Source organism: Columba livia, chromosome 2, assembly GCF_036013475.1.
Source record: "Columba livia isolate bColLiv1 breed racing homer chromosome 2, bColLiv1.pat.W.v2, whole genome shotgun sequence".
NCBI classification, from domain to species: Eukaryota; Metazoa; Chordata; class Aves; order Columbiformes; family Columbidae; genus Columba; species Columba livia.
Window position 1 is genome coordinate 75,195,418 of NC_088603.1, and position 234,483 is coordinate 75,429,900.

General features: G+C 42.4%; 5 protein-coding genes and 2 long non-coding RNA genes across 8 annotated transcripts; 3 read left to right on the forward strand and 4 right to left on the reverse strand.

Moving 5' to 3' along the window:
- Positions 1-2,464: 2,464 nt before the first annotated feature.
- On the reverse strand, positions 2,465-15,409 carry LOC102093404 (serpin B12). Of its 2 annotated transcripts, XM_005509736.4 has the most exons (8): positions 15,279-15,409; positions 10,039-10,223; positions 8,299-8,412; positions 7,816-7,947; positions 6,827-6,944; positions 5,452-5,594; positions 3,693-3,863; positions 2,465-3,571 (listed from the first exon to the last, which is right to left on the reverse strand). In XM_005509736.4, the coding sequence occupies exons 2-8, from the start codon at positions 10,207-10,209 to the stop codon at positions 3,167-3,169; spliced, it is 1,254 nt and encodes a 417-aa protein (XP_005509793.3). In that variant the 5' UTR covers positions 10,210-10,223; positions 15,279-15,409; the 3' UTR covers positions 2,465-3,166. The 2 variants fall into 2 exon arrangements, with proteins under 2 accessions (XP_005509793.3, XP_064908629.1); XM_065052557.1 differs by lacking the exon at positions 7,816-7,947.
- A 4,532-nt stretch (positions 15,410-19,941) lies between these two features.
- On the reverse strand, positions 19,942-35,775 carry SERPINB5 (serpin family B member 5). The gene is made up of 7 exons (XM_005509735.4): positions 35,618-35,775; positions 29,797-29,971; positions 27,086-27,223; positions 25,927-26,044; positions 24,426-24,568; positions 22,784-22,951; positions 19,942-21,459 (listed from the first exon to the last, which is right to left on the reverse strand). Exons 2-7 carry the CDS (start codon positions 29,968-29,970, stop codon positions 21,067-21,069), a joined length of 1,134 nt encoding a protein of 377 aa, XP_005509792.1. The 5' UTR covers position 29,971; positions 35,618-35,775; the 3' UTR covers positions 19,942-21,066.
- An 18,307-nt stretch (positions 35,776-54,082) lies between these two features.
- On the forward strand, positions 54,083-73,497 carry VPS4B (vacuolar protein sorting 4 homolog B). The gene is made up of 11 exons (XM_065052558.1): positions 54,083-54,335; positions 57,076-57,187; positions 58,473-58,623; positions 59,899-59,966; positions 62,883-63,002; positions 63,244-63,400; positions 64,596-64,744; positions 64,915-64,996; positions 67,020-67,239; positions 69,938-70,075; positions 71,785-73,497. Exons 1-11 carry the CDS (start codon positions 54,309-54,311, stop codon positions 71,884-71,886), a joined length of 1,326 nt encoding a protein of 441 aa, XP_064908630.1. The 5' UTR covers positions 54,083-54,308; the 3' UTR covers positions 71,887-73,497.
- A 7,525-nt stretch (positions 73,498-81,022) lies between these two features.
- Positions 81,023-82,946, reverse strand: LOC110364147 (uncharacterized). The gene is made up of 2 exons (XR_002422718.2): positions 82,765-82,946; positions 81,023-81,312 (listed from the first exon to the last, which is right to left on the reverse strand). It is a non-coding gene; the product is annotated as an uncharacterized LOC110364147 (long non-coding RNA).
- Positions 82,947-84,671: 1,725 nt separating this feature from the next.
- On the forward strand, positions 84,672-109,916 carry KDSR (3-ketodihydrosphingosine reductase). Its single transcript, XM_005509734.3, has 10 exons — positions 84,672-84,984; positions 92,451-92,540; positions 93,631-93,687; positions 97,506-97,571; positions 97,727-97,822; positions 98,888-99,079; positions 100,845-100,928; positions 104,382-104,465; positions 106,124-106,225; positions 106,561-109,916. The coding sequence occupies exons 1-10, from the start codon at positions 84,877-84,879 to the stop codon at positions 106,678-106,680; spliced, it is 999 nt and encodes a 332-aa protein (XP_005509791.1). The 5' UTR covers positions 84,672-84,876; the 3' UTR covers positions 106,681-109,916.
- Positions 109,917-118,930: 9,014 nt separating this feature from the next.
- On the forward strand, positions 118,931-213,024 carry BCL2 (BCL2 apoptosis regulator). Its single transcript, XM_005509733.4, has 2 exons — positions 118,931-119,960; positions 210,096-213,024. The coding sequence occupies exons 1-2, from the start codon at positions 119,388-119,390 to the stop codon at positions 210,228-210,230; spliced, it is 708 nt and encodes a 235-aa protein (XP_005509790.2). The 5' UTR covers positions 118,931-119,387; the 3' UTR covers positions 210,231-213,024.
- Positions 185,760-194,077, reverse strand: LOC110364145 (uncharacterized). Its single transcript, XR_010470318.1, has 3 exons — positions 194,000-194,077; positions 189,619-189,714; positions 185,760-187,071 (listed from the first exon to the last, which is right to left on the reverse strand). It is a non-coding gene; the product is annotated as an uncharacterized LOC110364145 (long non-coding RNA).
- Positions 213,025-234,483: the final 21,459 nt, after the last annotated feature.

The window sequence follows — 234,483 nt, forward strand, 5'->3', positions numbered from 1 at the left end:
CAGGCCATGAGCACTGAAAAGAAGTATTTCTTCATCTTGTAGTTTACAAGCTATGTATTTGGCCAGTAACTATTGTTCTATTCACAGCTGAGTTCTTCCTGCTTCCAGTTCCAGACAGGAGTTGGAAAACACAGCAAATCCTACACATTTTGGTTAGTATAACATGGGATATTAAAGTAAGCAGAATTTGAGATTTTAAAATGTACATGTATGTCTTAGCTCTAAGACACAATACCTGATAACTCTTCTGTTTTTTACCAAATCAGATATTTTGTGATACAATGAGTTTATTATAAACTAGTTCGACCAGCTGTAAATCAGTTACCCACCAAAGGTGAGTGGGATTAGCTAAATTCAGCTAACCAGTGTGCAAGACACAGAACCACAGAACGGGATTTGTGTTGAGGGGGACCTTTGAAGATCTCCAACTCCAGGGGCTCAGGGCAGAGCAGCAAACGTATCTGAACCTTGCCATTTGCAAAGGGGGTGGCTGCTCCCCTGGCAAGCTGTGGGGAGGGAAGAGGCTTTGGACCTTGTTTGCACACATGGGGATTAGTGCAGGAAGGCACTCCCTTCAGTACAGTTTGCACTGCAGGGAAAAAAAAATGTAAAAAAGAAATATGTTGCATAGACATTTGGGTTTTTCCTTCATAACATTACCCGAAATGTACCAGAAATAACCCAGCAGCATCTCTTCACCCCACAGGGCTCACCACACATCGTCACGGTTCATACACTCTGGCAGCACAGGAACGGCCCTGTTTAGCTGGTGCTAAACAGAGGGTTTTACTGCAAACCTCCTCCTCTGTTTCTTTCACTTTCAGGAATAAACTCCTGCATTCTTTACTGGTAGCAAACGCAGATCCATCCCCATGCTAACCCACAGTGCCATCGGAAACTGCTGCTATAACTCAAGAGTATCATAAAAGGATATGCTGGGGGTTGAGGACTGTGTCCGCATTTCTGAGAAATGATGGAAATAAAGGGAAGTGTTGTGTTGTTTTGTTTTGTTTTTTTCCCTGTGGCATTCACCACTTCATCACAAGAATCCCTGTCCCCACATTTTCAGAAACATTGTTGATTTTTGAGGTTGCATTTCTCAGAACTTCCCCAGGAAATGTGAACACTGTACAATGACAGCTTTAGATAACAGAAACATTTTCTAGCAGGCAAACTGGGCTGCCAGCTTCCAGAAGGGAACCACAGACACAGCCTGGAGAACTGCTGCTGCAGCTGTACTGCACCTTCGGATTAGACAGTCAAGAGTAGTTTGCCAGTTTGACTCTTTTATTGTGCTGCTCCTGTCTGTTCTTGCTCAGTTATCATTCACTCTTATTTCCTAGACTTTCTTGTCCAAAGCGCCCCAGGAAACTTATGGTGTGTAAGCTATGGTAATCATGAATGCACAACATGAAGGTGCTTTGCATCCAGTTATATGGCAAGTGGCTAATGTATGTTTTCCTTTTCATGGGTCATAAAGCACGTTGCAAATGTTAATTTGTTAAACCTCATGCAGAATCCCTCTGAGGAAGATGTTGCTTATGTTAAACCAGCAAACTAGTAGTAATGTCTCCCTATCAGTCAGTGGCAAGTTTTATTTTTCTCCCACAGACTAAAACCTTTCCCAGGTTATGTTTAACTGTGATTTCCCTGATTTAAACCACCCTTTACGAAACATTCTTCATTTCTCAGAGCATGGAGAGAGCCCTGTCTTTCAGATCTGTGTCTCAGATCATCAAAACACGAGGAAGAAAACACATTTCTTGGAAGTTCATGGCTACAGTTTTCCATGTCAGTAACTTCAATGAGATGCTTTAGACCATTTTCCTCCTGTTCTTTGAGACTGAAATAATTTGCTTTATCCCTACATAAAAGGCACCCTTCTTTACTACATAAATAATGAAGCCTCTTTAGAAATGTGTGGTTTTGTATCCTGTTCCTGCAGACACCGTATACAAAATTTTCTTTGGAGTAATTTGAGAATTTAGCGGGGCTTAGGAGAGGTCATCCAGAGAGGTGGTGGAGTCTCCGTCCTTGGAGACATCCAAAAGCTGTCTGGATATGATCCTGAGCAACCAGCTGTAGGTGGCCCTGTTTGAGCAAGGGAGGTGGAGCAGATGACCCCCAGAGGTCCCTTCTGACCTCAATCATTCTGTGAGCTTTTATTTCAAGAATGAATGCAGAAAAAGACCACTAAAGAGGGCCCAAATCCTTCCCTCCTGTGTGCATAATTAGTTGTAATCAGCTCCCTTTCTAGAGGTGTCCATGAGGGCAGGATCCTGCCCTTTTCCCTGACTGAATATTCCTGCTGTTATTATCATTAAAACCAATGGTACTAATAAAAACTCTGACAAAATCCTCCAGGGCTCATGGAGGGAGTACATGTCACATTATTCTTAAAACTGGTAAGGCATCACTTTAGATATAGGCGTATATCTAAATAAATAAATGAAGCCAAAGCTGCTTCTAGTATAAGCTTTTTATATAATGCAGAGTAGCATAAAGGCAGAACCATTACACATCACTGGGGAGAAAGTGATACAATAATCAGAAAACAGGTCTATTTACTGTAAACAAGTATTAACTGCTTGGCAGTTGCTACAGGAAAGGGAATTAGCATGGCCAGGTCTCCACCATGCAAAGGATTTGCCACAGCTACAGAATGCAGAGGAAGAAAAAGTATCCCTACATCACCTCTCTGCTGACCAGGGTCCAGCTGACCAGAAATCAAAAAACACAGAACAAGGGCTACTCTTTTTTTACTGGCAGTTACTGAAAATTGCTGCAGACAATTTTCCTCAGACAGTAGCATACCAATTCCACCTTTGCAAGCCCTATACTACATGGCTGGGTACTATACTACATGGTTGGGCTGGCGAACTGTAAGGAATGCAGAGGCATACATGGGCATTAAGGAAACAAAGTGTTATTCACATCCACTAAAGTTAAGGCAAAATTTACTCCTGTTCTGGATTCAGATCAGTATTTGCAATTCAGTAATCCTAGTGGCAGAGCATCCAATTGATTGGTTCTGAGCTAAACTGCTTGCAGTGGTTACTTTGAAAATAAACTAGCTGTCAAAGGGTTAAGAATGCATTGAGAAAAAAACATTCATTTCTGATTTTTATCCGTGTTTTTCTCACAATGTTAAAAAATGGCCCTGATTTTAAGGTGAGCAGAATTTGCCAAAGAAAAGAATAGTATTGGTAGGATTGTATCTAATAAAATACAAGAAAGGGTGGTCAGCCATAAAGACCTCTGTGAGAGGAAGAGACCTTGCCACAGCGACAGCTCCTGTAGCAGCTGATGCTACGGTGCCTTCCTCATTGACTTCCACATATGTCTTATGGACAACATTTGACAGCACCAGAGTATTGGTAAACGACATTGCAGAAAGATCAGCTTTTGATTCAGTGAAGATGTCAGTCATCCCCATCTCTTTTAATAACTCATTGAGGCTAAAGGTGCCTTCAAGCTTGAATCTGGGGAGGTACACCTCTACTCTTGTCTCAAACATGTGCTCTGAAGAGGTCCACAGCACTAAATTTTCACAGGTCATTGTGCTTTCAATCTAGAAGATGGAGGGGAAAAAAAGAGCTTAAAATACGTGCACAGCTTTGAAAGGTTTAGATCTTTATCCAACCTCTATTCAACCAACTTTCAGCAATAGTCCATGATGCATACTGCCTTACCTGCTCCAGCCCACTGGTAGATCCATCAGCCATGTCACCTGGCAGCAGGATGATCATGCTCAGTGTCTTCTGAGCATAAGGGAGTTCAAGGACCTGAGCACCCATCTCCTCAATGAAGCCCAATTTAAACATGCCTTTCTGATACATCATCGGTACAGGTTTTTTCTCATTCTGTGTAAAAGAAAATTATACAGTAGTCACTTAAGCAATACAGCTCTTAACATTTAAACTTATTATAGGTGCAATATCAGTAATCCGGGTTTCAGCAGTAGTTGTTGTTAGACTAAACATTTTTCTTTATTTTGTTGCATATACAGTAACACACAAGACATCAACTTTGGCATGCGTAAATAAAGGCGGTAATTCTCTGGAAAAAGAAGAAACAGCACTGCAAGAATCAGGCTGTCATTTATCAGACTGATTGTTTAAACAGGAAGCAATAAATAGGTCAAGAGCAAAATCATAGCCTTTCTCGGACACGGTCTTCTAGATCTTGTTATCTCACCTTTTTTGCAATGAGGTTGTTTGAAAGCTGTGTATAGACTCAAAGTTTCCTTTTACAGTTAGCGAACTTCTAAAGCAGTGAAAGAACAACTTGGGTAGATGTCATATTTTCAGAAAAATAACCCTGCTAATATGGATTAGCATACAAAGAAAAATCTATGCAGCTTCTCCCTGCCTCATAGTTTCTCCTACTGCAGCAGTGCACCAAATGTTCTCAGCTATGGATCATTGTCTATATCCGTATTCAAATATAGATTTAAAGTCACACATATAAGCACTCAGTATGACAGTTTCTTACCGGTGTCATAACAACGGAATGCAACATGATAACTAGAAATACATGGTTTTCTGACTTTTTCCTTGGATCTATGAGTAACACTCAAAAGACACTTTTTCCCATACAAAACTCTGCAAGTTAAGATAAGACCTAAATCTGTTGGGTTTTTTAAATGTTGTTATAGGTGAGAACTAAGAGAATATTTGCACAAAATATGGAAAGAAGACAAAACTGAACTAAATCTGAGTCATTTCTGATAAGATCTGTCAGGCTTAAATGCCACAGACAGCACTTGGAGAAACATGCTTGTTAAAGAACTAACTTTGCAACCATATTGTGAATAACTTAGTTAAAACAATGAAGGCTTTAAAGATATCCCTAAGGTATGAAAAGAAGGCTAAAATTAAAATACATCTAATATCAACCTTCAAATGTTGCAGATACTACAAATAAGCCAAAATACCCTGTAATATTTTTTTCCTTTTTCAAATTGTAACTGTGTATTTGCAGTTTGTTACTACAAACTAGTAATAGTTTGTAGTAGTCTAGTTTGTTTGGTCTGTTTCTTTAGTCTCTCAAGTGCATAGCTAATGTTGAAAGACATTGAACATATAAACGCCAGGATGACCCCTGGTGGCTGTCTGAAATGGGATGCTCAGATTTGCTTCCATCCATGACAGCTACCTGTAATGAGTACTATGTTCAAACGTGCTAATCAAGGCTAACACTTGAGTTTTTTTCAGTCACTAAAGAAAACTCGGAGCTGTTGCAACTTCTGAGTCTTGCACATTTTTTCAGTAAAGATTATGCTTTTCTGTCAAAAACCCTCCTGCTACCTCTTCCCAACAGGAGAAGTAGGTTAAGTTCCCAGCACATCCACACTGTGTTCACAGGGCAGCTGAGCCCTGGACATTGTGCTTCTGTGTTATGCTTGCTTCATTGCTCACAATATCTAGGGTAAATAATGTTAAGATGTACCTGATTCAGTTTAAAATCTTTCTGTACTGTTTTTTGTTCCTCAAACTTGTATTCCCAGGATGCTTTGAAGTAGATGACATTCACCAGAACCAGCACTGCACGTCTGTCGATCACACCAGGAGCAAAGAGTTCCTTGATTTTACCTAAGGAAATTTTGGAATAAACAAGTATTTTCTAGCTGTCATTATGGCTCTGGACTCTATTATTTGTCTGTGAATTTAGTTTTGAAGAAACTTAGAAATCCAGTTCTTGGTTTATCCAAATGACAGAGACAATATAGACAAAAAAATGGTAGATTCCTTTGCGCTGTTACCAGCCAGGGAGGGCAGGAGGGACTGGGGTCACCGAATTAGCCAATTGTCAGTGCCAGAGACCACACATATGTGCCAGGTGACATAAACCATGGGGAGGGAGGCAGCATCATTAATCATATATTTCAGTTTATATGAGGGCATCTTTCGCTTTGCACCAAGAGCAGCAGTTAGGCAGCTGTGGAGCCTTTGACTTCCTACACAGAGGCTGAAGTAGGAGTTAGCAAGTCCACAGGCTTCATGTGAGCACCCAGAGCAACAATGGCTCCTAACACTGTGCAAAGTGGCTCTTGACCCTTCAGCCTTCTTACTGGGAGCCAACTGGGGTTAACAGCTCTTTCCCACATCAGTCACAGATCAGTCTGCCAGAAAAAGGGCAGGTTTGGTCAGGAGATGGGCAACCGAGAAATTACAGAAGCCTTGAAATTTATTTGCCTGTCCCACAGTAAGTTCTGGTTTATGTTCAGCCAGAAGATTTAAAAAGTTACCATCCCACTGCTACATCAGCCCTGGCAAAACTAAAGGAAACCATGTTTAGTCTAATCGGCAGGAGCCAATGGCCCCTGCTAGCCTGTTAAAGGCAAGAGCTGGTCTATTGTCACTTGTGATAGTGAGTCTTGCTGGTGGTCACATCTGTCATCTTTGTGGGTCTCACTCTACATATAACCAGGTCCTTGGTTGTCCTCCATCCTCCCCCAGGTTGTTCTCAGTCTCACCATGAAGCTCACAATATCCATCCCTTGCTGTCCTGTATCTGCATTTGTGACTTTTTGTGAAAGCAATTTGTCTGGTCAAGCTTCATAGGTATTGTTGCAATTATCATGCGGGGCATAAGGGTGGGAATGCAACAGTATTTTACCACAAACATACCTTTAATTCAGAAATAATTTAGCTGATAATTTAATATTTCAACAGTAGATAGGAAGACCAACCATCTCTAAACAGCATCAGACTGAACACCGAGAAATGTGAACAAGTCTTTGCTTTTCATACCCTAGAATTTCTTTTGTTGAAGCAGTGGAAGAAGGCAGTGATAGTATGGCTATGATTTTGCTTTGGTTTACCTTGTGTCTCACTTTCAACCCAACTGTTGATTTTTATTCTGGCAACTTCAACAGCACTGTGAAAGTCCACTGTTTGCAGCATTGCTGCATACAGTTCCTTAGCGCACGTTAGAAATTGCTGCAAAGCAAAATAAAGATTATGAATTGGTCAAATCTGTTAAGTACTTATTCCCTTTCAAAAGAAATCAACAGTTCAAAACTGTTGTAGAAATTGTGAGGGACCTGTTGACTCCATAAGGCAAAATTTATTTTGGAAACATCAAATGTCTGAAGTTTATTCAGAGAATCTTTGAAGAAGAGACAATTATTCTATTGCATAGGCAAAAAAAGTAAATAAGTAAAAAGAAATCTACATGAAAGAGTCTTCCCATGAAAAAATGCATACCTGAGGTCCAGACAAAAATAAAAAATTAGAGAAGATGCAAGATGTATTGTTTAATACTTAGGTATCCAAATCATTCAACAGGAGTAATTGACAGCAAAGTAAAGATGTGACTAACAAGGCACCCATACTAAGTAATCTAGGGACCAGTCTGTCAGTAAGAAAAGAGTAAGAAGTTTAGAACAGCAGCTGTATGCATTAAACTATATAACTTCTCAGGTAACAAGCCCTCTCCAATCTTGCTGCTGCTCCAGTAATGCCAATTGCAAACCCAGATGTAAGTACCTTACAGACAGATTGAACAGGCCATTTTTGGCTGTAGTCACACCTCTGGCTGAGTGTAAACATATGCCAAAAGCAAACAGAGTCCTCTTTTTTTTTTTTTTTTGCTCTATAGCCATTGATAGCCATAGGGTAGGGGGGAGGTTTAAACAAAATAATTGAAAGCTGACAATCTTTTCTCTTTCCCACCAGTCCCAGGAGATACGGCTCCAAGGAGCACATCAAGTGCTCCAAAATATACACAAGTGGGGGCAACAGGGATGCTCGCAGTTACAGGGAAGCTTGAGGTCAGGGCCACAGCAGTCAGCAGGCACAGGTAACTCACCTGCCGGAGTTCAAATCCTTGTTGTATAAAGAGATTGTTGGCCAGGGATAAAACATAGCCTTCACCAAGGTTTTGCAATTGTAGAAGCAGTGCCTGAAACACTTGATGGTTAAGGTTCCCATCCTTGTTACACTAGGAATATTACAAACACAACAGTCATAACCATTCCTCTACATAGCTTTCGTTGTTAATTAGATTACACTATAGGGCTAATTCCTGTTGTACCTATTTTTAAATCTAGCTAGTTCAAGCTTTGTAGCCTGATCCTCCTTCAGATAAGATCACTGAAGGCTTTGGCATCAGCTTCATGAAAAACTTGGCCCTTAATAAGGCAACAGCTATTATCAGGCATTTCGTAGTGCGTTAGGTAGACTTTGTTCGTGTGATCTTGACTCCCTCCAGTGGCAGACTCTCATGCTTCACAACTAGTAACCCACCGTGCGGCGAAGAGAAGGCTCCTGTGCTCCCCACGCAAGGATGTACCTGTGAGAGGGATGACTGTCTCTCCTGGCTTCGTTCTGGCTCCATTTCTAGGGCTGCACTCTCAAGATCAGATCCAAAGCTCATTCTTCCCGCATCTTTCCTGATGTGGAGCACCTGCAGTTGAAGATGCCAAATTATGGCAACTGTAACTGCGATAAAAGCATTTTCCGTGTTTAAAAGGTTTGCTATGCTGTCCTGCAAAAATGCTGTAGATTTATGAAAGATATTTTCTCAGCTTCAGTCAGGCTGAAATGGCAGACTTGGCATTCTTCATATATTCATGTTCAAATTCACTTTTCTATACAAGCAAACCAAGAAGAGCTTGCACTTAATCCCTCAAAATGTTACTCTCCACTAACTCAAAATGTTTACACTTGATTTGTATTTTTATTGCTACAGTTACCTTATATTTCAAAACAAAATGTTGCTTCGGGCAAAGAGACAAAAATAGTTTTATATTAAAATACCGAAACTGGCTTTTTGTAGCCATTCTTAATCTTTGCGTCAGCTTAGGAAATACATCAAAACCACAGTGCTCTTAATGGAAAACAGTCTTTGTTTCTAATGTACAAATATCTTTCTGCAAATTTTCCAGAAGTTTCTCCATTATAATAATATTGCATTATACATAGACTTATTATTTTTTATTGAGGATACTGGATCTTCATTGCTTTCCTAAAATAAGAAAAAGTCCCTGTGTATTGGATTTATGTGGCAAGGTTATGGTAGCCAGAGGGCTGCAGTGATGGCCTCTGTGCAAGGAGATTGTAGGATGCCCTCATGTCAAACAGAGCTGGTTCCAGACTGCCCCAAAATGACTTATGTATGTTTTGCTGTGACAGTAATTGGTGAGTGATGACTCTGTCCTTATCTCCACTCACAAGATTTTTCATCTAACTTTCTCTCCCTGTCCTTGTTGAAAAGGGGGAGTGAAAGAGTGGCTGGGTGGGCAGCTGGCAGCCACCAGCCAAGGTGAAGCCATCACACCCTGAGAACCTTCTGAAGAGGGCATGTCTGCCTCGGCTGTGGGTGACCCAGCAGTCAGACTGTGCAGGTGGCAGTGTTAGGATATGATAGATGAAGATCTGCCAGTACAGAGCCAGCTATTGACAAGAACCTCTGCCTTAGGATTATTGGTCTTCTACTGCTCATGGGCACAAACAAGAAAAGAAAGATTGTAGATAGCAGAACTTGCACTGTGGGAAGCAAAGCTTCAGCAATCGAAGGGGTGGCCTTCTTCACCCCCTCCCTGCACACCTGGGTCCCCATGAGCTCTGCAGGTGAGACAATTTGACTCTTGAATATCATAAGTGATAAGTGAGCTAATGTTTCCAGCCACCCAGGTGAAATTACTTCAGGTTTCTGCAACTACCCACACAGACTCACACTTTCAGGATTCTTATAGCAACCATGAGAGGAAGTGTCTGTTCGTAATTCTGAACCACATTCTGGCAGCAGGTATGGGGAAAGCCAGAGTGCCACACTGTGGTGTATCACCTTCTTTCATTCAGCTGTTGCTCCGTGCTCCGGAGTCTGCATGGGAGCATGATGTGACTCACACAAGCAGATGCCAAGGATCACAGCACACAAAGCACAGCTGGGAAGGCAGCAGCTGTGCTTGAACTCTTGCTTGTTTTCTATGAGACCCTCACACATATGTCATGCTAGGATGCCCGACATTTCCATTAAGGGAACAGCAAGCAATATGGAAGCATCTCAGCATGTTTCATTAATACTTACTTTCTCTATCTGAGCAGCAGTGTTGTTTCTTGCACCTAGATGGACCAGGCCCAGGGCAACAGAGATGCTCATTGGAGAGAAGGCAATGTTTGTGTCCTTTGCATTTCTGTTGAGCTTATTGTAGAGATCAAGGCAAAACTCAGTAATTGATCTAGAAATGGGGTCCATCATGAAGCAGCTGCTGACTGGAGCACAAAAGAAAGAAGAAATTTAATGCAGCTTGTTGCCTAGCTAGATCACACTGTGAAGCATCTGTCTGCTCTGAGACTGTCCCATAACTCCTTGCTAAATAACAGAAGTTTGCCAAACTCTGAGAGTTTGAAACAGCCAACCTTGCACACATCTGTCAGTCCATGCTCCACAGCAAGGACACAGCAGGTCTGGAAAACAGACCCACTCTCGCAACATATGTGAATTCCTCAGAAAGGACCATTTTTCTATCTTATCCTATGGAGTTTCTTATTTCAGATCATGGCATTGAAATCAGTGACCTGTGGATTAACATTTTCCTTCTCCAAACTGGTTTGAGGTATACAGTTATATCAGCTCTTTTATCTTGTAACAATATTCAATTAGTGACAGAAAAGTAGTGACAGAAGCTATGCCTGCATATAACCATGTCTGGTAACCAGAGCTGTGGTATGAAGGTTTCAAACAACAGGTTTATAAAAATAAAATCACTATTTATTAATGTTTTCATATATGAAAAGGGGTCATTAACAGCCATGGAGACTGAACTACATATGGAAATGAACAGTTTGAAATACTTTTTCCCTTCTCATGAGTTTTCCAGGAGCCACAGATTCAAGTATGATTAACAACTAAAATTTCCAAACAAACCAATAGCTCAACTGCCATGAAAAGAAGTCTGTAATTTCCTGCTCAATGATATGACAAGATCTGTGTCACTCTTTTCTTTTGCACTAGAAATATAACAGTCTGATATCTTTCCTGTGGGGCATTTACATTAAATCTGCTCTGCGAAGAAGCTGGGAACAAGTTCAAGCTTGGTCCTTACAAGCAGGAGGCCATCTGGAAAAGAAGGGGGTTAGAAACTCCTTTTCTGTCCTTTTGGAGGAGAGCTGTAAAGCTGTTGTGTGAATGCCAGTGGGATCACATGAGCTTTTCTAGAATCATTATGTCCAAAAATCCTCACATCACTTGGAGTGTTAAACAAATGATATTTTGGACAGCACACCAGAAAAACTTGTGAAAAGCAAAGCTTTTGCCTGCTTGCAAACATAGAGATGAGTAGCTGTGGCCTGTGTTCCAGAAAGGTACTTTATTTAGGGGAAAATACAGAGCCACAGTATGGAGAGAAGGCCCTCATGTCTCCCACGGTACAGATCTGGATGGCTCTAGCTTTCAGCCTGCAACAGGACAAGCATGGGTTGGGTCCATAGCAAGCTGCCAGAGCTTCTCTCCACTGAGAAGATGGGTGAGTGCACAGCCAGTTGGTTATATCCACTGTCTACAGAAAGCCATGGCACAGCAGGTGCTTCTTCTCAGCCCTGTGCCCCCCATCTGCTGCAAACCACAAGCCCAAGTTATGTGAGGAACTCCAGCCTGCATCACCAGAAGGCTAAGGGTGACAAAAGGCTGGTGCAAAGCTGAGCTTCAGGACTTTTCATCAGCAGAGCTCTTGTGCAGCCTGTCCTGGGCTGTTGATGTCCAGCAGCCACTTTGAGAGGGGTTTAGAGCCTTCTTGGGAAGGGGCTGCCTGGTGTTGGGGACCCCCATCCCCTTCCAGCCAATGATCCCCTGCCACTCCTTTCATCCACGGAGGCCCCAGCTCCTCTACCACACACACAGAGCCTGCCCTGCGCAGAGCTCTCTTTACTCCACAAACTACTCAAAATTTCTTGCATTGTCCTCAATGGTGAAGAGGGCATGCTACCTCTTGCTCGGCCATGAGCCGGACACAAACTTTGCATGAGAAGCTGGGGCTTGGGTAACAGAAGTTACCAGGACTTAGAGAGCTGATGTGGATCAGCTGAGATGCAGCATTTGTCTGTGCAAACCACCTTAGCACACAGCAAGTGCCAGACAATGGGTATGAACTCAGCCCACACAAAAAACACACTTAGCTTAAGACAGATTGCTGCAGTGGCTTGGAAAAGCTGAAAAGTCAAGTTGCTTAATATATTAAGGTGCCATGTGTGGCAAATACAGTTGTTTCTTGCCTTTTGACTAGCTTGAAGAACACAGCAATTATCAATGCTTCATCAAGGTTCTGACTCACGCTCTGTGGATAGAACTTGCAATGCTGAAAGAAGTTCATATCTGTTTTATACTGAGATGTTTGTTTTACCCCGAAGTCCAGAAGTACTTCACACAAAGACCTAATACCAGTGGGAAAAATGGAGGTGAAACACTCCAAAGGTTCTCTGAACAAACAAATTAAAGATGAGTTATATCTCATTAATTCTGAAAACAGCTGTTCTAGCTTTGCTGTTTGTGACTCTGTGTGTCTGTGTCTTTCATTTTCCTTTTAATAACACAGTCATCTTTCCACAAGAGAAGTAATTATTTAGTGCAATGTCTTTTTCTTCTACCTTCATTACCTACTATCTGGAACATTCTAAAACAAGACAGTGCTCTTTTAGTGCTGAAATTTGTATTGCTCCACTTTCACACCTCTTGAAAGATCTGAAATGGAGATGTGAAATGGTTCATGGTGAATGTAGGTCGTGAGGCATATTGTAGGTGTGCCCAAGCCTCAGAATGAGTCAAGGAGAAAAATAGAGTTAATAAACATTCTCAGAAGGAAAGAGGCACCTCCACCCCACCCTGCAGGGACAGGACTGACTGCCAAGCATGGAGGGAGAACCCTAGAAATAGGAACAGGTTTTAAAAGCAAGTGTCTGTCCTATCAAGGTGGCTACTCCTTTAGAAAAAGCAGCAAGCTGTCCTCATGGTGTTGTCCAGGTGCAAACACTGTGGCACCTCCATGGTTTTGTGAGTGGGAACTACTTAGAGAGATGCCCTGGAAACCCAAAGCAAAAGAGGGGAGATGTGAGCTGGTGGAAGAACTTTTGTACTGCTGAATGAAAGGATTTAGCGAACTTCCTTAATCTAAATTGGGGTAGACACAAGCGTATGAATGATTCTACACCATAAAGCCATGTGTAAAGTCTGTGAAATCAGTGAAGTTTTGGATTTACTGAGAGACAGTGGAGTTTGAAGAACACCTACATGGTGGACAAGAAATGGTAACGTTATTTTTAAAAGAGTTTGCAGTGGTAAGGAGAGAAGATATAAGACGGAAAGAAGTGCAGAAGATCAGGAGGATCATAGCTGCTCTTCTGCTCTAACAAAAGCGCCTGCACTGAACACTAGCAATAGTGCAGATACAGCAAGAAGGGTTGGGGCTTTACAGCTGATGAAGGGAGGTGTTTTGCATGATGGTTCAGTAGCTTTCAACACAGTCCAGCAGATGGAAATCACTGGCACTCTTCTATGTGAGCAAGAAGCTACCCAGGAAAAGAGCTTCCTTCAGAGAAAACCACTGTGTACCAAAGAGGCTGAGAAGATAACAATCTCCTTCCATGCCTGTGTGAAAGGAAGAACACTCCTATTCTATAACCATTCATGATCTGTTCTCTCTTCACAGTTTGTTTTTGGCTAAGTGTAGATAAAATCAAGATAAAAACTCCCAAATAATAAAAAGCTGTGCTCAAAGCTATCCTAATTAGTAGGTGTATTAGATTATATTATGCAGTCAACAGGAGGCAGCAGTAAATGAAGTGGGGAGGCTAAGAGAGCTACAGCCTTGTTTTTAAGGTAACTCTATATTTACTACAAGGTAAAGCAAGAAGGAACCTGTTTTCCCTGACACCACATGATAATTCTCATTGCATGTTTTACTTATTCAATCTGCCTCCCATCAAGGTGCTTCAATGCACATTCCTTTCTCATATATGAAGGAGACAATTGGCAGAAAAGACATATGGCTATCCTAAAAAGGAGCACATGCCAGATAATACTGTCTCCTCACATGAAAAATCTGATTGGTAGAAGTGACTTTCTTGTTTTTTGTGACCATTCATGTGAAAAGAGGTTTCCGAGGGTTTCTGTGCTGATTTGGAGTGAAAGAGACAAACAGCACATAAGAAAAATGAAATTTCGTACAACAAAATTCTAATCATCCCTATAAGACACAAAATATTTCCAAAGTAAGATGCTTTAAATTAAAAACCCATACATTTCAGTACAAAATAACTTTTCAAGGGAAATGTTACCAAGTTCATTTTCTAAAAAATTCTTCCTCTCAGGCCAGAAATGGCTTTTTCTGACTGCTTTTATTATTTTGCATCCGTACCTTCAGGATGTGTCTTTTCTACCTCTTTCTAGGCCAATTACTCCTGCCTAAATTGACATGAATGTACATTCACCTCTTATAGGCTCTATAGTGGCAAGTTATTTGCTATGCCTGTGTAGGCTTCTCAGCAAACTATTAAACATCATTGCCAAACCCAAGAGGTAATATCTCAATGATGAAGACTAGCACCTCCACTAAGAAAACTAAAACTGATTGCCACTCCACCCTTGCTATTTTGTATAGTCATTGTTTAAGAATATAAACAAACCCCTAGAAGCAGGGATCAGGGTACAGGGGAAAATCCTAAGGACCCAGTCAGACAACGGCATGCCCTCTCTCTTGTCTAGTCAACATTTCAAGGCTTTTTCCTGTGCCATGGAAAACTGAGTAAAGAAGGGAAATTAACCCGTATCTCCCACTTTGTGGGTGAGTTTGCTCAGGTCATCAGCACCGTCGCTCCATGTGAATCCCATTTCTATCAGAGTGGGTAGAGGCTCTCTGAAAGAGACTGCCCTTCAACCCTCACAGAGACATAGACAAAAAAGCATCTGCTTTCTGGTATAAGCTACTGAGCTGATCAGTCCTGTGGCAATTAGAGTTTTCTGGATTTCTGAGAGGTCCTGGGGAAATTCCATATTCAGAAGTCTGTGAAATTTAGGCAAGAATCTTTAGATTCATAGCTTTGGACATGTGTTCCTGAATTCCCCATCTACTTCACACTGAAGACCAACTCCTTTTGTGTGAGTTCTTGAGCTACCTGAATTTTAGCAATTTTGCTGCCTGTAGCTTGTAAAGATATCTCCCCCTTTTGTCCCATTTGTAACATGATATTTACTTTAACAACCTGTAGACTACTTTAGATCTTCCAAAAAAAACCCACAAGTTATTCTGGGGAAGAAAAAAAATAATAATTATTTACCTTCTTGCCTGAAGAGGTTAAATGAAAAGTACAACAGCTGAGCTCTGGAGCATGTTCTTGTGAATACTGTATTACAAAAGCCTTCCACTCTCTTGTGGGAAAGTTCAGCCTCTGACCAATTGCTGATGATAGCAACATGTTGCAATTGAATGCAAATGCCATCAACATGAAATTTCCTGCAGAAGACTGGGAAACTTATATCTAGCTGTATGCTAATAGCTTTTCTCTCAAAGCTGCCCAACAAGTTAGGTAGGCAATATCTGCTGGCGACATCTGATTGAAATGACAAGTCACCCTCAGCTGGAAAACTAGGCATTAACCCTGGAGATCCATGGCTGTACTTCTGTGCACTGTCCCATTCAAATTTGGTGGGGCTGGGCTGGACACAGGGGTGTGCAGGGTTCATGCCAGGTTTCAGAGAAGCCTTGTTTGAAGCTGAACTTGCTTGCAGAGATAGAGCAAATGAATGGGAAATGCATGAGCTTTATGTTGCCTACAGCCATCTCCATCAGGTAAGAAGTCAGCTTTATGTGTATGGAAGGAGCTTAATTAGAGAGAGGAAGAAGTATTTCCTTGAACTTAACAGGAATCCCCAGCCAGGGGGTATTCTTTTAAATCATTGGACTTAAGAATAAAAGGCCAGGAGTGGCTGTTCACGTAGGTTACATCTCCAGAATAAAGTGAGATGGAAAAGATGAGAAGCGCAGAGCTGCACTAACCCAATGTTTGATAACCCCTAATCATCACCACTGAGCTCAGGTGCAACATTGGGCTATGGCAGCTGGACTCAGGGGTCAAAATTTAGTCCCTTAGGGTTGCAAGTGGCTTTGCAACTGTAATGGATTCGCACAGCAAGGTTTTGGTAGTGGGGGTGTCTCCTGTGGGAAGCTGCTAGAAGCGTTCCCCATGTCTGATAGAGTCAATGCCAACCAGCTCCAAGACGGGCCTGCTGCTGGCCCAGGCCAAGTAAAGCAGCAATGGCGGTAGTGCCTCCATGATAACATATTTTAAAAGGGGGGAAAAGTTGCTATGCAGCAGCAGCTGCAGGCAGACACAGAATATGTGAGAGAAACAATTCTACAGACACCAAGGTGAGTGAAGAAGGAGGGGCAGGAGGTGCTCCAGGGGCCAGAGCAGTCTGTTCCTGAAGGACTGCACCCTGTGGAAGGAACCCACACTGCAGCGGTTCATAAGAACTGCAGCCTGTGGGAAGGACTCACATAGGAGAAGTTCATGGAGGACTGTATCCTGTGGGAGGGACCCCAGGCTGGAGCAGGGGAAGAGTGTGAGGAGTCTTTCCCCTGAGGAGGAAGGAGCAGCAGAGACAACGTGTGATGAACAGACCACAACTTCCATTCCTCATCCCCCTGTGCCAGTCCCGGCATGGGGAGGAAGGAGGTAGAGAAAATCAGGAGTGAAGTTCAGCCTGGGAAGAAGGGAGGAGCAGAGGGAAGGTGTTTTGAGATTTAGTTTTTATTTCTTATTACCTGACTCTGATTTAATTGGTAATAAATTAAACTAATTTCCCCAAGTCAAGTCTGTTTTGCACATGATGGTAACTGGTGAGTGATCTCACTGCCCTTATCTTGACCCATGAGCCTTTTGTATCTATCAAGGCCAGGCTGGACAACCTGAGCAACCTCATCTTGTTGATGATGTCCATGCTTATCGCAGGGGGCTTGGACTAGATGGCCTTTAAGGTCCCTCACAGGTTTCTATATTTCCTCTCCCTTGTCCAGCCTCAGAAGGGAAGTGAGAGAGCAGCCTTGATGGGCACCTTGTGTACAGCCAGGGTCAGTCCACCACAACAACCGTGAAAATTTTCTGTCTTCCCTTTCTCACCTCTTCTTTCTTCCTACAAAGCATAAAACTGCCTTTGGATTCATAGGATATTTGAGAGGTGAGGGGAGAAAGAAGGAAAGAGGAAGAAGGTCTCTCAGCACTATCTTGCCCTTCACACACTTCCCTTCTAGTGCTGAAGATGGGCCACCCTCATCCTCAGGTGCAGTCCCACCAGCTTTGCTGTTCCTTGCTCCTCTGCCAAGGTTTCAGCCCAGCTGCCCAGGCTCCAGTGCTCCAGTGCCCACCCAAAAAGAGGGACTGGTAAACAATACAAGATACAATGATAAAACTAGTGTTCTTCTTACACCTATTTTTTTTCCTCACCTTTTTGTTTCCATTTGTCACTCATTTCTGTTTCTCTTTTGCCTTCCTGTACGTTTCTGTAGTGTTCCTTAGTCTTCTTCCTCAGTCCTTTTTGTATATTTGTGTTTGGGCTTTTTGGTTTTCAGTTTTTTTACTTCTTCACACTGCCTTACCATATACATTTTCTTCTTCTGCCTTTATGAGTCCTAGCCTCTTTTCCGTGACAGTCTAAGTATTTTTGAGCATCTTTCAAGACTTTCTCTGTGCTTTCTGCCTCCCTTCCTCCTATATTAACATTCCTTCTCCACTGATTTACTTCACTTGCTGTGCACATATGTTCCCTCAGAACTCCTTTGACATCAGTTTGATTTCTTTGCCTCAGGAAATGTCAATGTATGTGCAAATGTTGTCTTTTCTAGTCCCTTAGGATAGTACACTTGGGGTTCAAAACTGTACTGCTTTTCCTGTGGGGCCAATTGGCTCTACACAGCACTGTTCAAGCTTCAAAACCAAACTGCTCTTCCCCACAAACAACTTTTGTCACCACAAGACATTAAGATGTATCCCTTCTCTTCTACAAAATGCTGGGAGCGGGAAGTGGGCAATGACTGTGCAGGTAAGCAAGTGACAAGATGACTAGGCACATAATACTGCAGTTTGCAACTGCCTGCAAAAGCCAGTCATGGCTTGTTTTTTTTCCATCGGGGCCACCACCCATCACTGGATGGTAATGCTCTGTTGAAAGGTGAGGTGGAGCACCTTGACAATCTGAGCATGTCCTCAGGTATGTTCACTTTCTCCATCGTAACCAACACCTTTCAGCACATAAGCGTTTCTATACACAAGCTCCCACACATGTTTTCCCATGTCCTCCCATGCAATTCCTTGCCCCGGACCCAAAGGCCAGCATGGGTGGAACCGAACAACAGACCATAAAAGCATTTCTCACACCAGCAGGAGCCCTGCTGATACTTCTCCCTCACATGCTGCAAGATGGACATGTTTCATACTGGGACTGGTAGAGAAAAGTGGCAGAAGTGAAAAATAAACAAGAGCTTTTTGTGGGCAAGCTACCCCATTTATAAATGACCAATAAATGGGGTTGCCTTCTGTAGATTCAGACATCTTTGTATCTCTAACATCTGCTTACCTTGCATAGGCTGGGATACCTTGGCATTAGTCAGAACGTGGAGAAAGATGGGTCCCACCCTCAGGCAGTGTGTCTCTCTGCTTTCATGGGATAACCCTTCCTGTTAGCACAAGGAACTTTCTGAGAACATGTTCTTGTGTAAATTTGTGTGGATGTGCAGAGTATGAGTTGCATTGAATGAAGACTGGCTCTGGGACTGGAATGTTTTCCGAACATGAAAAAGCTGAGAAAATGATGCCTGAGTTTTTCTCCTTCAGGAAGTCTCATCTAGTAAGAAAAAAAGAAAATGAGGCAATCTGCCAGAGGTTTTAATCAGTCTAGCAGACCAGGACAGATGTAGCAAAAAGTGTGATATGGCCTGCTGGACACCTGGAACTACCTGACCAAGAATCAGTGCCCAAACACAAACCGTACAGACTATCAGCAACTAGTCCATCTTGCGTATGTACAGACTGCCTGTGCAGCTGTTTAGTCAGTCATCAACCCCATGTGCAATGCTCTGGCCCACCTCCTACAGGAGAACCACAGGGACGACAGCTCTCGATAACTGATCCCAGTCTCCAAAGCAGATCAGACAATGACAGGGTGTATAAAATTACCTCCCAGCCATTCAGCTACCACTGAAGTTATTGAGCTGGTAAGTATCCTCAGAGGCAGCACTTTCTCAGATAGGGTAGGCTGCAAAGTAATTGTTATATTTTGTTTTATTCTTCTGACTTCTATTCATGTAACAGAACATTCAATGCATATCAGCAAAGACCCCCAGAGGTCCGCAAGGACACACCTCCTATTGTTCTTGGTGGAAGTTAGTCACCTCACCAACTTCAAAGATATGGGTCAATGACTCCTGTTAATCCTCTAACATTAAAATGTGTTAGAGCCCATTAAAGGTCCAGAGAAGGAAGAAAACTGGTAAAACCACTGAACCACTGAGACTAAAGGCTTTTGATGGGTTGCAAAGGACAAGGATCAGAACTCCTCTCTCCAAATTCACAATAACCATCATTCTGTTCTGTAGTGTTAGAAGTATGCAGATTAGGGGTTTTATGTTCCTATTTAGAAATCTCTCTCCTGTTTCTTTCAGACCTGAAGCACCAAAATGAATTCTCAAATAAAATGCTCCCATTGTTTGAGGATACATAATTGAATTCTCTGTAAGTTGTGACCAGGTAGTAACATAGTCTTTACTGGGACCTATCATCATGTGGTTCAGAAAAGCAACCCAGACATTGATCTAGTTTTTTGTTCTGACTTTGTGGCTTAAGTGAATCTGTTCATTTCCATTCCTATCATTTATTGGAGGGTAAGAGTGAACGCTGACACTGTCAGTGAACACACAAGAGTGAACATACACACTGACACTGGAAGTATTGCAGAGATGTGACACGGGTTTTATAGTGCTTTATTCTGAACAGTAATTAGGTAAACCAGTACTGAACATATGCAGCAGGCAGTCTTCAAATAGAAATGAAATCTGATTACCATTATTTCATATGGGATGTGGAGACTGGTAATTACAATGTTAATCTCACTCAAGTAGAAGTCCTTATTTCTTTCTCATGCCTCAGACATTAAGTGATTGTACGGAGTATCCTCAATGCTGAATCCAGAACTAGAAATGGCAGATAATCTGTGTGTGTAAACAGTGGCACTTCCCGTATTAATCAAATTCTTTTCTGTCCTAGAATTGCATAATGTTATTTTTCTCAGGATATATACAATGGGGCTCCTCGTAGCTTCAGTGAACTGGTCTCTTCTACCATGTCTGAAGGGAAATGAGTCAAAAAATCCCACACAGCAGAGTCCAGCTTCCCCAGTCTACAAACTGATGTAGCTCACGCTGAAGAGTCTCCTGGGTATACATTTTGTCACTGTGATATTGCCTCTTGTGTCCATAGGTCTCAGTGTTGTAGCTGCTGTTTCCCAGATGCAAACTCTGATGCCAGCCTGAATTGTCTCACTATGCTGCAGAACTCAAGTGCTGTTTCACCAGGCATCGGCAGGGTCTGATAGGGCACCAGAGAGTAGCCAGGTACAAGGGCTGTCACACCACATATCCACATTTTCCCCTTCTAGGCAGTAGGAATCCACAGAGCATGGGTCATGAGGGTGAGTGGTTTGGCTAGGGAGCAGGAAAGTAGCTCTTCCTCCCAGAGCCCTTTCCAGCTCCTGGTATTTTTACAACAGGCTCTCAGTTCACTTCGTTTTGGGAAAAAAGATGTCACAGAGGAACAAAGTATACTTGTTGCTGAGGCTGGGATACTTCTCAGTAAAATATGATGTGTTCTGCACAGTGGGAATCCTTCAGCTTAAGGGGATGAAACATAAGGGGATAAACTAGTTCTGCTGCATATGTGGAGTACATTGTATTACCCAGCTGATGAATGAACCTCTTACATTTCCTTTCAAAGGTGATAGTCAGGATGACAAGCTTTACAGGGCCACATACCACCATAAATGTAACTGTGCTTTTTCATAATGAATATGCCCTGCTTAAGGGGAACAGAATCGGCCTGAAAGAATCACATTGCGAGTTTTGTTGTGTCTAAATAAAAAGATAAATGGATGGTCAGCTTTAAATTCATCTTTATGTTGCAGAATCCTATATCCTGGTACTTCTCGGGACTCGCCACCTTGCTCATTTACTTCCAAAGAGACTTTATGGATGATCTTTGACAAAACCACACCTTTTGTCTCACACATCTCAGAGAAATCTGACGCACTCTCATTGAAGACATTTGTCATTCCCAGGCTTTCCAGAAGTGGCTTCAGGTCATAATCACCTTCCACGCTAAACTTTGGAAGAGATACATTCACTTTTGTGTTGGCCATCATGCTGGGATTGGTCCACTGTAATAATGTCTCAGGGGTAAGTGCCTTTTCCAGCTGAAGACATAAAGGAACAAAGGAAATTAATGAGCAGTCCAAGGAAAGAGAGAAATAAAAAGCAAACAAAAAAAATGACCAAACTTCCCACTCCTACCAAGCCCCAAAAAATGAAGTCCAAAAGGCAACCTTTGCATTTGAATTCACAGCTGTAGCATTCATGGTTAACAGATCAACATACTTTCAGTTATATTGATGCGAGTATGATTCAATCCATAGGACAGGCCTCTGGAGCAACTCCACTGCATGTGCATGTTCTATTTGCCCCTTACAAGCTTTCGACAGGCAATCACCTCAACAGCCATATGAAAGAACCTGAGAAAGGCAGTCCCTACACAGGTTACACTTTGCCAAATGGCAGATCCGAAAGTCTTGGCTCCTGACCCTACAGAGTAATGAAATTGCTGGTATTTGGGACAGAAAAAGACCTCAAATCCAGAGCCTGATCTCAATAAAACATGCAGCTGCTTGAGCAGTTTTTTAAAAAGTGGGAAGTGAGGATGCAGAATTTGGGGCCATAACAAACTGGTGTCAGGAAAGGTCTCACTTGCATTTAAAGATTTGTGTGTTCTGTAATTTACTCCTACATATAAAAGCACCTTACAGCTGCAAAGGCAGGTTCCTCCTGCCTTTAAAATTTGCAGGCAGTTGCAGCAAATTACAAAGGTGACTTGGATAATCTCTCTTAATCCTTAAACTTTGAAGATGTGAAAATATGTTCTAAAATTTTCATAGATATATGACATAACAAATAGTTGTTCTTTAGGAAATGCTCTATTTGTTTTCAAATTTATGTACAATTGTAATAAAAAAATGGCTCATTTTCAGGCACCTCTGTTCAAAATCAAAACTTAGAGAACTTTAAGATCTTATTAAAATAAATCACAGATACATGTCAACTGAAAAAAATGAGGACACCAAAGTAAATTATGTTGGCACTACTGAGTACCCAGTAAGTATGACTTCAAGCACTTTATTATAGCAAGAACAAAAATCTTAAGATGCAAATCCAGATTTTCAAATTGTTGCAGATTCCTAAAGTGTGTCACAAGCACCTCCTGCTCTTTACACTGTCTTCTGTGCACGCTCTATGTGAAACAAAGTCTTGTTCACAACCTCATACTTGGCCATAGTGGAAATAATAATGTGACAAATATGAGATCAGGAATAGAGAAGCAGAGTGAGAAGGTAAATTTACAGGAAACTTCCTTCTTATTTCCTTCTCCATAGCATCTAAATAACAAAAACCTTCCATAGGCATATGGTATGATAAGCGGGCTGTTTCCAAGGGAAGAATCATACCAGTTCTATTTTTTTCTCTCACCTTCTCCAAGCCGGTGGTCTCATCTTCAATCTCTTTGGGCAGCAGAATGAGCATGCTTATATGTTTGTTAAGGCATGGAAGCTCAAGGATGGCAACATTTAATTCTTTCACATAGCCCAGGCAAAAAGTAGCTTCCAGATTCATCATTTGCACTGGTTTAGTTTCAGTCTGCAAAACACAGAGGAAACAATCTGGCATTCCTTTTAATTCACAGACAAGATGGCAAGAGAGGAAAGTTTGTAAGCTTGCATGGAAGCGATACATTGAGTTACCATCAGACAGTTTGTTGGCTCTACAGTGGGCAGCTTTCCAGAGAAAAGTGGAACAGAACTCTACTTAACATAATAGCAATATATTGGGGATGTGCCTTAAAAGATAAATTTACCTAATATCGGTGGCCCTTAGTGCCTGTTTCACTGAAGGCTACAAACTATGCTGTCTACAAGGCATTGTAATGCCAGTAAGTGTCAAGCACTAAGCACATCTCAACAGTGAAGGTCAAGGTGTTCATATGAATAATTGATATTTTGGTTCAGGAGCTGAAAAATAATATGAAGAAATTTCAGGCTTACCTGAAACCCTATGTCTTTGCTTTTCATGAATAAGGGAAAACAAAACAAAACCAAACCGAAAAACCACAAACAAACAAAAAACCACACCACCAAACAAAACAAACAAGAAAAACCCACAAAACAAAACATGACTATTTATTTCACAGGGAAGATTTACAAACTGTTCTGCTCACCTGGAAACTCATTTAAAATTCAAATTCAGTAAAAAAATGTTACTTTAGTGGAAAAAAAAAATAACTTGAGGTGTTTCACTTAAAAATTTTAATGTTAATTGTGAAACTGTTAAAACTTTTTTAGCTGAAACTGTTGGCTGATGTGGTAATTTATGAGACTTTTCATTGAACCTGAAACTCCAACTTTTCTCATGCACATAGATGTTTACATATATTGGAAGTATAATCTAACTCACAAATGTTGCCCAGCTTTATATCTTGGTTTAAAGCTGGCTGTCTGATCACTATATTCATCACTACTCACAGACTCCTGAAGGCAACAGCTACGAGTGCTGTACCCACTTGGACTTCACAGCTAAGCAAGGCTGATGTGCAGAGGGCTGCAGTCCTGAGCCTGACTGCAAAGAGGGAGGTCGATGCGTGCCATCCCTGAAGAGGAATGCAAAGGGCTCAAAGAGACTCCATGGGTGTAGATGTTTCACTAGCTCTGTGACCACACGAAATACAATGTTCTCTGCTTCACCCTGCTGGTTTTGGGATGTAGCCTCTGGTACAGGTTGCGATCTCTTGCAAGAAGCTACCAATGAGGATGTGCATGTCCTTGTAGGCAATGGCTGCTTTTGATCACTTGTGCTCGGCTCCTGCTGTCTAAATATACCAGCAGGACAGTCTGTTTTCACACCGGGCCTTTGAATGTGAAAGCACCAGCACTGTTTTAAAACAACACAACAACCAAACTAGTTTACGGACCCTTGCAAGAACGTATAGGTTTAGATGGAGTCTAAGAATGCCATGGTAATAATAAACATTTCTCATTTTTTCTGGTTGGAATTTCCTTAGCTCAATGTTTGCCTTTTCTTGAGAGGAAACAGTGCTCTCTTTTTTTTCAGAACATACCTTGTTGACTTTAAAAGGACATTCTTTGATCTCTGCCTCTGGGAACTTCTTCATCCAGTTTGTGACAAAATAAGCTGCATTAACTAGGAGGATCTGAGTCTGGTCACTTACACTATCCTCGTTCACAATATTCTCCATTTTGCCTGTGAACAGGTTTAAGATGGTTGTTAATACAACAATGCATTATCAGTATATCAATTGCACCAACTGAATATGGAAACATTCCAATGAATTAAAAAGCTTGCATCCTGCACCTCACAGGTAAAAGATTTTAATTCTAATGGAAAATTCCAAAAAGAAGCACTTACTTAAAATTTCAGCTTAATGTTCAAAATGGTATTTGGGATCAAGACAGATCTTCTGTTTTCTTGGCTTATATATAGCATGAAATCAAAAATATGTCTACTGCTTTTGTTCAGTACTTTAAAGAAGGTAATACATTTTCAGTGAAAGTTAACAGGTGTAAGTAAAAAAACATTTGTCATTTGGAGAGACAGTCTTAAAGGGAAGTTTGAGATTAGCAACTAATTTCTCGAGTGATACATGAGAATAAAATAACCAGAATAACAGAAGTGCAGCTCTGATGACAATTCATAACCAAACACTGCTGCAGACTTCAAAAAGAGTATGAAAATGTTGTGTGTTCCCCTTGCTATGTTTCAGATCCGTTCAAGCACTGCTGTAAAGAGACTGAATCCACTGGGGAGGCGGGTCCTGCCTTCATGCATGAATTGCATGGGTAGGGCAAGGTGCTTCCGCCTCTGCCAGCCTGGGAAGGCCCAGACATGACTCATGCAGCTATGTTGTCATATTTGTGCCACACAAGGCAGCAGCTGCCTGTGCACAGGCTGCAAACGGGCTCTGTTATGGGTGCTGGGTGCTCGCACAGGCCAGAGCCAGACCTCTGCCCCCCAAGGACCGTCACGGTCACTGATGGGCAGCTCCTGTGATATGGCCAAGCAGCTGATGGCTCAGCGGTACCACGGGGAAGGTGTCTGCAGGCCCATGTCTGCAGGAAGGCACCTCCAAATGAGAGACATGCTTTCAATTGTGCCACCTTTGCTGGCTACAGCAGCAAAGCCACAGAGCTGAGCTGAGCTACTAATTAAGCCTGAAATTCAGAGGCCAGCAAATACTCCCATTACAAGGAAACTTATAAAAGAAACTGGGGCCTGGGTTTGATGTATTGGTGTCAGATGTTTGTGAAGCTCCATAGCCAAGAGCTGTTGTTCTCCCAAACTGTCCAGTTGCAGTGAAATGTCAGCAGCTTTCCCCAAGGCTAATGCAAGGTCAGTCTCACACTTCCACCTTCAGAAATGCTGCAGTAGTGATTTCAAAACAGGCTGATGTTGCTAATCCTCATGAATCCAAATAATAGGTCTAGTTCCAGTGCTTTCACTACCTATTTATTTCTAAAAGCATTAGTAAAGAGGTGTCACAAGATCAATGATCTTTTTCCTCAAAGGGGTAAACAGCATCCCCAAGGTTAAGCTGGACTCACCATCAGTTAGCTCTGAAAGAGATTTGTTGATCTTCTGTCGGGTTTCCTCAGTTTTTTCTTTGAAGTCCACTAATTCCAGTTCAGATGGAAAAGGCCTCTTTGTGGAGTTGACAAAGTCCTGAAAGACAACAGGTACCAAAGTCATCCTTGGTTAAATGCCGTCCACTCAATGGCACTTTACACAGCCTGCAATACTGGCATCCCTAGCTTCACCACGGGGTAGCTGGGGAGCTTATGATGATGGATAGCTATTAAATAACAGGGGGTGACAATCAGGATACAGAGCTGCTTTCAGCACAGCGCTCCCAAGAGTGTCTGCAGTCTGGTGGCGTTACTTCAGCAGCTAAAGTAACTTTGGTACTGCAGGAGTGAGAATGTTGCCAGAGTCCGAAAGGATAAAACAACCCTCAGTCCAGACCTGGGTAAGAGGAAGAACTGAGATAAAGGCCGTGGGCTGCTCACATCATGTCTGTACTCGCCAAGTGAGATGTCGGTTGCTGTGGATAGGTATTGGGCTTTGCTGTAGCAGAGGCTGAGCAGCAGGCAATCTGGTTATAGCATCATTTAGGAAGCATGAGCTTTCTGAAACATCACTTTTAGGAAGATGCTGCCCTTGTTTGGGGCTCTATTCAAAGGCAACTTTTGAGAAAAAAAAAAAATCAGTTATTTGAAGGTCTATAAGGCCAAAGAACACCTTCCTCACTTGTGTTGTTTCAGTAGCCAGGCTTCTGCCTCCTCAGATAGATTAAGAAAACTACAGGTTATGCAGTAATTACTTGGGTGTGTGAACTGGACACATACTTGCGCCATCAACTTGTTTTAAAACTCCTTTTTGCTCATACTTACAATGCAAAGACCTTGATGTGGCATACAAGCTATATTGCATTCAAAACTTACTGAGCCTACTGACCTAAAGCATATTAATGAGAGAATTACAAATGTTGTAATAGTTGCATAGCTTGGGGTCAAACAGCAGATTCATCCTCCCACAAACTTTTACGGCAGCAAAGCATATTATGTCATTCATTATCTGAATCTAGACCAGTAACAGCCAAAAGTAAGATAATTTATTTTTAAATAACATTGAAGTCTGACACCATAACCAGTCAACATGCTGGCCAAGCAATTCATAGGACCAGTGCTTTTCTGAAGTACTTACTGTGGTAGGATTAAGAGACTTGTCTACGAAGAGCCGTTTGACCATTTTCAGTGCAAAGAAAGAGCTGAGTTTGGAAACATCTGAAGTTACTGTTTGAAATCCGAAAGAAACGTCTTTGACATCTTGTAAATGGAGTACCTGTTAAATGAACATAATAAAATAAATAATAAATAAAATATTCTTAGTATTATCTAAACATTCCTAACAGTTTAGCAGAAAATAATGCTAGTTTGTGACTAGAGCTGTGGCTTTATGTGTTTAAGCTAACAACACAGCCTCTTGCTGTTGTAACTCAAAAATCATTTATGTATTTGACATCCTCACGTAAATCTAAAACCCTGATTCTCCCAGAACTTTAACCAAATGTGTTTCTTTCCAGTGAGCAGTCCAAAGAAATCAATAAACCTGTTCGTGCAGTGATGTTACTTAGTTGATTAAAACTCTGCGGTATGGTATCACAATGTTTTCACCAAATTTGCATTCCTGCCCAAAAAAATGGAGATTTGAAGCCAGGCAAGTGAGGGTCCCAGCTAATCTCCTTTCTAGAAGTGGGCTGTACCTTTAAAAATGCTTAACAGATCATCAGGTTTTCCGATTGCTGTGACTAGTGCATGACATCACATGATATTTCAGCAAGAAAAGAGATCAGATAACTGTGTCTGGTTTGGTAGACAAAGTATGAGCTGGAGGTAGGGCTGCTGACCCACACATGGCCACCTTCCAGCTCTTGGGAATGGCAAGTCCAGCTCTAAAAAGTTCTGGGGTGACCTAAAACTCACCGCTTTTAGGCACCAGAGTTGAGAGGTTCCTGCTGGTTTTGTTTGAAAATGATCTTGTAAACACAGATTGAACTCCTGTGCCTGCTTATTACAGGGTCTTTGATGGTGGTGGTTTCATTACAGGCAGCCTGCCCAACCCTCCTCACCTGTCTCAAATTCCTGCCTGAGGCACAGCAGGCGTAAGGAACCTTCCTTTCCCTTTGTCTCTCACTTCTGCTCTTCTTTCCCTGAACACATCGTATCTTCACAGACATGACAAAGTGCTGCTCTGCCTCAGCCACCCCTCCACATCCTTTGTTCTCTTTGCTCAGCAGGAGCAGAAGGAAACAAGCACCCAAGGACACGGCACCAGCATGTCCCTCATAGACAAACTCCACGGTCATTCCCTCAGACACAACTTTCTCGACTTACTTCCTCTTCCTCCAACACTTCTATTTCTTAGTATGTTAACTGCAGAAGACACTTTTGTGCCTGGAAACTATTTTTGAGGAGAAAGTTACACTACTGCAACTTCTCTACCTGGGAGAGCTTTTGGCATGAGTTTGTTAACTGATACTCCAGGGCAAGACTACCAGTCTGGCTGGTAAAACCCAAGCATGAACTCGGCAGGCAGAAGCTAGAACAGACACAGAAAATAGGGGATATTACATTTAGAAACAAAGCAAGTTCTCCTTAGTATCTGTAGTCAGCACATTTTATATACCACTTGAGAAATATGAAACATAAACATGTTTATGTAACAGAACTGCATTTGTGGATGTGTACACTAATTTATTATGGGATGGTTCAAAGCAAATTGCAGACACGAGTGAAAACGAAATTAAGCACAGGTTACTATTTTGAACTCTCCCAGTAGAGAGACGGCACCTGAATTATGAAACGCTGAGCAAGCTGCAGGACGTCATTTAAATTAAAAAAAAATAATAAAAAAATCTAGAGTTAATTTGTATTTTTTTTTAATCCTGTTTGGAAAAATCTGGAATGCCTAGTAGATTTTCATGGATATATTGCTGTGCAGCTCTGCAAATAGCACAAGACTCATAATCTGTGACCTGAGTAGGGGCACAGGAGGCTGCACTCAGGGGTACCTTCAGTGAATGAGGAATTACAGGAGGAATTCCCAGTGGAGGGAAAATGTATTCAAATATATAGAATGTTCCTCAGAGCAAGGTGATAATCTGCATATCAATACATACTAAATTTGCTTCTCGTCCACCTCTAGGTAACTGCAGAAACCCTGGGCACTCTCACTGGGATACAAAGGAACGATGCAAATCTCTGCTCACACGAGGGCAGCAGGAGAGGCTGCAAGGTGCCTCCCTGCACCACAGACTGAGCTTGATAGACTGATTGCATCATGACAGCCATGCTGCATCATGGTGTTGGAAACCCCTTGAACACCGTGAGCTGCTTGTAATGAGAAACATTCACGTTGTGCCCTCTTCTACTGCATTAGCCTCCTCTCATCTATATTGCAGGAGAAAGGAGAAATGTCAGTGACAGAGCTGCTAAGCATACTTGCTGCTGACAAATAACGGCAAATTTATTTCCAGTTCTATAAAGATTAGGCATTCTTGAATAATGAGGAAAAAAAAAATATCCAGCAAATGCAGTGATCTTGGCTATGACTTGCAGCCACAATCAACACTACACTAAAAGGAGACAAGGCTTTAGTGCAACTGTTGAGGACTCTGTCTCTGTCATGTCCCCTTCCACTATGTAAACATTTGAGAAAGCATTTTCTTTATGTCAGATTTTCAATCTTTTTTGCTGTGTGCAGCCATGGATTGTGGAACCATTTAGAAATTTCAGATGGATGGTTTGCAGCCTGGGTTACCAGGGAATATCCAGTAGAATATTAACAAGGATAAAAAAAGCTACCTCTAGCAGCCATATAATTTTGCAGCCAAAACCAGGATGTTGATAGCTTACCTGTTTCATCTGGTCTGCAGTGTCACCTTTCGTAGCTTTATATGCCAGAGCCAGAGACGTTGAGGTACACAGCGGCGCAAAAATAATATTGGCTGTTTTGTCATTCTCACACAGTTTTTTGAACATATCAACTGCAAAGGCAGTGTTTGCTAGTTGCAGAGCATCCATTGTCATCCTGAAACAGAAAAGGGAAAAGAGAGATAACTCAGAGTGTAATTCTAGCTCCTGCTGTGATGGGGCTGGGTCAGAGCACCGAGGGAGTCTAGATACCAGTATGGGGACTGAGTACCTTGAATGAGGAGAGGAAGAGGAGAGGCCAGGTGACCCCACTCAGCTTCAGAGCACACCAGCAGCTCCAGAGGAGCCAGAAAGGTCTCATCCATATCCAAACAAGGAAATGTGAGTGGTTCAGCAAAAGCCATTATCTTCAAGTGACAGCTGGCAATGCTATGTGTGATGTAGAACCAGCACTAGCAGAAGTACTTGGGTAAATCTGGGTAGGTCAGGGTAACCCATGCATATTGAGTCAAATGGGATCACATGTGACTTTAATCTGTTTTTAATTGATACTCTTAAAATGTGCCAGCTTATAAGGTACTCTGCCTATGCCCTGGGCTCTCCTGGCTCTCAGACAGCCCTTTAATAGTCTCACAATCTTTCCTGTTTCTTGCTTCATGGCTAATTGTTCATTAATGCTTTCTCTTTGGTATATATCCTTCCTCTAAGAGATGATTCCCCATTCTCCCTAGCCTTGCTAGATGTCTCCAGAAAGCTGTCTGGTCCTGTAGGCTGAGATTGTCCTAGAAACTTAGAGGAGGCTTCCTAAATAAATACTGCCGTGTGCCCATTCATCACTCACACTGTTTTAACTGCAAATAATTTCCTCGCTGTTCTTAATAACTGCAGTTGCCACGGAGCTGTTAGATGATCTGTGCAGTCAGGAATGGGATGGGTGGTGCTCACAGGACAATTGCTGTAGTCCATGCTCTGGGAAAGCCAGGGAGTATTCCCATCTTCCAGACCATTTTCACACACCTGAAGTTGCACTTTGGTGTAAGCACGTTTGTGTAGATTTAAGCTAACAAGGGTGAACCTCAGAATTTCAGTCAATAGCACAAGTCTGGCTTTAGACCAGCAAGTACACAGAAGACAACCCTTTTGGCATAGCAAATTTGAGACTACTCTGCCCTCGGTGTCCGTGTATCCCTAAAAATAACAGTAATCTGTTAAAATTGGTGTTATACAGCTCCATCAAAGCTATTGACGGAGACAGAAAGGAAACTGAAAATATGAATATTGGGAGAGAATTCAAAAGGCATAAGATTTCACATAGAACCTGAAAGGTGTCTCCAGCACTTGCTCTCTCCAGGAAAAATGGCAAAATAGTGGAATAAATATGGCGTGGAGGGCTGATTTTAAAAGGTGTGTTCTTATCCAGACACATACCTATCTGCATTTGCATTTCAAGCTCTGACACTGAAGATCTAGGGGTCCTATTTTATCATATTGTGAAAAGGAAAGTCAGTTATTTCTTACGTTGGTAAGAGGTTTACTAATCTTTTGACGAACATCTTAAAGACAGAGATTTCTCTCCAATAACTGACTACTTAATGCTGCAGTCTCAAACTTTTCCTTGCCTAGTTCAAATTATTTGCATTCTAGTGGGGAAAGATCTCAATGGGTGAGAGCTGCAAGATATGAGAAGACAGAAAGGGGAAGCGGGAACATGTGGGCAGGGACCTGTCTCCAGCAAGGTGCCTTTCCTGACCGTTCACTCTCACCCCAGTTCAGAAAGGCACTTTGAATGACAGCAGTCTCTTATTTGAGCACGTGTCATACTGCCCAAACTTAGCTGAGCATCTGACACCATTGTACAGAGATGCTGTGGAGCAGCTGTGGTACTTGACAATAGTGAATGACTTCCAAATAACCTGTGGTATTTATATGTTTTTATGGGAGTAACAGAATGGGTGCATAATTTGCCTGCAACGTGGTAGAGAAAACACTTCGTTTTACTCATAAAGCCTGTTTGATTAGAGATGCCCTTTTACAAAATAAATGTCTTTTAAAAGATTTTAATCAACTGTTCATGGTTTTGGATCTATTTGGTAAGGTAAGTGCTTTATTTGACAACTGGTTTGTTTTGGGCTAAAAGATGATGTGTAAAGGGTTAATGAAATGCACTGCACAATCCAATTAAGATTTTTAAAAAAAAACAACCTGGCATAAAACCAAAGCCTTTTTAATCCATGTTTGAAAAGCACACCTAACCTTCACTGCACTCTTGCAAAATGTTCTGACTGTTGGTATTAGCAACAAACTGTTTGCTAACAAATCCCCTCCCACTGGGAAAAAAAAATAAAAAGGATTTGTCTTGAGGAGGGAAAACAATAAATACATATCACTGAAGGAAGTTATCCCCTCATAAATATATAGATGAATATTCTTTGCAACATCTAGAGGCTTTGCCAGGGCGCTGAATTAAGAATGAGTTCTGGCCGGACTTGTCCTTCTTCTAGCAGCTGGTAAAGAGCGATTATCCTTGTGAGATCCCATTTTACAGTGTCAGCAGGCGTCATGCTGATGTCAGAGTGAGGCTCAGGAAACATGTCTCAGGTATCTTGCGGGTGTAAAGGGAGAAACCATCGGTCTTGATTACATAGTCACAATTTCTCACAAATGAAAGCAACTAATTAGCAGAAAAGTCAAGCTTGCCAGAAACTATGGGCTCAGCACACACCTTAAAGGAGGACAACTTTGGGCAGAAGTGGCAAAAGACAGTTAAAACAAATTTGAAGGACTGAGACTGCTGCTGAGGGAGTCGCTTGGAACAACAGAAGCAAAGCAGCAAATGTAAAATCATCCTTCAAAATGCCTCTGCAGTTGCTCATCCCAGACATGCACCTTTGTGCCTGTGCATGTCTTAAACAGACTCCCTTGCACAGGCTACCTATCTTTCCCATTAACTCAACCATTCATACATGAACATACAATACATACGTATACTTTGTCTCCCTCTCTCCCTCTGTCCCTCTCCCAGCTAAAATTTGAAACTTTGGGGCAAGGGTCAACTTCCAAGGTATTTCTTACTGTGGAGCTGGTGAAAAGTTACCCAGAGACCAAGAACGTGTCATTTGACATCTACCACCCTGAAGAAAATAATACGGAAAAACTCACAATGCAGAATGAGGCATGTAATTTACCCCCAAAAAATCTAATTTGCTAGTAGGGTAGCATATCATTCTTTAGTGCTGGCTGGCCTGATATTATTCTACATCGGCCTCTGGATCTTCTTTACAGCCTAAAAATCAATATGCAATCGCAATCGCTTAAAAATATTGTTTATTGCAAATGCTGTGCTTTCATCCTAACATTAGTATTTTCTGTTACATTGGCAAACATAGGGTGATATTAAGATTTGTATGTGCTACCTGTGTTTCACTTCCTTGGGTTGCAAGACATGCAGAGTAAGCAAATCAAATAGGAAATTTTGCAAAATTAAATGAACCTCTTCTTCTTTATGCCAGTGAAAAGCTGTACCATGACTTAGAAACTCTTCTGTCCTTGTTGGTGGCTCTGACACTGTTCATGCTGAGTAATTTACTGTGAAGTTTCTATGTTCCTTTTCAATGAGGAAAATGGGACCTATTTTGTGATGAACCTTTTGTTTACCTTTTGTTAATCCAGTAACTGCTGATGCTCTCAAAGCTTCTTTTGTGCTGAGTGAAACTAGGTCTGGTAGTGGTAAAGCTCTCCATTCTTATAATTTCTTTCTCTTAGTGATACTATTGACATAATGCTCATTCAGGGCATTTTGTTGGAAAAAAAGAAAAAATTGTTTAACCCTTAACACTGAATGATGGGCTTGAAAGCCAAGAATAATCTCTATTCCGTCATCTTTTTCAACTGCACTTGGTCAGTCCGTTCTTCTATGCTGTATTTATTAATGTTGTTACGATATTGAGGAGCTCACGACATTCATATTATTGAAAGGAATTTGCTGTATTATATATCACAAAATCTCAAATCTCTTTAAAGCCTCGAGCATCCCAAGCCTCGTGAGTGAGTCTATGAAAGCCAGTTCCAGTCAAGTGAGAGGGGTTGAGGCTCACATTAAGAGGAAAGCCCATTAGTTGCCCATTAGCAGTCTTAGAAACCAGACACAGCTCCTGAGTCAGTAATAACAGGGAACCCTCAAACAGGGAGGAGTCAAAAAATTGGCAATGAAAATTTTAAAAGGCCTGCTGCATGGATTCTTGCTGAATCCCTCCTTTCCCGGGAAAGCGGGATGTCAGCATTTCCAGAGAGGCCCGGGGCACTGGAGCATCTTCTAAGCACAAGTAGCTTGTGATCCACCCAGCTTTGCTTAAAACTGTGACCCTGCCACAGTGTTAAGGAATGGTGTCAGATACAGAAGGGAGCTGAAAGGCTATAGAACCAGTTTAAAAAAGCCTGATGTAAACTTGTTTATTGGTATAAGACACCATTTTTTCTTAGTCAACAACAACAAAACAAGAACAAAACAAACAAACAAACAAAAAACACCACCAGAGAGGCTTTGTTTACGATCTGCTTACTAAGATAAAAGCTAAATATGGCTTATCTTTTAAAAATATAATCAGGAGAATAACAATGTCTGTGGGAAAATGTCTGACAAGTTGGGTTAGCTACAAGGTGGGGACTATCTGATAAAGCAGAACAAGTATTTATTCTTGTCTCAGTTAAGCCGTCCTTCCAGGAGAACACACCTGTGGCAGACAAAGCACGGACCGTGCTGTGGGGTGTACTGGGTTTACAGCTCAGGAGCTGTGAGTGCCAGCGTGGTAGTCTCTCCAGTTCAAACAAACTTCCATCGAGAGGATAAATTAAATTCAATGACCCCCATGCATGTTTCACAAGTGAGGCATTAATCTCTGGAACTATCTGGAGCCTTTAATATGAACCCACTTCAGCTCTTAATCCGCAAACACAAAATATGAAGTAAATACAAGACTCCTGTGAGCCTTTTCTTCTTACTTCTACACAAATGACAACTCTCCACCTGGCAGACTACCCGCCTACACAACAAGGACACAATTTCGTCTGAACAAATGTTTCTTTGAGCAATGCAAGATAAGAGACTGATGTGGGACCCGGGTGTCTCGTATGGTTGGGGAAAAAGCCCTGTCAGCAAAAGCAAAGTCACTCCAAGAAGGAAAGAGAGAAACGAGCCACCACAATATGCTTTGTTGTACCTCAATGGTCAGCGAATTCTTCAAACTAAATTGTCACATTGAAAATAAATGGGTAATTACTGAACCTAAGATCCTGCCCTTCACTTTAAACACGAGCAGATTAGTCACTTCATTTATAACTCAAAGCAAACAGAGCAGAGCGTACACACCTCTGTAGAAAATGAGAGGAATATTCCTCTGTAATCAAGACTTACAAAACAGTCTAAATCCTACTTTGACACATGGAGCATTTTCACAGCATCATACACAACCTGCTTTTTCTGATATGGGGAAAGACATTTGCAATAAACCACCACATTTTAATAATTCCTAACACGCTTGCTGTCTCACCTGCCAGATCCTACTCAACACTTCCAATTAATCTTTTCAGGGGTAAAGAATACACCATGGTAAATGCAGCAATTTTGGGATGAAACCAAAGCATTGTAGTAGGAGGGCTTTTTTGCTCCTTTATTTTGAGATTATATCTTTTTGTCCAAATTTCCTCATCCCGCTCCTTATATGCGATTATTTATCACAATGGAAATTTGTTAACTATTAGTTAGGCATTAACTAAAGTATCAGATAAAGAAAAAAGCTGTACTTACTTTGCAAGGCTATAATCCTGGTAAACGTATCAATGAAATGGGTACAGCACGAAGAACTAGCTACCCGTGGTGAAACCTTCCCGAGCAGAAGACTCTGTCAGCTTTGCCTGCTCATTGACACCCCTCCCACTTTCCCAACTTTAATTTGTGAGCACACACACTCCCTCTCACTCTCGCTTTTTTTTTTCCACCCCCTGCTTAATCATTCTTTACGGCAACTCCTACACTGGAGGAGCAAAATGATTCACACCAGAGTTGTCTTTGCCTGCCCGGCTGCCGGAGACAACAACAAGCTGTAGCAGGAAAGAGCAGCCTTTGTGCGTTGCCTTCAGCAAGCGCAGTACAAAAGGCACCAGACAAGAATGAACAAACACTCCCAAGGAGAGAATACAGGAGTGGATGAGCAATTGAAAGAACCTTCTGAGAAAAACCAATACTCCAGGTTATATCAGAATTGCTGCTGTTTGCAGAAAAATATTGTAATTGTGAAAAAGATAGCCAGGAAGACAACCCAAACATGTAGGAGTGTGTGGCTGGGCACTTTGCATCTGTGTATATATTAAGATAGTGCCTGAACTTTGTAAGGGGCGTATGCATGCATTTGGTTGCCTTAAAAGCCCAAGGCCAGACGGGAGTTAACGCCCAAGGGAAAATATCTGCTTTTCTTGTCGCTGTAAAGCAAGAGGTTCCTCCCTCCTCAGGTCCTCTGCAGGGGAGCAGCCTTCCTCCTGCCAGCTGTCTCATCCCTTCATCTTCAGGATGGGGACTGCTGGGTTCATGTCATACAGTCCACGTTACTACTGGTAAACATGATGAGGATGAGAGAAGAAAGTGAGGGGGACAGGTGATGGTGCAGCCCACCAAGTCTGGTTTTGACTGACTCGCTAAGACACACAGGTCTTAGCGAGGAAGAGGTGGCCTACCCCTGTTCCACACCATTCCCCAGTCAGGCAGTCAAGCCGCCTGCAGCGGGGACACCAGCAAGTGTTCCTGGGAGGCCATGGCTCCACTTCCTTCCCTAGAAGGGAATGGTGTGCCACACCACAGGCACAGCTCAGGTTCACACCTCAACAACCTCTGATGGCCCTGCATACTTTCTAGGCTACAAAAGGTAAATGCAAGTTAATTGAGTTTGCTTTCAGGTTTGTGGTGCTGGCATGCCCGGCTGCCCAAATGAAAGGACTAGGAAACCAAAGAATGTGTTTTCACTGATATGCTGCTTCCTTGGTGACAGTGGGAATTGGGGAGCTGTTATCTCCTTCTGGAACAACACGTTCCTGTGTTGCTTTGAGCATAAATTCCTCCATGCTGTGGCAACCTGATCAGATCCTACCCATGTTTCATTCCAAAAGGTTCCTGAGATCTTATTACCAAAAGGAAATTGTATTTTTACTCTCAGCTGTGGTGCAGATGGGGTTCACATTCCATCATTACCAGACAGCAAATTTAAAATTCATATGTTTTGCCATAAGTGAATTCATAACAAAGACAAGGTGTGGATTTGTTTAGGCAATTAAAAGAAGATACAAGCCAGCTGTATAAACTGTGTCATCTGGGCCATCATTGTTATGTATCTAATTATGCCTTTTGTAAGAGAAATTTTTATAAAAATCCACAATAATGTTGGCTGCCAGATTCTTCTCAGATGTCTGCAGGTAATCTAAAGCCAAACATTGCCGTCTTTGCAGGACCAAACTTTCCTTCAGATCTAGGTCTACCAAGTACGGCCACTGTGAATTGACTTGGGAGCTTCTGAATAAGCTGCAAAGAGGGGAAGAACAGCCAGACTGCCTTGCCTGAGACAGCACAACTCTCCAGATCCATCACACTGCTAGTGATAGGTGGGAAATAAGTAGATGCATCAGTTTCTTTTAAAGGCTGGGCAGTGCAAAAGGCAAAGGACTCTATATTGCCAAGCTGGAGGTGTGTAAAGATCACTCATCCTCCACTGGATAACTACTCTTTGATCAGCTGAGGTCTGGCACTATGTAGCTGTACAGAATCTTTCAGCCTGACCTAGTTACTGGTGATAAATTAATTATCTCTGGCTATGGTGCCACAAAACTAACAAACACTATGGGAATTTTGGTGCTTCAGATGAAGGAGTTCACACTGGCCCTGGTAACTGAGCAGCTCAGAGGGTAGTCCTGACTCCCCTGAGAAGGGATATTTTGCGTTAATTTGCTGTTGGAGGTAACTTTAAACTAAACGTGACTTCTTGGTACCTTCTTATTCATATTCATGGGAATTCCCGACATATGACTGAACCTTACTTATAGCCCAACCTGGAAGATGTACAGAAGCAGAAGATTCTTAACCTCAGGTAGCTGAGCTTTGCAAGGGACAAGAAGTGGAGCAGTTCTGCCCCAGTCCAGGAGCACTCTTTCTCAGTCTGACAGAATGACAACTAGTTGCATCAGCTTCCCCACATCCTGCATTTACCTTTCACTCAATTAGTCCTGTTCAGTTTAACCTCAAAGTATTTTCAACACACACCTGTTATGACCTGTATTTCTGTCACCAAGTTAAAAAAATAAAATAAAATAGAGCAAAAAACAGAATTTTCCTTACCAAAAAAATCAAAACTATTTTTAAGGCCTCTGTGTGGTGGACACTTTCTACTGTGATACTATCTCTGAAAATAAGCTAAATAAATAAGGTGGAAACAATGGGGTTGTGACGTGGAACACTTTACTTAAATCTGAATACTTGTAACTTGGACAAGTTACAGCCTCCTGACAAAGCAATAACTGGGCTTTTGTCCTCACTATTTCAGGTCTTCAGTAGCTCAAGGAACAACACAAACTAAGGCCTTGCTGGACACTAGGATGCAGCAGTTACATATGTGTGTCTTCACCTACAAACCAGCAAGCTGGACACGCTTTGTTGCAGAAGGGATGCAACCAAGCAGGTGACTCTCCTGTTAATCAGCTTGCTTTCCGTCCTCATTCCCCGGGTCTCCTCACCACTCCCTCTGAATCTCCCCTAGGAACCCTGTTCCTTCACGCTGCTGGAAAGGAAAACAGCCTCCTTCTCCCTGCTCTTTGAACAAACTCATTCGGGGGAGGGAATACACCTGCTGCAAAACACAGCATGGAGAACTATTCCAACTATTTCAGAGACTCAAAGCATCTTCTGTAGTCTCTTTTTTCCCCTCCTCCCGCAAACTCACTGATACTTAGTGCATGTCTGTTTGCAATTAATGCTCTCATGCTTTGGAGACCACAGGGGGAAACATCTACAAGTGGGACTGACTAATGAATAGAACAAACTGGTGCATTCTTTCTAGGCTACCAGTCATGAAAGATCTTCTAATGAAGTTACAGCTCACCACAGTAAGCTTTGGGTCTTGCAAGGAAGCCAATGATAGGAGGTCATTTGTACATTTTCATTTTGATTCAGTGACCTACAATTTTAGCACAGCTAGAAAAATTCAAATGGTAAGACTGCATTGTCTGTAAACAGGTATACACAGCAGAACTGTTCAAACTCCTCACATAACATGGACCTAGATTACTATTTAGCAACAGTAATTAGCTATGGACAAAATATTTTTTCATTTTCATAAGAAATGCTATCAAAGATCAGATCATCAGTTATAAACCACAAGTTAAACTGAAATTAAAATAACACTTAAAATAATAAAGTGTTATTCTGTGATTCCATTGAGACAAACACAACTGAACAGTAACAAGGCATCTTCTTCTCAAGGTGTCTGCACTGATATGCATAAAGGATGGTGTCACATAGCAACACACTGATTCAACATGTGTGGTAGCAATACAGCTTTCTTTAGACATGTCTGCTGACGTAGAAATATTACTTACCGGTGATTATTTCTAATAACAGACAGAAAATTAATTTCTCATACTTATATGTGCTCACTTCTGTTTGGTTTGGTTTGGTTTTAGTGAGGCTGTTCTGCACTGAGGTGTGTGTTTCATTGGGAAAAAAATGAAATAATAGGCTACCAAACAGCTGACAGCTTTCAGTGAGAACAAAGCCTTTAATCTGGCAAATGGGAAACTAATAATCCCATGTGCTGGAATCAGGTTGTTGAGGATCTGACTATTTTCCCTAAGCACCCAGCATAATGCATGGTGTAATACAAATAAATCAGCTTAATGAAAGGATAGATTTGACAGACTCCTTGGAAAAGCCTGTGAAAATAGCCCCACAATACAACTAGAACATCAAAATATAGGGAGAAATCCATATACGTAAAAGAGACAAAAAAACCTCACACATTATTCTGAAACTATCTTTTCCCACTGTACAAAGACTAAGATAAACTTCTGTGAAATGAAAGCAGAGAGACAATACATTGGATTAATTGCTTCTCACTAAAGCACCTGTGATCCACTCCTTCCAGGAGAAAAAAGATTTGAACCCGTCCCTGTGTGCACTGCTGGTTCAGGGTGCCAGCTCACAGGGACACAGATAATATCTTTTATTCCTTTGTCATTGCTGCCCACAGTTACTACACCAGCATCCTTTGCTGGGCTGGAACTATGACTCAAAATCACCGGCCTTACGTTTGTCTCAGAAGAAATGCAAACACATTTGTCATGTATCATCAGTCATTTTTTTCCATTTAGTGATATCTTCAAATCTTTGAAGTGCCACTCCCTAGTATTGTTTAGGTGAATGGATCCACCTCATTAAAACCACCTTACCATAGGAGTACTGTCGCTGCGGATGTTTTCTCTACATATCCACAATTTCTTGTGCTTGACTATAGACCTGTGGAGGACCTCAACTAGTGAATTATTTGCAACATAATAATCCATCAGTAAATTCCTAAGTATAGGAGCAATTTGAGAATTATCCTCTTTTACCTAGCAAAATAAAATCTGTATGCGGATAGGATTGCTCCTGTGACTAAATCAATGTGGAAACTCCAAAGAGAGCGGATATCACATTGACATAAGGTAAATTAGCAGAAGTACTTTTCCTAAAAGGAGTAAAAGGACCAAGTAGCCCTCTCCCTCAGACACCAAAGTGGTTTTAACTCAGAGCTTCAGCAGTTTCTGGAAGGGATTACATGACCTTTGTTGCCTACCATAGCAGACCTGGGCTCTGCTACATAGCTTCCCTTCCAGCTCTGTGTTTGTATTACTCCCCTACATGTCTCTTTATAATGTACAGAGAAAGGGAATGTTTTTCCTCTCCTAACCATTGTCATCAGTAGATGAGTCATCTTCTGTAATCCAAGTAGTTATGTGGTAATTAATGTGGGTGAAGGCACACACTTTCCTAGAGCTGCTTAGTGCAGTTTCACAGCCTGAATATATGTATATTAGAGGAAAATGAAAGCTTAGAATCAATATTTGCTGAAGATTTCACTGGGAATGGGTGTGCCTTCACAGGCTGAATTTTCTCCTGTTGTGTGCTTTCAATGGGGTATGGAATGAAGGCCTTTGTTTATCTCTGAATGCAGCTAAAATGAGGTGTGAACATGTTAATTCTTGCTTCTCCAGTTGCTGTTTGGCAGACCTGCTAAAGGCAACAAAAACACAGTGTGCATCCTTATGCACTACTTGAAGGAACACACCCTGCACACTGTCTGTATGATCAGCAAATTATAGAAATTATACCTCCAAACCTATCTTGACTTCCAGATGTAAAATTTACAAATAATGGTCCAAAACCCCAGCCAGTGTAAGCCAATTAGTGCCCACGAAAGCAAAGGAGCTATTCCCATACTCAGCAGTTGATTCAGCACATACCACCACTAACCCAGGACTGCTAGACTTGCATCACAAAACACATAGAAAAGAATATTATATTAGGCCATAATAGGAAAAGTATAAAAAAGTCGTAAATTGTGAAAAATGCTTGTATATTTTACAAAAGACAGTGTTAGGACTTGATAATAGAACGCTTACTTTTTACTTTCCCATTTTCATTTATCCAGGTGATAGATAGCCTACCGAGAAGTAGCTTTCTTCAGTCCTTCTGAGACCTAATGGTCCCATTAAGCTCTATGGGGAAACTTCAGAGGACACTGCATGCATGCAGGCATATTCCAGTAGGCTAATACACTTATTAGCACAATAACAGCATTTATATAACAGGAGTAGGAGACAAAGACATAACTAGGTCTACAGGAACTTCTGGTAATGGAAATACCTATCCATTTGTCTACCTCAGGTCAAGATTCAAGGTCAAGCCATCACTGCAAATGTAGCTACTGACTTCAGTGGATTTGGGGCAAAATAGGGCAACAGACAGCTTAGTTATAGTTGTATTGAAAGTTGTGGAGAAAGTGTTGTACATGTGGAAGGATTATAGACAGCTTAGAGTAGAATAATGTTCTGGTTCCCAGAGCTTCCTGCTGAAAATTATTCTGCTAAGAGTGGCTTAGATGAAGACAAAGCTAAATGACTTCTCTATCTAGCTTCTGCTCCTTTCCACACAAAATCTGATTAAAAGGCTTAGGGATTAATGAAGAGGGATCTAGGAGGGAAATTCTAGCCCAGAAATCTCGTGCGGACTAGATTGCGGTAGCTGCACAGCCTGCTACTCCCAGTACAGCTACTGGCCTTTGGTGGTTGTGAAACTTCCCTGAGCCTGCCTAAGTGAGAGGTGCAACAGCAAGGGTGTCACCACTGCAGTGCTCATCCCCCAGTACATCACCATTGCATCTTGCAGACTGTGGGAAGAGGGAACACAGTGGTTGGAAGACACCTTGGATGGTCTTATTTCTTCCTACCCTCCCATGAAATAAAGAACTGTGAGAGTTCTGTATTTAAAGTCCTCTGCAGTTCTGAAGCAATGGGCATGTTTAGACCCTTACTTCTTGAAATACCACTTTGAAGAAAATGACAAGACAAAACAGCATTCAGAAGACAAATTATTTGAAGAAACTGCATTATGGTCTATTCTCAGATCAGTTCTCTTCCACTTTACCTCCTTAATCATGCAGACTGCAAGTCATTCAGTAATGTTGTAAACACTGCACTCTACAGTCACACAGGCAAAACACACTTCGAATTTAGCATGAGAATAAAGTCTGCTGGAAGCATCAGAGGTAGCACATCAGTTTTAACACTTACTCATGCAGTGGGACTCCGTTTTGCAAGAGCTAAATTCAGTTATTCTGCTGTATATTAGAATGGCAAATGTTATTCCCCTGTCATCTGTGTAGAGTAGTCTGGTAATACTTTCAAAAGTACCTACTGGAGCAGAACTGCTCTTCTGCTTCTCATTTCCTAACACAGTAAAGATTTCTGGTCCTCTGGCAACAGTAAACACTGCAGGCTTTCTATTGCACAGGAGAGCAGATTCCCAGGAAGAAAATCTGGGTCAACTCTACAGATTTGTGTCTTTTTGAGACAGTGAGACACAATCTGTGACAACCAGTTGGCTTGAACTCTTGCATAACATAGGTCATAGAACCAGATCTACCCATTTTATAAGACACATGATTTCTCTTTGGATTACAGCACACATTTTTGAAAAATCTGGCAGTATTCAAAAAAGGCCCCAGGTGATGAGGGCATCTACAATATCCTTAGGAGTTGTTCCAAAGACTCTACAGGTCATCAAAACCTTAAATGAAGGCAACATGAAGCAATCCAAAGTGCGCAGCCCAAACTTTAAGCTTTCTAATCTTAAAGAAACATTGGCTGGGGAACTTTATTTTTTCTTAACAATAAAATCTCTGACGGGAGTGAGGCAGTAAGCCTGTTAAATGCTGTGACTGTGAGGACATTTCAAAGGCTAATGCTGCTACACCAAACTCAACAATGCATAGCACAAAACCCCTCCCTGAACTCATATATGGGTAGAAGACTTGGCAGGGGATGTTTGAAATGAACATAAGTCAACCAATACAGCCCTGAAGCCACATCTGCTCCATCACACATGAAGGCATCATTGAAGGGATTTTATTTCATTCAATCTCATTGAGTTAGCAAGACCTAACATATTAAATGCTATGCAGAGAAGACTCAGGTGAAATGTTTGTCTTTGGCCTGTATACAGAATGCCAAATGATTGTCCCTTCTGCTGAGTTCATGAGGAGGAAAGCCTCAGAAAGCCCCAGACTTATGTTGTATATGGCAAATATTACCCTTGAAGACAACACAGGCAAAGCTAAGAAAAATACTGTTTCAGATTTCACTTCTGTTCCTGAAAATTTCTGCTGGTACTCATGCAACTGTACAAAAATGTTCTGAAATTCAATAAGCTAAACGTTGCTCAAAAAACACAGAAGAAGTGGACTGTATATTTCACCATTTAAGAAAATAAGCTACCTTTTCATTTCTGTGCTTTGTCAAAAGATCAAGTCAACGGTTTCAAAATGTGCCCTCATTTATATATGCAATCATTTTCTCAGGCTATTTTCTGATGTGCTGGATTAACCTGACTATGAAGTACGTGCATATACATGTGGAGTCATTACATTGCCTAAAATAAAGTAACTTAGTCCAGAAGATAACACATTTTATCCACACACACACCTGAATCAAAATCATAGTGCATCTTCAAGCATTTTGAATTTCCAAGTTTAAAACTAAACCAGAAGTTGGGTGAAAATTAGCAGAACTAAGAAATATTAAGAGTTTAGCTCAAAAGGTACAAATTTATATTTTATTTATCAGGGAGGCACAACCAGACCCACTACTGTACTATGCTAGAAAATATACTGCCACCAATCACCACAGACTTTGAATGTTTTCCCAGTGAAATGGATGAGCACAACCCACAACCAAGGTCTGCCAGCAGGCTTCATGTTCTCTCAAGCCAGACTGTAAAAGTAGGAGATGGAAGAGGAAATGTTAGTTTTTGAATACTAGTTTTGCAGAAGTAGATGATTCATCCTCCAAACTTGGTTTAACAAACCAACAAATCTGCTTCATGATGGTGTGAAGGAACAGGAGGAAGCAAGGCTCTCATTCAAATAATTGGTCAAAAAGGAGGACCCGGGTAACCATACACCAGTCAGCCTCACCTCCATCCCTGGAAAGGTGATGGAACAACTTATCCTTGGCATCCTCTGAAGGCATCTCAAGAATAAGAATGTCATTAGGGGCAGTCAACATGGCTTCACCAAGGGGAAGTCATGATTAACCAAACTCATAGCCTTTTATGAGGACATAATCAGGTGGATAGAGGATGACAAAGCAGTGGATGTGGCCTACCTTGATTTCAGTAAAGCATTTGACACAGTCTCCCACAGCAACCTTGCTGCTAAACTGAGGAAGTATGGGCTGGACGACTGGGTAGTGAGGTGGATGGGGAACTGGCTGAAGGAAAGAAGCCAGAGAGTCATGGTCAATGCGGAAGAGTATAGCTGGAGCCCTGTAGCTAGTGGAGTGCCTCAGGGGTCAGTACTGGGACCTGTATTATTCAATATATTCATCAATGGCTTGAATGAGGGAATAGAGTGCACTGTCAGCAACTTTGCGGATAATACCAAACTGGGAGGAGTGGCTGACACGCCAGAAGGCTGTGCTGCCATCCAGCGAGACCTGGACAGGCTGGAGAGTTGTGCAGGAAAAATTTAATGAAATATAACAAGAGCAAATGTAGCCTCTTGCATCTGGGCAAGGACAACCCCAGGTTCCAGTGTAAGTTGGGGAACGACCTGTTAGAGAGCAGTGTAGGGGAAAAGGACCTGGGGGTCCTGGTGGACAGCAGGATGACCATGAGCCAGCACTGTGCCCTTGTGGCCAGGAAGGCCAATGGTTCCTGGGGTGTATTAGAACGGGGGTGCCCTGGTGAGACCACATCTGGAATATTGTGTCCAGTTCTGGGCCCCTCAGTTCCAGAAGGACAGGGAACTGCTGGAGAGAGTCCAGCGTAGGGCAACAAAGATGAGTAAGGGAGTGGAGCATCTCCATTATGAGGAAAGGCTGAGGGAGCTGGGTCTCTTTAGCTTGGAGGAGACTGAGGGGTGACCTCATTAATGTTTATAAATATGTAAAGAGTGAGTGTCACAAGGATGAAGCCAGGCTCTTCTCAGTGACAACCAATGATAGGACAAGGGGCAATGGGTACAAACTGGAGCACAGAAGGTTCCACTTAGATATGAGAAGAAACATCTTCACAGTGAGGGTGACAGAACACTGGAACAGGCTGCCCAGGGAGGTTGTGGAGTCTCCTCCTGAGACATTCAAAACCCGCCTGGACACATTCCTGTGTAACCTCATCTAGGTGTTCCTGCTCCGGCAGGGGAATTGGACTAGATGATCTTTCGAGGTCCCTTCCAATCCCTAACATTCTGTGATTCTGTGATTCTATGAAAACCTTCTGGAAAATTCTGTAAGTTAGAGGTGTGATCTTCACTCTCCCACCTCTTTTCCTCAGGGGCCAATATCTCTACAGCCCGGCTGGATGTCCCCAGCTCCAGACCAGTGGTGACATCACAGCACAGGTGACATCACCCAGGCTCCCAAGGCCTCCATGGTGTTACTGTGTACTGCCATGATGACCCCACACTGTCCCCAAGGCCGTCTGGCTGCTGACAGCCCACATGCCTGGCCAGATTTCCCAGCGCTCGCCAGTCTCTGTCACTGCGAGAAACAGCAGACGAAGCTAACCTCACCAAACCTTATCCTCATCACTCCTCATTCTCACCCATCATCCTCCTTGTCTGTCCTTATCATTCCTCATCCTCGTCATTCCTCATCCTCATCCATCCTTGTTCACCCTCATCCTCATCCACCCTCATCCTCCTCCCGTTTCACCACCGCAGCTGAGACAGGTAATGGACCAGGACCTGAAACGTGGGGGAGGTTTCAGAGCTTCCATGCCAAATTTTAGCACCAATGATGGGCTCCATTGGCTGTGATGGGAGATTCATCACCAGGCTGGAAGTACTTTGGACACAAGGAGAAATTCTGTCAGGGTGCTGTTTATGAGAAGCAAGAACTTCACACTTAGGATGGGAAATGGTGAGGACAGGAGAATGACAGGATGGGAAACTCTCGTGGGGATGAGAAATCATTACTGGGAAACCATCATCAGGATGGGAAACCTACATTTAGGGCAGGCCAGGCCAGGCCAGGCCAGGCAATCAGCAGTATGGGAGATCACTGAGATGGGAAGCTGTGGTGTGAAAACTCAACCCCTCACCCCTCTGTGCTTCCCCCAACAGAGAGGATGCCTCTCCAGTTCCTGATGGCATAGCAGGGACAGACCATGAGCTTCACCATCCCGGCCATGGCACCACCGGTCCCTGCCCATGTACTGCCCTCTGTCCCAAGGCTGCTGGTGTCCTCCCAGCCTGCCCAGGGTCACCCTGTGACCCACCAGCTGGCACACGGCAGTGTCTGGCAGAGGGTGCCAGGGGCCCTGGGGCAGATGGTGCAGCTCCCGCATGGGATGCAGCTGTCCCAAGGGGTGCAGCCAGCCCACCTCCCAGAAGGGGTGCAGCTGCTGCACAGGCTCCAGCTCCCCCAAGTTGTGCAACCGGTTGAGCTCCCCCAAGGGTTGCAGTTCCAACACGGGGTGCAGCTTTTTCATGAGGTGCAGCCAGTCCAGCTCCCCCAAGGGGTGCAGCTGGTGCAGGTCTCCCAAGGGGTCCAGCTGCCCCCTGTCCCTGCTGATTTTGTCCCATCCTACCACTGGGGACAACAGGTTGTGATGAGGATGCTGATGCCACAGCAGCCCATGGGGCTGGGGCCATGGGCCATAGTCCAGGGGCAGCCCCTATACTCCACGGGCTCCTGCCACCTGCATGTCCCTGCCCGCCCCAGGCCCCCACCACCCTGTGGCCCTGCAGGTCAGCAGATGCAGGGCCCCCCCTGTGCTCCACACCCTGCCCAGCAGTGTCCAGGAGCCAGTGGAGGCCTCCAGCAAGGATGGGGTGGCCATGGAGCTTGGTGTCCCTGCTGCCAGCCCCCACCAGCCCTCCCTGGCTGCCCCCACTGGCACAACCACCATGAAGCCCACAGGTGAGTGCTGGGGGTGGCAGAGCCTGTGGGTGTGTGGCCAGGCTGAGGACAGCTGGCATCGCCCACCTCGGGGTGGCTTTATTTGCTTTGTCAGCAGCAGTGACCACTCAGGCAGCTCTGGGGAGCCGGGAGATCTGCCCCAGCAGGGACCAGTCACCTGTGCCAAGGCCGTTTCTGAGCCAGCCCAGGACACTGCAGCCAATGATGTGTCGTCCACCTAGCTCAATGCCACGGATTGCAGGGACGCTGTCACCAATGTCCCCGACAGCACCAGCCTGGCTGCCTTCTTCAGTGAGCTCCCTGACCTCTCTGAGTACATGGCAAAAGGCAGCTGCCCAAAGCAATGAGTGGTGGCACTGGGGATGGGGGACAGCAAAGACACCAGGCCCCATGTCCCTGACACCCCAAACCCACCACCTGCCTCAACAAGCTCCCCGATCTCTCCGAGCACAGGGCAGAGGACACCAGGCCCAGAGAGCGAGTGGCAGTGGCAGGGCTGGAGGACAGCAAGGTCACCAGCCATGTCCCCAGCTCTCCCATCTTCTTTAGTGAGCTGCCTGACCTCTCTGAGTACATGGCGGAGGGTGGCTGCCCCAAGGACTGAGTGGTGGCTGTGGGGTTCGGGGACAGCAAGGACACCATCCCTGATGGCCTTCATTTCCCCAACAGCCTCAGGGAGCTTGAGGGTTTCTGGGAGTACATGGCAGAGAGCACCCACCCCCAGGACCAAGTGGTGCTGGCACCACTTGGGGACAGCAAGGACACAAGCTTTACCACCAACGGCCTCAGCATGACCACTGAGGTCCTCAATGAGCTCCCCGACCTCCCCAAGTACATGGCAGAGGGCAGCTGTCCCAAGGAGCAGGGGGGGGGACGACACTGAGGGATGGTGAGGACACCAGCCCTGATGTCCCTGAGGTTCCCTACTTGACCACCTCCCTCAACAAGCTCCCCCACTTCTTGGAACGCAGGGCAGAGGGTGGCTGCAAGGAGGAGCCAGTGGCAGCAGAGATACTCTGAATGGGGACACCACCCTCCCCAATGGCCCCGACAACCCAGCCAGCAGCACCCCCTGCATTGAAGACTCCTGGGAGTATGGGGTGGAGCGTGACTGCCCCAAGGACCGCCTGGCAGCAGCCATGATGAGGGACACTGACCAGCCTGGCAGTAGCCATGATGAGGGACACTGACCACTTCTAGGGGGTGGCGGCCTCCCCCTCACCAGCTCCTCAAGGGCACTGGGGCGACAGACCTGCCCCGCTAGCTGCAGATAAGTCCCCTGGAGATCCCTGACCAGAGCTCTCCAAAGAGTTCTGAGGAACCTTCAGAGGATAGTCCCCTGGCCAGTCCATGCAGGGACCCCCTGAAGGACCCTCTGGAAAGGCCTCTGCTCAGCCCCCTGCGGGTCCCACTGCTGAGTCCCCTGGCCAGCACCCCGCCTGCCTGCCAGCCTCATCCACCCTCCATGGCCCAACTGATGGAGGAGCTGCAGCGCAGGCAGCCCCAGGTGCTGCTCACTTTCTTGCCCCTGCCACCAGGCACCGTCTCCTGCCGGGTGCTGCCAGGACTGGGAGCCACAGAGGCCACCAACACCAAGCGCCCCACACCAGCCAGAGCCCCCAAGGGGCAAGAGACCTCTCTGCTTTACACTATCCCACCAAAGCGGAGAAGAAGATGATGGGGTGCCAGTGGCCCAGCCAACATGGGAGCCCACTCTGCCCACCACGACAGCGCTGGCCTCGGGCTTGCTGAGCGCCAATTCTGCCACTTTCACCTGGCAACCCTGCCGGCCCAACCCCGGAGAAGAGGCTATGGCCCTGCCTGGCACCTTGCTGTTACCCAGAATCCCCCAGCCTGGTACCAACAGCCCTGGAACCACCATCTCTACCCCATCCTGCTGCTGACAGCCCCACCACTGGCAGCCCCACCACCCACTGGAACCAGCATCCCCAGGAGCAGCATTCCCACCCGGGGCTGAGGATGCACCCACCAGGGGACACACTTAATGAGCACCGGGGAATCCAAACCCCAGCAGCCGAGATGACTGCGCCTGTGCCCACAGGGCCAAACCCTCCACAGGGGCTGTGGCAGCAGCTGCCCAGGCTTTGTCAGGCTGCCGGGCTGCCGCGTCTCCCGCCAACTCCCCGCCATCCCTCGGGTCCAGGGGCCTCATGGCTGTGCCCACTGTGCTGAGCAGGACTTGGTGCCCATCACATCCCAGCAGCGGCCACAGCGGCAGTACCTGAAGAAGTTGGCCCAGGAGGACTGGGACGGGTGGCCCTGTAGATGTCACTGGGCAGCTGCAGGTTTTTGTGCAGAGGGAGGTGGACATGGAAATTGCGACCTGTACGGTCACCCATAACCCACCTCTCCAGCATTGTCCCCATGGCACCCACACCCAGAGGAGATGCAGAGGCCTGTACCCACCCACCCTCTCCAGCCCCAGCCCCTCCCAGATCCCGCTTTCTTGCTTCATTCATTAAACCAGTTGGATGTTGGCTTTGCAGCGCCTCTGCCTGCAGTCATTTGTGCGGTGGGAGGGGGTGAACACAGACCCTGCCCATCCCAAGGGTGGCTGAGCTGGCCTGGGAATGGACACAGAGAGAGGCTGGGGACAGAGGGCATCGCTCCAGGGGATGGTTGCCCAGGGGAGAAACCACAGTGATGGCATCGGCACCGGGATAATGGAGGTGTCCATCACTGCCCGAGCTCCAGCGTCACAAGCTGCGAGATGTTGTCATGGAACATTCACACCCATCCCATGCCAACTGAGGAAAGAGGACAGAGCACAAAGTAGAGAACTGCAAGGGCAAACACTTTTCCACGTACAAGCTGTGCCCCAGCCCAGCTGACACATCCCAAATAGGGCTCTCCAGGGGGTACTGATGCCCTTCAGTCCTTCAGGTACAAGATGACTTCACTAATCACCAACACCCACACCACCCATCACTGAGCACCGTCCAACGTTGCAAAGCAACTCTAGTTTTGCAGCATTCGTTATTAAGGCTTTTGGCTACAGCAACAGCCAATAAAATGTAAAGTTAAAACTGCATTCCCTCCTTGATTGGCACCTCTTTCTCCATCAGTGTTTTGCATTTCTTTAGTTCCTCATTCAAAGAGAGGAGAGAGCGCAACCACAAGCCTGCAGAAAACCTGCCATTCACATGCACAATGCCCACACAGGAACAGCCTCAAGGCCCTGCAGACACACAAAAGTTTGAATTAAGGAACCATTTTCCTAAACAGGGAGAAATTACAGATCAACTGAATACAACCACCACTTGTCATTACTGTTGGTGGCTAGGAAGTGTAAAGAATGAAGAATTAATTCTGTCCCATCAGGGACATGGGACCATGATGGGACCATGAGGAAGCTGGTATGACTTCCCACAAGTCCGTGAGAAGCTGTGGGACAAGACACCAAGGTTAGAGGGGTGAGGTGCCAGTGAGGACCCTCAGCCGGTGGCCCGGGGTCATGTTGGCCTCACTGGAGCACTTCTGGAGACTAACGGGGCTGAGCCAGAGGCTCCTGAGGTACCAGAGGCCAGAAGGGAAACACCAGTGAAATACTGCAAAGGAATTAAGGGATTGCCCATGGCTCGTTTGTCCAGTCGTTGAAGGTCCAGTCTCGGGTGTATGAGCTCACTGTGTGTTGTGAATGCATACACAGGCACATCGCAAGAAGAGCCAGAGGCCACGAATGCATTGCAAAGAGCAAGTCTTATATTAGTTACCTCTCTACTGGGGGATCTCCAAAGCCACACCTGAGCTCCCAGGTGGAGGTGACACCAGCGGGGACACAGGCACTGGTCAGTTCAGCCCTGCTGGAAGATCGCTGGGCCTGCTGAGCTCACCTGTATTTCAAGGCTTCAGGCAGGCACAGCCTCCTGCTCTTTCTCACAACAAAGCAGGAATCTCAGACATAGTGATACGGTGCCTAGAGATTCTCACATGCCTATGTTATCTAACACAGAGGTTCTACTCATCAAGCACACAAGGTCAGTAAAACAATTAATGTGATGTATGTGCGTTTTCTACAGACAGCTGCAAGTCACTTGAGTGTATTTACATTTAACCAACCTCCTCGCCAATCTTCCGGTATATTCCCATACAGTGTATACCAAACTGGATCAATGCAACGCAATGGGATTTGGACAACCTGAATTTTACTTGCTAGTTTTGTTACTGACGGCCTTTGTTATCTAGGTCAGACTGATCTTTCTGCATGATTTCATCAGGTAGAAAAATATAGAAAAATGTAAGTTATCTTTCCCTACCTTTCTTCTCTGCCTTGTCTATCTGCACTGTGATCACTCTGATACTAACATTAATGTCTAGATACCTCTCAGATGCCACGGTGGAGGAAAATCACAGATATGAGTCACAGCTGTGCTGTAGACATGAATTGTTTTATTGGTGTGCCCATTTGTTCTCGGCCCAAGGTATTCACACAGCATGCAGTGTGGACGCGTTCCTTCCATGTCAAGGCAGTACCAGGAAGCATTCTCCACAACAGCTTGCTCAGCCTTAAGGAACACTGGAGATCATATGTGCCTATGCCACCTAAGTCGTAGCGATGTGAGTAACAACGCCCCAGGCAACTAGGAGATGGGCTTATCTGAGGCCAATAGGTACCTATAATAATATCTTTATTATGTTTTATTTTCACTACACTTAGTTGTACACAATCATTGTGGTGTGGATTCCTGGAATATGGTTACACAGGAACTTGAGCACTGGGAAGCATTAGATAATGTGATTGTACTTGTCCATCAAATGGAAGTAATACCCTTGATGTGACTCTTCATTAGCTTCTCAGGAATTAATCTTCATGTCATTACTCACCATTCAGCCTGTTGTTCCTCAGGCAAAACTAGCTGCAAGGTCAAATTATAGTAGGAATCCTGTATGAGTAAGACTTAAGTAAGGAATGCAAGATTTAGCCTGTTATCTGTCAAGACATGGCTGCCTCTTCAGATTTTTTTTTTTCTAATCTCATTCATGTTTGAAGAAAACAGGGTTTTTTTTCAGGAGTTTCAGAAGCCAGTTCAGTGTGACTGGAGAGGCATTTACTACTTACACGCCTGTGACGTACTTGTTGTTTTAGACCTAGGTCTAAAAGCTAAATATAACCTTATAGATTTGAAAATCACAAGTGCAGGTGACACAGCCAGAAATATTAGTGACAGGAACTTACTCTGTGACACTTATCAGAATGAGAAGGTAAAGACAGAAGGGAAATTATATCCCAAACTAAGTAGTGTGTTTTAAATAAAATTGAGGTTAAAAGTAGGCCAAAGGCTCCATGACGGCATATCAATGGTGAAAGGGTAAAAAGGATGGTTTTGCCTCATGTGTTGAAGATGGAACAAGAAAGAAATGGATATGTGATTTAACACACAGAGTTTTCTTGAGCATTTTGCACCATCGATGCTATGTTTGAATCCTGATGACAACACAGCTATAAGGTTCCTTTAGAAATCATTAGCTTTCCCATCACTTCGCCAATTTCAGTTGTCTTTTGTGATAAACTCAACAAACTGCACTTTCTCCACCAACTCTCTTTACCACCTCATTTCCCAAAGCCTGATTACATGAGTTAATCTTTGGTACGTCGTGTCTTTTCATGTTTGCAGTTGATCCAAGGAGAACAGCTGTTACTGACCATCCCTAAAAATCAACCAAAGTGCCCTCCAGCATGTGGATATATGAGAACACTTAGGAAAACAAACTGCCAACTAGATGACTTGACTAAGAGATTACCACCACCTTCCCAGGTATAGGGGTGACTGTGGGCACACTTTTTACCCTCTGCCCAGAACAGGCAGAGGGTACTACTGATAACTACTGATAGCAAAACTACTGATAGTTTTGAAAAGGTTCATTGAACTATTACAAAATAAAAAGTGGCACTGAAATTAAGTCAATCTTGCACTGTGGTTACTTGGTGGTAGCTGGAAGGAGGTTTATGAATCTAGTGAAGCTTCCCACACATTCATTTTGGCCCTGAGGGAGTTACAGTAGCACAGGGAAGGATGTGGCACTAATTTAGCAGACGTTCATAAATCCACAGAGCAAGTTAACTTTACAAAACAGGTTTATAATTTGCTGTGTTCTGAGTCACTTCCTCCTTCACACGCATCACCCGTGTTGTATTACTAACCCGCAGGTGAGCAACGCTTGGCTGCTCATGACTGTGTCCCCACGTATTAAGAGCTGTTTCTGTGAATAAAACACAGTGCACGCGTGCCAGGTTATGCAAAGACGGCGCCCAGACAGCAACCAGACGCTGGGAAGCAGTCTAAGAAATGTAGGAAAACTTCCCGCACTAACCGTGACAGGGGAAAAAAATAATGTTACCCCAAACCCCAGCAGTGACCTTTGAACATTTCAGAGAACCAATGTAAAACCAGGCCAGCATTCTCCAGTTAGGGCCGGCCGTGAACACAGCGCGCATGCGCAAAGCTCCCTCCTGCGGCCGGGCGTGGTTCCCCGGCGGGGCGGGGCGAGGCGAGGCGCGTGGCGGGGCGAGGCGAGGCGAGGCGCGTGGCGTGACGTCAGGCGAGGCGCATGGCGTGACGTAAAGCGAGGCGCGCGGGGCGGTGCCCGGAAGCGGAAGCGAGTCGGTCGGCGTTTGGGCTGCGGAAGCGGCGGGCGGAGGCCGCGGTGTCGGTTCTGAGGGGGACGGCGAAGGGAAGGGAGCTGAGCGGAGCGGAGCGGAGCTCCACCGCCGGCAGCCGCGGGCCCACGCTCTCTCCTGCAATTTCCTCTCTCCCCGCTCCGCTATGGCGAGCATCTCCAACAACCTGCAGGTAGAGCGGCACCGGCCCTGCGCGGGGTGGGGCGGAGCCGGCGGGCGGCGGCCGTCGGGGGGGTGTCCTGGGCCGGGCCTGGGGGCGGAGAGGGGACTCGGCTTGGGACTCGGGAGGTGAATTCCCGCATCCGCACTGGGCTCTTCGGACGGAGGCCCTGATTCCCTGGGGAGGGGCGGGGAGGGGGAGCTGCCGGGCAAGCGGTCTCACCAGCCCCTCGGGACGCTGGAGCGGCGGGTCCCGGTGTCTGCCTGGACAGCACTGTTACCTCTTGTGGTCTGAACGCGTAGTTTGGCTTAGGTTTTTTCTAAGACTCCTCGCCTGTTCCGTTTTTCTATTTGCACTAACCCTCGGTTGGGGCAGTATAATCGGTTCTGTGGGCGGTTGGTGAAACAGGTTTGGAAACTACCGAAGTTAAAAATACACATTTTTCTCTGTGGTTGTTTTAAACTGTTATCATATTTGTAAACTTACTATGGCCATGTAATGCTTGTACTGACAACGTTGGGGGAGATATCACAGAGAATAAGAAGGAGAATTAAACCCGTTTAAGCTGATCATAGAATCATTTCGGTCAGAAGAGACCGTCAGGATCATGAAGTCCAACCATAAACTAACTCCAGCACTAAACCATGTCCCTAAGAACCTCGTCTAAATGCCTTTTAAACACCTCAAGGGGTGGTGACTCCACCACTTCCCTGGGCAGCCTGTTCCAGTGCCTGACAACCCCTTCCTTGAAGAATTTTTTCCTAGTATCCAATCTAAACCGCCCCTGGCGCAACTGTTCTTTCTGAGGGTGATGTTCATCAAACTATCAAGCCATAGCCTGATAAATACAACTTGTGCCTCATGGATAGTTAGAGCGGGTCATCTATGCCCTAGTTCATACAATTTTCTAAGAAATTATATCCTGTTTGATAGCAGTGCTCTTCATCACAATAACAGGCCAAGATGCTTGCTGATGTAATTAAGTGTTAGGGCTGAGAATCTAATACCCAAGTAATAGTCTTCTGGGTGTTTACAAAAATAGAATATACCAAAAGCAGTCAATACATGATCTAGACTTTTTTTCTATTTCAGAGGATCAGGGCCGCAACATGCTCTGTTTTCTCCAGTTCCATTTTAGCAGGTGGTCTTTGCTATTTATTCTTTGGATTTATTCTCACATGCATCGCTGTCTTTGTACTGGATCCTGGAATAATTTGACTGTTATATGGTAATTTAAGTTGCTAAAGGGACTTAAGAACTTTAAGAAGAAAGTAACTCCTTTTGGGGCTTAGTTTTTGCTCTTTTCCTGGATTCAAATGGTGCATAGAGAGGCCTAACAGAGCCAGCACAAGATGAAGATGAGCAGCAAGGAGGGGACTGCTCATTTGTATGTGGTAAACTGCTTATCAGCTCAAATCTTCTTCCAAAAAAGAAAGGCTAAGTTCTCTTTCAAAGAAACAGATACTTAAAGCATCCCAACACTTGCCACAACCAAGCTGTGGAGTCTGCTTTATTGGATCATTGTTTTTAAAGAAAGTACTCTTTGATTTCAGATGGATCCAGTGAGATGATATTTGCTTCCAAGACACCAACACAAAGCAGCAGATTTTGGTGTTTCTTCTCTCATGCCTGCGGTTTACTAGCTTTGGTTTGCCTGAAATACATCAGAGTATCCAGATAATGGCAAGAATATTTGTACTGGAATGTCTGATGAAAGCTCCTTGCTGCAGTTGAAGCTCTCCACCTTGCTCCCTGGCATTACCATAACGATCCTAAGCATACTAACAATGTTTAGGAAGAGAAATTGACATAAAGTGGAAAAGCAGGTGTGGGGCTATAGAAGATTTAGTTACTGTTGGTTAACTCTGGCTAATCAGTTGCCTTTTTTAAGCTTACATGAGCTAGTTGTTCAAACTGACACTTTTAATTGTCCTGAAATGGTATAGGCACTCGAAGGAGCAAAGTGTAGTAAAAAGTAATAAGCACTTAAGAGCAAAGGAGTAACAGTGATAGCAACAAATCCACAGGCCAATGTATGCAATATGATGGCTTAAATCACAGTCAGTTTTATTTGAAACTAGCTCAGCAAACAAATTAAAAATCCATCTATAACTTCTAGAACTTTTCTTGATGCTCATTGAGTTGGGTATGTTTTCTGTCTAGTGGGGTTTTTTCTCCCTTCCTACTGGAGTGGTAACTAGAATTTCTCACTTGAATATCAAGAACCTAAATCCTTCTAGAGAAGCCAAACAAACAGTCAGTCTTTGAAGATGTCTCCCAGCACAGGGTTGGACAAGAGATAGTAGTAGTTTCAGTGCATTGTAATCATGTACTTCCTGTATTGACTCTGCTGTTGACAGGGTTTTCTGGTGTTACAGCTCGGTTCAAAGTGTTTGTGTCTGCAATGAAAAAAACTTAAAATGGGTTTCCAACTCTTTCCATAATAAATGCAAGAGATTAGTAAGAAAAACTGCATAGACAAACCAGTAGTAGTTCTAACTTTGTACACAGAAACTTATTCTTCTCACTTAGACTTTTGTGTGTGCTAGTTTCATCAGTTTGTTAATCACTTTTCAAAAAAGGACAGAAATATTGTGTCATGCACCACCTAAGACTTACAATCAGTTGCCTTCAACTTTTTGGAGTAGATGTTGAAGAGCAGAAAAACTGGCCATCAAAAAACAGCTTAAAAAGTCTCTTTAATCGTGCAAAATGCTTTTGCGCAGCACGTAATTATTTGCTTGTGTTACAGAAAGCAATAGACCTCGCTAACAAGGCAGCACAAGAAGATACAGCAGGAAATTATGAGGAAGCCTTCCGCTTGTACCAACATGCTGTGCAGTATTTTCTCCATGTTGTTAAATGTAAGTCTAATGTATTGGATGATTAAGTAGAGTTTAGTGGTCAAATTACCCAGAGTAATCTCTTATGTTGACATCAGTATTTAAATTTTTACTTTCATCAGTTGATACTTGCTCATTGTAGTTTGATTGAGGTAATATATTTAAGACAGGGGTTTTCTATCTCTCATTTGAACTTTGTAGCAATGTTTCAGGCTGGCCACTGCGCATGAAGAAATGTGACAATAAGTACAGGGATCCCTATATTTCTGTTGTGCTGAAAACCACTTGTTACGCAATAAACTTTTGTATCTATGGAGTGGTTTTTATTTTCCTCCTCAACTCATGCTGCTTGCCTTTCTACAATGTCTCTGCTGGCATTTTTTGCTTAATCTCATAGTCTTGCTGTTCATCGTGGCCAAAAAAATGTATGAGATGGATTTGTATGTTGTAATTCTTCAGTTCCCATATTCTCATTATTATTATTTTATGCCTTTGTTTTCCCACTTCTGTGTACCTTTTGCATCACGTTCACTGTTTGTATGCAAGGAGTGGGCTTTCTTTATGTAGGTGCAGCCATAATCTAAGTGGACTTGCTTACCTGCCATAAGTGACTTGAAAAAAACGCAACTATTTTCTTTATAGATACTTAGGATGATTTGTGTTTATCACTTCCTATCCATTTATATCTTATAGACCTTAACAGATTATCACTTTCTATGCTTTTAGCAATATTGATGCACTTCTGGGAACTTAACACATAAACCTAACATGTTAAATTTTGATTGCTGATTTGAAATACTGTAATAGTGACTAAGAAAACAGTGAGGCTGTTGAACCACACCTAACTCTTTCAGATATTTTATATAATTTTTTTCTTTATCACGTGAACATCTTTTACAATTAGCAGGCTATGGAAAAATAAAGTATGTTTCTAAATAAACGTTCCCCAACACACAGAGCTTCTTGATGAGCTATTTTAGAAAAGGAGTTATTAAGACAATGTATAGCTGCTTGAAAGGCTGACAGAAAAGCTTCCAGTGCCATTGTCCGTAATCCTTTACGGTCAAATTTTAAGCCAAAGCAATGTTCAAGCATGTATTGGATTTCTGGTAGGTGATGGCATCCTTCCTGTCACTTTTTTACATGGTATAGTGGAAAATAAGTAATTGAGGTGTTTGCTTATGTGGTGAGCCCTGAGAGAGATATATTGATAAGTGATAAATGAGACAGAGATTTAGTCTTGTTTTCTGATTGATGTACATGTGTTTTGCTGTTAACAAATTATTGTTTCTCTTCAAACTCTTAGATGAAGCACAGGGTGATAAAGCAAAACAGAGCATTAGAGTGAAATGTGCAGAATACTTGGACAGAGCAGAAAAGCTGAAAGAATATCTGAAAAAGAAACAAAAAACTGCACCAAAGCCAGTTAAAGAGTCTGGTCCTACTGATGGAAAAGGGTATGTTTTTGGATAAGGTAAAGCAAAATACTTCCTGAACTAAGCTTATTCAAAAATTCAACTCTTCAAAGATCATTTTACCTAGTGTTTTTGAAATGCTTTACATGACTTACTAATCCTGAAATACAGTGGGCTAATAAAACAAATAAGCAAACAAACAAACATGAATTAGCATCATGGGCATTTGTGCTTATTTGCTAAAATGTGTGAACAGTTGCACAGGAAATTCACTGAAGAATTAAAGCTGCTTCAGACTAACACATACTTATTGGATTTAATGGAGATGAGCCCGAAGACCCTTAAAATTTTTCTACATGTGAACGCTTACTTACTAGAAAATAAATTCAGACTGATGATTACTGTGGCCCAAGTTTGATCTGTCTCGCACTTGGTGAGAGGTGCAAAGCTCTATGCAGGATGAAGTTCTGTAAGATGGACTGAATTGGTCTGATGCCTTGCTGCTGCCTAGTTTCTCCACTGCTTTCTTTTTATTAGATTTTTTTTTTTTCATTTTGCATTTTGGAGAGCTGAACAAGCAGTGCCTCTTTTGCATTTGCTACTACCTTTATTGAGATAGGAGAGAGGAAGGGTTCAGGGTGATACCTTCTGTTGGGATTGCTCTTTTTTAGCAGTCCTGAACAGCTAGAGTTGCTCAGTTGTCTCTTGAAACTTCACATGATTTTTTTGGTCTCCTTTGTTGTCTGCTCGTCTCATCAGTTTTATTTTTGGAGCTGTACTGTGTTCTGATTGTTTATAATAGAAGGAGTTGGTAATATCACAGAGGCAACCTGTATTTTCATGACCTCCACTCCAATTGTTCATTAACTCTTTTTTTTCCTTCTTTAACTTCCACTTCCCTGTGCTCTGACAAGAGGAGGGTGTAGAGTTTCACAGTAGTAAATGACATTGACCATGTCCTGTTGCAGCTCCAGATAGGGAATAAGTGCCAGTGTCTACAAATAAACTGTTTTAGTGCTTCCCTGTTGCTCAGTACAAGGGCTTTTGTTTCATACAGCTGGCTCAAAGCATGTACAAGTGTGTTAATAGAGCTCAGACCCATAAGAGGAAGTTGAGATGCTGAGGAGACTGAATTAGAAAGAATGTCACGTAGAAAAGCAGGAGTACAATGTTGTAAACTTGTAGAGATCTGAAAGCATCTCAAGGTTTCTTCCATTCCTCAGACTGGTGTTTTTTCTGCTTTTTGCTTTCTGATTTTTATTCTAAGACAGCGGTCTCTTTAATTGTATTCCAACATTTTTCTTGTTTCCAAATTAGGAATGACAGTGATGGTGAAGAAGAGTCAGAGGATCCTGAAAAAAAGAAGCTACAGAATCAACTTCAAGGTAATTTTGAAGCATCTTTTTATTTAAATAGGTGTGGCTTCAGTCAGGCAAATTCCTGTATTTTTGCAATTGAAAAGTTATGGATTCACTTACTGTCTATAAGTTACTCAACTACTAGTATGTACTCTTCACATACGCAAGCATGGTCTTTATGGAAGTATGGGTTTGTATGCCATGAAGTTATACAGTGACTATGTTGAAATTTATCTCGTGTACCCTATGCTTCATGTTAAAATTGTACCATTTATCAGGATAGCATTTTCCAAAGGTAGAAGTTGCAAGATCCCAGGTAGCTATTGGCTAGACTGAATCAGTATTTTTTTACTCTTAAGTGTATTAGATTGTTGCCTGAGGTACCAGACATCATACAAATGCTTAGTGTAAGCAGCATTATTTTCATCTAAAATTTTGTGATCAAGTGTAGGAATTGCGAATATGGATTCTTACTTGTTTATATAGTAATGGGCACCATTTTTTCATATGTGGTGATGATACTCTCCCAATTAAGATAATAGTTTGGGTTTTTGAACTCAAATGCTGAATATAGTCAGTGATGCTATGTATAGCAGCTACCAGTAAGTTTTGTGCCCAGTAAAACAAGACGGTTTGCTTGATATTTATTACCCTTTAATGGTGAAGAATTGTTAAGGTCTTCCCTGCCAGAAGGTGCTCATGTATCTGAAGGAACTTCATTGTTCTCCCCCTGTTTTTCAGCGTAACAAAGATTGAATGTATTTACCAGATTTCTGATTGTGTAATTTCAGGAGCTGTTGTACCATATTTGGAAACTGCGCCATCCTTTTTCTACTGCTCTACACATTTATTTAATCCTATGCACAGTTCTGTGGAACAATTTTCTGTGTTTTAAAATAACAGAAAAATTATGAGCATTGAACTCTTATCCTGTCTCTCCCTCTTCATTTCTTCCCACATGAATCTGAACTTCAGTTCTTAATTCAAGAAACCATTTCTTGCACGCACCACTTCTTTGATACTTTCTATAAAATCACAGCATTCTTGCTTATATATTTGATTGCTTGGAAGTCTGAGGTGAGAGATTCTTGGTACCTTTAAACTTAACACAGGAGTCTGTTATTCAGATAATACAAGCTCTGGGCAGTCTTCAAATTACTCATCTTCATTTTGCTTCACACAACAGCCACAGAAATCTTTCATGTTTGATTTTGCTGCCTTATTACTCTTAGATGACTTTGCCTTACAGAACTTTCCCAAATCTGTGGGTATTTATCAAGATTTTAATTAAAATGGCAACATGGCGTATTGTGGGAGAAGTGACTGGATAGTAGTTGTGAGTCTATTGCCATGTACTCTTGTTTAGAATTTTAAAGGCCTTTGGCACTTTATTGCTTAATCTTCCAGCTATTAACATACACCTACAAAATTAGGAACCTTGCAATTCCAGTTCTATTTGTCTCTGGGTACAGGTGATCTCTTACACTGCAGTAATTTCAGTTACCATGGTATGTCTGGTGCAGTTAACTCTGGTATTTCAACTTTGAAATAATCTCCTGTTCCTATGTGAACTGTTACCTGTTCTGCTGATTACTTGAGTGATGGAGCACATGGTTCTGTTTACTTTAAGAAAATCCGAGATGTAATCAACGTGCTGAAGGAATTAAATGCATTGGAAGTGGGTGGTTGAATAATTCCAGTATATAGATTGCAAGCTAAGAGAGTTGGCAATTAACCTCCTCTATAATATTTTAAACATTTTTAACAATATGATGTTGCTTTTGGACTCTGAATTCCAATTTTTTAACAATTGCAATTGTGAACAGAAATTGTTCATTTCAATCTGATGGAAAATGAATGCAGCAAAAGAAAAAATCTCAAAGGAAGTACTTAAAAAGGAAGCATTATTTGCTTTATTCGTTAGGCAGTGAGTAACAGTACATTTTCAATTCTGTAAAAGGAAAAAAGCCTTAAGTTATGTCAGAGCTCTGAAGGCATAAGGTGAAAGTGTCAAGAAAATAGCTGGTGAGAGCCAATTGTGAAATTATGGAAAACCCCTTGTAGCGAAATAGGGCAACTGAAACTTTCAGTGTGTTTGAGTATTTAGGTAAGCATTGGGTTGGCTGACATTTGTTCACCTGAGAAAATTTCTCTTACCCTTTGGATTTGCCTTGGCTAGGATTATGAGATCTAATATTCAGTCACTAGCTCAGATCCAGTTTGTTTCATTTAAAAGTAGTCAACAAATAATTTTTAGCATGACAGACTATGCAATCTGAAGTCTGAAGAGAAGGCTAAATTACAGCTTGATTGGCTAAAATCAAGCTGAACTTCTTGATTGAGCAAAACGAAACTTGGTGTGATAAACTTCGAGGGATCATGGCTTGGCTAAGAACATACTTCTGCAGCTAAGCAGGCTCCATATAATTTTTCTGATAGTTTCAGCCCTAGCTCTCAAAGCTCTTTGCCATTAGATGGTCTCATTGTTTACTGCATGTTTGGTGTTACCAAACAAATTACTTCATCTGCTGGTAAATCTTCTAAGTCCTGGGCTAGTGCAGCTACATTTGAATTCTTCAAGAAGTACAATGGTGGTTTAGTGAGGACATGGTGCCTGGGTACCTATTAGTGAAGGTACTCATCTGTGACTACTAAATGCACATTTGCTGGTCAGTTACGGACTAGCTTTGACGACTGCAGGAGTGTAACTGTTATCTGGTTATCTATGGTTTCTTGTGGTAAAACAATGTGACAGATTTCTGTAGCAATAACATCAATTTAACTAACAGTATTTGTTGTTTGTATCTACTTAGAAATGCCTTGGTTTTATTCAGTATGGACATGCACATAGTTCTCTTAACTATTTCTTTTTTTCCAAAATGGAATTTATTGAAGTTTTGAAAAGATATGTGCAACTCTAATTTATACCATCTTTTCTTAAAGGAGCAATTGTTATGGAGCGACCAAATGTCAAATGGAGTGATGTTGCTGGTCTCGAAGGTGCCAAAGAAGCACTTAAAGAAGCAGTCATCTTGCCTATTAAGTTTCCACACCTGTTTACAGGTCAGAATTACGGCATTTATTTGCTTTTGGCCAGTCAAGACCAGAGCTGGGATCGGAGGAAAGTGTTACGCCAGTGTGTCAGAGACTTAAGCTGAGCTCTTAACAAAAAGATTGCGATCCATCTGACAGAAGTTTCATGGGTAGATGTGGAAAACCTCTGAGTAAATTAGAGGGACTTCATCAGAAAAATAGGTTCAGTCTTTCTACAGTATTTTGAAGACTGCTGTTTTCTCTCTTGCAGGAAAGAGAACACCCTGGAGAGGGATTCTTCTGTTTGGACCACCAGGAACGGGAAAGTCTTATTTAGCAAAAGCTGTGGCAACAGAAGCAAACAACTCTACCTTCTTCTCAGTATCTTCCTCTGACCTTGTCTCAAAGTGGTTGGGTGAAAGTGAAAAGTAAGTTGGAGTTGTCAGAGGTCCAGGAAAACATTGGCAAGAAGAAATTAATATAGATAAGTTGTTGTAAAGAAAGTTAATTTTAGGGGAGGGTTGTGTCTTTTTAAAAACAACCTTCAGGTATTTCTATACTTCATGTTGCAGTGCCATGTGAAGATATCATTATGTACTGCCTTTTGTGCTGATGCAGATGGACCTCTCTCCGGTATTCAAGATAGTTAAAAAAAAATAGCTCAGAAAGGCTTTGGGAACACCACGGAGCTCATCCCCTTCTAAATTCAGCTGTGATTGCACACTGCATTGGTCTGAAGTGTTGGGTTACTTTGCCTCTTGGCATCTCCTCACTCATCTGTCCCAGCAGCTCTGCTGCTACCATGTGGCATTTCTTTATCCATACAGAGGTGTTTTTTCTTTATCCTGATTTGAAGTAAAATCTGGGATACACAAGAGACTTCCAGAAATAGGTTGAAGGAGAGAAAATTTTGTTGTTCCCCATGCTAACTCTTTGTTTGTTACTATGTGATATGTGTAGAAGACCAGGAAGCCTGAAGTGACATGTTGGCTGAAGTCTAGAAGTGCAGGCATCTGTCCATGTAGGCTTCCAATGAAGATTTTCTGAATTAAGAAAAACCTCTGGGTTGTTTGTACAGAAAGGACTTTGATGAGGATACTTGTCAAAACCATGCTTTAATAGTTTGAAGTGTGGGTCAACTGAGCAACACTATTTAAAGTTGATAGGATGAAAAAGAAAGGCCCTTAGAGAGTGTTTGAACTGGGACTTTTTTCCCAAAAGCTGGAAACCTTAAGCTGCTTTTCTTCTGTTGCGAAAGGAATAAAGAACTTGAGTCCAGCTTGGCTTTTTTTCTGTTTGACTTCATTTGAGACTGTTGCCTGAGATTTAGTGCTGATAATGTGAAGAAATTCCCAGCATGTTCCTGTTTATTTTCCTTTTTAGCTTAGTAAAATGTGTTAATAAGATACAGCTAAGTTTTGGGTTTGTTTTTTCAAATCAACTTTTCTTGTCATATAGAAAGTATTTAGTAAAGTTGTATAATGTAAATGTATGTGTTATTTCTTACAAAGTCTCTAGAGTTAATCTGATTAAGTTAAGAGGAAGTGGCTGTATCATAATCTTAAAGTATGCGTTTATATTTGTGTAATCATTAAGATAACTGAATCTGTTTCCTTTTTTAAGATTAGTGAAAAACTTGTTCCAGCTTGCCAGAGAAAACAAGCCTTCTATTATCTTCATTGATGAGATAGATTCCCTCTGTGGGTCGAGAAGTGAAAATGAAAGTGAGGCTGCTAGACGGATAAAAACAGAGTTTCTAGTCCAGATGCAAGGTAAGTTTATTTGGTTTTCAGAGTCAGTCAAAGGAATTAAGTATTTTAAGCATAGCTTGCATGAGAACACTAAAAAGATCTGCAGTTCCACTGTGTTAAATTTTGATGACATTTTAGAACACTGTCCTTTTTATCATCTAAACAATGAAATTATTTCTTCCCTGATATAGGGGTTGGTGTTGACAATGAAGGAATCTTGGTGTTAGGCGCGACAAACATACCCTGGGTTTTGGATTCAGCTATCAGGAGAAGGTATGATGGCATTTTTTTCATGGTATGAAATTCGCAACTGTTGTGAGGGTTTGGTCTGAGACTACCTGAGGCAGTAATCTAGCTCAAGTTTTCAGACATGGCTAATGTTCTACAACTCAGTTCCATGAGGTGGACTGAGCTAAACAAATGGCCTCTTGCCCCTTCAAAGAGGTAGGTTCTTCACTCTTATACTAGCCCTGTATTTTCTTTGATCTGTTGGTTAGCTGATTGTGCTTGAGCAAGCAGAAAACCATCCTGTTTCCTTGTTGGTTGGTTTTCTGGCGGTCTTGGGTGACAATTTACAAAATATGCACCTCAGAAGGGTAAGAGGGGGTAGAGCTTTCCTTTTCAGCTGTTATCAAACTGTTGAATACCTTGAGATATTTCAGGGATTAACCTTACGTTACAGAGAAACACTGTGTTTTTCTAATAGTCAGGCATAATTTGTCAACTTTTAGTGCATGTTTTCATGCTTTTTTGTAGATAAAAAGGCTTCAATACAGATATCTGATTAGCTGGATCATTCTTTGAGCTGCAGAGCAACAGAGGACAAATACAGCTGTGTGACATGTATAATTATGTTGTGATGAGGATGCAGCTTGCATAATGGCCATTTTTGTAGGCTGAAGAAACACCTCTTTTGTGTGACTGTCACTGGCTTTTATCTACTTAATTCAAGCTCGCCATACTTTGGGGGTTGGACCAGGTCATCTCCAGAGGCTGTTTCCAACCTGTATGACACTAGTTTTGTGTGAGACAGATTTAGAGGTGAACGTGTTGCTTAAAATTTGAAGTCATTCTTGAAATTCCAGTTCTGGGGTCCACAGTACAAGTCAGATATGAACCTGATAGAGTAGGTCCAGAAGGAGACCATGAAAATGGATCAGAGAGCCGGAACACCTCTCCTGTGAAGAAAGGCTGAGGAAGCTGGGGTTGTTCAGCCTGGAGAAGAGAAAGCTCCAGGGAGACTTTATTGCAGCCTGTCAATATATAAAGCAGGTTTATAAGAAAGATGGATAGATGTTTTTGTTTTGTTTGTTTTTTACCTTGGCCAGTAGTGACAGGACAAGAGGCAACAGTTTTAAACTGAAAGAGGGTAAGTTTAGGTTGGCCAAAAGGAGGAAATATTTTATGATGGAGGTGCTGAGACAGTGGAACAAGGTTACCCAGCAAAGCTGTGGATGTCCCATCATTGGGAGTGTTCAAGGCCAGGCTGGATGGGGCTTTGAGCATACTGATCTAGTTCAAGATGTCCCTGCACACAGCAGGGGGCTTGGACTAGGTGACTTTTGAAGGTCCCTTCCAACCCAAACTATTCTATGATTCTCTGCAGTGTGAAAAAGTAGTTCTTTAACTCTTGTCCATACGACATAAAGGAACTTGTACAACAATGCCAGTAATCAAATTAATTTTTCATGGGTTTGGCCCACTTTGTCATGTGTGCCAAGTTAATTGTGTTCTACAGAATTTGGACTTGCTCTTATTTTGTTGGTGGGAGGTAATCCCCACTGTGAGAACAGATGCTGCTCCAAAGGAAGAACTGTACTTAGCAACATTTTCTTCTGACAACTGTATTGGGAATGACTTCAAATTTGCTTCCAACTGTGAAGTTTAATTTAGTTGAAGACAGTAGAAGGCGGTTATGTTAGCTTGTAATCAGGCAGTTGAGTGTGCAAATTGTTCAGATACACTTTCAAGACTTTTTCCCATCATTTTTTTCTTTTAAACCACAAACTCTGCTGAAGAGAATCTGGAAGAACTCCAGTCTGAAGAGAAAATCTTTGTTATGAAAAGGAAGTAAATGTTATATTCTGGAGGTTAGCTTATGCTAGCTATGATATTATTTATGAGAATGGCTTGTTGAATATTTGCTTTAGATTTTTAAGGTTTATAATACTGAAACTGTTTCTTTCTAATATTGTTAGGAAAGAACTATATACTTATTTGCATAAGCTTCTTTCCACTGTGCACCTGCCCAAGCTAGCATCTGTGTAACGTTTTGCTTTCTCTTTTTTTAAACTAGGTTTGAGAAGCGTATTTATATTCCTTTACCTGAAGACCATGCCAGGGCTGCAATGTTCAAGCTTCACCTTGGTTCAACTCCAAATCTCCTAACAGAATCAGATTATCGGGAGCTTGGAAAGAGAACTGAGGGCTATTCCGGTGCAGATATAAGTATCATTGTACGTGATGCGCTGATGCAGCCTGTAAGAAAAGTGCAATCAGCTACTCACTTTAAAAAAGTAAGTAGAAATCAGAAATTTTTCAAGTTACTTCATCTCTGAGAACTATCTTTATTTGAAAATGCCTTGCAAGTAAACTGAATTTGGTTTTAGGCAATACTGCATGTTATGAATGTTCTTTTTATCTACTGAGGGACAACTTGGGAATTTCCCCCCCTTTTCTTTTCTTTCCTCCTTCTTTGTCCATCCCTCCCCAGTCCTGCTCTAAGTGTGGTGAGGCTTCTTTCTGGTTATCTATGCTGTGTAATCCAAGATTTAATGACTCTTCATGACTCTAGGTAGTATTAAAAGCATTCAGTTCGAAGTTTGACTTAAATAGGAATGTTACAGAGGTTCTTGTTTTCTGTATCAAGTTACTGGGTGTTTCATGTTTTTCTAGCATGTTTATATTTATTACTTATCCATATGGATTTTAATTAAGCACATTCTGCTTACTTGGCATATTTTTCAAACTGAAATATTAAGGTTCTTGTAAAGTTCTGGTAAAACATTGCATCAATGCTACTTGCAACAGTAGTAAAGAAGCAAGGCAACTGAGTTTTATTTTTTGGGCAGCATGCATCATCCTCTGAATTCTGCTGCAATGTGAATACTAGTTTACCATTACTTAAGTGCACTCTAAAGAGACTTTTGAAACTACACTGTTTGGCTTATCTTGCAGTTACCTCTACATACTATGTGCTGACTTAAACATTTATTTGGAGTGTTTGGATCTCAAAAACTTTATTTGACAAAGAACGAACTAGAGTCCTTTAGCACCAATCTATATCCATTAAATCTGGGAAGACTTGTTTTCCCCTGGAGAATTTGCACATATGAGTCATGTTCAGTCAAATTAATTGTTCTCTATAAACCCTTAAGCTCTGAAATTGAAAAAAAAGAAGTGTGATAATGTCATCAGTGATACAAACAGAGCTCCAAATACATACAATATGTATCAGTTAAATAAAACTATATTTTTTCCTGTGTAGTAGTTTGTTTTTTTTTTTTAGAGCAGACCCTAAAGGGCCCTAAACCAAACAGCTACAGTTATTTTGAATTGAAGATTGGTTTCTTTTCTCCATGTACTTTCTTCCAAGGAACATGTACAGTTTAAGATTCAAAGAGGAAGGACCACTTAAATCCATCATGGTCCAGAATGTGGGAGGATTATTTAACTTTCCTGATTCTGCATTAAGGAAACCTTTGCCAACTTTGTAGTTATTAAAACAGACCTGCGGCCTGTCTTTTGAGGGGGAAATCCACACTGCCACCATGATGGAAACAAACAGAAAAAAAAAAACAACAGCATTTTAAAGGGTTTTTGAGGAGCTTTTCACAGTTAAAAAACAAAATTAGTATTTTAAACACTTTAAGTTTCTTCTGAGGGCAACTCAGCAGTAACACTGTGATGTAAACTGTATTTGTTTAAAACTAAGCAGCTGTTTTGATATATCAAGGACTTTTGAGATGCTTGCTGCCCTTAAGCAGTGATTGCCTGAAGTATTTATCCACTGTTGACTTTAAATGACAGTGACATTTCTGGGTAAAGGCTGTTACCTTTTAGCCTTTTGTTCAAATTTGGAAGAATCTGAGGAATGTCTGACTGCTGTGGAGCAATGAAATAACCTCAGTTGTCACAGTTTGCAGAGCAACCCAGAAGCAATTCTTACCTCTTATCTCCTTTTGGGGGAAAAACCCACAACTACAGTACTTTGAGGGCTCTGACATAAGTCGATTCCACCTGTGTTTTTAGCACTTTCATTGGATGTGATTTCCTGTTTTCATAAGTAAAATCTTAGCTTTATGAATTATTTTAATCATAACAGACAACCTGCCCCAGCTAAATAGTGCTTTCCTCAGTTTATTATTAATTCATTGTAAACCATTCCTTGCTCTCTATCATAACGCAGGTTTGTCAGGGTGCATTTTGAACATTACAATGTGTGTTTTTCAGCATTGTGCTTGAAATGCAGTTTAGAATAGCAAATCCAGTTCTCTGCTGTTAAAAATAGCCAGTTACTGTGTTGTCTTTCAATCTTTGCATATGGTTTGAGTTTCCATGGATGTGTGATGCTTCAGGTAATGATGAAAGAAAATAAAAGTGTGGATCCCAGATAATGTGTTGCAGAAAGGGAAGAGGCACCTGGTGCAGCTTTTTTGGGTCTTCCCTTGTGTGTCTGGAAAAATAAAAAAGGGTGGTTTCTGTTCTCCCACCAGATGGCCCTGTTTTCTACTGAGTGCTGCTGTGGTGGCACCAGAAAAGGTGCTCAGAACTTTGTAGTGCAGCGTGTCAAAGACTGAAAATCCAACTCTGGCTTCCTGACTTGAGGGGCTAAAGGATAATTACTAAAAAGTGTTTAGGAGGCTGTTAACCACTGAAGAATGAACTCACAAATGTCCAGGGACTAGGAAGAGTGGTCTTCTCCAACTACGTTTCCTGGCTTGCTGTTTTTCCAGAGAAGTATTCAACTTAAGGAAGAAGTGGCTCCTGGGATTTGATCTCATGTGAATTTCAGTATCTGGCTACAGCTGTATGTTTTCAAAGTGAATGATGCCAGTGCTTTTATACCCTTTCTCTTCACAGGACATGTCTTTTCAGTGGGTGGGACATCTGCTGAAAATGAGGGAATGTTTTTGCTCTAAAGATGCTGTTCCGCTTCTGGTTTTTGTCCTTAAAATTACAACTCCTATAAACTGAGTATTTTCTTATTTTTAGGTAAAAGGACCATCACTGTCTAATCCAAATGTGATGGTAGATTTGTTCACGCCTTGCTCTCCAGGTGATCCTGAAGCCATAGAAATGACATGGATGGAGGTTCCAGGTGATAAATTACTGGAGCCTCAGGTTTCCATGGTAGGTGTGCTTTTGTAGCATTTCTTTCTTGCTTTGCAGAACTCTGAAGAGACTTACAGGTAAAGACTCTTTTGAATGGTAATGCAAGGCAATTGGATGAGTTGGTTGTTTTCAGAAATAATGGACATACCAGGTGACACTTGAATTCACAACATAAGTGCTACAGTACAGCATGCTTGTGAAAAAGCCACTGCTCTATCCCTGATAAGCATTTCTTTCTTATTGTTCTTGTCTCCTGGCATGCAGCTGCTGTCCTTCATCCATAGACAGCATCTGGCTCTTCCACTGTTCTTCCACTTGTCTTCTATTCTTTTCAAACCTTTGGAAACCTTGCCCCAAGGTATACTTCCCTCCCACCACTCTGTAGCATTAATATTGATACTGGGAAATGGAAAGTAATATTCAGTGTAAATTGGGAAGTGGTCTGCTGTAGGCAAATATTGTCCATGAAATCAATACAGGCATAAACAATAAAATGTAAAAAGATGGTGGATGTAACAGTAGTCTTGGTTAAATTTAATCACAGGTGATACAGCTCTTTATCTGTTTTCTTTGTCTGTGTTAAAATATTTGCTTTGGTCTAGAGAATAAAATACAGAATTTTAAGACTAATTAAAATTTTCATTTACTATTTAAAAAATGCTGTACACTCATTCTGTATTTTTCCCCAAGAGCAACAAAAGAAGATTCTGAATTTAAGTACAATGCTTGAGGGAAGGCTGTGCTGCTGTCACTTCTTATGTGTAAACAGTCCTGTAATGAATGCAAGATGTCAGTGTATTTCATGGGGCTCACAAACCTTTAAAACAGTAGGCAGTGCTTTGCAGATATAACTGTCACTATATTTTAGAAAATACTTTTCTGTGCATAATTACATACTGAGGAAGGACAAAAGGATGTATGCAGGTGTAAGCCTGCCCTAAAACTTCCACCGACATGGTCTGAGCAGATTCTTAATCCGTCTTTCCTGGAATAAAACATAACAATTCCTGTGTGCTAGTAATAGTACCTGGGCTCTGATGCAATGTAGTTGCATAGGCAGTTATTTCAGTGTCCAAAGTTAGTTCTTGTACTTAAAAAGAGCAAGTTTTAATTCTTTCTAAGCGGGGTATCTCTAGTCTGAGACAAATACCAAGTCTAGAAAATAATGATGTTAACATTTGGGTTTATCTGTAATTTTATAGTAATATGCGGTGTCAGGCATCTACTTGTTTCAGTTGCTTGTGGCTACAACTTGGTTTGTTTTCTTGCTCCTTTTTATTCATGGGGTGGTTTAACTGCTGCTTTCAACTCCACAGACCTGTGATTTTTCTGAACTCCATTTTCTGGTGTCCAAATATTTATCTAGGAAATTGACTGAATTGAAGAGACAGAAATTACCAGTCATGAATAGTAAAACTTTGCTAGAGATGAATCACAACCTATTGTTCTATATTGCTGGACTATGAAGAGTATGTGGGAACTTCTGATTATGTTCCACTTTAAGCTGCTGTAGTTAAAGATGGGATGGAAAATAGTAACTGACAAGAAAAAAAAAAGAGGAAGTTTAAGCTTAATTAAAGTTTTGTGTAAATAGGAGTTCCTATGGTCATGTTGTTTTAATAGGCTTTTTAATGCATATTTGTCTTGGCAACAAGATTGTTAGCAGTAGTATTATACTTGTTTCTGAAAACACTTGTTTTCTTCTTTTTTTCCTTTTTTCCCAACAGGCCGATATGCTACGGTCACTATCAAGTACAAAACCAACAGTTAATGAACAGGACCTGGAGAAGTTAAAGAAGTTTACAGAAGACTTTGGTCAGGAAGGCTAAACCAAAGATATATGTGGCGCATTAGAACTTTTCTTGCTTTCTTAAGTATTCTTGTCTCTTTATTGATGGCACTTCAAATAAATGCCAATAAAATCACTCCTTTCTTACTTTGCAGAAAGGAACAGAAGATACCTTTGCAAAGCCCCTTAAGCTTTTGTATTGTATTGTTTTCCTCAGATGTCTATTAAATGTCTTCTATTGAAAAAATAATAGGAAAATACAATTTTAGGGTGAGACACAAAGTGATGTGGTAACGTCTGTTAAATACTAGAAAACTTCAAATTATTAGTTCAGTTTTAGGTGTTCTATTAGAGCCGGGTACAAGTGAGTTTTAAACTCCCAGTAGCCTCAAAAAACACTTTTTTGAGGGGTGGAAGAGAGTATATTTGTCGGGTGTTTTTAGTGTCAGTCAGCCTCCATATTAATTGTTCTCATTTTATTCAGAAAAAATGCAACAAAATTTGCTGATCAGGCATACTGCAAGTGTGGGTTTGCTATTAAAGTAAGAAAGAAAACTCTGAGGATAAGCCTACATGGGCCAGTACTTTGTTTAAATACTGATGAAACTGGTATTTGGCTTTTTCTGCTATGCTGTGTTAAAATTTTGCCTTAAACAGCAAGCTTTTAACTCTTTACTAGCTGATGCACATGTGTCGCTATGCAATTGAGCAAAAGTTTGTTAAATACAAGTGTCTCTGAAGGTTTTTTGCTGGTTCTTGTTTTTTTTTTAAATTTGCATTTACTTTCTGCCAGAGTTTAACAAAATTTAGAAAAAAAAGTTAGTAATGTTCTGTTAGATTCCACATGTCAAGGCTGGCAAGGTAGTCTATGGAGAATGTATGGGAGGTGTTTTAAGAAATGAACTTTCACATGTGACAAGAGTATAACATGTTTTAGCCACAGACTTCCCTGTGATTAATGAACTCAGAACCCCACTGATAACAACTGCATATAGGTTACATCAGTTTAGTGCTTAAACTTGGGGAGAAGGCTGGCACTTTAGCACAGAAGTACCCTGTTTCCCCGAAAATAAGACAGGGTCTTAGATTAATTTTTGCTTCAAAAGATGCTTACTTTTTTACATGCGTAGCTGCCTGGACACTATTTAAATTGACTTTTTAATGAACTGTAACTAGGGCTTATTTTTGGAGTAGGGCTTATATTTCGAGCATCCTGAAAAATCATGCTAGGGCTTATTTTCAGGGTAGGTCTTATTTCTGGGGAAACAGGGTAGCACTTCCACTGATCTTCTTCTGAAGAACAAGAGATTGAGATGTGCCTGAATGTAACTTGCAACACTACAGTGTCAGCGTTGAGTTTGTGCCTTGTAAGTTTGCACTGGCTGTAGATAGAAAACATCATTAGGAAACCTAGAATACTTCATGTTCCATTATCGTTGTACAACTCTATCCTGCATATGCTTTGTTTAACTTGCATTAAAAGAAATTTGCACATTTTGTGTGTGTATGTTATATGTACATATGCACATATATAATCATCCTTTAATGGGGTTCAGTTTCCTTTATGTACATATTTCGTGTACTTTATAAATCATAGGATGGGTGAAATTTGCTGTACTTAAATGAAGTAAAATGTTATAGTACAACATCAGCTATGTTCTTTGAGTATTTCTTCAGTGTTATGTTCAAGAATTTACTGCTTGATTTTTTTTTTATTTTTTTTTTTCACTTTGGTTTCTAGTTGAACAGCAAAACAAAATATTTAGTTAGAGATTCTTTGATCTGCAAGGTGCTGAGCTTTTGTTTGCTGACATGAGGAAACATTCTTTCCAAAATCATTCGGTTACACACAGCTTTACCTTTGTCTTACGTTGGAATGTGTAAATGTGAATCAGTGGACTGCAACTATTTTGTGGACCTTTGTGGGGGCCAAGGGGGCATAGAAATTCCAGTTTAGGTGCAGGCAACTGTGGTTAGTAAATTTAATCCTCATTGCAGCAGGATTGCTTTTTCTTAGTTGTCTCTCGTTAACGCTTAGAAGTGAGCCACATAACTGGCAGGGCTTTCTTTCAGAGGTTCGAAGCTACTCTCTGAAATACTCGTCTCGTGACCTCTTTAGAATGAGAGTCCTTACTGCAATCTTAAAATTCTCAGGAACCTGTTTTTTTGTGGTATGGGTTTCCATAAGCTTAACTGTAATCCTTTAATGTAGAAGAAAAGTATACTGTATGTTTTAAATTTACATCTTCCTGCTTGTTCAGTTGTGGGATGACACCTGTAACAGAAGCATTAATGTTTGATGTTTAAAGTTGTTTTTAGAAATATATTCCAAATAAACATTGCTGCTTAAGAGTGCAGCTACAAGAGCAACTTTTTGGTTTGCTGTCTTTGTAAAATGGGAATCAATTAATATATATCACAGAGCTTCCTAGCTAAGTTATCCCAGAACAGATGATAGCCAAATGGGGGGTGAGAGAGCTGTGAAATCACTTCTAGTTTTCAGTGTTAATTGAGAATATTCCAAAATAAGGGTCATATTTGCTTTACATAATTGATAAACTTTGTAAATACCAGATAAATTAGTTATGCATTTTTCATAAGGTCTGGTGGATGACTCATCTTTGGCTAATTAGCTTACCATTTTTTTTGCTGACTTCTGGTGTTATTGCTTATACTCACTCTGACTGCAATATAAAAAAATGTCATTTTCTTTCCTTCCTGTGGGTAGTTTTTTCAATTAAATTAGTTGTATATATGCTTGTTATGTTTTTCACAGATGGTTTCTTCACACTGACATTAAACTTTGGATTTCCTGTCACTTGCGGTATAGTTCTCAATGCATATACCCACAGACCTAGAAAAGCTCAGTAAATTAACTTTTTCCCACATTGCCTGACTGACCTCAAATTCCAGAGTAGTTTTTTCCCGGATTTGTCTGTCAGCTTTGCGTTGCGATTCTCTAGCATAACAAAAACAGATTGTACAAACCTCCTTTGAGTTTTTTGTTTGATTTGGTTTGTTTTTCATTTTATCTGCTGGTCTTCGAACATGCTTTTGTTTTAATTGGTGGAGCAGGACACAGGTAGCTGAGGCAGATACTCCTGAATCAGCTTTTGTTCACACTCCTGTCAGAGGTGTCTGATCATAGTTTGTCCTTTTTGTCAACTGAAGCAAAAAAGCTGCTGAATGTTCTCGGGTCAGACATTATGATCTACTTTCTGTGTTTATTTAGTTGTCTTCCTAATAATATGGCCTGATATCTTTTCATGTTATTCCTGAGGATTATCTTGACAGGAAGCTTTTTAATAGCTCTGAATTTGTTGAAATATGCAGGAACATCTTCATTTTGCTGTTTACTCTTTTCTTCCTCCAGAATGACAAGCTTGTTTCGTGACTGGCTTCCATACATGTTTTTGGTCTTAACCAGCTTCATCCTAGTAATCATGGCTGATTTAAAGCATTCTCATAACTTACGTCAATTATTGCAAGAACTTGGTAAATTCTTTCTTGCTGTGCTGCTTTTCCAACAGATAGTTAATTCATAGCAAAACATTGTTCCTTTTATTATTGAGCAGGTGGGTTTTGTTGTAGCTCTTATGGCATAGCTCCAGTGCTTTCCCCTTTGATTTTTTTTCTTTAGCTTTTTATTACAAATACTTCAACCTAGTGATTTTTATTCCACAAATCCTCTGTCACCATAATAAGCTGTGTAAAATCCTTAATTGTTTGTTTATCCTCTGTACTGACAGCCCAGGTATTAGATAAGCTTGTCTTCTTCTTTTGGTGCCTGTGACCTAATTACAATTCTTCCTCCCCACCTCTGCATACACCCACATGCCCTTCTGATGGTACCTTTTTGTCTAGGTCACTGGTTTGTGCCATTTTCTGTTTACTCACCTTTGCACCCTTTATCCTGCCTAAGAGGCTCCAACTCGATGAATGAATGCTCAAGGATTCTTCTGCCCTTCGTCACATCAGCTCAGTGTTTGGGGACACCAGAGTCCACCTGTCCGTACCATCTGTGTGCAGTACGGGCTGTGTGTACAACCTGCTGGTCTTCTGCTGAAATACTTGACACTTTAGGGCTCATTTATTGAGACTTCTCAACCATTAGTCATGAAAACAAAATACAATGTTCTGTCTGCACCATAGCGGGAGCAAAGTTCTCTCCTAAACAGGCTTCGGTCATGTTTTAAGACATCTCCAGGAAATAAGTCACTGACACCTGAGCACGGGCCTGGCATTAATAATGGAGCCGGGGTTTTCGTTGCTGCTTGGTGACCTATTACCAGGCTCCGTGCCATGAATTGGCAAGACTTGCTTGCCCTCCCTCCTCTTCTGCTGCCTCAGCTAATTTAAATCTCAACTATTCAAGGCAGGGACTTTGCTTTCAAACATGCTCTGTGTCACATGTGTTCTGTAAACTATAAACAATAATTTCCTCTGACTCACTGTCAGCCAATGACCATCCACAGGTGATTTGTTACAAAAATCTCGTCTGGAGTAGTTGCATTCTGCTGCTGCTCTGTCAGTGTTTCAGCAGCAACGAATCAACTAGGTGAGGGACTGAGAAAGTTACTATAAATATCACCATCTGATAGAGGAAATATAGTGGCAAATGAAGACTGTTACTTATAGCTGTCACTTGGGCTCTGGAAGGGTCAAGTGAATTGTTTGCTCAATAGAAAGCTAGGGAAAAATGAAAATTCAAACTATATGAATTAAAATGATCATTTCTCCCACCTCCCTCCCTTGAAGGCTGGGAGATGTCAGGCTGGGAGGGTCAGAACTGTCAAGGCTTTTTTGCCTTTTTTTTGGGGGGGGGTGGGGGGAGGATTTTAGAAAATCTGTTTTCAAATATGCTATTTAAAATGCCAGTTGAAAAGCTCATGCTCTTGCCTGGCTAAGCCTGAGCTCACTCGGAGTTTTAACAATGTTTTAATTAATTAATCACAGCCATGATTTGCTCTCTACACAACTGAACAGCAAAGCAATTACTGGGTTTTTCTTAATCTTCACATCTGCTCTTATTTTGGTGTGGACTTGTGTGTTCACGTCCAGCCTTGCTCTGTCTATATAACTTAAAAATGTTCTTCTGGTTCGTTTTTACCCACCCAAAAATCTCATGCCCGTGATGCCTATGTCCACAGTGTGGAAACAAGCACATGGTTTGCCTGCCTGACAGCAAACCTTGTGTAGCTGCAGCACAGTAATAGTTTCCACCCAGCCTGCTAACAGATCCTAAAATCTCCTCTCTGCCCTCCATCTTCATTGTCCCTTCACCAGCTTCAGGACAGAGAAGACATGCCTGTATAAACAGAGAGTCATTGCCTATATGTACATGGAGGGCTGTGATGCACATGCATAGTCATATACGCAAACACTGCTAACAAAAAAAGGTGCGTGTACCTGTGTGACGACCCATCAAATGCACAACAGGTAGTTGGTTCATCCAGCACCTGTAGCACTGTGAGGTGCCTGCTCGCTCCGGGTTTAGATGGGCTTAGTCCAGACGGGAATTAACTTGTTGGAGCATTTGTGGCTGGTTTTGTTTTGGTTTCTGGGTGGGCGTAGGGGTGGTGTTCTTCCTGGGCAGTCTGAGGGTAAATGCCCAGGATAAATGCATCTACAGAGGCACACGCGGGGTGAGAGACACTGGTCTGTGCCTCCGATCTCCTCTCGCTGGCACAGGGTAGAAATCAACTGGTGAACAGGAGCAGTAATACCGATGTTCTGGGCTCCTATGGGGTTTTGTCCTAGCTGTCAGCTGTATAAAATGGTTTCCACAAGCTTTGCAGCCACCAGGCGTATTCTCTCAGGCCTTCTTTTGTGTAAAGCGTTCTTGCTTCACCATAGCAGATACCAGAAATGCTTCTTAGAAGAAGAAAAAGGTTTTGATCAGACTTTTCTTTTGATGTGGAATGTTAATTGGCAATCTATGCCTGTCTCTTTCCTGTTGCTTCTGAGTAGTGTTATCTTCTTTTTTTTTTCCTGTTCTCTCTAATTTCAGTTTCTTTCTTGTTTTGTCTGACTTACCCTCTGTCCTTCACACCATTTTTTTTTTTCTCAAGTGGAAGACAAGGCACGGATTCCTTTTAAAATCGTATTTCAAAGCTCTTTATGTTCCTATTTCTCCCATGTTTATACCAAAGCAAACTTATATGCAGCAAAGCAAGAGCTGACAGAGTCTCTCTGATTTCCCTTTTTCCTTTCAAAGCAACCGGGTGCACCTGGATGTGCTGTCCTTTCCCTGGCTGACAGCAGGATGGCAATGGGCTGCACTGTCAGAGGATGGAGACAAAGTCAGAAGAGTGCAAGCAACTCTGATTTATTTGATAGCGATGCAAGGGGGAGAAATGGCTGAAAGTGGAAGTTTTCTTGTTTTCAGCAAGCTATTTTGTGCTCATTTCTTGGGTTAGAGGAGAACTGAGCTACGTACAAGAGGTCTTCTAAATTTCCATTGTGTAACAGTAGCTTCTCTGCAATGCGTGCCAAAGGTAATTTATCTGGGGCTGATAAAGAAGGGCAGATGTTGAGTAATTGCATCCAAGAAATAAACACCAGCCTCTTGCTAGTGCTGTGTATATCCCATGTGTTACCTGGAACTGGAAACAGGCTTAATTTGTGTTAAAAGATTGAGCAAACTAAGTTCTCTGAATTGCTTTGAAAGAGAACCTGGCACGAACCTGGAAGAAGTAATTTCAGTTCTTTCAGTATTTTTAAAAGTGTGGCAACAAAGCAAAGAGCAATGGGAGAACACAAGGCTCTCCCATACAGCAACGTGGGGAAGAGCAAGCAGCTCCACAAGCATGAAACCTTGACAATGAGAGGCATGAAGATCTCGAGAGCAAAGCGGTAGCTTTGCAAGCACAGAAACTACCTAAGACGATCACCTACCAAAGGTAGGTTTGTAAGAAACCAGAGGCCTTCCAAGACTGCAAATCATTAACTCAACCTTTTCTAGTTAAGATTGAGTCAGATGAATGTGTGTGCATTACAGCCATGGCTCGAATGAATGACTGGGAGTGGTACAACTGGTAGCTTAATTCCAAAAGAGAGCAAACTCACCAAAGTTTAGGACCTGCCACGAGTACCTTGAGGTCTGTGTTTCTAAAGGCACGACATAACACACAAAATTATGTCTGTTTTGGGAAAACGATAGTGGCTTGGGTGGGAGCAACTTCACCGCCTAATTGCTGAGCAGAAATCAGGTAAAGTGAAAAAAAATAGGCCAGAAGTTACTGGAAGTGTAATTACAAAAATGTTCCCTATCTGGCTAAAAAGTGAAAGCATGCATGAAAATACATATCCAGGAAGGTAATAATGACAGTAATAGATGAAAGACTGCACCTGAGAGAAAGCAAAATGTGATACAAAGGCTGCTCAAGCAATGTGATAGCTTCAGTGGCAATTCCTAAATTACTTAACTGAAAAGAGCTGGGAAAGCTTCCTCCCTTGCTGATGACCTAGAATTACTATCTGAAAACCTAAAACACATAGTGACCAAGGAGGTAATTTCTCTACAGATTAAATTATGTATGAAAGCTCTTTGTTGCTGTATCAAACATCAGAGCTGGTAACTGCAAGCCACAGCAGCTGTGGATTTCCTAGATAGGTAGGGAGCAAGGGCAGGTGAAACCATGGCAGTCTTACCTTACTATTCTCAGGAAGAAAAAAAAAATAAAATTACAATACTCACATGCACTTCAGGTTTGTTAAACAAGGGGTTATTTGCATTTCTGCATCTGCAGGACTCTTCCCTTTCTCTCATTATCCAGTTTTAAAGCGGGAAGTAGGTGCCACCCCACAGTAAGCACAGCACTGCAGTCTCCTTGCATCCCCTGAAGCAGAGATCCTCTGTCAAAGCACAACTTCTTCCCTCCCTTCAGGCAGCAGATCCTTGCTTTATGCACTCAGGAGTTCAGCCCTTCCCTAGGACACTGGAGAAAGGAGTTATGTGATCCACATTCACTGGCAAAGGAGGAAAGGCTCTACCGCAGTGCTGAGAAGTGGAAGGTTGCAGAGGGAAGGCATGGAAAGCCTAAGCAACTCCAGAGAAGACTGACGTGTGTCACACCTTGAAATACTCTTATAGTAAGCAAGGCTCTACACACCAATTTTAGGATGAAGACCTGCAAAATGTAAGGACTAAACTTTCTCCAATAAAGACAAGGGCATCTCTGCTATTACACAAACAACCACTTTTTGTTATTAATCAAAACATCCTCTTACCTGGCATTCAAGGTAGAGTAAGTAGTGGAGAACACCATACTTCCCACACCTGAGAGGAATGATGTTTTGGTAGAACTGCATTTTCAACCTCACAAGTGCGTTGCTTCTACTTGTATAATGCATTTTCCTGTACATGTTCAATTATGGTGGCCTGGCAGTGGGTTCCCAGGGGCTGGGTATGGTTGGACAGGTGGCGAGGCAATGTGGGTGTTGTGCAGCCTGTCATGACTTCTGGGCCAGGCAAACACACACTTTGTGTCCCTATTGCTTCATCGGGTCAGACAACTGTCGTTATCGATAATGTCACATGTACTGACTTGTAACATGAGCTTCCATTGTAATCACCTGCTCAATTACAATTTTTGAGGCGATAAGAACAATTCAGAATGGGTGCTCTTATGTCAAGAGACAAAGCGGATGTCCCTGTCAGAAAGGCTTGCGTTCACTTCTTACAGACACTTTAAAAAGTTTTAGCACTGAGCCTTCCGATGCAAAAGATGTCCCCAGCCTGTTCCCCCCTGTGCCCATTCCTGCCTGCTGCTTCCAGCAGCCTTTTCCTCACTGTGATTTTGGTACAACCCCATGAGGGAAGCTGCTCAGCCTTCTCCTCCAGGTCACAGCAGCCCTAGGAATATTTAGCAAATTAAAGGAGTCCATTATGTTCAAGTGTGAACAGCAAATTGTTCCAGTGTGAAATGTGGTGTAAGTAGGTGTACCAAATGAAAAAAACAAAACAAACCCACAGATACTAAATGAAATTCAAGATCATCTTGGTCCCAAGTTTAATTTATGCCTTTTGAAATTAGACACCGGAGATTTCCTTTTAGAACTCGGTTGTCATTAATTTTATTACTTTTATTTCAACAGATCTATTGCTTAATATGCAAAATATCAGTAAAGTGATTTCCTCAGCATAAAATAAAAAAAAATAAAAAATGCACTCATTATTAACAGATAATGTTTCACAATTTATAAGACAACCGCCAGGGACAGATGGTATGTTAGATAGATCCTTTTCTGATCAAGTACAGCAGCTCTGATGTTCCCGTTAGCTATTCTTCCCCAAAAGATAAGAGATTAAGAAAGCTGGATGACAGGAACCATCCATCTAGGTTGCCGTTATTCTGAAACCTGGAGCTTCACAGAATCCCAGCATTACTAACATGGCTCTAACCTCTTGTAACCATTCATGCTCACTTCTTAAGAGGGCTGTTGGATGCCAGACCTATGCTTGCTAGAGAAAAAAAAAGGAGAAGGTTGGAAAAGAAAGCAAGTTAATTTGGAAGGACAGAAGGAAAAAGTTGGGGTTTATGGCCATGAAAGTTACACTTTCAATGCTTTTTATTTCTAAATGTGACAGGCTGGATGGAAATCACATCAAGAAGTGGCCAGCGTCATCAGAGTAGCCTATTGATCATGGCCTCCCGTCGTCCTTCCCAATATGCAGACAGCACAACCAGAATCCAGCAGGTCAACAGTCGGGCACAATACAAGTGACTCCAGAGGCTGGAGGCTGCAATCTTGCTACCTGCACTTATAAAACTTCATTCCTTTTCCTGAAGGCATTTAAAACCAAGATGTACTTCTTCTACATGTACCTAGTATGTTTGGAGAGCACTTATATTTTTAGAAGAAGATCAGAAGGACACTTGTAACATCAGCCATTTGTGCTGCAGTATTACCAATTCAAAAATTTGTTTCCTGCTTAAATGACTGTTGATTCTTTAGCTGCCACACTTTGGTTCATGCTGAATATTGCAACCCACAATATTGTTATTGCAAAAGTCTGTTAAAAGATTTAAATTAACAAAACTGAGGAAGCAGAAAACCACAGCCGCAACAGCTCTTGCAGCCTGGCTGCTTTCATCTACTTGTGTCATATTCCTTCTCCCTCTCTAAACACATCTCTGTTGTATTGAAGCTTCTTTGAAAGATTAATTAGCAAAGGACTGAGCGCGTTTTATCTATTCTTTTTCCCTCCTCATCCTCAGGGTATATAAAGACATTGGTTAACTTGCTCTTTAAAATTATACGTTTTGTGATGTTATTTTTGAAGGTCAGATTAAGTAAGTATTGCTTTGTGTATAAACAGCAGTTCGGACTGGAGAGCAATGATGTTTATGTTAGCATTCAATTTCCAGTTCCACAGTCATTGAGAAAACAGTTTTAGAGTAAACAATTCCCTTGTGCCAGGAATGCATTTCCTCCATGAATGAGGTCATATGAGATGAATACAAACCAGGTAACTCGGGGAGAGTAAACTTCAGTTTCCACTGGCATACTTTAAAAGAATCAAAAGAATCTTGCTTGGGAATTAATTGGTGAATTATACACTGTTCATAAGGTCTTCATCTTCTAATATATTTTTCACACAGAAATACATGGTATTTTACAATCCAGAGCACAAAACAAGAGCAGACATTATCCAACCTGCTTTGTCAACCCCAAGGTAGTATGGTGGTCTCTTAGCCAGAAAAAAAAAAGCAGTATGGATTTCTTGGTAAGATCTACTATAAGGGAACTCCATGTTAGTCTACAAGGGCCTTCAAAATGTGATCATAACTGTGACTGATCAGGAGCATATCATGCGTTCAAGGCTTTTAAAGGCCCCCTACCGACATGTTTAACCTTGATTTTACTAGGAATTTACTGCAGATGATTTCTTGCACCCATGCCCTCACCTCACCTTGATGTTGAGAAAAGATGTTGTGAAAGATGATTTATCTCCGCCTGCTTCCCTTTATCTCCATACTGCTGACATTTGAGCTTTGGAAGTCTCACAGTCTTCTGTGGTGGAAGTTATTATCTGATTAATCTCTTTTGTGTTCATTTAATAGTGTTGGAAAGATAACACATATAGACTGTCCTATATGTAAAAGAGGAAATGAACGTATTTGATTGCTGCTTTTTCTAGTCCACATCTTATTTTGACTTCTGCTAACGATATAACTAATATACTATTTTCTTGGATGGATCACTTATCAACTTCATTGTTGTCACTGCAGCAGCTCTTACTTTATTATGCACGATTTCTTCCTCTTACTTCCTCATACCTCTGCAGCACTGAACTCAAAATGTCACCAAAGACACATTCCAGGTAAATTCCATTTCAGGACTAATTCTTTGTTTCTCATCCTTTTACTGCATCAAATTCAGATTCTTTGTTCTCACCTTAAAAACTGCATAATCCCTGCCCACATCTCTGTTCCCATTCCCGCCTACTCACTACTTCTAATCTCCTCTCCAATATTATTTTCACACCCTCTTGCCTAAGGGCTTTTTGTTTGTGGTGGTTTTTGTTTTGTTTTGTTTTGGTTTTTTTTGTTCTTTTGTTTGTTTGGGTTTCCTTAACTATTTTGTACAAGACAACAACTGCATAATAACTAGTGAGAAAAAGTAATTTGAGAGTTTTTTTCAGTTACAAATAGTTAAATACCTTAATAGTTAAATACCTTAAATTAGAAAAATACCAAATGCAGACGTTTATGGTAAATAAATATCTAAATATCTAAGTCCAATGTATGGAATCACTTTATTTGGACTGCTCTGGAAGGGTTGTTTGTTTTAGTCTTTGTTCTACCACTATGCTTTGAAGCTGAAAGCACTCTTTTAACTTTTTTTTTCATACAAATAACACGAAAAACCTGTAGTTTCACCCAGCAGGGAACAGCATGCTGAAAAAAAAAAAAAAAAAGGATTTAGATTTTCAAACAAGGGAGCAGCATTAACTGCAGCCAGCAGAAAACAGTGGAGCTCCACAGCTTGGAAAACAAGAGTCTTGGCAGAATCCACATCTGTTCTTACTGGAGGCAATGGCCTAAAATAGGCTTTAAAGCCCGCCTGTGATAAAGTCAGTTATTATCTTTCATAAAACGTGTTTTCCACCTCACCAGCACCAGCTGTTTCCCATCCCCACCATTTTAATCGCGCCAATCGGTAACCTCGGGCAATGCATAAAAAGGTTTGTGTACAAACAGGTGCTTAATATTCCAGACATTTTTGGAAACACAGGAGGAAGCCACTATAAGTGCTTAAACAAGGTAGATTTTTGTTTTTTTTTTTTCTTCCACTCCAAAAACTGGCGTTTGTGGCCCCACGAAAGGCGCACTCAGGGCCAACACTGAGCAGCCAGGCCTCGCCCAGGGGGAGGGGACGCCCCCAAACAGGCCTCTCTCTACGAGCCGCTACCGTCCCGAGGGCTGAGCTCTTCTGACCAAAGCTTTTCAGTCAAGAAGCTGCTCCAGACCAGCTTTCCCTCCAAGCCCAGCACCGGCTGCCGCAGCGTTCCCGCCCCTGCTCCCCTCACCTCACGGAGCCGCAGGCCCGGCCCCGCCCTCTCCCTTTCGGCGGGAAGCGGCCGGCCGCCCCACGTGACGGCGCACAAGCCCCGCCCCCCGCGCAAAGACCCCTCCTCCAGAGCCGTTTTCTATTCCCCGCCCACCCTTCGCCTCCAACGACGACCCTGAAAACACCCTCAGGCTCCAATCTCCGAGCTCCGTCCCGCCCCTCCGCCAATCCGCGGGCACCCTCCCTCTCTCGCCGGCCAATCGGAACGCGCAGGCCCGAGCTCGCTTCTCCAGCCAATCAGATCGCGGAGCGGCGGCCGGACTCTCCTCGCTCGCCCCGTACCAGCGTCGTCCCTCGTTCCCTCCCTCCCGCCGGCTGGCGCGGCGCAGGCGGGCGGCTCCTCCACTGGGGCTGCGCTCGGCGTTCCCTCTCCCCGCAGCAGCTGCCGCCTGGCGGGCTACGCCCCGCGCCCCCTGCTCGCCGCTAGCCTTCCGCGAGCGCGGCCCGAGCCATGCTGCTCCTGGTGGTCGCCTTCATCGTGTTCTTCGTCCTCCTCCTCTACATGGTGTCACCGCTCATCAGCCCCAAGCCCCTCAAGTTGCCCGGCGCTCATGTCGTGGTGAGTGAGGTGCCCCGAGGAGGGGGGGGTTACACGCGGAGCGAGGAGGAGCGGCCTTCCCCGCGGGGGCGGCGGGGTCTTCCGCGCGGGCCGCCCTCGGCCGTTCTGTCCGTTGTGGGGCAGGGAGGCCGCTCCCGCCGCGGTGGGAGGGAGCGTCCTGTTGCCACCCGGGCTGCAGCCGGGGGTACGGCGGCCGTGGGGGCCCCCACGGGGAAGGCCCCGCTCTGGGGTGGGGTGGGGTGGGGGGGCGAGCGGAGGAAGCCTCTCGATGGCGGGAGCGGCGGGCTGGAAGCGGCGGGGCGGCTCTAGCAGTGGATCCCTCTGGGCTGGTGTTGAGCGGCACCCGGAGTGGAGCTGCTGGCAAAGGCCCGCGCTGGGGAAGCTCAGCGTCAGGGGTGCCCGCTGGTTTACAAGGAATGTTGGCAGCTGGCTGTGGCACCCCAAGCTACCAAAACAAGGGAGCCGCAAGTCCGAGCGATAAGGAAATGACCTGTGCTGATGACTCTGACAACGGCTCTCTATTTCGGTTGGCTTAAGGCGATCTTCTGAGTCACCAGAAACTCAAACCATCTTCGGTGTTCGTGTTGACTTTTTGAGACATTCCTTTTGTACTCTCGAAGTTACCGGTTGCCTTGAGTTTTGTTTTCTTTCAGCACCTCCCAAGGTATTTAACTGGTGTGTGTGCTCACACAAAAAAGGGCAAAATCTATGGTTTCCATGGTCTAAAAACCAAGAGGCAAGGAAATGGGCAGACTAATACAAAGGAAGTTGTCAAGTGATGCTCATGCACCTTCTAGTCTTAAGGTGCACAGATATCGATGTCCACAAGCAGTACTTTGTCCGTCTGTAGCTGAGATCGTAGAAGGAAGTCTTTAGAAGAAAATCTTAAGAAGAACATACAGTTGAAACGGTTCATGAATAGTACACCGCTAGAAGTTACATGGGTGTATGGCTTGTGAGGGGAAGGGAGACAATACCCAGGTGCTTTCAGGTGGATCACAAAGCCGTGAATTTAGATGCATGAGAGCAAATTAGTTAAGCAGTTGAAAGAATTGGGGTCCAATAATCAGCTCTCTTAACTTAGCTTTAAATCCCTAACCAGTGCTCTGTGTAGTGAAGCTGTAGTTTATTCTCTGGTTAAATTTGCTTTTAAGGAGTGAGTAGCACTTTCAGGTGCTTTTATTAGGGTGGGAATTAGGGGTAATCTAGAAGTTAGACCTTTTAGGTGCAAGTGAATTTACAGCTACTCTTACGTTTGTTTTTTTGTTATTTTGGTGTTTTTTGTTTTGTTTTTGTTGTTTTGTTGTGGTTTTTTGTTTGTTTTTGGGGGGTTTTTTTAGCTCTGTATTATGCCTTTTTTTGTTGTTTCTTGGGGGGGGCGTTAGTTTTTATTTTTGGAGGATGGAGCTGTCCCCAGAATAATTTAGACCTGTTCAAGTTGCAACAGTATTCCCAGGTCACTTTATGCAATAGGTGTTGCTTGGATGCTGTAACTGGCTTTACAGCATCATATACTGTGTTAGGTGTGTTCTAGCTTGCATTAAGGTTCTTGGTTGTGGCTCTACCCACAGAAGTAATGCTTGCTTTTACACAGTATCGAAGGCTTCTTCCATAACAAAGTTGAACCAGACTTTCCATAACTTTTGTGCAGAAATATAACAACAAACAATTAAAAGTTTAATGGATTTTATTCCAAAGTTTTGCTGTTTGTTTTTAATATATATGTTGATTATCCCAAGTTTTGTCTTTTTTCTTTCCCCTTCCCCATGATTAAACTCTAAAAGCTGCTGTGCTGGTTCTTCTAATCAAAATGGTTAATTTTTAAAAGTTTACATAGAAAGTTATGGGAGTATTCTTGTTAGTTAAACTTCCCTAAAACCAATGCAGCTGATTATATTAGCACTTTAAGCTCAATTTGATACAAGCGGAAGTCTCAAAAACCATATTCCTGCAAGTGTTCTAAAACTACAAGTCTAGCTACAGAAGTAACTATATAAATATATTGATGGAGGAAGATGATGTAGATATGTTTAACTTGATGATATAAATCAAAATATGCAGGTAAACAGTTTCATCGGTGTCACCACTGGCAGAACTATTTGTTTTATTTTGACTTTAGTTATGCTTTTAAAGTATTCATGCAAACTAATGAGAGACTGTTTCAGAGTTCACTAGCTCCTAGGTTTGTAGATGCTGTTAATAACTCTGGACAGGTGTACATTTGGATACCAGATTTTCAAATGTAGTGCATAAGGAAAAATGTTGGATGATGGTACTGTAAATAAAAAAATTTTGTTCAGGGAGGCTTTCCACATTGTGTGTGTGGAGTTAATTCCTACATCGTATACTGGGACTAAGTGTTATCTGCTACTGAAATGACCGAGACACTTCATGAAAATATTTAAGGACCATAACTTTATCTAAGGACTTCTTTGAAGTCTTCTCACTGAACAAAAATATTTAAAAAAACCCCATCAAAATCGTCATCAACATGTCATTTACATGTTTAAATTCTTTTTTAGGTTATGCTAATTCAGATAAGACTGTAGATTAACATTTGCTAATATTTGCCAGGCCTCAGTTAAACTCAATCTTGAAATGAAGAATAAAAGAATAAAGGAGTAAAGAACTGGGAATTTCATTTATAGCTGGTTAAGCCCTCTCAAGAGGGCAAGTGATTACCATTGCACTGTAAATATAATTATTCAAGATATACTTGAAGAAATTGTTTGTCTGAAGCAGAAGAAGTCAGTCTTATCCAGAAACACTTTATTTCTGAGGGCTTGTCGAAAGTATCGTGAAATACATATCTTATGTTTCTGAAGGCAGGCCATTGGCAACTTCTGATGCCAGTCACTGAATTTTCAACTTAAGCCAGTATTCTTTTCAGTCTTAATCCTTCATAAAAAGTATTTCTCTTCACTCTTAATGGTTATGGTTGATTGATGTTTGAGTTATGGCTGAGTAACTGACTCTGGCTGCCTTTTGGGATGGAAGTTTGAAGCAGAAAGTTTGTGGTGTGTTTTATTTTTTTTTTTTTTTTTTTCTTTCTGTCCTCTCCCAGAGTCATTTGTATGATGGAAGTGCTTGCTGTGTTTGGTGAGGCATGCTTTCTGGAGGAAACATGATCAGAGGAATCTATTAGGAAAGAATAGAACTGTTACTCAGAGTGAGAGTCTGCAGAACTCCAAATGACTAATGGTTTAAACTTGTGGGTTTTTTTCCCCCATTCTTATCTGCTGTGTATTTTGGTGACCCCAGTGAGCACCATTAAAAAAAATGACTTCTCTGCTATAAAATGGCTAAAGCATCAGGTTTAGCTTATTTAAAACAAAATGGTTTTAGGTGTTTAATACTACTTGCCTTGTTTCTAGCAAAACTAGGAAAGTGTTCTCAAATAAAGGGTGTAAAAGTTCTTTTTGTTCTGTAAAGCTGATACTTCTTGTGCTGAACTTCTCCATGTATTGCAATCTGGAAGACTATTTCGTGCATCTTTTATTTTCCATTGACTTTAACTTTCTCCTTGGGTCTCAAGCTATGTGCTAGCACACATCACCTATTCTGTGAGAATAAGCTACTATTTTGGTAGCTGACTGCAATGGTAGGCAGGAAAATATAATAGGATAAGGCAGTCCTTCATCACTGCTTCATGTGCATCATGCTCATTTGCATCCCTTTTTCAGGGATTTACACCTGCCCTACACACATCCTCTCTGCTCTTTCTTTCCATTGCTCTACAAAGGTGCTTTGCTTGATGGAACAGAATGCAACAAAAACTTGTTAGGGCAAAAAGCAGCCTTCTGTGTATTTAATGAGTGATGTTGCTGAAATGTCAATGCTAACCTTCCCCTCCTTGTTTCAGCCTTAACCTCTCTAGTACCAAGTTGAAATTTCTGAAAAAAAAACCCTGATATCTCAGTGATACAAATGCAGTTTGTGGACTAACAATGTCAGGAAATGTAAAGATGTTCCCTGCTTGGGACTGTCTCACGTTCAGATTGGAAAAAGGCCTTTTGCCCACATCCACATGGGTAAGGGTCATCTCTGGTCTAGAAGTAGTTCTACCACTTCTGTGCAGAGCTCAACTTGATAACTGCAGTCAACTTTAAGGACAGCCAATCTTTGTCTCAGCATTGTAGCTCTTATGTTGGGAGTGATACAATCTGTGGTTTGGATGCATTTGAGTGGTTCAGCAAGAGGTTGTTTTGAGTCTTGTGAGGCACGCTAACCACTTAAGAGTAGGTTACAGGGATGTTCTGTTTCACTGTAATGGAATACCTTCTGTCAGAGCATTGTCTAAAAGCATGAAGCCAGCTTGTATCCAGTGCTAAGTGAAAGTTAGTAAGCTCCAGACATACTGTATCAATCAAGTCTTGTTTTTCATCATTCCCTGGTGACAGTTCTGTTGATTTGGAGTTGGACTGTCTCATCAATTGAAGTGAATTTCCAGTATCTCAGTTTTGAAAGTGAAACACAGCAATTCTCTGTACCTTGCCCAAACATTTGCATTTATCAAGGGAGAAATAAACCCTATGATACATAGAAGCTGAACTCTGTTATCAAAGATCATAGCTTCAGAAGTTGGAGCCAGACCTTTTTTGGAATAGCTGGTTTGGTGCCTGTTCTTCTCAAACACAGAAACAGCTAAATAATACTCCTCAAGGGCTGCCAGTATTGCATTCTGAACATCTGCATTACTGCTAGGATTCAATTGTCCCTTTCTGTCAAGAAATTAGTCTGCTTTGAGTTGCTGTGACCAGACTTTAAGTTTTGCTACCCTGTCTGAGGCTGGGTTACAGTGACATTTAAAAATGGGATCAGTGGCAATTCAAATGTCTCAAACTAATGAAATGCAGTAGCGCTGTAAAACTATTGGTCACAAGGGTAAGTAACTGTAATAATGTCTTGTTTAGTGAAGTAGATGCATGCTCTGCCTTTAATTCTGACCATCAGTGTTAGTTACCTACCTAACTAACAGACTTCATGGGTTTTTAATGGTGTTAAGTTTGTGTTGTTGTTTTTTTTTTTTTTCTTGCTATGTTCTGGTTACATTCATGGTGAAGGTTCCCAAAATATGTGTGTATTAGTAACAATCTCCCACATTCCAGAAACAGCCTCCCACCTAAATGCTAAAGTTCCCAGCTAATTGATATTGCCTTTTGTCACTGATGTGACATGAGCCCTATACAGTGCTCTCAGGTGTGACTGTGAATAAATTTTTTACTTTTTCTGTTTCTTGCATGACTTCAGACCTTTTCTTTCTAAAAGTAATGTTAGTGTTGTCTGACAAGCCTGAGGCTTGGTCCCAGTACCTTCACCTTCAAAGAATTCCTCAAGCACTGGTGTATTTGGCCCATTCATGATACTCAGCAGTTTGTGCAAGTAATAAATGTCTGTCTCAGTGTTATGCCAAAAATTGGAATTGGAGCAGTCTTTTATGCACACCAATTAGTCCATGTGCTGGTGTACCTGCTGCTGTGGAACATCTGTAGAAGCAATGAGTGCTGTGGAGCTGAGATCTTCCTTAATGTATCAAACTGAATCCTTTTCAGACACGTGTTGAAATCTTGCAAGGTATTTTGGAAATACGCTAAAATTCTTAACTTCTTTCCACCATGAAGCACTAAATTAATTCTAGGGTTCTGTTGAAGTCCCAAATCATGAACTAACATTCATGCTCTCATGGCCTTCATTTACTTTGAAAACAGTCATCCTTGGTTCAGAACACTACAGACCACGTTTCACATTTCCAGAACAGGACATGCATCTTGGAGTTATCCTCAAAGGTTAGTGTAGTGTGAAGCCAGTCTTGCAGAGAGAGTCTGTTAGAAGGTAATCTGAAGCAGCTATCTCTAGTAATAGAGGAAGCCTAAAGAACTGAAGTTAGTCTTTGTGGATGTTATACCCATTCTTCACCCATTTGTGACTGCAGATGAACCAATTGGAAACCATGAACCATGTTGTAAAACTTCGTTTGCTGGGATTATTTGACTCACACTAAGCTATTTTTGAAAGGGGGTGATAAAATACTCATGAAATAAGAGTTTAGTGACTCATGATAATGTACTTATAACTCTTCTGACTTTAATGCCTTCAGGAGTGGAAAGAATTTTAAGGATAATGCATCTCTGCAAATGCAACTCTGAGGCATTGGCAGATGAGGAGGCAACACAAGGCTTTTGATAATGTGTGTAGTTAGATTGGGGATCTTTGATGTTCCACTAATTAGCTCAATGCCTCCATTTTCTCATAGTTAAAATGGAGGTAATTCTTTACTCTCTCTGCAGTCTTTTGAAAGGTTTTGATAAAGAACAAAAAATGTTGATTTGCAGAGGGATCTGAATCACATTTTCCAGTTATGATGAAATTTGTATTTCAGAACTGTTTTCATCAACAGATTATTTTTTTTTTATTATTTTTTTTTACAATAAATGCTTCTAGGCATTTTGTTCCTGTATTTTCTCAATTATAGCCCTTTAATATGCTGTTAAAAGAAAATTAATATAATTTGGGTATATAAGGAAGCTACTGGTGTTTAAGGACCAAAGCTCATGCAGGCTGAGACTTGGCTTAAGTGAACAAGTTGTCTAAAGACAGTGTCAGACAGGCAGACACTTTTATTTCAGTCAGAGATGTCAGAATTGCCATCCACATCTTGTTCAACATGGAGTTCGTAAGTAGGTTTATTGAGGGTAGTGAGAGAGGTGCTGAGGCAACTTTAACCTGCATGTCAGTATTATTTGGCAGTGTATGCCAACATATGATGCAGGGCTGTAGACACCACCCTGCATTTGTCTATAGACCAACTATTAATTTTCTGTTCGCCTATAAGACTATTCAGTGTTACAGTTTAGAGGAAGAATGGTAGTTCAGGTGCTGGCATCCCCACAAAACTGGACTTGCACAGACTGTTCAAGGTCCAGGCTGGGAGACTGAGAAATACTCTACAGTGGGCCAACTGTTGAATTATTTTTTTTTTTTTAATAATAATAATGTATTTTCCATTTATGTGATGATACCTTCAGCAGGCAATATACAGTTGTTAATTTTATGAATAATTTCTGCTGCAACTTGGTATGGAGAGGCAGTATGTAATTGTATTATTATGGCTGAGATTAATAGTGATTTCAAACTTTTAACTACTTCTGCTTTTAGAAATAACATACAGAACTTAATCAAAAGCATGTGAGAGCCTGTGTGGGAGTGGGTCTAAGTGTGCCTGATGTGAGAAATGAGGAAAAAAAATACAACTGACGTAGAAACAAATGCTCATCGATCTATTCAGATCTTATTTTTCATTAGTAATCAATAAGTAAACTATCTTTAGTTTATCTTCTGTATTCACACCTGATTGGGTGATATTTTAATCTTGGTATATTTTTAAATTTTTCATTTGATTTGTCTTATTGTATGGGAGAAGAGATGAAAATAGTGGACTTACTCTGCCATTTTCAAATAACTTTTAGGTAACTGGAGGCTCCAGTGGAATTGGAAAATGTATTGCTATTGAATGTTATAAGCAAGGTGCTTTTATAACACTGATTGCAAGGGATGAGGTAAGTGTACATGTATTTTTACTGGCTAAACTCAGTTCACAAAATCTGTATGGGTGGGGGCTAATTTTGAAATTGATAATTATTCATACTTTCTTCCATATATATTTTAAAAGGATCCTAAGCGTTTCAAATTACTCAAATTTGAATAGGAGAGGTGGCTGCCTTTTTAAGGAGTGTAGCCCAGCATGCAATTTGTGATTAGCTTGCCTTAAAACTCTGCCAGTGTTATCTCTTCTGTTAGTGGCATTCATTATTTCACTATCTAGATCTGTGCCAGAGAACAAAAGCAGGAAAAACCCTGTGTTTAAAACTGTGGTGGTTGTAGTCTTAACTACAGTAAGTGACAACTGGGGGATTAAAGAGAATTCTTAAAATTCACAGAATTATTTTGATGTATAATCAGCATTTTATCATGCTTTTACTAATGAAAACCTGTTCGAGACCCCTTCAGATGAAAAAGTGTAGTGTGTGTTTTTTTTTTTTTTTTTAACTAATCAAAATTTAGTTGAAAAGACTCTGTTTTCATAATGGCTTGTTATTGTTCAGGAAATAAAGGCACTTTTTTGGGGGGGGCCTCAGTCCCAGCTGTCTTTGATAATTTACTTACACTTGAGAACTTGTTTTGCATAACTTTGAATGCAGCCAGAATTAACACTTTTTTATTGAAAGGAATATGGCAATTTGAATTTAGCAAATTTTAGCTTCATTTTTATGATAATTCTGTGACACTGGTTGTTCTTCAGAATAGTGTAATGTTACAGAAATATAAAATAGAACCAAAATACATCAGAAAAATTAATACCTGCAGTCTTAGGTGCTCTGTGTAGTTGTATGAAAGAAAAGCCTTAGATCTATTCTAGAAGTTGTTACTGGCTTTAGAAAATGAAGTGAAAAACAGATAAGCAACTTCTGATAGCTTTATGGAGTTCATGTTTTCATCATATATTTTTAAGTCCTGTAAAGTGTTATAAGTAGCTGAGGATCTTTTTGGGGGGGCGTTTAGGTAATATATTTAAGCCTCATTGAAACACTGAAAACAAATATTGCTCTCAAAACTGCAATGTTTTAGCTGTTCTTGTATCCATTTCAGAACAAGCTTTTGCAGACAAAGAAGGAAATAGAAAAGTATTCTGTTAATGACAAGCAGGTAAGATCACTGCTCACAGTGTGGCTGTTGTATGTTTTGTTTAAGGTAGTCACTGCAACATAGTTCCTTAGCCCTGAATTTAAAACAAAGCTGTTTGACAAAAATGACTGAGGACTCAGAATTTCAGTTAGAATATACCAATCTGCTTACATCCTATGTTCTGAACTCTGCTACATTGGATGTTGCCCAGCTAGTGCATTAGCCTGCTTTTCTTAGAAAAAAAATTGATGTCTTCAGCTGTAGGTATAGTATGCTTTTTTGGATAGCTGCAATTTACTGTCACTCAATAAGCATTTGTATTCTTCAAGATCAAGTGGAAGAACATTTTTTTTTTCTAATTTTTTGCTTTTTGCAATTCATAAATACAGTCATTGCCTTGGAAATAGATTTAGATACTTGTTTCCAGGTTTCGTTCACTACATCTTACTTGTGTTCCTCTTCCTGGCAAGGTACTATAACATATACACAAGTCTGTGGAGTTCTGAGACTTCTAATCACTGAAGCTGCTTCGGTGAAGAGATAGTGCACTCACACATAAAGACACCGTTTTAAAACTTGCAGAGGTACTAACTTAAAATAGGTAAACTTGCCATGTTCAAAATATGCAGCTTCAAGATGAAATACTAAAATTTTTTCCAGTGCTAACAATCAAAGGAAGGGAAACAATATTGAGACTGTTAACATACTTGACTTCTCCTTTTTTGCGTACCAGAATTATTTTTGTTACTTCCTTAATTACAAATTACAAGCAATTTTTATTTCTGTATAAGGGGATTTTAATTGATAAATTGGATATTCTGTTGAAAAGAAGCAATGGAAAAAGCTATTTGGAGGCAATAGTGTTAGTACTAGCTGATACAAAATTTTCTTAATACCTCCATTTATCAGATAAGATTCTGTCGTCTTTATATTTTTGTCAAATGGCTCAAGCTGATTTTTTTTTTTTCTCTGCATGCTGCCTTACTCAGAGCAACTTTATTTGAAAAAGTAAGCCATTTGAGGTGAGGAGAAACTGTATTCTGCCCATTAAAAAAAAGAGTCCCAATAACTATTTTCTTTTAGCTGCTCTAGTAGTTTCCCAAGCTTAGCATTCCAGTTAATCCCTTCTTAAACACTGTGTCGGGATGTTCTTGTTAAAATCTGTCCAAGCTTGAATAGATGTAGACTTCTTAAACTAATATTACTTGATTCATGTTCACAAAGAGTTTCAGCTGAAGTCTCAGAACTTACCTTTGAGATTGAGCAAGCTCCAGTGTGGGCTGAACAGGCCTGCTTTTGCAGAAGCAGCTTTAGACTTGCAGCCAGGTTAGGCTTAGGCAGTGGGAGTGATAGGTAGGCTGGCTCTCCTGTAGCTATTGTTGGGTTGTAGGCAATGTCACTGCCTGGTCTAAATGCAAAGAATATACTGGAAAAAACAAGGAGACTGGAGCAGAGCTCACACTGGAACAGCAGATCAGAAGCTGGGAAGGTAGCTGAACCAAGAGAAGCTGTATGAAAAGATTGCTGAGAGAGTGTAGAGAAAGATGATGTCTGATATGGATCACTTACACAGAGACTGTTACATTTACTAGATGTTAAGCTGAGAGAAAAACATCCTCTGGAAGAGTTACTTATGTGAGCCTGTGCTGTCACCATTCAGCTCTTGGACATAGACATGAAACCAGGTTACATGGACAACCAGGGTCTGGCATCTACATACATTTTAGTGCCCAGCTTGGCTAATGTTATTTTAAAGATGTTTGCATGCATTTTATTTAGAGCGCTGACAGGGTGTAGGTGCGCTTTAGGGTATAGGTGTGCAATGGAACAAAATCCTTGCCCCTAAACTTTTTTTTTTTCAGTATTTTTTAAAATTCCTTTTGTAATACAGAATATTCCCAGTTACTTCACTGGGAGTTGAATTGATCTTTTGTTGTGAAAGCTTTATTAATGACCCAACACCATGCAATATTTGGAACAAAGGTGAGGAACAGGCTGGGGATATTAGACTTCTGGCAGCATAGTCTGTGTCCTAGGCACGGATCTATAGCGTGTGCTCTGGAGTGAAGATAACCCGTATATTGTAGTAGAAGAAAGTATGAGAATAGAGGCAAAGGGGTGAGTTTATAAGGTGAGAGATGTCAATAAAAGCTATGATAGTTGTCCACAGTATGAATGACTACTCTATGCAATCTGATATATTAAGTAACTGCTACAATTTTAATACAGAACAATGATTTTTTTTATTTTAACCTCCTCACTGATCTTGCAGAGACATCCAGGTAACAAATCAATGTTGTTTTCATTCAACTGCTATTTTGTTCTCAAACTTATATAAAAGATAAATATATTCAAAATGTAATAAATATCCTAAGGGGAGATACATGCAGACCCACCAATAATAACTTGTGCCACAAGTTTATGCTGATGTCCAACTACACACAATGCTGGGAGGCAGGAATAGCCAACCTGCTGTACAGGAATGGCAAGCAGGTTCTGTTTATGCAGCTAAGAAGTGTTGCAGTCTGACCAGTGGCAGAACTGACGAATGACTGGCTGCCAAAGCAGTTAGTTATGCTGTGGTAAGCTTTTTGTGTGTGTATGTCCACATGCCTTATGAGAATTGGTCATGATGGTACTTGTTACCAACTGGTGATTACTTTTATTTCACCTTGAGCCGAGTTTAAATGAATTGACCAAAGTAACAGGAAGGATAGAAATTGGAACAGGAATACAAGAGTTTCTCCTTTTATTGTGATACGAAATTGCTTCTCCTTTCAAGATGATGAATTACCAGATATGCTTTGTAAATAACTGGCCAATCTGGAGTTTGTAGCAATCTTAGAATCTGTAAGTAGCAACCCTAAGACAGTGCTTCCTTTGGGCAGAAGTTGATATGAAGGTGCTTCCAAGTGTAGATTCTGAAATCATCTTGCCGAAGGTAATCGGGAACTTTAAAAAAACAGGGCTTAACTTTTAACTGCAACAAAACTCAGGTGTTGCTGTAATCTTTTTGCCATCCTGTACTGCCTGCTGTCGCCCCTCAGGTCAAAGCCACTTTTCTGTCTTCTTCAAATTAAACCACATAATCTCTGGTTTCCAAACAAGGAGTAAATATGCATGTTACTTCAGTTTTTGCAATGTTACTGCAACTAATCAGTTTCTCATAGAAGTTTTATTTTAATTTTATTCTTGACATGTCCCCATTAAAGAGTATCCAACTAAGCTTACTACCATTCTTCAAAAAGAAGGTATTGAAAAAGTGGGTGGTGTGTATTGCCAGTACTAAAGTTATCAGGTTTTTAACACTTAATAAATTTTTGAAATGTTCTTTTTCAGTGCTGATGCAGTTTCAGAGGAACACTCTGCAACTGTGCCTTTCTATGATGTAGAAAAAATAGTTTTTTCTTAGAGATGAGCCTAAGGCATACAAATGGTTTAACTTGTGTTTAGTGCTCATGAAAGGTAAATGTGGAATTTTGACGGCCTTCGTGAGAATAGTTTTTAGTAATCTTTAAGCTGAGTCATAGTGTGTCTTGATACAGTAAATTAGAAAATTATACTTTGCATGAGTAGCTGCTCTGAAGATCCTGAAGTGCTTATTTATTCTTAATGTAATCTTTATTATACTAGAATGTTTGTGTGTGAGGGGGAGGAGCTTGAGGGGACAGAGTTTGCTTTCTCCCATTTGGGGGAAGTGCAAATTGTCCTGTGAAGCAGATTTCTTGTTTTTTTGGAAAAGATATTACACTGGATTTTGTTTCATTTTGAAAGGTGCAGAATCAACAGGTACTGGCCTTGCAGTGTTGTAAAAATGTTTTTTCACTTTCCTTTTCTAGGTTGTACTATGTATTTCTGTTGATGTATCTAAAGACTATGAACAGGTGGAGAATGTTCTAAAACAGGTGAGGAAGTAGCTGATTCACCTATGTCTCCTAAGAAGCTTATCTGCATCATGTCTTTCTAATGGAAATAGTTACTTATAATGACACTGTGCTGTAGGAAGGTGGTGGGTTTTTTCCCCGCTAAAGAACATCTTAACCTCTATCCCCTCTTCCAGGCTCAGGAGAAGCTGGGACCAGTTGACATGCTTGTAAACTGTGCAGGAACATCAGTTACAGGAAAATTTGAGGAAATTGAAGTGAATTCTTTTGAAGTAAGTGAGCATACTTTTGTATTTAATGATGATTTCTTATTCAGCTGTTCTGACAATTAGATTGCATTCCAGTGTGTTTGCAGACACTGTAGGAATACCTATACACTTGATTTGTGGTAGCTGTCAAAATTAGAATGTATGTTTAGGTTTGCAAGGATTGCCTTTAATTCTTCATCTAACTATCAGTCTGTTGATTGCTCAGAACAGTGAGTTCTCCCTCTGGGATACAGAGAGTCCTCAAGATGGCAAAAGAGCTTGGCATGTATTTTTATAGTTAAATGCACTGTGAAAGGCACTAAGTTTCACATAGTCTCATTTGTTTTGTTTTCTGGTGAAAATTATATATATACACATATATATTAACCTGTTTAAGAAAAAATTTGCTGTTGTCAGTGTTCAACCCTGAGGTGCACAAACTGTTTGCAGAAAAGCAACTTTATGCCCACAGTCCTCAGGTCCCCGTCATAAACAGGTAACATTGAATAATATGAAAATACTAAATAGGCATAATTCTGTAATAAATTTGAGTCATCCCTTATATTACTTGTATAAGGCATTCAGTTGTGGTTTAGGTCTTCCAGAGAGTGAAATTAAGGAGTTCCTCTTATCCTGCCAAAACTCAAAAGCTCTGAAATGCATAACTGCATAGAATTTTTCCTGTTTCCTGTTTTGGAAAGCTCTTTAAACTTTTATTTCAGTATGTTTTCATACATGACGCACAAATTGATTGCTTCCTGGACACTGTTTAGGTTACGTTTTTCTGGCAGATATTCTTTTTTTCCTTGAAGGCCATATGGTTCACAATATTATCAGTATCTTGGATGCTGTTAAGACTTGTAGATAGACTGGATTCCTTTTGGCTTTAAATGAACTTTTTAGCTATTAAGCAGTTTATGAAGCTGTAGAATAGAAAACAATTGTTTCTTTTGCCCGCTGATAAAACTACAAATCTAGTGAACTTCATTGGTAAAGCAGACTAAAATATGTAATTTTGATAAATAACACCAAACAGCTGAAGGGTTCCAAGTCTGTGGCTGAAATACCTTATTAATATCATTTATACAGAGATTAATGGCAGTCAATTATCTGGGTAGCGTTTACCCGAGTCGAGCAGTAATCACTACCATGAAGGAACGAAGAATGGGAAGGATTGTGTTTGTATCATCTCAGGCTGGGCAATTAGGCCTATTTGGTTATACAGCGTATTCTCCAACAAAGTTTGCTCTTCGAGGGTTGGCTGAAGCCCTGCAAATGGAGGTATGTGTGCAATAATTTAAGCAATTTTGATTATAAACATTTTTTCTAACTAGCAGAACAGCATATTTTCATTTCAATAGTTTTCTCTTTGTCTTGTGCGGCACTGCTGATACCTGTATGCTATGTTGGCCCTTTTTTTGGCAACAGTACAATCATATTGCTCTGCATGAGATTGCAGAAACTAAGCTGATTTCAGTTGCCTAAGAGGGAATAGATTGAATCTGTTCCTAGAACTGAAGATGACCACATGTGCAGACGTTTTTTTTTCTTTCGTTTTTACTAAGAGGACTTGGGTTTTAAGTATTTTGAGTAAAAGTGTTTTTCAAGCCTCTAAGTGCGGAATTATATTGATGATCCCACGGATGCATGAGGGGCAGGCCAGTGATTCCAAGCTTGTTTGCAAGGCTGTGGCAAGTGGTTTGTGAACCCTATGAAACAGTAAAACTTGCAAGCTATAATCTGAGGATTGTCCACAAAAAAAAATATTGACAGTGGTTTACCTTCTAAATTTTGGTATATATGAGCTTTTTATAGTGTAATGAGCTAAGCTAATGCTTAAGGCAAAAAAACAAACACTGTTTTCATTATTCAATGGAACAAGGTTGGTAAGTACATTGTAGTAAGGCAGGTAAAAATGATTAGAAAATTACTTCCCCTATTATTCTGCTGTGAATGTTGTACCTATTTAGTGTCTGTGTTTGGTTCTAGACCCTTGTATAGGCCCTGTTGTTACCCTGTTCTCTTCAATGTAGTTGTATGCCTTGATCAGGATAAGAATGAGTTGTAAAACTGCCTCTAGTCATTTCTGGCCTGCCAGATAGAACAATGTGACTGCAGGGTCTTTCTTCAGACTGGTGGCAGGTATTTTGGTGAAGACTGAGTTATTCAAAACTAAAAATAGGATGTTTATGGACCTGTGATGTGGTATTTCAGTAAGTGTTTTCAATATAGAATATTTCATAATACAAAGAAAAGTGCTTAGCACTTTACAACACTTTATCTTAGTCCTCTGAATATTTTAATTAAAAGCTTCTTTATTTGTATTGGAGTACAGAATTGCATTGGAGTGGTTTTTGAATAGTAGTGCAGTAAGTGAAGTAATACTGTGGCACATACATACAAATGTAACTAGATGCAATTCTTGACATAAGACCTTCCATTTTTCATCACTTTTTCTACTTATTTTTTTGTTTCCTTAGATTTTGACCCCTTGCAAGTTTATACCACGGGTTGAAAAGCCTTGTGACATGAGTATACCTCTTAAAGATACCAAATTTGAGTTTTACATTTCTGTTATTTTTCTTTCATATTTGTCCAGCAATGAAAAAATGTTGACATAACAACAAAGAAGCATGCTAATAAACATCAGTGAAAGCCTTTTTGGCCTTGTGTTTCTGAATGCTGAGTACTGGTGTTTGGCAATGGTTTAGACTTTTTATTGAAATTGGTATAATTATAGAGCTAAACTACTTTCATATCCTTTCAAATAGTTTAAAAAGCAGTAAGATTCATCAAATAATTTACATCAAATGCAAAGTTATTAGATGTTTTTATTAAAACAACACAGGTATCTCTAAGATCTCTGCCATTTCGCTTTCTTGTTTGACAAAGCTCTGTGTCTTGTAAGAACTGAGTACGAGGGTGACTAAACGCTAGAAGCAATTTAAATTAGTTTGCTTTATTTCTTCAGTATTAAGAAATTAAGCTATGAGGGATGTGTGAAAGTTGTCAGTATTAAGGTAACACTTAATTGTTTAAAATACAGGTAAAACCTTATAATATCTACGTAACGGTGGCCTATCCTCCAGATACTGACACACCTGGCTTTGCAGAAGAAAGTAAAACAAAGGTAAACAGTTCTTCATTAATACTGCAATGTTTTTAAAGCTTCACTTTGTAGTATGCATTACATTTCAGATTTCTTTCATTTACATAATACTTTTGAAATCTGTGCATATTAAGATTTTTGAGAAGTACTTTTAGACATTCCAATTTTATCATCTTAACTAGTCAGAGTTACATAGTCTGTAGGGTAATGTTGTGTATTTTATCGTTTTGGCTTCAAACGAGAAAACAATTTACCTTTATCTGAAACACTGTGAAAGTCTTTCTGTACACAATGGAAATATTGTTGTGGAATGGTAAACTGTAAAACCGCTATTTGTTTTGATATTAAAGCTTAACGAGACGAAACCAATATTCCTATTTTGCATCTTGAATTATTTGCAGCTGTTCTGATAGATGTGACAGATCAAAATAAACCTCAGTTCCTTCAATGAAGTCTGCAAACTAACTGCTGTATGAATATATGTAATGACACAATTCAGTAGTGGCAGTTGTCTAGTATTAAAGTAGGAAGAAAACTCTTGCATTGTGTTTGTAGTACAAATAACAGTATCACTTTTCAGAAGCGTAATTTAGTCACCGCTTGCCATTTGTTCCTGTATATGAAGTATAATTCTAAAAACCACATTCAGGCTCTCTGTTCAGACTGAAGTGTCAGGTAACTAGAGAAAAATTTGTCTCTTTTTCATTTGCATACTGTGAACTGGAAACCTGGTATCTGAGGAGATCAGCCTTTTCAAGATGCCCCATCATTTAGAATAGGAAATTCGGGTTGAATTGCATTTTATCTATTACCATTTGCATAGGAGTCAGTAGGGATTGTATAACACAATTCTGACTTAATCACATCTTGATATAGATATTCTGTATTAAATATATACTCCCACACTTCCATATGAAGTATGAGAATTAGACATCTGCAGATACTTGTATAGCTTGCATATTCTCTGGGACTTTTTTCTTTTCTTCATAATAGCCTGTTTCGGGGAAATACAGTCACCAGTACAGTGCACTGTTCATCTAAGATTTCTCTTTAAAAGAGATTCAGTGAGATTTATCCTACTTGTCAAAAAGGTGGGGTCTTTTAAGTGAAGACTAATGCTTTGTTTTAGCATACATTAAGTCTTTGGGTGACTTGCTCCTGTTGTGATAGTGCACCTTAAATCTGCAATATTGCATTGCTTTAACAGATCGGATATTCATTTGTTATTGTTGCGTTTATTAAATATCAGTTTAGAACATCTGTCCCTCTAGCTTGAATCTCTTTAGGACTGTGCTGTTTTTCTCTGTAATAATTTAATATAGTAAAAAAATGTCAGGAAGTAGGATACAGCTTTCCTGTGTTTAATCATTAAACTTTTTTTTTTCCTTTAGTAACTGCTTTACAAATGACAACTGTGTCTTGGGTCCCTGAGTAGCCAGATATCAAGTATTTAATGGCTGATTTCTACCTGCCTTTTTCTTAACGTCATAGATCTGGATAGACTGGAAAAATGGGCTGATTCCAGTGGGATGAAGTTCAATAAGGCCAAATGCCGGGTGCTGCACTTTGGTCACAACAACCCCCTGCAGCGCTACAGGCTGGGCGCAGAGTGGCTGGAGAGCAGTCAGACAGAAAGGGACCTGGGGGTACTAATTGACAGGAAGCTCAACATGAGCCAACAGTGTGCCCAGGTGGCCAAGAAGGCCAATGGTATCCTGTCCTGTATCAAAAACAGCGTGGTCAGCAGGACAAGGGAAGTGATCCTCCCCCTGTACTCTGCATTGGTGAGGCCACACCTGGAGTATTGTGTTCAGTTCTGGGCCCCTCAGTTCAGGAAAGACATTGAAGTGCTGGAGCGGGTCCAGAGAAGAGCAACACGACTGGTGAAGGGACTTGAACACAAGACCTATGGGGAGAGGCTGAGGGAGCTGGGGTTGTTTAGTCTAGAGAAGAGGAGGCTTAGAGGTGACCTCATCACTCTCTATAACTACCTGAAGGGAAGTTATAGCCAGGTGGGGATTGGTCTCTTCTCCCAGGCAGTTGGCAATAGGACAAGGGGGCATGGGCTTAAACTCTACCAGGGGAAATTTAGGCTGGATCTTAGAAAGAAATTCTTTACAGAGAGAGTGATCAGGCATTGGAATGGCCTGCCCAGGGAGGTAGTGGACTCGCCGTTCCTAGAGGTTTTTAAACTGAGATTGGACATGGCACTTAGTGCCATGATCTAGTAAACGGACTAGAGTTGGACCAAGGGTTGGACTCGATGATCTCTGAGGTCTTTTCCAACCCAGTCGATTCTGTGATTCTGTGATTAACTTTAGCTGTTGCTCCTGAACAGCAGTTATTTTTTTTTTTCCTAATCTTATACTGTTTTTATTACTGTTGACATCCTTATATCTCTTTCAGATTTGGTTGATACTGGCCTGTAAACTCAAAAGTATATAGGGGTTATGAGATGGAGATCTGATAACATAACCTATATCACTGTAGGAAGGCATGTAAAAGGTGTTTGTGTGGGATTTCTGTTGGCAAAGACAGTGATCCCTCTCCATCACCTCCCCTTAAAATACACATACTTGAAAAAAAAGTTTTCAGTGAGCCTGGTCAATTAAATCAGGATTCATAATTCTGTGGGTATTTGTAAATAGGCCTGTTTCTGTGAAATTTAATTTCTGTAGTCCTTTGGACTGATAATGAGAGAAACCTGTAGTTGCTCGGCTATTCCCTAAAAGTGATTTTAAAAAATATTAATCTCAGAATTTAAGCTAGTCCAAATATTTGCCTAGGCTTGAATGCTTCAATTAAATTTTGTCAATAAATGTAACTGAATTAGCCAATACAAGTAGTCGACTTATGATCAAGTACTGTTTTCTCCCTAATGTAGTGCTGTTTTTTCTCCATCAACAGAACCATCTATCTTAACATATCGAATATTTAAATAGTTTCCTGTGCAGTTAGCTTCATCATTGTTATATTTGTTAAAAGGACATGAATGACAAATGTGCTTCTAAATACTTGGAAGCGTATTTTTGCTGTTTTTTTTTTTTGTAACAGATCAGACTTTTTTTTGTGAAAGGCATTGTGATTGCTAAAATAACTGCCATCATTACTTTCTTCTAGTAAGGTAAAGTGGCATAAAAGCTCTGAAACACGGAGAAATGAAATGCAGTTACAGATTTAGGTGGATACCAGTGTGTGGAGTTTGAGAAATTTAAAAAAAACCCTATATATTTTATTAGTAATAAACTACTGAAGTAACTACTCCAGGAAAAGTTGGCATTTCCTTTTGTAAATTAGACTATTATTTATGAAGGTGCTTTTTACCTTTAAGTGGATGTTTTAGGTGATAATATGTTACCACTTGCTAACAGTGATGTCATCCATGACAAAAAACCCCAAACCAAAATTTGACCTTCATATTTTTCTCTCCTGTGTGTTGTTAGTTAAACTTATATTGGTGTTTTTCTATTAAAGCCCTTAGAGACAAAGCTAATTTCTGAAACCTCATCTGTTTGCCAAGCAGAACAAGTCGCCAGAGTTATAGTCAAAGATGCCATAGTAAGTAAATTATCTTTTTGAAGTATGTTCTTCGTTGGAGAGACTGGGATCACATGTAATACTTGTTTAAGACTGTAAGACAATGACTAAGTAAAATGGAAAAGCAGTTTATATGAAATAGACCTCTCTGCTGGTTAGTTTGAACAGGAAGCATTTTCTTTATTCTGTTTTCTGCCATTGTGCCCACAAATGATTTTATACAGTCTCTTGGAGCTAAAAGGTATCTGAAGCTGTACATTAGACAGAACAAACATATGAATCAGAATGATGCAATGTCTCAAAGGCAGATTATAACTGACTTTACAGCAGTAAACTACTGAATTTTTATGAATCAAATACCATTTGTCAACCTCAAAAGCTTGTTGGACTATCTTATTTTTCTTGAAAATGAGTTCATACAAAATAATTTTACAATAAGTGAAGGCAGTCTAGCCTTTTTGGCTTTTAATGCCTTAAATATGTGATTTATGAGTGATTAAAGTACATAAAATGCTTCTCTTAGTGCTTAAATGTGTATTGCCGTTCTGAGGAATTATTTTGATGTTTGGTGCTATGGAATGCTTGAATGCTTAATTAAGTACCTCAGAATGGAAGCAAACATGAAATTTCATGTTCATAAAGCACAGTGATTGAATCCTAAAATATATGATTAGTTTTCATTCAGGAACGCCACCACCTCCTTTCACTTCTGCCTTCCGTAAGTTTAGTCCTGCAGTGCTTTAGCAAGTGTTTTCCAGCATAAAGTCTGCTGGAAACAAATGGGAGAAGCCCAAGCCATAGCTATAGGTCTGCAGTTTTCCTGATGAGTAGTCAAAAACCAACCAACCAAACCAATGAAAACAACTTTTTCCTGGTGTCTCTCCCGCCTTCTTCTGCCAGGCGAATTGTGTAGAGCAAGGATGTCAAACTCATTTTCACCAGAGGCCACTTCAGCCTCGCGGTTGCCTTCCAAGGGCCCAATGCAATTTTAGGAATGTGTAGATGTAGCAGTAGTTATTCCTAAAATTACATTCGGCCCTTTGAAGGCAACCGCGAAGCTGATGTGGCCCACGGTGAATATTAGCTTGACACCCCTGGCGTAGAGGCTGTGTCTTGTGGTTTTGAGGAGGCAAGTTAAAAATCCTTGATGCAGATGAAGGAAGACCTGTTACCTAGCATTTGAAATAACACCCTCATTCCAAATCTCATGTGATAGCAAACTGATTTTAATAAAAGGAAAGCAGTATTATATTCTACAATTACAGTAGTGATTGATGATCTGACAGAGTTAGGGTGTAATTTTGTCTCTGAAATACATTTGCAGACAGGGAGACCATCATGCATTTTCTCCAGCAATAAGAGTGCTTCAAGAAGACGTTTAGAACCTTTCTATCTTGTAAAGAAATCTGCGGTAATTTAGCATGCGCCTCTCTAAAGAGAAGTTACCTTCCTTGTCCAATTTAAGTCAATGCCTTTTGAAATGTTGCTGCGTAGCACAAAGTATTTTTGAAGAGTTTTAAAAGTCTTAATTGTGTTAGTTTTTTTACATAAAAAATATTTGTTGTTAGTGACGTCAATCAGCTATGTTCACCAGGAACAGCAGTTGAAATAAGACACATCATGATTTGTCACAACTGGGTAAATTACTTTCTCGTAATTGCTGTTTTCCTTCCATCCAGCAAGGGAACTTCAACAGTTCTGTTGGATCAGATGGTTACATGCTGTCAATATTGACAAGTGGAATGTCACCAGTCACTTCTATTACTGAAGGGCTTCAGCAGGTGAGATTTGGGAAGGCCCTGTAGTTGCAATTTTATAGTTTAAAATACTTTAAAATGTAGGACATTATGCAAACCTTCATTTTGTTTGCCTCCATCAAATGGCTGTTAATAGTGGAGAGACTTGGGTTTAAGAAACTGGAGTAGTATTTTCAAGCTGAAACATCAAGCTGGCAGGAACGCTGAGATTCCTACTTGCTGTTGCATAGTTATGGTTTTCATGAGTTTTTCTTGACATTTACAACATGCCTGCCTAGAAGTTTTTTTATTTCACAAATAAATAACATGTTGCAATCCAGCATCTTAAACAAACTGAAAAATTTTCTCTCTCTTTCCAGGTTGTTTGCATGGGCATTTTTCGCATTGTTGGCCTGTTTTATCTGGGAAGTTTTGACAGCATAGTTCGTCGCTGCATGATGCAAAGGGAAAAATCTGAAAATGCAGATAAAACTGAGTAATCTTTACTTTGAATTGAAAGAAGAGTGTCGAACAGTCCTGGACAGCTTGCTGCTCAAGTGTGGGACTCTTTTTTTTTCTCCTGAAGGATTTAGACTGGAAGTACTCGCATCTGTGACAGATGAGTCCCCTTAAAAGCTATGAAAGAAAACAGAAGTACAACTCCAGAAGACGCCCAACTATGCAAAAGTGTGAATGAGGATTAGATTTTTCTTTTTTTGGTTATTTGAGTTGGAGAGAATTGAGGGAGCTTGTAAGTGACCTGCAGAACAGAGTTTGAGAGTGGACTAGATGTGGTAATTCTGGACAAATGCTTAAGTTTTCTCACTTTGGTGCTTATGGACAAAATAAGTACCACGGCAGACTGGGCTGAAGTAGAATGAAGTCCCCTGAACAAGTTGGTACTTTTTGCCAACGTTTTGGGACAGATTTAATTTAGAATGTTAACTTTGGCCAGTCTACAGATCCTTCTGTCAATGATGGCTTTCCTTATTCTGTCCAACATGCAACTGTGGAAAACCTTAAGATGGCAGATACATTTGTATGATCCGAGCTTTCTCAGTCTGGGAGTAATTAAAAAGTATGGTTTAATATATGCATACTTTCTAAAGGGAGACGAAGAACCCATTCCCACAGAGAAATGCTAGGAGATGTGACTGGGTCTGTAGCTCTTCTGGCCTTCCAAGTATGTTGTGAACAACAACAACAAAGTCAAACCAGTATCATGTGTGTTGATTGACTTTCAGCATTTTAAGCCATTGAAATAATGTACAATTTTTACAGATACTTTGTCTGCCAGTTTTTGCTCTGGAAAGTAGCTTAATGCTACTGATAAGAACATTATTTTTCAAAGCTGCAAATGATGAGCCAAACCAGTAGTTGATTATAGAGTCAATTGTAATTAAAATGCCAGGCTCTTACAGTAGCAGGAATGTAGCTGCTTTAGGCCAGGGGGGTTGGGGGAGGAGCACCGTGTGTCAGAATGGCATTCCACCTCATTTTATCACTACACGCAAGAACTTTCACATGACAAGAAGTGATTTAAAATACTCTCCTTCTATGCCCCACTTCTAATTTGCTTCATTTACATTATACAAAACAAGGCTGCTCAATAGCTGCTGTAGAATACACAGAATCCAGTGGTCTTAACACTGAAAAAGCTTGATGCATAACAATGATGTTTTAAGGGTGCACTATATATACTGTTTATTTAATGGACCACTATAGTAAGTGCCTTGTGAGCTGGGTGTTTTTTTTTTTTTCCCAAATGCTGCATATTTTGTATTTGTTAGCACTGCTGTGTTTTCAGTGTCATATTTTTGATTTTCAGTCCGTAATCTGAATCTAAATGTACTTGTAAAACCTGGGCACTTTCACTTCCTTGAGAGTAGTGTTTAACAACAAAACAGGCAAAATTGATTTTGTTAAAATATTTTCTACATCTATTTAAGAAGTTATTCAGTTAAACTGAGATGAAAAATAATAGGTGGTTAATAAGAAAATCTTTACAGTATAATTTATTGAGGCTATTTATTTGCCATCTCTGAGTTTGGTAACCACTTTTCAAATTTTGTTCACATAGGCTACACTTGCTTGAATACTTGGTTTACAAACATACTTTTGGGGGAGGGTCACATTGGCACTCTCACTTTAAATGGTTGGACTTTGATTAGATTGCGAAATGTCGGTGCATTTTTGACTTCTTCACAAAGCCTGTGTTTTAGGCCCTGCCTCCTGATTTTGTTTAGATACGTGAAGTTGTGCATGCCTGTAATCTAATATTAATTTTGAGAATAGAGTTTATTCCTGCATTTTTAAACAGCTGGGCTTAAGTGCAAAGAAATCTAGTGTGCATATGTGTTTCCTGTGCTGCTGACTGTGGATGACATAATGGAACTTTTATCATACATCCATTGTCAATATTGCTGCGTTTCTTAAAGCAACATAACAATGGTATTTGGACCCTATTATCTATGTTAATTCTTGATGCTAATCAAATATTACTTTGACGGCCTGCAAAAGATCCCAAAATGGGTAAATCACTTGTGCTGTAGTTTGAAAGAAATGCTTATGTAGATGACTTGATGTCAACATGAGCTTGAAGGTCAGGACTTAAAATCAGTAAGACTTTAAATACTTGAATTTTTGGATCTTCAACTTAGAACTTTGAAGGGTTTTCATTTAAGAAGCATAATCCAGAAGGTCAGAGCACACACAAGGCGCTATGGCAGCTGGGCCTCTTTGAAATATTTCAGGTTGGACATCTTTGGTCACTAATTACTCTTTTTGACTGGAGAGTCCTCTAAATAGTAACTGATATAATTCAGTTCAGGTGTCTATGAAGGAGGAATAAGAATATTGGGTGAAAAATTCTGGCCATGATTCGTAGAGACTTCAGTTCACGTGTGATTTTGCATAGTGGTTGTATTGACAGTGAAACTATAGGTTGAACCCCTCGGCAATTCTGGAAATTAGAAGGAGGCAAGTTGTTTGAAGGAACAAGTAAAGAATAATATTTTTAAATGTTCTACTTTCTGCTGTTGCAAGTTAATGCGGTTCATTTTAACTGATATATTGTCAAATCATAGTATGTTGTCAACTACAGCAAACTTTGGTGTAAATTTTGTTTTCTTAATGCACATTATCTACCAATGTACTTATTTTAAGGTCCAATATTAAGTGAAGGAGATGCCTTGTAAACTTATGGAAAACATTTAGCAGCCAAAAAAAATGTTTTGCCAGTTTAAATGTTACAAAACCTTTGTGTTGAATTGTTTTAGCATTGTATTAGATCTGTGAAGAACCTCAAATAGGCTTGATTACGTTTTGTCAGATTGTCAATAATTTAATCACTTGTGCCATATCAGTCCCTGTCTTGTCTCTTGTTTTCTTGATCAATCCTTATGATTCGATGTAGGCTTTGATGGTCTTCTCCATTCCATATACTTCCTAATGACTGTCCGCTTTAAATACAGATCTATTGTAACTTTACATATAGTTTACTTCACCAAGGTGTTCATGTGCAATTTAAAAAGATTTAATATTTTACTAAGAAAAAATATATAGGTAAATAAACTTTTATTTGCTGTGAAAAACTCTAGGCACTTTTAAATGCTAAACATATATAGTGTTATTTGTAAAAAAAAACTTTGTGCTTATTGCTTCATCATTTTTGTGCCAGAACTGTAAACTAGTTTTCATATTTTATATTTCTCAAAATAAATGGAGAATCAACAAAGCTTGTAACTAAGTTCTCTGAGAGGATGAAGAGCAATGGATTAATTCATTTGCAGGGCTTGGTGTTTTGTTGGGGTGGTGGTTGTGTGTGTGTGTGTTTTGTTTTGTTATGTCTGGGATATCATTCAGCAGGATCCTCTGAATTTTGTAGGACAGCAGAGGGGGCAATATATCCCTCTATTGTGGTAGCTTAGGGCAGAGGCGTCCAGCAGATGAAAGAGGTAAAGAATTCAACTGAATATTGTCAGCAAACCCAGCGTCATCAAACCAAAATGAAAGTGGGATTAAACTGACCCAATGTGCCCTTATTGCAGGAGGTGCTGTGCCAGTATAACTAGTGCTTGTAAACCCTGGTGAGACCAGTGATGCGCATTCCTCCTAGTGGAAAACAATAGAAATAATGGTTACAGTGGCTGTCTTTCTGCACCACCACTGAGCATGCAGCTGTATAGAAAATTACTGTTTTATATTTCAGCTCTGTGGTAGGAGGGCTTGAATGGATGGCTAGCGCCAAGATAATAGCAGGGGGGAAAGAGCCCTAAAATACTTATTCTCAAAGTCAATCCAAAATTGCAAAAGTTCAATCTTTTAGAAAGACATTCCGTTATCAGAGAGCCAAAACCAAAGATGGATTGAGGAGAGTATTCGCTATCTAAAATGTGTTTTAAAGCTGAGGGGCAGATGTTAATCTTGGAATGTTGGAGAATTAGAAGTTTTTAAATTGAAGAAAGCCACATTGCAACTGCAGCTGCTGATTTTTTTCATTTTCAGTGAAAGTAGCAGGCTGAAGTAGAGTGCTCTTCATTCCTTCTCCTAACTGGATTCCAGCTGCAAGGCTAAATAATCTGAGAGTTGATGTTTCCTGTATACACAGCCAGTACCGAGCGCACTGAAGGATAGCTGCGTGTTGGACTGTCAAAGCTGGTAGTGAAACCTCATTAAGTCATTTCCTTCCTCCTGTCACTGGGGGGAGACTCTCACAAGAGACAGAGACCTTTAAATGAGGTGTCTGTCGTGCCACACCTCCCATCCTCTCATTTCCTTTCTTTCAACCTATCCGCACTACATCGGTGAAAAAGACGACCGTGCTAATCTTCTGCTGGTGGTCTGCAGGGGGGGAAGTAATACTATTGTTAAGCTTTTGGACTGGAACTCGATGAAGCATTATAATGCCCAACTGCCTCTGTGGCAGAATGCCACCAAAGCAGTCTGAAGTTTTATTTTTCTGAGTTGAAAACAAGTTTGTTTTCAGCTTGGAGGGGAATCCCCATGTTAATTTTAAACCTTGCCAGTTCTAACTATGAAGTTCATTCTGTAGCAGTGCTGCTAGAGTAATGTAAATAAACACAAAGGGTGAAAGGAAAACATATGTCACTAACTAAATTATGCTACGGAGCACTGAGAATCAACTCCCTTGGCCAAAACAAGGTGTTAAATCTACAAAGATGCCAGCTGTAGATAATCTGTATAAAAATAAGTCTGAAACCATATTTTGAGTGTTCTAAGTAACCTGCAGCTGATGGGAATATCCTTTTCAAAGCTAAAAGTGTTTCAAATAAAGTAGTTAAAATTAGGTGTGTCAGTCTTTATTTCAAAGCATTTACTCGAAAAACGCTTTCCCCCCTTTTTACTGTGAGAAATTTTAACAGGTGTAATAAAAGTTTATGGCTCAGAGGTAGATGTTCCTGTTTGTCCAGCAGCCTCTTCCCTTTATCCTGTTCCTCCAAGCTGAAGCTGCCTCCTTCGCTCTTCTGCTGTTTCAACTGGGAAGCTGGTCTCTGATTCCCTTTTTTGTGGCATCAGCAGCGCTGCCCAGGTCACAGGAGCAGCTCAGGAGCTTCTGGGAGGTGGTGATGGTTGAGGGGTGAGTCTGGTAAAAGGGGCCTGAAAGTCAGGAGCTGTTTGCTATGTTGGACCCTAAGGATATTATCTGAGATGCCTGTCCTGATGGGCACCATTAAGCTCCATGAAATAAGCAGTAATTGGAGGCTGACCATGCATTAAGCATTTTACAGTCGCATTCTTCTGCTCTGCAAGTGCTTCCAGCCAGATGGATCCACTCCACACCTGTAGTATTTGCAACACCGGCAGGATGAAAGGCAATCTCCCATTTCAGGAATGCACTCTGTAGACGTGAAGTTTGTTCAGGTCAACCTGCCACCATCCCAATTAACAATGGGAAAAATATGCATCCAGGCTTCACAGGTGCTGCTTTTCCCTATACTTGTTATATGCAGAAAACTGGGTTTTAAAGAATTTTTTACAACAGACCCTAGCTTCTGCCTAAATAGCAATGTTGGGTAACACGCTGAGGAAAATACATTAGACAGTCTTAGCAATAAATGGTGGTATGCACTTGATAGCAGAGAGTTATATGCACACATGGAAGTCTCTAGAAGAGCTCTGTTTTTGACACATTTCATGCAGCTTGGTAGAGGTACCATGGGTCTGTGGGTATCCCGGTCTCATGACCAGAAACAAAGTATCACAGTATCAATCACAGTACGTTTGGGATTGGAAGGGACCTCAAAAGATCATCTAGTCCAATCCCCCTGCTGGAGCAGGAACGCATAGGTGAGGTCGCACAGGAACATGTCCAGGCGGGTTTTGAATGTCTCCAGAGAAGGAGACTCCACAACCTCCCTGGGCAGCCTGTTCCAGTGCTCTGTCACCCTCACTGAGAAGAAGTTTCTTCTCAAATTTAAGTGGAACCTCTTGTGTTCCAGCTTGATCCCATTACCCCTTGTCCTATCATTGTTTGCCACCGAGAAGAGCCTGGCTCTGTCCTCGTGGCACTCACCCTTTATATATTTATAAATATTAATAAGGTCACCCTTCAGTCTCCTCCAAACTAAAGACCCAGCTCCCTCAGCCTTTCCTCATAAGGGAGGTGCTCCACTCCCTTAATCATCTTCATTGCCCTACGCTGGACCCTCTCCAGCAGTTCCCTGTCCTTCTTGAACTGAGGGGCTCAGAAATGGACACAATATTCCAGGTGTGTCTCACCAGGGCAGAGTAGAGGGGAAGGAGAACCTCTCTTGACCTACTAACCACCCCCCTTCTAATACACCCCAGGTACCACTGGCCTTCCCGGCCACAAGGGCACAGTGCTGGCTCATGGTCATCCTGTTGTCCATCAGGACCCCCAGGTCCCTTTCCCCTACACTGCTCTCTAATATGTAATTTCCCACCCTATACTGGAACCTGGGGTTGTTCCTGCCCAGATGCAGGACTCTACACTTTCCCTTGTTATATTTCATTAAATTTTTCCCTACCCAACTCTCCATCCTGTCCAGGTCCCGCTGGATGGCAGCACAGCCTTCTGGCGTGTCAGCCACTCCTCCCAGCTTGGTGTCATCAGCAAACTTGCTGATAGTACACTCTATTCCCTTGTCTAAATCGTTAATGAATATATTGAATAATATTGGCTCCAGTACTGACCCCTGAGGCACTCCACTAGATACTGGCCTCCAACTAGACTCCGCACCATCGACTACCACTGAAAGGTGAAAGATCATGCAGTTGGTGGTTAGTTTTAGTGAGGGCAAGTTAGAAAGCTCTCACAGGCACAAAGGCACGCAGGGCAAATACGTGGTGACTTGGAAAGAAGAAGCACCGAATGCCTGGAACAGAGGAACCCAGATGAAGCATGGCCGTGGGCGGCACAGGCAGGTGCCTCGCTGGACACAGCACCAACAAGCACTGACAGTGCCACTGGCTGCTGATTTTCATATGTGCAAATTCCCCACCCACAGGCAAGATCGGAGGGGACTCTTTTAATAAACCCGGTATTTAAACTGTGTTAGAACATCATAAGGCAAAGGACTTTTGTTGGTTGTCACAACTGTATTTACCTGTGCCCCTGTAAATAATTACTTGTGGGTTATTAAAATTTAATTGTTTGTAGGTTTGGGGTTTTTTTTCGTTTTGACTTGTTGTACAATAGAAAATCTCTGCAGATTTACAGCAAAAAATGTGGCAATGTCCTTGATCGCTTTGAGTGCTGTCACATGGTGCAAACATACACCCCACTTGTTTCATACCTGCTCAGGCAGGGCTTTAAACAATCGCTTGCTTCCCTCCAACTTGCCTGCTCATGAGCCAAGGAAAAGGTCATTAGGAACCAGGGTTGCTGTTGAAATCCTGTTGATGTTAATACAAAGGTACAGGGAAAAGGTGTCCACTTTCAGATTGTCAGGAAGTTGGGCATTGCCAGGCATAAAGCACTTCTCTAGAACATTCATTAATAATGTATCCACTGTACATCAGGCATCTGGGAAGCTATCAAAGAAACAGCAGGCACTGCAGAATCCTGCCTGTTCAGTCAGTTGCCCAAGTATGGCTAAGAAAGCCATTTCACAAAAATAATCTGTCCTTTACAGTGCCAGACCTGAGCGATGCCTACTGTCAATGCTCCTACCTCTGTAATTGTCCAGGGAGCTTTTTTTCATGTGAGCTTCTAGTTGTAGTCCTGAGTTCCAATTCTTTACACAGCTAATTATTCTTATTAGTCTGATTAACTTTGGTGGGCCAGCTCACATAAAGGTAAATGTGTGTGCAGAAGGATTTGCAGGATCAGAGCTTGAGTAGTCAGCATGTTATTCTGCTACCTAAAAGCACCATAATGATTTCTTAGCTGACTTTATGTGCTCATTCCAGGCTCCTTGATAAATCCTGAGCCTTTCTTGCTGGTTTTTTTTTTCCTATTTGTCACCAAAAGCATATTGCCTTTGTTTTGGAAGTCTTTTTAACTATCGTCTTATCTCACTGAGCTCAAACAAACAAGCAAGGTAAAAAGCAGCACTGTGATGTAAACTCGTGATACTTTAATAGATGCTCATCACCCACTCTGGTAGCATTATAATTGGTTTTAAGATGCCACTCCTTTCAATTACAGACATAAATGCAGGGCAGATGCAAGGCATTGGACACATTAAGTTAAGAACAATAAAGACTGTGTAAATCCACATAAAATTGTTTTGCTTTTTTACAGAGTCCCAATCTGTCATTCTTCAAGGCACAGCTTTTGTTTCCCATGACTCATCCTAATACCCTTGCTTAAAGCAAACAGTTCCTAGGATTTTCTCTCGTGTTTTTCTTTTTTTTTTTTTTTTGTACAGTCTCAGCTGTGTTGGATATTAACAAGCTTTCTTGTGAACCATGAACACTATTTTCTTATTAAACTTTTAAAAAGGCTGGGTTCTATCATTTCTATACGCTGAATGGAGAGCTGGGGGGAAAAAGCATCATTACTAAATCTGTTCTGAAGAGAATACCTCATAAAGTATTGGCATACCTGTTTCTATTAGCAATGCATTATGAATTCTAAAACTATTTAATTTTACTGATTACATGCCCTCAGAACATGCTGTTTGTTGAGTTCGTCTTCCATTTCCACATACAAAATACATGTAAATACCCTAAGTTAATTCAGTGATATTCTCCATTTCTCCTTACAAACGTCCATCCATTTTATATGTATCTTTGTTTTCTGCATCAGTCCTGCATTGATTTATCTCCTGGGCTTTAAAACCAATCCTGCTATGACATTGTTGTGCAGCTTATCCAGACAGTTTTTCTGTGTTACTTAACATCTGTGTCTGATGTATGTTCGCTTGCACGTCCAACTATATTAGTTTTAGTCACTAGCACAGTGACAGACTGAACCAACAGCCTGGTTGGTTGTGGCTATTCTGATTTTCTGTATCACTTGTTCCATTTAAACCATAGCATGTTACATGGAAAAGTCAGATTACTTTCCTTATTCAAACAAAACTTTTTTCTTTCTCTTTTGGTTCAAGAATATAAAGGCAGTGATTTTGTTCTGTTGACAGATCTCGTCTACATTTTTGCTGTTGGAAGCGATCCTTCAGCTCATCACAAATAACTTAAGGCTTTTAGACAGACAGAGATCAGCCGTGTTTGCACTCCAGCATTTATACTCCACCATAACCATGCCGTGAATTAAATGCGTGCCCTGGTGGGGTACAGCCTTTAGCCCACGTCTGCGTAGGGCATCATCCATCTTCTTTTGACCTCATTTCACCTGCTATCCCGCAACCTCGGTCCCTCTCAGTCCCTGGAACCGCAAACAGCCCCTCAAACATCAGTAGGCGAGAGCGAAGACGCGACGCAGCGGAGGGGGCACGGCGTTTACTCTCCCAGTTTCCCGGGCGTATTATGAGGCGGGTGAGCCCTTTGTCTTCTTCCAGCCCGCAGGGACGGGTCGGGGGGTCCCGGCTGTCACGGCCGAGCCATAGGCGAGCAGCGGCCGCTGGGTGGCAACAGCCGCCCGCCGGGGAGGCGCGGCCGGCGGAGAACGGCGCTGGCGGCCCCGCTCCGCACCGCCTGCCGCCACCGGAGCCCCGGCCAGCGGGAGCATCGCTCCTTTCCGGTATGCATGTGCTCGGCTCCCGGCGGGGAGGGGAGAGGAGGAGCCGGCAGGGAGGTGGAAAATGCTGGCACTAGGTATGGTGCCGAGCGCCTTGCCGTGCGCACCTGAAATAACAGGCCAGAACGATTAAACACCCTGAACGCCTCTTCACGTACCTGGAAAAGTGCTGTTTTGCACACGCTAGAGACGAATTCATTGCTGCGGCCTCCAAACAAATCCCTGGATCACCCAGGACACAAGCGAGCTCTGTTGGCGTAAGGGGGATCCTTCCTCGCCTTCTTCTGCACGGAGCAAAAGCTGATCACCCTCCCCACACCAGGGCGCTTCCCTCAAGCAGGGGAGCTGCCAGCCTGTGAGCCACGCGTGATGGGTCAACATGTCAAGGAAAAGTGACCCTGAAAATGGAGACTTGGAGGGCAGCGTACATTCATTCCCTATGTCCCCTGCCAAAAAAAAAAAACCAGCTTCACAGTTTTATGCATATTATCCCTTTTAGGTTCTGGGTAGTGTATGTAAGAGATTATCATCCCAGTCACCTTCACATCGACACAAATTGGCAGAATTTATCAAACGTCTCTTTCCTCTCTCATAGGAAGCAGAGAAAGGTGTCGAATATCTCCTGCTGCCGTTTCACTTGGGCTGGGCTGGCTCCCCATTTCAGCTGAGGCTGTCCGAGCATCATTCAGCCCTGCCCTGATGTCACCTGTTGGGTTAGCAGCGCCGTTAAGCCACCACTATTTTCCACCGCTGTGGATTTAAACTACTTTGAAGGTTAACTCTGCTTCTCTGGCTAAGCTCCAGATTAATCTAATCTCCAAAAAAAAAAAAAAAAATCTCCAGGCCGGCGCAGGGGCAAATTTGAGTCCAATTTCTGCAAAAAGTCCTAAAATCCAACTCCCCACCTGTCCCACGGGCACACCTGAAAACCCACGGGGTAGCACAGATGTGCGGGACCCCACACCACAGGGGGACTCGCAGAGGCGGCCCGCGGGCCCGGCCTCCGGTCCCGCACGGGCTCCGCGGCCGCGCAGAGGCCACCCCGCATGAAGGCTCTGTACGCCCACCTCGGGACATTTTTTCTTTATAAAAAGGCCATTTTAAAAAATTGCTTTTTTTTTTTTTTTTAAATAAACCCGCAGCTACGGCCACCGCATCCCCCCCGCGCGGGGCGCTGCAGGCCCAGCGGGGCGGCCGAGGCGCGGAGCGGGGCGCGCTCCCCCGCGGAGGGCCGGCAGCCCGCAGCCACCCGCCGCGCCGCCTCCATGCCCGCCTGCCTGCTCGCCGCCTCCGCCGCCCGCTTCCTCGGCGCGGGCGGAGGCGGCGGAGGGCGGGCGGCCGCCAGCACCACCCGCGGCCCCGAGTGCCGCCCCTCCGCGCCGCTCCGCGCCGCTCCGCCCCGCCGCCGCCCCGCCGCCGGCCCCAGGCCCGCGCCGCGATGGAGGGCGGGCCCGGGCTGCGCGGGGCTGCTCGCCTCCCCCCGCCGCCTTTTTTTTTAGCACCCCCCTCCCCATTTCCCCCTTTGCTTGAATGAAGCGTGAGGCGGAGCTCTAGGAAACCACCGCGGCCGGCTGCGCCGCGCGGGGCCGAGGCTGGAGCCTCCCCCTCGGGCTCCGCTCCTCCCTGCCTCTCCCCGCCCCCGTCGCTCCGCTCCGCTCCGCTCCCCCCGCCACCGCCACCGCCGGGAGAGCTCCCCGCCCGCGCCCGCCGCCGCCGCTCGGAGCCGCCGCCCGGAGCCGCCGCCGCCGGCAGCAGCAGCGCGGAGCGCCCGGAGGAGCCGCCCGGAGCCGGCGGGGTGCGCGGGGCTGCGCGGGCGGGCGGGCGGGCGGGCAGCGGCGCCGCGGCCGCGGTCCCCATCGGCACCGGTCACACCGCACACACGTCCCGTCCGCGCCCCTGCTCGGCAGCGCCGGGGGCTCTTCCTCCTCTGATACAAAGCTGCTCGGGAAATGGCATTTCTCCCCGGAGCCACAGTCAAAAGCAATTTTCCTTCTTTATATTTTTTTATTATTTTTTTACGCTCTTTCTTGTGAAAAAGAATTAATTTCTTAAATACCTAGAATTTTTTTTTTTTTTGGTGTGTGCGTGCATGTGTGTGGCAGCACCGGGCTCCTGCGATCGGTGTCTGAATGAAACTACGTAAATGCATATGTCTGTACGTTGCACTGGAGGGCAAAACGGAACACTTCTGCGAGAGCTTGGATTCAAATGTGGTTCATCTGGTCTCCAGGATTTTCCGTCTCTTTGGGGTTGTTCGCCTTACCGGGCTGCGAGGCGGGATTTTCTGAGTGAGCTTTGACACATCTTTGGAGATGTCTGTTAAACAGGAGTCTGGGAAAAAACATTTGAAATCGTAGAGAGATTTTTTTTTTGTCCCTTTCCCATCCCCTTGGTGACTTGAAGCATCAAAGCAGCCAGAACTTAACGTTTCTGAAGACTTGTGATGTTTGGGTTTTGTTGTTGCTATTTTTTTTTTAGAGGAAACTTGACAGAGGAACATATTTATAGTCCAAGTAAGTACTTTACAGAGGAAATTTAGTTTGTGTAACTTAACCAAAAAAAAACAAAAAAAACCCAACAGTGTTGAGGTTTCTAGTTTAAAGTGCGTTGGATTAACGTTCATCCAAGGCTTTTTAGCAAATCGTGTTGAATTGCAGTTTTTACAGTGTGCGTTCGTCCGCTCCTTCATGTCTGTGGTAGTTCAGCACCTAAGGGAAAATGCACCTGATTTTGAATCGGTATAATGTTTTCTAAGATATATTTCAACACCGAGGAGGAAATGGTCCTAAAGTAAATTTATAATAAGTAATAAATGTGCACCTGGAAGTAAAGTATTTACAGCATTTTAATCCCTATTTATACCGTGCATCTCAAACTGAGGAGGAAACACTGAGAAGACAAAAGTACCTCCGAGACCCTGAGAACTCCCCCACACCACCATGAATGAAACCGTGCCCGATACAGTAACTGGATTATAATTTTTCGTGTTATTAATTTTATTATTATTGGCTGCTTTACTTTTTTGGGTTCATCCTACTCCTCTTCTTCCTCTCTCCCTGTTGCTGCTTCCTCTTGGGAATAATGGCTCACCCGGGGAGAAGAGGCTACGATAACCGGGAGATAGTGCTGAAGTACATCCACTATAAACTCTCGCAGAGGGGATACGACTGGGCTGCCGGTGAGGACAGGGCTCCCCTGCCTCCAGGTCTCTCTCCTGCTGCTGCTGCTGCTGCTGGGACTTCCTCTGATCACACTGGGCTGGTGTCTCCGCACCCCGAGCCCCCCGGCTCGGCTGCTGCTAGCCATGCGCCCCCGGCCGAGGGGCTGCACCCCGTGCCCCAGGTCGTCCACCTCACCCTGCGCCAGGCAGGGGACGAGTTCTCCCGTCGCTACCAGAGGGACTTTGCCCAAATGTCTGGCCAGCTGCACCTGACGCCCTTCACGGCCAGGGGCCGCTTCGTGGCGGTGGTGGAGGAGCTCTTCCGAGATGGGGTTAACTGGGGCAGAATCGTGGCCTTCTTCGAGTTTGGTGGTGTGATGTGCGTGGAGAGCGTCAACCGGGAGATGTCTCCCCTTGTGGACAGCATCGCTGCCTGGATGACTGAGTACCTGAACCGGCACCTGCACAACTGGATCCAGGACAACGGAGGCTGGGTACGTCCCCTGATTGCTCGTTCCCTCTCCTGGCTCTGGCTCATGGCCGGTGGGGCTCTGGGGTCGGCAGTTCCTCAAGGGGGTTGCACTCGCGTTCTGGGGAGCAAAAGTTCTGACTGGGAGGCCTCTGCACTGGTGTGTGTGTCAAAGCTCATAGGCCTTTCATCAGCTTTGAGTTTCACCTCATTGTGGGATTACAGTGGAGTGGTTTGGGATGGGGGGAGCAGGTACAGCTCAGGAGTGAGAAGGATGAGCACGGCACCCTCTTTAGCAGCAGTCTCTACTCTCCTACCCTGGTCCACCCTTGCCTGCTGGCAGCACCAGCCCTGGCCAAGGCAAGGTCCTGCAGTGGGTTGGAAAGGGGCAGCAGCGGCGCCCGTGTAGGCAGGTCACAGAAGGGACCATGTGTGTGTGTGTGTGTGTGCGCATGTGTGTGTGTGTAGGCATCCCTGCCCTTTAGAGGTGACGCACCAGGCGAGCACATGACAAACACGGGATCCCAGTGCTACGGACGGGCAGGTGTCCATCAGTACCAGTGTTTACAGCTGCGTTGGCAACGGGGTTTTACAGTATAGGATGTGTCTAGTGTGAAAAATCTGTCTTTGTCTCAAGATGAAACAAAGGTGCCAGGAGCTGTGCCTGTGGGAGTGTTCTGGAAAATGAGTATTTGTTGTGATCCAGTGGGTGTTTTTGGGGTAGCGATCATCTCTGGTCAGGGCTGGTTTCAGTGTCATCCAGACAGGGAAGATTTCCACTTGTGGAAAATGGTCAGCTTTTACACTGGTCAAAAAGCCTTTTACTTTTTGTCCCTCTCTCTTTCAAAAAATAAATAACTGCATTTAAATTGAAAGGGAACCTCTTTCCCCTTTTTCCTGTATTAATTGATATACTGTAACAAAATGTGTTCTCAGCTGCTTTCCCGCAAACCAAACCTGTGGCACGTGTAAAGCTTATGATGTTAATGCATTGGAGGAACAAACAGCAAGAGTTACACTGAAGAAGAAACTTTACATGTGGGCTGAGAGCTGGCTTAAGTCACCTGGAAATGGAGGTCTGCTAGGTAGGAGACCAGCTATTTTGGGTCCAGTCCCCTGTGAAATGCACTCAGAGAGCTGGCTCAGTTACACAGCACACCTTTAAGAGGCGTGTGTAAACAAATGTGAAGTACAATATATGTTTCTCAGTTAACATCTTTTGCAAGCCACATGTTTGTGAAGCATTAACACATTAAGTTCTCAGCATTTGGTCTCTTGCTAACTCAGTGTTAGGCTCAGTAATGTGCCTAACACCCGCATTGTCTATCTCTGTTAAAAAGTGAAGATGTTGCCTTCCTGCTGCTGAACCCACCTGGCTAAAGGGTATACGTGTCCAGGGATCCAGAGGACATCTACGTGCTGCTGTAAAAGAGAGAGCAAGGCTTTGGGGTCTGTTTCTCAGCAGTAATCCACGTTGTTCACCTCCTAGAGGATTGCTGCAGGTCCCTGGCTACAAGTCTTGTTGGAGACAGGATCGTTCTCCTGCTTTCCTCTGTTTCCCTCAGGAAGAAAAAAAAATCAAGATTCGTGGGGCCAGAAGGGGGAGCAAAAAATGTGTGTGTGTGCATGTGTCTGTGTGTTTATATACGTATATGCATATGTATATACAAATATCCATACATATACAGACACACATGTATACACACAGACACACACACACACACACAAAATGACTCCAGTGCTTAGTGGTTGGGACCACCCTTGGGAGAGGGAGACCTATCCCCTGTTTCATGGATCACTACAGAGGGTTTATCGGTGTGTTGTTTTTTTCTTTTAATGAAACAGATAACTGTGGAAAAACAAAACAAAACAACATCTGCAAACACTTGAGGCTTTTGGAGACCTTGGCTGGTTAGAAGACAAGCAGCTAAAGGGTTAGTTAGGGATTTTGCGATTGCACTTCTGGGCTGGGATGCCTAACTTGTGCGTAAGTCCCTTCTCAGGCTGGAAGCCCGTTTGTGGAGATGGGGCCCTCGGTTCGCTCCAGAGCCAGTGAAGTCATTCTGTTGACTCCAGTGAGCTTTGGATCAAATCCGTAAGCGTGCTGGAGATGTATTGTCCTGCGGGTGTATTGTGTAAAGAGAAACGTGAGTAATGAATAAAACCTAGAATGTGAAAAGACAGGTGTTACCAGGTGTGACTGGCCAGATGAGGCAAGTGCTGGAGCTGTTTCTCAGTGGTTAGAAATACAAGAAACTCGGACTATAAACATTGACCGCCTTTAAAAGGAAAAGATGCTTCTTATCGATAGCTGTTTAGTTGTTTATTGAGGTTTGCTATAAACAAAAGCTCCAGAGTTTGGATGCATGTGATGCCATTTACTGCTGCGTGTTATTTGTAATGTACACATGGAAGACGATGTGCCAGATACTACTCAAAAGTACCTTTTGCCTGTCTGTCTGGTAAATGGCTGGTACCTTTGAGCTGTGGGATTATTAAACACAGGCAAAACCTTCTGGCTGGTTACAAAGAGCAAAAGGCTAACATGAAGTTACAAACACAGCTCTTTGGATCCTCTCTTAAGACAGAGAAATCAAGGATGGTATGGGGTGGTAGATTTTTCTTGTTTTCTTTTTCTAGCTTTCAGGATCCATCAGTGGAAGACGATGCTTTAATATATGCGCTTGAACTTCAACTTGGCAGTTGCACCGTACTCAGTGTATGAACCTTAGTAAAGCATCATAAATGTTTCTTCCAAAGTAGCTGATCACCTTATGGGTCCTGACACTTTGTAGGACCTCAGCACAACTACATGCAAGTTCTCCTCATCAAGCAGGCTGCTGCAACAAGCAGGATTGCTGGCTGTTGTAGCCTTCTCCTCCTCTGTGTTGTAGCTCCACGGTATGTTGTGGAGTGATAAGTTTATTAGAGGCTTTGTAGCAGTAGAGAAGAGAGCACTGGATTTAGTCATAAGAGTATGTTACACAGCGAGTAAGTTGAACAGCAGGCGCTTTGAGTCTGTTGTATGGGCCTAGGTCTTACACTCAGGTCTGAAGTGAGTTGACATGTCTTTTCCTATTTATCTCTTTGGTTTATATCAGTTCTATAATTGATAATGTATTTTCAGGACATGAATTCTTTGTAATGGAACTAAAATGAAGGAAGGCAGATTCAAAGGGGATGTAGCTGGTGGAGTATAAATTTTAGGCACTGAACATCGCTGTTAATCGTGTCTGGGATTGTTAATACCCTTACAATACACAGTGTCATGGGTTTGTCTGAAACTCAGAAAAAGCAACAGATGAGGCCTGCCTGCACAGAGACTGTATTATTAGCTTGTGGTTCTGGTGGCAAATAAATGCAGCTTTCAAAGATTTTCACACAGGCCAGGTTACCACAATATTGTACTTTGCCCTGATAACATCTTAATTGCATTACAAAAGAAATAAGGGGAGACCCAGCTCATCTCTGCAATTTTGTGGTACTTGTTATAATATATGCTTTCTGATTGACAACTTACTGGCTTTATTTCATTTTTTTAGAGCCTGATGTTTGAGCTGCAGAAGGACTGGCTTGGCAGTTGGTCATTGCACTTGGTGACTTTTGACTTTGACATGGGGAACACTGAATGTGGTGCAGCTGATGTGGGGAAAATAACTGTGTTTGTCTTGCAGTGATGGGTTCCCTCTTCGGGCACACAACCTAATGTACGTGGGAGCTGTGCTCAGCTCTGGGTGCTTTTAGTCCAACATACGGCTTTTCTCCCCAAGCTTTTCAAGAAAAAACAAGAGCATGAGAACTATAGAGGGAGACACAGGCACCATCATATATATGTAGACAAGTACGTTTTTGATGTAAAGAATGTAAAGAAACCCAGGTGAGAGAAGTAGCGTCGTGCTGAAAATTCAGCCAAGAAAGCATCATTTTAAATGACAATATTCACATGTGAACCAGGAATGCTTTAGTCGTGTGCTTTCGTCCAATTCTTTTATTGCAGTTCTTTCTTCGGTTCAAGAGTTAAGGCCAGATCTGGGGAAGGATTTAGATGTCTGAAGTGGACCTTAGGTGGAATATAAGCACTTGCATCCTCTGACTGCCTGCCTGGCCAGAACAGTGGCAGAAGTCCCCGGCTTCCTGCTGTTCCTCGCCCAAGTCAGCCAGGAGCTGCTCCAGCCTCGAGAGAGGGGACCTGCTTGACAGGAGACACTGTTCCCAAGACATTCTCTGTCCTGAAGCCAGCAGGCATCCTTTGCCCTGGCCATTGTCACTCAAGTGCCATCCTCATGTGTGAACACAGCCAGGGAGAAGCCTCTGCTTTTCCTCGTAGATCCTTGGTTAAATCGCTCTCCTGAGGTAAAGAAAGATTTGCCTATGACACCTCTGGCCCAAGGTGGGGTTTACACTCACATCTCCAACATCTCAAGAGGCTTTGCCTACCAGATGGCTGCTGGTTTTGCCAAGGTGTCTTTCCCTTTGGCAACAGGGCTCCTCCTTCTGCCGGGATGAGACTTCATTTGGCAGAGGAGGAAGAGCTGGGGTGTCTAATTCACTGTCAGTGTGTTTTTGCAGGTGGCTGTCTACAGCCAGATGCATAAGCGCTTCTTGGACCAGCAACTAGACCCCAGGTTTCCCTTCTCCTGGGTTGACTGCCCTAATCACTGAGCTTCCTCTTTTTTTTTTTTTCTTTTCCCTAGTAAATCATTAATTCTCTTTGTTTGGTCGCACGCCTTGGAAAGGAAATGTGGAACTCTCCACATACCATGCCCCGTGGTGGTCCATGGCCCCCTCATGAAGGCGAGGGATGACAGACTGAAAATCTCATCGCTCTCAGGCTCTGGAGCTGCTCTCCCAGCAGCTCAGCCAGGCCTCCGCCGTGCAGCGCATTGCTTCTCTTGCAAGTCCCGAGCAAAAGCCTCTCAATTTGGCGTGGGACGGTGCCTTGCTCAGAGTCGGATGCCCCGTGCTGGAGCAGAGGCTTTTTGAGGTTTTTTTTGCCATTGACATGCGGCCTTGTAACGACTCAATCCCCAGCGGGGCTAACCCCAAGTCACTGTTTGACTGGTGAAAGGAAACTGTCTGAAATCCACTCAGTTAAATAAATGAATTGGCAGTTTCAAGTGTTACACCTTCTAGGTCCTTTGCCAGTTTTTGTGGCTTTGTGGGTTTATAATCGAATTCTCAAAATATTATCAAAATATTTTTCTTTTTGCTGTTGCTGAAGAGCGAGTAATTCATTCTGCGGAGGATCTGTGCCGAGGCAAGGAGCAGAGGAGCTAGGGCAGAAAGAGAAAATGGTTGTGGTTCTCTAGTCCCTTACATTTATAATAGCTTTCTCTGTAACTTGCAATGTTAGGATGCGTATTTTCTCAGAAGTCTCTCTTTTTTTTAAGAAATGTATTGACCGTGACCTTTAAAATTTCAGAACCAGGGGTCTTGGTTATGGAGATGATGTCATTTGCCTTGATCTTGAAAAGAACCATAAAGTTCAAACAGCAATCCTATTAAAAAGTTTTACTTTACTTTCAATATTGAGAAATAAGTTAGTTCTGTGCCTGCATTAACATAGGCCTCTCTCAAGCTGCTGCATTAGCTCTGCTGGGCAGTAAGTAGCTTAGTTTTTCACGTATGTAGCTTGAAATTTGGAGTCAGTAATCCATGAAGAAAATCCAGTTGAATTTTTCTGCCAAGGCACACGCATTTCTCCGATGGCAAAGCACGGCTCCAACAGGAGAATCACAAGACGTATGCAATGATGTGTGAAATTGCATGTAGAGCAGAAACGTTTTCTCAGCGGCCAGATACCAGGGTCCGGGCTTCCTAAGGCAGCGTGGGAACTTCATAGTGCATCACCAGCAAACATTAAGACCTTGTGCCCCATACAGACATCCTTGGTGAGGGGTTCATCTTTCAGTGAGCTTGACCTGGGATAGTAGAGGGAGGTGGATGCGGAAACAGGAGCACACTCAGGTGTTGTTTCGAAAACCTCCGTTGGGGTTTTGGTCTCATGTGATGGTTTGTCCATGGCTCAGTGATGAGCCAGCCTTGTGCTCCGCCATCGCCATGGAGGGATGCTGGGCCTGGGCCTGGGGCTGGGGGCAGGACAGGCTGAAGTGGCGGCTCTGCCTACACAGCTCTGCTTGCTAATGTGAGCTGCCAGCAATCTTGCTGTGTCCTTGTTTTCCCTCTCGGTCCACAGCTACCTCACCAGGCTGGCCCATGGCATTTTAGCACTGCAGCCCTACCCCGGCATTTGCTCCTGGCCTGGGGTCAGGGCAGCTGTAAACTGGGTCAGCAGCCTTGGCAGTCTACAGCTGGAGCTAAAAGTGGTGGGAAAGGTGTGATTAAATAACAAATCTCCTGTGACAAAGTGATTTTTTGTTGTTGTTTTTGGCTATTGTGACGGGTTATGGTGAGGGGTGTGGCTGGGCAGGGGTGAGCTGGCCAGGCACACTCCCCACTGCCATGGGGCACACGCTTGTGTATTGGACAGGTGCCTGGTTCTTCACCAGTTTTGTCTTTCCACTTTATGGGGAGCTGACAGTCCCTGGCTTTCTGCAGGCCTTTCTGACCATCCCTGCCCATCACCGCTGTTGGCACTGGGTGTTGAACGCCGGATGCAGTCCTGGGCACTGCTGCCCGGCCATCGGCCGCCATGTGTGCCAGGTCAGGCCCTTCCCACCTCCCCCCTGGCCTCTTTTATTTCAATTCACGCCCTTGGGAGGATGGAGCCCAGCCCTGTTTGCTTTGTTGGCTTTTTAAAAAAGAATTTATTTATGAGCACCTCGTGGCTGCTCCCGTACCTGCTGATTTAGGAATAATAACACTTGTTACTCGGTGGCAGCAAAACACTGATTATTTCTAAGGGCAGTACCGGCTTGTTTTATTTTCCATTTCATATATAATAATAGGATGGATGAAGGTGTGCGGTGCCATAAATCTTCTCTTCCCCAGCAGGATAACATCCAGGCCTTCTTGGCAAACAGGAGTGCTGATGACAGATTTGAGAGATTTTTATTTTACTCTGGCTTTCAGTCTCATTAACAATCTGATGTTTTTTTTTTTCTTTTGTAGCTTTTCTTTTTTTTTTTTTTGGCTCCTGAAAGACTTTGAAGCCAGATAACTTCTCCAAATGTATCTAAAAGTCTGGAATTTATTTTCTGTTATTCTATTTTAATGTTAGTTTGCTGTCGTAGTTATTGTATATTGATAGACTTTGCTAAACCCTCTTGCTGGAAAGTTCCTTGCGGGTTTCTGGATTTTACAGTTAATGAATAAGAAAACAAATCTGATTTTAGAAGGTGTTGCCATTGACTTCAATAGGAACAGGAAGAGGCACTTAATTGGACAATTGTAGTTTTGTTTACTTTGTATATGCGGCAAGAAAAATAAGATCAAATAAAAAAGGCGCAGGTTTTCAACTAATAGAGAAAAAAAGCCTTTCCTGCAATGCATGAGTAACCTTTGGGAGCTGTTTTTGCGGGAGAGCTGTGAGTGGAAGTACTAAGTTGCATTCAGGAAAGGTTTAGATATTTATAAGGGTAAGGAAAACATCTATACTTACGTTTGAATAAAATTGCTTGGGAGGGCAGTCATACACTTGGTGAAACAGGAGGGAAATTTAACATCAGCTGCTGAAATGAGATCACCAGGTGCTGAGGGTAGACCTTTCTCTGGGGAATGCTATTTTGAAATTATCTATTACATTGCTTCTCCCCCAGACCACCTGCTGCTGGTCAGTAGCTGGGGATGTTGGGATAGATGCTCTGCTGGTCTCATCCAGACAGGGAAAACTTCTTACTTAGGCATTTGTCATGTAAAAGTGAAGATAATTGTAAATGTGCTTGTTGTGTCATTCAGAGCACTCACACCATGGAATTTACTTCTCTGCTGACTGAAGATCTGTTGTGAATTGCCACATTTAGAACTCATTAAAAGAAAGTCAGCATCCTTCAGTGCATACATCATTTTATTGCTATTTTATTTTATTGGAGCATAAAAAGGATGATTCCATTTTGTGGACTGAAAAGACAGCTCCATGGGTTTTGGGGTACTTCAGTGAGTAATTTATGTATGTGGCCCAGCAACAATTAAAAAGAAAAGGCCCCATTTTTCCCACATAGTGGAGGCTGTTGTGCACTTGTTTGAGAAAGCAACTGAGAGTCAAAACTTAACTTCCTCTTCTTGGCTCTGGTACTCTGTACCTGATAGGTTATGGGCCAAATCATTAATATATCTCTTTTTCAGTTAACCCAGCTATGAAATGGGTATTCTTGCTAGCTATACATCACAGCAGCTCTGGGAAATGTATTATTGCCCACCACACTATTGTGAATTGGGCTCATGTTTTTTAATTGGAAAAAAAGTCATGCGAGGTACAATATTGAACAAAATGTCCGTCGTGGTGATTTGGGGCTTAGAATAAAATTCAAATCTGTAGCACTACATTTTGTCATTGCTGGAGCTCTCTCGCCTGGGAGAGAGTGAAGTGAGTCAGACTGTGAAACTACCTGGGGGTGAGATTTGAGTGGAGAGGGGAGGTAGAAGAAAGAAAAAGCTAAATGGAAATTAGGCTTCAACTTTTTCAGCTCCACGGTTCGAATGTGTTTAGCAATGTTTGTGATGGAAACAGATTAAAGAGATCGGTTGTAGGTCTTTATTTCTAGTTTTTGTTTAGGAACAGGGTGAGCAATGTTAGAAATGACAACTGACAACGTTAGTGTTTTTCTTTATGTATCAGAACAGTTAATGGGGCATTTCATGAAGGAAATTGTCTTTCCTTTGCTATTCCCACTGTGTGTCAAAGCTGTCTGTAGCACTTCAGGGGAAGGAGCAATAAGCTGTATTACATGCACCTATAAGAAGTGTATTCATGCACATGTATTCTTTTGCTTCCATTCACAAGCTTCATTAAGTGTTGAGATACAGGCAAAGCCCTCCAGTTTTAAAACATTAGGAAAAAAAACAAAAGGGCAGTAATCAAGTCTTGGGGTTTGACCGTAAGGTTGAAGTTAGTTTTAGAAAATAACTACTTTCTTAAGAATATTAATCACATGTTCAGACCATGTATTATAAAATGTAGTAGAGGACCCTATTTCTATTTTTTTTTCTAAAGAAAAAATTAATAATTCAATGACAAATTCAAACACAGTAGTAGGTGAGTTGGCATTTCCTTTAGCAGAACAAGATGGTCAGTGTTTTAGATTAGTAAAAGCTGTTGAACTTCTCAAGAACGTACACACAGCTCAAGTAAAAAATTACATTAAAAAACCTGAAGTAAAAACTCCCTTGTTTGTAATAGAAGCAAATCATGCATCATGCTCCAAGTATCTGCAAATTTTAGTTGCTGTTAGACATATCCAAAGCCCCTCTCCTGAAGTCATCTGGCAAATCACAGTAAATCACGCTGTCTAAATATCTAATCCCCAGTCTGCTGCTGGATGGGAAAGGTCCTGAATATAACCGAGAAGGAGACCTAATGCCCATATTATTTTCAGGTTCCAGCTTGACCTATTCCTTTCTCTGTTGCCCAAATCTACAATAAATAGCAGTCCTGCCATGAAGCCTGGGTGGAGTCTGGAGGGAAAGGCTTTCCTCTGTGTGGGGTTGAAGTGCAGTGGTCGGGTGTACCAGCCGGGCAGGAGATAAAACCAGTCGCTGGAAATGTCAGGTGGCAATCAAGGCTGCAAGCAAATGAGCTGGCCTGGAGTCTCTTCAGGCTTCTGCAGTAGCTCACGGCTGTCTGCAAAGAATTCCTGCAGCAGAAAATTTGCGTATTTGGCTCTGGACTGAATGTGTGAAATTCTTGCCAGTTTGGAGTCAATAGCTGTTTTTTTCCAGTACGGATGCTAAAACCGGCGGTATCCAGCCTCACATAGCAGTGTGCATGTGGGCAGACCCAAAGAAGGATCTATAAAGCATCGTACAAAGCCTTGGTTTTAGTGGATGGTTGGGCATGTCTGTGCAGTGGTGGAAAACTGGAGCGAAGCTGCTGTAGGTTTTGCCTCGAGAGTGCTCCTCAGCTTCCCTGGGCATCCTTGCTCGAAGGGGAACCTGGCCTGGGATGCTGCCAGCATCTCTCTGGCAGGACCGTGAGAGGGGAGGTTCCCCGTCTGCTCTCCAGTCTGGGTGGCACGAGTGGTGGGGAAACCCGTTAAGGCATCTCTTCGTACGTTCTTCTTATCTGTTGAAGTTGATAATTTCACAGGGAATAGTGCATTTATCTTGTGAGCAATTGGAATTTTTTTACCCTTTTTTTTTTTTTTTAATTATTACTTTCTTTTCCCCAGCCCAGTGAGAAGGATGCTCAGGGCACGGTGGCACATCCTGCAGGCTGGGACTTCTGTGGCAGTTTAATGGGCTGAAGGAAGAGGCAGCACTGACCTGCTGTTAGGCTGTGTAAACGGACTTAGGGTTTGTTTTAGAAAACTTGCTCTCTTTTTCCCCTGTCTGCTCCCTTCTCTCCCCCAGTGCAAACACAAACACATCATTCTTGCAAATGAAACTGTTTAATTTTAATAACTGGCCTAGAGCTAAAACTGACAGTGGGAGAGGAGCTGTTTGGTTTGCAGTTGCTGACAGCTGGAGTAAACTACCTGTTTTCTTGGAAGGGATGGACAGCCAGCTTGTTTGCTTTTGAGGACACTCTGCTCCCTAAAGAAACAGCTCTCAAAAACAACAACAAAAATGACAGAAGCTTGGTGTTACTGACTGCTCTTTATATGAAAGGCTCAAAGTATGATGGAGAAACACTCTGTGCAGATGTCCCTGGTCTTTGTAGTTCAAGTCCTTCTGCTGAGAGCAATTCCTCATCGTGAAAGGTCACTGTCACCAGCACCTTGGGGAAGACTCAGGGTCCCACTAAAATAAGTTTCCTGTGATCAAGGTCCCTGCCAGGCTGGTTTGACAGCAGCTCTTTGATATAGCTAAATGGCCCAGGTTCTCAAAACCCTGCCTTGAAGTGATAAAGACTGGATGATTAAGTTAGATATTAAATAATTTTGCAATGACTAGTTTTACCTCCGGCTCCGTCAGAAAGTCAGCCTTCTTAATTTGCCAGTTCTCAGAAGAACGTGGCAGCACTCCCATTTCCTCTTCTCCTCCCTCAGGGCCTGCCACCCTTTTCATTTTTATTTTTTTCCTCCCAGGGCCATTAGACAACATGCAAATTATCGTTAATAGGGCCAGAACAATACTGCATTCCCAGTGGGATCATTAAGGTCAAAGCTATCGCGTGCCAGCCCTTGCCATAATACTAATTTTGGCCATGTCTTCCCCAAGGTTTGGAGGTCAGACAGAAGGGGGCTGTGGAGCATGGACCCAAGCAGGACTCTCTCTGCGGCCCCCCTGCCCTGCAGCGGGCTCTGACCATGCTGTGCGTGGGGGCTCTCCTGACCCCCCCAGCAAGACACCAGCTTCTTGCTCTACTTCTCCTGTGCCCTCGTCAGAGGTCCCTCAGAGATGGCTCTTCCCCTGGATGGCAGCCTTGCAGACTGCTTCCCTCCCTCCCTTCCCCTGCTGCTCCAGAGAGGCACCTTTGCGCTTGAGAAAGAAGAAAGCACCGCGTGGCTCATTTTGATGTGAGCTCCCTCTTGAAATATGGGGATGCCCAGTAGCGAAAGGGTGGCTGTGGGGCTGGGCTTGCCAAAGGGCAGCTGGCAGCCCTCGTCCACCCTGCACTTTGGTGCAGAGTCTCCAGAGGACAGAGACAGGTTGGGGGAGCTGTGGAGAGGATGCTCTACCCCCCACATCTCCTTCCTCTGCTCCAGACCCTTCCTCCTGCAAACCTTGAGAGTCCTCCCGCGGAGTGACATGAGGGCAATGAATGTTTTAGTGTTAGCTCAATAAACTACATGGGCTGGCTGCCACAGCTCTAGGAATGGGGGAGTTGCCTTCAGACCTTGGCCTTGGACTAGTTTCTGTCTCTGCCTTTGCTTCAAAATCATGGGATTTTGTCAGTGGTGCTGTTGGGCAGGGGGATTAGGGTGTTTGCAAGGCTCCTTTTGTAACACGTTTTACAGGGAGGTGGCTGAAACTATATTTAAAAGTTAATATAGACATAAAAAAGAAATGTACCTCTGACACTACCGATAGAAGTACAAGTTGCATACGCTGATTAATCTGTCAAGAGTGGGGTTGTGAGTTCCCTGTTTCTCCTACAAGACTTGCTGAGGGGCAGTTGCCCCTGCTGCAGGGCAGGGGCTGAAATCCCTTCCTTGCGTGCACTTTTGGACATGGAAAGTCCCTGGTGTCACATCTTCACCCCAGGTTTTGGTGGATGAGCAAAATGAAAAAGTAACGCCTAGGATTTTATAAAACATTTCAAGCAGCGGTTTGGGTATTTTTCTTTGTTTTTCCTCCGCTTTTTGACCTTGCCAGGAACTGTGATAGCTCCCGAGTGCTGTGAACCCAGGTGTGCTCACCTTTAAGAGGTGGCAGTAGCCTCCCTGAACTCCCTGACTTAAAGGGAAGCAGGATGAGAGGGCTGAAGCAGAAAGTGAAACTCTGAAAACAAAAATGCAACAGAGCAGCCTTCTTTCATTTTTCCCAACTGAGCACAATGCAAAAGTAAACAGTTGGCACAAATGACTAATGCGGGTCTGCCAGGGGGTTGATCAAAAACGTGCCAAATTCAGCAGTATGTTTTGTACAAAGTTAAACAGGGTTTTGCATCAGACACGTAGCAAGGTAGGCAAGAATATTTTTTGAAAGAATACTTTCATTTAAAAAAATGTGGAAATTTCTCCTGTTCTACCTCCTACATGTTTCTATTGTCAAACAGTCACTGATCTTATTTTAGACTTGACCTTCGTGTTCTTTCCACAGCACGCAGGCTGAATGACATGTTATTCAAGTTCTCAGACAATATTATGATATATCTGCTTTTATATTTAGCTTTAACTTTTATTCTCCTTATAAACAAACCCACCTAACGCAACCACCACCTATCCAGGGAAAGTATTTCCATTCCCCTCGGTTTAATTTGGACGAATTTGGCATGAAAACATTCAATAGTTCCATAATAACCTTTGCAACAGGATGCCTGCTGTGCTGACATGCAGGTCTAGAGCAACTTGTACCATGTGCCAGGAAATTGCATTCTTAAGAAAAATCTAGACATAAATTCTGAACAATCAACACTTAAATTTTGAGAAGTCTGGCAGCAAGTTGTTATCTGCCTCATGGGTTTTCACTTTAATAGCCTTTTACTTTCTGAGCTCTACCTCTCTGTCCTTTATGCAGGCTCTATGCCTCCAGCCCAAGTCGGCTGAGCTCTGTAAAGTGGAGAGAGGGTGGCAATTAGTTATTTCTCTCTTGTTGTTATTGTGTGCCTGTGTGCTCCAGCACTGCACCTTGGCATGGCAGGGGCGTGATTTTGTACCAGAAGAAAGCAGAGCTTAGCTGGAAGTCCCACGCACAGGCATTTAGCTCTCAGCGGGCATGCATGCTAACAGGAGCTGACCGGGTCACAGTGTGGTTCAGCCTTGCCTCCCAGCCTGGAGAGCTGGAGACGGGATGGGAAGACATGAAGTACCACCAGACCCAGCTGTCCTGGATCAGCCAAGGGTGTCCTTCACCCTGGGTCAAGCCAGTTTGCTGAAATATGAGGGGACCAAAGAGTAGACTGACTCCAGAGTGAGAAAAAGTTTTCCCCGCCTTGAGGTCTCTGAGCACTTCGATCTTGATGCTCATCTCACTGGAAGCAGAGCAAGCAAAGAGCATCATGTTGATGCCCATCTTCCAGAACTGCTGCCAGCTTGGCTGGAAGGCTTCATGACTCTCAAATGTTCCCAAAACGTGCATCGCTCCTACTTAAGGGAGCAGCAGCATGTCTGGAAGACCATTATGTGACTCTCTGCAAAGACTCCCTAGATGTGTGTTTTATGTTACATCAGTGAAAAAAAGGTGGTTGTAGACAGACACAAGGAGATTGCAAGAAAAACTGACAAAATACACACAGCTCCTCAGGAAAAAAAAATAAAAAGCCCTGGTTTTTATGATGAGATCAGTAAAGCAACCAGCCAATTTAATCAGCAAAACATTAAATGGCATTCTGTGAGGAGGTGGAGACAGGGAGGGGATGTTCCATGGATATGAACTCGAAGTAAAATGAAGGGCTGCAAAACCATGTGAACCGAACCCCATCAGGGAAGGCTTAGTAAAACTTGAGCCAGGAAAAATCATAGAGCTCTATAAATAGCTAAATTGAAAACTGAATGCATTTGTGTCTGTGTGGATGCACACATCTATCTATGAGGTCATGTGTATAAAAGAAATACAGTAGTACTTCATGTGTTGGGGTTTTTTTAAGTAGCGGAAAATGTTTTTCTGATTTTTTTTGTTTTTTTTTTCCTAGAGACAGTACGTTATGTTCTGTCCTTAGGGCCAAAAACACAAAGCGCCTATTTTCATGAGGAATCCTACAGAAGGAGGAAGGGAAATTATTATGCAGTGTAGCAAGGGTATAGTAGCCATTCCACAGTGATTACACATCCAAGCAAAACCTGCGCTAGAAAACTCAATATATTAGAATCGGAAAACAAGATCTGTGAAGTGTTTCCTATTCCCTCCCCGCACTTAATGACAACCAAGCGAGCAGGGAGGCGGTCATGGAGTTTGAGTTTAACCCTTTGTATTTGATAAGACAACTGTATTTCAGTTGCAGGCAGCAAGCATGTGATATACACAACTAAACTGAGGACTTCCTCTGCTTATTAATTTTGCTCCCTCAAAACTTTCAGTTATTTTCAGTATGTTAAAATAGTCCAGACACAAACCAGAAGTGACTGGAAGCACTAAATAATGCAGTAAGCGTTCAGGGATTAAGGTAGCTGAAATGAATCTCAGCTTGAACGGCTCCTTAATTAAAGTACAAAACTGTGTTTAGTTTTATACCAAGAATTTGTTATTCAAAGTGTGACCCCCCTGTTACCTTATAATACCTTTCATTCATCCGTGGTGGTCAAATGATGAATGAAATCAGTCTCCTAAAAAAAAAAAAAAAAGCTTTTTTCATACAGAATTCAGATGAATTAAAGAACCTGTACAGTTTTAAATTTAATTTAAGAGCAAGACACAGTCTGGAGTGTAATGCCCTCATACCACGAGGGAATCAAATTTGTATTCGAGTCTCCTTTGCCGGCTTGCTTAATCGTTTATGATAACATCAGTAGCTTGGTAAATGATGTAATGGGAGTTAAATCAGGATGACCAACATAAACATCTGTCAGTGCATGTGAACATTTGATGTATGACCCCAGGGCCCAGTGCAACAGTCAGTATCTTGGCAAACAGTCCTTGGACGTTGGCGTCACTCGAGGTTGCGGGATCGCGCGCTGGAGCGGATACGTGCCGTCTGCTCTGTGCCGTTCGCCAGTGACTGGGGACGTGATCTGGCTGGTTGGTATCATGTGTATCGCTTGGCAGTGTGTCCCCTCCAGTTACTCACTAGGGGCAGAGCTCACGCCAGTGCCGAGGGCCAGGCAAGGCATTGGCATCGCCGTGCTTCTCCCAGTGAGCCCCAGCTGGCATTAGGGGATGCGTCGCCTTGCACTGGTCCTGTGGAGAGCCAGGAGGGTTTTACAGAGATGACGACTGATAAATCATTCTGGGTAGCCGCATAGACTGAGATTCACAGTCCGATTTGTACCTAGAAAATCAGCCTTAGTGTTTTGTGACCTTAATATCAGAGGAATAATTTCCTAGGCTTGGATTGCACTGGTGTTATTTTTATTCAAAATCATCTCATCATCCTGTTCTTGCATGAACTGGTAATTTTCTGAAAGCAAACTGGTTAGTGTGTCCATGTTCCTCATTTATCTTTTTTTTTTTTTAAATGAGATTCATATGGGAAGCTAACAGTATTTAGTGTGGACAAATATGTAAGTTATTGAATGTGTATGCCTTCCACAGAAATGGACAGACAGGCTCTGAAAAAAATGTGTTGCAGAAGAAGCACAGCGCACAGAGCCTGCTACGTTTTGGATTAAATTGTTCTTTGAAGCAAGGTTTTTGGTGCAAAGGTAACACAGGTGAGAAATGCCTCAATGAGGGGGCAGGTGGCTCTGGCTCCCTTGTCATTGACAGAAGCCTCAGCCCATGCAGTGTCTGGACATGAAAATCACGGCTGGTCCCATGTGCCCACCCACCCCGAGAGAAGCTTTCCTTTAATGTGTGGAGATATGGAAAAACCCATTCATGCTACTTCCTGGTTGTTTTCACACACAAAAAAAATAGGCATATTTAGCTATTTTATTATTTTTTAGAACACTTGAAGGTACTGCACACTTAATTTGCTTCAAAAGAAGTCTTTTATCAGTCTTGAATAAGTACATGAAGTTGCAAAATGTAGACATCTTATTGCCATGACTTTTCCAAAGAGACCTGGCAGCATCCCTCCATTTTTATTATGAATACAATCAAGGTTCTGTTTGCAACAAGAAGGAATAAGTTATATATTCCAGAGTTATTAGGATTTTTTGGAGATGAAGTGGAAGCCTTTCAAGAATGTAACTTAAGCTCCTTTACTTCAAAATAAATGCATACAAAGAAATACAAACTAAAATGTTTTATCTCTTTAAAGAGATATTACCCACTTTAGAAAACAAACAAACAAACAAACATAATTATCTGGAAATATTCAAAAGTGCCAGAACAGCATATGGTTATTCTAAATGAGAATGAAGACTGAAGAAAGAAACCACCCCTCCTCGCCTGCAGACATGTGCACATGCACCACACATGCCCAATTTGTTTTTCACAAAGTTTTCTGTCAAGTGAATACTGTCATGCTCCCTGTTTAATCGGTTTCCTCTTGTATTTGTGCGCTGTTTTATATGAAAGGAAATCTGCTTGTAAAGTCAGGCTTTTTAATAATTCATTCAGAAATGATTAGAGTTCAAGGGGAAAGTTGTTCCTTTAAATGACTGAGCCAAACAGGAAAAAAACCCATGGGTATGGGAGAGTGAAATTCACTTCTGCCTGCATAATATAGTGTATATTTAAATTCTACAATCAGACCTAAAAATTAGGTTTAAAGTGTAATGTCAGGAATTATTGGGTCCTCCTTTCTCCTCCATTTGGGTAAATTTTATTTATTCTGATTATCCTGAATCTTCAAAGATGCTTTCTTATGCAATAAGATAAGAAAGTTGGGGTTTTTGGTTGTTGTTGTTTGTTTGTTTGTTTGTTTGTGGGGTTTTTTGTCTTTACATATACTATGTCTCCCCAAAACAGGCTGAAAAATCCCATTTGGAATTTTTTTGTTTTGGTAGCGGTGATTTTCATCTTCTCTTTAGGCCGTGCTCTACCAAGAAGCTGGGGGGGGAGTGGTGCCAGGTGCGGCAGGGCGTTTGCTCCGGGAGAGCGGCGATGCCGATCAGCTGCCGTGCAGTCCCCAGTCAAACAAATGAAACGGTGCTGACCGATTCGGCGCTGTGACATTTGGAGGCTGCCACAGGGATGGTCCGAGCAAGTTGGTGGGTGGGCAGGGCACGGGACCAGCTGGGCTTCAGCCCTTTGGGTGATTGTGCCTGCGCCCTGGGAAAGTGCTTGCAGTGTTGGGTTTGTTTTTTTTTTAATTTCATGTTTTCCCTCGTTTCTCTTGTGCAACAAAACAACTACCAAGGGCCTGGATTCAACAATGTTAGACTTGAAACTTCCCTTTGAAATCCCTGTCAACACTTTCCCAACATTCAGCTAAAGCTGTGAAACAACAGGGCGTGAAGACACTGAAGCAGAGATGAGAGGCTGTGCATTGTACTGACTCCGGTCTCCAGAACTATCCACATGGCCCCAGAAGGCCTCTTTGTATTAATGAGGACATTTCCTTCAACTGCTTTGCTTTCCAGAAGCAGCCTAACGAGCTGCGACCCACGTTTCCAGTATTTGCTGGGGGCAATACTGCTCAGAGCTTGTGTGGTGAGACACAAACACCTTTCCATTTTGGAGAGGCTCATTTGGGGTCATCTGCACTTGCCTCATGCAAAGCTGTTTGTTTATGTGTGGTTAGTGTGTTGGACCATCCTTGGGGATGCTGCTGTGACTTGCACTTTGTCTCTCATCCTCCTGAAGCCACTCCTGAATGAGTGGAGTGTTGTCGTCCAAGTCACTTGTGCGATGATGCCATTTAGATGGTGGTTGAAGCGCAAAAAGCTGATAGAGGCGTGAAGAGGAATAAGGTAACGCTTGTCAGATAGCACTCTGTGGTCAGCAGATTCCAGGGTATTTATAGATCAATATTGCAGGTATGGTCAGGAACGCCTTGGCCATGGGAATACATAAAATCTTATTTCTTAAGCTGCAACAGCCTTAACCGAGGACCCTGCTATCATATGAGCTGATTCAGGTCTAAGTTCCAGGCATCTCAGCATGGGAAGGAGTTTGATAAGTCCCAGAAGTGTAATTAGAGTGTATCTGCCATGTTGAAAAAGCTGTTAGTGACAGAGGGACCCCAGACTCTGTGGGGTCCGTGACTTTCTTGGCGGAATGGGCAAGCGACAGCTGTCCGCGGCCTGTAGGCAAATAAATAGTTCGATGCTAGGTACGATACCAGTAGATGGTGCTGAAGAATGGATAGCACAGTTCCTAGGTTTTGTGAGGACCCATTCAGACGACTTCTTGGGGGCATTTTACTGGCTTCTTGCATGCTGGTCTTTGTGTGGAGGTCGTATCATCATCTGGGCGTAACCTGCGCCCTGAGGTCTGAGCCAAACAGGTTATTGAGTGTATCGCAACTTCAGTTTCTCCTGCTAAATTTAAGATGTTTCACGATGCAAAATTGTGCGTGTCGCTAGTATAACATTCCCTCAAATAAGCATGCTCTGAAACTGCTTACTCACTGGCAGTAAACAGCATTATTTTAGTGGCTTATCATAACACCCAACAGCTGCTCATTTTCAGCGGAAGGCCAGTGTTTATTGGCCTCCTGCTATTGCCTCTCTGCTCTTCTATCATGCGCCGCTTTTGTCTCAGAAGGTCTGCAATCCTTGCAGGCATGATATCAGTCCCAGCAGACTCTCACTTGACCTTGGTACACTTTGAGTCAGATCCAAAGCCGTCTTTTTTCACCTCAGGTTGTCCTAGTTGCTACAGGTCAGAAGTGCTGGAGTATGTAACAGAGTAGGTCATTGCTATAGTGTTTTCCGTTTGAGGTAGGAAACTGTCTGTACAAGGAAAGAAAAGAAAAAAAAAGTAGAATTTGAGATTGTTTCATGAAAAATAGATTATGTAGTTTACAAGTTCAACTATGAGTGATTTTCCATTTTTATCTTTATATACTTTTAATGTTGAGTCTAAATTAGGCCACAGGAAAAGCATGGTCTATCTTCAAAGAAACAATTAGGCTGATTGTGTTCTTCAGATTCGTGGAAAACAGCTGTGGGTGTAGCAGTAGCTCTCAAGACTTCTTCCATGCTAGGATACAAGATGTGGGTGCAAGCTGGATACTTCTTCTGTGTGGGAGTTTGGAGAGGCTTGGTAAAACCGGTTGGTGAAATTACCAACAGAGCTGTAGAGCTGCAATGGTTGGACCTTTAAAGGTGCGTGAGCCAGGGGAAGTAGACAGAGTAGACAGGAGGAAAGGCATCCTACATCCTTCTCGTCCAAGTATTTTTTAATATTAAGCCTCACTGGATTTTCATGGGCAGAGACCACATTGCACAGCTGCATGAATACATTCTTTTTCACTGCTACCTACCCATTAAGAAAAGTTTAAGTACATAATTATCTTTCCTTTGATTGAAATGTAACTCTACCCTTATAAATGCAATCTATGGGAGGCATGTCTTTTGCATTTATTACACATTCACAAACTTTTGTGGAATGTTTTCAAGGCAGTGGGTATGTGGCTAATTCTGCTGAATTAAGATCTTCAGAGAGGCAAGAGTAAGAGAAGTATTATCTTAAAATGTATGAGTTGTACTTAATTGTTCAGTATATCTCCCTGGGATTCTTTGTGCAATGGACTTTTAGAATTAGATTTAGAAAACACAAAACTAATTTTCATGTACTTGTTTGCATGTTAACTTTTGCACATGAAGGCTGAACTTATATCGACTATTAACTGCTTATTTTCTGTGTGAGTATACCATTTTTGTGTGCGAAAAGGCATGTTCATGAGGGGCCACGTTTACACAGAGGGATAGGCCATGGAAATCACGAGTGATTTGGTTGTATCTAAGTTGGAAGGTGGTATCACAGGGAGAGCTCCACATAAACTCTTTGGGAAACCCACGGTGGTTCTGCCAGCAAAAACTCCACTCTTTGATCTTTAAGGTTTTGTAGTGAGCGTTCTTCTGATTTCCTAACAGCTTTTTACACAGCTCATCCAGGACAGTTAGTTAACCTCCACTGTTCATATTTGGTTACCAGTGTCCTGCATGTAGGTGACTAACATATCTCACTAGTCCATAGCCTGAAATTTTTGATGACACAAATTTACCAGGATTTCTCTGCTCACATGCTATTCAGAAACAGGTATGGAGGAGCAGCTAATTCTGAGTGAGACCGTGAACCAGTAGTCTTTTTTTTTTTCTTTTTGGAAAGAGGCGGCATTGCTTCTGAGCAGTTTTTAGTGCATTGCAGCATTGGTTTTTGCTGAAGAGGAACAAAGTGCTCTTACTGCAGAGCAAGAGTGGCAACTCATGGAAGAATTCAGCAATAGCTGCTCTTCAGTAATGCCACGTAAAGCCGCGCTCTATTCTTTCAGTGGGGTCTGTGACTGTGCTGCAGGGCTTGGTTTGGGGCTTCTGAAGACCTGTCTTCGCAGTTTATGTTACTCAGCGTTTGTCTGAATGGTGACTTCAGAAACATTTAGCTTGGCAGGCAAACTGAACAAGCTTTGTTTAAAGAACCAAACAGGTACAGGAGGCTATTTGATGTTTGGAATTGTCAACAAATGATGTTGAATATATATTCTCAGCAAAATCTTTGTAAGTTTCCTACTGCTTCAAAGCACAAATTCAGACATCAGAGTTGGTTTGAGACTATTAAATGTACCAGGGCACAAGCGAGGTGCTGCAGTTTGGTTTGGGCAGGCAGCTATTTGCTGGCTTGCCAATAGTAACAGAAGCAATAGCTGGGCCTTGTAAAAACATGTATTTCTCTTCTTCTGAGAAGCTGCAGCCCTTTCAGCAAATACACAAAAATTAGCAAAGATCTCAGTTGTTTTGTCGTTATGGATTTCATTGGCACCTGGAAGAGGAATGCCTTAAAACCTCTCCAGTCTCCCTTCTGGCACAGGCCAGTTGGTGTTTCTGAAAGAGAATCTCTTCATGTCTGTCCCTGGACAGGTCCTGTAGCCCATCTTCTGTTTTAAAGCCGAAAAAACACAAGAAGTCATTTTGGGCGGTATTCATTCTACCTAATTCTCATTATACTTTCCTTCTGGCTGGGCTGTGATGCCTTTGCAGATGCTGAGGACTGTGGGGGCTACTGGAGAGCAGCTGCTGAGCCTCCCCAAAGCTGCTCACTCCAGCCTCAGGCCTCAGCAATGATCGGACCCTGGAGGCTACATTTGTGCCCCAAAAGTCAAGAATATGTATGTGACTTTCCTTTTATTTATTTTTTCTTTTATTTTTTTTCTTTTCATCTTTCTTTTTCTTTCTTTTTTTTTCCCCAGCATATGCCAATATTTCAGTAGAGTACTTTGCATTACTCTTTTTGTATTTGGGGTTGCAAGTTACTAAGATTTAAGAAACCTTCTTGTTTATTGTTCCCTCTATCACTTTCACATGACTTTTTGTTGAAGGCCTGAGCACTTCTTAGGCAGAGTGTTAGATTCAACATTCCTTTTAAATTAAATGTACTGGTGTGACCTAATCAGATGCTGGCTGGTTGGCCACAGGAATGGGAACCATGATACTCTGTAATCTAGTTTAACATTAATTCACGCTTTGACCTTAGGCAAACAGCTTAGTTGCTTCAAAGTGGAGATGATAATTCCTTTGAAATGTTGACAGAAAATTGAATAAATAAGCAAGTTTTACTCTCTGTGGGTCAGGCGGTCTTATTTTCAAAGGGACTTCAGGGCTTCCATTCTTTCAAATTACTTTGGAGTCAAAGGATATAGCACAGGCTGCTGGATCACCAAGGAGTTATGGTGTTTTCCAAAACTGACACCCATACCTCAGCTTTCCGTCATGTGTGGTTTTTTTGCTGTTGGTGGTTTTACTATGGAGTGAGGCACTCGTGCCTTGCCTCCAATGGCCATGCCATTTGCCATCTTACACCTTGCGGCACATAGACACTAAACGAATGGACATCTTACTTCTCCTTCAGGCAGAAATGTGACACTCAATTTCATTATGTTTTTAGTTTTGAAATAGTGTGCCTTTGTACTAAATAATGAGACTAATGAACTCAGCTCTGTAGGGTTAAGTGCAGCAATGGCCTCATTTGCTGCCAGTGCATTTGCCTCTCTGGCTTTGCCTGAAATTTCCTGTGAAACCCAAAGCAGTTCACTTGCTGTTTAACATCCCAGTGACAAAACACCTCATGACAGCAGAGCAACCCTTCCAGTTTTACATTTCTCAATTGTGCTTTTTAAACTTTGAAGTGCCATTTATTTTGACACCTGGTATTTTTCAGGCCATGGGTGGGTTTTTTTGGTGGGAATAGCATTAATGTGTATTAAAGGCAGAAAAGCCTGAAGAAATGGTTAGAAATTATTCCCAGAATGTAAATAATTCCCTAAATTTTGAGCTCTACAAATCTGATGTGTTTTAAATGGCCTTCCAGGCTGCGAAATGAAACTCAGCATGGCATTTAACCAACAGTTTACAGAGGTGCTCGTTATTCCACTTGGCTATATTTAGGAGTCCAGGAAACAACAATGACAAAAAAAAATAGCGAAACATTCTTGCAAAAAAAAAAATTTAAAGGAACAGTTTCAACTCTAAAACTGATGTCTACAGCAAAAAACCACAGCTGCTAAATGTTACCAAATCATAATAATTGTGACAGAGTTACATCCCGATCTTTCATTAAGACATCTTCACCCATGTGGAGGCCTCTTGATTTAAACAGGGCTCCACGGCAGCAGGGGGGTTTGTGTTAGAGGATCCTGGTAAACTGGACTGCTTGTGTAAATCAAGGCTTATTTTTGCACTCCAAAGGGCAAAAAAGTCATATGAGGGGAGTGAGATGCAGGACATGAAGAAACCTTTATACAGAGGCTCCACACTGGTCAAGTCTGAGCTGGATGTTGTGCTCCACTTCAAATTAAAAAGCAGTGGACCAAGCTGAGAGGGAGTCCAGAGGGCTCCCCTGTGACCTGAGGAGAATTACCCACAAGGAAAGTCAGAGCAAACGCTGGTTGTTCGGTCTGTGAAAGAGCACAGGAGGCTAAGGGATGACAGGAATACTCTTTGAATGAGGAGGAAGCAGCCACAGAGCCTGAAGGGGGTAGGACAAGAGCAGAAGTGTCAAAAATGAGGTAGGCATAGTTCAGGGACCACCTCTAGCTTAATGAAATTTGTGCAATCACTTGGTAAAGATGAGAGAGTACAATTGACGTAGGTAAGGGGACATAATTAGTCCCTCTCCAGCAAATAAAGTAGGTAAAGTAACGTAAGCTGATATTTTGCACTCTGCCTTACGAAGTGATGTAACTTTTACCAACCTTTAAAAAACTGATCATGAATGAGTCAGTGTTTCTCAAGGGCTTTGGTCAGCTGTTCCCATTTACTGGTCTGGAATCTCACTTTTATCATCCAGTCTCCCTGAGCTTCCCCTCATGTGTTTAAAACCAACTTTACAATCATTACACTGTCATAATAACGAGGTTGGAAATCCACTGTGGTAGATGCTACTTAAATATACAGGGAGGCAGAGTTACCTGCTTTTGCAGATCTGTGGTTGAATTGTTTTCCTGCTACTGTACAGTTCATTAGGGCTGTGAATTCTCCTCATGGCACTTTTAGAACCCTGGCATAAATGCAGTTTTATCATCAAAAGGGTGGTTTTTTGCTGCAAGAAAGTGCTAGAGAGCGTATTGATGCAAGCTTTCTTCTTCTGATCCCCACCCTCCCCCAGGATAAATGGCATTTGCATCTCCCAATCTTGCCTGTGCAATTAAGCTCTCTCAGTTAGGCCAGGCAGCTGTTCCTAGTGCCGACCTGGCCTCAGCCTGGGCTGCTGTAAACACAAGATGTGTTGCGGATTGGAGGGCACCCCGTTGAACAGGAGCATCAGCGGGCGCGGGCTGGGCACAGACGCCGCATTGTTAGGAAGGGGAGGGAGCTGGTCTCGCAGGGCTAGTCTCAACATCCTCCGGCCGTGCCAGAGGGAGAGCCTGGGAATAACTGCGTTAAAGGGTGGGTTGACATTTAGCTCTTGTGTTTCTCCTCTAAGAGTTTTGCTGCTATCCAGCAGTGATTCTTAGGTGGGCAAAACACCCCCTTTGCCCTCCTCTTGGGCAGGTAGAAAGTCATTTTAGGACCAGGCACCTTCTTTTGTCGTTCTCCCTCCCACCCTCAGCCCCTCACCGTGAGCAGGTCGACAGCAGTGGTCAGAGGCACCCCTAATGAGGTCCCTAGCTGCTCACTGGGCTGATTTGGTTGTAGTTTTTAATAATGCGAGGTTATTTTGTTAGCGGCTTTACTTTCCAAGTCTTTTCCCCCTTCCAGCACCCCTAGGTACGGCTCTACTGGATCAGTTACCATCTGCTCCAGTGTTTGCATTTAGCCTGCAGGGCTTGTGATCTCAGAAATATTTCCTGTAAATGGGATCTCTCATGCCAGGCCTGTCACACAATAGATATATAATTGGATAAAACCTAAACTGAAAACAACAAACAAAAAGAAAACTACATGTTGTGCCATACACAGCGCGTGAGGCTGTCCAAAATGGGATACGCTCCTTGTTTACGTCTGAAGCTGCTCTCTTATATCTTTTTTATTCTCCTTTGCTGTTTAACAAAATCAAATTAATGTAATAACTAAATTCCATGGTGCATTTTCCCCCACTTAATATCTGACTCGAGCAGCTCGCAGTGTGCAAGCACAACAGCCTTAGCGCCACAGCATATGCATTTGCTGCATTTTAAATCTTGATCCTGGTCTCGGATACCAGGTGGAGCCCACGTGGAGGTCGCAAATCTTCCTCCATGGGTTGGCCGCATGCAGCAGCTCTTGTTTGACAGCAGGAGGATGATGCACGGCCCAGGAGCAAGGCTGGGGCCCAGGGGATAGAGCAGCCAAACCACAGGCAGCCCATCTCCTGGTTAGCAAGAGGAAGGGTGAACGTGGCAAACAATGCATCACTGGTCCTTGTGAAGGAAAAAGAAATGCAAAATTTCTTTAAAGCCTTTAAACCCAGATTGAAGGCCTCCTGCCCTTTGGGACAGCTTGCTTTTGGGACCTGCCTGCCTTTCTGCAAGAAGGTGGAGGTGACAAAAAACATATGATGTGATGAATCCACACCTAAACGTAGAAAAAAAACCCTGAAATGGTTAGATAAATCAGAAGTTGATCCCTGTGACTTTCCCCTTGCTCATACTGTGAATTTTCTTCATCATCACTGCAAGAACTAATTGTGTGAGTTGTGTCTATGCTGTTATTCTAGTAGTAATGAGCTTACAAATACATTTTCTGTTTTGTTGAAGGGGCTGCAAATGCTGTACACTAGTCATAGCTTGCAAAAGCTGCTCAGAAGTGCACTGCAGAACATCAAAAAAGGAATTCAGGTTCAGTCAAGACCAGTAATTGGCTTTTATACTTAAAAAACCAACCAAACAAACACCCCCCACCCAAACAAAAACCAAAACCAATACAAACAAACAAACCAAAAGCCAAACCAAACCAAACTAAAAACAAACAAAAAAAAATCTGTTTATCTGTCTCTGGAAGATTAAAAAAAAGCCCAGAGTTTGGATTTGATTGTCCTACCTAAAGTGATAACAGTAATCCTAATAAAGGGTCTGATTTGTAAATTTTTCCCAACAGACAATGCCACGATGTTATACCAACTTAGGCTTATTTATGGTAAATGTAGTCTAAAGCCCCAGAAATATAAACCTTGAATCCTTTTTAATTCCAACATAAAAGGATTACATTTTATCAATATAGCCTATCTCCTTGCACTCTGCCTTTTTTCTTTCATCCCTTTTTATGAACCTGCAAAACATGCTTTTTGTCCTTCCTTTTTTTTTTCTTTGACCAGAGTCAGCCATTTCTAAACCGAGAATAAAATCCTAGTGCCATTTTTAGCAATGGGCTATTTTATTGATTTCCACAATGTCAGCATTTCATCAATAATGGTTAAATATAGGCCCATAAATTCACCCTTCCTAAAAGAAAGCAGCCTGATCTCTCCTAGCAGCTTCCACTTGCCTTTGACTTGGTCTGTAGGTTTAGTGGCTCAGAAAAAAATCAGGTTTGATGAGCCTTAAAGAAACAAATAAACCAAGCCAGAAGCAATCAAAAATACATGTGAGTTCATAAAAAGTGAGCCTTGGTTTCTTTGTCTAGAAGATTAACACTTCCTCAGGAGGGCTGTAATAGGATTGAGCCTTCCCCATGGTACTTCAAAGACATGTGCTCCTGAAGGCTTTTACTGAGTAACTCACAGTAGCAGTGGAAGTTTTGACTTTGTTTTCCTTCACGGTTTCTTTCAAGACTTTGGGGATGATCTGAACGGAGGATCATGTTGCTCTTCCTCCTTATTTTTTTATTCCCCAAATATTTATTTCTTTTGCATGCAAATTTTTACCCTTAAAGAAAAAAATCTAAGTTTCAGAACAGCTGGAGATTTTTAAGCATAAATATCTGTCTCTTCCGTGTTACTACTTCAGTACTTGGACATCCCATATTCTTGCATTTGATGCTGTATATTAAAATACCTTTTTTTTTTTTTTTTTAAATTCAAAGAGCCCCACAACATGTATTTTTGTTACATCTGCATTGCTCTCATTCTTTCTCCAGGAGAACACACTGTAAACTTCGATTTCCCAGGTACTTCATACAGGGTAGTGAATTTGGCTCTTGCTGTTCATGTGTCATTGTAATGCGCTGTGTCCTTTTATCCATGCTTGGGCTCTTTTCCCCACGCCTGCTCGGATGGTTAGGCTGCTTTCCATGGTGGTGGAAACCTTGAAAGCCTTGAAACCTTGGAGCCTGTGTCCTGCTTAAACACCTGCAGTCGCCTTTTCTGGATCTGGCCGTGAGTTGATGTGCCTGGGATTGGGCAGGGAGTGGAGAATCAGACCCAGATACGTGCAATCTTTGGCCAGCTGGCTGAATTACAGGATGAAACTCCCTCTGTATGCCCCTCAGAGACATCAGGGAAAGAACCAGAAAGTCCCCAAGCATCTTGCTCATTTAGTTCTTGTTCTTTCTATGACAAGTTTTGCTCTTGTACTGATGAAAATCAATGGGATTAGATGGGGCACACCACTTATGATTTAATTTTTCACTTCAAATGTGCTGTCAACCTCTGTAATTCTATTGCCAGGATTTCTCATAAAGCATCTTGGTATGTTAGTTAATACATTTAAATCTACTTAAAAAGCTTCTCGAGAGAGAGAGCAAATGGAGCCCTGCTTAACATTCCTTATTAGCTTGCTTAGGGGGGGAAAAACGGTTGTTCTTGCCATATTGGCTTACAAAGGGAGTTGCATTCTTACTCCGTGTACTTTGCTAATTTGTAATCTTTCACTCTAACTAGCTTGTTTCCATGTTCTAGCAATTCGGTCATTTTAGTATGTGCCTTGACTAATAATGCGGTGCAGCAGTGTAATTTTGATGACCACAAATAAGCAAGCAAAAGTTGCCCGCTAATTCTGGTAGTCGGATGTACCCAAACAGAAATTTCCCACCCGCCGTGCAACGTTCACCTAAACCCCAGGAAAGCAGCCCCCTCTGCCCAGACTCTGGGCCCGCTTGTCACCGAAGTGGTTACCAAAAAACATTAAACAAGCTATGGAAAGTACCCTTCTCTGCCACTTCTCACATTACTAAGTGGTGCACAAGGGCTGCAGCCGCGGGGCGAATAGTCCCAAAGCTTCCCAGCATGGCTGAAGGGTGGTGGGACTTGGCACTGGGAGGACACTGGGGGCTTTTTGGAGTAGCTGGGTGGAACAGGACCCTCTTCTGGTCCTCACCCAAGGAGAAGGGGGTGGTGGGTACCTGGGCTGGCCCTACTCAGGTCAGTACCCAGGGCTGTTGCTGGTGACACTGCCCAGGTGTGACCCAGCATGCAGCCATGGCCCGTCTGACCAAGGGGGAACGGATGGTGTGTCATTGACTTCTTTCATATCGGGACTGTGCTCCTGGCTTATTGCAATCCTGTAAATTATGCCTTTGCTTGCTATAAATTAACCACTGTATTAAGTGCAAAGTCCAGAAATAAAAGGGCATAAATAGTTGCATTTGAAAGCGGTATCATCGTCTGTAGATGTTTAAGTGGGGATTTTATCCTTTAGATTAGAAATACCACTTATCTCATCCTTCTGGTTATTTTCACTACCCTTCTAACTTGGAGATAAATATCCCTTAATGGGTTTTTTATGTGTTTTATTTCTTTTTCCATGATGATCAGATCAGTTCTAACTGAAAACGAAGCCAATTATCAAGAACAATAAATAAAAAAGAAGTGTGTGTTGCTCCTTCTGCACTGGAAGAAAGAACAGTAAGTTGAGACAAAACAAATTTGGTTGCCAAGTCCAAGTACCAAAGGCAGCAAGGAGAACTCGGGCCCCATCCTAATTAAAGAGATCTAAACACAATGAAAACATATTGTACTGATGTCATATGTTAAAATATTTATAATTGCACAAAAAGGAATTGCAGCCCATTGAAAACATTTACAGAGTTCGCCATTTCTGTGAGCTAAAGAGAAGAGCGACTGAAAAGGACTGCTTTTGTTCAAGCGTGAAAGTTTTGCTCTTCAGGTTTCTCCTGTGAGGTCCAACATTACCTTGCCACTTCATCTTATTGCTTGCTGAGATAAACGAAGAGCACTGCTGACGTCCTGTCTGAAGACAGGAGATGGTATCTGTCAGGAATTGCCATTTCCCCCGGGTATTGCGTTGCGACCGGCTCTGCTGGAATAATTTCAGCTGCCAGGAAGCCATCTGCAATGTGAAGGCCCTTCCTATTGATCCAGCGTGCCGGGTCGTGTACGGGAGGGCTGGGGGCTCCCAAAAGGAGAGGGGGGAGGCAAAGGAGGAAAAGGCAGGCAAGTTCCTCAGATAATGTTCCCCAGGCTCGAGATTCTCTTTGGCAAAGAGAAATGGTGTTCCCTGCGTGCTGCAGGGAAATAGCAGGGGGAAGCCGATGTGCTGGAAATCACGGTCCCTTTCAGCAAAACCAGAGAGGCATAGGAAGACCCACAGCCATATGTATAGACATCTTGAAAACACTCACAAGTCAGGCTGAACCAATTTTCCAAAGCTGTGTGTAGCAGGGAGCGGGGACAGAAGGCATAGGAGGCTCACGATGTTCCGGAGTCCACTGTCTAAGCGTGAATCCACCTGTGCATGTTGCATGAACAAGATCCCCAGTATATGTTCCCACAGAAGCATATTGCAGATGTGCTCACTTAAGTACTTTCTGTAGTATAAAAATAGGTTTTTGGCTGCACATCATGTACTCATTGGAGTAGGAACTTTTCAAATGCGGCTTAATTTAATATCTTCCTTGTTTGTGTTTATGTGTCTTGGTATTGATTTCCATGTTTTTCTTCCTCAGTGCTGGTGAGATCCTTTTGTAAGTAAAACTAATGCAAGCACCGCTTTAAGTTTCTCTAATATTAAAGACCTCTATGGCAATGTGCAGACATACTGAGGTTTCTTATTAACATATAGAAGAAGGGCATTTATTAGTTACTTATTTAATTAGGAATTTATGTGACACCAGAAAGCTGATTGGAATGTGAAATATCTAAAGCATCATTTTAGGGAAATAAGAGTATCTCTGTTCAGCTAGTTAATATCTACCTATTATATTTAATATGAGATGACAAACAGACTCGTAAATCATACAACAGAGGTAAAACGAGATTGCTTCTCTGAAATTCTTAATGAGCCAAGACATGCTATTGCATTTCTGTACGGTTTTGCTATAATTGGAAAAATTGACGCTCTTTGTCAGAAAGAGATTGATAGCACTGCAGGGCTTCAGGAAAGAACAAAAGCAGGTTAGTGGAGGAGTGCTGAAGAGACTTGTATGAGGAAAGATGCCCGTTGTTTTTCTGAGCATCTGTGGGTCACAGTGGGAGGATGCAGACTGTCCTGTGCTCGCTTCACTTGCCAACTCACCAAGGGCAGCTTGAAGGTTAAGCCAGTTCTAGTTCCAGTCCAAAGTCTATGCACGTGGGGGAGTGCGAGGCTGTCCCCGAGGTGATGCACTTGCTGGGAAGATGGAGATGATGGCTGGAGTAAGGTGCCTTGCTAACATGGCTGTGTGGCTTCTCAGCAGCGTGAAGGCAGTTCAGCTCATGGGTGGCCAGAGGGAGTGACTCCTGGTAAGCAGGACTGGTGTAATGAGGACTGATGGCAAGAGCTCGGCAGGGGCAGAATGCCACTGAAAAAGCAAAAATTTAGATTAAGTGCCAAGGGAATCTTTTTCAAGTAGATTAAGAGGTTTTAGGGTTTGCACTTGTCTCCTGAGGGAAGTGAAAGAACATGAGCTGGGATAGCTCTCCTAAAGCCAGACAAAAGTGATACCCAGGTGAAAAACCTTCAGGGGCTGGGAGGGATGGATGACTGCTTTAGCCTCCAAAGAATATCCTTTCCACCTCTCAGGTTGGTGTTTCCTCACCTGTGGCATATGACCCTCTCATGGTCAGAAGCACCCACCAGATCTGGGGGTACCTGCTAGCTTTTGTCTTTTTCTCTTGATACTGCCAGTAGCAATGGTGCACAGCTAGAGCCCTGCAATGGCTTGTTTCTCAGTGCTTCCCAACCCAGGTTTTCTAGCCTTGCTCCTAAAAGGTCAGCCCACCGCCCCTGCACAGCTCTTTACTAGAGCAACGCGACTGCTAGCCTTACCCATTGAAGCAGACGTTAGCTTGCCCTTCTGCTGCAAAGCTCTGTTCTCTATTTACTCCTGCAACAACTCAATTAGTTTGGTGGAAATGAGATGTCAAAATGCCCTAGGCTTCAGTGACTTACCCAATGTCACTCAAAAAGCTTTGGCAGAGTGCTGCCTCCTGAAATCTGCATGCCCTCTGGCAATGGGCTATTTCTCCTCCTTACCCTCAGAGACAGCTAGGGTGAGTGAAAGTCTGAGGCATTCAAAGGACAGTTAAAAAAATATCACTTGTTTATTTAACTTTCTAACAATTTAATCAATATCCTATTATTCTTAGGAAGTTTAGATGCAGCTTTATTTTTTTTTCTTTTCCTTAATTCGGCTTGACGTACGCACTACTGAGGTCAGTGCTTTTACACAAAGCTTCAGCCTTGGCAAGAAAAACCTAGACTAACAGAGAAGAAATATATTTACATGATTTGCTTAATAGAGTATGGACATATTCCTACAGTTCAGTGTTTAGCAGTTGAAGTTTACTATGAACATAATTCGACTATGGGGAAAAAAACCTCTCACTTATCTTCAAATACTGCATATGAGACTTGCCTAGCTGACAGATTACAGAGTAGGTTTTAAAGTGGACATGAAAAGAATGCCAAATTCAGCTTTCCTGGCAATAATTGCCATAGAAAGAAGCAGGATTAGAGCAGCTGGAATAAAAAGTCAAGCACTAAAAGAAAAATGCTAATTACCCGTTTCTCTAATCATGCAAAATGAATGTTTTATGACATTTTAATATGATGCTTTTAGCCTTTCCCACTTTGTCAGTGCCAGCGTCTTCTGAGCAGCTCAGGGATGCTATAATTATGTGCTCGAAGCGATCAGCTGCTTTGTGCCTTACCTGACTGATTCAAGCTGAGCTGGAGACATGATATTCTGACTCAGTACTGTGCAAACCAACACTCATTGGGAGGCAGAAATGAGGACGCCAAAACAGAACCCGCTAGCACTTACTATAAGCTTTTGGAAGGGGATTTTTTGCGGAAACCAAAGCTTGGGATCTAGAGAAGAGCTTTGCATCTGAGGTGTCTCAACATGGTAAGGTATCTGAATGCAGGCTTTCAATATAGCTTATTTAAAAGATATGGCCTAGTCACAATGTGTGGATATAAATTTAGACCTCAACAAAGTTCAGGACCATTGGATCACATCTTTGGGGCCAACCCTACACCCTCAGTGAGATGAAAACCCTTTACATATTTATTAAAACAAATTTGCCTGCCATCAGCCCCTGGCCATCTCTGGTTTAGAGAGGTTGATTATAGATCCATATTTGAAAGGGGAACACTCACCTACCATTTTCTTATCTTAAGGCTTAAAATTTCCCTGAGGTCAACATTAGTTCTATATTGATGCCTAATTCAGATGGTGAGATTGGCTTATTTACAGACTGACTTGGGTGCACTACTATTGAAATTGAATCTGCAGTTTAATTTCCCTTTTAATCTGTTTCTTCATCAGAGAAAATAATTATTTCTAGGTAGTGCTCTGCAGGAGGAGAAGGCTGCCGTTTCTATTTCGGCATTGCACCTCAGGGGTGTGCCACAGGATTTGGACTTAATGCATCTCTGTGTAGTTGCATATTTCCTACATCTATGCATGTATTTGATTATTAGATAGTATGGCAAAGTAAGGGGAAAATGGTATCATTTCAAGTGGATGGTGCAGACCGTATACAACTGTTTTCCACCCTACCCCCATCAGGACGTGGAACAGCTGGTGTGTCTCTCCAGAGACTAATGTGCTGTCTCCAGCTCCATTTTGCCTTCGTAAGCCTCAGGCATTGCTCCGTAAGTGCACTCCAGGAATGAAATTAATGTACAAGCTGAGGAATACGCTGGTTCTCCTTACGGGTCTCAGACAGGACTGCTACTGTATGGTTGTGAGGGTAACGCTCACGTTGCTGTCGAGACTAACGAGCATCTTCCCAGGGCAGTCAGCACACTGGCCGAGACAAAGGCGGCCTTGCAGCCTGCGCCCCCATCTGCCCCCATAATTTCAGGTCCCAGTAATGTTAGCTCACTAGTGGGGTTACTGCCAGATAGTTCAAGTAAGTTATGTCTCCCCTTGTCTTAACCTTCATTCCTGCCATGCACATGTTTCTTGATACGCCAGTTTAGTTCTTCTAAATCATGCCCATCCGTACTTAAAACCAAATAGTTTTAGACTGTCTCGCGGGCAAATGATTGCTTCTGGAACGTAGCTCATGTTTGCTTGCATAGAAAATGCAGCCGATGTCTGTCTTTGAATCAGCTCAAGCCCCAGGCCCAAATACACAGTAGCTGGCCTTAACCAGCTAGTGAGAACAATCCAAAGTGAACCATGTTTTTTTTGTTCATGTCAATAACAACCGTGTCGGTTGTAGCTGCCACAGGAGCTCAGTGGTTCTTCCTCCTTTCCCCCCGCTTTTCCCAAGTCCCCCCCTTCCCGGGTGTATATTTCGGTGTGCTGCTGCAGTGCTTCATCCCTGACGGCCTTGGCATCCTCGTCTGCCTTCCCGCATTGAGGTTCATCAACATACACATTTAGTGCCCACCCTTGTTAGCACTGAAAGAAACCAGAACTTTGCTCCTGCCTTCAGCCAGAGCGGGATTTGTCTTTGCAGCGAGACCATGGTAAGATCTGGTCTTGACAGCCTCACGGAGGCTCTGCACATGGGCGTAATTGGGAAGCAGGGAAGTATCTCACCTCATACTGTATTACTCTATTAAAATAAGATTTTTGACACAATTCGGACCTTATGTTTCAATGTTCTGGGTACCTTTAATCCTGGTGACATCCGCTATTGATCGACTCATCTCCATTTGAGGCTATCCTACTGCTTTCCATCACGCAGCCAGCCCAGCATCTTGTGTAATCAGTTGACCCCCGCACATCCAAAGTTTATTTTTCTGTTTCTATGTTTGTTGCTAGGAATATTTGCTATATCTTGCCTTACATCACTCCCAGTGAAATGCCACTCACTGACAGGTTGCGTGTTATACATAAAAGCTGGACACCTACATGGAGAGGAAGAGCACTGGCCCTGCTACAGCCCGTGGTAGAAACCCAGTGGTCAAAAGGCAGTGTTCAAATTAGAAGAGCAATTTTAAAACAGCTTCAAAGCGTAATTCATATCACAGTGCAGGAATGCCGGAGGCTTTTTGATTTTCGTTGTCACGGACTTAAAGGTGAAGGGCTTTTATTTTCTTTTTTTTTTTTGGTAGTTTCTTAAATCCCCTGAGAAAAGGTAACTATAACAATAAGGGAGCAGATGTGTGGGAGTAAATGCAGCTGTAACTGAATCCAGACGCTCTTCTGTATGTAGGGACATGAAGGGAATGTTCCAATAAAATTCACATAATAAAAATCTGAGCCCTTTTTTTTTTTTCTTGCTTAAACTTGGATTCACATGTGTAGAATTCCTGTGGACTTTGATGTGGATTGACATTAGCACCACACAAAACCAGGCTGGGAGAAAGATTTTTAACAGGCGTGGGGTACTGGAAGGTAAATGATCTACAGAGACCTGCAAATTTCAATAGAAAAACATTTGCCCAATTTAAGAGTTTAGCAAACCAGATATTTAAGTGATGTAGTCACCCTGGTAGGATGAACTGGCTGGTCTAGTAATGAGCTTCTCAAATTTTCTGAAGGTGGGACTGCCTTTTGGCTCGGCTGTTTCCATGCCACCCTGAAAGCCCTGCAGAAGCAGCTCCTGGGGGAGAGGGGAGCAAGGGAGGGTGAGCTGTGGCTGCTGGCTGGAGCTGCTCACACCTCCAGCCGGCTTGGAGAATGGCGACTAGAGGAGGTGAGCGGTGCCCTGCTGAAGGTAAAGGCTCCCTGCTTGGAGCTGCTCACCGTTCACCCTCCTCTGCTCTGAAAAATGAGTTTCTCATGGTTGTTGCTGCCCTCTTGACACTTGCTGTCCCCTCACCTTCCTTTGAGCTGCCCAGGTTCATGACCAACAGCGTAAGCAGCTCTCCTTCTTCTAGAAGAAAGGAAAGAGTAGAGCGGCAGGGTAAGCCATCCACTCCTTGTTTTCATGGAGTTCAGCTAGCTCTGTGCTGAATTAATTTTTTATCTGACAACTTACATTGCACAGTAGTGTATTTTGTTCTTGCCCCACGCATGCTTCCGAACGCAGGCAGTACCAGACATTTCAGTGTGGCCAAAAGCGCCTTCCGTCTGCCTCACAGCAGCTGGAATCCGCTTTGTATACAAAAACAATTTCATTGAATGCACACAAACCCTCTTTGCTCTCGTGCTTGTGTTCCTCTTTGCCGAGATACAGCGGGAACACTACGGCGTTGTCCCGGCAGGACATCTGTAGTGCTTCACTTCTTCCTTCACATCATGTCCTTCCCCATACCCCCGCAGTGGGGGGGACAGGAGCCTTTCACCGCAAAACATCGCTGTCTGTTTCTAATCGGCCCTGTCAGTCATTATTTGCGAACTGTGGACTCGTTAAGGCGCAAGACAAATTGTCTGCAGGATGCAGCATCAGTTGAGCAAGCAGAACTTGGTGCGTTTACTGGGACACTGGGTACCCATATAAGGCTCTTCTACGAGTCTGTCTCTGACATAATACTATTTAATTAGTCAGAATTCCATCAAGCATCAGTTTGCATAACAATTTGTCAAAGAAGTGTTTGGTGATGGGTACATGAAAAAATGGTGAGCTCTCTAGTACAGTGGCCTTGTCTTTTTGTAGATTTTTTTGGGGAACTATACATACTTCCATTCCATATAGCTGTTTATTAATTATTATGCTCAGTTGTAAGGAATAATTTTGGGTTTACTCAGGCCTTGTTTTACAGCTGTCCTTTAGTGGATGATACCAAGAACTGAGAGAAATATGGTTGTTACTGACTTGTTTGCAATTGTTTGGCCTTCTAACCATTTAAATATTTAGTTGTTATGCTACTTGCAGAGGAAAATTCCAGTTCTTGTCCAAACGTACTTTGGAAGTATATGTACGTGGATTATCTCCCTGGTGTTCTAACTGTAAATATATAGCTATATGCATCTCAGTGTAGCTGGAAAAACTTTGCTGAAAGACCTTTTTACATAGCAGACTGCAAATATTTTCTTCCTTTCTTTCAAAGCTGTATAATTGAATTACTGCTGCATTGTAAGGCTCCTCTGCTTCTGTTTTGCCATGTCATGTATGATCAGTGCTACTCACTACTGTGTGACAGGGGGACACATATGCTTGGTGGAAACAAGACACAGCAATGACTTTTTTACATAGAGCTGCTGTGTTCAAAAACATCCACTTGCCTGGCACATCCCCCTCGAGCACCCCTGGGTGATATCTTGCAGCACTGAGCATCCTTTGCACCCATGCCGCCGTGCCTCTTCCATGGGCCCTGGGTGCTGCAGCTGAGGATGCTCTAAAACTCAATGTTCAAGGATGCTCTGAAAGTTTTCCCCTCTCTGCTCTTTTCCAAGGCTAGGAAATCCAGGTCTTTCTGCCATGCGTTTTGATTGCAGGCTTTCCTGCTTTTAGGAAATTTGGACTTGTTTATTTTGCTACGTACAGCCTGATTATGCCATTGAAAACTTACTCGAGTGAGCTTGGTAGAAATGTCAACGCTTTGTTGGGCTTACAATGCTGGCTCTTACCTGGCAGGGTCTGGCACATGCCCACAGCCAGGCTCGTTTTCACCTGTGCCCAGCACACCGAGGCTGCAATTCAGTGGACGCGGCTTTTATGTACCTAAGGCGGCCCAGGAACCAAGAACAACTGAGGTCTTATGGTCCAGTGTCTGGCTGGCAAGGGGTTAAGTTGTTTTACATGCACGTTGAACACATGGAAATGAGTATGGAGGGGACAGGAGAGTGCCAAGGGGGAAGCATTAGGTGCAATATGTACGTCTCTCTTCTTTTATCTCACTGACCTCACTGTGGCTACAGCTCTATGCAGGGGGCAAATGGAGAGGGGATGCTAGGACGTGCTTTTTCAAGCCTAGGATGGAGTTTCAAAATCCTCTCCACCCCCAGCTCCCCCTAAGGTCTGGGTTATTTAGGTCTGGGTTATTTGCCAAGTACCCCAGAGAAATGTGGTAACCCCATCTCTGTCTACATCCCGGGGTGGGGACATCACTGCCCTCCTGCTGGGTGCAGCAGCTCTTTGCTGGCAGCAAAGCTGTGGTTCCCACACCTTCTGTGGGTGCAGGGAGGCAGAGGGACACGGTTCATCAACTCAAGGACCTCTGTGGAAGGAGCCACCCATTTCAATGGCCAGTGTTCCACCAGAGGGGATGGCACTGATGGGGCATGAGAGGGTGGGCTGCCCCACTGGTGTACCCCACGAGCACCCTGCACTGCCAAAGTGGCCTCATAGGGTGACACCAGCACAGCCCGAGCAGTGCAAAAAAAAAGAGGATGTCCAGAGATCAGCTGTAGATGTTCTGGTGCCCTCCATGTGCTGTACCGAAAAAAAGGAAGTGGTTTGTTTTTGGTTTTTGTTAGTTGTTGTTGTTGTTGTTGTTGTTGTTGTTGTTGTTGTTGTTGTTGTTTTTTAATGAAACAAAAAGGGGAAGATTAGCCCATGGAAATCTAATCTGCGCAGAAATTATTTAGTAATAATGATATCATTCATTATGGTTTTATGGCCTTAGTGAGTAATGGTGACAGGAAAGCATCAGGATTTCCTTGCTAACCAACCTTGCTCTACCTGACAGAAGGAAACTGAATGCTGAGTGGGAGAGGAAAAGGGGGGAGAAAAGGGAAAGAGGAAAAAGTTGAAAATAAAGGGAAGATAAAGCATGAGATAAAGAAACTGAGAAAGAGACAAGATTAGTACCGTGGTCTGTACCAACAAAACTTTAGCAGTGCTTCCACAACTATGTGTTTTAGCAATATAAAGACAGACAGTTTAGTTTTTTGGTTTAGTGTTTGTAGCCACAAAAATGTGTATTATTTCCTTCTTACCCACAGTGTACTCAGAGTCATCCATCCAATACAGAAGTTAATCCCAAATAATCTTGTCACCCAGAACAGGGAAAGTGCCTTCAGTTTTACCACCCCTTATTCACTTTTTACTTACATACATATTTTAGTAGAACTTGCATTATAATATTTTGGAGTTTTTCTGGTTTTTAGATAAATAACTTCCTTAGCAGTAAGTTATGCTTACTGCCAGTTTTTCTAACTGTTGCGGCATCGTTCACAAACCTGGCGTTGGAATGGACAGGCTGAGAAGGAGTTAGTTCATCGTAAGGTAGAATGTAATACAATCTCTTTCTTAGGTTTCAGTGCTTAAGTAGAGGAACATTCAAGAGCCTCTGTATTTTTTTCAGCTATTCATATAGATAAGATATTATTGAGTTAGAGATTGATGGAAAGAAGTAGAGGTATATTCATGCCCACCCATAACCACTGGCTCTGCCCTTACACCTGGGGAGGGAGTTTCTCCATTAATATTATCAGCAATGGCGTGATTTGAAACTATTATAATTTAAGATGTCCGTATAGCTCCATGGAAGCAGTTCCCAGAGCTTTGATCTTTTTTCTGCCAGTAGGCTGGTAGGCTTGAGAATATTAGCATCACATCAGGTCACATTCAGATGCTTTGTTTTGCAACTGGACAATGTAAGAGCTGACTGCTTAAAGCAGGGAAGCTGCACTTCGGGACTAAAGGAAGAGTCCTTCTGTGATCTCTGTGCATCCACTAAGTCCATTTCTGCTGAGAAGTTTTAAAAGATGTTTTTTAGATAAAAAGTTTTAAGGAAAAAAACACCTCTATTCCTTCTGCCTATGAAATCGAAGAACTGATGGTTCTAATGGCAGTAGTGGGAGTGTGCTAAATACATGCAACTTCATGGGCAGGAGATCATCATTTCCCAGTTACTAACCTTAAAACCCTGAAGTTTTCTATAGCGAAGCAGTAATATATGGTGCAGAATACCCAGGCTTTCAGTTTTAGTCACCATGTTCTTCATCATGTAGGCTTTAAAACACTTGAAGAAAAGTCCCTAAGCTGTGCAGAGCCTCTCTAAAACCTGTGGGTAGCAGTTTGGCATGAAACAGGGAGAAGTTTTTACTCTGGGTATTACCCAGAAGAGTGAAATCAATCATGAACTGGAGACTCATCGGTTTGAATTTGAGGCAGTCAATCTGTTGACTTGCTGTTCTAAGTGCCTTTTGGTGTCTCTAAGGCACTTGTCACTGTGGGAGCAGAGATGCCTTTTGTCTGTCTGTAGTTTTGCTTAGATTGGCCTCTTAAGTTTTGGAGGCCTTTAGGGCTGCCACGTACATTGGCAGCATTGCCAAATCTTACAGGGCCAAGTCTCACCCTGACATTCTTAAGGTCTCAATTTCTGGAGCTGGTTGCAGGGAAGTTTCTTGGTTGAGAAGAAGTCCTCTGAAAACTCAACACCAGTACGGCCTTAAAGAGTCAAAAGCAGAGGCTACACAAACCCCCCAGAATTACATTTTTTCCAAAACCCAATGTGTTATTTTTAAGCTCATGGCTTGGAAGGGGTTTGTCTCTCACATGGGAATTCACTGGGGAGTTCTACCAAGAGGGGAAACTCTCTGTCATCCTAAAGCAATTAATTCCTACATCTAGAGCTGTACTGAGCTCCACCATCTTCTTTGGGATTGGGTGCCAATAGAAGAGAGAGCAACAGGCACAGATTTATATAGGCAGCAGAGATTTATGTCCAACTGTAGCACCAAAATTGGGTTGACCCAGGAGCTGTCTGTTGTTTTAGGCAAAATTGGGTCTCACAACAGCACTTATTCGAGAAGGAGCCCATTTAGCAGGTGACTGGAGAGAAAACACAAATGTAAATTCACTCCTTCCTGAAACATATAAAAAGGTAGAACTACAGAAAAAGGCAAGTTTGCTGCAAAGTTTGATGATGTGTTTGTATTCTCTTCCTCAACATCTCAACTGAGACACTTTATTTCAATTGTGTAGTGTGCCTAATGAAGTAATAGTTTCTTCAAGCATTTTCTGTTGAAATGTAGTGGCTCTTTTGTTTGTCTTCTGTCAGGAGAAATTGTTGGGATTATTAAAGTTAAGAATTCGGCATTTTTGTAATTACTGTGAAAGAATACTAGGTAAAACGCTTGTGTTACTAGCCTTAGATAGATCAATTATAGAGTTTATTAACTCTTTAGTATTTAGAGATTATTGTGTTTTTCTGCATAGGATGCATTTGAGATATCTAAAAATTAGGCATCCAGCCGACAGATGCTTTCAGAAGGTGATTCATCTCATCCTAAAATAGGTAGAGTGAATTGAGATGATTCATCCAGGGAGAAAATCTACATGATTAGCTTAGTCTAGCCTTGCAGTTTTAAGACAGCTCAAGCTAGGTAAAAAGCATCCCACCCTACGTTTTCTGGCTCCTCTGGGTGGCCTTACAGTCTGGGCAGGGAGCTGATGGCAAGGCTCAGCCGGCGGTGGTGCTTTGTCACCAATGCAGCTGTGCTTATCCCCGCCTGCAAAATGGGCCCAATGCTATTTCCATACCCAGCAGATGACAGATGAGTGACAGAATTCACAAACACTTGGAAAAAAAAAAATCTTTAGCTCCTCAGGCTAGATAGATGATATAAAAAGCCAGGAAGGATTAGCATGACCCGGAAGACTGCCCATCTATCTAAAGGCAATAAAAATTATAATGGTGGCATTTTTCATCCCTTTCTCCATTGTGGGCTGTAAGATTTTCCTATTTCTCAATCCACTGCTATATTTAAGAATAATTAAAGCCATTCTGGCTGAGGGTGATATAATGCATATATTCAGAAGTAGGCTTTCAGTTTAATTTTTCCAGCTGGTGGGCCTGTTAGCCCATTTATTTGACTAATCTTCACACGTTGACTGAAATAGGTAATTGCTCTGTTCCCCCTGAGAGTTCTTTTCAGTTTTTTTTCAGGCATGAAAGATATTAGGCTGTGTATATTTTAAATTCAAATACACTGTAGGATAGATTTATGTCCTTAAACGCTATGCAGATCTAGCTATAATTCATTTCATATAGAACTGGAAAATGGATTAAAGCGAGAGTGCTAGACAAGAAAATCCAGAGTCTTATCTGATGAGGCTGGAGTCCTTTAATCCTCACTTCTTCAAGTGACAGCACTATCTCCCTTCATTTTATGTTCATTTCACACTTTTATCTTAATGAGAATGAGGGGTCGATTTGTTTGTTTGGTTTTCAGTTTCTGGTGTTTCTTTTAACGTATGGATGTGGGATCGTGGATGATATACTGAAGGGGTGTAAACCAGGACAGCGCTGCTGAACCTGGTGGAGTTCTATCAAGACCTCCCAAGCCCAGCAGTTGGCCTCGTCCCACACCTTGTGGGGACCCTCACCTCCAAATGAACAGGCACCAAATATTTTTAATAGCTGAGGGCTGTGGAGTGGCTATATTCAGAGCTGGAGCCATGCCAGCACAATGTTGCTAGAGGAGAGAAGCAGCGAGAGTTTTAAGGTCTAATAGCTCATAAATCACGGGGGATAGAAACACATGCCGTATCCCACGGGAATGCCAGGATTATACTGTTGCAACAGTATCCAAACAATGTTCTAGCTCTATACTATCTGAGGATACTAACCTTATATAAATAAAAGTCTTAATTCATGTGTATATAGATAATACTTGTCATCTTAATTCAAATTTCAACATGCTTTTGCTGTCCGTTGTGTCAGGAGCTATTAGACATAGCACCCCCTTCTTCATCCAGTCCAGAAATGCAGCATTCAGATGGTACAAAGCAGAGCGTGCTAGTCTGAGGAAATTTTAGCTAGTGGGCTGCTAAAATCATTTTGGAGTTAAACAGCAGGTAGGACGTGGGAGGATATGTTTCAAGGTGCTATTTAGTATCAAACGTGTCTGAAGTACACAATTTTTTCAGATAAAACTCCTGCTTCCAGGATGGGTTAGTTTTCCTGAAATAAAATTGAAGAAAGGGTGTGATGGTCAATAATTTCTGAATCAATATGCAGACAGTTTCCTAGGTTTATTTGGTTTTCACTAGCTGTTCTTGGATTACTAATGTTGTATTTTTGAGGTCCTAACAAAAAAGAATGGCATTTTCAGGTAAGAGGAAATCTTAATGCCCAGGTATTGCATAGTGTATAATATATATGTCTATTTCCACTGAGGCAAGTTTAATGTCTTCTCCATTTTTCACAAACTGCAAACCCCATGAATTCGCTCTTGGTTTATTCTGGTGGAGCATAGTTTTCTGGGTAATAAAATAGGGTTGCACTTATGTTAAGTCCTTTGTTACAGATTATTTATCTTGAACTTTGGAAATGATTGAACTAAACCCAAGTCTTTGTGGTACATTTAAACGTGTGGGTGTTGCTCAGAAACCTATTTCTTATTATTACTGCTTAGGTATTTTGCTCTGTTATTGGCAAAAATACAATCCAGAAGGATGGTATGTCGCTGTGTATTGCAGTTTTCTTTCAAAAGTACCTTAAAATCACTTCATATTTTGTAGCTTTTTGAAGAACTGGGTTAGAGTTTTCTTACCTATTTGCAGCTGCAGAAACCCCATTTTGGCTTCTTGCTGTTTGGGAAAACATTCCAGAATGTCACCATCTGTGAAAAGCATGAAATGCTGGCTGCAGCCTGGAACCCATTGATTTCATAGATATCTTGTCCTCTGAATATTTTTCCCATAAACATGAAGTTGCATCACATTTTCTGTTCTTTCCCTCTCCTCCATCCCCCTCCCCTCCCACCCAAACACTTGCAACTGGGCAATGGAAAGCAAAAATTAATTAAACTCCTGCATACACTTTATTTTGGTTACAGAGTTTGATTGGAGTATTTTCTTTGAAGATTAAGGCCACTATTATCATTGATAATGAGTCGATAAAATAGATACGAGAAATTACGAACTTCATCCTTTCTAGTGCACTTAATAGTATAGGTTGTCTTAATCCCATACCCTTCTGCGGTAAGACTTGAGAACTTAATACCAAGAGAAATCATAATCCACAATTTAATATGGCTATTATCTGGTTTTATCTGTCTGTGAAAAAGATTAAATTCCAGATGGTAGAAGTTATAATCCAAGCCTGTTATGATCACCAAAATGAACCAAATAACCAAATGGAAAATGGTCTCACCAGAATTATTTGTTCAGGAGCTTATCTGCTGTAGCCACCATAAGTAATGCAAAATATCAAAAATATATTGGAAAGGATTTGGGCAAGGGTGCCCCCCAGCAAACTGTCAGGCAACATACTGGATGCGATGAAAGCCTATTTCCTAGGTCATAACTTCGGCTTTTCAGTCACCTTGTTATTGTCTGTGAGCCACATGCTCCCTCCGCTTGTACATCAGCCTTTGGAGAGGAGTAGGGAAGGAGCAGTGAGAGCAGCACAGGAGAGAATGGGAAATAAATGCTTATGAAGAAGTGCCCTGTGGTGATGCTTGCCTGGTCACACTTCATGGACGTGGTCACCCACGAGCTCTGCGGCAGCCCTGGTGAGATACGGGGCTCATCCGACTGCATCTCCCCGAGGCCACAGTGGGGATGGTCAAAGTGCTGTCCATGGCCATAGGCGGTCTTGGTCTCTGTCCCAAGGGCTTCACGGTCTGCCAGAGATTCAGCAGATGTGCTTTCAACTTGTGCTAAGATTTAAGGCTTAATGAAAGCTGCCGTCTAATCAGCGGTTTGTGCGCTGCTTCCCTAGAAAATTAGGCTGTGAGATCCCTCTGAAATTGTGTAGGTCAATTGTGAAACGTACCTAAGAAGAGAATCTTCTCTTTTAATGGGCACTACCAGCAGAATTCACACTGATTTTCTTCCTTTGGTAGCAGTGTATGGGCCAGGCAATGCAGCGTGCTTCTTCAGAGTCATTCAGGGAAAGATTTTGTATAACACAGCTCAGAAGCTGCATTTCAAGGAGACATTAAAAATGATGTGGCAGAAGTACTCACACATGTGTCAAATACGTGATAATTCCTCCTGTTAACAGTGGCTTCCTTGCCTAGAAAAAAGCATCACTTGTCTGCGTGTAGATAAGCAGTCCCATTTCCATTTTTATAGAGGAAGAAATTGAGCCACACGGTGGCAAAACGACTTATCTATGGTCGCCTTTAATGGGAACTGGACAGGGCACAAAAACAGGTTCCCTTGTTCCCAGCTTATCTCCTACGTGTCCCAGTTTCTCCAGTCATTCCAAAACATTGACTCCGAGTCAGCTGCAGAGATTTCCCAGTAAACAAAGTTACTTCATGTAGTCACATGTAGGATCCCTAAAGGATTTATTTTTTTAAAGGCTATGATTTATAATAGCCCCCTTTCAAGGACTAGCCGTGCTTAGGTGAGGTTAAACTAGCGATTATTCCGAAGTCCTGTTTTCAGTGCAGGCTCTCTGGATGGTTGCTGATTTTGTTCCATTTAAAGCATTTTGTGGCATGAACTCACTTTGTTTCTGCCCACATCACTGCATTCCTGGGATGTTTTTCACAGGCCTTAGCAAGATCATCTGACAGCAACTAGTGAGGTCAATGAACTTTATACACAATTAAACACTTGAAGCTAGGAAAATTAATTGTTATTTTTTTTCCCTGCAAAGTTAGGAAAGGATACACGGTACGTTATAGTCTGCAACGGAGTCAGTGTTATGTGTGGTAATCAAGCTAGTTTCACATGATTTAATGCTGAACAGAGTCAGAAAATGATTGCATCCTTTACATGGGCCTCACAGAGCAGTCACCACCCACACTGTTTATTCAGACTCGGAGCTCTGCCATTCACTGTTTAAGCCAGAGGAGGAAAAAAATCCCTTCGTGAATGCTCTTGAAGCCTTGTATTCTCAGTGCGAAGTGGAGCCGGGGGGAGGAATCCAAATAAGGTCCTTTCGATTGCCACAGTTGCTTTCTTCGAACCTCCAGTGGCATGGTTAAGGAAGGATTATTCAGAGATGGGGATATTGGGAGGAATCAAACTGAACATTTGTTGATGTCAGTAAGATTTCTGGATACGGCTGGGTAGCTTTTTTCCTCCCAGTCTTCCCATCTATTATTACCCGAACAAAGAGGTAAAATTACCTCCTCTGCTCTGTGCAAAACTGGTACGGTTTGCTGAAAAGGCATGTGGTGTTGCGGATTTTGTTCAACTCACCTCTTTCGAGAGTGAAAAGCTTTCCTGCTGTCTTATGCCTTAACTTTTTTGGTAATAGAAGTGTTTGGGAACCCGTTCTTTGCTCCCTTGCGCCTACCCATCTGTTAGAATGGAAGCCCTACCTAGAAAAGTTAGTGAGTGAGGATGCAAGACATCTACAGCCTAGTAAAATTTTATGTCCAGCCAGTGATAGTGTTTTTGCTCCTTCTGTAGCTAAATTGATCTCATCAGGAAAGCTTTTGCTATGTTTCCATTGATATTTTCCCTTTTACAGTTCTTCACGTTTCTTCTGCCTAATCCCTTTATTTTTAAAAAGGGATTCCTCACCTGCCCAGACACTTACATTTCAAAGTTTCTGCAGATCTAAGCCACTCTTTTAAATTTATATCTGCAAGTTTCTGAGGTGATAGAAATGCCAAGAGTGTATCATCAACTAATCTAGAGACATCAACTAGAATACGCCCCACGCCCCCCCTTAATTTTATGCAGCAATTATGCTTTTCATGTCAGGTGCTGGATAATCTGAGTGGCAAGCACAAACCAGTTTGTCCCTCATCTGAGTCTGTTCTGTGCTGTGCTCTATCCAACACACAATGTTGGGTCCATGACTGGGAGATTTTGTTCTTCCTCTCCCCACCTCTTAATTGCTGGTCTCTTTGGTTGTTTTTTTCCCCTTCTAATTTGTTTAGAATAAATGAAACAAGGATTCCCTTGCTCAGTAAACTAACACACACCAAAAAAAAACGCTTTTTCCTTCTTAAAATAATAATTATGTAATATATAGTGATGTAGTGTTAGAGTGGTACCTTTGTGTTATCTTACTGCCTTGAAACATTTCAGGACCCACTCAGTTTGTGTATTCCCTTGACTACAAAAAATTTATTCCAAGCTCAGGTATCTCATCCATTTTTTCACTTAAGAACTGATCATGAGATGTGCAATAGCTGCGTCCACGTGCTTTTGTTCTTCTCGCCAGACTCTTGCTTCATAAATTAGAGCTGAGCCATGGTAAACCCAGGGATATGGAGTGTCCTCCAGGTTGCCGTCTAAAAATTCTTAGGGCATTTTTCCAGTCACTCAGTATCTAATAAGAAGGATTTGTTTCATGCTCATTGTAGTTAAACATAATGGGTGAAATTCTTCTTGGAGAAGCATAAAAGGGGCTCTCACTGGCTTCAGTGGGAGCTGCATGTGTGGATCAGAGAATAAAACTTGTGCGAAGTATCTCCCGTTAGGAGGTTGTGGGGCATGGTGAGCTCACAGAGCACAATGACTATTTCAGTCATTGTTTTATTTGTTATTCAAAGCACTTGCATAAGGTAGTGCCTAGAGGGAAAGTTAATTATCCCCAAACAGAAATCCCTTTAGATATAGAAAGGGTTATTGAAGCAGTATTTATATTTCCATCATAATGCTGCTTTCCCACTTGCCTTCGAGATGTGACAGAAATGTTCCTCTCCTCCCGCCAGTGAATACGTTGTTAAAACAGAGTTCATCGGTACCAAAATTATATTTGTATTTCCATACTGGTCATTTGAGTACTTTTAACCCATGCTTGCCTCTTTCCTCAGCAGCCTGGAAATTGCAGTACATAGTGTTTTGGCTTGGTCAGCGTTGGTCAAACAACCAGTTGTACCTTCGGCCCAGCCTCATGTTTTGGCTCTCCTTGATAACGCGTGCCCCACCAAATCAGCTGGCTTAAGAGGTGGGAAATTATTTGCTTTGTGAAGTGAGTGGACTTGATGTAGGAGTCTCTGTGGGTTTAAATATCTTTACAGATACAAAATAATCAGATTTGATACGGAAAAGTGAGTCACCCAATGGTTTTGGGTTTTTTCCTAGGAATCGCTGGAGTCTTTCCACTTTCTTCACATAGCTGTCAGCCTTATGGGGTCAGAGCAGGGGTGCATGAAATCTTTGCCCAACTTGAGCCGACAAGGGTAGTAATTAGTAACTACTCAGTTCAGCGGTGCCCAGAGCCTATTTAGATTATTGCACAAACTACTGCAGAGCTCGTCAGGACTGTGCCTTGAGCCAGCTCTGCCCATGGGCCATAGGCAGGCACTGCCAGGCTGAGCTGACACATACCACTTTTCATGGCCCCTGTCCTGCCTGTAGCTGCATTTTAATTTCTGTCCTCTGTGATCATGGCTCAAGGAGTTGGGAAACTGATTTTTCTGTTACTCATTGCTTTTCACAGGCTCTCCTCCACTGATATTTGTATGTCCTGCATTACTCTATACCAATATTATGCAGGTAGTTGTCATTTTACAGCAAATACTGCCCAAAATTGTAAGTACATTCAGGGAAAATGTCAACAATTGCTCTGAGGCTTTGGTGTAACCAGTGGCCACCACACCCCATGAAAAGCATCTTGTTTCTTACTGTTTACTGAATCCTGACACTCACCGTACAGTGAAGGCCAGAAACTCTGTGACTGTGGTCACCAGGAGCCTATTCTGCCAGATAGGACTTGTTAGACTTCACTTTGTCAGCTGGAGAACAAAGTCCTTGCAAACTTGGACTGAGAGTTGAGTTTGTTTTTATTAACATGACTCCGAGACTCCTGGGAAGCCCTGCCAATAAACGCTTTATTGAAAGATGTTCCTTTCTTTCAGCTTCCTTACCTACACGACAGCCAGGTTAAACCTATACTGAATAGAAGGCTTTCAAGTCACCTAGAAAGCTCTGCGTTGCTCTTAAAATGCTATGATATGCTAACAGAGCCTCAGGTGAGTCTGTCTACCTTCTGTCCCCACCTTCAAGGGGATGCTTCAGCAATGGCTGAATGCTGTGCAGGGGCAAGACCTGCGCACCCTTTTCCTCCTCCCCCTGGTTTCCTTGGGAAGGGGACAGACATGCGTGAACCTGGAGGAGTGCAGATGTGCCCCATGAGTCTCTTTTTCCTGAGCATGGTCAGTGTCGCTGGAACTTGGATTTTGGTTGCACTGTGCAGGTGTAGTGCTATTAATTCTCTTTTTTTTCTTGCCTATCTGAAATACGGAAAGAAAAGCCTGCAAAAGTAATGCTACCGGCAGTTTGTTGCATTAGGAATAGGAAAACATCTTCATTGGTTGTTTTGCTGTCCCATTCCACAAACCTTGCCCTCCTTCACCCCAGGACAGAAGCTGCTTTGCCAAATACTTTTTCTAACTGTGCAGCTCATGTGGACCCAAATTCAGGTACCAGCATGTTGTAAAGGATGTTCATGCTTCTCCACTGGAAAAATCAAGAGGGCGTGAGGTGGCCCTGCCATTGAGACAGTACTGGTGGCAGCGCTGTCCAAGGCTGGGCCATAGCACATAGCCCAGGCATGCAGGAGCTGGTGGAATTTGCTGGTCCCACATGTCTCCACAAAGGGTTAAGTGTGGGCATTTTTAAATTGTGTTTCTGAATCGGGATGCTTGCTTGTTTTGGAGACTGATTTATTTCCTCCTGTACGTGTTTGGGATCAGAGCACTTGCTTCCTCTGGCTCCTGGTGCCTCTCTAGTCTCTTTGGACTGCAGCTCGGTGAGGGAAGGACTCTTACTTTGCTATGCAGCTGGCACAGTAGGGCCTCTTGGCATCACTGTAAACCAGAAGATCAATAATAATAAGTGGTGGAGACATTTCAGATGCCTTAAATTAAACAGTCATATGGAAAAAGAGTTTGTATTCCCAATGGCTGTAACACGGATACCTCATAGGGTGGGTCAGGAGGTTGTGTTGGGAGTCAAAATGCAAGACGTGCATCTGAAAATCCTTGGTTTTGGATGTCAGAAGCTGGGGGGTGGAGGTGGGATTTAAGACCCTTAATTCTATATAAATATAGCTTTGTGGTTTAATGTGCACAGCAGTAGCTCTGTGGTTTATCATTTACTGAGAACTATGCTTTTCTAAGAAAATGCTCTCTTCCTGGTGCATATCTAAGCCAAGGCCTCTGCTGTCATTTCGTTAAATGTAAGGATTACTCTTTAAAATAACTGTTTGGTAGTAATAAGGCCAAACAATTGCCCAATTCATACCACAGGTGAGTTTAACAGAAATCGTGTTGACTAAAGCTACCCTGAGCAAGACATCAATGTTGCATTTGAGTATTTGCCAAGAAAAACCTGAAAGTTCCTAAAACTAGCTACAAGGACAAGGGATTAGCCTGTCCTTCCAAGTCTGTAAATAAGGTCCTCAGACACTTTTTCCACTTGGGAACAGGAACACTGACTGTTTATGTTTTTTAAAGAAAAAATGTAAAAATCTACTGATTTTGTAGATTGCAAAGAGTCAACTTTGCAGTTGCTCAGCTACCAGCATGTGGGTCATTTTATGTTCTTTTCTAATCAGGAATGCATTGTGAAACTGCTGTTCCTTGCACTGAAAGGTCACTGGATTTTTAATTTCTGTTCGCTGTTTGTATTTTTCTAATAAATCACACTCGCTGATAAAGTGAATGACTGAAACCACGGAACAACTGAAACTTCAAAACAAAACCTTTCCTTTGGCACACGTATGGATCCTAGAGTTTGCCTGAATTTCCAAACAAGGTACCTTTTTAATGAAGTAATTGGTTATTGGGAGGCAGCCTAGATTAAGAAGACAAAGGGTGTGCACTCTATAGTTGTGTGAGCTTGGGCTGCCAGAACCCTTTGGTTTGTTTGTAAGCACAGATATTTAGTTTCAGAATTAGTATAGGGGCTGAATAGTTGACAACCCAAGCTGCTACGACTACATTCACAATGCAGAAATATATCTGAGTGCAAGTTCCAAAAAATATAGCTTGATATTTGTGATGCTGATAAAAAGCATCTTCTGCTGTGTCTGTTCAGGAAAAACCAAAACCATCGCTTTGTTGCGGGGTTTTACGCAATGCAACTCCAAGTGAAACGTCTCCATATAATGGATTATTCTAGAGAGTTCTTTGTCCTCCCCTCTCCTCTCCTCTCCTCTCCTCTCCTCTCCTCTCCTCTCCTCTCCTCTCCTCTCCTCTCCTCTCCTCTCCTCTCCTCTCCTCTCCTCTCCTCTCCTCTCCTCTCCTCTCCTCTCCTCTTCTCTCCTCTTCTCTTCCTCTTCTCCTTCCTTTAAAAGAAAAAAATCTGACTTTTATAGCTAAGGCCTTGCTTGTTTTCAAATAATGGGAGTTGAACTGGTATAAAACTGGAACTTGGAGCTTCACTTTTTGTCCGCTGGGACAGAGCTTGGGTGCAGGAGGGACTGCGGCCAGGCTAGAGCTCCCTGGCTCGGAGCTGCTTGGCTTCGCCTCTCCCTGTCACTCCCCTGCCGCTGAAGAAAATATTTCCATTTGTTCTCTCCAGGTACTTTATGGCAGTGCGACGTGGCCAGGGAATGTAGTCACCCCTCTGCGAGAGGGGCAGGACGTCTGTCCTTTATTTCAGTCGCCCGCTGCTTCTGGTGTTGAGCAGGCAGTCTCAGTTCTGGCATCTCTGACCTTTTGAATGCTTGCCGTTGCAAATTTAGGGTTCTTTGATTGGAAAGGGTTTTTTTGGATGTCCTGGCTCTATAACTTATGGATACTTTTTTCCCTTAATGAAAAGAAGACGTACGCTTTGTTTTGTGGATTCAGCTGCGACACAAAGGGTGCGTTGTTCTGGCGCTCCCAGCATGCCGGTAAATTTTTTATGTTGGCGAAAGGGACTTGGACCTCAGGAGCCTTGAGCACTTCTGATTTCCCGTGCAAGGGCTGGGGCCTGCAGCGTGAGCCAGCACACAGTCTGGAACCTGTGTCCAGCAGAGCCAGCAGGAGCCGGCAGCCTGGGGGACAGAGCGTTTCCCGGGGTGGCACCGCTTACCCACTGAGCTGAACGCTGCTGCCTGTTGGGCATTGGATAGACATCTAAAGGAAATATTTGAGGCTCTGCAAGAGCCATTCACAGGGATCTGACTTTCACCGCGGTACCCTGTGTACCCATGGCAAGCTGTCCGCTTCAGCTCGCGTGCTGCAGCATTAGGCATGGTGCTTCCAAGGTCTGGCCCTAAAGCTGCTGGGAAGATACCTGGTTCTGCTTTAGTGCCCCATACTCCACACACGTTTCACAAGTGAGTTTGGTGCAGCAGAGAGCTGCCTCCATGAGCCAGTGGGAAATGCGCCTCGAGGCCAGGAATCCCAGCAGCTTTGGGGAGTCCCAGCAGCTGAGCTCAGCTGTGCTCAGGGCAGCGGGGGTGAGCTCCCTCACAGCACTGACCCTCGGCTAGCAAGGCCTAGGACAGGAGGGTAGGAAAAAGGCAGCCCAAATGCTGTATTAGTTTTCTCCTTGTAGTGTTTTCTGGCAGCCAGAATCATTCCCTGAAGCAAGACGTGTCCTTTGAAACAGGCAGTGGTGAGCGCACAGATGCGTCAGTTGGGTTCAGAGGCAGCCTCCTACAGCTGATGGGCAGAAGAGACTGTAACTCAAATTCGCTCACACAAATGCAGAGCCCGGTCCCTGCTTGGAGGGTCTGCTTCCTCGCTCTACAAGCAAGGAAGAGAGAAGAGAGAAGAGTCAGTTAAATCTGCTGCCTTGCTCTTTGCCTTTGCTTTTTGTTTCAGAGGGAAGAAAACCTTTCCAGAGAAGATGCGCAGCAGAGCTCACTAGAATTTAACACTCTGTGTGTGTGTGCCAGGTGTTGTGAGAGAAGAGCAAAGGGTATACTTCCTTTGGTGGGGTGTTTTCGTACACCATGTGCTCATTCAGAGGAACGACTTGTGTTTTAGTTTTCTGTGGAACCGGTCCCTTTACTCTGAAACGCTTCACCTGCATCCTCCCTCCCGCTGGCATACACCCCTGCACAACTGGGATTAGGGTTCTGGCTGCAGTGGCAGGGATGCTGCAGTCTTGCCTGAGAACCTGTCCTCTCCTCCTTCTGCAGGTGCCTCTGTGAGGACAGCCCTGCTTTTCCCTCCTTTGGGAAACACCGAGCAATGGCATTGTGACTAATGGGGCCAGGGGGATCCCTGCTTGCCTTCCTGGTCCCTACCTGCCACCCCAGGAGGGATGGTGCTGGCTGGGGTGCCTGTGGTCCATTCCCGCCTCATCTTGGTGGTGGGCAGAGCATGAGCCCAACCGTAGGTATCTCCCTCAAGGCATGGGGTGCTGCTGGGAGCCTGGTAGGAGCTGTGGCAGAGGTAACCATAGATGGCTCTGATTCATTTGACTTCCTGTCTCTCTCTAAGAAAAGGATGTAAATAGCCAAAAGCCGGGGATTCCAGTGAAAAGAGCAGGCGGGTGCCGTGCTGTGCTGGCTGCGGCGCCCGGCCTCGCGGAAGGCCGGTAGTGGTGAAAGCCGGGGTTCTCAGAAGCGGAGGAGGTGCGGGCTGGCGCTGCGCCGCATCACCCCATCACATCGGAGAGGCTTCCTGCGGACGGAGGAGAGTGTGGAAGGAAAAACCTCTGCAGCAAGGGTGACCTTGCCCCTGACTGCAGAAGGGGTTCACCCTCGCCTCTGCACCCCAAGCATCAGCACTGCCGCCGGTACCCTCGGACCCAGGCGGGCACCCTTGTGCACTGGCCAGGCCGCAGAGCGGGGTAGGTCCCACAAGGCTGACAGATGGAGCTGCAGTGGCGTGTTTTCATGGGAGCTTCGTGGCTCGAGGCCACTGGCAGGGTAATGTGGGCAAGCTTTGTATCCATACTGGATGCACCTACTCATGGCCATGGGTGTTGAACTTCCTCCTGATAGGAATACAGCCTCTCACCACCAGTGTTTTCCATGGTCCCAATGCAATAGCAAATTACAATGACTGTACAAAGGCTCAGACACCAGCATGCTGTTACTGTAAGAAGGCTGATGCCACTCTGGCCCCCCCCTCTCTCAAGGGCATTGGCTGGGCTGACTCCTGAAACCAGATGTGCTGGGGAGACTTGGCAGTGATGTGGTGAGCTCCGTGCCTCAGCTCATCTCATGTGTCACCTTCGCAGTCATCAGCTGGCTAAAGACAGGCCACCAGTAGTGCCTTCACCTAGCTGTCTCCAAGGTCCTTCTGCTGCTTCCTTATGCTCAAAAGGAGAGTGCCGAGGAGGCAATCCAAGTAAAGATGGTGCAGAGGGGTTTCAGTTTTGTAGCATGGGCAAGTGTGTGCCTGTAACTGGGATAACATTGTCAAGGGACCTGGGGTGTGTTAGGCACCCACTACCCACTGACAGCAAACAGACGTGGACGTTCCCCTGCCTTGTTTACCTGTGATGGTAATCTCTCTATAAATACATACTTTTTATGAGGAAGCAGGGAGGATGGCCCACAGCATGGTGCTGGAATCACCCATTTGGTGTCCAGCTCCATGCTCCAGTGGCAAGAAAGCATTACATCAATTGTCTTTAAGGCTAATACATACCTAGTAAATGCAAGAGCCGGGGACAGAACTGAGGCCTGAGGTATTAATCTGGAGCAGAGTTGGAGATATTTTTTGGAGCACAGCTTTCTGAGAAAAGGTCACAGTGGTGGAGTTGATGGCACGTTTGGAATCAGAGTATGAAACTGTTCACTTGGAACAGGCTTGTTAAGACAGCTCTGTTTATTTAGAAGTAGCTGCTTATTTAAGTGGAACTAAACTCATTGCTTTTGTATTTTCTGCACTACAAGCCTAAAAATTTGCTTTGTTGATGGCAAAGTTGAAGGCAGGAGAAGGTGGGAAATATAATGTTTTTTACAGGGAGCAGTAGCCTAATACAAAATACATTCAAGGCTCAGAACGAACAGGTATGGGTAAGAATTAGCTAGCTCTGTCTTCTAAGTGAGGGCTGTAGGCATGCTTCCAGGTTATAGATAAAACTGTTTAGCCCTAAAGAAATTCTCAATGCAACAGGTACTAGCAAAAGACCCCAAACGTTTCACATACAGATCAGTTTTAATATTTAGGAATATATTTTCTAGTAGAAGACGAAGTTATTCTACCAAATATCACTCTGGAAGAGGCTAAACCCACTGTTACTGACTTTAATGGAAAGGCAATATGCTTTCCCCACCATCTTAGTTTCACTTCTCTGCCAGTGAAGGCTGCTCAAAATGGTTTCTGCTGTCTTCCCATCAGAAATCCAAGCTCCACCTGTGTTTAATTAGATATTGGATAACCTGGGTTGTTGTGTTACAAACATCTAGGGCAAGAGTCTAGAAAAACTAATCTGTCTGAGGTCAAAGAGCAATAATTCCAATTTCAAGCCAAGTGAAGCGATAGGAGGTATAGAGCACGAGACCAAACAAATCCAGAACAATTGTTAAAAAAAAAGTAAACCCTGTTTCTTGTTTCTACTGACTTGTAACATATTTGTGATTGTATGAAGAAAGTAATACATAGAATGATCTTTCTCAAAGACACATGAAAATTATTAATTTTTACAAGAGGTTTTCATACCCCTTATTTCCTTTACCTTTCTCTCTTGCTTCCCAGCTTTAGGAATCAGGACATACATTTATTCTACAGGAGATTTTAGATACACGAGGTAAATCCTACTTGGAAAAGCAAAGGATAATGGAGTTATTTTCCTTTAAACACTCCTGCTGGCTTTCAAAGAAAGGAAGGAAAGCACAGTGTGCATGCCTCTAAAGGAACTGCTCCAGTGATAATACAGCATTTCTATAGCCTAAGGTAGTGCACACAGAGTGCAGGGCTCTGTGGTTTGCTGCCTACCCCAGTGTACACTAATGCTAGAGGAGTCAGAATTTGTAAGCAGAGGTGATGTCTTTATAACGTGCCTGGTCTCTAGTGGGTGGTGGTGGAAACAGATGCACTTTCGGGCACGCAGCCCTTCTTTGGTGCTATGCATGCTGGATGTCATGATTGTTCCTGGGTGAGGGCATCTGCTGTTCCATCACAGGGCTTGTTCTTCCCTCTGTCTCAATAAATTAGCTGCGAGCTGTGGAAAAGCTACAGCAGGAGAGGATTGCTGCTTGTGGGAGAACCCACAATGTTGTGTTTGAAATGAAGTGAAATAGTGGGCTGCAGTCCCTTCGGGCAGGGAGAGGAATGATCCCAGGTCTTCCCACATCCCTGAAGAGTAGGGTGAGCCCAGACCCCCTTGGGTTAGACCAGATAAGTGATTTTGGAAGGAAGAGGAATGTACAGCCCTCTGGGTTATTTTTTTTTCTTTGAAGGAAAGTAAGTGGTTCCAAATGTAAGCATCTAAACTCCCAGAGGACAGAGGCATCACTCTGCAATCCCGAGTTAACCCCACACTTTGGCCTTGGGGTGAGGGCATGTTTGTCTCCTGCATTTTCTCTGGGCTAGCTCTTTGCTCAGCCAGCTGATTTCCACTAAGGCCTTTCTTAAATGTTTAAAACTCCTTTTACTCTGAGCAGGGAAGCCCCGGCACCATATGTGAGGTTGGCTGAGCTCAAACCTAAAGGCGAGGTGCTTTCAAGACTTGGGGCTGTCATGGGCAAGCCTCTCCCTGGGAAAGGTGTGTGGGCATGTGTAGTGCTGGGGGCTGATTAGAAAGCCTGTGGCTTTGGCACCCTCTGCTTGGGTACGTGAAGATGTCCTTAGTTATAAGAAAATTGTCTAAAGATCTCCATGCCACAGGATTTAGTTTTTCTAGCTGCAGGCCCAGTAAACACATGCCATCTCTACAGCTGATGAACCTTCAAGTTTCTTGCAAAACCTTTCAGCCTTCAGATTCCAAAATATACAACTCTTTACTGCTCCCCACCCCAAAATTTCGGCAACGCAGTAGCACTACCCTTCCTCCTACAGCATCAACCAGGCTCTCCCTCCTGACTCCTGCCGGTCAATGGCCAAACCCTCTTGCTCTTAATTTGTTTCCCTGTGGGTGAAAGGGGCTCAAGTCTAATGACAGAAGCTCTGATGTTTGGACACATCCTCCTCTGCTCTCCCAAGAGCTCCCCTGCCACGCATATGCTTCTCCTTAAGAGCTCGTGATCTCCTTTCACTGCAAAGGCTCTGTGAGTCAGCAACACTCGTTGGAGCGCTCGTGTACCTTCACACAGAGCTTTGTAAATACTGCACTTTCTTTTTGCAAAGCAGCCAAGTAAAACTTAAATGATACCTACAGACGTGTCCGGATACCTTCTGGCCTTCATTTATTAGGTGCAGTTCCTCTGCCACCAGACAGACCCCAGTGCACCTTTGTGTGTCTTTTGCTTTGAGGTGAAGAGCAGATCTTGTATTACCACCTCAAACTGACTGAGACCGAGCTAGCTGGAGGGCAGTTAAATGTGTTTCTGATCTGTGGGAAAGAGTAAGAGCCTCCTTAGGTTTGTAGAGGCTAGGGACATAGCAGCTATTAACTTGTCTAGCCTACTTACCCCTGTGTCATGCATAAACTTAGCCCACGTGTTCGTTTGCAAAGCCTGAAAGATTTCATATTGCAGTGTTTTGGACCACAAAGAGAAGAGAAAATGAAGTGTCACCAAGTGGGCCCAGAAGAATAGGTCGGATGACTGGAGCACATAAATGGATCGTAGTAGTAGGCTTGTCTCTCAACCCCAGGTCGTTTTTGTGATTCTCTCTTGAGTTTTCCTATGTCTCTCCAAGCTGTGGGACCTTTCCAATCCATGCTGTGCCACTACTGTGTGGGGCAATGATGTGCAGCCTCCAGCTAGCTATGGGTCCAGAAACATGAGAGCAAATCGGGACAGAGACAAACTAGTTGAGCCACAGTTTAACCGCTTCTGGTCATGGAGGACAGCACCATCACCAGCATGGTGCTGCACCATGCCGTGTTGCCCACAACAGTCTCACATGTGGTTCCCAAAAGTACTGCCTCCCCGCTGGCTAAGCCTCACCCTCCTTTCACTGGGTAGGGACCATGGAAACAGGCAGTAGGCTTTTCACAGCAGGCTTGTATTCTGATTTTTAAATCCTTTACTAACTGAATTTATGTATCTGCATGTTTTATCATTGCATCTGTGTCTCCTTCTTTAGTAGAAATGCCCTTCTATCTAGACTAATAGTTTTAGGCACTTTTTTGGCTTGAATTGTGGTTATCTTTTTATAAAACCATGTTTTTGGCAGTTCTTTCTATTGCTAATTTTTGTAGCCAGTCAGTTATGCTAATACGTCAAGTCTGGGGATACTGACGTATTTAAATTTCTGTCATACACTTCCTTGGCTGATTCTTTATTCTACTTGATCCTAATATTGTCATCGTTATGCACAACCACCTGCTAATTCTTCAATCTGTAAACTCTTATTTTTGTCTGTTTGAATGAGGTCACTGCTCATCTCAAGTGGATGCATGACCGTGTAAGGTATTTTTTGAATGACCAACTTAGTTCTCCAGCAAATATCCCTGAGGCTGAAGTCACCAGTGGTGGTAATTCCTCTTTCTACACATTACAAGCAGATGGTTGAGGAGATATTCCATTCACTGGTAAAATTTGTTCTGTAACAGATGCCTGCCAGCTGCCATTCCCTGCCCTGCTGCGTGATTTTATGGAGCTAACGAGATTAAGAAACTGTCGAAATTGATTTTTGTTTCTAAATACAGCAGATCTGATTCTGAAAATGCAGGGAGGGCTCTGTCTCAGGTGGTGCAAGCTGGCATCGCTCCAATGACGAGTCAGCAGAGCCGAACAGCTTCACATCAGCCAAGGCCCTGCCTTGAAGAGCAGCTCTCTTAAATTAAAGCGTTGGCATTACGAAATCAACAGCAAAAAGAAGTTTCCAGAGTAGAACGGCAATGCAAAAGTGGGAAGAAGGAGAGTTCGGGACAGTTTAAAAAAATACCCTTCACTCATACCAGCAGTTCAAAACTGCTGGTACTTCTTGAAAAACGCCTTTCATTGGAAACTCCGGTACACCAGATAGCTTATTGCTCAGCCTTGGTGACATGGCAGAAGTTTGTTTTGCAGTCTTCGAACTTGCTTGCTGATGAATCAACACTTCCCACCTGTAGTCACTGATGCTGAAGCCACGAAAACTTGCGAGGCTGAAATCCTTCTGCTGATAAAAATCTAGAATGAACTCACTATGAAGCTGTGGAAAAATGTAGATGTATATTTTGAGAATCCATGGTCGAGCTTTGAACAATCAGATGAGTATTAAGAGAAAAAAAAATGCGGTAGTTTAAAAATAACAGATCTACTGCATGGCAGCCATAAAAGGAAATTTTAAGGAAAGGAACAGAAAATCATGCCAGACGAACGCATTAGGAACAGCAGCTGATACAGTGTGTACAGATGACAACATATATATCCCCTTTCTCTCCAAAATACGTATAAGAACCTTACAGGAGCAGCCAGAGCCCACTGTTGAAATTCTACTGGTACAGATAATAGAGTCTGCCGTATCTTTTTGTCACAGCAGAGTCTGCTGTATCTTTTTGTCACAGCAGACTTTTGGTGAACGTTGTTGCTTATGTTTTGGGCCAGAATTTAAACTCAGGTTTAGCAATGCTTAATTGAACAAAACAATTTAAGCCATTACGAGCTGTTTAAAAGCATCTGTGAGCCGACAGATTTGAATAGTGAAAAACGTGACATTCAGCATGACCTTTCCTTCCTCGCTGCTCTCACAGCTCCCTTCTTCTCTGTACATGTTTGAATCTCTACCACCTTCCTAGTCTCAGTGCCTGCTACGCTTAGTTCACTGCATCCATCCCACCAGGACCACTGATTGCAGGGTCATTTATTTCCTCTCCTCTGTTTTGTAAAAGGACGAGAAGACTGTGCTGGGTCTCAGCAGCATCCTCCAGCTCGCCAGACACTGTCACGGGCTTCCCGAACACCCTTGTCCCCAGAGAACAGGACTCTGAGGTCTGTCATGGTTTGAGCTAATCGGCAAAAGAGTTCAGGCCTGCCGCAAATGTCCCCTGCCACCACCACCCCACAAGCCCAGCCCATCTTAAATCACTGTTTGCCTGCTGCCTACATCAAAAGTCCTTTGTGAAGAGCACAGTTGCTTGTCTGTAACTGATCTCCATGGAGCAGGTCATCAGCTGCTTGTGAGTTTTCCTTTTTTTGTTTTTCAGTTTTTTTCTTTAAAAAAACCACAGTATGGAGTCATGTTAGAAATAAATAGTCTCATGTACTTCTCCCCTAATTATAGAAGAGAAGCCTTTTTAGGCTACGTGTGGTTTTCACTGTCAGCGCCTCACCTGGGAGGATGAGCAGGTTTCTGTACTGCAGAATAGGTGTCTCTACAAGTTACAGCAGACAAATTTGGCAAAACCTGAAACAAAATGCTTTGTTTTCTTCAAGCCCAAAGGATGATCTTTGAATTAGCGATGCTTTCCTCAAGGTGACTTTCAAAGCCATCTCCTTCACCCCAGCAATAAGATCTGTGTGCGTGGCATACAGCTGTGACGGTCCCTGGAAAGCTTTGTCCAAGCCAAGAAGTGGAGAGTCTCACCTAATGGGGTCACTGACTGCTAATGAAGTTGCACGTTCATAAACTACAGCTAGAGCCCTTGAGGGAAAATCCCCATCGTCCCTGCTTCAGGGGGTGCAGTTTATCTGTGTCATAGCAGCTCAAAGGACCTCTGAAAGTTTCTGCGTGCAATATGCTGTGAGGGCTTCATTTTTGACCCCCCACCACCCGAGCAGGTTCTTCTTTCATTCCCAAATTCAATTGAGCAGAGTTTTAATTTTGGTGCTTCTGTCAATTTGTTGGCGGTACCCATACGAGACCAGATTTATTCATTTTTTTTTCCTCCTGTGGAGGATCAAACAACAAATCTGTATAAGGAATTCCTGATGGAGAAGCCTAAAAGGAAGATTATGAATTTTCAAAGCCATGGCCTTGTAAACCAAGCGTCTCTGCAGAGTTCAGGGAACGAGAGCTCATTAGCAATAATCATCTAAAACCTGACTGAAATCTCTGTAGCTTTTCTACCTTACACCAGATGAAGATCTGATCCATTCACCTAGTTTTAAGTCCAGACGCACACTCTTGTGGTATAGACATAATTTCCTGTGTGTGCTGTAACCATTGCTCTGCACTGTGACAAGCAAATGCTTGTTAGTCTTTGTATGGCTCAGCATGAGCTTGCTTATAACACATTTCCTTATGGCACTTATTTTGCTATTAGTGATGTTTATTTTGGTGTTTTTGCTGGTAATTTATTTGCTGCTTGAGATCACTCATTTCTGAAGCACAAGTGTGACATCTCGGGAAAAATAACTTCCACTCCGTATTAATCTATCATGCTGACTTTATTTCTGTCACACCGAGAGCAAACCATTTCCTACTACTCCATGCCTTTCAGTGAAATGCCTTTTCCAAAGGGCTAGGGAAATGCTTTTGTCATGGAAAAAACAGAATCCTGCCACGCAGAAAGTAAAGCAAGAGGTGCAGTGAATCAGGGCCTAATTGAGCACTTAACAGGTTCACATTAGCCTGGTTTACTGAACCACTGAACCCATCCAGGCTGAACAGATGTAGAACATCTTGGATATGCAGTTCAGATACGCTTTCGCATGGTGTTTCTTTATCTGCAGGTAGTAACACATAACCACCTGGGCAGCCGTGCTGGAAATTGCTCCGCAGTGTGGGCAGGAGAGAGGGGCTGCCTCGGCATAAGGCAGGCTGCTCTGGGCGTCTCTGAGTAGGATATGCCCTTCTAACTCTGAAGATGCAGCTACAGATGCTCCCAGGCTCTTGTTCTTCAATTTTTTCAAGCATTCGTGCTGCGAAACAGGTGTTGGGGGATACTATCAGGATTTCAGGTGGCTCGGAGGCAGAGTGACTAGTGGTTGACTTTGTCCTTTCTGCAAGAACTTCGCTCTTGGGTGCCTCTGACATCTCACTAGTGTGACGCTGCTTTTTCCTTTCGAAGGAGCCAGTATCTCCAAGTCAGTGTGGGGACTGCCCCAGAAATCTCCAGCTCGCTGGGAACAGTGTTTATAAAGCTGAGCATTGCTCTTTGCTAACTGGACGGTGTTGCTGCCACCCCTGTCACAGCTGTTGGTCAGTGTGCATACTTCCTGCTAGAGAATATTGTTTTCTTTTTAACCTGGGAAAAAACAAAACAAAACAAACCAGTGCACACTGCTGTGCTCGTACAGGTGATAATGTGCCTGTCCTAGGTGATCACAAGACAGTTTGTATCATTATTAAGTCTGCAGTTAATTTAAGATTCTTTAAAGGAAATGTTGGGGAAAAAGTTTAAGATCGTGGTTCTTACAGCATCCCTGGCTCTAGCAGGCAAATCAGGAACATTGTAGCTCAGCATTTTCTGGATTGTAGGGATCTATCTGTTGGCTTAGGTTTTGCTAAAATGTAAGTGGTGTTTACAATTGTGCTTGGCCATGAACTACTTCTTTTTGATAAGAGTCCAAATGCTAGGGTTATAATTACTGTGAGTATTGCATCCTGCAATCTGGAAGCATAATCTCAACATGCATTGGGTTGGTCTTCACAAAGAACTTGCTGAGGGCTGCAGTGGTCATGCCTGTGGAATCTTCCCACGGCCCTGAGTTATTTAGCAATCCCTCATCTATGTTGTCTTCTCTCGATGCTGTTTCATTTTGCCTGCAATAACTGTGTTAGAGTTGGCCCAGGCGTAAGATGTGGGATTCATCATCTTCCAGTGACTAATTTTAAATACTAAAAACAAAACGGAAAAGCTTCCATGGGGGAGAGACCCACTTAAAAAGGGACACTCTCATAGAGCACTCTTGCGGGTCATCTTGTGGTCCTTGTAGTGAGCAAGGGAAGGAAAAACCTTGATTCTCCCAAAAAGAGGAGTAGTAGCATGAGAATAATACAAGTCCTCTTTTTGTAAGGCCTCATCCTGATCTGCGTAGGCACATACCGGATCAAGCCAGAGCAAAGCCAGGTAGGCAGCCAACATCTAGAGACCTAGGAAAATATTACTGGTGGAAAAGAAATATAGTTGGTGTCTGCTGTTGCTGTTGAAGGGTTTGGCATTGCCAGCTGCCAAACGGTGAGCTTTCCTAAGGGATGGGCGATCAACACCTCCCAGGCCAAAACAGCGCTTGAAATCTACTGGACTCAGTGGATGTAAAGTGAAGCTAAAACCACAGCTGAAAGTTTGGGCCAGGCTATAAATAAAATACTTAAGTAAACTGAGGATAAAATGTTTTTAGAGGAACCCAGTAGATGGAGGGACCTGTCAACACGTGTCGCACTTCAGTGTTGGGACGTGACTTGACTGAGCTTTTTTTCTGGTGGGTAATACAGTGTGTGCTTACAACAAATACATTTGGACAAACAAGGCTGCTACACAAAGCTGATGGGGTTTTTCCCCCTCATAATTTGATGAGATTTTCTGTAAAATTTGATTAGCAATATCCTTCTCATAATGTGTCATTGGTGAATTTCCTGTGCTAAACATATTGTCTTACAAACATCTAGTGAAAGAAGGTTAAGAGATTCTTACACAAGACACAGGTAAGCTTATAGTATTAATTTTATGTATAAGAAAAAAATCCCCTGAAAACTAATCAGGTCTCAAAATACTTTTCTCTAGACTTTGGTTTTGCACTGTAGTCTGAATTTGACACAGCAGAAAAATTTTTGGCTAAAGATAGAGGGGATTTTATACAGACTGACCTGCTCTGTCCATCCTGTGTGTGTCTACATATGTATTTTTATATATATAGATATATATATACACACATATATAGTTTAGAGAAGAAAAAAGATGAAATATGCCTTCCTTAACTTTGTAATAAACTCAAGTGAAGCCAGAGGAAAACTTTGGCTATGTATTCAGCCTCTGCAGGTAGAGTCTCATTTCCAGTTTGTTCTATAAACAGACTCTTTTCTTCCATTATTTAAAACTGCTCAGCTGCTTCTCTGCAAGAAAGCAGCAAAGGCAATTGAATACAGCCTTGGTCACGTAAATGGCTCTTGTCTAAAAAGCTAGTTCGTATTCGATGCTGTCCTAGTTTTTCTTTTCTCAGTCCCATAAAGGTTCTTTTCAGAGTTGAAGAAATTCCAATTAGTGAGCACTGGAGTCAGTGTGTGAGCAAAAAATTTACAGTATATAGCATACTGCTATAAAATTACATATAAATATTTACATACCCTTTAATGTCACCTCATGTTCAGTTAAGCTGTGGGATTTTTTTCGTAGCTTTTTTCTAATCTTCATTTGGCCATTTCAAGCATGACTAATATATTTTGAATTATTTTTAAACTTCCAACATCTTCTCTCTAACAGCAGCGTACATGAAGGTGCAGGTGGCTTGAATGACTTCAAAAGATGAATTTGCTGAGGAGACCTAGGACTTTCCGACTGTATTTCCATGCTTGAGTTTCTTATTAAAGCCAGTGCGTTATCCTGAACTTAGGCTAACTCCATGGTTACGGTGGTGTCGATTAACCATAGCGTCAAAGAGAAGAATTCAGCCGGAAGCAGCCAATACAGGGATTTTTATTTTCCTCTCCTCTTTGCCAAGCACGGACAAAGGCGTGGGTTGCTACGTATTCTTGTTACACCTTATCTAAATATATTGATCAGTTCCTCCAGACTCTTATCTGTTTGCTTGGCAATGGCTCTGGTTCATTCACGCCGGGATTGCAGGGGAGCTGAATGGATATGGCCGTGTAAGAGGTACCTGTGGGCTGGTTCAAGCTGGGTGACACCGAGCCTGGCTTCTCTTTTATTTCTCCTGGCTGGTTGTTTGACATCCGCCGGCTCCTCTGTTCATTAAGTCGGTGTGATGAATGGAAGGCAGCGAGCGTAATTTGGGCAGTTACGGCCACCTGGTCAATAAATATAATAAACATGCACTACTGCGTCTCTTTCGGGACCGTGTGCGTCAGTGAAGTGCAAACTGGAAAATGTATGATACTGAATGGAAATCTTAAATCGATGTGAAGATACTAGCAGTTCCCAGAGTCACACTGGCCTCTCTTGCCCCCAGCCTTTTTAAGCCCAATAAAACAACATTTTCAAAGGTGAGGTTCCCCCAGTAACACAGAGGTTACGTTTGCGCAGTTTTATTTTTCATGCAGAAGACGTCTGCTTCTGCTATTTTTCCCACTGGGATAACTTTATTGGAGAGGATCCTGCACCACCCCAAGGGTAGGTGTCCCCAGGCATGCCGGATCGGGCTGGTGCAGACAGTCACAGAGTGGTTTCTGTGCCATCCCTGCACTGCACATGTGTCACAGGCGATGTGCTGGGCAAGGCAGGAGAAGGGGTCTCTTGTACCGCCGCTTGTGCTTGTGCAGAGGCAGGAGAAGCTCAGCCCACAAGAGCCCCAACACCAGCTGGTTTTAAACACCAGCTTTGCACTTAGCATTCCCAGCCTGTGCCTTTGCCTGAGCTGAGCTCTGCCAGTCCTGACTTCAGCAGCGTTACCTTGGGTAGGGATGTAGCATGGGCCTGAGGGAGAACCAGAGGCACACAATTTGTGCACTTGACTTGATAAGATTGACTTGTAGATGCAACCCTGGACTCAGTGCTGATGAGTGAACCCAGTGCTTACAGCATGTGGGAACAGCCTCATGCTGGCCAGTGAGGGTAATGTCTTTAGCAGACTTTACATCATGAAGTGGTTAACAAATTCTTTTGTACTGAAGGGCTGGATTCAATAAAACTGTTCTGGGGCAAGTTACCATAGCCTGCCATACTGCAGTGCATCAGGCAGACCCTTTTTCGCTTTTCATTTATTTTTCCTTCCCCTTTTAATTTTAAATTGAGTGCAGCTGACTGCCTCCAATGCTGTTAACAATGGCACTTCTTTCCCTGGGACAATGCAACATTTAAAACAGATAAAAGCTCATGTGGGGCTAATAAAAGTTTGCCCCCATCTCCTCATTCCTGTAGGGCAAGTTCCCCCATTGCTAACATTTAAAGTAGCAAGCAACTATGAATATGAATGTAATTGACTTTTACACACTATTACTCATCAGTGGTTAACTCCGAACAGGCGTCACTGGAGGGATGTGCTGAATCTCAAAGAAACTTTGCGTGGCACATCAGCGTTGGAGCAAAGCAGAGCTTCAAGAGCTGCAGCCTCAGTGGGTACTGGGGAGTCAAGGGCCAAACAACTGTGGGCACGAGAGAGCTGGGAATGGAAGCCCAGGTGGCCCAGTCCAACAAAAATAGGAAAACAGGGAGGATCTGCAGATGGCACTTGGCATTTTGCCCTAGTAGGACTGCCATGTGCTCCTTCTGGTAGACAATGGAGAGAGGCAGCAAGTCAGCAGGTTCCTGTGCCAAAGTTTCCTTCTGATGTGCTTGTGCAGCTTGGGTTAGGGGTGTTAAGTAAATCCTCTGAGCGCTGACCTTTCTGTCCGTATCAGGGAGAAGGCAAATGACGTGCCTACCTTTTGGGGAGGAGAGTATTCATTGAATCCTTACAAATTATGGTTTCCAGAGCACAATAAAGTGTTAGGTTTTATAAATGCACTTTGAGGTGACTTCTCTCCTGAGCAGTTTCTGCAAGGTATGTATATGCTTTTATATAATTCAGGCTAAATTATTCAGGCAGCAAACCAACTATTTTTAAAATAGTCTGTGTGTGGCAGGGGCACGTGTTTTGACTGTCCTCCAAGCAGAGCTCAATCCAGAGCATCCAACAAGAGTCTTCCTTTGCTTTCAGTGGTTTTTGAATTAGGCTCCACATTGCTTTCCCTATCTGTGCATCTCTGTGAGGGGGATTTTATTTTATTTTGTTTTCCTATTCAAAATGGTTTGAAAGGCCTCTGTCAGCACTATCATGGGAAGGTGCATCTGTTCCTTCCCTCCACCTCCTCCCCATCTCCAGTTGCTGGACAGCTCTGGGTTCCCCTTCCGGCCACTGGCAGCTGTGGCTGCCAGACCTGCCCTTCCCACGAAAAACTCAAATCACTAACAGGAGCAAACGCTCAACGCAGTTTGGACTGGTTTTATTTACAAAGCTAGAAATATGATTGCTCCCTGCTGGTGTTTACAAACTATACATTCCAGCTGAAGCACGAATGAGTCATTTTTACATTGCTCATAGAAAATAAAAGAAGGTTTAAACACCCACAAAATTTGCGTACTCTTCAGGTGTAGCCCCCGGAAGGGTGAGGACAGCTTCCACTGTATTCTGGTTGGAAATATCACTCACATGACTATTGGAAAGTCGAACAGTCCCTAACTCGGTGATGTGCAAAAAATAAGGAAAAGGCCGTGAGGTCACATTCCGAGGATGATTTTAAAAATAAAGGCTGGAATGCAAAAACTGTATTTGATTTTTGTAAGGCCTTTTTATGACACGTAGCCTGATGATGCTACATGGTGTTTGTTGAATTAAGCCGGTCTTTATCCACACAAATACGAAGTCAGGTCTTGCGATGCACCAGTGGCTGTCTGCAAACCGATACAGATGGTCATTTTGTTCAGAACAACACACACAAAAGTATCTCAGATGTGAATCTCAAAATACCCGCATTGCTGTAGTGTGCCGCTCCCTCTCTTTCCGTTAATGCAAAATGACTCACAGGCTTGAAAACATTGATCAAAAGCCCGAAGAGTGATTTAGTGGTGTGGGATGGGATGAGATGCTGTTTTAGCACAACAAACAGTAACTGCATTTAGAGGTGAGTATTGCCAAGGGAGCCCAAGGCGGTGCTGGCTTACTAAATTGGGTAAAATGCAGGGATTTCACCAAATGCAAATGACAATGAACAATATGTATGACTCAATGTATCCGCTATGCTTTCAATGTGCAGTCAGAGGGTGGTATAGCTGACCTTTTAAAGTGATACTTTTCAAAGCACATTGTTATGATTATCAAAGTATTCATTTTAGAATACAATATTTGGACCCACTCCCGTAAATATTCTTGTGTATCATCTGAAAGCTGTTTTCCCCACTGTTTGTAGGAAAGCACTTCCAGGCAGCCCCTAGAGTGTCATACTTTTATTTCTGTGTCTAATCAGGGAACAAAATTTGCCATCAGGTCTCCGAGGCTTGATGCACACCTCTGGAATACTTCGACTCACGTATGGAATTAGCTAAAATAAGTTTGATGGTGATTTTACGAGTCCTTCCTGTCTGCCAGAAATAGTCTCCAAAAACAATGCGGAGCAAGAAATTTTCTTTGCTCGTTAGCCTCCGTTTCCTTCTATCTAAAAGCCGTCAGTGGCATCACTGGCTGTGCAGAGCAGGTCCCAGCACAGCTGCAGAGTGACTCCAGTTTTCCAGTACTGTAAGAGAAAGAAAGATATCTGGCATCAAATTTTTAAATTTAAGTGTAGAAAAAAAAAAAATCACAACACATTATGTCTAACATGGTAAGGCCAAGGCTAGTGAGCAGATTGGAATGAGGCCCCTGCAAGTCCGAAGAGAGGCAGTTTTGCTGGGATGCATTTCCTCCCCGTCCTCCATCAACCAAGCCAAAAACTTAACAGGAAAAAAAAATAAAAAGGAAGCCGTACAGAGCAATTTGGCTGCATGACGGTCCTCATTACAAATAAATAGCCTGGGCCCGGCTCCTCCGTGGTGCGGGGACTCAGCACGGTGCTCGGGGGCCAGGTGAGACGCTGCCACCGTGACCAGCGGCGGCCACCACCCTGGTCCCCACAGCACTGCCCGTCCCCCATCTGTCACCTCTCTGAGCTGCCGGGGGGCTGGCACAGGCTGGGCCGACCACAGTTACAGCACAGCCTTCCTGAAGCGTGAGCCCGATCAGGGGAAGAGTTCAGTGCTAAAAAATTAGCAGAATCTCTTATCGGGGTGAAGATGCCTTATTTTGATCGTGGAGGTCAAACACAGACATGGGAATTCCCCCAAGTTGGTTTATTTGCAGATTTGTTCAGACAGTTTCTTTCTTTTTTTTCTTTTTTTTTTTTTTTCTTTTTTTTTGACATATCAGCCTTTTTTTATAATAATCTCATCTTGAAACTTGAGAGGAAGGGAATGTATGGGTGAGTAGCTAATATCAGTGAGTTCTGGAAACTCCCTTTTTATGATCTCTCTGTTTAGCAGCTGAACTGTTTTGATGCTTTCATTGCATTACAAAAGTTATTTGACAATACTGCCAATAAAGTAACTTCATCTGTTCCAGTAAAATTAACTTCAGTTCATATTAAGTTTGAGAAAAGCACTACTAAATAATATTAATATACAGACAACAGGGCTTTGATCTAATACCTCATAAAGAAGAAAAACATCAGAGGCGTTAAGATCGAAGAAGGCAAAGCTATTTTCCTTTTTCTTTACTGATCATACTAGTTAAAATATTATTTTAAGTGTATATGTAGCATCTAGTGACTGCTAGATGTAAACACTTGTTTAAAATTAATGTAAAAATATCTCTTTATACAAAGCAATATATTTACTGATTTAAATCATACCCATCTGGACATGTTTATCAAAATCAATCCTTGTCTACTATAAGCCATTTGCTGCCATTGCCACCCACTGGCCAGGGACAAATAACCATCCTGTTACTGACCCAGATCAACAAATATCCTGATTAAACAGACACATCTTGCTACACATCCAATTGCTTCCTACGCTGTATCTTGCCTTTAATACAAAATCTGGCCAGCTTTGTACGAAACGTATTTACTGATTTTATCTTCAAAACAAAACTCATAGTCTGAGAGAGGGGTCAGGGGGAAGGGAACACGTTTTGCGGACTGTGAACTCTGATCTGGTAGTTTCATCCTTTTGCTGTCTCTTTAAATGTACTATTTAAAACTACAGGATCTTATCCTTTTATGTTTCTGTAATAGAAGACATAGTTTTGACACTATATAGTAAAATAATGAAACTGAATTACAGACTGTAGGGAGCCATTTTTTTCACATAGAGGTCAGCATACATGGTAATACTTTGGATTAAGGATGAAATTACTACAGGACCTTAATAACTAACCTTATTAATCTCTTCTCATTTTCTTAAGAGTATCACAAAAAGAAATATTACAGCAATCGCAGCTTAACATTGGAATCCCTCTCTACTTTAATCAGTCCTTTAGATACTGTGATTTTGTGTGTTATTTTGTACTAATCATACTAACAATTGACTTTATTAATCATATCTGTTGTTGCTGCTGGTTTACCACTTCACAAATTATTATAGGATCCAATATTTGGACCTTTGAAACAAATTTGAAAAATTGGTATAAAAATTATTCTTCTTACAGGAGCTGCTCTTCGCTTAGATACCCATAAGCAAGAGGTAAACCGGGCCCTTATGCTTCTCTTTCCTGTGATTTTAGGTACCATAGCAGGTGCATACCATAAATGCTGACATAGCTTTGTCTACAAATGGTTAACCAGAGGCAAAAAAGCCAGTAATGTTTTGTTCTCTGCATCATTAGGAAGGGGGAAGGAGGAGAAGGACATGCCAGCACAACTGCATCTTTTGTTTTAAGTTCTTTGGAACAATTCTGCCAGGCAGCGCGTTTTCCCTCTGTTTCATTTGTCTTTGTTATTTTCCTATCTAATTAAAATTCTGCGATGCTGTCATGAAATTGTTGTCCGTTTAAGGTCACAAGCAGCTTCTGTCCTAATGAAATATGAATTGCATTAGTTAATTGAATTGTGCACTTATTGTGTGTTGTGAATGGACTGAGCGCACTTATATTCTTAATATATACTGAGCATGTTACCAGTCTAGGGAACGTTTGGGCATAGAAAATGCTGCTATCATTCTTTGTATCACAATAAGGAGATTTAATTGGCAGCTGACGGGGCTAAGAAGTATTTGTGAAGGACAAGAACTGTAAGATCTCACACAAGCACCTGCTGTGTGGGATGAGATCGGCTCTTCAGTGGTCTGGGGTCAAGTCACCGTCTTGAACAGAAAGCTCAAATAAACCCGTAGGATGCGCGGTGTCTCTGTAAGGACAGGAAGAACCAAGGAAGAGTAATGAAACATCTGTGGCCTTCTGCAGCAGCAGGCTTTTTGGGTTAAGTGAACCTTGTAACTGAAAACCCCAGCCCGTGGTCCGGACCATTCTCTTGCCAGGTCTGCCTGGTCTCTGTGCAGATACTACCCTCATACCCCAGGCAACACAACAAGCTTAGCTCTGAGGTCCTTTTTGCAGATGGGAGATTCTCCTCTGAACTGTGGAAAAAAATTGCATTTAGCACATTGAGAACCTGACCAAAGTCAAATGGAAACAGGGCAATACTTTCTGCTGACCTCAAAGCTGTGGATGAAACAGGTGCTTAAGGGAAGTGCAAGCTCTGGCGCTCAGCCTTTGCAATGTCTAAAATGGATATATTGCATCTGTAACCACTTGATGGAGGATGCTGCTCATGAACGAGACCATTTTAGAGGACAGTCATTAGCTAGGAGAACAGTAACAGAATACTAAACTTCTTTAGATGGGTCTTGTTTTCTCCCTTAGTTGTTCAATCTATTCACCATATGCATATTTATAAATATATACATGTATATAATATACTAATACATAGGCATCTGTCACCAATGCTGAACAGTTATACTTATTTCCAGAGAAAAGCATGTTTGGATTGTGCATAATACTTAAGTAAGATAATAGATCCGAGTATAGCGCCTTTCTGTTACTCTGTAACTTGATATCTATTGTTCTGTCAAATAGTGCCTCCCTTAGCTTGAAGTGATATTTCATTCAACAGAAGGCTGAAAGAAAAGACAAGCAATGTTCAGGTTGAAGAGTAGTTGAGAAATTTCTTCCTGTTATCATTGTCCACTCAAAACCTGAGGAGATATGCAAATGGCAGTCTTTCTTTTACAGCAGCAAACTAATGCAGGAATATAAAACCACTTAAGATAAACACAGCTAAAATTGGCTTCCCACGATACACAGTTCCCAAAGGGAAATACCATAACCCTTTCTACAAGAGTAACCGAGAGAAGAGTATCTATCCTTGATCTGAGCAAGCATGGACGACCTCTTTGTGTGGGACTTTCCAGCCCTGTGCATGTGCAGAGCCACTCATAATTTCCTGCTGCGGGCGATCCTCCACAGCTGCTCTAGCACTCACCTTCCAGGAACACTCCTCCACATGCCCCAGTCAAGCTCTTCATTACCACCATCCACAGATGATGCACGGAGATAGATTAGTGAGGCATTCTCGCTCGGGTATGGAGGCAGGGACTTTCCCTACACACTCAACAGAGGGGAAGAGGAGTTTCTCCAGAGGGCAGCTTAGGGATAGCCATGTTGCTATGCCCAAGTAGCTGCTGCTTCTCTGAATCACCTTCTGGAACATTTTCTTGCTCTCTCTTGATCATTGTATTTACTGAACCTAAGGGGACCTGCCTCTGGGTGTAGTTGTTGCATTGCAGAAGTGCTTCAGGCAGATGAGTTTCCTGCACTCCCCGATCCCTCCGAGACACTCATACCTCCTGAATCTTCTGAGTAAGGAATTTCCCACCTAGTTCCCGTATCACTCAGTTACCTCCTATCTCTTTCTCTCCTGCTTTGAATTTTCAGCATTTACCACAGTACCGACAGCTCTAGCTGAGCTACTGTTGAATATCTCTGCCCGCATGAAAGGGTTCAGGAGGTGAGTAAGAAAGGGTGGGCGTCTGCAATGGTTTGGTGAGGTGCATCCTGACAGAGTCATGGCAGTGGGCAAATGACTGAGAGCGAAAGTGGTGGGATGGGGTGCGAAGGGTGATTGGCAGTGGTTGCTTAGTGGTCTGAAAAGAGGTGAGTGAAAGTACTCAGGTCGGGGGGGAGGGGAGTTTGGGAAGCACGGCTGACCGTGAGAAAGACACCACTACATTACCCGTGGCATACACGCTACAGGCATAAATGCTGTATTCTCTTCTGTGAATGCAATTTTAAAAGATTTGATGTCATTAAAAATATTCATGTATTTCTATCTAAAGATAGATAATATAGAGATGTATAATTAAGGAGAGGAGGAAATGAAAGAGATTCAAGGAAGGTTGAAAAATAAAAATAAACTGAGGAGTCCTCTAGGGAGAGTAGAGAAGAAGCAAAGACCGACACAGCCTTGCAGACTCCAACGCAGCTTCGTTGTCTTCTGCAGCACCATCACATGCAGGGAGATGGTCTGGGGCCCTGCTCCTGCAGCTGGTCCTCCATGAGGACACCTGCGCTCAGGCTGCCCCTCTGCCCCTGGATCCAGCCAACAGGATCCAGCTGCCCATCTGAGGCTCGGTGGAGACTTTATCTGCCCCAGCACCATCAGCCGTGCCTCTTTGGCCTCTTCCAGCATCCACCACAGACTCGTGTGGTGCAGGGACACCTCTCTGGGTGGCAAAGGATGGTCCTCAGAGCAGCATGGGAGAGCCTGCTCCCCAAATGTAATTAATCAAATTAAAAAAACACAACTAACCATCACAGCCATTGGTAGCTGAACAAAGGGGCAGAGGAAGCCGTACATGAACAGTGGCATTGTATAGCCTGGCACACATTTAAATTCTGTATCATCAGCAGGTTGTTTAGCTTTTTTTTTGTTAAATAAGGAACATGGCTGTCTTTTTTTTTAAATACAGCCTCTTCCCTTTATGTTGCTGTCATTGTATGTTTAATTACTATTCCTTCCATTTGAATAAAGCAGGTGGGCAAAACCAAATTTTTATTCTGTTTACTTTTTAGTTTTCATTATATATTTTATGAAAATATTCCTTAGAAGACTAAAGAATTTGCCCATTTTAAAAATCCATCTTGAACTGCTTTTCTTAACCTTTAATTAATACTAGCATTTAACTTTCAGCAATTTTTTTAATACTAAATAGTCACATTAGTTTTCCAGATTAAAATACATATTTTATTTTATTCTTAAGTTAAAGATATTATGTTGTTCATTTTAAAAAAATTCTGTACAAAACTTATTTTGGGGATTGTCTCATTATTTTGGGTTTGTCTCAATCAAAGTCTGTTTTAGTCAGATGAACGCTAAAAAATTTAGAAAAAAAATCTTTGTAAAACAACGAAGGACACAAAACTCCTCTGCTCAGCTAATACATAAATGTCAAAAATTGCTCTTCTTCACTAAAATCATCGTCATGTAGCACAGACTGTGCCTGTGCTCGGCACCACTTGTTTCAGATGAAGAAATGCCACAAGAGGCAGATTTAGGATATCTTTTTTCTCTCCCATCTTTTCCCCTGTCCTGCGTAGTTCCCATGAAGACCTCATGCTAATCCTAAGAATTCAGAGATTGATTTAATCCTTCAAGCAAAAGACTTGCATTATTATTATTATTAGTTACCTCCACCTCCATTACTACTACTACTACTACTACTACTACTACTATTACTGTTGTTTGGAATAACTGTTAACAGCTTTTGTTTACTATAGAAATATTTAATTATTATTTGAAGCTTGCTAAACTCACTTCTCAGCATCCTGTAGCAATCATCTAATTTTTAAAAAAATAGATAATAACATGTTCTAATTTTGGATCCTGTGCAAAAGAACATCCCCTTACCTGCTGTGAATTTCCTGTCACTCCTCATATAATTGAAAGCTTTGTATTTCTTGCATGATGAGGACTGGGAGTGCTCACTCTCCATACCTACATTCTCTCTCCCTGTCACTCATTTTTCAATGGGTTCCTCATTCGGTTGGTTGGTTACCTACTATTGTGGTTATCCAGTGTCCTCCCTATCGAAAAGTTTTTTCTATGCTTATAGCCTCATTGCTCCACTCTGATCCCTGTCGAAGAAATAGTGCATAAAATGCAAACATAATTTTCAGACAATATTTTTAAAATCCCAACAATTTTAATTAAATTATTATCCATGCAATTATTATTAATGCGTAATATTAAAATTTTAGAAATGAGATCAGGAATTTAACTTCCCCTGTCCCCACCCAATACTTTGTAATGTATTACTTGGTCCATGACTCTCAATGCTTGGCATCTACCTAACTTCAGACAACCAAGACAGGAGGTCTCCACTGTGAAACTCAGTCTGTTCATTTAGACACCTACTCATGTGTTTAGAAATCTAACTTTAAAGTTTGGTTGGTTTTTTTTAAGATTTAGGGAAATGGGATACATGATAGTGAGAATCAGGAAGAACTCCCTTGGGCAACACAGCACTGGCAGTTATTTGCCCAACCAAAAGCCCACCATTTCATTAAAACTTAAGCAAGTAGATAAGAAGATAGTAACTCTTTTTTTGACTTGGGAACTGGTTAAAATATCTTACCTTCTCTTAAGGACCCTTGATCTTGCAAAGTTTCTGCTTCTTTACTTTCAAGTGTTCTGAAATCCTGCAAATGCCTGTGAGAAATTGGGGAATCTCAGAAACTGAAAGGTCATCTCGGGGGGAGGAAGGGTGTCTCTTAGGCACAAGCTAGCCAATGCTTTGTTTTAAGAAGCCAGTCTCCTGATGGAAGAGAAGCTTGGCTACAGAGCAGAAGGTCAGATCACCCTTTTCTGGCAGAAGATGTGAGTCTTTGCAACTTTTTGCCACCAGTCAGAATGAGACTGGTGAGACTAACGGCCCTGGTCACCCCGGGAGCATGGTCACAAGGAACACTAACTAGGCAAGCTTCTTAATTTCAGCCAAAACAATGGATATCATGAGACACCGGATGAGTTTTTCTTACCAGTAAGTGAGAGAGATGGTCTGGGAAATAACACCAGTTGGCTAGGTAGAAAACTCAGGGTCCAAGAAAAGGCTAATGGCTTTGACTCAGTTGTTCCCAGTTTCATACGCAAGCCTGATGATGCAGTGAGATCTATGCCAGTTCTAAGTGTGGCCAGAAAAGACTGTGCAAGAAGGCGTTTTAGTTTGCTTGAGAATGAGGAAACCCTCTGGGGAAAGGAGAGCCTAGAAAATGGAGAGGACCAGAACAGAAGTAGGTCTTGCAAATAAGCCAGAAGTTATGGGGACCTGGGGAACATATTAGTCAGATATGTCTATTAAAGACATCTGTATATGTGGCAGTGTCTTGTGAATTCAGAGAACACGATGCCAATTACGACCATCGGAGAGTCGTAATTTTAGTAAATGCATGAAAGGGAATCCAGTAAAACTGGGAAGGTATCAGAAGAAGGAGTTTAATAAGCCTAAGTATTTAGACAAACTTAACAAGCTTATAAGCAAAAGAACAATCGGAGTATTTTGCTATGGAGGATGATTTCAGTAATAAGGGGCGGTAGGGAAATGTAGTGCAACAGCATCATTATCTACCTATAAACTGTTCGGTATAGTAAAACTGGGCCACTGAGGCAGAGGAAATACCGCTGTATAGAACGATAACTTGAATGTTATTTAGCTGAACTTCAAGTGGGAAGGACTATGGAACTGAATCTCTGAAAACAGATAAATAAATGCTAAACTAGAAATTCCAAAGCATTTTAGCAACTTTTGGAAATTAGCAGGTCATTGTTGCTAATATCCAGCTTAAGAAAAGGAAGTGGAGTGACCAATGTTGAACTCAAAAGAACTGCTAAGAAAACGGTAGTGACTTTGGCTACTCCCCTATGCTTGACCAAATAGATCAGGAGGCACACAGATAAGAAGAAAGATCTCTTGACACCTGAAGCAAAAAAATCTTGAAAAATTGACACACAAAAGGGAGAAACTAGTTTTAACGTGGGTATTAATCACAGACTGATTGTAGTTGACTCAGTGAATTTCAGGTGGACTACAAGGCTAATTCAGTACAGCAGCTCCTGTGTTCATGGGTCTGACTTTCATCTCTTTGAGGTGATGCTATTTTGTTTTCTTTATAAACTGTGACATAAGTATGTGTTTTAGTATCTGAGAAATTCAACAAAGAGCAACTTCATCTCTGTCCTTCTGGGTCTTCCCTTAAAAATTGGCCAGAGGAGAAGTACTAAACACAGCTTTATGAGCTGCCTCTCCTCCTGGGAGTGTGAAAGCCTTCAGAGAGCTTGTATGGCTCAGCAGCTACCAGATTCCTGATAAAATGCATAGACACGCTGCACCTTCCACATATCAGGACTCACCGAGCACGGCTGAACTGCAGCTATAGAGTGCCCAGGTACTCTTGCCTTCTGAGCATGGTGGCTTCACAACAATCCAGACACAAGGGGGTTTTGTACCAAGCCTTGTTTCAAACACTCTTAACCAACTCTGCTTGCTTCTAGAGGAACACCACCTCAGCTTAGGTTTATTTGAGACACAAACTGGGTATTGGAGTCTCAGCGAGGACTTGGCAGGGCTGTCTTCACTGCAAGCCACCACCGTGTCGCAATACAACCTCGAGGAGTCCCCTTGGCATGACGCCCACGGTGACTTGGCAATTGCATCCACCTAGGCTGCACTCAGCATTGTGGCAGCCAGCTGGCTTTAAAACCTGCTGGGACCACCACTCGGGCTCAATTAGCTGTCATGATGACAGTCATGTATTTGTCTCTGCTAACTTCAACTCTATAGACAGGAATAAGCAATATATTGGCAAGAAAAGGCGTAACTTGTGTACGTACAAATGCTTTGTGGCAAGTGTGCAAGGTAGTACTGGATGCATGAAAATGAGTTGTAAAAAAAGAGGTGATGAATGAAAGAAGGTTACACAGCCATAGAAAGAAGGAATTCCACAAGGAGTAGCTGGAGAGACACACTGTCGAGGGTTAAGATTGCGGGGTGACAATAAAACCCTGGCAGATGTACTGTTAACCTCCTCTCCCCCTCCCTCTCTTCCCCCTCCCTCTCCCCCCTTTCCACTAAGGAGAGGCGATTGGGAGGAAAAGAAGCACAGAGTGAAGAGAGTTGGAAAAAATTAAAGATGTTTTACTAATGCTACTAATAAGAACAGAGAAAATAATACAAAATATACAAAACCAATCTTGAAAGTCTCAGCAACTGCAGAGCCGGCACCCAAAGTCCTGGATTGGACTCTACAGCCAACCGGAGCTGGATTCAGTCTGTCACTAGGCCTCAGTTCACAGGGATGACTAGCAAGGTCCTCTCCTCATGTCGGCCATAAGCAGAGGGAAAAGGGCAAAAAAGCAAAAAGGGACGAGATCCTCGCGATCTCCCACTTTTATATGAAGTATTCACGTGAATGGAATGTTATACACAGTTGGTCAGTTTCTTGGTCTCTTGTTTCTCATCGCCCCTCTCGCGAGATGTCCCTCTGTGCTTATCAATAAGTTTGCATTCCATTGCTATGTTTACCAAAACATGTATCTGGTTCTCCAGGAAAATGCAGCTAATATGAAGGCTTTAGCTGACAGGCAAATTCACTAAAAGAGAAACTTGTTTTTAGCAAAACCAGGACACACACATAAGAAGGAAAGTGAGTACATGAACAAAGCATGCAAAAAACCCCAAGGAGTGAAAGGGGTGCAAGTTAAGAGGTACAATTTGGGAGTGGACAAAGATGACAAAATTAGATTAAAACCAATGTACAGGGTCAGGCAGGCATTAGAAGAGACTCACTAACCATCCCATGGTCGTTACGTACATACATACTGTTTGGGTGGGACAGAAAACATTAGGCAAAAAGGATAAAAAGGAGCAGTGTATTTTTCCCAGCCAAAAGCCATCTGTAACTTATGCTGAAAATTTCCTTTTTCTGCACTTCAAGCATATTAACAGTTTAATGTATGATAGTATTGCTGGTGACACTGAGAACACTGGGCTTTAATGAATCAATAGATTTGTTTCATCTTTAACTAATTTGGACCTTTAATCCTCGTGCTTGTGCAAAGTCTTCTTCCTTCAGGTCAAAGTATTAAATAGGCTCAAGAAATAAATAGGGAAATAAATACCAGAAACCCCGTGGGGAACATTTAAATTAAAAATTTCTAATAGTCAAATCAACTTAATGCCGTGATCACAGGCTCACTTCATCTTCTTCCTTTCCCTCCCCAGCTTTATGGCTAAAGCTATGGGAATAAAAGCCAAAAAAAAAAAAAAAAGAGAAAAAAAAAGAAAAGAAAAAAGAGGCTTTGGTTTTGGTTTTCTTTTCGTTTCTTGTTGCTTGTGTTGCTCTAGATTGTTTGGGTTTGGTTTGGGGGTTGGTTTGGTTTGTTTATTTGTTTTTTTAATTTTAACTGCTCTTATTATAGACTTACAGGAACTTTTAAACACAAATCTGTAAAAATCAAACACATAGCCCAAAATATTGGCCTGCAAATTTTCCCCCATGTTTCATCCCTCGTTTGCACTCTACTGTATGCCCATGTTAGTTACGCATCTGGCTTTTTTCATGGCTATAAATTATGCTGGTGTAAACCCTTGTGTAGCCAAAATCTTGCTGATATAACTGTTTTCCACCAGTACAACGTATTTCAGTTAATGAGTCAGAATACACTTTGATATCAGTGCAAATGGTTCCTCCTGGGGGGAGGATTGCTTCTTTACTGTTAAAGTGTAGATAAGTTCTGAACTTTTCTCTTCCCTTACTAGGGCTTAAATAAATCAAACCCATATCTAGTATTTCTTATCCAGAAATAATACAGCTTCCTTTCATCACATTTTTGACTGCTGGTCCCTTCCTGTGTTCTTGCTTCGATCATCAGAAAAGGGTATATCTAAAATCCTCTTGAAAGCAGAAGTCCTGTTTCAAGCAACAGCAACCACAGGATCAAACATCTCCAATCTTAAAAGAAAAAGTGACTCGAAAGTTTGAAGCTAACAAATGATTTGTAGTTGGCTGAGACGCTTGTGTTTAATATTGAGGAAGCAATGACTTTCTGGCCTCCAGTGAAGCATCTCCTAGACAGACAGACAGACAGACAGGCACACAACAAAATGAAGTCTTAATGCTGTGAGCTTCTTGAGAACACTACAATAACATTCTGGCAGGCTTGTGTACCCCTTGGCTCCTGTACTCGCTGCAGTTTGAACATCTCTTTCGGTTTAGCGTGATGTTTGGCAAGGTTCCCAACCTTACATTATCTGGGAAAAGACGACAAGAGAGGCTGGTATGTTCAGGGAGTCTTTGAAGAAGCTTCTTCACAGTTTTCTCACAGCAAAACAGTTGGCTGTGTGTAGGAGAAGTGTTAGGACTGCAGTTTAGACTGCTGGCTTGGAAAGGGTTTAACTGAATTGCATCGAGGCACTGAGATGCTGAGATACCTCAGCAATGTGTGTGGTATAAGAACCTAGATAGAAGGAGATTAGATAGCAAATCAGACAGAATTTTGCATGTGATTTCCTGGGTTTGTCTAAACTTATAGCAGCAACAGTTAATTATAGGAGGTTCTGCAGGCAGCTCCTGGGTGGCTTATGTCACTTATACATTAGATTTCAGCCATAAATTGCCAGCTGAGAGCTACCCCTGTGGCAGGAAGCCCCTGTTGATGCAGAGCTCAGGGATAGGAGCAGCAGACATTAGTGATGGAAGATCAGGGGGTGAAGAAGCAGTTTGACAGTAATGGCAGAGCTCCAATGAAAAGAGCATCAAGATGGGCACAGGTCGTCACCTAAAGAGAGACAGACACAGGAGGTGGTTGCACACAGCAGTTATTTGTGGTCATCCTCCAGATGATCGCTGTACTGACTTCCAGATCTAGTCCCTCTCTTTCTTACCACGCGTGAATCCCTCAGCTCCTGTAATCACTTCCTCTGGCTCTTAAGCAAGGGCAGCTCTTTAATTGCAGGTTAATGCTTTAATCAAATTCTTGAGGGTACTTTGAAGTGGCTGGGCAAGAGCGACTGGCCTTTCAGCAGCAGCTGCTGGTGTGTTGCTGTATAGGGAAGGCGTTGCCGTAAGACTCTCTGTGAGCAGCAGGATCCATCACTCTTTCTCTGGTAGTGCCTCAGGGCACATCTACATGAGACAGCGCAGCGCTGCACAGCAGCTGCACTGGATTCACAAGCAGGGATGGCCCACCTGGAGAACTACCCTGATACACCTATAGGACTTGCACCCCTGTCCTTGCCGCCGAATTGGCTTCTTCAGTGCAAGGTCAGATCTCTCTTCCTCTCCATCGATCTGCACTCAGCCGTGTGGACCCAGCTGCACTTAGAAGTATTTTTTAAAGTGAATTATAAATTTTAGGACCTTATATCAGTTTTGATCTGCAGTTTCCCATTTGTGGGGCCTTATTTATTTCACAAAGTGCAAAAGCTTTCAAGCACTGATTTCATAGGCAATGCATTTATTTTTTTCTTGGCTCATATTCCTGGTTTTGTTTTTTATTCTTTGAGTATCCAAAATTTTACATGAAAATTCTACTCACTTGGAAACACCAACACATGAAGTAATTACCAGTCTTTCCTGCCTAAGTTAATGGCCTTCTCCTTCCTCGTGCTGTTTGTTCAAGGTCACAATGATAAATTTAAATCCTTCATGAGTTTTCATCTGACTTGCTGTCCACATAAATTGTTCATTAAACAATCCAATTTCTATTGGCATTCTCCCTTTCAAAGGATGTCAACAGGAAATAAAAATGCTCAGCCTTTTGTGAATGATCTGCAAGGACATGCAAGCTTATTAAAAAAAAAGGCAGCAGTTAACCAAATCCTTTAGTTTCTGTTTTGATTGACTGGCCATAGGAATGCAGGCTAAGCTGTATTTCAGCTGTTCCCAAGGATGTGTATGTGTAACTTGTTGATAGTGGTAGGTACTTCAGGCTCCAGTGACAGCAATGTGACCACTCTGATGATCATTGTCCTGTAGCAGAACCAGCCCCTGTCTCCTCTCAAGAACACCAGGAATAACAGAAAACAAAGAGGGATCTGTTTTTTCAGAGGACTGGCACTCCTACCTCCTGCTCTTTGCCGAAAATAGAGAGAGCCTAGGTCCCTTCAGCTCCCACCCTATGCTCCCAGCAACCATTAGGTTGTAAGGAACTGCATGACCTGCTCCAGAAATTGCTGTGAATGTCTGATACCCAGGAGAGCTGGGACCTCTGCCTTACAGGACCTGTGGGGGAATCTGACTGGTAGGAGCAAAACTCAATACACTGAACACCAGCTTACTTCATTGGAAACTACCCATTACCACTAAAAGGAAAGAAAAGCCCATCACGGCCTTAAAGTTTCAGCGTTATGTTTTTAAAATATCTTACCGGTGTCCAAGGTATATGTCTTTCACAGTGAAAATTACTTGGAGTGCACTGTGAATACACAGACACAGATCAGTGCTGAACATCTGGTTAAAATAAATTACAGTCTTATTTTGCAAATAAAAGTTCCTAGGATCTACATGACAAAGTCTGGCCAGCACAACTATCTCATGGGGAAAAAATCACATCCCTAGCCTACAAAGATAACTATTTTGGCATGATTCCTTTCCCCACTATGTAGACTTACATAGATGTACACCAAACAGAGGAGTTCTTTTGCCAGTGTAGCTCACGTTGTTTGGGAGGTACTTCAACCACGCTGGCAGACTCCTGCAGCTGGTATAAGCCATGTCTTCTCTGAGGGATTTGGCCAGAACGGTGTCACCAGCAAAGCCCCTGAAGTACAGAATAACCCTTTTTCTCCTGTTACCCGTCTCTAACATTTTTCATTTTTAAAGCTTCCTGATAAAAGGAAACACACAGAATTTGTGCCCTTTCTTGTATCAGCAAGACATTATTTGTTTTTATGGAGGAATTAAGGTATACATATGGGTAGGAGGTGTGTTGCTTTCAGACATCTCACTGGTACTTGCTTCTTGATGGAAGATCCTACTTGTCCTGTAGGATGCCTGTTGTTTGTTTTGGTGTTGGTTTTGGAGGTGGAGGGGCAGAGGTGGTTTGCATTTCCTTAAGTCTTCATATTTTGGTTTTGCTTGGTGGCATTTGAATAAATCTAATGGTCATAGTTAATGGATTACAACTGTGTATGCAAATTAATTTGAGCTGTTTTGAATAACAAAACAAAGTTCTTTAATCTGCTTGTGAATTGTATTCTTACACTCTGACACTTCCTGTTTTTTTTTTTTCATATGGTCCCTGTTAGTTCTTACCTGATAATATTTGCCAAAGGACTTTCTGGATGAACCCAAACATTCAGGATTTAGCACCAAACCCTAACCCATGAGCACGTCATAAAGTAAGGCAACTTCACAGAATCACACAGAATCACAGTATGTTAGGGATTGGAAGGGACCTCAAAAGATCATCTAGTCCAATCCCCCTGCAGGAGCAGGAACACTTACATGAGGCTACAGAGGAATGTGTCCAGGTGGGTTTTGAATGTCTCCAGAGTAGGAGACTCCACAACCCCCCTGGGCAGCCTGTTCAGTGTTCTGTCACCCTCACTGAGAAGAAGTTTCTTCTCACATTTAAGTGGAACCTCTTGTGTTCCAGTTTGAACCCATTACCCCTTGTCCTGTCATTGGTTGTCACTGAGAAGAGCCTGGCTCCATCCTCGTGACACTCACCCTTTATATATTTGTAAACATTAATGAGGTCACCCCTCAGTCTCCTCCAAGCTAAAGACCCAGCTCCCTCAGCCTTTCCTCATAAGGGAGATGCTCCACTCCCTTAATCATCTTGTAAAGCTTTAGCTTAAAAGTAGGATTCAGCTCATTGTGGCATCAGGCAGTTTTCACTTGTCCTCTTCAGACAGTTAATTTTGTCTAAATTCCCGCTCGCTTCAGTCTATGCAGACTCTCTTCATTCCTTTCCCTGCTCCCTCACCCTCCATTTGTCTTGCAAGTCTTGTGCTTTTCCACAAGCAGTGAACACCACAGAAAGGACAAGAAGGAAGAGTGAAGGGGAGGCACCCAAACGAAAACCAACCTCTTCTGAGCAGATGCAGGGCAGGAACTTCCCCTTCATTTAATTTCTCATTATCAGTTGGCTGTGAAATGAGGAAAACATGGAGCAGGCCATGGAGGGGCGTCCACTTTTGCGTGCACTGTGTTGGGAGGAAGGACGTGCAACTTGCTCTGCAGGGCTCCCTGACTCCCAGGACACATCTGCCTCCCTTACTGCTAATACTGACACACAGAACCCGGTGGAGTACAGCACCCACGGGCTGACTTAGGAAAGGGCAAGAGAAAGTAATGACCAAAAAATGCCGCCCCTTCTCTGCCTCAAATAAGGCTTTCACAGGTGAGCAGAGATGGTTTGGGCTGCTAACGAGGTGCAGGCTGCCAAAGAAAACTCATGCGCAAATTCATATTTTCCAGGTGGCTGCTGGTAGAAGTGTAGCTGTCCATTGAAGTCTACAGTATAAGCTTTTTTTTTTGCACTTACTCCTTAAATTGCAGATTTATCGTGAGGTTACTTTATCATGATGTTAGTTGTGTTGTCACATTGGCCTTGTAAATCAGTTGAAAAAACTGAGAGCCTGCTTCAAGTCATGTGAGGAGCTGGTGGCACTTTTGCAGAAGGTGCCGATGGCTCTGCATGACCTGTTGCCAAGGAGAGCCAAGGCCAATGCTCCAGCTCAGTGTTACTCTTGCTCAATGCCGAGCACGAGTCAGTCAAGCCAGAGGGACTTGGATCAAAACTGGGTGTTGAGACAACAAACACAGGATGGAGTGTTTCCCTGAGGGATGTTAAAACAAGAAGCAGAAAAATGCATGACTGGTCCCTCGTGGTTCAGCTGACGGGATAACCTGCTCAGGCTGGTCCAGTCTCACCCTCCCGTTCGCATTCACATGCACGCTCTGCCTTTGCTGGCCGAGGCTGCCCCCAGACAAGCCCTCCTCACCAGGCTCACAGCCTTACTCTCTTGCTTTCCCCTCTCTACCTCTGCTCATACCTGTGCCTCGAGCCTGGCACAGCTGGACGGGTTTGTTAAATTAAACCCTCCGTGGCCTTGATGACAAACGTTGTGCCACAGCACTTTGAGCGTTTCTACAAGCAGCTGCTTTCGGTTCCCATTTCTCAGGTGGTTACGTGATTTAACTCTTTTGTGGTGGCCCGAGAGCGGCATGGGCAGCTGGAGCAGGCAGGGAACATGATGGGGGATGTGTTCACATTTCCTTCTACTACCAACATACCCCCTGCAGCCAGGTCTTCAAACTGGGGCTTTTAAATTAGGTAGGCTATTTCCAGTGTAAGGGCTCTCATACTGAAAGTAAGATACAAGCAAGATGGAAAATCTAGACAAGATTTTAAGAGAAACAGGCCTGCATTGTCATTCAGACATGTTTTGTCATTATTCTCATTCTGAAGTCATTCTGAAGATTTTATGGGGTCCTAATGCATCTAGCTTCTTTTCAGAGGGTGCAGGTTTAAGAGCAATGTTTTGGGATTAGTCCCCTAACAACTCTATGACACTTAGTCTCTCCTCCAAAGTGATCCATAAATCCATAAATGGGTGTTTGATAAGTTTACTGTTGTATATGAATGTAAACTCTTTAGAATGGGTTTGATAAATTTGAGTAGATGGAGAAGAAGGTGGCCTCAAACTGAACAGTTCTCAGTGCAATTGAGATTCATGAAAATATGTGCAAGGACACATTTGTTTTCTAGGTACGAGTTACACAGCTTCTTGCACTCTGCCCAAGTAGGGTACCTTGAGAAAATAAAACTAAGACTGCAAACAAACAGCAAATTAGTTGAATAGGATTATCAACCCACAAAAGATCTGAAAAGAAAACTGCAAAGGACTGAGTAGAGAAGCTTTGACTATGTTGTTTGAACATGGAGGATTTTGTTGAGAAGGCCTTCTTGCCTTCTTTCTCTCATTACTGCTAATATTGTTCCCTCAAAAGTGGCAGCCATTAAATACGACTAGTTAGCTGCTGTAGTGCCATTACAGCTGTTACGCTGATGCCAGAAATACCTCATTTTAGTGTGGGCCTTTCCAGGAATAAGAAAACAAGGCAGCCTCCACTAGGTCTGGGCTTTTGCATATCGCAGAGCCACGTCTAACTGAATTATGTAGAGACGCCAGGACTAAATTACTTAAACATTTCTCATGCTGACTTGGTTTAACAAGAATGCAGCCTAGTCTGAACATGGCATGGGTTTCCATGCAAGCTGAATGATCAATGCGTTACAAATCCTGTGTTTAAAGAGATGGCTTCGCCGTTCCCCAGAGCCTGGATTTGTCCTTCATCTTGCAGGGCTCTGGAGGAAATCTGCATGCCAGCAGGGTCACTGGCGGGAAGCGTGGACAGGAGGAACAGTCATCCCCAATATTATAACCACGCACGTTTATGTATTTCTAAGCACATGCATCAGTTTTGATGAACAAACCTAACCACAATTAGCCCTTGCTCCTTAGATGTCTCCATCTGAGTGCCATGTTTAGTCAGCCTTATGCAAATAATATTTCCACTAATTTCAATTCACACAGACTTCAGTGAGAGCCTGGCCAGACTAGGACCTGCAAGATATGCCCCCAAGATCACAGGCTCACTGATGTAAGAATCTATGCAGATGATAGATAGCAAGGACAAGGAACAAAGAAGTTAGTCAAGACCACTGTGATGACAACCAGTTTTGTCCGTAGTCAGAAACCTGGAATATCACTGGACAAACAAAAGGGTATACAGCCAGCAACTACCACGTCAGCTGCAGACCTAACACTACGCTGAGCATCGTGGAAACAAGGAATTCAAAACAGACCCATTTCTATCACAGGCACAGGTGAGGGGAGGAAAAGAAGAAGCTGGCTGTGGATTTGGTCAGGGGTGCACGTGCCATAGCCGCTCCCAGGCAGGTTCTCTGCCCACAGTCAGCAGGGCTTGTGTAGTGACACCTTCTTTTCCTTTCCAGTATAATTTGATAACGTGCACCTGGCTGGACTGCCAGCATGTTGGCACTCCCAGGAGTAAAAAGATAGCGGCCTCTCTAAAGATACCGACCTCATGAAACACCACACCTCAGCACAGCACAGTCAAGGTCTGAGCTGTCCTTATTTGCATGCACTCACGACTTTTAGGCTTGCATAAAAGACCCATAAACTCTTTGGGAAAAGAACAGCTACAGATTTGCCTATTTTTTATGTTCCAAGAACTTTTCTCGTTAGCTTCAAGATGACATTTTAATGAGGTTTCACTGCATAGAAAACATGGGATGATTTAACCAGCTCTTTCTCCTCCCTCCTTCCCCAAACTCTTTCCGAAATGAGTTACCATTCGGGAACAAAAGCTTTTATGAGAATTTATGTCATTTGTATGGAGGCAGGGGTGAGGGAAAAGTCATTCAGCTGCTAAACCTTGGAATCAGAGCTTATGCCATTCCCCTCCTGCCCTGCACCGGGTGGCAAAGCTGCCTTGTCCAGACCTGTAGAAGTTTCTTCAAAAGCCAAGAGCTGGTGTGTGTTTGTTTGTTTTGGAGTCACGGAGAGGGCAGCGTAAAATAGCCGCAAGGCAATTCCCCCTCAGTAAAATGGAAGTCTCACCAGCTCTTCATTCAATACAGTGTGGCTCAAGAGGATATCCTGCCAACCCAATGATAACGAGGGAAATAAAGTCACTTCCTCACCAGCTGTTTGATTCAGGTAGAAAAAGGAAGTCTTTACTTCCTCGTGTTTGCTCTCCCCACCAGCCCCTCAGTCAGAAATGCCAGGCTGAAACTGCCTTTTCCCTCTGTATTTTCAGTTAGGAGCCATCAGATCCGTAACGCTTCGCTGGGCTCAGCCTATGGGAAGTATGTGCTTCTCTGCGGCCGAGAAGCTGCGCCTTGCCTCTCGAGCAGGGGCGAAGGCTGAGCTGCAAAAGGACCGAGACGGAACAAACGCGGCTCGATCCGCAAGCAAAGAACGCCTGTGTAATTAAAGATGACATTTGCTTCTTGGATCAGAGCTGCCGAATTTGGGCCAGCGGAAGAGCCGGGGTAGTGTGATCTGGATGCTTTGTTTTGAAACTGCCCTGACTCACTGTGCTGTTACCCCTCCTAATCCTCCGAGGGTGACAAGCTCCACTTTTGCCCTGGGCTCCCTGTAAATCCCATGAACCGCGGCCAGGAACATGGTGTGTCTTCCCTGCGTGGAGTTCAACAGGCAAGAGGGCAGCGAGGAGTCCCCCTGGGGCAATTTTCCTGGCTTTCCAATCAAGCCCAGGTCAGTGAGGCAGGCACCTCGGGTGCTTTGGTGCTAAAAGGAGCTTAGGCAGAGCATCTTTCCCTTCGTCACTGCCACCTTTCGTGCCTCACAGAAACAGGGAACGTAAAGATGCATAGTAAACCAGCAATGGACCGATTTGACTTAATAAAAGCTTCTTAAGGAATTACTTTTTTGAAAGGTACAGAGCTGAATGAAGAGTTCTTTTCCGTATAATTTTGAACTGCTCTGATATAATTTTACATCCAGGATATAACTTTCCATTAAATGTTAAATAGGTACGTCTTAAAAGCAAGACCTGCAACCATTTTCTTTCCAATTGTGTAAGACTTCCAGAGAGGTTGACCAAGCCAGAATTTTCCTCAGTCTATGTGCCAAGAGGACCCTTGCTTTTATTATAAAGAGTGCTTTTCAGAGAACATCAAGTGTTTCAAGCCATTTTCCCTCATTTTATTTGTTTTAACAGAGATTCTCTCATTTTAAACAGACCACTTTAGGTGACAAAAATCCAGTGACGAATACATGGGTTTACAGATGGAGACAAACCTTATGAAACAACTGAGATTCTGTTTAGGGTTCTCTTTGTGCTAAAATAGTTTTCAGCAACGGGTCATACTTCCCTCCCCCCCCTCCTTGTTTTAGTACATAAAATGGACATGTGTTTATTTAAAACAGGTTTGAAACTTAAACAAATAGTGACAGGCTGTTCAAACAAGCTTCGGAAATAGGCCTAATCAGGATGTTTGAGAAGGGGAGGGGGAACGATCATAAAGAGCTACTTGTAATATATAGTGCAGACACCATTAGGTTGGGTTCATGTTATTGTTGTAATAATCTCAGACAAAAAAGTACTGCATGCTGCACATTTTTTGTTAACATTCCTCTTTTGAGCCATAGGTTATGCCATATTTTTGCTTTGTCTTCAAGTTTTACTGTAACCCATTTTCATACCCAATACCTGGAGCTCTACTGAATCATTAGAAACAGCCTCCCTGACAAACTGGGAGGAATGTTCCTAAACTGGGATAGAAGGAAGGCACAAAATATGACCATTTTTGTATTGATACCATGTATGCATCGGCTGTCATGAATATACAGAAGTGAGACCTTCCCTGCAGAACGAAACGATGGAAATATTAATGCTAAAGTGTTTTCACATGACTTGCATTTCCATGTGTGTTTTGGTTTGGTTTTTTTTGTTTTTTTTCATTTCCTCTCTTTTCCACCCATAACAACTTTACCCTTGTTGTATTTTTATAAGGCCTGATCTTGAACTCCCCACACAGACAAAGCTCCCGTGGAAGTCAGCGAGCCTGCACTGGCGACAACAGGATTTAGCCCAGTCTGTAACATTTTAGGATATTGTGTTACTTCATAGCCTTAAGGAGAAATAAAAGCAGCTTTCCAAACTGCTGCACAGCAAACTGAGTGTGCTTTTTCAGCTCTGCAACAGCACAGGAGAATATTAAGGTCAGAGTTTGCAAATGTCAGAAACCAGGCAGCTAAGCAAAACTTGCCAAATTTTCTCCGGAATGAAGAGTTTGCATTAAGACATTCCCCAAAAAGGTTAAGCTGCTTTCACTTAATAATAAACCTTTGGAAACACAAGTTTGAGAACGATTGCCTGGAGGAACAAGCATTGAGAAACAGCAGGAGGAGGATGTATTTTCAGGTCAATCTGTTGGCCCAAGCCCATAGCTATCCTGTTACTGACACATTTGCTCTTACCTACAACATGCAACAATATTACTTAATGCAATGACATATTTTGGAAGTAAATATCTATTATTTATTTGAGTCTCCCTCAGTGTCCAGTGAACAGGAGTCAAAATGGCAAAATATTATAAAACCTTACACGCCCTCTCGTGGTAAAACCACAAACGCTCTTATTTTGACAACTACAGATGACTAATGATGGTGGCTCATTTAAATACATAATTTATGGAAAATTAGCTTGGCTGGAAGATTTATGTAATAGAGGAGACCTTTCTCTACTTAATTCTTTCTGTAATCCATGACATACATACATTTTTAGAAGCCAGGTTACCTCCTAGCATAGTAACATTACAAAACAGCTAAAGACACTATAACATAAATAGAGAATGTTTACTTATACAAAAAAAAGAGAAGCCTAGAATAAGAGAGGTAGAGATAGAACCCCCCAGGTTGGATAGCTATTTCATGGGTTTATCTCAGTAGTTTTGGAGCAGGCCTCCATTGGCTGCACAGTAAAAGAGTTGTCCTAAATGATGTTTTGTCACATTTTTGTCATGTTTTTAAAGGCATTCAGCTTTGTTATTTACTGCTTTATGCCATAGGGTATGATTTATCTCTCAGGAATGCTCTGAAACTTCAAGTTTGTTAGGAACTGCAGCTTGAAAGAAAGGCATTATGCACCGAGTATCACCAACCTGATCACTAGTCCAGTCAAATCCCACCGTATTTTTAGTCACAAAAACTTTGCTACTTACACAGTCTTTCCATTTGGTGCCTACACACACCTCCAGACTTTTCCAGAGCAGCTCTACAATACAGCTCTCAGTACATGGAGGAATGCAGCTCGAAGGAGAAAGCCAGGGTGGTTTGGGCTGGGCTGGGCTGAGGGAGGGGACTTACCCTGGTGGCTTGTGGGTGGCCAGGAGTAGTGGCATCACTCTGTGCTTCTCCTCTCTTCCTTGAGCCAAATGTCTTGGCTGGAGGCTGGAGGGCAAGTCAGACTGACAAGACCATCCCCTGGAAAGCCAGCTCTTTTTTAGGCAGCGCTGGGTGACTCTTCTGTCAGATCAACTGGCTGGCCTGACAGACCCTACAGCCAGACCACTGCCCCATCCAAGGCATGATTACAGGAGCAAAGGACCACGGTGTCACCCGTTCAGCGACAGTTGCAAAAGACCATCAAAGGTGTAACACAACCCCAACAGCTTTGGTTCATATGTAAGAAACATCTGTGGCTACTACACGTGGTCTTCCAAACCCATCCCAAGAGAACCAAATAAATACTGTCTTAGTGAAGCCAACCAACAATATAGTTCCCCCATGTACAGTGGAAATTAAAGGTTTGGAGAATGAAGGTACATTTACCTCTTTCATGTATGCTTGTATATATAGCATTCAGGAGGCAAAATGGTGGTGCTCATATTTAAAAATGCTGCTCCTATATTTTCTGTTAGGCTGGGCATGCCTGAAGCAGAAGTCACGACTGTAAGTAATTACGGCAATATGTGCAAAGAAGTAAGCAGGAGAACTTTGTGCTAAGCACTGCACAAGAACATATCTCCCAAATCACTATTTTAATAGGTTTGTGTGGAGTTTCTTTTTGTGCTGCATGATTGCTGGATGACCATTGAGTGTGAAGAAGCTGCCCTCCCTCTCTGAAACAGTTACTGCAAGTCTGATATTCCATTATTTCCCTTTCTAGGATGCCTTCGTGGAGTTGTATGGCAACAGTATGAGGCCTTTGTTCGATTTCTCCTGGATCTCTCTGAAGACTATCCTGAGTCTGGTTCTGGTGGGAGCTTGCATCACTCTTGGCGCTTATCTCGGACATAAGTAGAGTCACTCAGATTGTCATGGATTACAGAAGTCTTTCAAAACAACAAAATAATATTTTTTTTTCTGTAGAACAATGATATTTTATGAGCAAATCAACTTCCCAGCTAAAGATTAAATCAGCTATTACTGCCAAAGGAAATATCATTTATTTTTACATTGCCGGAAAATTATTTATTAAAAGATATTTACATTTTAACCTGCTAGTTTCAGAAACTCTGCAAGTTGTATCTGTCATCACGTCATGTTGTTATTCTTAACTTTAATGAGCCCCAAAGTATTTTAGGTTCTTTTTTTAATTAATACAGCTGGCTGGATTATTTTATCTCTGAAAAGCAAATATACTGACAAAGACCTACCTGCTTACACTTACAAGGGCAGTTACTTGAGCTGCTAAAGGCTGCGTAATTGTGTTGATTTTCCTTATATTTTCTGGATGGCTGGAAGGGATCTGAAAGACAAGGTCAGCGTGAACAAAGTTCTCACCCTGTCCTGCTGGCAAGAACTGACAGAGTAAATGATTCAACATGGTACATACGTGGAGTCAAGATGGCAACTTCTTGAAGGACACCTGTCTATCCCTACAGGAGAGCAGTTGGAAATACGATTGCCTATGCCTTGTAAACATGCGTTTTCAAGTTACCAGTTGTGCCATCACGTCATAGTCACAATATCCTAATACATGTCAACTCAAATACTATTTTTTTTTTTATTTTTTTTTTTAGCAGAGTTGTGAAGTTAAATCTTTGGGGCTTGCAGGAAATTGCCATTACCATGATTTTCTCAGCAGTAAAACGTTGTGGTTTTGGGTTTGGTTTTGGTTTTTTTGCGGCTACTGACACAGAAACATCAGGAGACCTTAAGTGCCTGCTTTGACAGAGCAGAGCTGGAGTCTGAAGACCTGACCTGTGTCCCACTTTAGTGGGCTCATATCTGCAACTAATCCTGTTTACTTACTGAGTTCCTCCAGGGGTTTGAAACCAATTAGATGTGGTCTCTAAATCCCTGAAAGTTGAAAAAGATCTTAATTTTATTTGGCAAGAAGCAGACCTCAGCTGAGTTACAGATTAGCTCTGACTATCCTTGTTTATCAAACTGGACACCAAAATCAAGTTCATTTTCATAACAGGAAAAGAAAGTGAGCTTTATCCTCCTGCCCCTTGCCCTCAAAATTGTTTCACGCTAATAATTTCCTAAGACTGTCTACAGAAGTAAAGATGATGAAGAAACTCCAAATCCTCTCTCTGGACAGAGACTCTCTGACACCTCCATCGCGCGGGTGCCTGTTGCTGTTTTGAGCGAAAACAGGGTGGAGGAAAAGGGGTGGGGGCGAAGTCGTCTGCTCATGTTACAAAATGCAACTCCAGTAAAATCAATGCCGAATACTCAGTATACAGTTTTATAAACAGACCTGTGTTCTGAAACCAGATGTGTCAATGCATTTTAAAGCTGGGCTTTCCGTCCGCTCGGAGGGGGCCAGGAGTCCCGATGAAGCCGAAGAACCTGAAGTGCGTACCACAGGTTGCTCCGAGGCGTGGAAATGTCCAGCGTCAAATGTTTAAGTCAAGCATAGCTATTTTTTCTATGAAACTTTCGAAATCTGGGCATCCAGACATAAAACGAAAAGGTTGCAAAGCTCTGGTTGAAATATACCGTACTATACATAAGTGCTCTAAGGGTGACAAAAATACAGTGAATAAACTGTAGATTCAACCTCAAGATTTCAGTTGAATAACTTTGTGGCATTATATGCAAAATATCTCCATTAACTTGGGAATGTAATATGTTCAATGTTAAGGCTGTAGTTGATGTTGTGTCTTCAAAGCTGCTTTTTTGTTTGTTTGTTTGTTTTTAAGAGTTGTACATCTCAGCATTTTTACTGCTATTTAGTTGTGGCACCAACACTTTGTATGAGCAAAGATGGGGCGAGCTTACATTTCAAATTTGAAATTACTTTTAATTTTATGGAAACATAGAAAGGAAATGTTTCTAAAAACACAAATAATGTGATCTAAACTATGCTTGATTAAAGAAAAATGAAAAATCTCACCATCAAACAAAAAGCACCTGCCGTGTTTTTAGAGTGCTTCTGTCAGAAGTGGGCAGATTCACCTGAAAAATACTCAAAATGGGAGCAACCGAATATTGTGGATTGAGTGTGGGCTTGCTTTGTTTTCAGCTTCCAAGCTGAATTTTGTCTGCAGCCAGTTTCAAAACTGGAATTGGCTGGTATTGAGCTAATGTTTCATTTCACAATCTAGTCTTCGTTTCAGTTTGTGCCCATATGCCCATTAAAGTTCATGAACTATTAGACCTCAAATTGTTTCAATATTGTTTATTTTATTAAAGGTTTACATTGACAAAAGTAGTAAAAAATTAACTGTCAATTCCAGTGCTGCTATACTACCAGGATAATTCGAATGGGTTTTATTTTTTAATACCTTCCAATGGCAAAAGAGTTTTAAAGCTGCTTTAGAAATAATATGAAGAAGACACATGATACACATTTAAATAAATACTGAGGATGTTGTGTTCTGTTGTGTCTACTCACTGGACTTCCCAGTGTATTAGTTAATGCCAAGCAAAGAGTTGTGATGACTGTTGATGATTTTATTTTATTAAAGAGCTAATGGAGTTTTCCCATCCTGACTGCAGAATAGTACAGTATTGTGGCTGCATTAGGTATAATGATAGTTGATAATACATTTATTAAGAAACATATTAGAAACATTGAATGTATATAAAAGCTTGAACTTCTTTAATAAAATCCTCTCACTCCTGCATTTCTTTTGCAGTAATTCCTGTCTTTCCTATTCCTCATTACACTTTCGCGTAAGACTTTTTTCCCCCAAAAAATGCCTTATAGACTTCCAAGACTACACTTCAGTGAAAATCCGTCCTCTGTCACTATGTACGCACATACAGCTGACCACTCCCTGCATAACCAAATTGTAAAAGCAAGAAACTAAGAAAAGAGGGACACTTCTGAAGTTAGTTAGGTGTGGAAGATCAGAGGGCAACAAAGGAGGAGGTCAAGCAGTAGAGGGAAACAAAGAGACCACTGAAATAGCTCCCTGGTTAGAGAGGACTGTTAGGTGGAATTTGTTCATCTCTCATCCTTTCCCTTGAAAAATGATGATATAAGGGCAGAGTAACAGATTACAGAGATCCCACAATTATTCTTCACTATAAAACTTTGTTAATTCTGAAGGTAGTCATTTCCCAAACAGGAAATCTGTAGGAATTTAAGAGAAATACTTGATTTTGCTGTATTCAGTTTATTTATCATTAAATCTTTTTCACTCCATTTATTAAGAGAATAACAAAGGCAAATATTTTGCTTCTGAAAAAAAACAAATCTGTAAGGTTACCTAAGATCTGTTATAGATCAGTAACTTAGGAATAGATGGAAAAACAGGAAAAACCTTCTGCAAGTTGAGTATTCTGAAATCAGAGCTGACACAGAAGACATTTCTTAATAGAACAAGCACTGGATCCACCAAAGGAGTAATGGGGCTGTCGAGGTAACAGAGAGTAAACAGATAAGGAAGGGGGCTGGAGGATACGTGGAATGACATTGGTATGCAAGAAAATCTCGAGTTTCATACGATGTAGGAGTTCACCCTAGATGGTCTGAAAATAACTTTTAACTAAACCCAGTGACAAATGTGAGCACTGCATGACTACAATTACTAAAAATCCTCAATTACAAAATTATTTGTGAATTATTATAAAATTATCCAGTCACTAGAAAAGTTCATTGGTGTGCTGTCGTGACTGAGGATTACACAGCCTGAGCAGGGTTGAACTAATAAGGGACAATTGTGAAAAAATAGGTTTCTTTGAAACCAGATGTGCAAAGGAAACACTGAGGTGATGCAGTTCGAAGAACAGGAACCCAGTCCCCCCAATCCTTGCATGTGCACAGGTCCCCCAGCTGTGACCCTGAAGCATGTCACTGTGCTTACCTGTGCACCTGCACCCCAAACACGTACAAGTCCTGTTGATTAAAAGTATAGTGAAGTAGCATGTTTAAAGGCTATATTTTTTTTATTTTCCTCTATCTTTAAACAAGCTAGCAAAACGGTTCATTTGTATTACGAGTTAATTGCTCAGTACTATATGCAAAACATCTTTTGATTTATGCATATAAAAATTCATTCTCACTGCAAAAGCCCAGCTTTGTTCTTCATTCCTATCTCTCTTTCAAACAGGGCTAAATACAAGGAAGATAAAAGATTCAGTTTAATCTGTATTTGTTCTAAATCACATTCCTATACTGTGTTAATGCAGCTTCATCACACAATGAAATATTTTTCAAAAAGTTATACAGCATTAAGAATTCCACACAAAACCTGTATATTTTTATAATTTAAATAGCATATTTTTTTCTTTTTCTTCTGAATATTTGAATTTTAATTATCACCAGCATAAATGTACATAAACAGATATCGTTTATCCAGTACCTTTGGATGATGTATGTATGGTAATGTAGTTTGTCAGTTTATCATCATTTAATATGATTATGTTGTTCTTTGTCTTTAAAATGTTATAAGAACATGCTGCCATTAAACTTTCCATGTCTGTCTAGTTAATATTGTGAAAAAATAATAAAGCACACTGTGAGTTACTCGTTTTGCATTTGCATTGTTTAGGATTTATTGATAAAAAAGCTACTCAAACATTTTGAGTGTAATTCCATAAAAGAAACGTAATATCTCCTTCCTGATAGTTGTGTTGACATGTTCTGCTCAATATTAATATCTACAAGCCCCAGTGACACTGTAGAAATGTTACTTAGCCATGTGATTGATTTTTTTCTCTGAACCCTAAATCTTTGAAGTGTTTTGTAAAGCATACACCCTGAAACTATGGGAATGCAACTTACCTGAAAAACAAAAACAAACAAAAAAAACCACACCTGAACTTTTATATATTTCATGGTAGCAGAGGTGCTTTAAAATAACCCTGATATCTTTGAGGCTTATGCAATAGAGACACAAAGTTTTAAATGTACGATTTTGTTTTTAAGGCTGCGATGTTTTTCAAGCTTACATCAGCATGCTTAAAAGATGTGGGCGGTGACTTTCATTCATACCACTTTTGTATTAAACCAAAGGGGCTCTTGTGCAAGAACATATTTATAAAATTCACCTTTGAGGGTGTAACTGACTGGACTCCACAGGCTGCCCATCAGGTCAGTGGAGAGGTGATAGAGTAGCTGAGGTGGGTTCTTGGTCTGTCTGGACCATCATGACAGAGGATGAAGGAGTTCTCTCCTTGCTTTGACTGTTTGGAGACTGGTTAATCGGGTGGTTAACATTTTGTAGAGTACCTTTCACAGGACCCCATCACGCTCACTACAACATTCAGAGCCGTAGGTCTGCAGGACAACACGTCAAGTGAGGTTGTTTAAAGACCTTGGTTTAGTCTAAGCATCTGTTTTATCACTGTTCTCACTGACTGGGGTCACAGATGTAGGAAGTCTATCAACTCACATGTCACTTTTTCTGGTAGGTTCACTGAGTACTGTGATCTCCAGATGGGAAAAAATCACTACTAAGCAGGACTTCATACATCCAGTACTTGGAAGAGGACCTATAAATACAATGCCAATTACATACTAAAGCTGTGCAGAAGAAGTACCTGTGCTGCCAGCAGCTGACAGAGGTCAGCACATAACTTACATTCAAACACTTACTGCATTTCTTCCTTCTCTGGATCCTCCAAAAAGAGCAGCCAGAACCATGTCTATGGACATGACCCCAAAGAGCTGCACTGGGCTGATTCCCTAGGGTGAAAACCTCCAGCAAAGGCTGCAATCAAAGAGCCAGAGTTCCTCAAAGGTCTCTGTGCATCGAGGTGCAATAACCCAGGTTTGACAAGCTGCTGCTGTGTGAAATCCAGGCCACAGGTGTCCTGTACACCTTGGGACCTAGGGACGGTGTCACCAGTTCTGCTGTTCCATACGTCTGATGACTTGTGAAAAGTGCAGTGGGACTCTTCTATTTATTTGCTAAAACTACTTTTTGTCCACGTAGAAAGGAGCTGGAAAAGCATATTAGCAAGTTTCAACAGGAGAAAAAGAAGTAAAATATTTTTGTTACTGCTCAAGGTTACGATTGGTTTCCAGCAGGTATTTAGGTATTTTGCTTCTTAAAGACTCATATAAACAGGCTCTCAAATTACAGTTGTTGCCACATACCTTCTGCGGCTTTTAGTTCATGTAGAACACAGCTAAATTAGCTCAAGTAATGAGTATTTAACTGCCCTAAGAATTTATGCAACTTCTTGAGTGGGTTTTGCAGCCCAGCGTGTGCCGTGTGCTGTCATGTATGCACTCGTGAGTGCCTCAAATTAGTAGAGTAATGCCTTTCAAGGACAATTCAGGCACATGTACAAAACATCTACCCCTATATCTGTGTTCCTGGAGACAGAGAATGTGGAGGAAAGTCAGCCTGAAACTGAAAGACGCAGCAACAGCAGCAGAACACAACTAACAGACTCTGTCCTGTGCTCGGACTGAACAGTCCAGCAGAGAACAAGGTTATTAAATCCTTGCAGGACAGAAGGTAAGCAGATCTGCAGTTCTCCAAGTACTGCCATCCCCCCGCCCCCCAATTATTCTGTGAGACTGAAAAAAGAAGAAAAGGATTTAGAGGGAAGTAGCCTTAGCACTGTCTTTTTTTCTAGCTAAGACCTAACAAAAGAAGATGGGATTAAATTTCTCTAGGGAGGCAAACTGAGTTCAGGAAAATTACTTCACTGATTCCCCTCTTTCTGCCTGGTCAGATGACTCCAGTTTCTCTAAAAAGCTAACAGCTTAGTACCCGTGATTAAATGCCTACCTTACCACTGGGACAAAGCACAGTGAACAGATGGGGGGAACAGAAGAGGTCTGGATAAAGACAAAATGAACATTAGATCTGACAAAAAAAGTGGGATTTGGCTATCTGAAAATTAGGTAGGAGTACCTTTAAAACAAGTTTTGCTGGGTCAAAACCAGAAAGCTTCCTTCTCAAAATATATTCAAAAGTTTTCAAGCTCTGTAAGTCTCCATAGAAGTTCCACTGATGGCAGAGTGCTGCAGTTCCTCTGCAGCAGCAGGCTCTCGGTCCTCTAGTACCCATAGCTCCTGCTTTTGTCCCCCTAGCTTACTAAATATTTAATGAGAGACTGCAAATGATGCAAAGCAAAATTTATTCTAATATGACTGGCCAGATAACAACTGCATGCCATTTAAGTTTCACATAACTCCTGCACCTAAGACAAGTTAGCCTTCTGCTCGTGACTAACTTTTTTGGTATTAAGAACTGTTTCTGAGGAGGTCTTACTCGGGGCAAAAAAACAAGTAGTCAAGAATTGTACACTGCAAGGAACTGACTTGTACAGGCAAACAAACAACAAAGCAGTTCTTGAAGCATCCCAACATAGTTTACTGCACCTCACTACCACTGAGCATGAGTAGTGAAAACGCTCAGAATGTCTCTCTAAAACCTCAAAGGTGTAAAAACACAAGTCAGTAAAAACTGTCAGCATCTAATTTTTTTGAAGACTCCTCAAGGTTCAGGCACACTCCTTGCTATCCTGCCATAAACTCAAAAGTTTTTCTGGCTGAGTTTGGCTAGAAGATGCCTCTTCATTTCCAATGGGGATATCTGTTCTGGTATTGACGTGTGCAACTCATTTAAAATGTATGAAGTTGCTTCTTGGATACACTAGATAAATGCATCAGTGTGCTGTCTTCTGCATGTGTCCTCCAGAACTCCCATTACAAGCATGGCCACAACAGTGGGAATCCAATGCTTTGATTATAGTGAGAAGCTCTGAAATCAGCACTAACTCAAACAAGGTCCTGGTGATGCAGATAAAAATGTGCATCTGGAGCAGACTGTATCAACGCAAAGCTTTATAAAGCCACAGGTGACAGAAATAAAAGCCAGCCAATCTATTTATTTGGAGATAAAATGGAAAAGGAGCCTACTTCCCTTTGTCCATCTGAAAAGCTACAGACACCTGTCTACCTGGTCAGAGATGCTACCCAGTGCCCTAGTTAGGCATTTTCTTGAGGTCATCTGGAATTTCATGCAGGTTTAAATCTCTTTCCAGCTGTACATTCCCACTTTAAAAAAATTACTGATCCTCAGTCTAACCAGTAACTAAGTTTTTCCCGTTCCTGCCTGTGCCTTCCAGAATATCACTGTCCTCACCTGTCTGGGAACATTAAAACCCTTTGGCAGATAAGGTGTAATAGATGTGGATGATACTATTAGTGGATTATTAACAATAATGTGTATATCTCAGGCTATGCTACTATGATCATAAGCACCATGGTGATGTCTGCATTGCTAGACCACTGAGCTGTGCTGGTTTTATCCAGATGAAGAAGAGACACCTGATGCCATTTCTGTCAAAGCAGCCACAACCCACAATAAGGTGTTTAGTCTGGCTGTAGGGGGATGAATGACACCTGATCCAGCATCATCTGTCTAGAATGGCACAAACAGGCTTTATTCCATTCACCATAAAGCTGTATGGCAGAAAGTTAACTTACAGGAAGGGGAAAAAAATAATTTAGTTAGCTTGACCCAGCAGGGGTTACACTGGGAGCAGCACTTTGTGTGATGCATTAATGTAAATGCCTGCCATGCAACTACTTCATATTCCTTCAAAAACTGCTCTTTCTGTCAAGTATCATGGACCCCAAAATTTGATTTATTGTACCACTGAGATACCATAAGAAATCTCTCCATGCATAGAGCTTCATGTCTTATATACAGGAACTGACAAGCATATCTGATGCAAACATGTAAAAGGTCAATGCATGCAGTCTGTTACTGACCACTGACTGAGGCCACAAACGTATTCATTCACACTGGCATGGTAACAGCTTTGACAGACCCTCAATCTTGGTTGGGGCAAATACATCAGAAATTGTGAAAGGATAAAATGTACATTCAGCACTAAAACAAAACAAAGAAATGCACTGTACACTATGGCTGCAGTGGAAATAATTTACTACAAGCTTGCACGAAAAAATTGAAACAACTCACGCGTGTAACAGCATGCACCTATGGTTGGTTGAGTGTGCTTAGCAACACTCAAACTGTACAGCACTTCATAGATTCAGAGAATGGTTTGGGTTGGGAGGGACCATTGAAGATCACCTAGTCCAACCCCCCTGCCATGGGCAGAGACATCTTCCACTACATCAGGCTGCACAAAGCCCCATCCAGCCTGACCTTGAACACTTTCAGGGATGGGGCATCCACAGCTTCTCTGGGCAGCCTGTTCCAGTGTTTTAGCACTGTCACTGTAAAAAAAATTCTTGTGTCCAATCTAAAGCTACCCTCCTTCAGTTTGAACCATTGCCCCTTGTTCTGTCACAGCTTATACATTTCAAATCTTAACAGCACATCGGAACTATTAAACATAAATAAATTGACACTGTGACCCCTGGATAGTTTGGAAAGAAAACAGTAGGAGGCTGGAAAATGAACCCAAGTGCCACATGAAATGCTGCAACAGGCAACAAGGCAGTTTGGAAATGCACTTCCTTCAAGACAGCATCACAGCAAAATGCTGAGAAGCATCACCCCTCGGTACCTGCTACTACATGACCCCACAGCACTGCAAATGGCAAATCAAAGTGACTTTGACTAAACAGCTGCTCTTCCTGACCTGGGCCATACTCCCTCTGAACAGTGGAGGACCCCACTGGCAGGACCCAGCAATGCAAAACACATCAGACAACCTCAAACACGAGTTTTGGCAAGCTTGTGTAGCGTAAAGATGCCAGCACCCTGCAATATGCCCAGCAGGTGGAGGAGAAGCCACAGTGCTGCAGTACAATTAATGTTGCTTTTCTTTTCAGAGGCCTGTGCCACCTTGTCCGCTGCCCAGATGGCGTGGCCTGGAAGGGACCGCTGTCTGCACAGCCCTGTCCTCCGATCATTTCGCTTGAAGCCAAAACTGGCAGCAAATCAAGGTGTTGTCTCATGAGACTGTAAATTAATGTTGCTGAAGGAAGCTGGTGAGTAGTTCGTGCGGCTCTGGGTTTGCTTTCCATCTGGCGTCAAACTTTGAATTCCCTCTGCACCTTGGAATAAAACAGGTGAGGTGCCTGGGCCACTCAGCACCCCCTCCACATTAGTAATTTCCTTTCATCCAAGCCTTAAAAAAAAATTCCCTGATCTTGCTACAGTTTTGAAATGTTATAGGGTTTTCTTGCACTAAAAAAGCAGCTGTTATTTCTCTCCAGGCTTTGCAAAAATTCCTCCCATTAAGCAACTCATTTGCTGCTAGCAGCAGGCACAGATTCCTCCAACACACAGCTCTAAAGAAGCTGGTACGTTTTACACTTCAAAAATGTGGCTATGGAAAAGAAACAGATGTATTTTAAACAAAGGTGCTCCCTTTCAGCTCCTCCTTACTCCTCCGCCTCGCAGGGTATCTAATAAACCCTTCACTCTAGCCACTGACCACCTAAATCAGCATGATGAATTGTCCCCGTGTTTTCATTAGGGACGTAAAATCAATCTTTAACCAAGGACAAATAGCACTACTTCCAGTTACATCCAAGTCACAGCTTCCAGTTCTGGAATTAGATGTCAACCCTGTTACATTACGGCTGCTTCCTTGTTTTCTGCCAAGATGAAGGGGGAAAGGAAGGTCGGTCCAGAGGTCACAAAAGATATTCAACAAGCATAAAAGGGGAAAAAAAAACTATACAGCTACCTCCAACAAGAGATGAGCCAGCATCCACGGTTCAGATGGGTCTAGGCTCCTCTTCACATCACACGCTTTTCAAAGTGTGCTACCAACTCAAGAACTACTCCCATCACCATCTACTGCGAAACTCTCGTTAATATTAGCTGGAGCCAGGGAAAGAGATTGTCCTGCTTGCACTGAAAGGGGAGCCATTGATGGCTGCGGAACAGCTTTAACTGCTTACACAAGGCTATTCAACTATGTGAGAAAAGCATGGATCTTTCTTCAAGTATCTTTACTTGCCTTAAGTTAAAGTTGATTATGGTGGGAAGCTCTGTGGCTGGAAAAAAAAGAGAGCCATGCCAAGTACTGCTCATCCCTTATGAGGACAAAACTCCAGCCGTCCCTTTACAATACTTGCAAGCCCCTTTGAAAGCAACACCAAAACAGCCAGAAAGGTATTAGGGAAATTGAACATGACACAAAGCAGTGACATGTATCACAAGTTAGGAAAACACACGCAAACACAGATGTACCCTGGTCTAAGTGGTATTGGTTTCTTTGCTTATTTGGCGTGCTTGACAAGGCACATTTTACTGCATGCTTTCCCAAGTCTTTCTGGAATTTTTAATGCATCGCCAGAATGCCACCAACAAGGTCATGACGAAAAAGTCTCCATTCTCTTGCCTTGAAACACTAAAATTCTCTCCTACAGGAAAAAAATGTTAAAAAAAAAGGCCCTGGTTCAATTCGCTTTTTTGATGTAGTAGTTACTTGGAAAGAATTAGCTAGTCAAAAAATATATCACTTTTGGCAAACGAGTGTACACACCCACCTAAAAACAAAACAAACAAAAAACCCCCACAAAAACACAAAACCAAAAATAAAACCGCACACAAAAACAACCCTGTCCTTCATTTTCAACTGTGTGCCCGCTGCCGAATCATACTTTTCTTTAATTACAGCTGACAATTGCACAGCTGTCTCTAAGGCAGCGTGCTCATAAAGACACATTCATTGCAATGAGATTCATGACAAGACTTCACACTTAACTGTTGTCAACATAACTTCATTAATGTGTCTTGAGTATCCATTTGCCCACTCCCACCCACTTCAAAACCAAAATTAAAACCCGCTTTTCTTCTGTCATCACATCCCCCAACAACTATCACCGCTCACTCAAGTGTTGGGAAAATAGGTCACTGCTTTTTCCGTAATCTCCATAAACTAACACTACTTCCAACAAAAGCAGTGTACAAACAAACTCGGAGTCACAAATGAAAGAAGCCATTTTCATTTCCCAAAGAGCACATCTATTTATCTTGTTGACCGATCCAATTAAGTGGTATGATTCACCAATGACTAGTAGCACAAACACACATTCATGTCTTAAATTCTGTCAAAACATTACAAAATTAGACAGCACAGAGCAGCTACCGTTGTCATTTTAATGATGTGCCCATGATGACTATCACTGGCAAAACAAATACTTCAGTGTTACATGAGCCCTTTTAATGCGTAAAATATTTTCTATAAAAATAAGCTTGCATACTTAGAAGACAACAGTGTGGTAGAGGTCAATTATAAAAATTATTTTTACTGGATAGAAGAGACCTAAATGTTCTCTCTCACAAACATCAGGAAAGCTTATCTTATGCACAAGCAGGGCGGCAGCCCCAAATGGAAACCAAAAAAAACCCTATGGGACTCTAAACAAGAAAAATGTCCGTATTTCCTATCTGTCCGAACAGGAGCCGAGCACACGATAAAACATGTCTACAGGTGGAAGCAACTATCTGAAAACAAGAGATGTTAGCAGATTTTGCTTTTCAAGACATTTATCAGCCAGAACTACTTGTGAGTCATGCTGAGACGAAGTTTTATATTAGAACGCTCCATTAAATGACCTGTTTGTGTCATCATTGAGAAGACTGATAATCAACCTGCACATGTGAACTTTGCCATAAAGGTCTATTGACACCAATAACCAGGGACTTGGTTACAACACTGCTCATTTTTCATACCTTCATGGGAACAAAAACAAAACGTTCAACTTGAACTGAGGGACAACTATAAGGCAGAGCAAGTTCAAGTAGGATTAAGTAGGTCCTTCCTACTCATGAGTCTTCCCTGCTCATATTTGGCTTTGGATTTTGTAAGACGTTTGCATCTTTAAATCCTAGATGTAGCTAAGGGTGTTGTGAACCTCATAAGGGTCAAGCCTTTGGTGACCTTCCGAGTCAGGAGAGGACCACAACCTGAAGGGAATATCAATGCTAGGATGTGGGGCACCAGCACAAGGAAACTGCCCTCTATGTTGGAATTTGGCTTAGGAGGGAGTTCCTTTGAGTATCTCTGCTACTGTCTCTCTCTACTCCTTTGCTGTCTCCCCTCTTTTGTACTGCAGATGTATGCACATACAGAGCTGTAATTATGACCCCAGCACTGATGACTCTCCTCGTAGTTGTCCCTATAGTCCACTGGGCCACACAGAGAACATTTAGTGTCACAGGTAAGTGCCCTTATGAAACAATTGATGTTGTGAGACAACTTTTTCCCTGAGTTTCCCTCTCTCCTCCAGCCTCCCTGACCTTATTTGATGGGAAGATGGAACATGGCAAGGGAAGGAAATAGTACAGCTGGAAGTTCCCCAGGAAACCTTGGAATAGCTCTATGGTGAAAGAAAAACATCCATGGAAGTTATGAAATCACTTCTAAAACTGGTATATCTGTATTGCAGGAAGTATGTGGTGAATCTTTCTTCGTAAATGTGATTTGAATATATGTAGGCAAAACAGCAAGACAAATTCAAGTTCTGGCACATGAAGACTTTCTATTACTCTATATACTCTGCTAAGCAGAAATTCAAAATTACACAGTAGAATATGAGAGAAAAGCAGTCATCCTGAAAAAAGTGTGGGGTTTTTTTCCAGATGTATTTATTTTGCTGAAAATGCCATCTAGTTGCAGAAGCTTATTATAATGTTAACTATGGTGCTGCTATTCTACCTGTATAATCAGCTTAATACTTTTGAAGATTTAAAGAATAGTGTAGTAATTATGTGTTCCCATGTTAATGTCAGCTTTAAAATGAAGGGAAAAACCACTTGTGCATGCCTCACAGAAACAAGTAATTGTTCTAAATCCATCTTCCTTGAAAGCAAGCTGTAAACTCTCCAATTTCAAAACAGAGAGATGTATCTTATGCAATTTGTCTGGTTAATATTAAGATAATTCATAATAAAAAGCTGGAGGGGGGAGAATTAGGTGCTAGGGAAAGATGTCTGGGCACACATTAACCACCAAAATGGATTGAGATGAAAAAGGGAGAACAGAACAGCTATTAAACTTCTGCCTTGTCTTCACTGGGGCTGTTGTTATAAACTTTGAGTACAGCTGCACTTAATGAGTTTGTGTAAAAGCAGACATCATACAAATGGGAGAAAGTAGGAACTTTATCCAAATAGATAAGAGAATTGGCCAGCAGCCTCCAACAAACTGAAAAGCTCCTCCAACTTTAGGGATGAGAGCTAATTATAACTCTGTTTTTGTGTGTGCACGATGCTACTAAATTATTGAGAAATGTTGTCCTGTCAAAAAACTGACTTGATTATTACAGATAGAGTATTTGCCAGAGACAGGGGCTGGACAGTGATTAGCCTTGATAACAAGAGAAGTCGTTCTGCCATCAAACTTCAGTGTATAAATGGCTTCCCTTCTTAAATTTGTCACAAAACTTGGGCAACTGGGTGGAATGGCAAGAATTTCTACTTCTTCTTGGTAGCGAGGATGCAAGGATGACACATTGATATAGATAGTTGTGTGCCTGTTCAAGGTAGCTCAAGAGATGTTCAGTGTTGAAACTAACACGCAAACTGGGGTATTTGTTTACCTTTTTTTTTTAAAACACACAATAAGAAGGATCAGAACTGAGGAAGCAAGGGAACGATGTCCCTTCTCCTCCTTCTTCGTCACCCCCAAGCATGCCTCCTTAGCACACTATGCTCCAAGTACTTTGGGTGTGCAACTCCCAGCAGCCATGGCCCAAACAGCCTTCTTGGCTCTGTGGACAAGTAGGTCCCCCAGACACCTCCAGGCAACACTGCCAAACAAGACAGGCAATTTTCAAGAGACAAATGAGATTTTATGTAAGGAAAAAAAAAAGTGTGAGAGGGCTGTGAAAGTGCAGGGAGGGGAACTGGAATTAGAGAATGTGTTACTTCAATATTAGAAAACAGGTTCAAACTTTGGACCCTGCTGTTTCACTTCACCCGTGCCTCCTTTGGAATGAGTACTTGCAACACCTGCCAACCAGTGTTGCTCCTAATGGCTTAACTCCCAGATTCTGTGCTCACTGACAACCTGTGCAGACTGTCGTTATGAGTATGAAATTGTCTTTTCAGGACAAGGTGGAGCCACTGGGACTCCTTGGAAGAAGCCAGAAAAAACAAGACAGAGAAACCCAAAGCAGACAGGGCACAGCAGAAGGCTGAGACTGCTAATGGGACAGCTGTAAACAAGGAAGAAAGACTCAAACATAGGGTTTAAAAGGGCACTGGGAAGAGTCCAGAAAAGCTGTGTTTGAATCTATCCAGGTCACACTTCCAAACTAATGTATTTTAATTCAATTATTCTAGCAGCAAATAAACTAATTAGCTTACATATATATCATCAGTAAGACAACAGAGCAAGCGACATCTGAAGAGACTTACAGCAATCATTTGAACTTTGAACGAAGACTGTCAGTGCAGCTCCTAAACGTAACACAGGCAAGAGGGAGGTTTGAGGCTTCTAAACACAGGTTCAGCGTGGTAATTTAGAAATGGTAAATAAAAGCAGTAGTGCCTTATTAAATGAAAAGTAAATCACCAAGAAATCAGCTTTCAGGGATCAGCTGAATTGCTACATTGCACTCACATGGAAAATTACCCAGCAGTTTTTTTCTGAACCAAGAAACACGAATCAGTTTTGCTTAGTGAATGCCTGAGCCAAACTCTTTTATTGTGAGGGTTTCAATAGACACTCAAGTAACTTTGACAGCGGGGGGGGGGAAGGGTGTCTCTGACCCACTTTCTATATTACAGTGTCACTTGGCTGATGGTGGTACGAGTGTTCACAGCAGAAACTCTTCTCTTTAATTTTCCTCTCCTGCTTGCCCACCATTGCTTTGTTTAAATATACCACAGATGTTACTATGGGCTCAAGAGTAAGATTAATAGAGCTTAATGATTGCTGGAGACTTACATGCATTCAGCTGGTGATGTCTTCAGCATGGAGGCCCTTTACATAGCGCAAGAGGAAAACCTGCTTTTTTCTTTGGCTTTCTCATTTCATAGCCATTTTGAAAGCAGAGTTTTCGTTTCTTCCTGACATCTTTGCCCAAAATCTAAGACACTGTGAGAAATTTTGAAGGTCAGCCTGTGGAACCTAAATGATTTTTTTTTTCTAGGCTCTCTGCCAAGAAGTTTCTTGCTACTTCTTATGCTGCTGGTCTGGGAGAAGATGCAACCATGCCTTTTTGTGGAGCAACAAAAGCCTACAGAGACAGGGAACTGGACTACTGATACCTGAAAGAAAGGCTCCATGTGCACAGGTGGCAGGGAAACCAGAAGCCCACGTGTGCAGGCACATAAGGGCTGCGTCCCCTCCAGGCACCCTGGCAAAGGATGTGACAGATGAACTGGGATGAAAACACAGAAAATATCAGTAAGAGAGGCAAAATAAAAAGGAAGCATGTGGAGCTATTAGAAAATGACAGGTTCTTCCCACAGCAAGGGCTGAAATACACCTACAAGTCTGATCATCCACAGTAAAAATTTTCTCTTTGAAAATCCCTCACTGCTAGCTATGTTTCAATCTGGTTTTCAACAGATCCTGATGTGCTATGAACCCTCGCCCGTCTGCTTTGATATGTCACAAGCCACTAACCTGACAGCTCTCTGGCAGAATCCCAAGCATCTTCAAAAATACAAAACCAACCTTGCTTCTAGTGCTTCCCCTGCTTCCAGCTCCTAAAAAATAAAAATCTAATTCAGGAGTTTGAAGAGAGCAGAATCAGAAACAGAGCTCATCAGTGTCCTGATAAAGAAAGCCTAAACTAATAAGTTATACTGTCAAAAGCAATTGAATAAATGGGAAAAGTAGGAACAGTTCAATGTCAGCCCTTAGGCTGCCCAGCGGTGTATGCCACAGCAGGGGTAATAAGTCCTTGAGAAGCACACAAATAATTCTGCTACACATAGACTGGGATTACACCATGTAACTCCTAACACGGGTGCATGAATTTGGGGGCTACTGTGCAATCTGAACCCAAGCAGTGCAAGGAGGTGAGCCAGCAAAAACTGCTAAGGAGAGCCCTGTCCAATCTCATCAGACAGTAAAGCAGCCAAAGACCTAAGGAACCACAGTCATCAGCCACAAGACCTCTTCCAAACTCTCTAACTTCCCTTGGCTAAGGAGTGCTGTTCAAAGTGCTGGTTCACATTTTTGGGGGGTTAAGGAGACTGGTCACGCTCGCACTGGCCAGTTATACTCAGAAGACAAAAAGAGAAGACTAAGACTGGAGAGGGGAAAGTCAGAAGAAGTAATATAGTTTTTATTTTTCCATCAACAATACATTTGTATTCTCATTCAGTTTGAGAAACAAGGTCTCCTTTTTGCTCTCTTCAGAAGGTTTTCTTCCTTTCCTGTTATGTTCACTCAGGTGACAAAGGCATAATTCCTTCTTGTGCCAAAGTCTTCTCTCTTGACTTTGGGCTATTCACTTTGTGCTCCTCAAAGCCAGCTATAACATGGGCATTATAGCAACTTGTACCTTACAAGAAGCACCATGAGCATAAAACCACTCATTATAGTGAAGCTCTCATATACTGTGGAGGAAGAAGATATATATTAATCCACATGAATTAGGCTTTAAAAAGATGCTGCAGAGGATAAAACACTTGACTGAATTATGACATGTAACTGAGCAAAGCAGTGTTATTTCCTGAAAAACCAAAGCCTTAAGACACTTCTACTCCTGCAAATAGCGTCACAAAATCTCTGATGGATTACAGATAGGTAGGACTTCTGTTTTACATCCCAACCAGAAGACAAGAATCATTCTGCTGCTCAATGGGCTAAAAACATGCAGCGGGTCAAACAGACCGAAACGGAAGACAGCCAGCACCACAGAGTCAAGACCTGTGGAATAAACACCATCATTTCTAAAGCACTTTAATTTTATCTCCAGTGGAAAAGCCAGGCTCAGCCTCGCTTTGCTAACGGCGTATGAAGAGTTCACTGGCTGATGCAGTGTGCCTGTGACGCTGCTTCAACACTGGACAGTTGTAGTTCCTCATCTGCAACTTAAAGCATGTTTTCTGAACACAGCCTTAGCAGAAGCCCTTTCCTGACAAGAACTGATCTCATTGTTGTTCTTTGACTTCTCTTGTCTAGATTGAGGGTGGTCTATTTGCCTTTCTCTGAAGGCTTCCTCCCTTCATACACTGGAGCTGAGCTGGAGATGGCGAGGCCGGTGGCATCCCAGTGCAGATACATGCTAACAGGGAATAGCTGAGAGCCCGCTGCCCTCCTCTTCCTCTTCCTCCGCAAATTATCAGCAGTACCTGATATCCGAGCTGGTGGGGAAGGGGAAAAAGAGAGAAAAACTGAGAAAAGTGAACCAGATGATTAAGGAGTAAAGAATGGCAGATGAAACTAAAAATAATCCCCTTGGCAGTTGTAAAGGAAATTCGTTTGACAGGAGGCTGCTTCTTTTGTCGAGAGTGGTTTGTTATGCAAGAGACGATACCAACACCAGCTCTTCTTATCTTGGTTGTCAGTTTAACTGACAAAAAGGAACAGGGGTTAACATCACTGGAGCCACAGCCAGCCTTAACATTTGGTTGTTTTCATGCATGTGCATGTTTCAAGAGGCAGCCCAGGGACTAATACTGGCAAGAAACCGTGCTGCAAGCGCAGTTAAGCAATTTCATAAGAATCTTAAGAGTACTCACTTATTATTAAAAGCAACAATTAAGCCCCTGCCCACTGCTGGTTCTGTTCCCCTGCCTTCCACTTCAGCCTTCCTAAGAAGGGGATCGAGGTGACTTTCTCACACAACAGAAAACTTAATGCTCACAAATTCTTCCATGTACAGGCAGCGGGGGACAACCTCACCCCTACTCTGCTTTTCCAATTCTCAAGGCAGCCGACCCAAAACATACAGTGCTTGAGCCTTCTGGATACAAGAAAGTGCAAAATTAAAATGAACAAAGTTGTTTCATTTCCCTCCCATTCCTTCCCGATGTTGAGTTTTCAATACCATTTACACCTCTAAGTACAAAGGTAAGAAGGAGGAAGGGACATGACCTTAACATCACTTTTACAGAAGAGAAGTCTCTGTAAAACCAGGAGAAGAGGGGGAAAATGAAGCCATCCACAGCTTCCCTGACAATTGCCCACAGGGGTGCAGGCGAGCCTGTGTGTTCATTGTTAACGTGCCTTCTGGCACACCTGCAAGCTTTGAGAGAGCCTGGTGGTCACGGCTGCCAATATCTGCTGGTGAGGAGGTAAGCAAATCACAGTTGGTCCAAGTTAAACAAGCAAAGGCCAGGACTCTGAAAAAATGAAGAGAGACACACATGCACACACATGGTGTGTGGGAGTGAGCGCTCAGGTATGATGTAGGTGCGAGGGAAAACAACTCTTATTAGTCTTCTCTTCACTGGACTTTCCCGAAACATTCATTTTTAAACCAAGTATGCTGCCCAAAACCTGGGGTTAGTTGAAAACAGGACACTCTCAGTATCTCCTCTATTCCACTTCTCTGAGGAAATGTTCAGCAGGACAGAGACAGCAACACAGAAGCCCTGTCTCCTTGGTCAGTAACTGGAGTCATCCTCTTTGTCCCAAACACTGTTTGTTAGGAAAATAAGCAGCAGAATTTAAGAAAGTTGGTGGAAAGTCCCTGTTGAAAAACAGATAGCAGATTTGTACTTCAGGTTGAAAATGTGCACCAGCTTGAAGTACCGCGGGCTTCTTTTGCAAACCTTTTAGAGATAACATGATCCGTTTCCCGCTCGATGTGGGGAGACCTCCGTTGGCAGATTCTGCCCTACACCAGACCCACCTGTCATGAACTGCTCAGGCCACAGGATGCCACTGTTGCCTTTCTTTTTCAGGAGGTCAAAGGAAACTGCGACACAGATCGCTGGTATGAACCGGTGTTGTGGTTTAACCCGAATAGCAATACAACCACGACAGCCACTCACTCACTCACTCCCTCCCCCGCCTGCCCTGCCCAACCCGCCCACCCCCAACAGGCGAGAGAATCTAAAGGAAAGGGAGAAAATTGGATTGAGAAAAACACAGTTGAATAAAATAACAAAATACTAATATACTACTAGTAAATATATATATATATATATAAAACAGAAATAAATGGTACTCAAGGCAATTCCTCATGAACATGCTAAGCAGGCAGTCCCAGGAAAACAACACCTGGTCTCAAAGCTGATCCCAGAGAAAGAAAAGAGGAAAAAGGCAGAAAGGCTCAGAGGCCTCTGCAAAATGGCAAAAGCTTGAACTAAGCATCCCAACTGAAACTCCCCCAGCTGCATCCCGGAGAGAGGGAGGAAACCCACCCAGAAAGTCCTGACTCTTCTTAAATAATTAGCATGATGCTAATGGGATGGAATACTGTCATTGATCAGTCTGGATGTCAGTCAAGCTCTGCCCCATCCATGCCCCTCTTCCTCGATGCCTCACACCTGTGGGCAGAGCGCTCAGAGTGTCCTTGGCTCTCAAACCAGAGCAATTCAAAACATTAACTCTGTGCTGGGGAGTTATCTCTCATTCTCAAACTAAGTCCGAATAATGAGCATGCTAGCTATGGAAAAGAAAGGTTTCTAACTGCATGTCAGTCAAACCAGCACAACTAGACACCTAAAATTAATGCCTCTTTTCCCTTCTTAACGCATACAATTGCCAACATTACAGCCCCAGACAGACTGACCAGATGTAAACAGCTCAGAGCTGCACAGGCTTGTGTGTTTTGATCAGGAGCAAAATGTTTGGATACCTTTTAAGGCTAGATTGCTGAACCAAGCATCTCCATGTGTTCATAAATTTTCTATGCACAAGAAATCTTTCCAATGACTGCCAGGAGTGTTGACTCCAACCCTGATAGTTTTGACCGCAAAACAAATATTCCATGTTGTTGGATTTTATCTATGTCCAGATGAGAAAAAAACAAAAAAACAACACACCAAAAAAACCCCACTAGATGGGAGAGTAGATTAAATGAGAGATAAGGCAGACTGCTCATAATTCCTACCTCTTGTAAAAGAGGCAAGAGCTCCTACCATGTTAATAAAAATTCATAAATATTTTACTAATACAAAATGGAATGGAATGTATTCATGCCAGGAGACGAGGCGGTGCCATGAGCTCCCACAGAGTTCCTCTTGCCGCAATTTCATGCAATTTGCAAGCTGGCATCCAGAATGATAAGCCCAGGACTACTGAGACCTTCGGGTCAGTCAAGACATAGGCACCTCACAAAGGTGCCTTCACCAGCGTGAATTTTAGAGCAGTCAAGGCTGTAAAGATCTGAACAGGGTATAAATGTCCTCAGAAAGCAAATTTCAGTCTTGAAATACTTCCACATTTAAGTTGTAAATCATTGTAGAAAACTAAGTATGGGATTGCAGATGATGTCCAAAATCTACTCAGACAGAGGTTCCCCCAGGTTCAGCACAAAACAGATGGAATTTGTGAGAAAAGACTGTTAAGAATTGAGGGAGAAATTGTAATGCTAACAGTTTCTCAGATTTCAAAAGCCGTTTTGGTTTTACTCATCAGTTTTGAAGGGAAAAAATGGCTTCAGCCTATTACAACTCTGCTTAAGAACAGGGAAAAAGGAGATGAATTATAAGGTTTCAGATACAGCTTGGGTGGCCAGCAACAGCAGAACTTGAGGGAAGTCAGCATGAAAGTGGCAGCTGTGGTGACGCAGGGCATTACTGAGGATGGTGTTACAGCTCTGTACTTCAAGCTGATATAAATACAAAGGGGCCCACGGATAACAGTCTTTTGGGATCCAAGGCTTCAATAGAAACATCCTCACGGCCTTCGGCCTGTTTGGGATGTGCCCCAGAAGCTGGCGATTCCCCAGCCAGAATAGAGATTCAGTGTGACAAAATCCCACTTGTCAGAAAACCATGTTGTAAAGTCTTCAAATCAAAACTAGGCAGTTGCTCAGAAGATGCTGGGAAGGACTTGGCCTTGGAAAAGAAACAGCTACCAGCCAAACAAGTCATGCGTCACCAAAGACAACAATAAAGTCTAAGGATGGTTTGAATTGCTTTTCGAAATAAGTATTTGTAATTGCACACACCAAGAATACAATATTAATATTAAATCACTCATGATTGTTTTAATTTCTTTTGCTGGAGCAGTATTTGGTGTTGTGATGTTTTTTATCCACTAGTACATAAAAGACTGACCAACACATAACCAATTACGTGCTTTCCATACTCAGTTTACCTCCCATTCCAAAGACAAGGGATTAAGGGATTTCAAAATCTCTTTAAGAAAAAAAAAAAAAAAAAAAAGGAAGCCTTCAACATGTCTTTTTTTTCTTATTAGTTCTGCTGATCTCAGGAGAAATATGTCCCTGACGGTCTATTTAAGGCACCTTGTGCCCTATACCTAGACTGGTTTTTTAGGAGGCTTTTTGTTTTGCTTTGTTACACTGGAGTAAGCATCCAGGACTGTGTTGATCCAAGACACAAATGTGACCTACTCATGGAAATTACCAGAAAAAAAGAAAAAAAAATCAAAATGGTTCACACTTCATTTTCTGCAAATCAGTCCCTCTGGACTTCAGACAAAATTCAGTCCCAAAAGTTATTTCTATTAAAAAGATAAATCAATAGCAGAATCAGGTCTGTCTTTGATACAAACTCTTCTGCTTACAGACAGCACAACGTCCTTTTACCTACAACGACGTAAGCACAAATGATGAGATCTTCTCCCTTGATGGTCCTCATCCAAATTCAGCCAGTACCATATCCAGTCTCTCCATGAGCTCCTTCTACTTTTTTCTCCTTAGAGACACATTCCTACTGCTACCTCTGGCTGTTTCTCCCTAATCAGCACCATTTTCTGTGTCCTGCTTCACTGACTCTTGCGTCATATATAGGCAACTCCAGCAATTGCTACCTCAATGCCTTGTGTTCACTTTATGAGTTCCCAGTGAAAATCCCTTTGATCACATAGTTAAGTTTCTAAAGTACATCTCATGATCTGGGTCGGCTGAGACCCTGTTATTTCAGATAACATGATGGCTTTAACCACTTTTTAAACATTTGCCTTGCCCATTAGCTTCACTGAATTTTATCCAGTCCATAATTGGATCCCTTCAGTTCCACCCAGTCTTCCATCAAATCAAAAAGGTCACACCCTTTCAGCCTAGAAAAATAAATGCTTTAACAAAACTACTAGTTATACCACAGAAAGAAGCTGTGAAGGTACTTTCATATTTCATCTCCCCCTCCCCAGTCTGTTTCCAGCCACATCTCCTTGTCATTTTTCTACTGTTTGTATGAAACCTGCCTACCTGAAGGGAGATGTGTTTCTGCATGCCCTGCATCCAGAGCAGACACTCTCTGCTGGATACAAGTCAAGAACATATTTCCCAAATGTTTATCATCTAGACAGGAGAACAGAATTCACACAGGCACCCTGGTGTTCTTCAGGGTAAAATGTGCCAAACTTGCCTGAATGACCTTTAATTAGAAAGAGTAAAAATTAGAAACAAGCAGAACTACGAAGCAGTAAAACACTCCTGCTGTTAGACTGTCTTTGCTAGCAGGATGACAGCCCCAAACTGAGAAGGCATAGCAACTTGCTGACGGGTAGTAGTGTCTCAAACTGCAACTTCACATCAAGGCTTCAGTTACATCCACCACTCTCTGCTGCCAAGAGAGGCATCAACCCTCTCCCCGCATCCTTCCCCCAGTTTCTTCCCTGTGGAACACGTGCTTCTGCCAAGTCTTTGCTCTAGCGCACATTTCATTGCAGCACAAAGCCAATTCAACCCACTAAACCACCAGAAAGTAAATCGGGTTTGGCTGGAAAGCAAGTGGAATTGGCCTACTATGTGATCAAGTGAGCAGCAGGCTTGGTGCATGACAGAGAGAAGACAAAATGTGGAGCTGAAGGCAAGAAGAGCAGAGGAGGTCTAGGCGAGGTGAGAGTGGTAAGCAGCAAAAGAAGCTGTTGACATAGCTCAGCTGCAGCAGGGAATCACAGTCCTACCCTGCCCCAGCAACTGACACAATGCGTGTCTTAATTATTCAGTTCCTGGAGATGTCTCCTCATTCCAGGGACAGCAGTTCCTCTGGTACCCACGTGTTACTGAAAGGGGATTTCAGATACAGTCCTACGCTAACAGTTGCATATCTTAAGCCCAAATTCAAGAGGCACTGGTACCCCAGGTGCGCTTTCTAAGGCTGAAGATTAGCTGGGCGTGGCACCACATTACCACCACCATCCTGCTT

What these genes read in the sequence shown, in the direction of transcription:
- LOC102093404 (XM_005509736.4), bottom strand. Translation starts at nt 10,209, where the DNA reads ATGATGGACCCCATTTCTAGATCAATTACTGAGTTTTGCCTTGATCTC. An exon ending in AAGGATTTGAACTCCGGCAG is followed by an intron (nt 6,945 to 7,815) that starts GTGAGTTACCTG and finishes TTTGCTTTGCAG; the next exon opens with CAATTTCTAACGTGCGCTAA. An exon ending in AAGATTTTAAACTGAATCAG is followed by an intron (nt 3,864 to 5,451) that starts GTACATCTTAAC and finishes TCTTTTACACAG; the next exon opens with AATGAGAAAAAACCTGTACC.
- SERPINB5 (XM_005509735.4), bottom strand. Translation starts at nt 29,970, where the DNA reads ATGACAATGGATGCTCTGCAACTAGCAAACACTGCCTTTGCAGTTGAT. An exon ending in AGTCTCTTAATCCTACCACA is followed by an intron (nt 26,045 to 27,085) that starts GTAAGTACTTCA and finishes GTTGTCTTTCAG; the next exon opens with GACTTTGTCAACTCCACAAA. An exon ending in TCTTTCAGAGCTAACTGATG is followed by an intron (nt 24,569 to 25,926) that starts GTGAGTCCAGCT and finishes ACCTGTTCACAG; the next exon opens with GCAAAATGGAGAATATTGTG.
- VPS4B (XM_065052558.1), top strand. Translation starts at nt 54,309, where the DNA reads ATGGCGAGCATCTCCAACAACCTGCAG. An exon ending in GCATCTCCAACAACCTGCAG is followed by an intron (nt 54,336 to 57,075) that starts GTAGAGCGGCAC and finishes CTTGTGTTACAG; the next exon opens with AAAGCAATAGACCTCGCTAA. An exon ending in GCTACAGAATCAACTTCAAG is followed by an intron (nt 59,967 to 62,882) that starts GTAATTTTGAAG and finishes CTTTTCTTAAAG; the next exon opens with GAGCAATTGTTATGGAGCGA.
- KDSR (XM_005509734.3), top strand. Translation starts at nt 84,877, where the DNA reads ATGCTGCTCCTGGTGGTCGCCTTCATCGTGTTCTTCGTCCTCCTCCTC. An exon ending in TGGAGAATGTTCTAAAACAG is followed by an intron (nt 97,572 to 97,726) that starts GTGAGGAAGTAG and finishes CCCCTCTTCCAG; the next exon opens with GCTCAGGAGAAGCTGGGACC. An exon ending in CTGAAGCCCTGCAAATGGAG is followed by an intron (nt 99,080 to 100,844) that starts GTATGTGTGCAA and finishes TTTAAAATACAG; the next exon opens with GTAAAACCTTATAATATCTA.
- BCL2 (XM_005509733.4), top strand. Translation starts at nt 119,388, where the DNA reads ATGGCTCACCCGGGGAGAAGAGGCTACGATAACCGGGAGATAGTGCTG. An exon ending in TCCAGGACAACGGAGGCTGG is followed by an intron (nt 119,961 to 210,095) that starts GTACGTCCCCTG and finishes TTCCCTTTCTAG; the next exon opens with GATGCCTTCGTGGAGTTGTA.